Consider the following 241160-nt stretch of genomic DNA (forward strand, 5'->3'; position numbering starts at 1 on the left):
GTGGTGGGCGCCTGTAGTCCCAGCTACTTGGGAGGCTGAGGCAGGAGAATGGCGTGAACCCGGGAGGCGGAGCTTGCAGTGAGCTGAGATCGCCCCACTGCACTCCAGCCTGGGCGACAGAGCGAGACTCCGTCCCAAAAAAAAAAAAAAAAAAAAAAAAGAATGCCCCCACTTCAAATGCTGATCGCAAGTCTGGCTCTGTGGTACTTCTGACCCACTGGCTATGAATCAGAGATTCCCACAGCCCTCTCCTTGGGTTCAGTAATTTGTTAGGATGGCTCATAGAACTCAGGAAGACAGTTTACTTACTAGATTGCTGGTTTATTACAAAAGGAAAGAACTCTAGAATAGCCAGATGGAAGAGACGCATAGGACAATGTATAGAAAAGAGCCAGGGAGCTTCCATGTCCTCCCTGGTGTAGACCAAAAGTAATATTCTAAGTCCCCTAATAGACTGAATGAACCCTCCTCTCGGCCAAGGGGATTCCAAACTAAACCTGAAAAACTAGTTCAGGTCGTAATTGGAAGAGGTGTTTGGACATGCTTCATTATACTCCCTTCCCTTTGGAATTCAGGCACAATTGACCAGTGTGAAAGGAAAATAAATCTTGGATCGCCAAGTTAGTGTAAACCCAGAAAATTTGAGACAGTTCTCAGTTAATTTAGAAAGTTTATTTTGCCAGGTTGAGAACATGTGCCTGTAATAACACAGCCTCAGGAGGTCCTGACAACATGTGCTCAAGGTGGTCAGAGCACAGTTTGGTTTTATACATTTTAGGGAGACGTGAGACATCAATCAGTATGTGTAAGATGTACACTGGTTTGGTCCAGAAAGGTGGGACTACTCTAAGCAGGGGAGTGGACTTCCAGGTCATAGGTAGACGAGAGACAACCAATTACATTCTTTTGAGTTTCTGATTAACCTTTCACTGAATGCACAATTTACATGTGAGAGGAGGGTAGAGGAATAGTCACGTATGCCTTAGTCTGGCTCAGTGAAACAATATGGCGGGACAACTCAAAGCAGGGAGGGGCTTACAGGTCATAGGTAGACAAGAGACAAATGGATGCATTCTTTTGAGTTTCTCATGAGTCTCTCTAAAGGAGGCAATCAGATATGCATTTGTCTCAGTGAGCAGAGCAGTGACTTTGATTAGAATGGGAAGCAGGCTTGCCCTAAGCAGTTCCCAGCTTGACTTTTGCCTTTAGCTGAGTGATTTGGGGGCCCAAGATACTTTCCTTTCACATTTCCTCCTTTTTCTTTTTAAAAATCTTTTAGAGAAAGCATTTTAGAAAAAAATGAGTCTATCGTCTCAGGTTTCATCTGATCTCTCATGGCTAGGAAGGTTTATTTCTAGACAAGTAGGTCCTGAGTTATTAGGAAAACTCATTTTTAGAAAGTTGTGAAGTGTCATGTCCTATGAAGAGAAAATGGGGGAGGAAGGGAGAACAACAACAACAAACAAAAGCACAATCCTGGAAAATCGCTATAAGCCACATTACTCTGAAGTCCATACATCGGTAGGCAGGTATGTAAGTGGCTTACATCTGTAAATAGTTGCTGTTACTTTCTTCTGAAGTTGTCTAGATTCAGTTTGCAGGGCTTGACGAAAGCACAGCTTAGTTTTCCGTGACTCTAAATTAGAAAAAAATGGAAAAAAGAAGAAAAAAATTGAAAACATTATTTTGAAGACTTGTAGCCAAGAAAAATTAGAATTCAGTCCAAACTGTAGAAAATAATAAAATTGAAAAATATTAGGCAAGACTAGACTCTAACAACAGGTGTGCTATAGTCCTTGAAACAGTTTTTCTCTTTCCAGTTTTCTTTTCTCTTTTTTTTGAGATGCAGTCTCGCTCTGTCATCCAGGTTGGAGTACAGTGGCATGATCTCGTCTCACTGCAACAGGAGAATTCACGCCATTCTCCTGCCTCAGCCTTCCCAGTAGCTGGGTCTACAGGTGTCCACCACCACGCCCAGCTAATTTTTTGTATTTTTAGTAGAGACAGGGTTTCACCATGTTGGCCAGGATGGTCTCCATCTCCTGACCTTGTGATCCGGCCACCTCGGCCTCCCACAGTGCTGGGATTACAGGCATGAGCCACCGTGCCCGGCCGAAACTTTGTAGTGCTTTTTTTTTTTTTTTTTGAGACGGAGTCTCGCTCTGTCGCCCAGGCTGGAGTGCAGTGGCCAGATCTCGGCTCACTGCAAGCTCCGCCTCCCGGGTTCCCGCCATTCTCCTGCCTCAGCCTCCCGAGTAGCTGGGACCACAGGTGCCGCCACCTCGCCCGGCTAATTTTTTGTGTTTTTAGTAGAGACGGGGTTTCGCCGTGTTAGCCAGGATGGTCTCGATCTCCTGACCTTGTGATCCGCCCGTCTCGGCCTCCCAAAGTGCTGGGATTACAGGCTTGAGCCACCGCGCCCGGCCAAAGTGCTTTTGAGACAGAGTAGAGACAGGGCATGGCTTCAGCTCACCCCCACTACAGCATCCTTTCATGCATCCCCACTGACACCTCTACCTTGCTGATGTATCCACTATTGCCAACGCGTTAGTCATACAAAGTAAATTGCCATTTTGTATTCATCTTCTGTGCTCTCACAATGTTTATCCAGGCCTTTTACTTAGAATTCCGGGAACTGGCCTTAGGAGGTCCAAAATATCAAACCAACATTGTGTGTGGAGTGTCCCTCCTCAGGAAAGAATACAGATTTGTTGCCATTGGCCAGACCACCTGGTGGTCCATTATTCAAGATAACCCTCACAGCAAGATGCTGACCTGCACACCCTACCCGTCACGTGCTTTGCTCAGCCCAGCCTGCCTACCCTACCTGAGGTCAATTCCAACACTTTGCCTAAGAGAAAAACCCTGCAGGCTTTTTTCGGAGTCAGTCAGGAAACTCTTTCATTTGTGTTGTGTACCTTATGCCCAGGCATAAGCTCCAATGAAGCCTTGGTGGCAAATTCTTTTAGCCTCATGTCAACTTCTATAGCAATAAGAATCTAAGAACTTGTGGTTGGTAACAATTTCCCACTTTGATTCTGGGCTTAGTCGCATGACTTGCCTTGATCAATAGGAGTCTAAGAGATACAAGACAAGCACAGGCTTGAAATGGGGTTGCACACGGGACTTTCCTGCTCTGCCACTGGCGTGTGAGCAGACACAGGCTAGTCTGTGGGAAGTGAATCCTGCAAACCAGAGCTGAGTAACTCGTCACTCCAGCTGAGGTCATTGCAGGCTAGCCAACTGCCAATGGATCCCAAGGCCATCACAGATGCCTAGTTGACCTGCGGCTGACCAGACACATGAGTGAGCCCAGCTGAAACCACCCACACACAGCCTTGATCAGCTGAACCCAGGACAGAGAGCCTGGCAGCTGTTTACTGCTGTATGCCCCTGAACTTTGGTGGTGGTCTGTCACACAGTATTCCGGCAATAGAAAACTGATACTATGGACACATGAATTTTAAAAATTGCTTTTGCCAAAACTGGCTAAGGAATATTTTTATTCTTCTGAGGGCAGTTAAGGTTTCTGATAAGGAGAGTCTGAACAGAGCACAGAAATCTGGAACTCCAGGAGTGGGGGATGCAGCATCAGATTCCATCTTGAATTTCCACTAAAATACTTTGTACTCACAGTGGAACTCAATAAAAATCTGTATTTCATCTGTGGCTCAATCTTCCCTCTGGGTCAAGTAGATGCTAAGCTGGACGTTAGCATGCCTCTTAACCATGAAGAGATCTAGCTAGACAGACAGACTCCACCATTTATGGAACAAGAATTCAATTTATTCTCTATTTATAAAACATTTTTTAAAAGTGCCTTGGTTATAAAAATCTAAATGTCTGCGGTGTGATCGGTCAGTAGCATGTAACTATCACTCTTCGCATCCTTTGGTCACTGGGAGATCCTTTGGGGCTGGGAGGTCCTTCTGTCCCAGGCTAAAGGAAGAGCTTCACAAGGGTAAGAGCCACAGAATCCTCAGCAAGAAAGGCGGGTCAGGGAGAATGAATGGTACAGAGAGGAAAGGAAGGAAAGGGGGTGGAACGGAGGTAGGAGGCAAGGAAGGGATGCTGCACTGGAGACCGATGGGGACACTCTGATTTGCAAGAGGGAAGATCTTCCTTCTTGAATGCTGAACACAGCTGGTCTGAACCTTCCTTGGAAAGTCCAGCTGTTTCCTCATGCATAGGGCCAACTCTCCCTGCAGAGCAGCAAACGTAGCTTCTATCAGGAAGGAAAAGTATCCATCAGTGTGACAAGAGGTCACCTTCGAACTTGCATGAACTCCTTGCGCAGCCACAAAGAGTCCTGGTAGAAGTGAGGGTCGCCTAGTCTTATGGCTGTCCGTTTATAGAAGTAGCAGTACAACACTGCCGCTGCAGGGAGGAAGCAGAAGAGAAGCCTCAGGGGTGCTCCTGAGTATCATTTCAGGTTAAGAACAGAACCTAATGAGGCTGGGCAGCTCTGCCTCCTGATTTCCCATGGTCTTCCAGCAAGGGCAGGGGCAGTAATCCCTCCTGTTCCTGGTGTGGCTGTTGCAACCATCCCAAACCAGCTGGGACAGGGCTGAGAAGCCAGAATCAAGGGCCTTACTGAAAGAGACACATGTGGGACCCAAGAGAGGACTGATCTTGCTCTGGTCCTTACCTAGTCTCTGGAATACAAACAGCGTTTGAAGTCCATCTGTCCATATGAAGCTGTTGGAGTTTTTCCAGCGTAAGTTCTGAAGGAGATGTGAGACACACAAAAGTTAATGGCCACAAGAGGCCCTAATGTCTCCAACTTGGTTAGCTGCAGATGCCAGTTGGTTTAAAATCACGCTAACCTCTCCCTCCTTTCTGCAACCCCAACGAGTGTTTCTCGAAGGAGCCTCAAGCTCCCTTTTTTGCTGCAAAGGGAATATCCTTTTAACTTTGAGGGAGGAAGTATGAACTAAGTTATTTATCCTCTTTCATTCTATAACCTTTGCCAAGGAGAAATGATATACTCATTATCTCAGGAGTTCAGCTGGTCACTGTCTTGCCTTGAAAAACGCTGGCTCAGCTCTTGTCAGATAAAGACTGTGGTGCACTCAGGGTTTAATGAGATTAACGGCTTTTATAGTACAAAGCTAGGACCTATTTTGGCTCCAGGAACCAGAGCACAGAATCCTCTTCAGGAAGCACCCAGAGACTCTGGTGTTGCTTTGCTTCTTTCCTGGGAGTTCTACTTCTCTCTGTGGAATCACAAGCGCAACCTAACAGGGGGTTCGGGTGTGAAAGTGGCTTTAATAATGAAGTGACAACTACAGAACCCTGAGGTTTTAAAGAGTTCAATTCAATCGAGTGCATGAGAAACATATAAGATATTCAAAGAGCTGGAAGAATTTGTGAAGCAGAAGAAATCTGAAACCATGGACACTGGATCTGATCTGAGGCCTATGTTAGAACCAAAGGGAGGCATCTTGGAGGCCGGTTCTCCTAGTTAAAGTGATGGGAGCTCGGCAGAGGGCATGGAGCACTCAAGGGCAAGCAGCAATCCTGCTTGGCTACTTCCCAGAAATGGCCACTGCCTACAGCATTAGCCATGGGGCACTGATGCCTAAGAATAACCTGTATCGACATCCACCTGCCCAAATAACTAATGATGAAACACATTCAACTACCTGTTTTAGCCCTGGTAGGCCTGTTTGGGGCAAAGGTGAATTGCATGTTCTGGAAGAGTCCGGTGACTCTTGGACAAGGCTGTTTTTCAACACTTAAGGTTGGTCAAGAGCACCTTATGAAACTCTCACATGCCCAGAGTTCCAACTCAAACCACTTTCATTTCACCTGTTCTCTATGAAGGATTGCCTGAGATGTCAAAGAATGAAGCTGAGTTCCCAGAGAAAAGATATCCCAGTGGCCGGGTGCCGTGGCTCATGCCTGTAATCCCAACCCTTTCAGAGGCTGAGGCGGGAGGATCACGAGGTCAAGAGATTGAGACCATCCTGGCCAACATGGTGAAACCCTGTCTCTACTAAAAATACAAAAATTAGCTGGGCATGGTGGCGTGTACCTATAATCCCAGGTACTCAGGAGGCTGAGGCAGGAGAATTGCTTGAACCTGGGAAGCAGAGGTTGCAGTGAGCTGAGATTGTGCCACTGCACTCCAGCGTGGCGACAGAGCGCAACTCCATCTCAAAAAAAAAAAAAGGAAAGAAAAGTTATCCCTAGCCCTTTAGGGATTCAGGAATTCAGAGTTCAGGCTGGGCACAGTGACTCACGCCTGTAATTCCAGCACTTTGGGAGGCAGAAGCAGGAGAATCGCTTGAGCTCAGGAGTTCGAGACCAGCCTTGGTAACATAGTAAGACCCCATCTCTATTTAAAATAAAAATTAAAAAAAGAATCCAGACTTCCACTCTTACCATGACCCAGACATGAAGGGAGATGCTGAGGGCAAAGTACACAGCTGTCAGGATGATGGTCCCTTTGAACTTATGGAATAGGAGGTTGACCAGGCCAGCCTGGAAGACGAAGGTGTTGAAGAACATGAGGAAGATGATGATGATGTTGAAGAGGACTGCAATATCCTGGATGCTGTAGACATAAAAAAAGTATAACCAATGGAGGCCTGAGGACCCAAGAGCAGGTACTATGTCCTGAGGGACACCACGAGGCCTGTCCTTTCCTGTGAGATAGGCATCTGACATCTTAAACCCTCACAGAGATAACATGGGTTTTGGGACCTGAATGACAGGAAGCTAAAATTACCTAAAATTACCCACTGGCCCCATCAGTTAGATTGCAGTCCATAGTCAAGGCTTTCCTGCTCTGATACTCTCTTTATTTTTAAAATTTCTTCCATACATAGTCCTATAGAAGATTCTCTGAGACTCTTCTTTTTCGAGACAGGGTCTCATTCTGTTGCCCAGACTGGAGTGCAGTGGTATGATCACAGCTCACTGCAGCGACTTCCTGGGCTCAAGTGATCCTCCCTCCTCACCCTCCTGAGTAGCTGGGACCACAGGTGTGTGCCACTATACTCAGCTAATTAAAAAAAAAATAGCTCATGCCTGTAATTCCAGCACTTTGGAAGGCTGAGGTGGGTGGATCACTTGAGGTCAAGAGTTTGAGACCAGCCTGGCCAACATGGCAAAACCCCATCTCTACTAAAAATAGAAAAATTAGCTGGGTGTGGTAAATTAGCGGGGTGTGGTAGTGCACGCCTATAATCCCAGCTACTAGGGAGGCTGAGGCAGAATTGCTTGAACCCAGGGGGCGGAGGTTGCAGTGAGCTGAGATTGTGCCATGCCACTGCACTCCAGCCTGGTGACAGAGCTAGACTCCGTCTCAAAAAAAAAAAAAAAAAACCAACTATTTTTTAGTAGAAACAAGGCCTCACTATGTTGCCCAGGCTATCTGACACTCTTAACATTTTTTTTTGTTTTTGGAGATGAAGTCTTGTTCTGTTGCCCAGGCTGGAGTACAGTGGCATGATCATGGCTCACTGCAACCTCTGCCTCCCAGGTTCAAGCAATTCTTCTGCCTCAGCCTCCCAAGTAGCTAGAATTACAGGCATGTGACACCACGCCCATCTAATTTTTGTATTTTTAGTAGAGATGGGGTTTCTCCATGTTGGTCAGGCTGATCTTGAATTCCTGACCTCGGGTGATCTGCCCACCTTGGCCTCCCAAAGTGTTGGGATTACAAGTATGAGCCACCGTGCCTGCTTTTTTTTTTTTTTGAGATAGGGTCTTTGTCACCTGGTTGGAGTGCAGTGGCATGATCATGGCTCACTGTAGCCTTGAACTCCTGGGCTTAAGTAATCCTTCTACCTCAGCATCCTGAATCACTGGGATTACAGGTGTGTGGCACCACGCCTAGCTAATTTTGAAAATTTTTATTAGGTAGGGACAGGGTCTTGCTATGTTGCCCAGGCTGGTCCTTAAACTCCCAGCCTCAAAAGATCCTCCTGCCTTGGTCTCCCAAAGTCCTGGGATTAAAGGTGTGAGCCAATGTACCCAGCCTACTAATAACTTTAGACACTAAATCACCACTGTCAGGGCCTTTGAATTGCTTGGGTTCAGCTTTCCAGAGTGCCTTACTGCACGCACATGAAGAGCACAAGCTGGATGACAGGAGCCTTTCGGAGCAGTTCTGAGAAGGAATTGACAAAGAGGTCATAGGACAGCAGCAGGAACTGCAGCGAGAGCACCAGGCTGTAGTTACTGGTCTGGAGCATCTTCCTTCTGTTTTCTTGGGCCCCCAAGGGCACATCCCACAGTTCCCAGAAAACAGCTCCTGGCTCTCTCCCTACCACTAAGGGAGATGCTTCTAGTTCCTTTGAATCAGAGCTGTTTCCCTTGCTCTAAGGCAAGCACCTGTTGGGGCGAAAAAATAAGCAAGGTTAGAAGTGTATTAATACCATAAACATTTACTGAGGACCTACTGTGTGCCAGGTACCACTCCAGTCGCATGGGATACTTTAGTGAAAAAACCAACAACCAAAAATCCCCAAGAAGTCATTTATTCTAGGACCTTCACCAACTTTTCTCCATGCCTGGAACCTTCTAAATGCAGAGCTGTCTCTAACCAAAGGAACCTAGTAGTATTACTGAGAAGAATGACTGCCTGGTCATGTAGTAGCAGTGGTAACAAAAATGGCAGCAAATCCTTACACATTGCTTACAATGTGCCAGGGGGTGTTCTACAAGCACTAACATTATTTAAACCTCACAAGGTAGATGATATAATACATTATTACCTTCTCCATTTTACAGATGAGAAAACTGAGGCCAAGAGAGGTAAAATAATTTGTCCAAGGTCACATCGTTAGTAAGTAGCAGAGATGGTATTCGGATGCAGGCTGCCTGGGTCCACAGTCTGTGCTCTTAACTACTAGACTTAAGCTGTCTCTTACAGAACTAATAGACCGATACTTAACTAGGCAGGAAAAATGCCGGCACAGAAGTGTGAAGTGCGGTAGGCAGAAAAAGCAGAGAGGAAATAGGGGTCTCCCGGAAGGCTTTATCTTTAGGGTTATGGTAGCAACACAGTGGCAGTTGTTTCTTTTCATCTATTCCAAGACCCACAGGTTGCTCTGGGGGTGTCCTATGACCCTGCTGCTGTGCCAAATCTATAAAGAAATTTCAAAATGCTTTGAGTATTAGCGATTAAATTAGCATCGGTAAAATGTTTTGCAATGTATAAGCTCTTTTCATATTTCTAACCTTACTTAATCCTACAACCATCTTGAGAAGTAGCCATTATAATGTATATTATCCCCATTTTACACAGAGGCTCCAGAGGGTTAAGGCACCTCCTCCACCTCAGCTGGTGAAGTCCCACCTTACTGGACGTATGTACGCGCTTTCCTCATTCATTTTATATATATATATATATATAATGAATATATATACACACCCACACATATATATATGAAGAGAGAATATATATACACACATATATATATGGGGGGGGGAGAGAGAGAGAGAGAGAGTCTTGCTCTGTTGCCAGGCTGGAGTGCAGCGGCATGATCTCGGCTCACTGCAACCTCCACCTCTCGGGTTCAAGCGATTCTCCTGCCTCAGCCTCCCGTGTACCTGGGACTACAGGCGCGTGCCACCACGCCTGGCTAATTTTTTGTATTTTTAGTAAAGACGGGGTTTCACATGTTAGCCAGGATGGTCGTGATCTCCTGACCTGGTGATCCGCCCGCCTCGGCCTCCCAAAGTGCTGGGATTACAGGCGTGAGCCACCGCGCCCGGCCGCATTAAATAATACTGATAGCTACTACCTAGGTACCCACACCACGATAAACTTGTCAACCAAGATGATCTCCTTTAATCCTCCCTACAACTCTGCAAGGTGGGAATTATTCCCATTCTACAGGAAAGGACACAGGAGTCAGAGTTCAAGGCATTCCTCCAGGTCTCAAGTCAGCAGAACCAGGCTTCGTAACTGCGACGCCAAATCCGTGCTCTTAATCACTACTCACAGGCCACCATCCAGGGCTGTTTTGAGGATCCGTTATGCAGAAACGCCCATGGCTGTCTCTACGTACGACGATCCCCTCCAGTTTAGGGCAGTGGGGATTCGCAAGCTCATGAAGCTCTTTAATTCGTCCACCGCTACCTGCCGCCTTCCCTTTGTACCTAGGGCAGTATTCTTCACGCCTCCCAATCCATTTAAAAACAAGGCTTCCTTGGCAAACAACAACAAAGCATAAAACCCAAGCCCAAAACAACAGCACCAAAAATTCTGACTTCTGGTCTCTTAACCCACTTCTCGTCAATCACTCTCACCTCCAAACGCCAACGTCGGTTGTCATGGGGACACCGTCCCGGCTTCCGGAAGCCGGCTTTAAATCCCGGAAGTAAAGGGAGGACGCGGGCCCCGTCTGCGCCGTGCTGCCTGCTAGTCTTCCCGCTCAATGGCCAGTCCGGCCGCCATGTTGGAGCCTTCGCCGTTCGGGGCGCGGCCTGCTCCGGGCCCTCCCAGCTTCGCCGCTAGCTGACTTAGGGCTCCCGCCCACACTGCGCATGGCCTTGCTTAGGGCCGGCTAGTGGTGGGAGGCTTCGCGTTCACCTGAGCGTTTCCGTCCCCTCTAGATGGGGGATGAGAGGCGAAGCTGATGAATCACAGCAGTCCTGGACCCTGACTTCGGACCTGGGGAAGAAACGCCGAGGAGGAACGGGAGTTAGGGGGCTAGCACCTTGGCGCGCTGGGAGCCGGCAACCCCGGGCTTCTGGACTTCACTTCCCAGGAGGCCTCGCGCGCGACCAGAAGTGCTGCGAGCCTATAAGAAGGCGAGCCGGCGGCAGCCCGCTGTAGGCATTCGGGGCAGTGTCTTCTGCATCTCCTAAGAACCTCGGGAGCTGCAGCTCCGGCGCCTGGTAGCGAGAGGCGGGTTCCGGAGATCCCGGCCCCACTTCGTCCCACTGTGGTTAGGGGTGAGAAAGATCCCCGGCTGGGAGTTCAGGGACCTGGGTTCGAATGCTGGCTCCGCTGCTATCTCGCTTCGCACTGTCGCGACCCCCTTGCTCGGCCTCAATTTTCTCTTTTAGAAAGTAGGCACCTTTCTCCGCGCTCTTCCTTCCAACGTGGTGGTTATAAAAGCACAAAAGCTCTTCAGAGGGCGCAGAAAGCAGCTTGAGCTCCTCGCCCCAATTTTCACCCATTGTTAGCTGGCACGAGCACCCAGCAGAGGAGTCAGGGATCACCCCTCGGGCCCCTGGAACGGTTCTTTGGTCACCTGAGCCGGACCTGGGCACAGGCTGAAGTCCGGGTGTGTAATTATTCCAGTGCTAAGGGGTAACTTGTTCACCTACCTCCTTGGCTGGAATATTGAGCCCCTCACTCCTGATGTTCCGCCTTTAACAGAAGCTACTTTTGAGAATAAGGAATCCTCAGAGCTGAGAGGGAGTGGACCCGAATTCCTGTACCAGCCCTGCCACTTACCTTGGCAAAGTCATTTTCTCGTTTTGGGCCCCAGTGTCACAGTGTTTTTGATTTGTAAGATGAGGGTTTAGGACTTATATCCTAAGTCTGGTCCTCAAGATTCTTGAAGTACCCCAGTCCATCGGGGAAGGACAGCAGCAAACTGATTCTCTACCCCTTCATTTATTTGTGGTTCTAAATTATAAAAGTAACACTGCAAGAGTTTGGAGTAGAGCCTTTTTCTTTCTTTTTTTCTGAGACGGAATCTCACTCTGTCGCCCAGGCTGGAATGCGGTGGCATGATCTCGGCTCACTGCAACCTCCGCCTCCCGGGTTCAAGCGATTCCCCTGCCTCAGCCTCCTAAATAGCTGGAATTACAGGCGCCCGCTACCGCGCCCGGCTAATTTTTGTATTTTTAATAGAGACGGGGTTTCCCCGTGTTGGCCAGGCTGGTCTTGAACTCCTGACCTTATGTGATCCGCCCGCCTGGGCCTCCCAAAGTGCTGGGATTACAGGCGTGAGCCACCGCACCCAGACTGAGTAGATCCTTTTTCAAAGACTAAGGGCTGGATGGGAACTAACATTTCTTTTTTTTTCTTTTTTTGAGACAGAGTCTGGCTCTGTTGCCCAGGCTGGAGTGCAGTGGCTCAATCTCGGCTCACTGCAAGCTCCGTCTCCCGGGTTCACACCGTTCTCCTGCCTCAGCCTCCCAAGTATGTGGAACTACTGGCACCCGCCACCATGTCAGGCTAATTTTTTGTATTTTTAGTAGAGACGGGGTTTCACCGTGTCAGCCAGGATGGTCTCGATCTCCTGACCTCGTGATCTGCCCGCCTCAGCCTCCCAAAGTGCTGGGATTACAGGCGTGGAGCCACTGCGCCCGGCCGGGAACTACCTTTTCTTACCCCTGGACCTGACCTGTTTTAGCTCAGCCGGGAGAATCCTTTTTCACAAGAAATTAATAATATTTTGTGACGTGAAAATTATGTGAAACTCAGACTTCAGAGTCCATAAATAAATATTACTGGAACACAGCCGTGGTGCTCATTTGTTAAGATGTTTATGTGGCTGCTCTTGCACGGGCAGAGTTGATGACATAGTTGTGACAGAGACCATGTGCTCTACAAAGCCTAGAATATTTACTACCTGGACCTTTACAGAGGAGCTTGCTGACTGCTGCCTTAGAATGGGGATCTGCAAAGTGAGGGCACAACAGGAGGCCGAACCATGGTGAGCACACCCTGGGATCACAGCCCAGCCTGCCCTCTTAGAACAAATGAGAGGATATTTTCAAGCATTTGCGTTGCAATTTTCACTGGTTTCCTTTGTTTTTGAGACAGGCTAGCTCTGTCGCCCAGGCTAGAGTGCAGTGGTGTAATCTCAGCTCACTTCAGCCTTCTCCTGGGCTCAAGCCATCCTCCCACCTCAGCCTCCTGAGTAGCTGAGACTACAGGCGCATGCCACCACACCCAGCTTTTTTTTTTTTTTTTTTTTTTTTTTTTTTTTTTGTGGAGATGAGGGCTCACTGTTGCTCAGGCTGGTCTGGAACTTCTGGGTATTTATTTATAGACAGAGTCTACCTCTGTTGCACAGGCTGCAGTGCAGTGGCGTGATCTTGGCTCACTACAACCTCTGCCTCCTGGGTTCAAGCAATTCTCGTGCCTCAGCTTCCTGAGTACCTTGGATTACAGGCTCATGCCACTGTGCCTAGCTAATTTTTGTATTTTTAGTAGCGACGGGGTTTCATCATGTTGGCCAGGCTGGTCTCCAACTCCTGACTTCAGGTAATCTACCTGCCTTGGCCTCCCAAAGTGCTGGGATTGCAGGCATGAATCACTGCTGGTCCTTCACTGCATTCTTCCTTTTCTCCTGTTTTGCTCTATTTCAGGAAGTAGGAGGGCTTATCTGTGTATTGTGAGCAGGGCAATATAACTCTGCAGCTCTCTGTCAGGAAAGTGTGTCCAGGGTCTATTCTAAGTCTGTCACAGAGCAGTAAACCAGGACCTCTTCTAGGGTATGGCTTCAGATCCTTTTGGACTACATTTATTTTTTACTTTTACAAAGAAAAAAGAAAAAAAAGTTGTGGAAGTCAATACTGTCAGATGAGTGAGCCTGCTGATCAAGATCTCTTATATTTCATTGAGGGATGGAGAGGGTTTTAGGTGAACATCTGGTGACCTGAAACGTCCTCTGCCCTTGGAGGAATTGAGGAGGCAGTTCTAAGGCTGGGTAGTAAATCTCTGAGTTAAGTAGTTGAGTCACAAAGCTTCTAGGAGCTGGTGGCATGATTTGCTCCTGCCAGCTTCATGGAAGCTTTTCCCCCCCCGTCCTTGGACCTTCTTTTCTTTTTTTTGAGACAGTCTCGCTCTGTCCCCCAGGCTGGAGAGCAGTGGCATGATCTCGACTCACTGCAACCTCCACCTCCAGGGTTCAAGCAATTCTCCTGCCTCAGCCTCCCTAGTAGCTGGACTTATAGGTGAGTGCCACCACACCCAGCACATTTTTGCTTTTTTTTTTTTTTTTTTTTTTGAGACGGAGTCTCGCTCTGCCGCCCAGGCTGGAGTGCAGTGGCCGGATCTCAGCTCACTGCAAGCTCCGCCTCCTGGGTTCACGCCATTCTCCTGCCTCAGCCTCCGGAGTAGCTGGGACTACAGGCGCCCGCCACCGCGCCCGGCTAGTTTTTTGTATTTTTTAGTAGAGACGGGGTTTCACCGTATTAGCCAGGATGGTCTCGATCTCCTGACCTCGTGATCCGCCCATCTCGGCCTCCCACAGTGCTGGGATTACAGGCTTGAGCCACCGCGCCCGGCCTGCATTTTTAATAGAGACATGGTTTCACCATGTTGGCCAGGCTTGTGTTGAACTCCTGACCTCAGGTGATCCGCCCACGTCAGCCTCCCGAAGTGCTGGGTTTATAGGCTTGAGCCACCGTGCGTGGCTGGACCTTCCTTTCTCAGAGATTACTGCCAAGTTGGGTCACCTTGTGAAAGTGCAGCATTTTCACCTAAGTAGGTGGACCCCTAGCATGGGGAGAGCTGGTATGGCATGACTGAGGGCCACTGAGAGGCCTGGGCAGGCACAAGGAACATGAGTTGCATGTTTTTGTTAGTAGTTAGGATGAAGTGCGTGACAGCATGACTAAGAATTCTATTTTTTTTTTTAGACAGAGTCTTGCTCGGTCGCCACGCTGGAGTGCAGTGGCGTGATCGCGGCTCACTGCAACCTCCGCCTCCTGGGTTCAAGCAATTTTCCTGCCTCTGCCTCCCGAGTAGCTGAGACTATAGGCATGCGCCACCATGCCCAGCTAATTTTTTAGTTTTAGTAGAGATGGGTGTCGGGGTTCACCACGTTGGCCAGGATAGTCTTGATCTCTTGACCTCATGATCTGCCCACCTCGGCCTCCCAAAGTGCTAGGATTACAGGCGTGAGCCACTGCACCCAGCCTATTTATTTATTTATTTATTTATTGAGATGAAGTTTCGCTCTTGTTGCTCAGGCTGGAGTGCAATGGGCACACTCTCAGCTCATTGCAACCTCTGCCTACCTAGGTCAAGCAATTCTGCCTCAGCCTCCCGAGTAGCTGGGATTACAGGTGCCCACGACCACACCCAACTAATTTTGTATTTTTAGTAGAGATGGGGTTTCACCATGTTGATCAGTCCGGTCTCGAACTCCTGACCTCAGGTCATCCACCTGCCTCAGCCTTCCAAAGTGCAGGATTACAGGCGTAAGCCATTGCGCCTAGCCAAGAATTCTAACACTTGACTTCTACAATGTGCTACATTCATTTTCTCACTTGATCTGCCAACCTGTGGTCAAGGAAGCGCGTGGGCCTTGAAGCTAAACATACAGGATTTGGAACTCCCCACCCACTCACTGGGTCCTCATACTAATTACTTCTCTCTCTCAGCCTTAGTTTCCTCATGGGTAATATGCCTCCCAGGGTTAAGAGGAATAAATGGGATCTTGTGTGTAAGGCTCTGGCGCTCGTAGCTGGTGTTCGTTATTCTTTTTTTTTTTTTTTTTTTTGAGACGGAGTCTCGCTCTGTCACCCAGGCTGGAGTGCGGTGGCCGGATCTCAGCTCACTGCAAGCTCCGCCTCCCGGGTTCATGCCATTCTCCTGCCTCAGCCTCCCGAGTAGCTGGGACTATAGGCGCCCACCACCTCGCCCGTTTTTTGTATTTTTTTAGTAGAGACGGGGTTTCACCGTGTTAGCCAGGATGGTCTCGATCTCCTGACCTCGTGATCCGCCCATCTCGGCCTCCCAAAGTGCTGGGATTACAGGCGTGAGCCACCGCGCCCAGCCATGGTGTTCGTTATTCTTATTGTTCAAGTATTCTTATTGCCACGTCTTTCTTGCAGGTGAGTCCTGCAAATGTTAAGCGATTTGCTCAAGGTGCCCATTTCGCAGGTATTGGAGCCCAGGCCAGTTCTCTGAGCCTATCATTAGGGCTAAAGGTGAGCAGTCAAGTGTTTTACCTCCATGGGGGCTATTGGCTATTTCTTCTATTGGCTGGTTCTGAGTGAGGGGCCTCAATGCAGGAAGCCACATTGTTGCCTTCTTGGCGTGAGTCCATGGGACAGGGTGACTACCTTGATGCCTGGGCCCATGCTGCCTACGTATTAGCTGAAAGCAGGGCCAGTCCTGCGGCTTTGCCCACTTGTCTAGGGTTTAAGAGCAACTGCTCAGGGCTTTAAGCATTTGCCATGCCTGAAACCAGAGTTGGTTTCTGGGTTTATCAAGGACTTGCGGAAATCTCAAAATAAATCTCTTGCTTTCTGGACCATGAGTTGTTGCTTCCTCTTTTCTTCTCTGGACTTTCCCCAGAGGAAGAGAAAGCAGAAGTCTCAGGGCTGGAGACAGCTGAGGGGCATCAGCTGGTTCAAGGTGTGGAGTGTGGGCAGTGGAGTGAAGGCCTGGTTACCTCTCCAGTGAAGATTAGCCCCGTAGCACTCACTCTCTGGGGAAGAACTTCTCTGACTTCTTCCTGTCTAGTGTAATAGTGGGGTGTTTGCTCTTTTCAGATTGTAAGTTTCGCCTTCTTATGTTAGAACCCAAGGCCTGGGCATTTGCGTGATTTAGCCTGGATTTTGATTCCTGTCCCTTTTTTCCTGGGGGGTGTGGGGTGGTAATTCTTTACCTTCTGGTCCTGTGAGGGGAGAGCAATCCCAGGACTCTGGGCCTTGGGGCTTGGCATCTGGCCTTCACCACGGCCAGCCACAGCCTTGAGCTTGCTGCTCTGTCTGGGCACTGCCAGGTGTTGGGGTGGGGCCTCAGTCATTGTGACTGAAGATCAGGCCCACCCAGACATTGAGGCCTCGGGGGTGGGGGGGTGGTGCGCAGGCTGATGCAAGGGAACTGAAGCAAAAAGATTCCGTCCCACAGGTCAAGAGCGAAATCAGTGTTACGTCCTTTAGCCAGAGAACTGGGTGCACCTGAGCCAGTGGAGACTTGTGACTTCTCCTTCTTCCAGGAGTGCATGATCAGAATGGTGTCGGGATGGTTCTACCTGTCCTGCCTGCTGCTGGGGTCCCTGGGCTCCATGTGCATCCTCTTCACTATCTACTGGATGCAGTACTGGCGTGGTGGCTTTGCCTGGAATGGCAGTATCTACATGTTCAACTGGCACCCAGTGCTTATGGTTGCTGGCATGGTGGTATTCTACGGAGGTGGTGAGTAAGAGGTCAGGAAGGGAGGCGGGGTAGGGCCCAGACTGGATAAAGCTGCACTTTCCCTCTCCAAGGCTGGCCTTTGTTAATGTTGGGTTTGGGGCTATGTGGGTAGGGTGGGTTGGGCTGTCTCTGGGCCCAGCTGTCATTTGGGGGAGGAAGGGGTTAAGACTGGGGGCATCTCAGGAGGGTGGCTTCACAGATACTCTAGGGCAGGAGTTGGCAAACTTTCTGTAGAGGGTCAGATAAATATTTCAGTTTTGCAAGACATAGAATCTGTGTTGCAGGTACTCAGCTCTGCCACTGTATTGTGAGAGCAGCCATAGACAACAGATAAACACTAGTGTGGCTCATGTGTTCCAATAAAGCTTTATTTGCAAACATAGGTAGCGAGCTGGATTTGGCCTTTGAGCTGTAGTGTTGTTTTTTTGGTTTTTTTTTTTTTTTTTTTTTTTTTGAGACGGAGTCTCGCTGTGTCGCCCAGGCTGGAGTGCAGTGGCCGGATCTCAGCTCACTGCAAGCTCTGCCTCCCGGGTTTTTACACCATTCTCCTGCCTCAGCCTCCCGAGTAGCCGGGACTACAGGCGCCCGCCACCTCGCCCGGCTAGTTTTTTGTATTTTTTAGTAGAGACGGGGTTTCACCGTGTTAGCCAGGATGGTCTCGAACTCCTGACCTCGTGATCCGCCCGTCTCGGCCTCCCAAAGTGCTGGGATTACAGGCTTGAGCCACCGCGCCCGGCCTTTTTTTTGAGACGGAGTCTCGCTCTGTTGCCCAGGCTGGAGTGCAGTGGCATGATCTCGGCTCACTGCAAGCTCCACCTCCTGGGTTCACGCCATTCTCCTGCTTCAGCTTCCCGAGTAGCTGGGACTACAGGTGCCCGCCACAACGCCCGGCTAATTTTTGGTATTTTTAGTAGAGACAGAGTTTCACCATGTTTGCCAGGATGGTCTCGATCTCCTGACCTCGCGTGATCCGCCCACCTCAGCCTCCCAAAGTGCTGGAATTACAGGCGTGAGCCACCGCGCCCGGCCTGAGCTGTAGTTTTTAACCAGCTCTAGAGAACAGGAGATTGAAGCCTCTCATGGTTTAGTCAGGCCACTGAATGAGGGACTTGCTTGCTTTTCCGGGATCTTTTTTTTTTTTTTTTCTTTTTTTTTCTTTTTTTGAGATGGAGTTTTGCTCTTGTCACCCAGGCTGGAGTGCAGTGGCATGATCTTGGCTCACTGCAACCTCTGCCTCCTGGGTTCAGGCTATTCTCCTGCCTCAGTCTCCCAAGTAGCTGAGATTACAGGTGCCTGCCATCATACCCAGCTAATTTTTGTATTTTTTAGTAGAGATGGGGTTTCACCATGTTGGTCAGGCTGGTCTCGAACTCCTGACCTCAGGTGATCCACCTGCCTCTGCCTCCCAAAGTGCTGGGATTACAGGCGTGAGCCACCGTGCCCAGCCTGGGATCCATCTTTGTAATCTTTGTCCCATGCTTTCAAATCTATGCTTTGGGGCCCCGATGAGCCTCATTTTCCCCACTTGCAAAATGGCAATACAATGCCATTGATCATAGCAGCCTATCATGTGCAGTTCACATGTATCATCCCATTTTGTTCTTACAAGTTTGTGAGGTGGGCTCTGTTATGTCCCTTTTACAGTTGAGGAAATTGAGAGTTAGAAAGGAGAGGCCAAACAGCTAAAAGGCAGAGCCTGGATTTGGACCTATGTTGCCTGACCTTAGTACCTGTGTTTTTGACAGCCAGCCTCAGTTGTAACAATTCAGTTTGATGAAATAATGACTGTCACGATGCTTTTTAGCCTGGAAACCGCAAACAAGCTGAATTTATTATTGTAAAAATAGAATGAGAGGTCTAAGAAACCTGCTTCTTCCCTCCACTTTTTTTTTTTTTTTTTTTTTGGGAGACAGGGTTTCCCTCTTTTTCAGGCTAGAGTGCAGTGGGATGATCATAGCTTGCTGCAGCGTTGAACTGTTGGGCTCAAGTGATCCTCCCACCTCAGCCCCTAAGTAGCTGAGAGTACAGGCATGTGCCACCACGCCCGGGTAATTTATTTTTATTTTTTTTTGTGGAGACAGGATCTTGCTATGTTGCCCAGGCTGGTCTTGAACTTCTCGCCTCCCAAAGTGCTGACATGAGCCACCGTGCCCAGCCCTCCTCCCTTTTTAATTTGAATCTATTTATTTTTTTCTCTCTATGGCCCAGGCTAGATTGCAGTGGCATGATCATAGCTCACTGTAACCTCAAACTCCTGGTCTCAAGCAGTCCTCCCACCTTGGCTTCCCAAAAAGTGCTGGAATTACGGGCATGAGCCACGTTGCCCGACCCCTCCTCCCTTTTTAACTGGCCCTTCTCTCCTCCCTTCGTGGCTGACTGTTATCCCACAAATTATGGGAGGATAAAAGATGCCAAGGAGTTGATACCAGTGCCCTAGCATTTCCTGTTCCCTTGCTGGGAAACCGTGTAGGATCCTATCAGGGTTATTCCCTGATGTCTGGGTGAGCACGAGGGGAGAGGCTGAGCCCTGGGACTGCCCTCTCCTGGATGCTGAGCCCTAGGACTGCTCTCCTGCAGCGTCACTGGTGTACCGCCTGCCCCAGTCATGGGTGGGGCCCAAACTGCCCTGGAAACTCCTCCATGCAGCGCTGCATCTGATGGCCTTCATCCTCACTGTTGTGGGGCTGGTTGCTGTCTTTACGTTTCACAACCATGGAAAGATTGCCAACCTCTACTCCCTGCACAGCTGGCTGGGCATCACCGCTGTCTTCCTCTTCGCCTGCCAGGTGGGTTCTCTGCGCTCCTCCTCGAGGTTCCTAGAGCCATGAGCTCTGGTTGGGGGTTCACTTGCATGAGCACCAAATATTCCTTCTGCTCACTGCCTGGAGAGAGCCTTGGAGGTTGTATCCTGTAGAATTGACAGTTTCTTCAAGGGCTGTGGGAGGTCAGTGGCCTGAACTTACTCTGTTCCTTTTATCCCTCCCATTGCCTGTCTCTTGTCCCAGAGCCCTCTCTGCTAACATTGTCATGGCACGTACCATGCGGACTCTAATCAGCCATCTGGCTTCCACTTTCCCCACTCCCACCTCTGTGAACCAAAAGAATTCTAGAAGTGCTTCCCATATTCTGATCTCAGGCCTGTGCAAGTGAGGAGTTTTATGAGCAAGGACTGGAAGGAAGCAGAGACAAACAAGGTGGTTAGGTTTGCTGGAAGTGGGATGGTAGCTAAGCATGTCATTTACTGTTCTTGTTGCTTGAGTAATAGGCCACATTGAGGAAGCTAGCATGGTGGTGGGCAATGCCTGGTGGGAGGGTCTGAGTTGTGAAAGAAGATCCAGGGAGTAGAGATGGGGAGGAGGCGCTGCTGGGGTGGGCTGTGCTTTGGTCACACACAGCACAGTTGGGTGCGTCCTCCCTTTTGTCCACAGTGGTGCCTGGGCTTTGCTGTCTTCCTCCTGCCCTGGGCGTCCATGTGGCTGCGCAGCCTCCTGAAACCCATCCACGTCTTTTTTGGAGCCGCCATCCTCTCTCTGTCCATCGCATCCGTCATTTCCGGCATTAATGAGAAGCTTTTCTTCAGTTTGTGAGTGCAGTGGGGTCCCCAACTCTAAGGTGAAGAGGAGGGAATAGGGTCTTCAAAAGATACACCCTGTGATCACAGGACTCACCCAAGGGAGGAGAGCTTTTGGGGTTGGGCCCATTCCTGATCTGGAAGGTAACAGAATTGATCTTTCTTTAGGTTGAAATTGGTAAGTCAGCAGATATTTATTGAGCATCAGTTTGATTTAGCACCTGCTTTGTGTCAGAAACTGTCCTAAGCACCTTACATTTAATCCTGTCAACCACCCTACATCATTGGTATTGTTGTCATTGCTATTTTCTTTATTTTTGAGATGGAGTCTCGCTCTGTCGCCCAGGCTGGAGCGCAGTGGCACAATCTTGGCTCACTGCAACCTCCACTTGCCGGGTTCAAGCAATTCTCCTGCCTCAGCCTCCCAAGTAGCTGGGTCTACAAGAGCACGCCACCATGCCCGGCTAATTTTTTGTATTTTTAGTAGAGATGGGGTTTCACCATGCTGGGCAGGCTGGTCTCAAACTCCTGACCTCGTGATCCGCCCGCCTCAGCCTCCCAAAGTGCTGGGATTACAGGCGTGAGCCACCGTGCCTGTAATGCCATCATTGCCATTTTCAATTGGAACAGATTCTGCAATAGGACTGTTCAGGTAAAAAGGAACAAAACAAAACAAAACAAAACAAATGAGGGAACAGAGGGGTTACGTAAACTTACCCAACGGCACACAGCCAGTAAGTGGCAGAGCTGAGGCTCGGGTTAGGCAGTCTGACTCTAGAGCTTGCATGCCTGACCACTACTGTCCATTTTTTTGAGGCAGTGGGGTGTAGTGAAAAGCAACTAGGACTTAAGGTCAGACTGTGGTTTCGATCTTGGCTGTGCCATTTACTAATTATGCATCTTTGGGCAAGGTAATTTCATTGCTTTGAGCTTCAGTTTCCTCATGGGTAAAAGGATTATTACAGCTGGGTGCAGTGGCATGCACCTGTAGTCCCAGCTACTAGTGAGGCTGAGGTGGAAGGAGTCCAGCCTGGGCAACGTAGGAAGACCCTCTCTCTCCTTTTATCCGCCCCCCCCCAAGAGATAGCATCTCACTCTGTTGCCTAGGTTAGAGAGCAATGGTGTCACCATAGCTTACTGCAGCATCAAACTTCTGCACTCAAGCGATCTTCCCAATTTAGCCTCCCAAGTAAGCTAGGACTACAGGCATGGACCACCTCACCCAGCTAAGCTTTATTTTTGTAGAGACAGGATCTCACTATGTTGCAATGTTGCACAGGCTAGTCTGGAACTCCGGGGGTAAAGCAATCCTCATGCCTTGGCCTCCCAAAGTGCTGGGATTACAAGAGTGAGCCACTGTGCCTGGCTCATTATACAAATATTTGCAGGGACTTAGAAAGGGTGTTAAAATTCTAGATCACATGTGGCCCCGGGAAGGTTTTCTCACCCTCTCTTAGTGACATCGAGTCTCCCACTAGACAAAAATAGGTGGAAAAATCTCTCGAGGGCTCACATTGTTTTGTCATCTTCAGGAAAAACACCACCAGGCCATACAACAGCCTGCCCAGTGAGGCGGTCTTTGCCAATAGCACCGGGATGCTGGTGGTGGCCTTCGGGCTGCTGGTGCTCTACATCCTTCTGGCTTCATCTTGGAAGCGCCCAGAGCCAGGGATGTTGACCGACAGACAGGTATGGGTTCCAGTCCCACATTCCAGGGTGAGACAGGGCCAGGTTTAGAGAAGGATCTCCCACAAAAGGCTGGGGCCTTGACAAGAAGACTAACCCTGTGGCACAGTGGGAAACCAAGTAACTTGAGGGTGGAGTTAGGGTGGCTGATGGGGAGCACTGGTTCCAAACCAGCGCATCCCAGCGAAATGCTGGGACTCCCCAGGGTCTGTCCATTGGGCGACAGAATTTCCCCCCAAATTACTGTGGTTCTGTGGGGTGAAGTGTGGCCTTATCTTCTTCCCCAAGGAAGGGCTTGACTATGACAAGGGTGTGTGATTTCTCCTTTACCAGCCTGGGGGCTAGTCTAGTGGGATGGGTACGTGGTGACCAGCTGAGTGCTCAGAGCAGGTCTTGATGGGGTGTGTACCAGGCTCAGGGACTTTGGGGCTTCCCTGAGGGATGTGGTGGCTTGGGTGGGGACCACCCTGCAGGTTGGGGGTCTCTCTGAATAGCTTGGGCCTGGTGTGACTCCTGCATCATGTCATTAACTCCTCGGCATCTGCCTGTCTTTCCAGCCCCTGCTGCATGATGGGGAGTGAAGCAGCAGGAAGGGGCTCCCAGGAACTCCTGGTGGTGCAGCCTGTGTCCCCCAGAAGCTCTGCTCTTCCCAGGGCTCCCAGCTGGTTTCAGCAGGCAACTTTCTTCGAATGCTGGGCCCAAACTTCTCGCCTGGGTACTGGGCCTGCCTTCTCCAGCCGCTTGCTGCCTGTCTGCTTTTCTTGGTGGCTTTGGCTTCTGTTCTCCTTGGCATCAGCCTCTCAGGTCCTCTATTCACACGAGGTCCTCCTTGCTCTGGCCACTCTTGCTGCTCCTGTCTGAAGAAATCAGACTGATTTCCTCTTAAGACTCCTAGGGATGTGGTGAAGAGCTGGGACTCAAGTGCAGTCCACGATGTGAACCATGAGGGAGGTGAGGTGTCCGTCCGCTTCCCCCATGAAGGCGTGCGTTTCAGTTAGGCTGCCCCGCCACAGAGCAGGCTTCATCTGCTCTGCCGTCCAGCCCCGTCTGGATATGAGGGGGGGTGGAGACATCATGGGGTGATTGCAGAAGCGGGGAGTGGCGGCCCACACAGCTTCTGCTGAGGAGCTGACTGCTCTGAGCCGTTCTGTTTCGTATTGCTGCTCTGTGTCTGCGTGTATTGTGACCGCGCGGCTCCACCTCTTCCAGCTGCTGCTACAGCCGAGGCCTGGATCCCGGCCTTTCCCTGTGACTTACATGCCTGTCACCGGCAGGCAGCCCTATGAATCCTGGTAACCTGCTCTCCCAAGAACAGAGCCTGTCCCCAGATGTCCCAGTAGCGACGAGTAACAGATGGCTGTAGACTTCCTTTACTTCCCCTTGCTGGATCAGGGCCTTCCTGCCTCCTGCTGGGCCGATCTGGCCTTGCTTTCTTGGCAGGGCCCCAGCCCCTCTGATCACTGCAGCTCACCATGCAACTGATGCCAAAGTTGTGGTGTCCTGTGTGCAGCAGCCCTGGGAGCCACTGCCACCTTCAGAGGGGTTCCTTGCTGAGACCCACATTGCTTCACCTGCCTCCACCATGGCTGCTTGCCTAGCCCAACCCAGTGTTCTGTGCCATGCTAGAGCTTGAGCTATTGTTCTTCAGAGGAGGAAATACGGTGGGGAGGGGGAAGGGTCTTGCTCCTCTCCTAAGTGTTGCTGCTGTGGCTTTTTTGCCTTCTCCAAAGACGCACTGCCAGGTCCCAAGCTCCAGACTGCTGTGCTTAGTAGGCAAGTGAGAAGCCTGGGGTTTGGAGCCCACCTACTCTCTAGCAGCATCAGCATCCTACTCCTGGCAACATCAGGCCAACTGTCCGCCCCAGCCTCACATTGCCAGATGTTGGCAGAAGGGCTAATATTGAACATCTTGATTGGCTGGAGCCTTCAAAGCCACTGGGATGTCCTCCAGGCACCTAGGTCCCATGACCAGCTCCCTGTCGCCATAGGGGTAGGCATTTCACTGGTTTATGAAGCCCGAGTTTCATTAAATATGTTAAGAATCAAAGCTGTCTTTGTTCAGGCTGCTATAACAAAAATGTAATAGCCTGGGTGGCTTAAACAACAAGCGTTTATTTCTCACAGTTCTGTAGGCTATAGACATCCAAGATTGAGGCACTGGCAAATGTGGTGTGTGGCAAGGGCCAGCTTCCTCAGAGACCGTCTTCTCACCATAACCTCACATGGTGGAAAGGGCATGAGAGCTCTCTGGGGCTCCACCCTCATAACCCAACCACCTCCCAAAGGCCCCATGTCCTAACACTACCATAGTAGGGGTGAGCCTTTCAACACAGGAATTTGCGGGGGGGACGTATTCATTCAGTCTCTAATAGCAGCCCTCTGATGAAATGATGCTGTGGTTAAATGAGTTCTGGGCCAATTTGTAAAAAGCCTCAGGACAGGTCTGACCCTCACAGACCTAGGGAGGGGCCAACTGGAAGGCACCAAAGATCCACATGATCCTCTGTCTTCATGGAATGGCATGTGTGGATTCACATGCAGCTCATTTATGTGCAGATGTCCTTAATTGCTAATGGCACTTGCTTATCTCACGAGGAAGGAAATTTTTCCTATTTCATAATCTGAGAAAACAAGACTCAAAAAGGTTAAGTGACTAGGTTGAGGTCACCCAGCCAGGAAGTGACAGAGCTGGGATCCACAGGCCACCGTCTGAGGCCAGCCTCCTTCGCAGCTGCTGGGCACACACCCCTGTGCAGGACGCCTTGTGGTCAGGGACATATGGTGCAGCTGACAGACAGGACCCTGGGTAGAGAAGCCCAGGCACTGGGGAAGCCTACAGCCAATTTGGGCGGAGTAGGTGGCAGGGGTTGGGGGGCACAGGAGGCTGTTTCCTACCAGCTAGTGGTGGAGCGGATGACCTGGGAGGGGCTGGGGGCCCAACCCTTGTGATAACTCCCAGTGAGTGAGCACTTGGACTGTGCTGGGCTTCATCTTCATCAGTTCATTGGAATCCTTTCATGTCCCCGTGAGGTGGGTACCATTCTGATTTTACAGATCCCAAGGAGCTAAAAAATAGGCCTTAGCTCATGTAACCAGGTTAAAGCAGAACCAGATTTCAGATCATGTGTATAAGTCAACAGCCAGTGCCTTTAACCACTCCCTACCCTACATGCGTGCCAGGCACGTGCTATTGGTCTCCACATGCACAGAATGCCCCTTCTCACCCTGGTGCCATCAGTGATTGCTCTAGAAAGAGACCTAGGGGCTGGCTTGGCCACAGCCCTCCTCTCCCCTCCCCTCCCCTCGCTCTGTTGCCCAGGCTGGAGTATAGTGGCATGATCACGGCTCACTGCAGCCTCGACCACCTGGGCCCAAGCCATCCCCCCAACTCAGCCTCCCAGGAAGTTAGGACTACAGGCACACACTACCATGCCTGGCTGATTTTGTATTTTTTGGTAGAGCCAGGGTTTCACCATGTGGCCCAGGCTGGTCTTGAACTCCTGAGTGTAAGGGATCCCAAAGTGCTGGTATTGCAGGTGTGAGCCACCATGCCCGGCCTGGCTGCATTTTCTGATCTACAACTGAACCTTAGACTATGATGATTTATTTTCCTTCTGGTGTCCCAAATGCCCATTTGACTCCCAAGGAGCCACTGAATTGTTAATTCGATGCTGAGAAAAGCCTGCCTACCATTCTTACACGAATCAGGTGTGTGTACTGGAAAGGGGACAGGTTGGGGGTCTCGGTGGAAGCAGCCCAGCTGAGGAGACACTGATTTAGGGGCTCAGGTAATAAAGATCTGCCTGGTAGAAGATGGGTCATGATGCCTGCAGCCAGGGCTGTGGGCCCCTTTGTTTACATGCATGGGAAAAGTCCCTCAGAGGAGGCAGTGGCTTTCTTGCTTCCATGTATTATAGTTTATTTACTTTCTTTTCCATGCTCATTGGGATTAAGGTGCAGAAGGCATTTCACAGAGAGTCTTAAAACAGGATTGCCAGATAAAGGCTGCACAAGGAAAATGCCTTATCTCTGAAGCCCAGAACTGGCAGGGGAGGGCATGACCCAGGGACTCCACCCTCTCACAAAGGGAAAGGGCATGCTGGAGAGGCACGGGGACCCACTCCAGCTCGCTCTGGGTGCTGTCTGTAGTTCTGGAAGCTTGGTGGAGGATTTCCTGCTCAACTTAGAGGGTGGGCCAATGGAGCCAGGCCAGGGGAAAGTGACGGTTGGAAGGCAGAAAGAAGTGCCAAAGGCCACCTCAGCACAGCAGTGAGAGGAGCTGAGGCCAAGGGAGGCAGTCACACATCCTAGCTCTGCAAGACCTCCAGGATGGCCCGGAGGATGGCAGCAGCTGCCACTGCCCCGGGGTCTGGCTGCTCCAGCCGTGCTGAGCTGATATAACTGGCTCTTCCGGCTCCAGCTTCCATATTCTTGGTGGCCTCCGCTGCAGCTTCGGCACTCTGGGGGATGGGGTGTGGGAGCAGGTTCAAGGGCAGGCCATCAGGCCTCCTCCTTCCTGCCATGGGCAGAACGTCTCTGCCATGCAGCCTGGCCCTGCATGCTCTTGCCCTGGCTCTGCCAGCACCCTCTGCTCTGTCACCAAATGGAAAGTTACCTCTCATCTACTTCCAGCAGGGAAAAGGGTCACCATTCACTGAGGCCCTGTCACATCCCAGGCGGTGTGCAGGGCTCTACATATTTCCTTAGCCACATAACCACCTTCTAAGATAGGTGCTCATCTCCATTGTACAGAGAAGGAAACTGTGATCCAGGAAGGTTATTAACTTGCTCAGGGTCACATGGAGACAGGAGTCTGGTGGCTAGAAGCCTGTCTCCCTGGGTGGCTGGGCCCAGCCTCACTCACCTTGACTGCTTTGGTCAGGACTTGCAACAGATCGGCTCCTGGGCTCTTCCAGGCTTGGAGCTCCTGCCCTGCTGCCCACAGAGAATCCAGCTGGACAAGGTGAGGGAGAGGGGGCTGAGCACAGGCCCTGCAACTGAGGGTGCTCTTTAGGGCTTACAGGCTCAAAAGGAGAAAGGTCTAGGGCCACAGCCCGAGTACACACCATAGTCCTGTCCCCTGGGGCAGCCTTTCCATACCTAGCAGGGAGAGAATGAAAGAGGCTCACTATAGGGAACCAAGGGAATCACTCTAAGGGTGGGGCTAGGGCCTGGCGGGGGGCAGATGTCACCAACCACCTCCCCCAGCCCACCCCTGGTCTGATGCACAGGGCCCCGGCTCACTTCTGCATGGCTTCCAGGCCGGCATCCATGGCAGCAGACCAGGCTGGGAGGCTGGTCTTGACCTTGAGGGGCTGGGCAGCTGCAGTCAGGAACAGGCCATAGAGCTGGGGAGGATGAGAACACTGAGCATGTGGTGCTGGCCTGGACCCCAGCCGGCCCAGCCACCTCCCTGTCAGCCCTTCAGCCCCCAGGCACCCACCTACCTCCCTGTCAACCCTTCAGCCCCCAGGCACCCACCGCTCCAGATGAGCCTCCCATCTTCTCCAGGAGCAGGACAGACAACTTGGAGAGCAGCTGGGCAGGGCTGGCAGGGGGTGGGCCCTCCTTCAGCCACTCCCGGATTGCTGCAGGCACCGAGAGACGGGGAGGAATTCAGAGACCCTCCCTCCATCTGCTAGACTTCCAGCCAGCACCAATGACGCTGGAAAAGGCTGACAGGGAGGTGAAATGAAGGCTTCCCAAGATCCCTTTCCACATTCAGTGTGCAGTCTAGAGAGGGGCTGGACTGTAGAACCGAAAGGGGCCTGGGGAGGTGAGGCCTGCCTCGAAGCCCCTCCACCTGACACTGTGTACTCCGCTTCCTGGCTTGGTTTTTTCTCCTTAGCCCTTTGTGCTAACATCCTCTGTTTTACTGATTTATCTTGTTGACTGTCTTCCACCCAGAACATAGCCATGAGGGCGGTGATTTCTGTCTGCTCTGTTCACTACTGTATCCACAGTTGAGAGCAGTGCCTGCCCCATGGCAGACACCAAATACCTTTTTCTCGAATGAATGATGCTGGACAGTTAAGAGCTTTTCACTGGTCTGGGTAAACTGAGAAAAATAAGGACAACAGAATATGTTTTGCTTAAGTTGTAAGTTATTCACTGTGAAGGATTTCATTTAATTCTAAGATAATAACCTCATACATTTGTGCTGTTAAGAAGGTCACTGTCGGCCAGGTACAGTGGCTTATGCCTGTAATCCCAGCACTTTGGGAGGCCAAGGTGAGCGATGGCTTGAGGTCAGGAGTTAGAGAGCAGCCTGGCCAACATAGCGAACCCTGCCTCCACTAAAAACACAAAAATTAGCCAGGCGTGGCTGCGCACGCCTGTAATCTCAGCTAGTCGGGAGACTGAAGCAGGAGAATTGCTTGAACCCGGCGGGACGGAGGCTGCAGGGAGCCGAGATCACGCCATTGGACACTCCAGCCCGGTGACAGAGTAAGACTCCTTCTTAAAAAAAAAGTCCCTGTCTTCAAGGCAACAGGTGGAAGGGGGGCTAGGGTTTTGTGGATGACCTAACTTGGAAAAGTCCCTGGCACCAACCTCTGGCCGCACGGCTGTGGGTGGTGCCACAGTCGCCATCACCAGCAGCCCGGTCCAGGGCATTCAGGTGTTCCTCCAGGCCCAGGAGGGTGCTGCACACCCGTTCCAGCACCAGCGCCATCCGCTTCGAGGCTGAGCCTAGAAAGGGAGGATGGTGAAGAACAGGCCCACCAGGCCCTTCTCACAACCACACTTGACTGGGGTGGGAGATGTGGGTGCCAGGGCCCCTACCCACCCCACTGCATACCCCTGCATCCTTTGGGAAGCCTGTCCCTTCCCCAGAGGCAGGAGTTGGTACCTCCTACAGCAGTGGAATCAAGGGCCTCCTGGGGCTCGGCAGGGGCTACCCGGTTCCGCTTCCGCCCAGTAATGGAGACTGCGGCCACGTTAGGCCAGGCTACTGCAGTGGTTTCAGCATCTAAGAGCAGCAAGATAACTCTCTTAGACATGGCTGTCCAACAGGGATTCAGCAGGGCTTGGACCTCCCCATCCTGGCCCTGGTAGACTGGCTCCCTCAGCAGCCCTGGAGGAAGGGAGTCCACCTCAACAAGCATGGACTGAGTGCCTACTGTGTACAGGGGTATGGAGAGAGGGTCCCTAGGAAAAGGGTCAGGCCTATCTGAGGAGGATCCTAATACCAACTCCTCCTAGTACCAGTGACAGCTGGAGAAGGCTGGAGAAGCCCAGAAAGGTCCTTCTTCACAGGCTGCAGAGCCCTGATTGTCACGGTCAGCCCTGATGGAGTCTCCAAGTCTCCCTGACTCCTTCCAGCTACAAGGAGCCCTGGCTTGGGTGACCCCAGGTTCCAAGTCTCACCTATCAGTTTCAGGAGAGGCTCATCCACCAGCAGGAGGGTGAGAGAAATGCCAGGCATCTCCAGTGCTGACATGAAGGTGCCCACCAGGGCACGGGCAATCTTCACCCCGCGGCCCTCTGCAATACCAGAGCATGGCGGTCCAGAAGGGAAAAATGGGCATCAGGGAAAGAAACAAAACAACAGAAAAGCAAGGACCTTGCAAGCTGGGGCACTGAGGTCAGGACGGGGATGGCCTGATTTCCTCCTGGCAGGCATCCCTCAACCCCACAAATGACCATGTTCCCTGGAGGTGTCCCCTACTTCACGGCGGATGAGCAATTACAGGTCTCATTTACTCAGTTCGTGCCAGGTGCTGGGTGCTGTGTGGAGTGCCTTACATATGTTTAATCTCACTGAATCCTCACAACAACGGTATAATGCAGGTACCATTATTATTACCCCAAATTTGCAGACAAGAAAATAAACAGAGGCTCAAGGTATCCAGCAATTAGGTGGCAGAGAGACGATTTAACTCAGACTTATCCGACGCACAGTCCGTGTTCTCTGCCATCACAAGGCCCTCCCTCAGCCCTTTCCAGAGGGCTGCAGGCTCCTCTTCCCAGTGCATGGCTCACCCAGGGAGCGAACGGCAGCATCGGCTATGATGCCCAATTCCAGGAATGACAGGCCACCCAGGTTGTTGACCATCATCACAACTGAAGAGCCTGTGGGTAGACATGACACCCCAGGTGAGACCCTCTGGGCGTCTCCTGCCCAGAGGTGTAGGAAGGGTTGGGAGACGTGGGCGAGAGGCTACCCACCGGGCTGCACAGGCACATGGGACGCATTGGTGGTGTCTGTCATGTGGTCGAGCATGAGTTTCACAATCTCATCAGCAGTTGCCATCTGTCACAGGGAGCCAGGAATGAGCTACATCTGGGAGGCCTTGGCCTTAGGGTGGCCTGCGCCAGGGCGACCACTTACCTTTATCCGGCGCACACCAGCTTCCCCATGGATCCCTGCGGATAGACGTGGTCACTGCTGACCCACTCAGGGCCTGGGGATTTGCTCAACGTTTTTTTTTTTTTTTTTTGAGACGGAGTCTCGCTCTGTCGCCCAGGCTGGAGGGCAGTGGCCGGATCTCAGCTCACTGCAAGCTCCGCCTCCCGGGTTCACGCCATTCTCCTGCCTCAGCCTCCCGAGTAGCTGGGACTACAGGCGCCCACAACCGCGCCTGGCTAATTTTTTGTATTTTTAGTAGAGACGGGGTTTCACCGTGGTCTCGATCTCCTGATCTTGTGATCCGCCCGCCTCGGCCTCCCAAAGTGCTGGGATTACAGGCGTCAGCCACCGCGCCCGGCCGCTCATCGTTTTTATCAAGGACACACACAGTGCTGGACTCACACAGTAAGTGGGCGGGAGTCGGGGATGGAAAGGGACAGAATAATGAAAAACATGGTCTCTGTTCTCTGGGAGCTCGTGGCTTGGTGGTGGAGACAGCTTTAACTGGAGGTAGTCAGGGTGGAAGCACAGGGGAGGAAGCAGAAAGCTTTGCAGCCAGGGGATCTTTGAAGAGCCCTTGAAAGAAGGGTGTATTCTGGCAGGGACAGGAGGACCTGGGAATGGTCGGCAAAGGCAAGGAGGTGGGCAGCGTACAGAGCTCCACATGGCCAGAGCCCTGGGTGTAGACGGCAAAGCCGGTAGGAATCAGGTAGGTTGGGCCAGGCTGGCCCTCAAATGCCCAAGTAAAAATGCTAAGACCACCTGGGGAGAGGAGCAGGTTGATGGCTCTCAGGGTATACAAGGTGGGCAAAGTCCAGGGCTAAGGGGCAGGCAGGGCTGGGATGGGCGGCCACAAGCTTACCCAGGCCCAGCTCCACCTCATCGGCTGAGAGCTCGAAGGTGGGTTTGGAACCAGGGACGCTGCAGGAGGATAAGCTCACCCCCAGGGTACCTATGAGAAACAAGGCATGAAGGGATGACTGTTCCACTCTCAGCACTGGGCATCAGGAAGGGCAGCAGCAGCATCTCAGAAGCCCTGCCCACAGACACCCTCTTCTCTGAGAAAGCTGCCGGACTCTCCACCTCAGCCATGGTACCCAAGGCCACCAGTCCCCAGGAGCTCCCCCAGGGATACCTTCCCTAGACCCCTGGGAAATAACCTGGGGAGCACCGCTAGGCAGCCAACAGGAACCTGCTCCTCATCCCGGGGATGTCCCAACCTTCCCCACTCTCCTGCCCAACTCCCAGGCCGGCACTCACCCATGGCCTTGGCGACCACGTTCACCCGCTTTGTGATCTCTTCCAGCCCCACACCTGCCTCAGCCAGAGCACCTGCCACCTGCAGCCACACAGAGTTAAAAGCCCCAGCGGGGCGGGTATCACTGTACCACGTGGGGTAGAAGACAGGCAGGGGGTGAGTTTCTTGTTGGGAAGGGGGAACCTCTTACGATTTCCACAATCAACCTGGCCCATCACATTTAGGGCAGAAGAGCAAACTCCCGCCATTCACATTGTACCTGCCAGAAATCTTCAAAAATTCTAGTCTGTTGGAGTCAGAAGAGACTTTACAAATGGGGAAATGGACCCAGAGAGGGGAGGTGACTTGTCCAATGTCACACAGCCAGTGGGTGGCCAGTTTCCCAACTCTAGAGTTCCAGAGTTCTCTCTCCCATAGCCTTGCTATTGTGGGTCACTTTACCCATCTATCCATCCATCCATCCAGTCAATTTTTACCAAGCATCTAGCATATGCTGAAAAGGAAAAAAGGCAACTAAGTCACAGTCCCCACCTTCAAGAACTCACAGCCTGGAGAGAGGCTAGGGAAGCAGACACGCACAGATGGAAAATTTATGTGAGGTGGTAATTACAATTACACTAGGAGGGGCTGCCAGCCAGCTCAGGGTACTTGGGAGATGGAGATCAGGGACAGCCTTCCAGGTGGGGAGACATCAGAGTTGGGCCTCCGCAGAATGGTAGGAGTTAGCCAGGCCAAAAGGAGGCAGGAAAAGGAAAGAATTTTCCAGGCCACAGACACTGCATAAGTAAAGCCAGAGATGACCCACAGCCTGGCAGGTACAGGAGCTGGCGTGAATGGACCGTAAGAGTAAGGCAATGATGGCAGGGTACGGTGGCTCACGCTTGTCATCCCAGCACTTTGGGAGGCCGAGGAGGGCAGATCATTTGAGGTCAGGAGTTCGAGACCAGCCTGGCCAACATGGTAAAACCCCATCTCTACTAAAACTACAAAAATTAGCCGGGCGTGGTGGCAGGCGCCTGTAATCCCAGCTACTGGGGAGGCTGAGGAAGGAGAATCGCTTAAACCTGGGCGGCGGAGACTGCAGTGAGCCAAGATTGCGCCACTGCATTCCAACCTGGGCAACAGAGTAAGACTCTGTCTCAAAAGAAAAATAAATTAAAAAATAAATAAATAAAAGAAAATTTAAAAAGAGGAAGGCAGGGATGATGGGAGATGAAGGTGGGGAGTCAGGGAGCTGGGGTGAGGGCTTGTGTTGATTCCAAGACCCAAGAAGGCTTTCAGTGGGTGAACCTAGTCAGATACACATTTTAAAAAGACACCTCTGGCAGTCGTGTGAAGAATGGATGAGCAAGACCAGAAGGCAGGAAGCAGCAGGGGAGCCCAGTGAGGAGGTGGCTGCAGCCATTAGGCATGAGCAGATGACCCCCGAACCAAGGCAAAGCAGGAGGGCAGGGTCTGAGGAGGATGTGTGTTATATACATTTGGGAGTAGAAGCGCCAGAACTGGGCAACTGATTGGGTGTGGAGAAGAGAAGGGCACGAGTCTGGGAAAATGCCTGTATCTGGGCTTAGGTAGCTGAGGGGATGGCGGGGCCTTCTGAGATCAGGGAACACTGGAGAAAAAGAAGTAGCTTCTTGGGGAAGGGCTGGAAAGGTCCAGTTACAGGGTGCTGCCAGGCAAGGGAAGGCTGGAAGGGGCTGGCCAGTCTCTGTGTCCCCAGTGGAAGCCTACCTTGTGTATAAGCACCGTGCCACACAGCCCCCGCCGGCCTGCCTTCTTCAGGACGGTGAAGGCACTGTCATCCCCGATCACCACCATCTCCACCGGGATGCCTTCAGCCCGGGCCTGCTCCCTGGCCAGGCCGAAGTTGAGCCGATCCCCAGTGTAGTTCTTCACGATGAGGAGGGTCCCCACTGCGGGAGCAGCCGGCAGGGCTCAGCACCCTTACTGTGCCCTCCCCGCCGCAGCCCCTCCTGCATGCCAGGCTTACCTGTGCCAGCCTGGGCCACTGCCCTGATGGCTGCCAGGATGCTGCCCACTGCTGGGGAGGTGAATACGGCTCCTGCGATGACCCCAGTCAGCATCCCCTTCCCTATGAAACCTGGAGGTGGAAGGGGTAGAGTGAGCATGGCAGGTGGGACTTGCGCCTATAGTCACTGGGGCTTCCCATGCTCCGGGGGTCATGGTTTGGTGAGCCCTACTGTGTGCTTGGTGCTCAAAGATCCCCCAGGTCTTCAAATGGCTGACTCCTTCTTAGGAGGCACCTTAGAGAGGCCTTCTGCGACCTCCCCGCCTGAAGCAGTCACCAACTCCCTCCCCAGGGACTCACTGTTCCTTTGCCCTGTTTTACTGTCTGTACTAAGTCACTTAGCACCCTCTGAAATGATCTCATTTCCTTTCGTGTTTACCTGGCTATTGTCTATCTCCCCTAAGTAGAATAAAAGCTCCACAAGGGCAGGGACCTTGCCTGTCTGCTTCATTGCTGTATCCCTAGTGCCCAGTACAGTGCCAGGTACACAATGGGCTCATGAGTGTTTGCCAAATGAATGGATTTTGCTGAAGGAAGACAGGAAGGGGACAAATGATGCGCTTCCTAGTCCCTGCCCTCCAGCAGCCCTCAAGGAGAGTTCGCGTCCCTGGCTCCAGGTGTGGGACACGGCAGGTGGGAATTCAGAAGAGGGGCGCTGCTCTAGGCTGGAAGAGTCAGGAAGCCTTCACGGAAGAGGGGGTGGGTCTGCTGGGCCTGGAGGGTCCAGAAGATTCATGGACTCACCGACTCTCAGAGCTAGAAGGACTTGAGGGATTGTTTGGCCCAACTTCATAGTTTTGTAGATGTAGAAACAGATTCAGAGAGGCCGTGATGGGCCCCTGATCCCAGCCGGAGGGAGTGGGAGAGTGGGAAGCGGCCCCAGTTCCTGAGTCTGGGTTGGGCTCCGTCCTGCACCTCGTGGCAGCACTGAGGATCTCACAGGAGGCCCTGTCCACTCCACCAGTACCCCCTGCCCCACCCCAGGGTACTCACCAGCATGGGCAGGCTCATGGCCAGAGCCCCCACCCGATAGCAGTGCCACCCGGCCCTTGAGGCTGTCCAGGTCAGAACGGAGGGCCACGCGGTGGCCCTGCAGGAGCTGCAGGTTGGGGTTGCAGGCCACCAGGCCAGCAAGGGCGTCATCAGCACAGCCAGCCACCGAGTTCACCAGCTTCTTGGAGGTCTGCAGGGGAGGAGTGAGAAGGATGTCAGAGTGTGGTCAGCACAGACACCCCCATCCTGCCCAGCCACACTGCTGTTGTGTAGACCCCTCTCCTGCATCCACCTACGAACTCCAGGAGCGCAGGACTTCCTTGAGTTGGGTGACAGGTGGGTATTTCTGTGAGTTTTCAATAATGTGTGATTTTCTATTCAGTACCTAATTTATGAAGTGTCTTGCACCATACCTTCAATTTATTCTGAAAAAATGGCTGCAATACAAAGAAAATGGGGGAGTTGTTGTCTGCAGTGTAAAATATTTTAATAAAATGGGGCCCAACACCTTCTTCTGTCAAAAGGAAGAAAAGCCCCAGGCTGAGGCTCCAATGCTGGGGGAGGAGCTGAGCAGGTTTCACAGTCACCGCTGCTCCCTGGTGCTCCAATGTGGGACCAACATTTCCCCAGCCTCTTGGCATGCCAGGCCCAGTGCTAGACAGTGTGTAGAGATAACAGCCCACGTGCGGTGGCTCATGCCTGTAATCCCAGCACTTTGGGAGGCTGAGGCAGGCAGATCGCTTGAGCCCAAGACTTTGAGACTGGCCTAGGCAACATGAGACTCCATCTCTACAAAAAATATGAAAAATGATCCAGGCATAGTGGTGCATGCCTAGAGTCCCACTACTGGGAATGCTGAGGTGGGAGGATCGCTTGAACCTGGGAGGTCATGGCTGCAGTGAGCTGTCATTGTGCCACTGCACTCCAGCCTGGGTGAGAGACTCCATCTCAGAAATAAAAAAAGAGATAACAACGCTATTCCTGCCCTCAGGGGAAACACAGCAGAGGTCACAACCATGTGTGGTGGGCACCGCTATGCGAGGAGTGCACGTGCACCATGGGAGCATGGAGGAGGGGCCGCAGCCTCCTGAGGGGCCTGGAGGTCTCTGTGAAGGATAAGCAGGACCGGGGTAGGCAAAAGGGGGCAGGAGGTATGGAGGGAGGGAAAAGGGAGGCTCTTCCAGCCAGAGGGGGAGCATAAGCCAAGGCCTGGATGAGTGAATAGTGTGGTGGTGCCAGGAAGCATGGTTGACCAGCAGGGAGGGGTGAGGAGGAGAGGGCTGGCCACAGGCAGCCTCAGGAGGGGTTGTGGGCAGGCTGGTGGAGGGTTGCAGAGCAGCACCACCAGGCTTGGCTGAGTGGATACGGGGTGCAGACAGAAGTGAGTAGCGTGGGGGCCAGAATGGGGCATGGCTTGAGCTCTGCTGTTACAGGGACTTGGGTTCAAATCCCACTTCTGCCTCTGATTAGCTGCCGGAACTCAGGGAAGATAACATTGTTGTTGGGAGCTATAATTCTTCCTCTGTAAAATAGGGATTTACTAGAACAGAGTATATGCCCGTGATATAGTGGAAACTCAATCACAGGAAGCGACTCCCTTTTTCAAACAGGCTGTGAAAAGCCTGAACAAGGGCTGTAGCCCCTGGTTTTGTCCTGAAGACAGAGACTGGGGCGCAACCTGGACTCAGAGGGCTGGGCTCCCACCGCCACCTGGTGGCCCAGTGGGAACCTGCAGCTGAGCCAGGGCCTGGCAAGGTGAACTTCTGGCTGTGGCTTCTTCCTGACCCGGCTAGCACCAGCTCCTTTGTACAAAATTTGGCTCTGCTGCCTCCCTGCCAACCTGTCCTGCACCCAGCCAGGGCCAGGGCTAAGCCACCTGCTTCAGAGTAGCCTAGGTTTGTAGGGAGCGAGAAGAAGAATAAGATTGGTTCCATTTGCTGAGCAGTGACTAAGCGCCAGGCTCAGTTCTAAGTGTTTTTGAGCATGTCTCATTTAATCTTCCCAACAAGCCGGGTGTGGTAGCTCATGCCTGTAATCCCAGCACTTTGGAAGGCCGAGGTGCGCGGATTACCTGAGGTTGGGAGTTCAAGACCAGCCTGACCAACATGGAGAAACCCCATTTCTACTAAAAATACAAAGTTAGCTGGGCGTGGTGGTGCATGGCTGTAATTCCAGCAACTCAGGAGGCTGAGGCAGGAGAATCACTTGAACCTGGGAGGCAGAGGATGCAGTGAGCCGAGACTGCGCCATTGCACTCCAGCCTGGGCAACAAGAGCAAAACTCCGTCTCAAAAAACAAAAAAACAAAAACCAAAAACAAACTTCCCAACAACCCTATGGAGGAAAGATGAGCCCAGTGAGGCAACTGAGGCACAGTTAAACGATTTTGCCCAAGGTCACACAGCCAGCAGGTGTCCAGGTCTGCCTGGCTCCAAAGCTGGTTCCCTTTTGGCCATATCATGCTGCTTTCTCGAGGGGCTGGAGGGAGGTGGAGGGTGACGGAGGTGGAGGGTGACGGAGGTTGCCCTAGAAAGGGCATGGGCTTGTGGCTCTCAGAGCCTATCAGGGACTGGAACATACAATGAAGTTGTGAGTTGGCCTCACTCCAAGCCCAGCCTCCAGCACCACTACCCTCCAAGAAAGTGGCCTGCTCCCCAACTTGATAATCTGTCTTGCCTGAGATTTTCAACAATCCCTCTGCCAGAGCCAGAGGAGGGTTTAGGGACCAGTGCTATCCCTGGTTTCAGTGGCCTGAGAGGATGGAAAAGGAAAGGAAGTCAGGTGAGGCCTCCAGGACTCTGCTTGATCAACACCACACAACCACTAGAGATAGGCCTTAATTTGCCTTGTAATGCAGATGAAGAAAAAGAGGCTCAGAGAGGTCAAATCTTCTGCAAAAGGTCATGCAGCTGGTCAGTGGCAGGCTGAAATTTGAATCCAGATATGTTCAAGGCTTGTTTTGATTCAAATCAGTGGGCCTGGAGCAAAGCCCAGGGACATGGCCAGCCTCCCACACTGTAGATCCCAGCTCCAGACCGGCCCACATAAGCCCCAAGGTTAGGAACAGTCACATGATCATTCTTCATGGTTCCTTCTGTGACTGGTACAGTATCTATTACAGAGCAGGTAACTTACTGTTTCACTTTGAATGCAAGACCCAGATAGGGGGCACAACGGCTCTGAAGGGACTCAAGAGGCTGCAGCCCCAGGCCTGGCTGGGACCAGTGGCCTCCAGGAAATGAAGAAAAGCAGGGATCAGGCCCTGGGAGAGAGGACCCTCTCTCTTCACCTGTGAGCCTCAGGAGGCAGCAGCATCTCTCAGTCAAGGTGTAAGAAGCTCTAGCATGCCCAAGGCTGGGATCCTGCTTTGAGACCATGCTGCCATTCCCCTACCCCGGCCCTGTATGACTCACCATGGTGGGGAGGCTCTGAAACAGGCTGAGTTCACACCGTTGCACTGAACTGCTGGAGGATGGACAATCTTGTGCTACCCGGGTCTGAGTACAGTGGAGGCAGCAGCAGCACCTGCAGGAGTGGGTAATGGTACAAGCTGCAGAAGGCACTCACAGCCGACTGGCACAATCACGCTTAAGCGCCCTAGTAATTAGGGAGCTGCCCCAGACTTCGGTCCAAGTCCAAACTCTAGTACGTGGGCTACGGATGGAGAAGAGTGTGGGGTTGACCAAGGTTCACGCCTGCACTTGGCTGCCAGAAGACAGATCAATCCATGTCAAGCACAGGGCTGCCTTTATGCCCAGGAACAGCACCCACTTCATCACTAAAGAACAGTGATCCTCAGAATAACTATCTTTTACACGGGCATCACGTGCAGTGAAAAAGTTAACAAAGCTCTTCACACGCTTGCCCTCACTGTCCTTGGCACCAAAAGGGCAGGGAATGGGGAGAGCTAGCCAGGTTTGTGACCCATTTTACTTCTGGCAAACAGACTCAGAGAGCTCTAGGGACCTGTCCAAGGTCATACAGGTAGGAGCCAGGATCTAAATCCATGTCTAGCTTTTCTACCAGGAGTGTGTGTTTACTACTGATAATTCCGTGCCTCCAAAGTCAGGCAGAGTCTCTGCTGTGGCAAGGGCAAGACGTAAACCACGATGACGTTCTAGCTTTCCTCAGTTCAGCCTGGTTCAGCCGCGTGTTGGCCTCTGTGTGGGTGCACAATAGGAAGAATCAACATAGCTCTGCCTCAGCCTACTTGGGGTTGGGGGGAGGGTCTTAGGTAAACCAATTCCTCCCTAAGCCTCAGCTTCCCCATCTGTAAAATGGAGGTTGGCTCCTCTCTGGCATTCTGCTAGTGTGCCAAGCCATGTGGTTCTCCTCTTGTTCCCGGGGAGCCTGTTTGATGTGGGGCACCCTGGAGGCTGCAGGGCTGACTGCCCTCCTGGCTCATTAAGGTTCCCTACGGAGAAATGTTGGTTTTGTGTTTGAGGTTCGAATTTGTAGAGTAATAGGGGCACCAATCACGTTGGGCAAGCAGACCAGTGGGCCTTTCGAAGTCTGAAGAATCAACGCGCAAAAGGGAGGAGGTGAGCCGGTGGTCGTTCTAACGTCAGGCGAGGGCACCAGCTGGATCTGGAGGAACTGAGAGAGTGAAAGGAAGGCAGGCAAGGTTCTAGTCTGGGATGTGCACGAATAGCGGTCGTCTCCCTTCCCTCTCTAGGCCTCCGCAGTCCTTCCCGTTCCAAAAGGAGGAACAGCCCCGAGGGCTCCTGGAGCAACGGAAGAAAGAGGACTGGATGCGGGGAAGGGCAAAGGGCGAGGAACGGGGTGGGGAGTCCGTGGGCGAGCTCCGAGGACACTGGCGCACCTCCCCCGCCAGCTCACAGCCACATCCGCCACCAGCGAAGGCTCCGCGACTTCCCGGGGACCCCCAGTGGTGAGCTCTCATCCGGGTCCTGCGGGCGCTGGCGGAAAGAGGCGAGGCGGCGCCTCCGGGGGCGGGGCCTCCTTCGGTTGGCGGCCTCGGGCTTCGGGAGTCCTCCAAGAGGCCAGGTGAGGCCGTCCCGTGATGCCCCGCGCCCCGGCCGCTCTGGCCTGCAACGTGTCTCTGGGGCGGAGGCAGCGGCAGTGGAGTTCGCTGCGCGCTGTTGGGGGCCACCTGTCTCTTCGCTTGTGTCCGTCTCTCTAGTGTCGCGCTCGCGTCCCGACGAGCCGCTCTAAGCCTCGACATGTCGTACAACTACGTGGTAACGGCCCAGAAGCCCACCGCCGTGAACGGCTGCGTGACCGGTGAGGCTGCTGGGGCCGGAGACCCCGGCGAGGGAGGGAGCTGGGGGGAGCCGCGGCCTAGGGAGGCCCGCGGTCCCCGGGGCGGCCGGGCAGGAGTCGGCTCGGCTAATGGAAGGCCCTGGCGGCCGAGGAACCTCGCCAACCCCGCGACCTCGAAAGAGCCGTCCCAGTACGCGCTTTTTGGGGCTTGGAAGCCGCTCTCGAGGGTCCCCTTTCGTCCTGGGGAGGTCACTCGGCTTCGAGGACAGGGCGGGCCCAGTGAGACAGAGGAGTGTGAGTTGGTTGTGCGGTGTTATTTGGCCCGGAAGATTGGCCTCCTGTGGCCGGGAAAGGGGGAGGTGGTAATGGCGACTTTGGGGTCAGGATTTTCCTGTGGGGATGTCTGGGGGGCCCAGGAGGTGGAGGGATGTGAGGAATGCCCGCATTATCCTACAGAGGGAGAGGAGCCCTCTTCAGGCTAACCCCTTTGCCTGGGGCAGTTGTTTACAAGAGGGCCGTGCTAGAGAAGAGGGTTTGGTTTGCCTGGCCCAGTGCTGGGTTTTCCTTATTGACGATGCGCTTGGACTGTTAAGGACACCGAAGTCCAGAACCCGGGAAGAGTCCTCTTAACCCACATTCTCAGCTGAATATGCCGACCCCAAGCTTGCATGTTTATATACATCCTAATCACGATTCCAAAACAAAGCTGTTTTTCAGAGTTGGAGGTAGCTGAGTGTGGATGGGGGTATTGGTAGACTACCAGGAGGGCAGGGAGTGTGGACAAAACAGTGTTTTCGTGTAAAGCTCGGGGACTTTTCATTTGACTTGGTCTGTCAGATAAAAGTTTTGTGAGACTTTAGATGAACACTGGAAGAAATGAACACTTTCTCCGGCATTCTCAATTAGAGCCTGCCACTGTAACTGTAATAGGAAGAGTAAAATTTGAGGGACGAGAGCCATGAGAAGGGATTACGAAGTCATTGTCTGTTGGAGGACACACGGCTCTTAGGTCCATCCAGTTTTCTTAGTCTGATTAGGAAAGTAGCTTTGTTGAATGCATGAACTGAGACTCTTTGAGGTGCCGGGTATGATAAGAAGGGGAGTAGTACCTGGAGGGAGTTGGAGAAGTATGTGAAGTAAATGAGAATTTTGGAGGTATTTAGGCATAAGTTATAGGATTATTTTGAAGGGATGGGAGGCCCTTCCCCTGAGTTCAAAAGTTAGACGGTCTGTTCTTTCAGGACACTTTACTTCAGCCGAAGACTTAAACCTGTTGATTGCCAAAAACACGAGATTAGAGATTTATGTGGTCACTGCCGAGGGGCTTCGGCCCGTCAAAGAGGTGGGCATGTACGGGAAGATTGCGGTCATGGAGCTTTTCAGGCCCAAGGTAAGTGTTGCAGTTGGGACAAGCAGTGGAGGGAGAACTGTTGGTTGTAGGTTGTTTTATGTTATTTTTGTTTATTTATTTCCTTTGAAACGGGTGTCTCACAGTGTTGCCCAGGATGTCTTGAACTCCTGGGCTCAAGCAATCCCTCCGCTTCAGCCTCTGGAGTAGAGTAGCTGAGGGATTGTAGGCATGCGCCACCGTGCCTGGGCTGTGTTACATTGTTTTGCGAATTCTTGGGATGGGTGGAATATACCTTAGGAGAGAAACTCTCTTCTCTTTTTTCTCTCTTTGGATGGCAAATTTCAGTATGTACTCTTGACCAAGCTTTCTAGAAGTAAAAGGAGAGATTTATTAGGGAAACATTTATGAAGTTGACTTCTTTAGGAGACAGAAATTAAAGCAGTTTGTTTCAGAGGATAGGTTACAGAGTGGGGCAGTCCTGGCTTCATTCCTTGTTAATTCTGACTTTAGGTGTCACTTGAGGCACCTTTCAGATCAAGTCCCCTAGGTTATTTTGAAGATGAAATGATTCGGTAACACAGGGCCTATCATATAGCAAGCATTTAAAGTTATGTTAACAATTACCAGGCTGGATGTGGTGGCTCACGCCTGTAACCCCAGCACTTTGGGAGGCCAAGGTGGGTGGATCACCTGAGGTCAGGAGTTCGAGACCAGCCTGGCCAACATGGTGAAACCCTGTCTCTACTAAAAATACAAAAGTTAGCCAGATGTGATGGCATGCACCTGTAATCCCAGCTACTTGGCAGGCTGAGGCACGAGAATTGCTTGAACCCAGGAGGCGGAGGTTGCAGTGAGCGGAGATGGTGCCCATTGCACTCCAGCCTGGGTGACAGAATGAGACTCCGTCTCAAAAAAAAAAAAAAAACCAAACAACAACAACAAAAAAACAATTACCATCAGTATTTTTATTATTTTAGTGCAAATGTATTCACCCAAATCACCACTACATTCCTTTATGATGTCCTAACTGAATCTGGCAAGAAAGCAGTGGGTTCAGAATTTTAATTATAACCCTTTGAACAAAACAGTAATTTTTTGGAGTCTGTGTTAAATAAGTAAGACTTTGTTGATCCATTTTAGCTTCCGTTGTTATTCCCACATTTTTTTTTCTCTTTCTTCAAATACTTGGAGAGGAGTGGAGGAGGCATTACATTCGTGTTTCAGAATTTGAATGGGATGATTGAGATTAGCTTGAGATTGAAATAGATGAAGACTTTGTATATAGAACAGAGAGATGGAGAATAATGAAAGTGAGAAATAGATGTTTACCAGCTTCAGTTCTGGCTTTTTGTACGTGCCCTTAGGGTGTATGTGTACCTAGTGTGGGTTACAAGCTCACCATATATTTTCTCTTTAGGGAGAGAAGAATTTGGAAAATTCTTAAAGAATTTGGTGTGCTTAAAGACTAGACAGGTTGTTCCTGTTTTAAAAAGAATCTCTTTTGATAGCATAACATTGGTTTCCAGGGGGAGAGCAAGGACCTGCTGTTTATCTTGACAGCGAAGTACAATGCCTGCATCCTGGAGTATAAGCAGAGTGGCGAGAGCATTGACATCATTACACGAGCCCATGGCAATGTCCAGGTGAGGTGGCTGCTTTAGGCTGACAAAAGTTTTCTAAGTAGGACTGTCATGATTCATGGAAAAAAATTAAAATGCTGGGGGCAGCTCGCTATTTGATCAGAGAAACGAGGAGAAGACACTATGGGTTTCCTTTAGTTCACTCAAGGCCCAAGGGACAGAGCAATAATTCATTCATTGAGATTCAGTGTTTCGTGAAAAAGACATGCACAGACATTGGGTCTCTAACTATTTGGCCTATCAAATAGATCCATTAGTTTTACTTCCTCTCCTAAAGTTTTTCTTTGCAAGTGGTGCCCAGTGTCTTCTGTTGCTCTGTGGATGTTGAGGTTCTTCCCTAATCCCAATTTTGTTTCTCAGGACCGCATTGGCCGCCCCTCGGAGACCGGCATTATTGGCATCATTGACCCTGAGTGCCGGATGATTGGCCTGCGTCTCTATGATGGCCTTTTCAAGGTTATTCCACTAGATCGCGATAATAAAGAACTCAAGGCCTTCAACATCCGCCTGGAGGAGCTGCATGTCATTGATGTCAAGTTCCTATATGGTTGCCAAGCACCTACTATTTGCTTTGTCTACCAGGTACTGGATCGGGAGGAGAGGGGGAGAAACTGTGAGGCTGATGTGATAGGAGTTGTTTTTGCTAACTGGAATATCTGGGTTTGGTAGGCTAGAGAGAAGTGTTTACTGTGTTTGTCCTGAAATGTTTTGAACAACACAATTAATATGGGTCAGACTTTTGTTGCTTCTTGAGTGCAGTAGTGCTTATTGTGGAGGCAGCAAGCTCTCTGGGGCTTGTAGCAGGTTTTAATCCTGAGATTACACTCTGGTTGTGGGCCTTGGGAGATTTCACAGGATGACCTAGTTTATACTTTGATTCTCTTACTGGAATGCTAGGGGATTATTAAAACTTAGCTGTCGAGAAGTTATCTAGATCTTGCCTTTGTATTAAGTAAAGAGAAATTGTCTTGGTGATGCTTTATATGTGTTTTTTAAGAAGAGGTTTACATTTTGTCCAGCAATCACGTGTGATTTGCTGGCTTGTTTTTATTTTATTTTATTATTATTTTTTTGAGACAGAGTCTCACTCTGTCGCCCAGGCCGGAGTGCGATGGCCTGATCTTGGCTCACTGCAACCTCTGCCTCCTGGGTTCAAGCGATTCTCCTGCCTCAGCCTCCTGAGTAGCTGGAATTACAGGTGCATGCCACCATGCCCAGCTAATTTTTGTGTTTTTAGTAGAGACGGGGTTTCACCATGTTGGCCAGAATGGTCACGAACTCATGACCTCATGACTCTCCTGCCTCGGCCTCCCAAAGTGCTGGGATTACAGACATGAGCACCCGGCAACTTGCTGGCTCTTCTATTTTAGTCTGTGCCTAAAACTTTAGCAGAGCTGATCCTGGGCAGCTGTTCTCTGGTCCAGATCTGTTAAGTGGGGGTGGGGTGGTAGAGCACCAGGCTAACATGCCAGTATCTTGGTAAAATCTCAGCCCTTTAACAAAAGGCCATGCAGCCTTAAGATCAGTTCATTTGTGTGTGGCTGAATGAGTGACGGAAAGAGATGATAGTCTAGTCCCACATAGAGTGTGTGGGCACGTAGACAGCTTGATGGCCTTGTTAGGTGTTGGAAGTGCTGATATCTTTTTGTATATTTCTTAGTGTTACTGTAGTTCTGAGGCTATTGGAATAAGGCCCAATTGAATAAGGTTGAAACCAAGAGATTTTGTTTGATCTTACCAAGTATGAGTTAAAATAAAAACTTAGAATTTCTCTCTGTTTAGTTTTGTAAATATTAGGTCATTAGAACTTTGATGTTGTTGATTATTCAAGGTTGGTTGTTCTCAGCTTCAGGGCTGCCAGTTGTGATCAGATCTTCATTTCTGCATGTGTGTCTCAGAGGCCCAAATCCACACTTGAACTTTTTGCGAAGCTGTGTCATAACCCTACTCATTGATGGGAAAATGTTTTCATCAGCCAAAAATTACTATCTCCTGTTTTATGCCCAAAATTCAATTTGACAAATATTTAGTTGCTTAATGCTATGTGAAAGGTATTCCTGCTTCAGGAGCTATAACAGTGACTAAGATGTGATCCCTGCCCTGAAACACATTGCTGAATTCCTTCCATAACTTCTTTGTTGAAGCCGTCTTCCACTGGCTGAGTGTAGCTTTCTTCCCGTCCCTGCTCTTTAGCATCTTAAAGGTGACCTTGGCAGTCCCAGGACTGACATGAGTCATAATTCAGAAAAAGGAGGGGAAGATGATGTTGACAATGGCAGGACTGAAAGGTTTCACTTAACAGAGCAATCAATTGTGTTCTCTACTGTTACTCCATCAGAATGCTTTTGAGAATTCTATCAATTTTAAAAAATCTCATAGGTATAGCTTATCAATGCGTTTTGTAAATTTCTTGAGGCTAAGGAACACACACAGGCACACACACAGTATCTTTTTTTTTTTTTTTTTTTTTTCTGAGATGGAGTCTTGCTCTGTTGCCTAGGCTGGAGTGCAGTGGTGCCATCTTGGCTTATTGCAACCTTTGCCTCCTGGGTTCAAGCGATTCTCCCGCCTCAGCCACCCGAGTAGCTGGGATGGTAGGTGTGCGCCACCACGCAGGGCTAATTTTTGTATTTTTAGTAGAGACGGGGTTTTGCCATGTTGGCCAGGCTGGTCTTGAATTCCTGACCTCAGGTGATCCACCCACCTCAGCCTTCCAAAGTTCTAGGATTACAGGCATGAGCCACTGTGCCTGGCACACAGTATCTCTTATAGTACCTAGTGCAGTGTGACAAGTTCATTTTTCTAATTCTTTAAACCTTTCTTGGTTGGTTGAATTGTTAGGAATGGTAGATCTCAGATGCTGCAGTCTACCTAGGAATTAATCCCAGGCTCAGCTGGTGATTGTCAGTGTACTGATGGATGAGGGTGGGAGGGCTGACGTGATGGGACTGTCAGATGCTGGGTGGTGGTAGCTTGTCCCTTTCAGCACCTCTCTTTAGCCCTAGGCTTACCCTTCCTAAGGGCTAACCATTTCACCTTTCCCCCACCCAGGACCCTCAGGGGCGGCATGTAAAAACCTATGAGGTGTCTCTCCGAGAGAAGGAATTCAATAAGGGCCCTTGGAAACAGGAAAATGTCGAAGCTGAAGCTTCCATGGTGATTGCAGGTTGGTTGGGGGTTTAGGAAATATGCCTCCACCCGGGTCTAGGCTAGTTCCCTGTTCTTGTTCCCTCTCTCACCTTCTCTGCCCTTCGTTTTGGCGCTCAGTATTATTGAAGGTGTGCATTGTTTACCACACCTTTATGTCTGCTTTCTCTAAATTGTGCTTTGTTTTTTTCTGTCTTTGAGATTTTCTGTTTTTCATTCCTCCCCCCAAAAGTATAACTTCTGTTTTACTTGGGTGGAGGGATTGACTGTAAAACACTGAGATTGATTTGCACAGTGGCGTATGGAAATGAGTCTCATTATTTTATTGCTGGGCATAACATTTAAAATTGAAAGGAAGCCAGGATTTATAGTCCCAGCTACTCAAGAGGCTGAGTTGGGAGGCTCATTTGAGCTTAGGAGTTTGAGTTTAGCCTGGGCAGCATAATGAGACCCCATCTCTTTAAAAAACAAAAAACAAAAAACCAAAAGGGAGCAATAGCGCTTATCTGATTTCTTTACCTCATAGATGAGGAAACAGGGCCAGAGGGACCTGCCCATGTCTGTCCATGATCTAGCCTGGGCTAGAATCCAGGCCTCTTCACTCCTTGTCCTAACTCTGCCCTTACATTATGTTTGTCTCACTCAGTAGGGAAGTTTTAAAACTTCTCTTAAGAGAAGACTGGCTCTTCTAAATGGTGGCCCTGATAATGGGGGGAAGTTAAGCTAAGGAACAAGAGTAGAGACCAGGAAAAAAAAAGTAAAAGCTTTTACTTGGAAAGGATTAGAAGTTGAGAAGAAAAATGGGGGAGAATGCATGGGAAAGAACATGGAGAAGACTTCCCACCCATAGGAATAGTCAAATACCAGAAGAGTGGCAGTAAAAATATTACCGGGATTAGATAATGGCCAGTCAACAAATTCTAAGAATCTCCGTAAAGGCTATCATGTTCCCTGGGTTTTGATGTCCTTTTTAAAATAATGATGATCTTGGGGCTAACTAGACCTGTGCTCTTGCCAGTCCTGGCTTGGCAGACCCAGAGTGCTGAGCGTTCTAATTTTGCTGTCTTTCCTGCAGTCCCAGAGCCCTTTGGGGGGGCCATCATCATTGGACAGGAGTCAATCACTTATCACAATGGTGACAAATACCTGGCTATTGCCCCTCCTATCATCAAGGTGAGCAGCAGTCCTCTACCTTTTTTTCCTTTCATCTTTCCTTGTCCTCACCTTGCTCCTCCCTTTCTCTCGTGTGTCAAAAGGAGATTCACAGATGCCTGTTACACGATTTTCTGTTTATACAAGATACTGCGTTGGCCTTTGGGAACAGGGAAAGAGATTAGCCTGGATTTGCTTACAGAGAGCTTGGTTGCTAGCTTAGATAAATGATAATCAAAACAGGCTTCCCCTTTTCATTGACTGGGGCACCTTTTTTTTGTCAAAGAGACAGGGTCTTACTCTGTCACTTAGGCTGGAGAGCTAGAATGCAGTGACATGATTGTAGCTCACTGTAGCCTTGAACTCCTGGGCTCAATTGATCCTCTTGTCTCAGCCTCTCGAGTAACTAGAATTACAGGCATGAACTACCACATGGGGCAACTTTAAGAAGGGAAAATTTTGGCAATTCCTTCCTTTTTTTTTGAGATGGAGTTTTGCTCTTGTTGCCCAGGCTGGAGTGCAATAGCACGATCTCGGCTCACCGCAACCTCTGCCTCCCAGGTTCAAGCGATTCTCCTGCCTCAGCCTCCCTAGTACCTGGGATTACAGGCATGTGCCACCACGCCTGGCTAATTTTGTATTTTTAGTAGAGATGGGGTTTCTCCATGTTGGTCAGGCTGGTCTCAAACTCCCGACCGCAGGTGATCCACTGCCTCGGCCTCCCAAAGTGCCGGGATTACAGGCATGAGCCACTGTGCCTGGCCATAATATTGGCAATTTCTGTTGAATGTAATGTTTTCAGGGCTCAAATCATATAAAGTAATATATTGATAAATTATAAAGGCTAAAAAAGTCAAAAATTTCACGGACTTAGAATATCAAGTTGTAAAAATTAAGCCTTAAAAGTTTCATTTTACTTACTTTTTGAGAAAAAAGAACAAAATCTAGCTGGCTACAGTGGCAAGTGCCTGCAGTCCTAGCCACTTGAGCGGATGGCTTGAGTCCAGGAGTTAGGCTGCAGTGCACTGTGATCATGCCTGTGAATAGCCACTGTACTTTAGCCTGGGTGACATAGCGAGACCCTGTCTCTAAAAAAGAACAAAATCTGTGGTAGCATTGCCACAGTGGTAGGGGGTAATTAGTGGTATTAAGAATAAATAACTACATTTGTAATAGCATGCATAGTTCAGTGAATTTTGGCAGCAGCTTCCTATTCTGTGTATTTCTATTTTCCTGCAGAATGACGACATATCAGTAAACATATAAGATATATTGATGGAGCTCCTCAGAAAATTATCTTCAAAATAAAAAAGCTCCCCATTTTGTATTAATGGGGAATAGGATCTATCCTCATTTTCATGTAATGTTATCTGAGCGATTTGTCTGCCGGTAAAATGGCTGGGTTTGGTAAAGGGAGTGGTCCAGTAGGGTTTGTTTTCTGGTGTGGAAGATGCTGAATATCTAATGACTGTTTCCTCCCCATTGGCAGCAAAGCACGATTGTGTGCCACAATCGAGTGGACCCTAATGGCTCAAGATACCTGCTGGGAGACATGGAAGGCCGGCTCTTCATGCTGCTTTTGGAGAAGGAGGAACAGATGGATGGTACCGTCACGCTCAAGGATCTCCGTGTAGAACTCCTTGGAGAGGTAGAACTTGTTCTCCCTGTTGCTCTACAATATTCTCTTAGGTTCCTAAAGATCCCAAGTGTGTGGTCCCACACCTCAACTCTGGGAATTATGTTACTTAACACCTAACAACAAACTGTTGTTCTTGCTGTGGAAGTTGACTATTGAATGAGTTAGGTATTGGAGAATCTCACAGGATCCTGTGAGAATCTACCCAAGCTGCCCGTGAGAAAAGGAAAAGAAAGGGAAACAAAAGGATATAATCTGGAATTAAATATCAATCTAGCTGGTTTTGGTGGCTCACATCTGTGATCCCAGCACTTTGGGAGGCCGAGTCAGGCTGATTGTGTGAGCCCCAGGAGTTCGTGATTAGCCTGGTCAATATGGCAAAACGCCATCTCTACAAAAAGTACAGAAATTAGCTGGGTATGGTGGTGTGTGCCTGTATTCCCATCTACTTGGGAGGCTGAGGTGGGAGGATTACCTTAGCCTGGGGAGGTCAAGGTTGCAGTCAGTGAGCCAGGATTGTACCACTGCACTCCAGCCTGGGTGACAGCGAGACCCTGTCTCGAAAAAAAAAAATTGCTGATTTCAGTGGGAGGAGGTTCCCAAAAAGTTTAATATTAATACTTAGAGCCGGGCGCGGTAGCTCGCGCCTGTAATCCCAGCACTTTGGGAGGCCGAGGTGGGTGGATCACGAGGTCAGGAGATCGAGACCATCCTGGCTAACACGGTGAAACCCTGTCTCTACTAAAAAAATACAAAAATTAAAAAATTAGCCAGGCATGGTGGCGGGCACTTGTAGTCCCAGCTACTCGGGAGGCTGAGGCAGGAGAATGGCATGAACCCGGAAGGCGGAGCTTGCAGTGAGCAAGATAGCGCAACTGCACTCCAGCCTGGCTAATGGAGTGAGACTCTGTCTCAAAAAAAAAAAAGGAGGCCGGGCGCGGTGGCTCACGCCTGTAATCCCAGCACTTTGGGAGGCCGAGGCGGGTGGATCACAAGGTCAGGAGATCGAGACCACGGTGAAACCCCGTCTCTACTAAAAATACAAAAAAAAAAAAAATTAGCCGGGCGCGGTTGTGGGCGCCTGTAGTCCCAGCTACTCGGGAGGCTGAGGCAGGAGAATGGCGTGAACCCGGGAGGTGGAGCTTGCAGTGAGCCGAGATCACGCCACTGCACTCCAGCCTGGGCGACAGAGCGAGACTCCGTCTCAAAAAAAAAAAAAAAAAAAAAAAAGGAAGTATCTTTTGGAGCAGGAATATGCAAGACAAATGATAGATTTTTCTGAGTGTAGGGATGCAACAGATGAAGAATCACAAACTTCAGAGATTTAGAAATGTTTGCTTAGTGTGACCTGGGAATTTGAAACAGAACTGTCCTGAATTATGGCTGCAGTTGGGAGTTTTCTCAGCAGATGTCTGAGATGTGGGTAGTATCTGGATCCCATGTGGAGTCCATTCTCATTTCTTTCACGTTGCTTACTTTCTTCCAGACCTCTATTGCTGAGTGCTTGACATACCTTGATAATGGTGTTGTGTTTGTCGGGTCTCGCCTGGGTGACTCCCAGCTTGTGAAGGTGAGAAGACACTTGTTTCTGGTTTCTTTTTCGCTGTCCTCACTGTTTCTTCATCAAATTTCTCCTATGTTTGGTGCCTCTCAGAATCTCTCCATTTTATCCACATCCCTACTGTCCAGCTTTCTACTTGGTTAATTTAACATCCTACCTCTGACCAGCTCTTTGTCTTTGTGGTTCATTCAGCAAATTTGCCGGGCAAGGTGCTAGGTGCTGTGGATACATTGACGAGTAAGACCCAGCTCCTACCTTCAAACAGGTTATAGTTTAATGTAATGGACTTCTAGAATATGAAAACTTCGGACCTTCTCTGCAGGAAAATGCATGCAAACATTTTACATTAATTTTCAAACATTCACTTCTTCTCTGAAATCCATCCATGGACTCTAGGTCAGCCATCCTTGGCTGATTAATGGATCACCTGTAAGACAACCATATTCCTTAATCAACAATCCCCTTCTGGAATCATCCCTTGGAACACAAGAATGGCAGATCTAGAAACTAGTTATTGAGAGTTTCTTTTGGACAATAACCATCTCTTTTGGGTAGGTCTGTTAGGGTGTTCTAGGACTAACATAACATTGTTCTTTCTTCTTAGCTCAACGTTGACAGTAATGAACAAGGCTCCTATGTAGTGGCCATGGAAACATTTACTAACTTAGGACCCATTGTGGATATGTGCGTGGTGGACCTGGAGAGGCAGGGGCAGGGGCAGGTAAGGGCCATTCTGAAAGTGGATAGTTGGTATATGCCCACTCAAACTGTGTCCTCCTAGCTATACTTATCTAGAATGGGGAGGGTGCAGTGAAAATACTTTTAAGAGCCGCCTCATGAATCCGAATGATATAAGGATAACTACTGTTTATTGAGTGCCTATCTTGGTCTGCCAGGCACTTTATATATATTATCTCTAATTATACAAGTACCCTAGATAGGGATTTTTGGCCGTCTCAGAAGTGAGGAAAATTAGTGCTGAGAAAGATTAAGTAACTTTCTCCAAAGTCACCTAACTTAGTAAGTGGCAGGTGTATATAACTCCAGATCCTTTGCTCATTCCAGTAAACTAGGTCCCAGGGATCTAAGCAAGCTTGCTAGGAGCAGTGGTAGAAGCTTTTTGCTTCCTGCACTAGGATGTCCTGTCTGCTCCATAAATTTGAAAAACTTTGGAAATCAACCTCTGCCAAGTCTGCATTCTCAAACCAGCCCCACAATAAAGGTTCTTGGATTTAGGTATACCGTGTTTGCTTTCTGGGCATCAGTATGACTGGCCCAGTATCTTGAGGGGGTTCTTTAGAAATGTTTTCTCTGCTTGCAGCTGGTCACTTGCTCTGGGGCTTTCAAGGAAGGTTCCTTGCGGATCATCCGGAATGGAATTGGAATCCACGAGCATGCCAGCATTGACTTACCAGGCATCAAAGGTAGCTTTTTTGGTGAACACAGGATGCAGATCTTATATGAGGGACTTTGGCCTTGTTATATGTTGTGAAGGTGTTTTGGTGAGAGCCAGAGGAAAGCAAATCAAATGAAGAGTGAAGGTCATAACAACAGATCAGAAGCTTAAACATATCTGAAAGTATAAAAGTAAACTTTAAAAAAAAATGCTACTAATCAAAATTGGTAGTAGAATAGAGGACAGGGGATTAAAAGATTATAAATTAAATTTAATGTTTTTATGAGGGAACTGGTAGAATTCATAAAGAAAGAGACAGGATATTTTATGAAGATATATGTATAAATGTAACTTCTAGATAAAAAATATAAATCTTCCTAAATTCCAGGAGAATTTTAATTAAAAAAAGATCAGAGGCTAGGCAAGGTGGCGTGGCTCATGCCTGTCATTACAGCACTTTGGGAGGCCAAGGTGGAAGGATTGCTTAAGCCCAAGAGTTTGAGACCAGCCTAAGCAATGTAGACCTCATCTCTATAAAAAAATTAAAAATTAGCCAGGGGTGATGGTGCATGCCTGTGGTTCCAGCTACTTGGTTCTAGCCTAGGTGGTTGTAGTCTTGAGGCTGTAGAGAGCCATGATTGTGCCACTGCACTCTAGCTTGGGCGACAGTGAGATCTTGTCTCACCAAAAAAAAAAAAAAGGCTGGGCGCGGTGGCTCAAGCCTGTAATCCCAGCACTTTGGGAGGCCGAGGCGGGCGGATCACAAGGTCAGGAGATCGAGACCATCCTGGCTAACATGGTGAAACCCCGTCTCTACTAAAAATACAAAAAAATTAGCCAGGCGCGGTGGCGGGCGCCTGTAGTCCCAGCTACTCGGGAGGCTGAGGCAGGAGAATGGCGTGATCCCGGGAGGCGGAGCTTGCAGTGAGCCGGGATAGTGCCACTGCACTCCAGCCAGGGGGACAGAGCAAGACTCCGTCTCAAAAAAAAAAAAAATACAAAAAACTAGCCGGGCGAGGTGGCGGGCGCCTGTAGTCCCAGCTACTCGGGAGGCTGAGGCAGGAGAATGGTCTAAACCCGGGAGGCGGAGCTTGCAGTGAGCTGAGATCCGGCCACTGCACCCCAGCCTGGGCGACAGAGCAAGACTCTGTCTCAAAAAAAAAAAAAAAAAAAAGGCTACACAGTGAAAGACATTTACAATGTATAAGCGTAACCTAAAACAATATGGCAGAATTGATATGGAACATAGCTGTCATGTCAGTAAATGTAAATGTCCTGTTAGAGGACAACATAATTAGATCAAATCATGAAACAAAACCACCTTAAAGTTGTATATAGGAGGCACATCTTTAAAAGAGTAATTCTGAAGGCAGGTGCAGTGGCGTGTGTCTGTAGTCCCAGCCACTTGGGAGGCTGAGGCAGGAGGATCGCTTGAGTCCAGGAGTTTGAGACCAGCCTGGGCAACGTAGCAGGATCCCATCTCAATTTAAAAAAAGGAGTAATTCAGAATATGAAAAAAAAAAAGTATGGGAAAAGGTGAATAAAGAAATAGAAGTATGGCCAGGCATGTTGCCTGATGCCTGTAATGCCAGCAGTTTGGGAGGCTGAGGCAGGTGGATCACTTGATTTCAGGAGTTCGAGACCAGCCTGGCCAACATGGTGAAACCCTGTCTCTACTAAAAATACAAAAAATTAGCCAGGCATGGTGTGGGTGCCTGTAATCCCAGCTACTTGGGAGGCTGAGACAGGAGAGGCACTTGAACCTGGGAGGCAGAGGTAGCAGTGAGCTGAGACTGTGCCAGTGCACTACAGCCTGGGCCACATAATGAGACTCCATCTCAAAAAAAAAAAAAAAGAAAGAAATAGAAGTATATGAAATTGCAAAGGAAGAGATCATGTAACTATAAACCCAAGATAATCAACTAAAAAACTACTATAGACAATAAAAATTCACTGAGGTAGCAGGATATAAAAGTAATGTACTAAAATTAATAGCTTTCATGTAAACACAATTATTTATTTATTTTTTATTTTTTATTTTTTTGAGACGGAGTCTCGCTCTGTCGCCCAGGCTGGAGTGCAGTGGCGCGATCTCGGCTCACTGCAAGCTCCGCCTCCCGGGTTCACGCCATTCTCCTGCCTCAGCCTCCCGAGTAGCTGGGACTACAGGCGCCCACAACCGCGCCCGGCTAATTTTTTGTATTTTTAGTAGAGACGGGGTTTCACCGTGGTCTTGATCTCCTGACCTTGTGATCTGCCCGCCTCGGCCTCCCAAAGTGCTGGGATTACAGGCGTGAGCCACCACGCCCGGCCTGTAAACACAATTAGAAAGTATAGTAGAGGAAAGGGGGCAATTTACAATAACAAGAAAATGATAAAGTACCAAGGAGTACATTTAACAAAATAGTGCAAAACCTATACAAGGAAAACTTAAAAATACTCCTAAAGAATGAAAAGAACAAGTTGATCAAATGAAAAAGACACACCAAGGTCTACAAATCAATATAAAGTTGTTCTCTCTTTGTATATAATGTACCTAAATATGTATACATTTTTTCCTTGACTTAGACAAGTCTGAACAGAAAAAGGAAGAAGCAGGCATAACCAGGAAAACTTTAAAAAGAGCAGTGAGAGGCAGGGCATGATGCCTCACGCCTGTAATCCCAGTACTTTGGGAGGCTGAGGCGGGCAGATTACGAGGTCAGGAGATCGAGACCATCCTGGCCAACATGATGAAACCCCGTCTCTACTAAAATACAAAAAATTAGCTGGGGTTGGTGGCGCGTGCCTGTAGTCCCAGCTACCCGGGAGGCTGAGGCAGGGGAATCATTTGAATTCGGGAGGTGGAGGTTGCAGTGAGCCGAGATTGCGCCACTGCACTCCAGCCTGGCGACAGAGTGAGACTCCATCTCAAAAAAAAAAAAGCAGTGAGGCTGGGCGTGGTGGCTCACGCCTGTAATCCCAGCACTTTGGGAGGCCGAGGCGGGCGGATCATGAGGTCAGGAGATCGAGACCATCCTGGCAAACATGGTGAAACCCCATCTCTACTAAAAATACAAAAAATTAGCCAGGCGTGTTGGCGGGCGCCTGTAGTCCCAGCTACTTGGGAGGCTGAGGCTGGAGAATGGCATGAACCCGGGAGGTGGAGCTTGCAGTGAGCCGAGATCTCGCCACTGCACTCTAGCCTGGGCAACAGAGCGAGACTCTGTCTCAAAACAAAAAACAAACAAAAAAAACCAGTGAGACAGGTTAACCCTACCAGGTACTGAAACGTACTGTTAAGCCTCTATAATTAGAAGTGTTGTATTGCTGATGAATAGGCAGAGTCTAATGGGCAGATTCAGAAGTCGGGAAATGACAATTACACGTGGAAATTCAGTGTATGATAGTGGTGGCTTCTCAGTTCAGTGAGTAAAGTTGGGACTTTTAAAATTTTTGTTTTTATTTTTATTCATTTTTTGAGATAGGGTCTCACTCTGTCACCCAGGCTGGAGTACAGTGGCATGATCATGGCTTACTATAGCCTCAGTCTCCTGGGCTCAAGTGATCTTCCCTGTCTCAGCCTCCCAGTAGCTGGTACTGCAACCATGTGCCACCATGCCTGGCTAATTTTATTTTTTTGGTAGAGACAGGGTCTCCCTATGTTGCCCAGGCTGATCTCAAACTCCTGGGCTCAAGCGATCCTCCTGCCTTGGCCTTGTAAAGTGCTGTAATGACAGGCATGAGCCACTGAGCCTAGCTTAAAGTTGGGACTTAATAAATGGTGTTTTTGGGATAACTGATAGTCATTTGGGAAAAGACAAGTTTGGGTTCCTACTGCCTGCCAAATGTACACTTGGCTAGAATCTAAATGGATGAAAAACTTAATGTAAAAAAATGAAGCCATAACTATGACTCAAAGTACAGAAGCCAGAAAGAAAGATTGATAAATTCAACTATATAAAGATAAAACACTTCATAGCAAAAGCAAAACAGAACACTATTAGCTAAGTCAGAAGAAATGACAAACTGGATAAAAATATTCTGTAGTTCATCTTATAGACAAAAGGCCCAGTCTTCCTAATTTATAAGAAATTTATAGGAAGATCACTAAATTTTCTGTCCCCAAACTAGCAAAGGACATGAATGGACAGGCAACAGTCCTGAGAAATGCACATTAACACCAAACAACTCTACTAGTTGACCAAAATCCAGAAGTTTGGCCATACGTGATGTTGGTCAGGCATGAGAAAATAAACGTGCTTGTGCATTCTCTATAGACGGGAATTGGGCAATATCAAAAACAGCATTTAGCAGTTTACTTAGTAGTCCCAGTTCTGAGCCTCTACCTGACCTTCATATGTGTAAAGTGACATAAAAATACAAGCTTATTTCTTGTGGCATTGTATGTTATAGCAAAATACTGTATAAATGTCATGAGAAGGAATTTGTTAATCTGCATGATTTAATAATAATTGTATAGATAAATGATTTACACAATTAAATACTGTGTTCCGATAAGGGCTTTAAGCATATATTGTTAAACGAAAGAACAAGGTGCAGAATAGTGCTTGATAAACTATATTATATTTGTATTTGCTTATAATACTCTATTTCCTTAAATTAAAAAAAAAATTAAGCTTGGTGTTGAGTGGTGGGCCTGTAGTCCTCTCTATTCCGGAGGCTGAGGTGGGAGGATCACTTGAGCCCAGGAGATGGAGGCCAGACTGGGGCAACATAGTAAGATCCCCCCACACCCCATCTCTTTACCAGAAGGCTAAACAAGATGCCTTTATTGATTACTTGTTTGGGGAATGGGTTGGAGGGAGGTATGGAAATGAGACTTTTCTGTGTACTTTTAAAAAATATATTTAGGCCGGGTGCAGTGGCTCATACCTGTAATCCTAGTACTTTGGGAGACTGAGCTGGCTGATCATGAGGTCAGGAGATCAAGACCATCCTGGCTAACACGGTGAAACCCTGTCTTTACTAAAAATAGAAAAAATTAGCCGGGCGTGGTAATGCACACCTGTAGTCCCAGCTACTCAGGAGGCTGAGGCAGGAGAATTGCTTGAACCCAGAGGCAGAGGTTGTAGTGAGCCGAGATCGTGCCACTGCACCCCCGCCTGGGTGACAGAGCAAGACTCTGTCTCAAAAAATAAATAAATAAATAAATAAATTTAGATTTTGGGTAATGGAAATGTATATAATCCAATCCCAAATTTAAAACAGGCTCAAAACAGCTTTAAAACAATCTAACTTTTGGCCGGGCACGGTGGCTCACGCCTGTAATCCTAGCACTTTGGGAGACCGAGGAGGGCGAATCACGAGGTCAGGAGATTGAGACCATCCTGGCTAACACAGCCAAACCCTGTCTCTACTAAAAATACAAAAAATTAGCTGGGCATGATGGTGGGCACCTGTGGTCCCAGCTACTTGGGAGACTGAGGCAGGAGAATGGCATGAACCTGGGAGGCAGAGCTTGCAGTGAGCTGAGATCGGGCCACTGCACTCCAGCCTGGACGACAGAGCGAGACTCTCACAAAAAAAAGGCCAAAAAAAAAAAGACCACTAACTTTTTAGAGCCTTAAAACCAAGAAGGAGCGAGAGGGGGTTTCAGCTCAGGGCTCCAAGTTCCAGCCCTTCCAGTGGTGTCAGGCTGCCCTATCCATATATATACCTTTTTTTTTTTTTTTGAGGCAGCATCTTGCTGTGTCACCCACGCTGGAGTGCAATGACATGATCATAGCTGCAGCCTCTGTCTCCCAGTCTTAAGCAATCCCCCGACCTCAGCCTCCCATGTAGCTGGAACTACAGTTTTGTGCCACCACACCTAGCAAGTTCTTTTGTATTTTTGGCAGAGACAAGGTCTGTCTCTCCATTTTGCCCAGGCTTGTCTAGAACTCCTGGTCCCAAGCAGTTCTCCTGCCTCAGCCTTCTCAGGTGTTGAGATTACAGGCATGAGCCACTGCCCCTGGCCTGCGCTGTCTATAGATATGCACGCTAAGTGTTGGTCTGTCCTATGCATCTGAATCCTTGGTCCTTGTTCCAGGATTATGGCCACTGCGGTCTGACCCTAATCGTGAGACTGATGACACTTTGGTGCTCTCTTTTGTGGGCCAGACAAGGTAAGGATGGGTCTAGTCCCAGCTGTTGGTGCTGGTGAGAAGGTTGTGAGGTGGGGAAGCTGGTCCCAGGCTGACCCAGGCCCTCCATTCTGCTGCAGAGTTCTCATGTTAAATGGAGAGGAGGTAGAAGAAACCGAACTGATGGGTTTCGTGGATGATCAGCAGACTTTCTTCTGTGGCAACGTGGCTCATCAGCAGCTTATCCAGGTGATAACTGAGAAAGGGGCAGGTGTTACCATGTACTTGAATTGACCTAGAGTGCAGTACAGAGCACCACGGGATTTTAAAACAACCAATTTTTATGGCTCCAAAAACAATGTAAAAATTCTAGGGGAAAAAAATTATAGATAACCCACTACTCAGAGATCACAGCTCTTAACCTTAGAGTTGCTCCTTTTAGCTTTATTTTTTTCTGCAAATGTATGTGTATTTACAATTTCTTTTATAGACTTGGATCGTTGTATACATAAATATAAAAATATAGTTTCGGATCCTGTTTTAGCGCTAATTTTATTTTCCGAGACCCTCAAATTTTTTCCCTTTGTTAAAATAGTGATACATCCTTATTTTAAAAATTGGAAAATACCAAAAAGCACAAAAAAAGAAAAAATTTATCATGATGCTACCATCCAATATGACTCTTTCCACATGTTAATTATAACTGAAGCTTATCCTATTCTGATCCTTACTTTCAATCTATCTGCGATATGGGGACAGATAGCCTTCTGGCATTTGTTATCCACGAGAACCTCATTTCTGACACCCTTCCACCCCTCAGCAATTGTTTGAAGTTTGGAGTGACCCTGACATCCTTTAGCTTTTTGCACTCTCTCCTAACCTTCTGAGCTGTTCTTGACTCTGTGGCCAGAGTCCATCTTGCCATTGGTGGGTAGGGCACTGGAGTGCCTAAGGATTAATGAACTGTCTCCTTCTTTTTATCCACCCGGTTTTCCTTTTAGCCACCTGGCAGTGGTAGATTGGTAAAACTGGAGGGAAATTCTGTCAGTTTGCAAACCAAGTGTGGGACGTGCCCAGATACTGAGTCATTGCTTTGTCAGTGTTATCTAACTATTGGCCTGAAGACTGGCACCAGCTCACCTATCTATTATTAAAGAGCTTTCATCCTTAAATATAAACTCAATCATGCTAGGTAAGATGAATGAATAGATAACTGTCACCAACCTACTTCCTGTTTTATTTCAGTGATAAATTTATACAATATATTTCTATACAATTTTGTAACCTTTATTAAGGAACTTTAAATAATTTAACTGGCTCATACACAGTAAAGAACTTAGATATTTTAGAGGTCTGATTTGGGGGATAAGAAAAACTGCTGAGACTGGTGGTTACAGCCAGATATGGTGGCTCACGCTTGTAATCCCAACACTTTGTGAAGCCGAGGTGGGTGGATCATGAGGTCAAGAGTTCAGGATCAGCCTGGCCAACATGGTGAAACCCCGTCTCTACCCAAAATACAAAAGTTAGCCAGGTGTGGTGGCATGCGCCTGTAATCCCAGCTACTCGGGAGGCTAAGGCATGAGGCAGGAGAACGGCTTGAACCCGGGAGGCGGAGGTTGTGGTGAGCTGAGATTGCGCCACTGCACTCCAGCCTGGGCGACACAGCAAGACTCTGTCTCAAAAAAAAAAAAAAAAGCCAAAAAACTGGTGATCACAGGGTCTTACTGTATTCATATCTTCCCACAGGATGCAGTTTGTATTACCCAAGTAAGCCTCAATTAGAATGAAATAGTCCTTTTCCCCACTGGCTGTAGGTTTGAAAGCTGTAAGCTACTTTTAAGCTGGCCTCCTTCAGGCGTTCATCCAAAAATGACATCTATTATAATCATTAGCAGGACTTTGGGGAATAAGAAATAGAAGCCTCGTGTAGCTTATTCGTAGGGCTTTATTAGGGCTGTATTTACCACCTTTCCACTCCTGTGTGGACCCTGGCAGATTCTTGGAGACATTTGCTCATCTGCTCTTTATCTAGATCACTTCAGCGTCGGTGAGGTTGGTCTCTCAAGAACCCAAAGCTCTGGTCAGTGAATGGAAGGAGCCTCAGGCCAAGAACATCAGTGTGGCTTCCTGCAACAGCAGCCAGGTGGTGGTAGCTGTGGGCAGGGCCCTCTACTATCTGCAGATCCATCCTCAGGAGCTCCGGCAGATCAGGTGTGTGGTTTTTTTTCTATCTGCTTGCTTTCCTCCTCTTTTCTCTAGGACTTCTTTGATCCTTGGATTCCTTCCTCTGCCATATTCTTCTTTGTTCAGCCACACAGAGATGGAACATGAAGTGGCTTGCTTGGACATCACCCCATTAGGAGATAGCAATGGACTGTCCCCTCTTTGTGCCATTGGCCTCTGGACGGACATCTCGGCTCGTATCTTGAAGTTGCCTTCTTTTGAACTACTGCACAAGGAGATGCTGGGTGGAGGTATGTGTCATTTAGGGACCCGGATTGGGACAGAGTCAAAATGTGGAACAAGAACATAATGTCCCCATTTCTCACAGAGATCATTCCTCGCTCCATCCTGATGACCACCTTTGAGAGTAGCCACTACCTCCTTTGTGCCTTGGGAGATGGAGCGCTTTTCTACTTTGGGCTCAACATTGAGACAGGTGAGAGTAGTATTTTGAGTGAGGGACTCGTTCAGAAATGGAGTCTTAGAATTACACAGAATTCTTAGTCCCAGGGTTCTGCTTTTGAACTTTCACATGCCAGCTATTTGTCCTGTTTTCTTTCTTCCTTTCTCCTGATGTCATTCTCTCTGTAGGTCTGTTGAGTGACCGTAAGAAGGTGACTTTAGGCACCCAGCCCACCGTATTGAGGACTTTTCGTTCTCTGTCTACTACCAACGTCTTTGCTTGCTCTGACCGCCCCACTGTCATCTATAGCAGCAACCACAAATTGGTCTTCTCAAATGTCAACCTCAAGGAAGTGAACTACATGTGTCCCCTCAATTCAGATGGCTATCCTGACAGGTGAATCTCTTTTTCCTTATGTAATGAGAGCTATTGATTGAGGGGATCATGATGTTTTCCTCAAACCCTTACCTCAAAGCCTTTTTCCCGTGTCAAAGTCATAAGTAACTGAGATGGGAGGTATAGTGCAGAGGTTCTCAAATCTGGCTACCAGGCCGAGCGCGGTGGCTCAAGCCTGTAATCCCAGCACTTTGGGAGGCCGAGACGGGCGGATCACGAGGTCAGGAGATCGAGACCATCCTGGCTAATATGGTGAAACCCCGTCTCTACTAAAAATACAAAAAACTAGCCGGGCGAGGTGGTGGGCGCCTGTAGTCCCAGCTACTCGGGAGGCTGAGGCAGGAGAATGGCGTAAACCCGGGAGGCGGAGCTTGCAGTGAGCTGAGATCCGGCCACTGCACTCCAGCCTGGGCGACAAAGCGAGACTCCGTCTCAAAAAAAAAAAAAAAAAAAAAAAATCTGGCTACCCACTAGAAACACCTGGGAAGTTTTTTGAAACTGCAGAGTTTTTGGAATCTTCCTCAGAGTCTGATTCAGGAGGTCTGAGGTTGAGCTCTGGAATCTGTATTTTCAGAAAACTTATCAGGTGATTCAGATGATTGTTTCATAACCCCTAATTCAGAGATCATTTTGTGTCCCTCTAGAGCAGGAGTTCTCAAAGGGTGGCCCCAACCAGCAGCTACAGCACTACTTGGGAACTTGTTAGAAATGCAGATTCTCTGGCTGGGCACGGTGGCTCACGCCTGTAATCCCGGCACTTTGGGAGGCCGGGGCAGGAGGATCATTTGAAGTCAGGAGTTTGAGACTAGCCTGGCCAACATGTTGAAACCTTGTCTCTATTAAAAATACAAAAATTAGGTATGGTGCTACGTGCCTGTAATCGCAGCTACTTGGGATGCTGAGGCAGGAGATTCCCTTGAAACTGGGAGGTTGCTGGGCACAGTGGCTCATGCCTGTAATCCCAGCTCTGGGAGGCTGCGGTGGGTGGATCACTGGAGGTCAGGAGCTCGAGACCAGTCTGGCCAACATGGCAAAACCCCATCTCTACTAAAAATCTCTACTAAAAATACAGAAGTTAGCTGGGTGTGGTGGCAGGCATTTGTAATCCCAGCTACTCAGGAGGTTCAAGGAGAATCGCTTAAACCCAGGAGGCAGAGTTTGCAGTGAGCTGAGATCTCACCATTGCACTCCAGCCTGGTGACAAGAACAAAACTCTGTCTCAAAAAAAAAAAAAAAAAGGGAGGTGGAGGTTGCAGTGAGCTTACTTAGATTGCACCGCTACACTCCAGCCTAGATAACAGAGCTGAGACTCTCTCTCAAAAAAGAAAGAAAGAAAAGAAAGAAATGCAGATGCTTAGGCCCCATCCTGACTCACAGAATCAGAAACTGGGAGGGGACCCAGCAGACTGTTTTGACAAGCCCTCCAGCTGACTCTGACACAGGCAGTAGTTTGAAAGTCACTTTCCTGGAGCGGTGATTTTTTTAACTGGCTGCACATTATCATTAAATGGAAAGCTGTTGAAAATCTCAGCCTAGGCTCACCCAGACCAATGAAATAAGAGTATCTTGTGGATGAGACCAGGAATCAGAATTGTCTGTCTCTCCAGGTGATGTTTAGCGTGGAGTCAAAGCTGGTATAATCCTGCCTTGTTTTTCTTTTCTTTTTTTTTTTTTTTTTTGAGACGGAGTCTCGCTCTGTCGCCCAGGCTGGAGTGCAGTGGCGCGATCTCCACTCACTGCAAGCTCTGCCTCCCAGGTTCACGCCATTCTCCTGCCTCAGCCTCCCGGGTAGCTGGGACTACAGGCGCCCGCCACCGCGCCCGGCTAATTTTTGTATTTTTTTAGTAGAGTCGGGGTTTCACCGTGTTAGCCAGGATGGTCTCGATCTCCTGACCTCGTGATCCGCCCGTCTTGGCCTCCCAAAGTGCTGGGATTATAGGCGTGAGCCACCGCGTCTGGCCCCTGCCTTGTTTTTCTTCCTCTGTGGAGTTGCCTCATAGAATCTTTGCCTTCCTTGAGTCTCCTCAGTCTAAATCCAGACCCTTCTTTCCAGCCTGGCACTAGCCAACAATAGCACCCTCACCATTGGCACCATCGATGAGATCCAGAAGCTGCACATTCGCACAGTTCCCCTCTATGAGTCTCCAAGGTGAGGCCTGGGGTGGGAGAGTGGGATGTGGGAGCTGGTGTAGGGCGCTTCTGACTTTGTAAGTGACACTGTTGTTCCATACTTGTTCTGCAGGAAGATCTGCTACCAGGAAGTGTCCCAGTGTTTCGGGGTCCTCTCCAGCCGCATTGAAGTCCAAGACACGAGTGGGGGCACAACAGCCTTGAGGCCCAGCGCTAGCACCCAGGTAAGGGCAATGGACAAAGAAAGATGACATTAGAGCAGGGGCCAGCAAGCTTTCTGTAAAGGCCAGGTAGTAAAGGCTTTCAGCTTTGCAGGCAATGTGGTCTCAGTTACCACTAACTGTTCAACTTTGCCATCGTAGCCTGAAAGCAGCCGTAGGCAACAGGTGAGCATAGCTGACTTCTATAAAAGTGTTTATAAAAAACAGTTCCTACTTGGTGGCCTTGCAGCATGAATAATTCCTTTTCTGTCACCATCATTTTGGGTCCTTTGTAGGGCAGAGTAGTAGAATAGGGGAGGAGCATGGGGTTTGGAGTCCGACAGAACGGACTTCCAGGTTTTTTTTTTTTTTTTTTCTTTTTTAAAGATAGAAACCAGCTTTTCAAAAGTGCCTACTGGGTTTATTTTATTTTATTTTATTTTATTTTTTAAATTTTATTTATTTTATTTTTTATTTTATTTTATTTATTTTTTTGAGACGGAGTCTCACTCTGTTGCCCAGGCTGGAGTGCAGTGGCGCAATCTTGGCTCACTGCAACCTCTACCTCCCAGGTTCAAGTGATTCTCCTGCCCCAGCCTCCCGTGTAGCCGGGATTACAGGCACGTGCCACCATGCCCAGCTAATTTTTGTGTTTTTAGTAGAGATGGGGTTTCACTGTGTTGGCCAGCTTGGTCTCGAACTTTTGACCTTTTGATCCACCTACCTCGGCCTCCCAAAGTGCTGGAATTACAAGCGTGAGCCACTGTGCGTGGCCTGGCTTCCAGGTTTATTGCTAGCTGTGTGACCTTGGGAAAGCCTAAACTTCAGTTTTCTTACCTGCAGAATGAGGCAGATAACAGGACAGTCTGGAGCTACACATAACTAGGCTCAGTGGAGATACCAGCTGGTCATTTTCTTCCATGTATTCTCTGCCTTTCTTGTTTCCATACATCTGCGATAGGACCTCCCTCTGTAGTCCAGAGTTGAAGTCTTCATGGCTTCTGTTTTTATTTGAAGTGCCCCGCTCCTCTTCCCATTGAGGGCAGTGGAGTCTGTCCCTTTATTAGGTCACTTGAGTTCCTTTTTAACTGTATTTGATTGACTTGCAGCATCACTGTTTTGTCTTTAATGACCCTTAGAATTTTACTGTGTTTCAGATTGATGTTTCAACTGTATGTTTCCTCTGAAACATTCTCCTCAGACTTCTTGAGCTGCCAGCCATCAGAGTTCTTGGCTAGCTGCAGCCTCTGTCCCAATCTGACGGGTCCCCTCACAATGATGTCTCAGCGCCTCTTCCGCGTTTGAGAAGGATGATGTGCATTCTCTCTGTTTGCAGGCTCTTTCCAGCAGTGTCAGCTCCAGCAAGCTGTTCTCCAGCAGCACTGCTCCTCATGAGACCTCCTTTGGAGAAGAGGTGGAGGTGCACAACCTACTTATCATTGACCAACACACCTTTGAAGGTGCACATGAGCTCTTTCGATAATTTTTATCTATGCCCTCCCTAATCCAGCTGTTCTGGGCTCTGTTACCTACAAAGCCTGACAGATGTGGCAGATTATCCCAGGAGGAACAGAAAGGAGGGGTGGGACCTCTTTGAGATGGCAGTGAGTTTGGAGGGCTGGTCATCCTCTCCTTAGCTTAGGCTGGTGGGGGACGGATAATCTGATGAGACAGGGACAGCAGGTGGCACACGCTTTGTCACTGCCTAAGCCGCAGGCCTCACAGAAATACATGGTTACTTGTGCATGCAGATATGGGTAACCTATCGTCACATAGTCATCTCTGTACTCTCTATTTAGTGCTTCATGCTCACCAGTTTCTGCAGAATGAATATGCCCTCAGCCTGGTCTCCTGCAAGCTGGGCAAAGACCCCAACACTTACTTCATTGTGGGCACAGCAATGGTGTATCCTGAAGAGGCAGAGCCCAAGCAGGGTCGCATTGTGGTCTTTCAGTATTCGGATGGTAAGGGGGCGCACTCTCCGGTTTCTGAGGGATGTGAAATGCTGAGAAAGTCAGCAGGCCATTGTGAGGTTTCAGAGAGCCTCAGTTAAGCAGTAGAAGAAGTTGGGTTCATTGCTGTAAAGAGCAGTTCTCTTCTTTATTTGATTGAATTTTGGAGCATGTGAACAGTACACAGTAAAATTTAGCTTACATTTCTTTCTTTGCTAGTCTTTGAAAGGCCAAAAGAACAAAAGGAGGGGTGGGAGAAGTGAATGATGGGTAAGGGAATCTAGTGATGACAGGTGTAAAAATTAAGAATCCTAGAATTGTTTTCCACTTGGTTGCTCAGGCATTTAGGTGCTCTTTCCAGCTTCAGCACTGTGTTTATCTTTTAATATCTTTTCTCATTACTCCCACCCAAGAGGGCTCTAAAGACTATCAGCCTGGAAATCTCAGATCAGATAGGTGAAACCGGATTTGGTTTCCATCTTGAGAGAGAGATCTAGAGTTTCAGGGTGGAGGGCAGATCCTAGACACCAAGTATATTTCTCTGCACTTTATCTTGGGGCTCATACTTCAGGTGGTGGTTAACTCCAGTAGATACTGAGTCTGTGTTGTTTTTTTAGACGAGTGGCTTTGCGGGGGCAAGAATTAGTACCAGAGGGGCAACCAGAGGATTCTTTTGACAAGGTAAAGTATGGGCTCATAGAGAGACTCAAACATATTTTTTCCACCCCCAGGAAAACTACAGACTGTGGCTGAAAAGGAAGTGAAAGGGGCCGTGTACTCTATGGTGGAATTTAACGGGAAGCTGTTAGCCAGCATCAATAGCACGGTGAGGCCTGGACCACTTGGTACTTACTTTAGGCTGCCCATCATTGTCTGCAGAATGTGTCTCTCTCAGGTTGTCCAGTGCCGCGTGTGTGTCAGATTTGAAGGAGAACAAAGTAGTGGGTGTGGAGGATAGATCTCTGAGTTGAGAATCTGGGAAACTGAGGTTGAACCAGGCATTGAACTAGGTTACATGAACCCCCATGTGTTTCAGATCCTGAGTGCTGTGGGACTTGAGAAACGAGTGAGACCTATGGTCCCTGCATGTAGGGTGTTCCATGCCAAAAGAAAATGAGCCAAATCAGAATATCCTGAGTGCATCCCTGAAAGCTAGTCCTTTGAAATATTCCACTGCTTCTGCCATGACCCTACCTCCCTTGCTAAAAAGTTTTTTTCCATCTTTATTGAGGTATAATTGACAAAAATTTTGTATATAGAAAATGGACAACTTGATGTTTTGGAGTAGGGAGATAGCAGCAAACAAAATGGACAGTGAGCTGCCCTTTTGGAGTTTTTGAGCAAATAAAGTACATAGTACATGAAATGGTGAGAAATAAAAGGGGCACAGGACTGGAGGAATGCCGGGATGAACATGGGAAGTGGGGTTTGCTGTTTCATATCACATGGTCGGGAGGGTCTCGTGGATACACAGTGGCATTTGAGCAGATTCCAAAATGAAGGGAGGTAAGAACCCTACCTGTGCTTGGGGAAGACAAGGAAGCAAGGGGTGGTAGGTCACAGGCGAGAGTGGGCGGGCCTGGTGTCTGCGGGGACTGAGCTGATGGTCTGGTGAGAGATGAGTCCAGTGGACAGCCAGGGACCAGAGCGTGAAGAGCCTGGTAGGCTTGTCAGTGTTTTATTCAGAGCGTGATGGCAACCTCTGGAGGGTTTGAGCAAGGGTTTGAACATGATTGAACTTGTGTTTTAAAAGATAATGTTGCTTCTCTGGAAAGGCTATAGGGGAGCAGGGGTAGAAGCAGTGGTAGAATAGGTCAGTTAGGGGAGGCTCTTCTAGTAATCCAGATGTGGTTGGTGGTTGCTGGGACCAGGCGATGATGGAGGAGATGAAGAAGAGTAGTCACATTCTGCTTATATTATGAGGGTAGGATTGAAGGACTTCGATAGATTGAAGATGAGGTATGAGAGGCAGAGGAATAAAGTGTCAGGGGTTTTGGCTTTGCCATTTACTGATGGAAAGATAGTGCAGCAGGTTTGGAGTGGAAACCAGAGGTTCTGGATATACTCAGTTTCAGTGGTTATCTAAGTGGAGATGTTCACTAGGTAACAATGAGAGAGGTATGGAATCCAGGGAAGAGGTACACTGCAGATACTAGCATGGCAGTTAAAGCTAAAAGTCTGGTTGACATCGCCAGACCATCTGCTGAGAGCCCGTAGAGACAGGATCTGAAGATAGCCCTGGAGCTGTCCAGTATTTCAAAGACAGGGTGAAGATCCAGCCAAACGAAGGGTGACTTGTGAAGTAGGAGAACCAAGAGAATAGTGTTTTGGAAGCCATGGAGAAAAAGTATTTGAAGCAGGAGGGAATTGGTAAACTGCAAGTGTTGCTGGCAGGTCAGGTAACATAAAGATTAGTAACATGGGGCCGGGCGCGGTGGCTCAAGCCTGTAATCCCAGCACTTTGGGAGGCCGAGACGGGCGGATCACGAGGTCAGGAGATCGAGACCATCCTGGCTAACACGGTGAAACCCCGTCTCTACTAAAAAATACAAAAAACTAGCCGGGCGAGGTGGCGGGTGCCTGTAGTCCCAGCTACTCGGGAGGCTGAGGCAGGAGAATGGTCTAAACCCGGGAGGCGGAGCTTGCAGTGAGCTGAGATCCGGCCACTGCACCCCAGCCTGGGCGACAGAGCAAGACTCTGTCTCAAAAAAAAAAAAAAAAAAAAAAAAGATTAGTAACATGGAAGTCAGTGGTAAACTTGATCAGAACTCTTGGTTGAGTGGTGGCGCTAGAAACCTGATTGCAGTCGGCTCAACGGAGAGTAGGAGGAAAGGAGGCTGGTACAGAAAACCCCTCAAGGAGTTTTGTAGTAAAGGAGAGAGTGATGTGGACAGGGAAATTTCAGGATAATAATTTTCTGTTTTTAAGTTTTCAAGCTGGGAAACACTGCTGCATGTTTTCTATGCTGATGGGACTGATGTTAGAAAGAGAGCCATTGTTCTTGGCCAGGCAAAAGGAGGTGGGATCTCAAACCCAGTGGTAGAGAAGGGAACAGACATGGAAGTTCATGAAAATGCCCTTTTGGCTGTGTCTCTGTTCTCTGTAAAATTGCTGAGAGAGAAGATGGGAAGGAAGCATTGGCAATTTGAGTAGAGTGGAAAAAGGATGAATTCATTGTTTTAGGACCAGAAGAGTGAATGGAGTAGGAAAATGCATGATTCCTGAGAGGTTTAGGAACCCCCTTTCAGTTATTAGTCTTGAATTTAAAAGAACAGTCATCCTGTTGGTTTTTCTTACCTGTGGTGGAAGATGAAAATTTTATCCAAGTCGAGTTTTGTTGGGTGAGCATGAGAAAGGGGAGAGGGGTCAGGGCATTGGAATCTGCAAGACAGTTACTATGTGATTATGGTGGTGGACTATGGGCATCTGAGAAGAGGCCGAGTGGAGGACACAAGATTCAGGAAGAGTGCGGTTACTTGTAATGCCAGGCTTTAAGAGGTGGTCATAAGAGTGGACTAAGTGGGAAAGGAGGGGTCAGAAAAGCTAAGATGTGAGGGTATTAGAAGGACCTTCTCTGTGAATATTATAGTCATCAACACTTATAGGAGGTTGTGTGGGAGAGAGTGATGGGTGGGGTGGGAATTCAGGTGACTGCTTTAGTGGGTGATGGTGGTTGTGTGGTCTGGTGGTATGAGCCTCAAAACTGGTGTTTCAAGGGAGGGAGTGACAAGTCTGAAAGAGCAGACAAGGAGCATGGGAGACTGTGCTACCTCCTGTTCCAGTGTTACGAGGGACAGTGGAAGAGAAAACAGACAAGATTGCCACAAGGCCCTTAGGAAAGAGCCATGGATATCGGTTAGAATGAGAAGGTGAAGGGTTTGCCCAGAGAAGAGGCTGTCCATGATTAATGACTGTTCCAGAGGGTGCAGTGAGTGGGCACAGGGATTAGGAGGGTGGAGGGTGGCATTGAGGTCAGGTGAGGACATATCTATTCTGTGGCTGGCCAATAGAAATACTGTATGAGTAATGTATGTCATTCTAAATTTTCTAGTAGCCACATTAACAAATGCACAAAGAATCAGGTGAAATGAATAAGGTATTTTATTTAACCCACTATCTAAAATATTAGCATTTCCACATGTAATCCGTATAAAAAACACTTAAGATATTTTACAGTTTTTCATACTAATAATTCAAAAATCTGGTATGTATTTTACAGTCAGAACACATCTCAGCATGGACTAGGCACATTTCAAGTGTTTCATAGCCATGTGTGGCTAGTGACTACCATGTTGAACAGTGGAAATCTACAACCTTTTGGGAAGAGAATGGGAATCTTGGGCTTCTGGCGGTGTCTGGCCTTGGTCTTGACTCTCTCCAAGGCGATGGGGAGGTTGAGAGTGTGGAGAGAGAGTGGTGGCAGGTGTTTGCAGGAACATGTGGAACTCTGAGGCCCTTCACCTTCACTCTCCCTGTTGGAGGTGTGTAGGCCCAGCAGGGTGGGCTTACCTGAAGAGGGGGCACTCTGGAGGTACCTTGTACCCTGTGATAGAGGTGTGGTAACCATAGTATGTATGTATGTATATATGTATGTATGTATGTATTTATGAGATGGAGTCTTGCTCTGTTGCCAGGCTGGAGTGCAGTGGTGTAATCTTGGCTCACTGCAACCTCCACCTCCCTAGTTCAAGCAATTCTCCTGCCTCAGCCTCCCGAGTAGCTGGGATTACAGGCATGCATCACAATGCCTAGCTAATTTTTGTATTTTTAGTAGAGATGGGGTTTCACCATGTTGGCGAGGATGGTCTCGACCTCCTGACCTCATGATCAGCCTGCCTCGGCCTCCCAAAGTGCTGGGATTACAGGTGTGAGCCACCGTGCCTGGCCAACCATTGTAATTATTACAAATGACTCTTGGAATATATTCCTGTGTTGCTAGGGTTCTTTGGACAAATCTTGAGAAATTGTGGTTTAATTAATATGTTCTACTCAGGAGTTTCTAGATGTGCAGAGGCCATGGGGATTATCTGGATCCTGAAGGATGTGCCAGGGAAGGCTTGTCAGTTCAGATGGGTTGAGTCTGTCTTCTTCAGCACTGGGCCATGCCAAGTATCTCTCCATTTGTCTACTGATGATAAAGCATCTTCATTCTTTTGGAGATGTGGTTGTAATTGAAGAAGCATTACGGTGGAGACAGAAAAAAGCATGTTTTTTTTTTTTTCGAGACGGAGTCTCACTCTGTCCCTTAGGCTGGAGTGCAGTGGTGCGATCTTGGCTCACTACAAGCTCCGCCTCCCAGGTTCACGCCATTCTTCTGCCTCAGCCTCCCGAGTAGCTGGGACTACAGGCGCCCGCCACCATGCCCGGCTAATTTTTTTTTTTTTGTATTTTTAGTAGAGACGGTGTTTCACTACGTTAGCCAGGATGGTCTCCATCTCCTGACCGTGTGATCTGCCCATCTCGGCCTCCCAAAGTGCTGGGATTACAGGCGTGAGGCACCATGTCCGGCCGCACAGTTTCTTTTTCCCTCTTGTGGGATGGTAGAGGGTGGCCATAGAATCAAGTTCTTTGGGTTCCTTTAGTTATTTGACAATGTTTTCTGTTGGACTTTTCTTTCTTTCTTTCTTTCTTTTTTTTTGAGACAGAGTCTCGCTGTGTCACCTAGGTTTGGATGCAGTGGCATGATCTCAGTTCACTGCATCCTGGGTTCATGCAATTCTTATGTCTCAGCCTCCTGAGTTGCTGGGATTACAGGTGTACGCAACCAAGCCCGGCTACCCACATTACTGTTTCCTTTACATGGACTTATTGTTTTGTGTAAAGGAAAACTTGGAAAGTCTTGTATTCCTAGTTTGGTGTGTTCATCGTGTTTTCATATTCCATAAATGTACAATAGCGAAATAATAAATGTTTACCCCAGTGCCTCATAAAACTGGTTCCCGTCCCGCATTGCACTTTGAGAAGTGGTGCTGTAGATGGAGGGTCGAGGAGTCGGGGGGCAGTCGTTCTGAGAGTGCTCTGGCCCCTTTGACTGAGAGAGACAATGCCCTTCCCAGGTGCGGCTCTATGAGTGGACAACAGAGAAGGAGCTGCGCACTGAGTGCAACCACTACAACAACATCATGGCCCTCTACCTGAAGACCAAGGGCGACTTCATCCTGGTGGGCGACCTTATGCGCTCAGTGCTGCTGCTTGCCTACAAGCCCATGGAAGGAAACTTTGAAGAGGTGATGCTGGTGGGGGGATGGGAGCAGACTTCTTTCTTGAGCCATGGCCCCTGCAAGTGTCTCTGGTGGGGAAGGATAATCCAGCCGAGTATTAGGGGCAGAAATGTTTTCTGTGGAGCAGACATTCTACCTTGATTAAGTATTTTTAGAGACTCCCAACTCGAACTCTGAGTAGGCTCCATCTCTGGGCAGTTGGCAATCAAATGGGCTGCGTTGGCAGAGAGGTCGGGGGAGAATCCCTCTAGGGCGACACTTGTTGAACACTGGGCTACATCTTCTGCAGGGTGGGGCCTTGCTCCTGAATAAAGGAAACACAAGTCCCAGAACTGGATTCCATGCAAACTTCTGATTGTGTTTTCTTGTTTCACCTTGTCTGTTTTAAGATTGCTCGAGACTTTAATCCCAACTGGATGAGTGCTGTGGAAATCTTGGATGATGACAATTTTCTGGGGGCCGAAAATGCCTTTAACTTGTTTGTGTGTCAAAAGGACAGGTGAGTAGTGGCCAGCTCTGGGAGTGGTGGGGAGGTTGGGAGCTCCCGGGTCTCTGGTGGATACAAGCATTGGGTTCTGTGTCAGGTTCAGGTGCTCCTCTTTACAGAGATAGCACTTTCTTCGTGAGAGAGTAAAAGGTGACAGAAATCCACCTCTTTAGATTGGCTCCCCTACTGTGGAGTATGTCAGCTTCCCAGGGAAGTTCAGCACCGTGACCACTGCACGTGGTCCTGTCTCAGGGCCTGTGGTGGAAACAAGAGGTTCAGAAACTTACTTTCTCACCACCTTTCAGCGCTGCCACCACGGACGAGGAGCGGCAGCACCTCCAGGAGGTTGGTCTTTTCCACCTGGGCGAGTTTGTCAATGTCTTTTGCCACGGCTCTCTGGTAATGCAAAATCTGGGTGAGACTTCCACCCCCACACAAGGCTCGGTGCTCTTTGGCACGGTCAACGGCATGATAGGTAAGGTTACCCCCGTGGGGCATACCCCCACACAGGCCTCCTTCCTGATACCACCATTCTGAGGGACTGGGGAGAGCAACTGGATAAGACCTAGGTGTTTACTAGAGGAGGCTGCAGCACATTAGCCCTCCCCGAGCTGCTCGCCTGGGCTGCCCTTTACGTAGAGGATGCGTGCTGTGAGGTTGACCTCTCTGCAGCTCACTGCCTCCTTCACTTCTTCAGGGCTGGTGACCTCACTGTCAGAGAGCTGGTACAACCTCCTGCTGGACATGCAGAATCGTCTCAATAAAGTCATCAAAAGTGTGGGGAAGATCGAGCACTCCTTATATCCTTCCCAGAGCCATCCCCTTGCTGGGAAGCATGTCCCGGCATATGTGGCACATGGAGTCACATTACCCGGAAGCTGCTACATGTCTTGATTAGGTTCCTGTACAGAACAGGTTTTTTGTTTTGTTTTGTTTTTGACTTTTTCATGTGGAAAATTTCAAACATACACAATAGAACAGTATATTGACTCCCAAAGCACTTATCACTCAGCTTCCGCTGGTCCATCTTGGAAATGCACATTTATATTCCTGAAATGTGTCCGCCTCTGGCCCTTGGTGTAGCAGGTGAAATGTAAGTTTAGATCACAACACAGGAGCACATCCTTTCAGGGATTTGGTTGAGGGCAACAGTGTCTGAGACTAGAGAGACTACCAGAAGAAAGGGAAAGGTGAAGAAGCGGAAAACGCTGAAGCGCAAGAATTTACCACCCTGGGACCCCCAGAATCCAAGTGCTATTGGAAGTTGGTTTAGTATAGGAGATATAAAGGGCCCTCCCTGCCCCCGCTGGAGGTCGGAGGAGCTCCTGCCTGTGACTCTGGCCCGGCTCTAGTCAAGGAGGGCTGATGGGCTGATTTATTGTTTTTTGCTAACTATCAAGACTTTTGGCAGCCCTGTCTCACTGAATCTCAGTTTATTCATCAAGGGAGCTGCTGCTTTTCTTCTTTTTTTTTTTTTTTTTTTTTTTTTTGAGATGGGTTCTTGCTCTGTTGCCCAGGCTGGAGTGCCGTGACACGATCATGGCTCACTGCAACCTTGACACCCTGGGCTCATGTGATTCTCCCACCTCAGCCTCCCGAATAGCTGGGACTATAAGCACATGCCTCACCTGGCTAATTTTAAAAAATTTTTGTTTTTTGTAGAGACAGGAGTTCATGGTGTTGCCCAGGTTTGGTCTTGAACTTTTGGACTCAAACGATCCTCCTGCCTCAACCTCCCAAAATGTTGGGTTCACAGGCGTGAGCTGCCACCACACTGACTCCTCTATGAAGCTCTGAGGCTAGACTTATACAAGTGGTTTTTGTGCATCAGCTTTGCCTAGAGCACGTTTAAAGAACTTGCATACACGTATGGTCTTCACATTAATAGACTCTGATCTGTACTTTTAAAAACTTTTGAAGATCACCCCAATTGAGAACCAATTAGATTAGGTCATATTTTTACATTTTTTTCAATTCCAAAAATGTCCAAAAAAAACCAAGGCGAAAGGAAAGTGTCATTTCCTTTTGAATCCTGATGATTGCTTTTAGATTGTGGTCTTATTCAAAGGTGGGGATGACTGAGGAAGGTGTTTCCTGATAAGCACATGTTCCTTAACTCACCCGTCCACCTGGAGATCCTTTCACACCGAGCGGAAGACAGAACCAGCCACAGGTTTCATCGATGGTGACTTGATTGAGAGTTTCCTGGATATCAGCCGCCCCAAGATGCAGGAGGTGGTGGCAAACCTACAGGTGAGCTGTGTGTTGTTTAGCCCTGGGCCGGACAAGTCCGGTGCAGGTTGGGGCATGCCAGGAGACTGTCTCTGGGCACCTCTCCCCCTCAATTCCAAGGTGCGAGGGGCCCTCTGTGTAATCCTTACCAGATAGAAGGTGGAGTCTGAGGGAAAAGAGATGTTTGTAGTTGTGGCTTGTGGGTATCTACTAGGTACCAGATGCTGTGCTAGTAACTCTACCCATGTTAACCCCATCCTTGAGCAATGAAGACACATCTGGGATCTCTGGCAAGACCCAAAGGTAGGAGGCAGGGTCAGGATCCTGTAGGGAGGAGAAATGGCCACTATTCTGGAGTTCAGGATATTGCTCACTGGAGATGGTGTCTGAGGGACAGCAGAAGAGGGAGAATCTCGAAGAGGGAGAAATAGACCAGGTGGTGTCCTTGCTGACCTGTACCACTCAGGGGGAGGTGTGGGTTTGTGGTGAGTCCTTTCTCTGCCATGACGATGGTGGAGTCTTGTGCCTCCTTCACTGGGGGCATTCCCTTCCCCAGCTGTGGGTGAGCGCCCTCTTGGTCCTCACAGCCCCGCCCGTCTTCTCATTGCAGTATGACGATGGCAGCGGTATGAAGCGAGAGGCCACTGCAGACGACCTCATCAAGGTTGTGGAGGAGCTAACTCGGATCCATTAGCCAAGGGCAGGGGGCCCCCTTTCTGACCCTCCCCAAAGGCTTTGCCCTGCTGCCCTCCCCCTCCTCTCCACTATTGTCTTCTTGGCCATGGGAGGCCTTTCCCTAAGCCAGCTGCCCCCAGAGCCGTAGTTCCCCTACGTGGAAGTGGGGCGGGCTTCATAGAGACCTGGGAATGAGCTGAAGGTGAAACATTTTCTCCCTGGATTTTTACCAGTCTCACACGATTCCAGCCATCACCTTGGACCACCAAGCCTTGATTGGTGTTGCCAGTTGTCCTCCTTCCAGGGAGGGATTTTGCAGTTCTTTGGCTGAAAGGAAGCTGTGTGTGTGTGTGTGTGTGTGTGTGTGTGTATGTATGTATGTGTGTGTGTGTATATCTCACACCCATGCATTGTCCTCTTTTTATTTAGATTGGCAGTGTAGGGAGTTGTGGGTAGTGGGGAAGAGGGTTGGGAGGGTTTCATTGTCTGTGAAGTGAGACCTTCCTTTTACTTTTCTTCTATTGCCTCTGAGAGCATCAGGCCTAGAGGCCTGCCAGGCCATGGGCAGCCTGTGTGTAAAACCTGGAGATGGTGGATGATCCCCACACCACAGCCCTTTTGTCTCTGCAAACTGCCTTCTTGGGAAAGAAGGAGGTGGGAGGATGTGAATTGTTAGTTTCTGAGTTTTACCAAATAAAGTAGAATCTAAGAAGAAAGGTACGTTTGTTTTTGCTTTTATTCACCCTGCCCAGCTATCCAGGACCTCAGGTATACTATTCCTAATTTACTGCGAACGTAGGCAGTATTCTACTGTTTATGGCAGCTGTTGCATTCACTTGCCCTTGCTGTTAGAACAACTCTTTTCAGGTAGTGAAAGTGAAGACATCTATACCTCTTCTTGATCACGTGATTGTTTGATGGGATCCCAAGGATGATGGGTTTAGAAATTCACTGGTCTTTTTGGTTGTCCTTGACACCATTTGATTCTTACTTGCCTCTGCCAGTAACCTGCTGGGCCTGGGCTGCCTTTCCTGGTTTTACAGCCAGCTGTGTGTGCAGTGTCTAGTCATCTAGCCTGCAGGCCACCTAGTAGCTTCTCATGTGCCTTCCAGCTGCTTGTTGCCACATGCCCTTTGAACCCTCATTTTGTTTCCTCTGATCTAATCAAGTGACCATTTGGTGCTTTTGGTTTGAAAATACAGCAGGAGTAGGGCACATATGGGGTTCACTCTTCTGTCTGGCAAACAAAGCCTGTCTTCTTTTCAGCTCGGTGGGCCAGTGTCTGGGCCCACGTTTCTCCCAGTGATCCAGTGGGAAGAAAGGCTGCTCTGTCCCCACAGTGGAGTAGGGTTGATCCTAGGCATATTGGTGGCTCCTTTAAGACCAGCCTTTGATACAGTGTCAGGAAAATTGTGGTTACAAGTTCAAATTGTGGTTTTGAGAGATTCTAGCTTAAAAGGAAAAGAGCAAAGAAGCATCCCTGGTTTGAGGGTCTTCTGGAGGAAGTTTCCTTCCCTGAAGGAATTCCTTGTGTTTTACTACCCTTTTTTCCCCTTAGTCTTCTGAGAGTTCTGGGGGTGGGGGATAAGGTCTTAACAAAAAATAATCAGCATCTCAAAAACCACAGTTTGAACTGGAAACCTAACATTGTGATTTGAATTCTAAAAGTCATGGTTTGAATTTGAAAGGGCCTCCCCGCCCCAGAGGCCAGCTTTAATGAGGCAGGCAAGCAACAGTCTCCACATTGTAAAAATTTAATCCTAGGTGGGAGTGCTGACTCTAAGGTGTCATGATCAGAAAGACTGGAATGTGTTGGGATGATCATTCTGGGGCACTTTCGTGGTCTGACCTGCAGCTGCTGAGACCTGCTATTGAAGAAGGTTGTCAATGACTTGTCTTGAATTTGGAGGTTTGTGGAGTCCTTGCTATGTTTTGCTGTTTTTTTGTTTCATACACTCTTGGGTATATTCACTCGGGATTGAATTCCAACTTCGGAAACTGATGTTCTGCTGCCATACTCCCACATCCCCTCTTAAAAACCATTAATCACCTCTCTAGGGTGAAAGGTTGTCTTTGGAGCATGGCTCTAGCCAGCTGGAACAGCTCCATTCCATGTAGGCGCTGATGAGCTAGCATCACTCCAGGCCTCTGCACGAAGGGACCTTTGGGAGAATAATAGAAACACTGACTCATCACATGACCATTTGGAGGGATCACAAGCCAGAGGCCGTCATTCTGCAGCCAACAACAACTTGGATCCTCCACCCTCGGTGGAGGGTCCCTTTTGTTACCGAGAAACCACAAGCCACAGAAGTGGGGAAGGAACACAGGAACTGCAATCAAGGGATATGCCTGAACTAGTCTTGAACAATAGTAAGAGACTCTGTGTCCAAACTGAGAAACCTCAGGGTCAAACAAAAAGACAAGAAAAACAAAAACCAAACTAAAGGGGCAAATGTTGATAGGAGCAAGGTGAATGCCATAAGGTCACCACAACTTTATGGGGAAATGAAAGAAATGCCAAGGGCAGTTTGGACGTTATTTGGAGATTCACTAACAGGAATTTACTATGTATTAAGTATCCTGAATTCCTTAGGGTAGATGTGGGTTTTCTTCAAGCACAAAGTTGCATCTCAGCTATTGCAGCTGCTCTTTGGCCAATATGGAGCAAACTGCCAGATAGTGAGTTTTACAGGGTGAGGTGGAGTGGGTGGGGCTCCATAATGTAGCTAAGAACAGAGGTAGCTGAGGTGTGCTGGAGTGTGAGAAAGAAGATGGCATGAAATATGGTAGTCATGTGGACACTTGTTCTGTGTATGCCTGTTGAAAATTTGGGTAGCTCCCCTAGGGCCAGGAAGAAAGAGCACCTATTTGACATTGGTGGTTTAGGGGCAGTGGAGGGGGAAAGTGCAACCTTCAGATGTTTGGGGAAATAGAGAAAGATGCCTTAGGATTCTGAGAGTCCTTGGAACTCAGAATGGATATGATGGAAGTGGCATTCATCTTATATTACAGAATATTTTGGCTCCTACTTGTTGAGAATATGTTGACTAGATTAGAAAATGGGCCAAAACAAACAAGGTGAGATAAAGCCTCAAGGTGAATGTCTGCAAAAATGTAGCCACACAGGTTCAGGTAGGAAGACCACTTGGCAGCTTGTGTTTAAATAACGTAAAAGCACAACAAAAAATGCCTGCGTTTTGTTTTTGTTTTTGTTTTTTTTTGAGACAGTCTTCCTCTGTCACCCAGGCTAGAGTGCAATGGTACCATCTTGGCTCACTGCAACCTCTGCCTCCCGGGTTCAAGCGATTCTCCTGCCTCAACCTCCTGAGTAGCTGGGATTACAGGCACCCGCCACCGTGCCCAGCTAATTTCTGTATTTTTAGTAGAGATGGGCTGTCACCATATGGCTAGGCTGGTCTGGAACTCCTGACCTCAGGTAATACACCCGCCTTGGCCTCCCCAAGTGCTGGGATTACAGGCCTGAGCCACCACACCGGGCCACCTGCGGTTTTTCTTTACTGCAAACTCAGTGTGTCATAATTAACATCATGGGGTTGCCAAAAGTAATATTAGGGTGCATTAGTAAATATGTTGTCTGCAGGAAGGAGGCATGAGTCCAGGCCACCGCTGGTATGCCATGTCCATTTGTGGCCACCAATGTTAAGCACCTCAGTAAAGGCAGAGGTAGCAGGAAGGCTAAAGGACCTGGGATTGTTCAGCTAGGAAGTGAAGACACTTTAAAACACATGTGGTTCAAAACTGGATGGGCTGCTTCTTAACAGGTAGTGAGTTTCTTACCCCTGGAAGTATTTAAGCAAAATCTTGACTAATTGTGAGTGGCTAAGGGAAAGATTACTGCATGGAGCAGAAGGTAAAATCAGTTATCCTTTCAGCTTTCTCCCAGCGGGATGATTTTTATTTCCACGCACCCATTTCCGCACCCCTTCCTTACCTAAATCCCTACGCGGACCCCCAGTCTCTGACCACAGCCTGGGGCAGCTGCAGAAGGGGCAAAGAGGAGCGTTCCAGATCTGCTTCTGCCTCTCCACTGCCAACGGCGCCAGCTGCTTCATCGCCTTGCCACCAGCAGTCGGGAGGCCAGCCATCTGCCCCCTGGGTGCCCAGAGGGGGCCGGGGCTTCAAGAGTGGCTAGGGCCCCCGGCCAGGGAGCGGTTGGACCTACAGATCAGCGCACGTCGGCCAGGGGGCGGCTGGACCTACAGATCTACGCACTCCGGTGTTAGGGTGCAGACCTGCTGGCAGGCTGGGGGCAGGCCTAGAACTGCCCAGCGGCGCAGCGACCTGGCGTCCTGGGTTCGAATTTCCACGGTTCCCACCTCATGAAAACAAGGCGTCTCAGGTCCCACCGACAGGGGCCATGCCTGGGGCGCGCAGCCTCGGGCGCTAGCCTTATTCCTGAAGTCTGTTTCCTCCTGGGGCCTCGGTCTGACGCCCTCAGTCAGCGCTTCGCAGGAAGCCGACTCCCAAACCCGGGCAGGGGGTGTGGGCCAAGGGCGAAACCCCGCCCCCAGGGGTCCCTGATCTTTGCCCCGGCCCCGGGCTCGGCGCCTCTCGGAGAGGCATCAGCAGGCGGACGGCGTTGCCTTTGTGTGTTTCGCTTCGAGGTGCCGGAGACCCTCCCCAAAGCCGTCCGCCGCGTCCCCTCGCGGCCCTCGGCCCCTCCTCTCGGCGTCCCCAGCCCCCCTGCTCAGCTCCGCTTGCCAGTTCGGGAATTGCTGGTTCGCTCCCCGCGGCGCCAGGAGGAGGGGCGAGAGCCGGCAGCCCCCTCCCCCGCGCGCGGCGCAGGAGCTGAGCCCAGCCCGGGGGACCCGCCGCCGCCGGTCATGTGGGCCGGACTGCTTCTTCGGGCCGCCTGTGTCGCGCTTCTGCTGCCGGGGGCTCCAGCCCGAGGCTACACCGGGAGGAAGCCGCCCGGGCACTTCGCGGCCGAGAGGTAAGCGCCCCGAGCTCCTCCCCGCCCCCTCGCCCGGGAGAGCGCTACCCGCGTGCAGCCGAGAGGCGCGGAGCGGCGCCTAGCAGCCGCAGGCAGCCACGGGTCGGGGCTTCCTCTGGGGTGCTATCAGCTCGGGCATAGCTCGGGGACGGGACAAAGAGACAGCAACTTGTGCCTCTAGGCGGGTGCTCCTCGTGCGCCCCTGGCTGGGGCTGTCCTGACTGGGACCTAGGGGGACGGAGGTCCAGGCGCTGGGTGACTCCTAATGTGCCCTGGAGCGCGGACCTCCGGAGAGGGGAGCCCAGGACGTGCCATCTGGTATCCGGACTGTCTGGCTCACCCCGCAGCGTGCCCATGGCTCTGTCTGGGCAGCGCCTGGCCTCCCCCACTGCGCGGGGCTTTCCCTAGGTCTTGGCCCTAAGAACGTCGTGGACCTTGGAACCGCCGGGGTCTCTGGGTCACCTTTCGTTTTCCGTGCGTGCGTGCGCGCGCGCGTGGCGGGGTGGGGGGTGGGGGTGCATGCCCCTCCGCCGTCTTTCGCGAGGAATGCCGCCCTCCGCGCGTGCTTTCCCCCGGACTGCGGCGGCGGGGCGGTGAGCGTGTGTGCGTGATGCTCGGAGCTAGGGAACACGGTGTCAGCGGGCGGCCTGGCCCGCGGCCACGTCCTCCGGGGGGCGCACAGCGGGGGCGGCCCGGCCAAGCTTGCAACTCGCACGTGTGTTCCACAGCCACCGCCAGTTCCTGCTCAGATCCGGCCCCGGCGCCGCAGCGTTCCACAGGCTCCCACCACCTGTCCCTCTGTCACCAGCCCTAGGAGGCTCCTTGGGGCGCTCTGGCGGGTGCTCGGTCCCGGCTCACCTGAGAGTTCGACTCCATCAGCCTCCCTGGGCACCCTTTTATCTGCCGCCTTGGTGGCACTGCCTGTCAGTTTCTGAGAGTCCCAAGGCTCCGCTCATTCTCCTGGTCCCCTCCTTGTCAGACTGCTGCCATAATCACTCCAGCAAGGGGGTGGGTGAGGCTTCACTGCCAGCTCCCGCCAGCAGGAGGGCCCCCCTTTCTTCTGTGATGACCTCAGAGAGGGAAAAAGGCCCCAGGGACAGCTTTCCTCAGACTTTTCTGTGCTGCCATGGCGCCCTGAGCTTCCTTTTCCGGAATACTTGTCACATTTTGGCACAGATTCTTCTCCCCAAGAACGCGATAAGTTTGCCTTGTCCCATGTCCCCAGTGCCTGGTGCGGTGCGCAGCGCAGGGTGGGTGCTTTACAGAGTGCCTGCCTCACAGCATCATCTTCCCTCAGCTCTCAACACTGGTGAAACACCGTTGGGAAGGGGTTTCTTGTCCCTTTTCTGTTGCGGTGGGGTTGGAAGCTCAAACCAGGCTGGATTTCATCACCCTCTGTCCAGTCCATGACTGGAGCTGGTTGCAGTTGTCCTCTCTGTCCCCCTCGAGGCCCTGCAGTTGTGCTGTTTCTCCTGCTGGAACACCCTCTCTCCCTTCCTCTTCTTTTGCTGGCTGCCCTACGTGTTTTTTTTGAGACAGAATCTTACTCTGTCACCTAGGCTGGCGGGCAATGGCTTGATCTCGGCTCACCGCAAGCTCCGCCTCCTGGGTTCAAGCGATTCTCCTGCCTCAGCCTCCCGAGTAGCTGGGATCACAGGCATGCGCCACCATGCCCGGCTAATTTTGTATTTTTAGTAGAGATGAGGTTTCCCCATGTTGGTCAGGCTGGTCTCGAACTCCTGTCCTCAGGTGATCCGTCCGCCTCAGCCTCCCAAAGTGCTGGGATTACAAGCGTGAGCCACCGTGCCCGGCCTGTATTTTTTTTTTTTTTTTAGTGGAGACAGGATTTTGCTGGGTTGACCAGGCTGCTCTCAAACTTCTGACCTCAAGTTATTCACCTGCCTTGGCCTCCCAAAGTTTTCTCTCTGACCTCAGCCTAGATGCTGCCCTTCCAGGAAACCCACCGACCCTCCTCAGGGCTCCACAGCCCGTTCCATTATGGCATTTGTCACTCTATGCTGTTATCATCTGGCTCCTGGTCTGCCCTACGTTCCTTGAAGGCGGGAGCAGTAGCTTGTTTATGGCTGTATGGTCACGCCTCACTCAGCACCCAGCACCAGTTGGATGCATCTGGCTTCCCACCCTTTCTGGACCTCATTCCTGGTTGAACAGACCCCCACTGCCTCCAGTTTTGGGCGGCTCACTGATGACCCCACACCCACCCCAGAGATGTCACCTATGCCATTGCCCTTCTCAACCTTTCCCTCAACAGCCATTTATTGAACACCCACTATATGCCAGGCACTGCTCTGGGTGCTGGGGTAAATAGATAAGAAACCCTTGTCATCAGGGAATTGTAGGGGAGACAATGAATTCATAAATTAAAAACTAATCTATTGTCCCAGGAAGTAAATGTTGTGGAGAATAAAGCAAAGTAAGGGTTGACAAGGAAGGCCTCTCTGAGAAGGTGCCTTGGGCAGAGATCTGGGTGAAGGGAGAGAGGGAGCCCAGTGTGTGTCTGAGGAAGAATCTTTCTTTCTTTCTTTCTTTTTTGAGATGGTCTGGCTCTGTCACCTAGGCTGGAGGGCAGTGGCACCAGCTTGGCTTGCTGCAACCTCTGCCTCACAGGCTCAAGCCATTCTTCCACCTCAGTCTCCCAAGTAGCTGACCCTACAGGTGTGCGTCACCATGCCCAGCTAGTTTTTGTGGAGACGAGGTTTCGCCATGTTGCCCAGACTGGTCTCAAACTCCTGGGCTCAAAATGGTCATCCTGCTTCGGTTTCCCAAAGTGCTGGGATTACGGGCATGAGCCACTGCACCCGGCCGTAAGAACCTTTCTTAGAGCAGGAACTGTAAGTGCAAAGGTCCTGAGGCAGCCACCCCTGGGGCTCCTCATCCATTGCACAGCCTTTCTTCAGCTCTGAGGCCCCTCTCCTGGCCACTCTGCTGTGTGTTCATGTGGCAGATGTCTGTAGGAGGCCAGTATCTATTGTCTCACACTTGTCTGTCTTGCCTCCCGGAGAGACTGTCTGGGTCATTTTTCTTTGGCACTTCCCATTGCCCCTCCGGACAGTTCTTGAGAACTGTTCGTTGATTGACTTACAGACTGGCTGGGAGACTTTCCTGTTGACCAATGTCTCCTTTAGTATAGGATGAGGAAAGTGCTTTCTCTTCTCTTGCAGACGCATGCTGGGCCCCCACGTCTGCCTCTCTGGGTTCGGGAGTGGTTGCTGCCCTGGCTGGGCGCCCTCTATGGGTGGTGGACACTGCACCCTGCGTAAGTGCTTGTCCCTGTGCCCCAAGCCTTCTCCTCCAGCAGTGTGTGTTGCCAGCCCTCAGTCCCTGGTCCGAGGGGCAGACGGGGGTCCCCAGTCCCTTATCTCTCACCTGCACTTCTCCTCTCAGCCCTCTGCTCCTTCGGCTGTGGGAGCGGCATCTGCATCGCTCCCAACGTCTGCTCCTGCCAGGATGGAGAGCAAGGGGCCACCTGCCCAGGTAACTGGGGATGGGCAGTGGCTGATGGGAACAGATGAATGAGCACTGAGGTTATGTGCTGGGCAGTGAGCACTTGAGATGGGTCCTGGCATCTCAGCTTCAGACAACTCTATTAGGTAGACATTTTGTGCCCATTTTATAGATGAAGAAACTGAGACACAGAAGTTATTGTCTTGCCCCGGGTCACACAGCTGGTAAATGGCAGAGCTGGATTTAAACCCAGGCCTGTTTGCCTTCAGAGCTACTCCCAACAGAATTCAGGAGGATCCTGGTGAGGTGGGGGTGGCTGGGACTGCCACAGGGTGCACGCTTACCCATGCGATGCCTGCTCTAGAAACCCACGGACCATGTGGGGAGTACGGCTGTGACCTTACCTGCAACCATGGCGGCTGTCAGGAGGTGGCCCGAGTGTGCCCCGTGGGCTTCTCAATGACGGAGACAGCTGTTGGCATCAGGTGTACAGGTGAGACCTCTGGGAGTGGTGGGGGAGGGGGACAGCGGGAATTATATCTCCTCCCCATCCTGCCAGGATGGTCTCCAGTGTATTGCAAGAGCCAGGCTGAGCCAAGATAGGCTCTGATGTATCAGAGTGGGCAGAGAGACATAAAAACAAGAGAAATGTGTCACTTCTGTTATTTTACAAATATATATATATATCTTAGGGGCAGGAACTGAGCCAGGGACTGCGGTTATGGGAGCCACAGTCTGTCCCTGTTAGGGAGTTTTTTTTTTTGTTTTTTTTTTTTGAGACGGAGTTTCGCTCTTTTGCCCAGGCTGGAGTGAAGTAGCATGGTCTCAGCTCACTGCAGCTTCCACCTCCTGGGTTCAAACGATTCTCCTGCCTCAGCCTCCCGAGTAGCTGGGATTACAGGTGAGTGCAACCATACCCAGCTAATTTTTGTGTTTTTAGTAGAGATGGGGTTTTGCCATATTGGCCAGGGTGGTCTCGAACTCCTGACCTTGTTATCTGCCCACCTCGGCCTCCCAAAGTGCTGGGATTACAGGCGTGAGCCACCGCACCCGGCCCCTGTTAGGGAGTTTCTGAATATGAGGAAGGAAGACAAGTAACAGCACAAGAACAGCCCAGTTGTCGTGGGGACCTTAACTGGGAAGGGCAAGGTGCCAGGGTCCACAGAGGGGCATGGAACCCAGAGTCAGTGGGGTTGGCCAGGGGAGGCTTCTTGGGAAAATAACATTTGAAAGATGAGGGAAGCTAAACTCAATAATTATTTTGTGAATGTATTATTTGTTTATGATTTTTAAAACGTTTCTACGGACAAAATCTGTTACCTTCCCCAGAAACAGCCACTGTGACCAGTTTCTTGCCAATCTTTCCAGAGCGACAAAAGCCTTTTTGGAGTTTTAACTTGGTAAAAATAATGTTTCTCCCCCTGAATAGAAAATCAGGAGATAGTTCATTGTAGAACATTTGGAAAGTAAGAGGAGAAAAATGAAAATAAGCATTCTCTGGAAGTCCCCACCCGGAGATATTTGTTACTAAAATCTAGTTTTTTTTCCTGCCCTTTTCCCTGGGTGTGTCTGTGTTTGTGTGTGTATATGTATGTTAAGCATGCATAGATGTATGCTTTATAAAATTGGGGTTGTATATTACCTGTAGTTTTTATTATTTCTCCTATCTTATTTTATGTTGTAGGTATCACAATTTCTTGCAACGTAATTTTTTTTTTTTCCGCTGGGCTTGGTGGCTCACGCCTGTAATCCCAGCACTTTGGGAGGCTGAGGCGGGTGGATTACTTGAGTTCAGGAGTTCAAGACCAGCCTGGCCAACATGGTGAAACCCTGTCTCTACTAAAAACACAAAAACTAGCCGGTGTGGTGGTGCATGCCTGTAATCCCAGCTACTCAGGAGGCTGAGGCAGGAGAACTGCATGAACCCAGAAGGTGGAGGTTGCAGTGAGCCAAGATCGTGCCACTGCACTCTGGCCTGGGTGACAGAGCAAGACTCTGTCTCAAAAAAAAAAAAAAAAAAAAAAAAAAAAAATTGTTTTTAGCAGTTACATATGTGGTTGCTGTAACTGAAATAAGTATTTGTCTGTTGTCCCTTATTTAAGAGGTTTGCAGTGTTTCACCACTATAAATAATGCTGCCATAAAGAGGCTTCTTGTCGGCTTCTCTGACTATTTCCCAGAAGGATGCTGTTGGGTCCGAGGGTCTCACTAAAGGTGTCTTGGAGTTCCTTGCTTGTTGCAGCATCTCCTCCAGATAGGAAAAACAATGGAAGCAATTATCTGCTCCCGAATACCTTTCACCTTGGGGCACTTTCTGCACGTACTTCTTATTTCTGAGGAAAACGGAATCAGGGAGAAGCCAGAGAACAAAGTCAGAGCACTTGCAGGACAGGGTGGTACTGACTGTAGCCACTAGACATCCCAGTGGAATGGGGTTAGTCAGGGTCGGTTTCTTAGCAGTGTTGAGCATGGTCTTGACCGTCCAGCTGTTGGGAACAGTGGGTAGATGCTGGGTAGAAGGCTAACTAGGGGATAAGGAGAGCGGGGGTGTCCCATGGGCTTGGGGGCCACAGTGGGGAGACTCACTACACAGTGAGTGCAGACTGAGTAGACTGAGCTGAGCCCTTAGGTCCTCAGAAGCCGCCGCAGATCTTTGGCAGGGAAGGGATCGCATGCAGCATGATTTGGGGAGATCTGTCTCCCAGCTCCTGTCATCCCTCAGATCAGAACATCTCACTAGGCTCGCCTTCCTAAAGTACTACTTGGGTTTAGTCACCACAACTTAGTCTTTTTTTTTTTTTTTTTTGAGACGGAGTCTCGCTCTGTCGCCCAGGCTGGAGCGCAGTGGCCGGATCTCAGCTCACTGCAAGCTCCGCCTCCCGGGTTCACGCCATTCTCCTGCCTCAGCCTCCCGAGTAGCTGGGACTACAGGCGCCGCCACCTCGCCCGGCTAGTTTTTTGTAGTTTTTAGTAGAGACGGGGTTTCACCGGGTTAGCCAGGATGGTCTCGATCTCCTGACCTAGTGATCTGCCCGCCTCGGCCTCCCAAAGTGCTGGGATTACAGGCATGAGCCACCGCGCCCAGCCTACCACAACTTAGTCTTATCTTTTTTTTTTTTTTGAGACAGAGTCTCGCTCTGTCGCTAGGCTGGAGTGCAGTGGTGCAATCTCAACTCACTGCAACTCTGACTCCCTGGTTTAGCGATTCTGGTGCCTCAGCCTCCCAAGTAGCTGGGATTACAGGCACGTGCCACCACGCCCAGCTAATTTTTGTATTTTTGGTAGAGACGGGGTTTCACCATGTTGACCAGAGTAGTCTCGATCTCCTGACCTCGTGATTCGCCCACCTCGGCCTCCCAAAGTGCTGGGATTACAGGCGTGAGCCACTGCGCCTGGCCTTAGTCTCCTCTTAGTTCACATCTTCAGTCCTGTCTCCTGCTGCCTCGAAAGGAACCCAAGCTTCAACCAGTCGGGGCCTCAGGACAGTTTGAAAGGAGCTGCTGCCTGGAAGCACATCAGACCCTTTCTTCACCTGGGCAGTCCCTCCCCCGATACTCCTGGTCCTCTCAGCCAGTCGCTCTTCCAGGGCATGCCTGCTGGGGCCAGTCTGTCCCTGGTGAGGCATATATCACCCCAGCAGGCACTGTTCTCCCTTGGGTGTGTGTCTTGGCTCCTGTGTTATCAGACTGTGAACATCTGGAGTCAGCACTGTGTCTTACACTTGCGTCCTCAATAGCCCCACTCTGGTCTGCAGCACACAGTTGGTGCTCAGTGAACCTTTAAGAGAATGACTCTGTTGATTATTTAATCGGCCTCCCTGTCTACTGCCCTCTGCCCTTTTGAGGGCCCTTTGGGGCTGCCCTGCAGGCAGGGCCATTGGAAACAGTTGGGTCCGTCTTCTCTCATCTGATCTCCATGGGCTGAAGGGGGCCCCAGTCCCTTGGCCTCTTCCTTCCTGGGGTTTCCTCATAGCCAGTGACCTTCCTAGTATCTGCTCTTTCTTCCTGGGGTGCAGGTGGGGATTCCACGCTGCCGAGGGCAGGCTTGGTGTGGGCTCAGGGTCCTTGTGGGGTTGATTTGTTCCTGAGTCACAGTCATGTTCAGATAGGGCTGTGGAAGGGTGCTTTCTTTTCTTTTTTTCTTTTTTTTCTTAAGACGGAGTTTCGCTCTTGTCGCCCAGGCTGGAGTGCAATGGTGCAATCTCGGCTCACCGCAATCTCCACCTCCTGGGTTCAAGCGATTCTCCTGCCTCAGCCTCCCAAGTAGCTGGGATTACAGGCATGCACCACCATGCCTGGCTGATTTTGTATTTTTAGTAGAGACAGGGTTTCTCCATGTTGGTCAGGCTGGTCTTGAACTCCTGACCTCTGGTGATCCGCCTGCCTCAGCCTCCCAAAGTGCTGGGATTATAGGCATGAACCACAGTGCCCGGCCTGCAAGGGTGCTTTCTTCCCAGACACTGATGAATGTGTAAGTTCCCTTGCAAGGACCACTGTGTCAACACGTGCTTTCTCTCTTTCCAGACATTGACGAATGTGTAAGCTCCTCTTGCGAGGGCCACTGTGTGAACACGGAAGGTGGGTTTGTGTGTGAGTGTGGGCCGGGCATGCAGCTGTCTGCCGACCGCCACAGCTGCCAAGGTGAGCTGCAGAGAAGGAACGGCTGTTCTGGGAGGGGTAATGGGGATGCCACATTGAACACTCAGCCCTGCCATGCCCAGCACAGTGTGCTCTGTGCGCCACTGGATTGAACCTTCACCACGGGCTTCTGAGGGAGATGCTGATATGGTTCCTGTTTGACTGATGTGGAGACTGAGGCTTGCCCAAGGCCAAGTCATTAGTAAGAGCTGGAGTCAGAGTTTGAATCCCAGCACATCTAACAGTTGGTTAACAACTGCTGCTGGCCTGGCGGGATGGCTCACATCTGTAATCCTTGCACTTTGGGAGGCCGAGGCGGGAGGATCACCTGAGGTCAGGAGTTTGAGACCAGCCTGTTGGCCACATGGTGAAACCTCATCTCTACTAAAAATACAAAAATTAGCCAAGTGTGGTGGCGAGCACCTGTAATCCCAGCTACTCGAAAGCCTGAGGCAGGAAAATTGCTTGAACCCAGCAGGTGGAGGTTGCAGTGAGCTGAAATCGCACCACTGCACTCCAGCCTGGATGACAGAGTGAGACTTCGTCTCAGAAAACAAAGTACCTGCTGCTGCTGTTGCAGGATAAAGGGATGGTGATGGAAGAGGGGTCATAAGGAGAGCCAGGGCAGAGTGGGCCGACCAACCTGGGGAAGGAGGCCACCGAGAAGCGGGAGGGCCAGAAGAGACTCAGGCTGTGAGACCAGAGGAGCCGTGGGAGGGGCATACCAGGATGGGGTCATTCACTGACTTCATTCATCAGTTTCACCTGCCCCAGTGCTGGCCCAGGCTCTGGAGCTACCCTGGGGAGTAGGATCCCCCAAGTCTGGTGGGGAGCGGAAGAACAAGGTTAGGATGAGGGATAAGTGTTGGGGAAACCCAGGGAAGAGAAGGAATCCTTCTTCAGTTTGCAGGATAAGAGATCTTACAATTATTACTCATTCTTTTAAAATGCCTTTTATTTACGCGTTATGGAAGGAAAGAATCTCACAAGGCGGATAATCGTGAGCTCCCCCTGAATCTTACATTATTATTTTCTTTGTGTTTGACATTTTCTTTTTTTTTTTTTTTTTTTTTTTTTGAGACGGAGTCTCGCTTTGTCGCCCAGGCTGGAGTGCACTGGCCGGATCTCAGCTCACTGCAAGCTCCGCCTCCCGGGTTCACGCCATTCTCCTGCCTCAGCCTCCCGAGTAGCTGGGACTACAGGCACCCGCCACCTCGCCCGGCTAAGTTTTTGTATTTTTTTTAGTAGAGACGGGGTTTCACCGTGTCAGCCAGGATGGTCTCGATCTCCTGACCTCGTGATCCGCCCGTCTCGGCCTCCCAAAGTGCTGGGATTACAGGCTTGAGCCACTGCGCCCGGCCGTGTTTGACATTTTCATAAATTATAAGAAAAATTTAAAAAGCCATGGTGCTAGCCCAGGCCCTCTTTCCCACTGCTGCCCTCTGCCCTCCCTGGAGAATAGCCTGCACGTCTTAGTCTGCTCGGGCGGCCATCATAAAATTCCATAGGCTGGGCCGGGCGCGGTGGCTCATGCCTATAATCCCAGCACTTTGGGAGGCCGAGACGGGCAGATCACGAGGTCAGGAGATCGAGACCATCCTGGCTAACACGGTGAAACCCCGTCTCTACTGAAATACAAAAAAAATTAGCCGGGCTTGGTGGCGGGCACCTGTAGTCCCAGGTACTCGGGAGGCTGAGGCAGGAGAATGGCGTGAACCTGGGAGGCAGAGCTTGCAGTGAGCTGAGATCCCGCCACTGCACTCCAGCCTGGGTGACAGAGCGAGACTGTCTCAAAAAAAAAAAAAAAAAAAAAATTCCATAGGCTGGGGGCTTATACCACAGACATTGATTCTCATAGTTGTGGAGGCTGCAAAGTCCAAGATTAAGGCACCGGCTAATTCAGTTTCTGGTGAGGGCTCTTCCTGGCTTTCAGAAGGTAGTCTTCTTGCTGTGTCCTCACTTGGAGAGAGAGCTCTCTGGTATCTCTTCTTCTTTTTCTTCTTCTTTTTTTTTTTTTTTTTGACATGGAGGAGGACAGAGGACATTCCCTCTGTCGCCCAGGAGTGCAGTGATACAATCTCGGTTCACTGCAACCTCCACCTCCTGGGTTCAAGCGATTCTCCAATCCTCCCAAATAGCTAGGGTTACAGGTGTGTGCCACCATGCCTGGCTAATTTTTGTATTTTTAGTAGAGACGGGGTTTCACCATGTTGGCCAGGCTGGTCTCGAACTCCTGACCTCAAATGATCTGCCTGCCTCAGCCTCCCAAAGTGCTGGAATTACAGGTGTGAGCCACCCAGCTAGGCCTCTCATGTTTCTTCCTACAAGGACACTAATCCCATCAATAGGGCACACCCTAATGACCTCATGTAACCCTAATTATCTTCTTATCTACTTATCTTTGTATCTTCCAAATGCCATTACATTGGCGGTTAGGGCTTCAACACGATTTTTGAGGGGACAGAGTTTAGTCCATAGCACGCAGACATTGGTCTGCTGTGTGCCCTGACTGCCCTTTCCCATGATGTGTACGTACATACACCAGCACTTACAGAGATACGATAGTTGCTAAACTCTTGGGTCCTGGGTCCTGGACTAAGCACTTTACATGCATTTTCTCCTTTCGCCCTCAAAATTACCCAGTGAAGTTGGTATTATTTATCTCCATTTTATTGATAGGAACGCTGAGGCTTAAGGAAATTGTTACTTGCTTAAGATCACATTAGCGCTAAGGTTTTTTTTCTTTCTTTTTTTTTTTTTTGTAGAGATGGGGTCTTGCTGTGTTGCCCAGGCTAGTCTCAAATTCCTGGCCTTAAGCCGTCCTTTCCCCTTCGGCCCCCAAAGGGCTGGGATTCCAGGCATGAGCCACTGCTCCCAGCCAGAGTTGGGATTTGAACCTAGTCATTTCTTTGCTTGTTCCCCCCACCCTCACCCAATGTTGGTCTTGAAGATCTTTCCACATCAGGGTAAATAGACTTGCCTTGTTCCTTTTAACTGCTGACTCTGCAGTGCAAATATTTCATAGTTTACTAACTCTTCTTTTATTGATGAACATGGAGATTATTTCCAGTTTTTCACAATTTCAAACAGCACTAGGGAACTTTTACAGAGGAGGTTCCACTGAAGCTGAGTTTTGAAGTATGACTAGGAGTTTTCCAGCCAGACAAGAGAGAAAGGCATTCCAGGCATACAGAGAACATGGGCAAAAGGGGAGCACCAGAAGAGCAGGGTGCATTTGGAAGATGGCAAGAATTTAAGCCAGTGGCCAGGTGCAGTGGCTCACGCCTGTAATCCCAGGCGTGGGATTTGGGAGGCCAAGGCAGGTGGATCACCTGAGGTCAGGAGTTTGAGACCAGCCTGACCAACATGGTGAAACCCCATCTCTACTAAAAATACAAAATTACCCAGGCGTGGTGGCGCGTGCCTGTAATCCCAACTACTTGCGAGGCTGAGGCAGGAGAACTGCTTGAACCCAGGAGATGGAGACTGCAGTGAGCTGAGATTGTGCCATTGTACTCCAGCCTGGGCAAAAAGAGTGACACTCTGTCTCAAACAACAACAACAACAACAACAACAAACAAACAAACAATAAAAGAATTTAAGCCAGAGTGAAGGTCGGGGCAAGGAAGGAGGTGGGCAAGGCAACCAGGACTATGTTCAAAGGCGTCGTGAGCTGTGGGGCGGCATTGGTGTCTTACCCTAAGATGAGGTCTGTGACCCGTGGGAGCAGCGGAGGGGTTTTGAGCAGGGAGGGCCCTGATTAGAAGTGCCCTTTGGTCAGAACATCCTGGAGGCTGTGCAGAGGATGACTTGAAGGAACCTAGGTAGAGACAGAGAGACACACTGGAGGCTGTGGCTATTCTCCAGACTAGAGATGAATGTGGCTGGGCTAAGGGGTAGCAGTGAGGATGAGAGACGTGGGCTGGTCCAGAGAGTATTTAGGACTGGATGTGGGCAGTGCAGAAGAGTGGCAGCTAAGGTGGTTCCCCACAGCCCTGTGTGGGATAGGAGATGGAGATGAGAGAGGAAGAGGGGACCACATGTTTCCAAAGTTCTCTTGGGGAAATGAACCCCAGTCTTGTCCCTTTTCCTGCCAGACACTGATGAATGCCTAGGGACTCCCTGTCAGCAGAGATGTAAAAACAGCATTGGCAGCTACAAGTGTTCCTGTCGAACTGGCTTCCACCTTCATGGCAACCGGCACTCCTGTGTAGGTAAGGCGGGGAGGACGCTGTGGTCTGCACACTTAGGCTGCCAATCAGGACAGGGAGCCCAGGGACCCGGGAAGGTTAACAATCAGACCTTCTGGTCCTCTGGAGCCTGAAGGGGCTTGAGCCTTTGCTCAGAGCCTGCCTGTCCCTGGGGTTGGCGTGGCTCTGCATGAAGACCCTGTCTTGGACTTTTCCTGGCCATTTGCCACTTTCATCCTGTTATGTTTCTCTTCCGCTCCTCTCCCAGATACACCCCAAGGATTCCTCTCTGCTCACCCATTTTCTTGGCTGCCTTTGCTCCCCTTGGTAAATAAAGCACGTTATGTCTTGGTTCCTCTGGTTTAGAAGGAGACCCTGTTTTCTCAGCCCATTAGCAGAAATTTCCAGAAAGGGATTGGCATGTTTGGTTTGAGCTTGGCTCATGGGCTGAAGGTGGGGTCCCATGGGCCTGAAAAAAGACCTTGTTCTAGCGGAGTTAGGTATTTGTCCTGAAGCCTACCTTGAGCAGCTCAGTGAGTTTTGAGACTTTTTTCGGAAAGAAAAACGGGAGGGTGGAAGGTTTGGAGATGAGCTTCTCAGCGGGATTTATCCCCACCAGGCAGCAATTAATTACCACTGCATAGTGCTGGGGCTGAGTCTGATACTCGCATTAAATGCCTGCTGGATATGTGAACCTATCAACGAGACTAGCACTAGATTTCAGCCCCGCTCCGAACTGCCTGAGTCACATCCCGCACCTTGGGGCAGGGATGGACCTTGTAAGAACGTGGCAGGGAAACTCCCCAAGTCTTCTGAGCTAAGGGATGGGCGGAAGAAGGGCTCGGTACCCCAAACAAAGCAGCTGTCCGCAGCGAGGCTCTCCCGCAGATGTAAACGAGTGTCGGAGGCCATTGGAGAGGCGAGTCTGTCACCATTCCTGCCACAACACCGTGGGCAGCTTCCTATGCACATGCCGACCTGGCTTCAGGCTCCGAGCTGACCGCGTGTCCTGTGAAGGTGAGGTCCCCCTCCCCTCCCTACAGTCGGCGACTGGCCACGCCCCCTCAGAGCGTGTCCCCTCCCCATTCACGCCCTCCGGGCACCCAGCCACGCCCTCTCAGCGCCTGGCCCTGCCCTGCCCCGGCCCCGCCCACCTGGCGCCAGGCCCCCTTATTTCCGTCTGCCCTTGTTTTCAGTTCATCTTGTTACTTCCAACACTCTCCTTTCTTCCTCGCTTTTTTTTTTTTTCCCACTTCTTTATCCATTCTTCCCTCTTCTTTTCACTGTTTCCCCAGCCCTTCTGTTTTTTCCTAAATGATAAAAGGATAAAACCCAACAAGGAGTCAGAATAACATGGGCTGCAGCGACAACCATTTCCGTGGTTCGCTCTGTCGCAGGGCGACAGTGTGCCCATAAACATAGTAGAATGTTGCGCGGACCACGGGGGTAAACAGGGGCTTGTGGTGGAGCTGAGCCCAGGTCTCCCTAAACCTTGCCTCCTGTCTCTGCTGCCCACCCCAACAGACCTCCGTGCTTCTGTTTCAGCTTTCCCGAAAGCTGTGCTGGCCCCATCTGCCATCCTGCAACCGCGGCAACACCCGTCCAAGATGCTCCTGTTGCTTCCTGAGGCCGGCCGGCCTGCCCTGTCCCCAGGACATAGCCCTCCTTCTGGGGCTCCAGGGCCCCCAGCCGGAGTCAGGACCACCCGCCTGCCATCTCCCACCCCACCACTACCCACATCCTCCCCTTCTGCCCCTGTGTGGCTGCTGTCCACCCTGATGGCCACCCCAGTGCCTACTGCCTCACTGCTGGGGAACCTCAGACCCCCCTCACTCCTTCATGGGGAAGTGATGGGGACCCCTTCCTCACCCAGGGGCCCTAAGGCCCCCTGGCTGGCAGCAGGGCCCTCTCCCTGCTGGCACCTGGGAGCCATGCTTGAATCAGGGAGTCGCTGGACAGAGCCTGGATGTTCCCAGTGCTGGTGCAAGGTGGGTACTAGGGGTCCCTGGAACTTCTTTGGTCTGGAGTCTGGGGCCTTGTGATGGCTGTAACTCCTGGTTGTGCTTCTAGGATGGGAAGGTGACCTGTGAAAAGGTGAGGTGTGAAGCTGCTTGTTCCCACCCAATTCCCTCCAAAGATGGGGGGTGCTGCCCATCATGCACAGGTGAGAGCTGGTGCCAGGGAAGGACATAGCCCTGCCTCTTCCTTTCTCTGCACCCTCCTGCCGCCAAAAGGCTGTTCTTTAACATTAGTGTACATTAGAATCTCCTGGAGGGCTTACCAAGCCACACTTTCCTTGGCACTGTCCCTAGAGCTTCTGATTCAGTAGGTCTGGGATAGGGCCAGAACATGTGCATTTGAACAGGTTCCCAGGTGATACTGATGTGCCTGGTCTAGTGACCACACTTTGAGAACCACCCGTTTATGCTGTAATATCCCTCAAGGGGGACTTTTCATCTTCTGGGCATTGTTTTCAGCTTCATTTGCTCATTCATTTATTCAGTCATTCATTGAGCCTCTTTAAATCCACTGTGCAGTCCCCTTCTCCTGCCCCAGTTCCCCTCCTACAGGGGGAGGAGTCATTGTTTCTAAATTCTGTCCCCTTTTTGACTACCCCCGCCATCTGCTGATGGTTTTTCATTTGCTTCTCATTGCTGGAAGGATAGGGACCCAAATTCTTCACAGATCCTTCACAGAGCTTCTCGAAACTTGCTCTGCACTTGGATCAAGGGGACTCTTATTAAAATGCAGATTCTTGGCTAGGCATGCTGGCTGAAGCCTGTAATCCCAGCACTTTGGGAGGCGGAGGTGGGCGGATCACTTGAGCCCAGGAGTTTGAGACTAGCCCTGTGTCTACAAAAAATACAAAAAATTAGCCAGGTATGGTGGCGTGTACCTGTAGTCCTACCTGCCTGGGAGACTGAGGTGGGAGGATCACCTGAGCCCAGGAGGTTGAGGCTGCAATGAGCCATGATTGTGCCACTGCACTCTAGCCTGGGCGACAGAGCGAGACCTTGGCTCAAAAAAAAAAACAGGCATGAGCCGCCGTGCCTGGCTTGATTTTCTTAGTTACTGTTGTGGGTTATGTCCCCGATACATGCTGAGTCCTGAGTGCGAAGTATTGGGTACTTTATTGCCCAGGTGTTGGATCCTTCCAAGTTCCCTGCAGGGTACATGGTGGTGTTTTCATTTTGCAGTGAAGACAGCTGGGTACCAGAGAGGTGAACATGTCCAGGGCCAAGCTGGTTAATGGAGCTGGAGGGCCAGGGTTTTCTTCTTCTTTTTCTTTTTTTTAACATGGAGTCTCACTCTGTTGCCCAGGCTGGAGTGCAGTGGCGCGATCTCGGCTCACTGCAACGTCTGCCTCCCGAGTTCAAGCGATTCTCCTGCTTCAACCTCCCCAGTAGTGGGATTACAGGCACACACCACCAGGCCTGGCTAATTTTTGTATTTTCAGTAGAGACGGAGTTTCACCATGTTGGCCAGGCTGGTCTCAAACTCCTGATGTTGTGATCTGCCAGCCTCGACCTCCCAAAGTGCTGGGATTACAGGTGTGAGCCACTGCGCCTGGCCTCAGGTTTTGAACCCAGGCTGCCTTTCCTGCCCTCTGGGAAGAAAATGCTGTGCCCTCCAGACAGTTGTGAGTTTGTGAGACAGGGATGGACCCTCCTGGGGCCACCACAACTGATCCTTGCAGGACCACACAGTCAGAGTACCCTGAATCTGCCACTCCTGGGACACCTAGGGCAGTGAGAGAATGTTCCAGGTACATTAAGCATGGAGAAGCAGCGAGACCTCAAGCTTCCTCTTTGAAGAGGTCTGATGCTTTTACCTCCTATTTGTCCTTTAAAGACTGTTTTCACAGTGGTGTCGTCCGAGCTGAAGGGGACGTGTTTTCACCTCCCAACGAGAACTGCACCGTCTGTGTCTGTCTGGTAAGCGTCACAAGATCCTCAAAGCCTCATGGGTGTTTTCTTAACCTTTGGGGGTTTTAGAGGAAGGGGAAAAGACCGGATGTTAAAGGTGAGCTTGTTGAGTGGAAGGGAACATTCTCAGGTTGTGGAATTTGGTTAGAAGCTGTAGAATTTAAAAGGGGGAGGGAAGTATAAAGCGGGAAGGTTGGTGGAGTCAGGGAGGCTTCTACTCCGCAGCAGACAGCCAGCAGGCACACAGGGTCGTCTGTTTAGGAAGGGGAGGGGACGAAACTCCCTCGGAAACTTCCCACCAGGGAGGCTGTTTTTCTCTCCAGGCAAAATATTTGCCAGCACAATAAAGGTCTCCACATTTGGGAGAAAGAAGGCTCATTACCAAACCCAGCTTGTTAAAAGTATTTGGCTTTGGGCAAATTCACTCCTGCAAGAATAGTTATTAAGCACCTACTGTGTGCCTGCCCTGCCAGATGCTGTCCCGTGTATTTGATTAGGAGCATCTACTGAGTGCCAGGCCCAGGGTTGGTGCTTCTCATCTCTTTCCTCACTGAGGCTCCCAGCAGCTTTTCAGGCTCAGCTTTACTGCCCCTATTCTGCAGATGAAAAGACAGAGGCTGGGAGGTGGCAGAGTTGGGATTTGAGGTCTCTCTGAGCCCAAAGTCAGGGCTCTGTCCACCAGCCCTCACTGCCACCTTCTGACCATCTTTATTTTTTATTTTAGAGACAGGGTCTTGCTCTATTGCCCAGGCTGGATTATAGTGGTACAGTTATAGCACGTTGTAGCCTCCAATTCCCGGGCTCGAGCGATCCTCCCATCTCAGTCTCCCAGGTAGCTGAGACCACAGGCGCATGCCATTACACCCGGCTAATTTTTTTTTTTTTTTTTTTTGTAGAGACAGGGTCTCACTGTGTTGCCCAGGCTGGTCTCAAATTCCTGGGCTCAAGTGATCCTCCCACCTTGGCCTCCCAAAATGCTGGGATTACAATGATGAGCCACTGCACCTGGTCATGACCATCTTTAAATGTCTGTTGTTCTGGCATCAAAGGTGGAAGCTGCAGTGTGAAATCAGGCATGCAGACAACCACCAGCACCCTTTATCCAACTCTTCCTATGTGCTACATGAAAGCACAGCAGCCAAGTTCCCTCCCTCCCTCCTTTCTTTCCTTTCCTTTCTTTCATGTTTCTTTCTTCTCTTTCTCTTCTCTCTTTCCCCCCTCCCCTCCCCTCCCCTCCCCTGCCCTCCCCTCCCCTGCCCTCCCCTCTCCTTCTGCTCATCTCCTCTTGCTCCTCTCCTCTCCTCCTCTTTCCTCTCCTCTCCTCCCCTCCCCTCCCCTCTCTTCTCCTCTCCTCCCCTCCCCTCCCCTCTCTTCTTCTCCCCTCCCCTCTCTTCTTCTCCCCTCCCCTCTCTTCTCTCCTAATCTCCTCCCCTTCCCCTCTCCTTTCTCCCCCCTCCCCCTCCTCCTTCCCCTCCCCCTCCCCCCATCCCTCCTCTCTCCTCTCCTCTCCTCTTTTCTTACTTATGGGATCTCATTTTGTTGTCCAGGCTGGGGTGCAGGGGTGCAATCATGGCTCACTGTAGCCTTGACTTCCCATGCTAAAGCAATCTTCCCACCTCAACCTCCCGAGTAACTGGGACCACAGGCATGTGCCACCACCCCAGCTAATTTATTTTATTTTATTTTTTGTAGAGACAGGGTCTCCCTATGTTGCCAGGCTGGTCTGAAACTCCTGGGCTCAAGCAGTTCTCTCGTCTTGGCCTCCCAAAGTACTGGGATTACAGGCGTGAGCCACGGCATACAGCCCCAAGTGCTTTCATGCATGATCTCATTTCACGTAATCCTTGGAAACCCCGAGAGACACGCCAATTCCAGCCTATTTCTTAGATGGGGAGAACGGGGCTCAGAGATGTGATGTACTTGGCCCAAAGTGTTGATAGGGGAGGAGCAGATATTGGAACTCAGGTGTGGCTGACTCCAAAACTGGGGGCTCTTTGGTCTCAATGTCAAATTTAAAACACTTACTTTGAAATTTAATTCTTTGACTAGCCAATATGAGCCACCTGATTCAAAACTCAGATGCACGGGAAGGTGTGTGGGGGTCTCCTTCCCTGCAGGAGTCAGCTCTGTTCTCTGCTCCCCGGTACCTTCCAGAGCTCCCAGGCATATTTGCATAAGGAAGGGAGCACGCTCTGCCCGCTGGGCTGCCCTGGCCTTTTTCCTGGAATGGTGTGTTACGGCCTGGAGGTGTTCTAACCACACCATATGTATTAGTCCATTTCCACACTGTCGATAAAGACATACCTGAGACTGGGTAATTTATAAAGAAAAGGAGGTTTAATGAACTCACAGCTCCATGTGGCTGGGGAGGCCTCACAATCATGGTGGAAGGTGAAAGGTACGTCTTACATCGCAGAAGGCAAGAGAGAACAGGAGCCAAGCGAAAGGGGAAACCCTTTATCAAACCATCAGATCTCGTGAGATTTACTCACTTCCAGGGGAACAGTATGGGGGAAACCGCCCCCATGATTCAATTCAATTCAGTGTGAGAATTATGGGAGCTACAATTCACGATGAGATTTGGGTGAGGACACAGCCAAACCATATCAGCATCATAAACACCGGGAATGTGTCCCTGTGACACGGCAGCATTTAAAGGTTTCTGGTGGCCTCCTTTAGGCAGCTTTCCTGTTTGAAGGGCCTGCTGTGAGATGGGGAATGAGCCCTGTTCTACCCCTGCACCCCCAGTGCCATCTCTTGCCTCCTCCTCAGGCTGGAAACGTGTCCTGCATCTCTCCCGAGTGTCCCCCCGGCCCCTGTCAGACCTCCCCACAGTCAGATTGCTGTACTTGTGTTCCAGGTAAGTGACACTCTTGGAGCATTTTTCTTTTTCTTTTTTTTTTTAGATTTTTTGCAGACCTCGCTATGTTGCCCAGGTTGGTCTTGAGCCTCAGGTGGTCCTCCTGCTTCAGCCTCTCAAAGTGCTGGGATGACAGACATGAGCTCCCAAGCCCGTTTTTGCATTTTGCTTTTTTTTTTTTTTTTTTTTTGAGGGGGAGACTTGCTCTCCAGGCTGGAGTGCAGTGGCATAATCTCAGCTTGCTGCAACCTCCGCCTCCCAGGTTCAAGTGATTCTCCTGCCTGAGCCTCCGGAGTAGTGAGTAGCTGGGATTACAGGTGCCCGCCACCACGCCGGTCTAATTTTTGTATTTTTAGTAGAGACAGGGTTTCATGATGTTTGCCAGGCTGGTCTCGATCTCCTGACCTCAGGTGATCGACCTGCCTTGGCCTCCCAAAGTGCTGGGATGACAGGCGTGAGCCCCGGAGCCTGGTTTTACATTTTGCTTCTTCGTGTGTGCAGGGGAGGTTGTCTTTTGAGTATGCGACGGCGTGGGGTGAGTGGAGGAGTCAGGGAGGAGATTGGTTTCTGCTTTACAAACTCAGATCAAGTGAAGCATTTCAAAGTGGCTGTTTTTATTGTGCACTTTTTATGTGTACAACAGTTTGATGCTAGACTGTACTCACAGCCCAGCTTTCCCCTGCCTTAGGAGGCACCTTCAGCTCAGGCAGGACTGGGTTTCAGTCCACCTTTGTCATTGCTCTGTCCCAGGGCAGGGAGGGGTCTCTCCTTAGCCACTAATGAGTTGGTCCTTTGTTAAAAACAAGGTTTTATTTCCTGGGATGGCTTCATCACTGTCATGGATGTTCCCTGCTGACCCTGTGCCCCTTGCTGTGTGGGGCACTTGCCGGAACTCCATCTCATGAAACCCTGTGTCACCACTCTAAGGCAGTGCTATTTATTGCCCCATTTTATAGATGGGAAGACTGAGACTCGGAAAGTTCAAGTCACTGCCTAAAGGCACACAACCATTAAGTAATGGAGCAGAACTTGAATTCAGGTCTACCTGATTTCAAAGCTGGTGTTCTTTTTAAGTATTTTTTTCTAAATATTTAAATGTTATATTATTTTTAATTGACTTATTTTTGCATAGTCAATGTAGTCTGGATGAGATAGGAACCCTTATCCGTCCCATTGTACAGATGAGAAAACTGAGGCTTAGAGAGCTTTAAGTGTCTTGTCCAAAGTCATTCCCTGGTGAGTTGTGTAGCTAGGATTTGAGCCCAGGGCATTCTAACAGCAGGTGACCCTGGGCAGTTTCTAAGGCTGTTTTTTCACTGGAGTGGATCTTCAAATCAAAGGCTCTCCCCAGATTCTCATAGCCTCCAGGGGGGGTGGTAGCAACATTTGTCTAACGTGGCACCTTTGTCTTAGGTGTCTGGGACAGTCTCTTTTTCTTTCTTTTTTTCTGTTACTCTTTAGTTATTTAGGGCTTCCCCTGCCTTTTTTAGTTAAGGACCTCGTCTTACATGTGATTCATTCTTTGTCAGATTTTTTGTTGTTGTTGAGATGGAGTCTTGCTCTGTTGCCCAGGCTGCAGTAGAGTGATGCAATCACTATAACCTCAACCCCTGGTTTCAAGCCATCCTCCTGCCTCAGCCTCCTGATTAGCAAGGACTACAGGCACACACTGCTGCACTCAGCTAATTTTTAAAAGTTTTTGTAGAGATGGGGTCTCGCTATGTTGACCAGACTGGCCTCGAACTCCTGGGTGCAAGAGATCCTCCCACCTCGGCCTCCCAGAATGTTGGGATTACAGGCGTGAACTGCCATACCCAGCCCTTGTTTTGTGTCTGGGGTTTGGAGGGGCAGAAGTGCTTTGGGTTCCTGGGCATGGAGCATGCTTGGAGCATGCTGTGGAGTGTCGTGGGTGGGTGTTAAATGCCCCGGGGCTCCCCACCCATTTGTTCCCCCTTTTCTTTAGCTGCCTCTGCCCAAAGACCTTGAGCTGCTTCCTTTCTCCTCTGCAGTGAGATGCTATTTCCACGGCCGGTGGTACGCGGACGGGGCCGTGTTCAGTGGGGGTGGTGACGAGTGTACCACCTGTGTCTGCCAGGTATGGTGGTGGAGCGTCCCGAAGCCTGTGGAATTGATGGGGAGGGGAGCGAGGCACAGCGCTTTACTCAGGTTGACTTGACTAGGAGAACATGAGCTGCCACACAGCAACAGGGAAACTGAGGAAACAAAGGCACTACAGGGATCCCCCAGGCCTTCCCACAGTCTCTTTGAACTTCATCTTTCAGCACTGCTATTTACAGAGCACCTACTGTGTGCTGGGGACACAGCTGAGCTCAAGGAAGTCCCAGTCCCCTTGGTCCAGAAGCCCACAGCCTAGGTGGGTTGATGGCCAGGGGCCCAGGACTCCTGATGCCTTTTTGGAAGGCGGGATGTTAAGTAGAGATCTAGAGGGTGGCGGGGACTCATCAGGCAGGGAGCTGAGGTTGCTGTGCCCAGCAGAGGGTGGAGGACTGGAGACGGCCATTCTGGCTAGAGCACGGAGAGAGGCAGGCAGGCAGCAAGGCTGCAGGAAGGGGTTGCATCTTGGGTTGTGTTCCCTAGAAGCAGGGCCTGTGCAGGCAACTTACCAAAGGAGTGCTCTCAGGAGAAACCAGCGAGGGAAGCAGGGTGAAGGTGTGGTTTCACACTGATCCCTGGGAAGCTCTGGACAGTGGACCGCGCTGGGGAGCAAGGCTCTTGCACCCCAGGGCCAGTCAGTTATAGAGACTCTCTGTGTTCCCCAGGGAGTGGGGGCAGTGACCATCCAGGCGTCTCTGGAGGATGCAGCTGCCGCCAGCCACTGGCAGCACTTCAGAGACAGGACCTGGGTGGGCACTGACAGCCTCTGCCCTGACTCAGTCCTGAAGGGCTCCACCAGCTGCATTGAGGGCTTTGCACTCAGTCAAGCTGCGGAATGGTTTTATGCGTGGAGGGATACGATCAGATTGTGCTGGAGAAAGTTCTCTGGCTGCGGACCAAGAGACGATTGGAGGGGCCAGAGTGGAAGACAGTGGGGAGCCTGGATGGCAGCGGGAGGCTGAGAGATGGTGGACACCACGCCTATTCCCAGCATGCCCTCCTGGGCTCACACCCAGCCCCCATTGAAGGACTGCGGGTTCTCCCCACCCCACTGTTGTGCTCCCTGGAGATTTCTTTGTCAGTTTCACTTGAGTAGTGGGAGGGTGATGGCAGCCTGCCAGCCTCCTCTAGCTCTCCATGGTCTCCAGGCGGGGCGCTGCCCTCATCATTCTGTGCCTGGGCTCTCTTCCAGAATGGGGAGGTGGAGTGCTCCTTCATGCCCTGCCCTGAGCTGGCCTGCCCCCGAGAAGAGTGGCGGCTGGGCCCTGGGCAGTGCTGCTTCACCTGCCAGGAGCCCACACCCGCGACAGGTGAGCTGGCCCAGGGCTGCCCCGACACAGGGCAGGGCGTGGATGCTGGGGAGAGAGGCTGAGCTCCACCTGTTGAGACTGCTGGTGTGTGGGTTTGTGTGCGTGTGTATGAATGTGAGTCTGTTTTGTGTAGTGTGTCTGAGTGTGTGCCTGTATAAGTTTGTGTGTGTCTGAGTTTGTGAGTGGTTGTGTGTTGGTGTGTTAGTAGTACCTACGTGTGGGAGCCTGTGTATGTGTGTCTTTGTATTTATGTATATGAGTGTGTGTCTGTGTTTTGTGTAGTATGTCTATGTGTATCTCTGTGGGGGTGTGTGTGTGTATGTGTCTGTGTTTTTGTGTGTGCCTGTGTGAGCATGCATGTTTGTGTCTCTTGTGTCTGCATATGTGTCTCTCGTGTCTGCATGTGTGTGTGTGCATGTAAGTGTATGAGTGTGTCTGAGTGTAAGTTTGTGTGTCTGTGTGAGTAATGTGTGTGTCTGTGAGCATGTATATGTATGTGTGCATTTGTATGAATGTGTGTAAATTTGTGTACATGTGTCTTTGCCCGTGTACAAGTGTGTATCTGTGTGTTGTGTAGTATGTCTTAGTGTGTGCCTGTGTGTGTGTTTCTGTGCTTGTGAGTAGTTTTCTGTGTGTGTGTGTCAGTGTGTTAGTGGTATCTGTGTGTGGGAGTCTGTGTACATGTGTCTTTATGTATGAGCATGTGTCTGCTTTGTGTAGTATGAGTGTGTCTCTGTGGTATTTATGTTTGTGTCTGGTTTTGTGTTTTTGTGTGTGCCTGTGTGAGCATGCATGTTTGTGTTGTGTCTGTATATGTGTATGTGCATGTAAGTGTTTGATTCTATGAGTGTGTCTGTGTGCAAGTTTGTGTCTCTCTGTGTGAGTAGTATCTGTGTGTGTGAGTCTATGTATGTAAGTGTATTTCTATGAGTGTATGTTTGTGTGAGTTGTATCTGTGTGTGTATGTAAATGTGCATTTGTGTATGTGTGTGTCTCTGTGTTTGTGCATGAATGGTATCTGCGTGCATGTGTAAGTGTGCATTAGTATGAGTGTATGTGTGTCTCCGTGAACTGTATCTGTGTGTGTGTATATATAAATATGCATTTGTATGAGTGTGTGTGTCTGTGCATGAATGGTATCTGTGAGCTTGTGTCTGTGTACGTAAGTACATTTGTATGCGTGTATGTGTGTCTGTGTTGTATCTGTGTGTGTATGCAAATGTACATTTGTATCAGTATGTGTGTGTCTCTGTGTTTGTGCATGAATGGTATCTGTGTGTGTGTATTTAAGTGTGCATTTGTATGAGTATGTGTGTGTGAGTTGTATCTGTGTGTATATGTAAGTGTGCATTTGTATGAGTGTAAGTTTGTGTGTCGATGTGTGTGAGTGATATCAGTGTTTGTGTGTGTGTGTGTGCGCATAAGGCGTCTGTCCTTGCTGCTGTTGTAGTCTAGGTCTTGTGCCCACTGTCTTTTCTTTGCCATTGTCCTCATCCAGGCTGCTCTCTCGATGACAATGGGGTTGAGTTTCCAATTGGACAGATCTGGTCGCCTGGTGACCCCTGTGAGTTATGCATCTGCCAGGTGAATGACAACCTGCTCGCCTTCAGCTGCTTTACCCGGCTGCCCCGCCTCACCCAGAGGAGACAAGCGTCCTGGCCCCTCCAGAGGCTGGCCTCAGGCTGGCTGCAGTCTCCCTCCAGCACTGTCAAGTTCCACTTTCACAGAAAGGGTTGGACGCAGTTTATCCTGCCCTCGGTAGATGTGTGAGGACCGTGGTGCTTGGCAGTTGGCCTTAAGAAGTGCGTATGGTTGGCTGGGCGCAGTGGCTCACGCCTGTAATCCCAGCACTTTGGGAGGCTGAGGTGGGTGGATCACAAGTTTAGGAGATCGAGGCCATCCTGGCTAACATGGTGAAACCCCGTCTCTACTAAAAATACAAAAAATTAGCCGAGCATGGTGGCGGGTTCCTGTAGTCCCAGGTACTTTGGTGACTGAGGCAGGAGAATCATTTGAACCCAGGAGGAGGAGGTTGCAGTGAGCTGAGATCGTGCCACTGCACCCCAGCTTGGGCAACAAAGCAAGACTCCATCTCAAAAAAAAAAAAAAAGTGTGTATGTCCAAGAGTGGTGGCTCACGCCTGTAATCCCAACACTTAGGGAGGCTGAGGTGGGAAGATTGCTTGAGCCCAGGAATTTGAGACCAGCCTGGACAACATGGAGAGACCCTGTCTCTACAAAAAAAATACAAAAACTAGCTGCGTGTAGTGGCATGCCCCTGTAGTCCCTGCTACTTGGGAGGCTAAGGTGGGAGGATCGCTTCCTCAGCTTCTGAGGCTGACCCAGGAGGTCGAGGCTGCAGTGAACTGTGATCACATTACTGCATTCCAGCCTGGGTGAAAGAGAAAGACCCTGTTTCAAAAAAAAAAAAAAAAATGTGTGTAACGCACTGTGCATGTGCAGGGAGCTGCTGGCATGAGGAGTAAGAATTAGGAATCTTCATAGAAGGTTTTCCCCAGGCATGGATAACTGAGGGAGTGGGGCAGCCTGAGACCTAGTTGTTCAGGCTGTTTCTGTGAAATTGCAATGTTTTCTTCATGACTGCAAATCGTGTGACCTCACCATTTCAGAAATGGGTAAGGAGGTGCATGAGTTTGAGTCAGATGGACAGCAATGCAAACATAGCTATCCAGCCAGAAATACAACTCTTTTAGCTCATTATTGAAGCACTAGTCATTGCGGGTTTTTTTACCATTACGTATAATGGCAAAAACCGCAGTTTTGCACCAATCTAATACATGCTGGCTTTCCTTTCTACTTTAAGAGCTTCGAGTCTTTTAGAGGTTTATTTCTCAAAAGGAGGTCTCTTGCACCTGCGTTGGGAGCCCTGGTTAGACGTGCAGGCTTTCGAGGCCCCGCCCACACCTCTGCCCTCAGAAACTGCATTTTAACCTCTAGGTGATTTGTGTGCACTTTCATGTGGGAGAAGCCCAGCCTTCTAGTGCCTTCGATGAGCCGTTGGTTAAAAAGCTGTAAGCTGAACACGTCTCATTGAAATTAGAGTCGGGAGGAAAGTCCATCCTGTGCTATCTTCTCCTTTATGACTGATTTCGGGCACCCATAATCAGTCACCGAGAGAGTGATACAAAAGGTTCAAACTGTCAGATTTTTTTTTTTTTAAAGAAAAAGAGTCCGGGTGCGGTGGCTCACACGTATAATCCCAGCACTTTGGGAGGCCGACATGGGGGGATGATCTGAGGTCACGAGTTCAAGACCAGCCTGACCAACATGGTGAAACCCCGTCCCTACTAAATATAAAAAAATTAGCCTGGCATGGTGGTGCGTGCCTGTAATCCCAGCTACTCAGGAGACTGAGGCAGGAAAATCGTTTAAACCAGGGAGGTGGAGGTTGCAGTGAGCCAAGATTGCGCCATTGCACTCCAGCCTGGGCAATATTGAGTAAGACTCTGTCTTAAAAAAAAAAAAAAAAGAAAAGAAACCTTGTATGGCACTTTGGCTCTCTGAAATAGACGTTTCTGGTGGCATTGTTTTTTCTAAAAATAATGTTTTATGGTACTCTGTAGGTTCCCGGTGAGCCAGGTTTCCAGGGAAAAGGTGAGAAAGGATTTGGATGGGGGTAACGGTGCAGCCTTTGGCTGCTACAGGAAGCCGAGGAGACCAGAATCCCAGCCCTGACTTTCCTTCTCCTTAAAGATGCGTAGACTTCCTGGAAGGCTCACATGGCCTTTCCCAAGTAACCGGTCCTCTTTAGGGGGACCTGCCACCTTTCAGCTGCATCATGGTGCCTTTCAGGGCAAGCCTTGGCCAGGTTGCTACATTGCTGTTTCTTTTGCAGGGCGGGGAGGCAGGGGCTGGTGTCACCGGTGGGGTCTTGGTGAAGTTCCTCCTTCCTCCAGGCAGATGGCTCGGTGAGCTGCAAGAGAACAGACTGTGTGGACTCCTGCCCTCACCCGATCCGGATCCCTGGACAGTGCTGCCCAGACTGTTCAGCAGGTAATCCCCTGCCTCCGCCCCCAGCCCCCAGGGCAGGGCATCTCAGGGGGTCCCACCTCCAGGTTCACCCTGCACCGGGCTCCTTTGCGCTAAGCCCTATACAACCTTCATCTCTTGTCCTAACAACCCCAAGGGACAACCCCATTGCACAGATAAAGAAACTGAGGTAAAACAGTTTGCCCAAGTCAGGCCGCCTCTGAGTGCTGGAGGCAGATCTGAAGACATGCAGGACTTACAGTGCAGGTGGGCGGTACAGGAGCTGTACCTGTGAGACAATGGGAAAACAGCAAGAGGAGAGCAGTTGTAATAGTCATTTTTGCCTTTTAATAGTCATTTTTACCTTTTCCATGATTTCAGAAGTAATGTTTTATTATAGAAAATTTATTTTATTTTATTTTACTTGTTTTGAGATAGCCTCGCTCTGTCTCCCAGGCTGGAGTGCAGTGGTGCAATCTCAGCTCACTGCACCCTCCGCCTCCCGGGTTCAAGCGATTCTCCTGCTTCAGCCTTCTGAGTAGCTGGGATCACAGGTGCCCACCACCACGCCCAGCTAGTTTTTGTATTTTTAGTAGAGACGGGGTTTCACCATTTTGGCCAGGCTGGTCTCGAACTCCTGACCTCAGGTGATCTGCCTGCCTTGGCCTCCTAAAGTGCTGGGATTACAGGCATGAGCCAACACACCCGACTCCATTATAGAAAATTTAGGAAAAAAGCACAGAGAGCAAAAATAAAAAATATTAACAAGGACCTATTATGACTGTTAAATTTGTGTTTATGTCCTTCTAGTCTCTTTTTGTGATGCGCACACACATTTAGTAGATGTACATTTTACATATATATATATATATATATATATTTTTTTTTTTTTTTTAAAGCTTCCCCTATTATCTCATCACCTGCTTTTACACTTACCAGTATGTTATAGTATCATCACTCAGATCAGGCTTCTGGGGCTGTCAGGAATCAGAGAGGGGAGTGGTGTTGGGGAATGTTCTGGACAGGCGGGGTTGGTGGTTTGACTGAGTTTGGAAGGCAGAGAGGAGTTGGGGGGCCTCACACACACCTCGTATTTCCAGTCCTTCCGCCTGATCCCCCCTGGTGAGGAGGTAGAGGACAAATCTCCCCACTCTCCAGGGTGAGAATACTGAGGCCAACAAGACACTTGATCCTTTTGCTGAATCTGGTGGGAAAAAAGTCAATACACAATTGAGACAATCCAGACAGGCATTTCATCCCTTCCCTAACTCCCAGGGTGACTGCCTGGGGAGGCACATGGCCTCCCGTTTGCTATCCAGATAAGCCTCTGACCTTGGCCCTGGCAGGGAGCCTGGTCCCTGGCCACTCCCAGCTGGTGCTCAGCACGTGCTCTCTCTGGCAGGCTGCACCTACACAGGCAGAATCTTCTATAACAACGAGACCTTCCCGTCTGTGCTGGACCCATGTCTGAGCTGCATCTGCCTGGTATGGACCACCCAGATCTGACCCCCGCCTCTGGAAACTCCCCCACAACTGACATCGGCTCCTGAATCCCAGAGGCAAAATCCAGAGACCTCCACGACAAGGGATGCTTCTGGTTCATGGTGGAAGTCAGCTCCCTCCAGTCCTGCCCAGGGTGACCCTTTAGACAGGGCCAGATAAGTTTTTTTTGTTTGTTTTTGAGATGGAGTCTTGCTTTATCACCCAGGCTCCCAGGTTGGAGTGCAGTGGTGCAATCTCAGCTCACTGCAACCTCCGCCTCCCGAGTTCAAGCGAGTCTCCTGTGTCAGCCTCCCGAGTAGCTGGGACTACAGGCATGCACCATCACGCACGGCTAATTTTTGTATTTTTGGTAGAGACGGGGTTTCGCCATGTTGGCCAGGCTGTTTCTGAACTCTTGAACTCAGGTGATCTGCCCACCTCAGCCTCCCAAAGTGTTGGGATTACGGGCATGAGCTACCATGCCCAGCCCAGATAAATGTTCTTAAACCTGGCTGGCAAAGTCCTCTGCTTCCGGGTTACCCACTAGAGATGGTCTCAGGGATTCTTGATGAGGGTGGAGGTGAAGCGCACAAACCTAGAACCTGGTACTGGAACCTTTTCAGTAGACCCACATGGTCAAGCTCTTGCTGTGTGCCAGGCCCCTCATAGGCATGCACTCAGCTAATCCATTCCAGAATTTATCATCTCATTCTTCTGGATGAGAAAACCAAGGCACAGAGAGAGTCTTTGCTTAAGATCCCATAACTAGTTAATCCAAGTACTGAGAATGGAACCCTAGCATTGTGATTCCGAGATGCACATGTATTCTCCTGAGTCATACTGCCCCTCAGTCTGAAAAAGCATGTCACGTAGTATCATTTAATTTTTGGAGAATGAAAACAAATTTTTTTTTTTTTTTTTTTTTTTTTTGAGACAGGGTGTTGCTTTGTCACCCAGGTTGAAGTGCAGTAGTATGATCATGGCTCACTGCAACCTTGAACTCCTAGACTCAAGCGATCGTCCCAAGTAGGTGGGATCACACCCAGCCAGGATTACCGCCACACCTGGCTAATTAAAACGTTCTTTTCATAGAGATGGGGTCATGTTGTATTGCTCAGGCTGGTATGGAACTTCTGGGCTCAGGCAGTCCTCCCACCTCGGCCTCCCAAGGTTTTGGGATTACAGGCATGAGCCATTGCACCCAGGCAAAAAGTTTTTTCTTTTTTAAAAGTTTATTTTATAAAATTTTTATATAAAAAATATTTTTATATAAAAAATATTTTTTTAAATAAAAAAAAATCTTGCTGTGTTGCCTAGGCTGGTCTTGAATTCCTGGCCTCAAGTGATCCTCCTACCTCACCTTCCCAAAGTGCTGGATTATAGGCGTGAGCCACTGTGCCCGGATGAAAAAAAAATTCTTTTATTTATTTTTTTTGAGACAGTCTCGCTCTGTCGCCAGGCTGGAGTGCAGTGGCACAATCTTGGCTCACTGCAACCTCTGCCTCCCACGTTCAAGCAATTCTCCTGTCTCAGCCTCCTAAGTAGCTGGGATTACAGGTGCGTGCCACCACGCCCGGCTAATTTTTGTACTTTTAGTAGAGTCGGAGTTTTGCCATGTTGGCCAGGCTGGTCTCGAACTCCTGACCTCAAGTGATCTGCCCGCCTCGGCCTCCCAAAATGTTGGAATTACAGGAGTGAGCCACCGCTCCGGGCAAAAAATTCTTAATGCTTATTATGCTGACGGTCTGAATGTGGGATGACACTGCTTTGCTGGCGTGGGTACAGATGCAATACTCCTTTGGTGATCTGTGAGCCTCAGCAGAGTGCATGCGTGACAAGGGACACGATCTGCAGAAAGATTGAGAAACTCAGGGTAAACAGCCCTGTGCATGTAAACAGCCCTGGGCTACTTACCCTGAGTGATCCACTGCACGTAGGCCCCAGTTGTTCTCAGCCTCGGGCTTTGGGGAACTGTGGCCCCTGGATCTTCCTTTCTTGGGTTTTGGTGCTCATCTTTTCTGGGCAGTTCATGCAACAGGCATCTGTTAACAGATGCACTCCGTGGACAGGGCCATGTTCTTACCTTTGAGGGGCTTGAATTCTAGTGGGAAGATGGACCCCAACAGAGAAAATGTGCCTACTGCTCCACTGTCCCACCATGGTCTCCTCCCACAGTGTTGATCGTTCTGATGAGCACTCAGTGGCTATAGGAGCGGCATTTTCCTGAGTGTCTCATCAGCTGCCCTGAACCGAGGGCCTTGTGTGTTTTCTGTGTCTTGCAGCTGGGCTCAGTGGCCTGTTCCCCCGTGGACTGCCCCATCACCTGTACCTACCCTTTCCACCCTGACGGGGAGTGCTGTCCTGTGTGCCGAGGTGAGTGGGACCAGCTACCCCACGTGCAAGGCTCCCGGCCAGGCCTTGGCTCTCATGGGCTCCTGTCTCCTCCGCCTCCACAGACTGCAACTATGAGGGAAGGAAGGTGGCGAATGGCCAGGTGTTCACCTTGGATGATGAACCCTGCACCAGGTGCACGTGCCAGGTGAGCTGGGCCTGGGAACCCAAGAGCGGCCCCAGAAGAGGGCGGCTTCTTGCCTTTTGTCCCTTTGCAAAACATGGAGCCCCTTGGCTGGCATGAGTCCATCCTCCTGCCATCCTCCACCTTTAATTAACTGCCAGAATATCTGTGGTTTTGACCATCTCTCCCTCTGTGGAAGTCCAGAGGGAGAAGTGGTTTCCCTAAGGGGGTCCTGCCATGGCTGGCTTTACCTGTTCTCCAGGCGAGGGCTCAGGCACTGCAGCCTCTGTCCCGGGATCTTTCCATGGGTCCTGCTGCTGGTGCAAGAGGCCCTTGAGGGCACTGCCCAGGGCAGGCAAGATGCTCTGGGCTTCCTCATGGGGGTCCTTCTGCTTCCCCAGCTGGGAGAGGTGAGCTGCGAGAAGGTTCCCTGCCAGCGGGCCTGTGCCGACCCTGCCCTGCTCCCTGGGGACTGTTGCTCTTCCTGCCCAGGTAAGTGGGCCTCTGGGTCCTGGAGTGTCTCCACCATTTTCTTCCATCTTGCTCTTCTTCCCCAGTATGTAGAACTTATAAAGGGCCGGATGAGAGAAAGCTAGGCGCAGAGAGGGAACACAGCTCGCGCACGGTTGTACAGCTGTGCTGTGACCTGCTGACCCTCGTCCCATGCTCATGATGCCACACACGATGGTGTTTGTTTATTTGTACTCCCTTTTTCTTCTTTATCTCCTTTCTTAATCTCTTCCTCTGCTTTCTTCTTTATTTTAAATTACAACATGGGAACTAAGTCCGTTTTACAGAAGAGTAATCTCTAACATGCATTGAGCACCCACTGTGTGCCGCGACACCTCATGTGTCTATACCCCTGCAATACTCCTGTCATCCTGTGCCAGGTGAGGAACAGACCCAGGGAGGTGAAGTGCTGTGCTTGAGTTCACATAGCTGATTGGTGGTAAAGCCAGGATTTCAGCCTGGAGTCGATGCTTTTAGATAGGACAGTGGATTGATTCCCAGCAACTGATGCCACTGTACTCCAGCCCGTGCCACAGAGAGACACTTGTCTCTAAACAACCCAAAACACAACACAACACATATTCCTCCTGTCCCACTGAGATTTTGTACCCTTTGACAATCATCTCCCCATTCCCCTCGCCGCCACCAGCCTCCGTAACCACGATTCTACTCTCTGCTTCTTTGGGTTCAATCATTTTGGATTCCACATAAAACTGAGATTTTGCAATGGTTGTCTTTGTGTGTCTGGCTTATTTCGCTTAGCAAAATGTCCTCCAATTTCATCCATGTTGTTGCAAATGACAGAATTTCCTTTTTCTTTTTTTTGAGGATTCTCACTCTGTCACCCAGGCTGGAGTGCAGTGGCGCTATCTCAGCTCACTTCAACTTCCGCCTCCCAGGTTCAAGTGATTCTCGTGCCTCAGCCTCCTGAATAGCTGGCATTACAGGTGCACACCACCACACCCGGCTAATTTTTGTATTTTTAGTAGAGACAAGGTTTCACCATGTTCATCAGGCTGGTCTCGCACTTCTGACCTTAAGTGATCCGCCCCCTTCAGCCTCCCAAAGTGCTGGGATTACAGGCGTGAGCCTGTCATTTCCTTGTTTTAAAAGGCTAAATAATATTCCATTCTGGATAAAGAAATGTGGTATATGCACACAATGAAGTACTATTGACGGACACTTAGGTTGGTTCCATAGCTTGGCTACTGTGAATAGTGTCACAGTGAACACAGGAGTGCAGCTGTCTTCCCCAAACTGACTTTAAATCTTCTGGGTAAATACTCAGCAGTGGGATTGCTGGATCTATTTTATGTTTTTTAAAATTCTAGGAAGACAGGGATTTTTTTTCACTGATGGTGGCCTGAATTTCCTTTTTTATAAAATATTTGTTTAACTCCTTTGACCTTTCGAAGAGTATGCTCTCTTTTTGGGGGCAGCTCTTCAGATCTGTGGATGATGAGCTTTTAGGGCGGGTGGCACCGGGAATATCCACTGAGCCTTTAAATCCATCATGTTGGGGACATCATAGATTGTACTTCATTATAACCACCACAAACTTCTCTGCATGCTAGTGGATATTAGTCCCCTGAATGTCTAGAGACTGATTGCTAGCTAACGTGCCAGGCACGTTACTCAGCATTTTATACCTTACTTAAATGTATTACCTCATTTAAATGTTCATGGAATGTTCCAGCATGGCTGCTATGTTCCCCATTTTGCAGGTGGGGAAATGGAGGCTCAAAGAAGTTAAGTTTCTAGTTGGTGTGTAAGACTTAAGCCTAGGTCTCTCTTATTTCCTATCCTTTGCTCTTTCCCATCCTGCCCTCCTACCTCCACATGGGGAAACTGAGGCCCAAAGAGGTGACCTTCAGGCCTGGCATGGTGGCTTATGCCTGTAATTCCAGCACTTTGGGAGGCTGATGTGGGCGGATTGCCTGAGGCCAGGAGTTCGAGACCAGCCTGTCCAACGTGGTGAAACCCTGTCTCTACTAAAAGTAGAAAAATTAGCCGGGCGTGTTGGTGCATGCCTGTAATCTCAGCTATTTGGGAGGCTGAGGCAGGAGAATTGCTTGAACCTGGGAGATGGACGTTGCAGTGAGCTGAGACTGCCCCCTGCCCTCCAGCCTGGGCAACAGAGCAACACTCTGTCTCAAACAAAAACAAAACAAAGAGGTAACCTCCAGAGCCCAGCTCCTTCTCCTGAAACACGTTATGTTTACCACATACTTCTTATTAACAAGAACTCCCTTTAAGGGAAAACAACTTTTTTTTTTTTTTTTTTTTTTTTTTTTTTTTTGAGACGGAGTCTTGCTCTGTCACCCAGGCTGGAGTGCAGTGGCCGGATCTCAGCTCACTGCAAGCTCTTCCTCCCGGGTTTACGCCGTTCTCCTGCCTCAACCTCCCGAGTAGCTGGGACTACAGGCGCCCGCCACCTCGCCCGGCTAGTTTTTTTGTATTTTTTTAGTAGAGACGGGGTTTCACCGTGTTAGCCGGGATCGTCTCTCGATCTCCTGGCCTCGTGATCCGCCCGTCTCGGCCTCCCAAAGTGCTGGGATTACAGGCTTGAGCCACCGCGCCCGGCCGGGAAAACAACTTTTTATTGAAGTAGAATATGTTTTCTTTTGATGATTTTTTTTTTTTTTTTTTGAGACAGGGTCTCACTCTGTTGCCCAGGCTGGACTGCAGTGGTGCGATCACAGCTCACTGGAGCCTCGACCCCCTGGGCTCAAGCAATCCTCCTACTTCAGTCTCACAAGTAGCTGGGACTACAGGTGCGTGTCACCATGCCTGGCTAATTTTTTGTTTTATTTCCAAGCCCATGAAGTGATAAACGCTTGGCTAATTATTTTATTTTTTTAGAGACACTGTCTTGCTGTGTTGCCCAGGCTGGTCCCAACTCCTGGACTCAAGCGATCGTCCCGCCTTGGCCTCCCAAACTGTTGAGATTATAGGCATGAGCCACCGAGCCCAGCCTCTTTTGATGATTTTTTAAAAGTATAACAGCTTTCTTAGGATATAGTTCATATATCATACGTTCACACATTTAAAGTATATGATTCAATCATTTAAAGCATATTTTTAGAGTTATGCAACCATCTATTAATACGAATAGTTGATTTTTAAAATATAATAATTCCAGTTTTTTATGTGCTTGACAACATCTGATTTTTCCTTGATCATACCTTTGATACTCTTTCTTCTTCTTCTTTTTTTTTTTTTTTTGAGATGGAGTCTCGCTCTGTTGTCCAGGCTGGAGTGCAGTGGCATCATCTTGGCTCACTGCAACCTGCATCTCGCAGGTTCCAGCAACTCTCCTGCCTCAGCCTCCCGAGTAGCTGAACTACAGGCACCACCATACCTTGCTAATTTTTGTATTTTTAGTAGAGATGGGGTTTCACCATGTTGGCCAGGATGGTCTCAAGCTCATGACCTCAAGTGATCCATCCACCCGGCCTCCCAGAATGCTGGGATTATGGGCATGAGCCACTGTGCCTGGCCTGATACTCTTTCTTTTTTTGCTTCTTCACTCTTCATTTTCTTTTTGCTGAGCTTCTTCCTTTTTTCACAAATGATTCCTAACTTTCTGGTGGTTTATCTTAATGATTTTTTGACTTTACAAGGTACAAAACCATCAAAATTTTGCTGTATTTTGAATTTTGATCTTTTCCTGGGTTATCAATATGTGACACATGGATATTCAGCACTTTATTAAAAAAAAAGGATTTGACTTAGATAATTTTGCCCAACTGTAGGCCAATGTAAGTGTTCTGAACACGCATAAGGTTGGCCAGGGTTCAGGAAGTGAGCTGTATTAAATGCATTTTTGCTGGGCACTGTGGATCACGCTGATAATCCCAGCACTTTGGGAGACTGAGGCAGGAGGATCACTTGAGCTTAGGAGTTTGAGACCAGCCTGGGCAACAAAGTAGGATCCTGTCTCTACTAAAATAAAGTAAAAGTAAAGTAAAGTAAAAAGTAAAGTAAAATAAAATAAAATATAAAATAAATAAATACTAGCCAGGTGTGGTAGCATGTGACTATGGTCCCAGCGACTAGGAGAGCCAACGTGGGAGGATCACTTGAGCCCAGGAGGTCTAGGGTGCAGTGAGCCATGTTCACACCACTGCACTCCAGCCTGGACAACAGAGTGAGAACCTGTCTCAAAGAAGGAAAAAAAAAAAAAAAAGCCTTTTTGGTTTTTTTGGTGAAATGGAGTCCTGCTCTGTCTCCCAGGCTGGAGTACAGTGGCATGATCTCAGCTCACTGCAGCCTCTGCCACCCGGGTTCAAGTGATTCTCGTGCCTCAGCCTCCCGAGTAGCTGGGACTACAGGAACACACCACCACGTCCGGCTAATTTTTGTATTTTTAGTAGAGATGGGGTTTCACCATATTGACCAGGCTGGTCTTGAACTCCTGACCTCAGGTGATCCGCCTGCCTCGGCTTCTCAAAGTGTTGGGATTACAGGCGTGAGCCACTGTGCTTGGTCAGAAATGCATTTTTGATTTACAGGTTTATTGGGATGTGACCCTATTGTAAGTCGAGGCACATCTGTGTTTATTTTCTCCTTGTGTGCTGAGCCTTTATGATGTGCCAAGCCCTAGGCTGAGACTTTTCTAAAAATTCTTCAAAGAAACTATTTTTTAGAACAGTTTGAGGCTCATGGCAAAATTGAGTGGAACGTAGAGAGTTCCCATATGTCTCGGACTCCACACGCCACAGCATCGCCCCCTATTAGCACCCCACACCAGTGTGGCATGTTTGTTATAATCGGTGATCCCGCACTGACACTGACATGTCATTGACATCCAGTGTCTATAGTTCACATTGAGATTTAGGCTGAGACTCTCCATGCACCCTTTCATTCACACTCAGTCCTTACTGCTGTGCCCATTTTACAGATGAGAAAACAGGCCCGGGGGAGTTGCATGCCTTGTGTGAGGTCACACAGCTAACTGCCTGCCTCCCTCCGTTCATGGCTCCTTCAGTCTTCCCTTCCTGGAGGCAGTTGCTGGCCGGTCCTCACCAGGTGTGCTGAGGCCCCTCTGAGGACAGAGCTTGGGTGTCCCTGGCGTACCTTGTCCCAGAGCCACCTTGGCCACTGGAGAGAACCATTGTGCATCTCGTTTTGCCCTCCTCTCTCTAGATTCCCTTTCTCCCCTGGAAGAAAAGCAGGGGCTCTCTGCTCACGGAAATGTGGCGTTCAGCAAAGCTGCTAGGAGCCTGCATGGAGACACTGAGGCCCCTGTCAACTGTAGCTCCTGCACTGGGACCCCAATAGCATCACTCTCGAGGCCGGCGCTCCATCTGCTTCAGCTCCTTTTAAGAATGAACTTGACAAAAACACAGACTTTACCTACAAGCCCAGCAGAAGCTCTTGGTCTACACTCACCCGCTTTGGGGCCCACAGGCACTTTCCCAGGGGAGCCTGGGGCCTCCCCTCGACTCTCACCAGGGCCTTCGACCCCTCCAGGAGCCCCCACTCTACCTCTAGCTTCCCCAGGGGCTCCTCAGCCACCTCCTGTGACTCCAGAGCACTCATTCTCAGCCTCTGGGGCCCAGCTAGCATCCAGGTGGCCTCCTCTGCCTGCCACCTTCCTGACAGAAGCTTCAGCACTTTCCATGATGGACCCCAGCCCCTCGAAGACCCCCATCACCCTCCTCGGGACTCGCACGCTTTCTTCCACCACCTCTAGACTCTCTGCAGCCCTTGCAGCCACCACCCACCACGGCCCCCAGCAGCCCCCAGTGGGGGCCTCTCAGGGGGAAGAGTCCACCATGTAAGCCGGTCACTGTGTCCGGGAGACTCAGGAGAGAGGACACTCTGCCAGTGGCTCCAAGGGTGAACCTAGTGGGGATGCCTGGGCTCCCTCCTGCAGGGGCCCTGGTGAGGATGGAAGACCCCCAAGGCTGGATGTAACCTTGTTCCCAGGAAGTGTTTGGAATGTGCTGTAAGAATGGAGGAAGTGGTTTCCACTGTCAGCATCCTCCCTGGACCGCGTGGCCAGCTCATCTTTTGAGAAGGGTCGGGGGCTGCCAAGTTCTCCTAGAGGAAGAGTCACGTCCGGCTGGGATTCCACTCACTGGGCCTGTACCGCCAGGTGTCATGCGTCCCCCTGAGGTTTCCTGATTAAAGGTTGTCTCGGTTTCCCCAGGCTGCACTGCTCATTCACCACTTACCTGTGGGAAGGTGGGAAAGGTGGCCCCAAGCCCACAGGTGGTTAGTGAGCGCCCACCTTTACCCCACTGCTGGGGAGAAAAGCTGGCACTAAATTGTGACTGGGCTGGGAAAGGGTCTCCTGTAAGCACTTGGCGGCCTTTTATATTGGGAGACTTCTTTTTATTTTTTTCCCCAAGATCATGATTTTAGTTTCTGTTTCTTTTTTTTACTTTTATTTTAAGTTCAGGGGTACATGTGCAGGTTTATTATATAGTTAAACTTGTGTCACAGGGATTTGTCATACAGATTATATTATTTCATCACCCAGGGATTAAGCTTAGTACTCATTAGTTATTTTTCCTAAGTCTCTCCCTCTTCCGTAGACCCCAGTGTGTGCTGTTCGCCTTTATGTGTGCATGTGTTCTCATCATTTAACTCCCACTTATAAATGAGAACATGCCGTATTTGGTTTTCTCTTCCTGCATAACTTTGCTAAGGATAATGGCCTCCAGCTCCATTCATGTTCCTGCAAAGGACATGATCTCATTCTTTTTTATGGCTGCATAGTATGTACACCATGGAATACCATGCAGACACTGGGGGTCTTCCACAGTGAGAAGGGAAAAGATGATGGAGGGGACTTGCTTCTGGGAAGGAATCTCTGAGACTAAATGACAGGCCAGCAGTTTCTTTTTTGACACGGAGTTTCGCTCTTGTTGCCCAGGCTAGAGAGCAATGGTGAGGCCTTGGCTCACTGCAACCTCTGCCTCCCGGGTTCAAGCAGTTCTACTGCCTCAGCCTCCTGAGTAGCTGGGATTACAGGCACCCACCACAACACCCGGCTAAGTTTTTGTATTTTTAGTAGACATGGGGTTTCACCATGTTGGCTAGGCTGATCTTGAACTCCTGACCTCAGGTGATCTGCCTGCCTTGGCCTCCCAAAGTGCTGGGATGACAGGCGTGAGCCACCACACCTGGCCGGGCCAGCAGTTTCTTAAGACGTGTTTTCAGCATGAACACCTGTGGGCAGAGGGGAAGGAGCGGGGAGGGAGAGTAGGGCTGCTGGGCCTTCTCGAAGCCCCAGCCAGCCCCCTCTGGGAGCTCTGGGGCTAGGCTGGCCCTTCAGAGCTGTCCTGAGCTGGGGCCACAGGGCAGGGCTTTCTGCGGAGATTGATCCTTCAGTCCTAGCAGGGGGTCTGAGCAGTGCAGCACAGTGTGCATGAGAGATGGGAAGAGGACAGTGCCATCATGAATGGGGGAATGAGGATTTGTGATAAGGGAAGTGATGTGGGGCTAGGAAGCAGAAGCGGCCCTGTCACCAAGTCACCACTTGCTACCATTTTTTTTTTTTTGAGACAGGATGTTACCCTGTCACCCAGGCTGGAGTGTAGTGGCATGATCAGGGCTCACTGCAACCTCAACTTCATGGGCTCAAGCCTCCCTCCCACCCCAGCTTCCCAAGTGGGTGGGATTAGAGGCACACGCCACCACGCCTGTCTAATTTTTTAAAAATTTTTGTAGAAACAGGGTCTCGCTGTGTTGCCTAGACTGGTCTTGAACTCCTACGCTCAAGTAATCCTCCCACTTCAGCCTCCCTGAGTACTGGGATTACAGGCATGCGGCCCCACACTTGCTGCCGCTGAAACCCATGGAGGCTGCGGAGTGAAAGCACCCCCAGGGCATGGCCTGTCACTTTGCCGCGGCCGCCCTCTTCTGAGCCCTTCTCTATCCTGCTGCTCACTCTGTGTCCCAGGGCGAAGCGTCTGCTGAAGTGTTCCCTGGCTGCAAAGGCAACCTGGTATCCAGTCGGGATGACAGTGTAGTCAGGCCTCTCACCTGAGCATGGTGGCAGGAATAATGAATGTGGGAGATAGGAGCATGGAAACCAAAGAGTTTGGAGAGGCAAAGGACTTAAGAGACTGTTTTGTCCAGTAAGATACAAAGGGTCATGGTCATGAGTGAGGTCTGGGGCCTATGAAACTCAAGTGTGAACCTCGCTCTGCTGGACTAGCTGTGGGATATTAGGTCTCTGCTCCCTTATTATTTTTTGAGATGGAGTCGTGCTCTGTCACCCAGGCTGGAGTGCAGTGACGTGATCTTGGCTCACTGCAACCTCCGCCTCCCAGGTTCAAGCGATTCTCCTGCCTCAGCCTCCCGAGTAGCTGGAATTACAGGCGTGCACCACCATGCCCAGTTTTTGTATTTTTAGTAGAGACAGGGTTTCACCACGTTGGCCAGGCTGGTCTCAAACTGACCTCAGGTGATCTGCCCGCCTTGGCCTCCCAAAGTGCTGGGATTACAAGCATGAGCCATCGTGCCTGGCTTTTGCTCCCTTATTTGGACAATGGGGATAATAACAGGTCTGCTTTATGGAGTTGTGACATTGACGTGTGATAATGCCTCCGTAAGTCTCAGTGGTTTACACTTGTGGCCCTGTGGCCCCTAAGCTTGCTACAGCCCACCGGGCTTAGTGATGCCACATGGGGTCTGATTTCAGGATGAAAGCCTAGAGTGCTCATTGCCCCCATGCTGCAACTTTTCAAACAAGTCCATCTGTCAAAATGATAGTGGCTAAAAATTAGTGTCAATTTCCTCATTGCTATTCTTTTATGCAATAAGTTAGCATGCAATTTAAGTTTAATACTAGTCCCCCCTACCTGCCTCTGCAAATAGGACTCATGTCAATAATGTTCATTTTGAATGTTAAAAAAAAGAAAAGGAGTCCGGGCACTGTGGCTCATGCCTGTAATCCTGGCACTTTGGAAAGCTGAGGCAGTGGATCACGAGGTCAGGAGTTCAAGACCAGCATGACCAATATGGTGAAACCCCATCTCTACTAAAAATACAAAAATTAGTTGCGCATGGTGGTACGTGCCTATAGTCCCAGCTACTTGGGAGGCTGAGGCAGGAGAATCGCTTGAACCCAGGAGGCAGAGGTTGCAGTGAGCCGAGATCGCACCACTCCACTCCAGAGCCTGGATGACAGAGTGAGACTCCATCTCCAAAAAAAAAAAAAAAGAGTCGGGCGCGGTGGTTCTCGCCTGCAATCCCAGCACTTTGGGAAGCTGAGGCAGGTGGATCGCTGTGAGCTCATGCGTTTGAGACAAGCCTGGGCAACATGGCAAAACCCTATCCCTACCAAAAATACAAAAATTAGCCAGGCGTGGTGGCGCATGCCTGCAGTCCCAGCTGCTAAGGAGGCTGAGGCTGGAGAATCACTTGAGCCCAGGAAGCAGAGGTTGCAGTGGGCTGAGATCACACTACTGCACTCCAACCTGGGTGACGGAACAAGACCCTGTCTCAAAAAAAAAAAAAAAAAAAAAGAAAGAAAAAAGGTTAGTGGGGGGTGGGGCAAGGGGACAGCTGTAAACAATTTTCCTAAGTTTTTCCAAGTATAAAAACAGGCTTAACTGGACTGTTCCCCATCCAGTATCACAGCTGAGAAGCAGAGGCTCAGAGAAGTTAGGAGAGTGTTGTAAGGCTACACAGATTATGACGGCTGAATGGGAGGAGAGCCCCATTTTTCTGACTCCCAGTCCAGGCATTTTTCCTTCGCTTCACATGTCACCTGATGAGGTTTTCCTGCTGGCGTTTGGAGAGACAGCTGATGGCCCACAGTTGAGGAGGGTCCCTGTGAACACTATTTGAGTTTGGGTTCCCCCTAAAGCAGACCCGGAGATGGTATTCGGATGAGAGCCAAGAGAAAAAGACCAAGGGGCATTGATGAGCCGGTTACAGCTATAGGCAATTGGCACTTTGTCCTTCTAGGGACCCTCTGAGAGAATGTGGAGCCCATGCCTTGCCTCAGGATTGTCCCCCAAGGGTGTGAAGGTGCACCAGTAGTTGTCCCTCAGCTTTCGTCCCTCACTGGTGGAGCCTCGTCCTGGGCTCTTGGCTCTCTAGCACACCCAGCTGGCCTTGCCATAGTACTGAGCCTGCCTTTCTGCTCGTCCCCAGGCACCAGAAAACTCTTGGGGCAGAGGTGCAGGAGCCATCGGTGGAGGGCTGGGCCAGGGCTCTCACTGGGCCAGGTAAGAACATGTTCTGCCCACGATAAACCACAGTGCACCAGGAGGCAGGAGTCCACCTGAAGCCCCCAGCGGGGTGTGCAGTGCCTTTAATGGGATGAGCTGCTTCGAATTCTCAGGAGCCTGGGCTCCAACAAGCAAGGGGGTGTTTGTTCTTGGATGGAGACACCCTGCATTTTTCCTGAGCTAGGATTCCACTTTCAGGGTTCTGAGAAACAGAACAGAAAGGGGGTGTGTTGGAAGCCTATTCTATGGCCTCAGTTTCCCTTGCACCTGGGAGCTTCCCAAAGGGCAGAATGATCAAATCTGTTTCAAGAGACCCGATTTTGAAGGTTATTAGATGCATGGCCTGAAGGCAAGTCACAGTAGGTTTCTAAGTAGGACAAACTTTCAGAGGCTCAAAATCACATAATTCACTTTGTTTTTTTAACTTACCTTCTTTTTAAGATCTTTCTGAGGCTGGGCGCAGTGGCTCGCATCTGTAATCTCAGCATTTTGGGAGGCCGAGGTGGGTGGATCATGAGGTCAGGAGTTCCAGACCAGGCTGGCCAACATGGTGAAACTCCGTCTCTACTAAAAATACACAAATCAGCTGGGTGTGGTGGCAGGCGCCCGTGATCCCAGCTATTCGAGAGGCTGAGGCGGGAAAATTGCTTGAACCTGGGAGGTGGAGGTTGCAGTGAGCTGAGATCGCGCCACTGCACTCCAGCCTGGGAGACAGAGCAAGACTCTGTCTTAAACAAACCAACAAAAAACTTTCCATCTTAGCACCTAGTGAGCACATTTGCTTTTTCCTTTTCCAGCTGTACATTGTGTGGATGCAGCATAAGCTGTTGAAGCAACCCCTGTGGATGGACTTTTCGGTCATTTCAAATCTTGCTTTTCCACATGATGCTGCAAAGAATCATGTCCTTATATCGTTTTGCACACGTACAAGTGTATCTTTAAGGTGAATTTCCAGAAGTGAAGTTACTGAGCCAAAAGGCATATGTTTTTTTTTTTTTTAATGGAGTTTCACTCTTGTTGCTGAGGCTGGAGGGCGGTGTGGTCATCTCCTCGGCTCACTGCAACCTCCGCCTCCCAGGTTCAAGCAATTCTCCTGCCTCAGCTTCCCAGGTAGCTGGGATTACAGACATGTGTCACCATACCTGGCTAATTTTGTATTTTTCTTGTTGTTTTGAGATGGAGTCTCGCTCTGTTACCCAGGCTGGAGTGCAGTGGCACAATCTTGGCTCACTGCCAGCTCCACCTCCTGAGTTCATGCCGTTCTCCTGCTGCAGCCTCCCTACTAATGGGACTACAAGCTCCCACCACCACAACCAGCTCATTTTTTGTATTTTTCGTAGAGGCCTGGTTTCACCATGTTAGCCAGGATGGTCTCGATCTCCTGACCTCGTGATCCGCCAACCTTGGCCTCCCAAAGTGCTGGGATTACAGGCATGAGCCACCGCGCCCGGCCTAATTTTGTAGTTTTAGTAGAGAAGGGGTTTCACCATGTTGGCGTGGCTGGTCTCAAACTCCTCACCTCAGGTGATTTGCCTGCCTTGGCCTCCCAAAGGGCTGGGATTACAGGCATGAGCCACTGCGCCCGGCCAGTATATGCTTCTTTAATTTTGATAGAAACAGCCACATCATGCTCCTTAGGGTGGTGCCAATTTACACTCCCACCAGCAATGTGTTGGAGTGATCATTTAGGACAGGTGAGGATGGATGGGGCAGGAGACCTGTGAGATTAAAATAACACTCCTGGACGAGTGTGAATGAAAAGGACGGAAGGAGCTGTGCTTAGACCCCCAAGGCCCTTAGAGGAAGATGCATGAAGCAGAGACCTGAGACTGCAGCAAAGGCTTGTGAATTCATCATCTCTTGTGCAGCAACATAGGGAGGATCGAATCGGATACATTGGCACGGGGCTTTCTGGTCAAATGATCTGTCTGATGAGGAAGCTCTTTAGATGCTGGCTGGGTTCGGGAATCCCAGGTTGGGAATGGAAGAGGTGCTGGGAGAGAAAGGCTGAGTGCTGGGGTTGACATGGGGGAGGAAGGAAGGATGGGGCCAGACCCAGGAGAACAGATAGGATCCAGGAAAGTCTGAGATCAAGCTCAGCTGAATTAAAATGAAACAGATCACTTTGCAGCAGGACTTGTCAGAGCCTTTGATTGGGAACTGTAGCTGGTGAACCCTGGGGAAGGGCCTAGAATGTAGCATGTTCTATACTTACTTTGAAACTATATTTTCCATTGAACATTTTGCTACCAAGCCCAGTCTGAGAAACTGCTCCATTTCCTCTTTGCCTTTCTAGGGAATATATGCTACTGAGCGTGCTTAATTCTCTGTCTCACAGCCTCTGCTCAGGGAAGTGGAACACCATTCTGTTTGTTACAGACGGGGAAACAGATGTGTTCAGGGTCTTGTGCCTGGGACCTTGCGGGAGATTGACAGTGAGTCTTGGTCACCAGCGAATCACAGGGGCGTCCTGGAAGACTGTGGGGTGTCAGCTTCTTCCACTTCTGTCCATGTCTTGCAGACAACACTGCCCTGTCCTGTCTACTTAGGGACATCGCCATCAGTGTCCACCTCTCCTGTCTCTCCTGATTGCTTTCCTTTCCTCATGATCTCTCTCTCTCTCTCTCTTTTTATTTTTTTTTGAGATGGAGTCCTGCTCTGTTTCACAGGTTAGAGTTCAATGGTGCGATCTCAGCTCACTGCAACCTCCACCTTCCCGGTTCAAGCGATTCTCCTGCCTCAGCCTCCCGAGTAGCTGGGATTCCAGGCACGCACCACCACGCCCAGCTAATTTTTGCATTTTGAGTAGAGACAGGGTTTCACCATGTTGGCCAGGCTAGTCTCAAACTCCTGACCACAGGTGACCTGTCCATCTCAGCCTCCCAAAGTGCTGGGATTACAGGCGTGACCCATTGTGCCCAGCCTTGTCATAATCTCTTATTGGCTTGGGAGAAGTAGGAAGTTGACTCCCATAACTAAGAGCTTCAGTGCCCTATTTTTACTTTTCTTTCTTTCTTTCTTTCTTTTTTTTTTTGAGACGGAGTCTCTCTGTGTTGCCCAGGCTGGAGTACAATGGCACGATCTCAGCTCTCACTGTCCCTTCTATGAGAAGAGAATGAGCCCAGCATTTTTGGCCCCCAGGTCTTTTTATGATACTTCCAGCACAGCCCCCTGCAGGCCTCTGTCTTCTTGGCTCTACCATGAAGTGTCCGCTGCTGGGGTCACCCTGTTGGCTGCCATCCAAGTGGATGTGGTCATTTTGGTCCCTGCCCTGGCGTTCTAACCCCAGTGATGTGAAGGAAAAAGACCAGCAAAGAGAAGCAGCTCCACAAAACCTGTTTCAGCAGGTTATGTTTTTATTCTACATTATTGGTAAGACAGGGAACAGGGCCAAGACCTCCACACTCCCCTGGGAAGGACAGTCAGGAGAATTAGATACATCTAAAGTGGGCAGAGGACGGAGGTCAGATCTTCCTGGGAGGTGGCTGGAAAGGCCTGGGCTTAAGCCACGGGAGCCAGGCCGACCTGGTTGTTTGCCCTGTCGAAGACAGTGAAGTACTGGCGGATGAAGACATCACCCAGGATCCAAAGCTCTCCAGATTCGGTGGGGACGTCCATGCCCTGGAAGCCGCTGGTGCAGCTGCCCTGGCTCTGGAGAAAAGGAGAATAAAAGTGGAGTTGAGACGCTGATTCAGCAGTGACAGGCACTGGGTGATAAACATCCAGGGCGCCCTGGTCCAGCTGCAAGGCACGTGCAAGGAGGAGCTTCCTGGCTCGGTGTCCAGGGACTCGGCTGTTGTTGGCCTGGAGTCGGCCTGTAGAAGCTGTCCACAGCACAGTTGGTTTCTACGCATTACTGGACATTATCTGGCGTTTCTGGCAGGCACAGGAACCCTGACATCAGCATCAGAGCTAAGGCCTTGGGGAGAATTCAGCTGGTAGGAAGGAGTGTGAAAACCCTGCCCACACAGCCTTTTCTCATGATTATTGTGATCCCGACCAGGGGCAAACCGGAGGAGCTGTTAGCCCTCTTGCCTCACTAAGTCACTGGGCTGTGACCTTGTCTGCACGTCACCTGGGGAGCTTTGAACCCCTGCAGCCCCATCCCATTGCTCAGGCCTTGCCCTCTCCTAATGTAATCAGAATCACTGGGGGAGCCCAGGCATCAGTGCTTCTTGTTGAGTAACATCAGTCCACTGGCAAAATCAGTTTTCCACCTGACGTTATAATAATAGAAGGGAGAGTTTTCCTGTGGCTCGTACAGCTAAAGATTTGCTACTTGGTAGAGATGGTAGGTTTGTCGGAAGCCCCAGCCTATGGAAATGAGGATTTCCATTTGCCCAACCCTTGGTAGCTCTGATGTGATCAGTCTCACTTGGTTAACCTACCACACTCTGAGGGTGGGGAAAGCTGCCATGTCTACATTTTGGAGGAGAAAACTGAGGCTGAGATGAGCTATGGCTTGCTCAGAATCAATGGGCTGGTAATTCAGACCCAGGACTTGGACCCAGGGGTCCAAATAGAATCCTCTTTTCCCTCCATTAACCTTTGCTTCACTTGTTCCCTTAGGGGGCTGTATCCGAGTTCTTATTCCTGCATTTGTTTTCAATCTGTTCCTTCTCTCCGGAGCTGTCTGGGGCAGATGTTCGTCTGCCTCTGCCTCTCGGCTTCAGCTCGTGGAAGCGCACTTTCCCTCTGCAGAGGGGACTCTGTGGCCACATTCTGTGTGAGCCCCTCTAGTGGATGGTCCAGAGCCCCCTCACCTGCAGGATGTAGGCACTGGGTGGCAAAGGGTACTGGACTCCGTTGATGGTGAAGACGATGTCGGGCAGGCTGCTGATGGCTGAGCAGCTGACCACCATCTGGAAAGAGTGAGGTGAGAAAAGTTACAAGGGTTTTGGTCCCGTCTGCCTGGCACACCCACTATTTGAGTGTAGAACAGAGCTGTCGGGGCTGGACTCACCTCGCCGTCTGAGTTCTCGCTGGCTCCGATGTCGCTCTGGATGTTGGCAATGGGGCTGGTTGGGCCGGTCAGCAGAGAGGTGCCGGTGTCAACAATGGCCTGGCAGCCCTCAGCGCAAGCGATGGTCTTTCCGTTCATGGTGATGCTGAGGGCAAGAAGCAAGTGAAGGTTCCTGAGCCCTCAGGGGTACATCTCTCCAAGGGGGAACCAGGAGGTGACCCCAGACATTTCTTCCCCACCCATCCATTGGCCAGTGAGTGAAATTTCTGTTCCTCTCGTTTACACATTCATTCATCCTGCATTCATTTACCCAACAAATATTTTGCAAGTGCCTACTCTCTGCCAGGCATGGGAAACGCAAAGCTAAACCAGACAGCCTCACAGTTCCAGGCTGCAGGGAGCTCCCGGCCTGGCTGGCAAGATAAGTTATGGTGGCAGAAGGGCAGGATGATAAGCCAGGCATGCGGCAGGGAACAAAACAGGGTCCAGGGTGAGAGGTGGTGGAGGGAAGCAGCCAGGGGAGCAGACACTCAGGGATTCCAGGCAGGTGAAGAGAGAAGGAGGACATCAACAGGGGACGGTATGCGGGGAGGGACAGAGACCAGAGGACTGGGGCAGGAGTTGGAGGAACTGGTGAAATGCTAGCATGGCTGGGCAGACATGAGGTGATCAATGTGTCCTGGTTTGCCTGGGATGGTCCCAGTTTTAGTACCAAAAGTCCTTGTCCTGGGAAATTGTTCACTCTTGAGAAATGACTTCACACAATTTCTTAGCCATTTTGCCCTACTTCTACACTGAAAGTGACACGTCTCCTCGAGTGGGAGGAGCATTGCTGGTTCCCAGGCCCCTTAAATTGAGATGTGTGGACAGGTGGTTGCCCAGCTTTCCCCAGGGATGCTGGTGGATTGTTCTGCCTCTGTGACTATCAGGACAGTGGCTATCTGACCCTTGCAGAGTCTCGGCTTCCCAGACAGCTCTTCCGTCCTCCGCCCGGGACGTGTCTTTCTAGGGTTTCTCTGGCTGGGTCAACTTCCGCCTTCCCCCTGGAGTGTGTTCCCCTGTGTCAGCTGTCCCTGGGGGGATTCTGGAAAGCTGGTTAGCTATGAATCCATAAGGAAATGGGATGTGGGGCCCAGGCCTGGATGCTGCCTGTCTGTGGCAGTCTCACCTGTCCACGGAGATCTGCCAGTAACCCTCGACAGAAACAGGAACCCAGTTCAGACTTCCAGTGTAGTAAGAAGAGTCAATGCCACCAAATATCACCACGCTGCCACTCTGGTCATCGCTGTGGAAAGTGAGGGAAGAAGACATGAATTTCTCTGTTCGTTCATTTGTGTGAACATCTGCTGTTGGCTCCTCAGAGCTACCCTTGATTGGGCACTTGGAAGGCTGTCCTGGGGTGTGACAAATGTGGTTTCTTGTCCTCATAGGCCAGGGCCCACGCGTGGACACTGTCACTGTTATTTCCACTTACCATGAGGACACTGAGCCTGAGGGAGGTGAGGTCACCTGCCCAAGGTCACACAGCGGGGGAGTGGTGGAACTACGTTTGGAAGAACACGGGTCTTTTAGGTTGAGTGTGTGGTTTCCACCGTGGTACTCACTCTAGTTGCCGTGGCGACCCCAGGGATGTGAATGGGTGACAGTGTCGGCTCTTAAGGACTTGATGGTAGACATCTCTTGTTCTTAGCTGGGAGGAGTTTCACCCCCAGGGGAATGTATTTTTTAGTAGAGACGGGGTTTTGCCACTTTGGCCAGGCTGGTCTTGAACTCCTGATTTGAGGTGATCCTCCCGTCTCAGACTCCCAAAGTGCTGGGATTACAGGCATGAGCCACTGCGCCTGCCCAAGTGTATTCACTTTCAATGGCATCTTTGGGGGCCAAGTACGACGGAACTGGCACTGGGGGGCAAATGGCTGATGACATTTGAGTTGTGCACATCAAGGGACAAAGACGCTGGTAAATGAGATGGAGTGCACATGGCCCGACAGAGAGAGACTTGGCCCTATCACTCTCCAAAGACACATTTCTCCACCCTCAGACATTGACTTTCCAAATCCCTTGCTTCCCAAGACCCTCTCCATCGCAGCCAGCCTTGGACAGCTCCTGCTGGGCCAGAACACTGTGACCTCTGGAGGGGGAGGTGGGAGGAGGCCCCTCTCCACCCAACTTACGCGCTCAGGTAGACAGAGAAGAGGTCCTGAGAAACCAGGCGCTGGTTCCAGATGTTGTCAAAGACAGGTGTGGCCCCGGAGGAGGAAATGCTAGGGTAGGCCAGCCCCAAGATGCCGTCGAAGGGAGCGAAATACAGGAAGAAGCCGGGTTCGGTCTCGCTCAAGCCGAAGATCTGATTGGTGTCTGAGATGCCTCCAACCTGGGTGGAGGAACCGAGATGATGTTCACCCTCAGGTCACGTTCACTGACCTCTGAGTGCCAGCCTCAGGCCCACAGCTGCCCTGGTTCATCCCATGCAGGACTTGGCTGCCAGGGTATCAGCCCGGAAGGAGGGGAGAGGGACCATCTCCTGGAATGCTCGTTCCTCTGCTGGAGGTAACCATGGCATCTGATCTGCAGATGGCCACGGTCTATGACTCAGTGTGAGATTTTGCTGGAGAACAGATTCACTGTGTGTTTGTGTTACGGATGAAGAAATGCAAAGCAGACCCCGGGCGAATCAGGGCCTTTGACCTCTGCCATGCCCCAAAAGTAGCAGAGAGGGCTTGTGGAGATTTCCTGACGTGGGGGGGCTGCTGCAGGTCGGGAGAAGGAGGAAGAAGAGGAGGTGCTAGTAGAGAATTGAGCCTTTACGGACTCTCCCCACCCTCCATAACATTCTGCTTGGGTGGAGCTGAGGCTGGCTTATGGCTCCCGGCAGCCCACCCTTTTACTCACTGCCACCCGAGCTAGCAATGTCTGTGACATCTCTGCTGCTTCTCCCCGACCTGCACCCCCAATCAGGTTACTTTTGTGATCACCGAGACTCATCTTGCTGGAATAAGCTTATTCTGGGGGTGCCGGATGGCAGGGTTCAGCAGCAGCCTGCAGGCGCCCACCTTGACAGTGTCATATCCGAGGATGCCTGTCATGCTGCCGGTGCCGTAGGTGATGGAGACTGTCTTGCTGGTGGCCCGGTATGTGGAGGAATCCTGAGGGTTGAAGAGGTTGTGGTCCACTGCAAGGGAAAGCGGTGATTGTCAGCCTCTGAGAGCTGGGTGAAGGTCACAGGCTGGGACGTCTTCCTGGGATGGGGTGCCCTGGCCCCAGGAAGGGCTCTGGAGGTGAGCAGTGACCTTTCCCCCAGACCCTTGGACCCCAAGAGACGCCAAGTTCTCTCCTGTCTCATTGAACTACTGGGACCCTTCACTGATGGCAGGTACCCAGGCAACCTCAAGGGCCTCCCGGGGACTCCCCAAGGCCAACGTTGAGCTGAGCAGGCTGGTGGCTGCCCAGTGATGAGCGCTTTCACGCTCCAGCCCCCGGCCAGTGCTCCTGTTATGATGTGGAAGAAGCCAGAGGCACCTCATGTTAATTAAAACTCAGGTGAAAACATTAGAAGAGGAAGGAACCCGCAACACACATTGCTCATGACCTCCAAAGACAAGCTCTCTTTCATTAGCAAACCAATCATTTTTAAAATTTTTTTGTTCTTAAAAAAACGAGCTCAGCACTCATCTCCAGCATGTCCTAGCCAGGCTTTGGAGCCATTTTCTCACACACACTGGACTCTTTCCTGGCGGGCTTTCCTCCAGCCCTTTGGCCCTGTCTTGCTTTGGGCCCCTACACTTCCTCTCCCAGGCTGTGGTTATTTTGGGGAGCTTCTCTCTCCCCTCAGCCTGGAAAGTCTTTGACCGCAGGGGTCATATCACTCATCCCTTTACCCCCTGGAGCACCTGCGCCCAGTGCTTGGCACGTAGTAGGTGCTCAGTAAATGCCTGTTGAGTGGCTCCAGCAGGTTTGAGGCGGGAGGTGCCTGAAGCCCACAGGTGTCCAGGGTTCCCCAGGGTCAGCTGGTGCTGGGGAGCGAGAGTGGGGTGGGGCAGGCTGGGAACTTACTGCACGCGAGACTGTAGCAGTAGACTGAGGGCACCCACAGGTTGGAGGAGCCGGTGTCAAAGACGACGGTGAAATTCTGGGCAGGGGTTCCGATGCCGATAGTGCCGAAGTACTCCACCTGCCGAGGCCGGGACAGGGCAGTTCATGGACCGGGGTCTCTCTGTCGGGGCCTCCCTAGGGGCTCTCTCTGGGTCATCTCCTCGGTGTGCCTCTCTACCTTTTCCTTCCTTCCTCACAGTTCTTGTCATTCCTTCCCAGCCACTGCCTTCATCCTTCTAAGCCCAGCCCTGGCGTCCCTTCCTCCTTGAAGTCTTCCCTGATTGCTCCCCCAATTTACCCTCTGCTCTCTCCTAAGCACCACAAGCATCTAACAGTCTGCTGTTCCCTCTTCAGCCATTGTCTTGTCTGTCACAGTCTTCCCATCCTTGTAGCACATGTTCTCAGAGGATGGGGATGGAACCTTCTAGCACTGGGCAAGTGACAGCTTAAGTGCTTGTGCCTTAAATTTTTTATCAGAAGCTAAGCAAGCCACCTAAAGATGGAAACTTGGCCAGTTTTCTTATTTCTACATCTAGATGTGTGAGCAGGTTGCAAGAAAGGGCATTGCCAGTAGTTTTCTTCTTTTTTTTTTGAGGCAAGTCTCGCTCGGTTGTCCAGGCTGGAGTGCAGTGGCGTGATTTCGGGTCACTGCAGCCTCTGCCTCCTGGGTTCCAGTGATTCTCCTGCCTCAGCCTCCCAAGTAGCTGGGATGACAGGTGTGAGCCATCACGCCCAGCTAATTTTTGTATTTGTAGTAGTGACGGGGTTTCACCATGTTTCCAGGCTGGTCTGGAACTCCTGACCTCAAGTGATCCACTCACCTCAGCCAACCAACCAGTATTTTTCTTCTGAGTGGCAGCATTTTCCCCCCTTGCTGGCTCTGTTCTCGCCACACTGGTCTGCTTGCTGCTCCTTGACGATGAGCAGTCCCTCCTGCCCTAGGGCTTTTGCACTGGCTATACCTTGTGCTAGGAAAATGTTTATTCTAGATCTTTCTTTGGTTGATCCTTTTTTCAAAAATCAATGATTCAGGTCTCTAGTCAAATGTCCCCTCTGCCAACAGGCCTTCCGTGACCACTTTATCTAAATTTGCCCTCTCTCAATCTTCTTTTTCCTCATACTCCAATTAATTAATTTGTCTTGGCCCTTATCAGTACCTGAAATTATCCTCCACGCTTGCTTATCTGTCATCCCCTTTAGAATATAAGCTCCAGGAACTTTGCTTATTCACCATCATTTTGGCAACTTGCATAGCCTCTGGCACATAGAGAGGTGCCAATATTTGTTAAATATTTGTTAACTAAATAAATGCGCTAACTAAGCCTCTTACCAAGGGCCTGCCAGACCCCATGCTAAGCACTCCAGAAAACATGATTGCGTGAATTCCTGGCAACAACCTCTGTTGGTAGATATTAGTGTTTCTGTTTTCCAGACCAAGAAACGGGCTCAGAGGATTTAAATGTCTTGGCCAAGGTCCTGTGGCTTAGAGGCGCTAGAACCCACATTTGCACCAGGTCTGCTGGATGGCAGAGGCCAATCTCTGAACCACAGTCATCACTGCTCTGTGCCCTCTGCCCTGTGCCAGGCACAGAGGGGACATACGATATCTGTGGGAAGGCAGGGTGTTTGCTGTCGGGTCTCAAATAATAAAGTCAGAGTGATCTTTCTGAAACTCAGATCTGGTTTTGTCACCCCCTGTTTGAGATAAATCAGTGGCAGTTAGGATGGAGCCTCTCTCCGTCCACCCCTCGGCTCCTCGGGCCGCAGTCTGCAGCACCCTTCTTCCCTCCCTCTGGGCTCTCCTTCAAATGCCCTGTGCTCCCGCCTGCACAGGGTTCGGCACAAGTGATCAGGCTGTGCGGAGTTCTGTCTTCTCTTGGAAATTCCCGCTCTTCCTGCATGGCTCCCGGGAGGCTCCCTGCCCAAGTGGCAGAGTCTCGCAGTGTGACACCTTCACTCTGTGGTCCTCCTGCTGCCTGTTCTTTTCATTGCTTTGCAAGACTCCTTGATTACTGTCTTTGTCTCCTAGACTATGACTTTGCTCACCGCTGTTTTCCCCTGAGCCCAGCAGAGGCCCTGACATGTAACGAGGAGCTCAGAAGGAATAAACATTGCATGAACGAGCGAAGGAATGAATGAATGAACAAAAAGCAACAGCTCTGAGTGTGAGCTTTCCTGCCTGCCCGGGGCCACTGATATCAAGGGGCAGACCCTGGGTCACTGCCTGGAGCCTCAGAGCCCCGGCCCGTCCTCCAAGACCCCAGGGAAACTCTCTTTCCTGCCGGCCAAGTCCTCAGAGCCGGCCCCGCCGCTTGCCCACACACTCACATCCAGGTAGTTCTCCAGGGGCTGTTCGTCTATCAGGGTGGGCGCCTCCGCCTGGGGGAAGTACTTGCTGGCTGGGTTGAGGTTGTGCTTCTTCAGGAAGTCCTTCAGCAGGCCATGCTCGGACAGGTTGTGCCTCAAGGACTTCTTTCTGACGAGGGGGACCCTGTGGATTGGAGGAGGAAGAGGAATTAGGCGAGGATTCTGCTTGCCGGGTGCTGTGGCAGCCCCAGAAGGGAAGGGAAGCTGGTCTAAGAGAGGAAGAAGGAAGGGAGACGCTCCCACGTCTGCGCAATAATGCAAAGAAGTTAAGTTGACTAGGGCTGGAGCTGGGAACCAGACTCAGGCTGGGCCTGAGTTTTAACCACGTCTGCAGAGCTGCCTCCCAAAGGTTGGAGAGAGAGGCAGAGAAGGGGGATGGAGACAGCCGAAGAGAGAGAGAGAAAAAAGGGAAGAAGGAAGACACAGGAGTAAAGAAGGGCGATGTGGGAGGCAGCCGTCTTCACACCCATGCCACTGGGACTCACTTGTAGATGATGCACTCAGAGAGCGCCACCAGACCCAGCAGCAGCAGCCACTTCATGGTTCTTCCCAGGTCCCAACTCCAGGGAGAAGCAAGATGGGAGGAAGGTGCAGAGCAGCAGCATGAGCTGCCCCTTATATACAACTTGGGTCCCGTCTTATCATTCTCAGAAAGTCACCCGTTCCCCTGATCCCAAACAGAAAAGCTCCTGATAAGATTGTCGCTGCCCCGAGCCAAGTTCTGAGACTGTCCCAGCGGAGGCACTTTCCACTGTAACCTTGCACCATTGTGGGGGTGGGGGGGGTTGCCATGGGGGTGGACCCGCAGGGAAAGAGAGGAGCAATGGCCTGGAGGGTTAGTTTTTCTTTTCTTTTCCTTCTCCTTCCTTCCCTCCTTCCTTCCTTCCTTTCTTCCTTCCAACCTCCCTTCCTCCCTACCTCTTTCTTTCTTTCTTTTTCTTTCTCTGTTTCTCTCTTTCTTTTCTTTCTTTCTTTCTCTTTCTTTCTCTCTTTCTTTCTTTCTTTCTTTCTTTCTTTCTTTCTTTCTTTCTTTCTTTCTTTCTTTCTTTCTTTCTTTCTTTCTTTCTTCCTTCCTTCCTTCCTTCCTTCCTTCCTTCCTTCCTTCCTTCCTTCCTTTCTCTTTCCTTCCTTCCATCCTTCCCTCCTTTCCCTTCCTTCCTTCCTTCCTTCCTTCCTTTCCTTTCCTTTTCTTTCTTTCTTCCTTTTTTCTTTCTGACATTCTTTTGCTCTTTCTTTCTGACTGAGTTTTGCTCTGTCGCTTAGTCACAGACTTATTTCTTAAGCATTGACAAAGGCCCACATTAAAACTTTACAAGCTGAGCATTTCCACAAAGTTGGTTACAAGTGCGTTTGACACAGCATTGGACAGATGGGAAGGAGCCCCAGGTGGCCTGATGTGCCCCAGTGGGGCATGCAGCTGGGGTTCTTAGAGAGCAGCTCCCTGACTCAGTGATAGGTGGTACTGGTTGTGGTCACTGCTTATCCACAGCACACTGGGGGTTCGGTCATTTGGGACTAAGGACACAATTCCCCACATAAGTTCATTGTGTGAGGTTGTTGGACATCTGTCTAGGCTATGGCACTTCCGGCTTGCTTTTGGTGGCTACTGGGCTGAGTCTGGGAAGGAGATGTGCGCAGTACATGGGGGAGGAGGGAGAGAGCACCGGCAGAATGCTGCCTTCCCTTCCTGGAGGAGGCAAACTTGAGACCGGCCAGGTATTTCTTTGGAATCTGTGTCCCTCCCTTTCTGCACCTCTTCTCTTTCTTTTGCTCCCTTCCCACCCTCTTCACCTTTGAGATCCCACCTGGGTCTGATTTCTCCAGGTGCTCCAGGCTTATAACTGGGCTGAAGTCAGCTACAATGGAGCAAAGCAATCTGGGCAAAGAATTCATACTCGTGGGTGAGTGACTTAGAAAGAGGATGCTTAGCTGGGTGCCGCGGCTCACGCTTGTAATCCCAGTATTTTGGGAGGCTGCGGCAAGTGAATCACCTGAAGTCAGGAGTTCAAAACCTGCCTGGCCAACATAGAGAAACCCTGTCTCTACTGAAAGTAGAAAAGTTAGCTGGACATGGTGGTGGGTGCCTGTAATGCCAGCTACTCCAGAGGCTGAGGCAGGAGAATCGCTTGAACCCAGCAGACAGAGGTTGTGAGAGGTGAAGCCGGCTGGGCTTCTGAGTCGGGTGGGGACTTGGAGAACTTTTGTGTCTAGCTAAAGGATTGTGAATGCACCAATCAGCACTCTGTGCCTAGCTAAAGGTTTGTAAATGCTCCAGTCAGCACTGTGTGTCTAGCTAATGGGGTGGGGAGTTGGAGAACTTTTGTATCTAGCTAATGGATTGTAAATGCACCAATCCGCTCTCTGTAAAATGGACCAATCAGCAGGATGTGAGTGGGGCCAAGTAAGGGAATAAAAGCAGACCACCGGAGCCAGCAGCGGCAACCCGCTCGGGTCCCCTTCCAGGCTGTGGAGGCTTTGCTGTTTCGCTCTTTGCAATAAATCTTGCTGCTGCTCACTCTCTGGGTGTGCACTACCTTCATGAGCTGTAACACTCACTGTGAAGATCTGCGGCTTCACTCCTGAAGCCAGTGAGATCAGGAACCCACTGGAAGGAAGGAACAACTCTGGACGCCACCTTTAAGAGCTGTTACACTCACCGAGAAGGTCTGCAGCTTCACTGCTGAAGCCAGCGATACCACGAACCCACTGGAAGGAAGAAACTCCGGACACATCTGAACATGTGAAGGAACAAACTCCGGACTCACCATATTTAAGAACTGTAACACTCACCATGAGGGTCCGCGGTTTTATTCTTGAATTCAGCGAGAGCAAGAACCCACCGGAAGGAACCAATTCCAGACACAGTGCAGTGAGCGGAGGTCCTGCCACTGCACTCCAGCCTGGGCGACAGAGCTAGACTCCGTCTCAAACAAACAAACAAACAAACAAACAGCAACACCAACAACAAAAAAGAGGATGCTTACCAACGCAGTGTATCCTCCACTTTGTGAGCTTTTATTCAGTGGACAAAGCAGAGTGAGAACTCTGATGCATAAATTACTGGGGAGGAGGACAGGGGAGTGGGGTGGTCCCCAGGTAGATAGGAAGCCCTGTCTCAGGGTCTTGTTCTGAAATCACATCCCCTGGGGAATCCTCAGACTGTCCAGCCATAAGAGCCACAGGTTCTATAAAAGCTCCAAGTTGCCCCTAGTGTCTCCAGGTAAGTATTCAGAAGTGGGCAGTGTGGATAAGTTCAGGGACAGTGGTGGTTAGTAGGAAACACGTGGACATTTCAGACTTCCCTGTTAGTTGACATGTTTGTGCCCCAAATGTGAATCCTGGGCCCATTATTTTTCTTTTGTTTGTTTGTTTGTTTGTTTTTAACTGTCAATCTCACTCCAGTATGACTAGCCCTTGTATTTCCCACGTTCACATCTTCTGGTGCCTGCTTCTCTTCCTCTCTCTTTCCTCCCTCTCAAGCCTCTCTCTCTCTTTTTCTTTTACTTTTTCTTTCTTTCTTTCTTTTTTTTTTTTTTTTTGAGACAGGGTCTTATTCTGTCACTCAGGGTATAGTGTAGTGGCGTGATCATGGCTTAGTGCAGTCTCAACCTCCCACGCTCAATCAGTCCTCTGGCCTCAGGCTCCAAGTAGCTGGGACTAAGGGCATGAGCCACCACACCCAGCTAAGTTTTGTATTTTCTATAGAGACAGGGCTTCACTATGTGACCCAGGCTGGTTTTGAACTCCTGGGCTCAAGTGATCCACCTGCCTCAGCCTCTCAAAGGGCTGGGATTACAGTGAACCACAGTGTACCTGGCCCTCTTTCTCTTTATGGAAACATAATATTTTACATATTTTTTGGGTATCTGTGACATTCTGTTACATGCATAGAAAGAGTAATGATCAAGTCAGGGTATTTGGAGTATCCATCACCTTAAGTATGGGTTGATCCTAGCAGTCATATGAAGAACTTGATGGTCCTGAAGAAGCCTGCCTAAGTTTTGGGGGCACCAGATGAAATCCCTTCACTCAAGGCTGCCACCAGATGGAAGGGAGGGAGTTTGGAGCCCAAGGATGGGTGCTGGTTTTGGGGGCACAGCTTGTCTTGGGCCCACATGGGAATTTTGAGCAGAGGAGAAGTATATTTGGGAAGTAGAAGGAAGATTCCCCAGGCAGAAACCTGCAAGCACCTTAACACATTCATTTGAATGCCTGATTGTGCACTCGCTGTGTACCGTGCAGGGATGCTCTAGCTGCTGGGGGTACATCCCTGAGCGTGGTAGGAATACGCCATGCATTTGGCGGGTTTGTGATCAGTTAAAGGGAAAGCTGGTGTGGAAGGGGCTCTTTCTTTCCACCTGGATGGATATTTGGATCGCATTGAGGGGAAGCTCTCAGATTGGTGAGGATGAAAATGTTTCTCCACATTGGAGATTTTAGCACCCTGAGGGATGCTGGTATGCTTGCTGCCACCAATTCAGGGGTATGGCAGAGAGACTCTAGGATGGCCCTCAATTATTCATGCTGCTGGTGTTCACACCCCTGTGTAATCCCCTCCCCTTTTGTGTAGGCAGGACTTGCTTCTAACCAACAGGATACAGCAAAGTAGATGGGACGTTGCTTCTGCAATTACATTATACAGGCTCGTAGCTTGTGTCTTGCTAGCACACTCTCTGTATGGACTCTTCCCCTTGCTGGCTCTGAGAAAGAAAGCTGCCCTATGAAGAGGCCCAAGGGGAAGGAACCAAGGGTGGCCTCCAGCCAACAGCCAGCAAGGAAGTCAGGCCTTCAGTGTGACAATCTGTAAGTAACTGAATCATGCCAGCAACCACGTGAGCATGGAAGCAGATCCTTCTCCAGTCGAGCCTCAGATGAGACCACAGACCAGGCTGACATCCCTGACTGACAGAGGCCTCAGTTGAATGGAGCCTGGATTCCTGAGCCACAGTAATTGTGAGATAGTCAGTCAATGTGAGTTGTTGTAAGTCATGAAATGTGTGTTAAATTGTCATCAGCATCTTCAGCAATAGAAAACAGGACTGGAAACCTCGTTGAAATCTCCAGAAAGATCCACCTGGCTACCTCTTGCTCTTCTGTGTTTTGAGAACATTTCAGTGCTCTGCTAGGTGGTTTTCTGCTCAGGCAATGTGAGTGATCTGAAAAGGGAGAAGGTGACATTGTTGGTCAGGTCATCTGCAAACCTCCCTCAACACAGCAGTGCTTACATTTCTTGGCTCTTTGTGCTTTTCTGAATGCTTTGAATTATTTTTAAAAAGAATTATTATACGATTACACCCAGTTTTTCCCAACTGACATAGCTCAGAGGGGTTAAGTGATCAGTGCAGGTTCACATAACTAAGTAATGACACAGGTGGGAGCTGAACATGGGTCTCAGGGAACTGTGGTCCCTGACCAGACTGTGTGACCATGTACATCCACCCGGTTTCTGTTCATGGGTTAGTGTGTAACATGAACGTTCCATGATGGCTGCAGCCTCCATCCCAGGAGCACTTGGAGAAGCCATTCCACTCAGCCCCTGTTAGCAGAGGAACCCTTGGGAGGAAAAGGGAATCCTGATTCTACCATCACATGCCCATGAAATCTGATTGTCAGCCATGGCTGATCCGTGGCTGCCAGCAAGGAAGCCACATCATCTCATTGTACCAGACTGGCCCGGCAGAAAGATTAGATAACAACGTTTATTTTGCCATTAGCCCTGCCTGGTCCTCAGTATGGTAGCGCCTGGCTTTCAGGGATGCTGGCAGCAGTGTCTCTGATGCAGGGTAGCCCCTGCCAAGGGCCCAGGTGTTCAGAAATGTTCCATGAACGAATCAAATCAAGCAATGCAATGAGATCTAAGGAACCCAATCATGGCAAGCCTGAGACAGAGCACTTAAGAAGGATTAGTGTTATCGAGCTTGTCTGATAGGCATTGTGGCAGCTGGTCCTCTAGCAGCTTTCAATCAAGGTCTCACCCCAGGGACATGATCTTCCAACAGCAAAGAGAACAGTGTGTTTTCCACTCCCCAGGCCCAGAGCTGGGCTGTTTCTCAAGAGATGCAAGCAGGTTTTTAAAGTTAAATTTATGATATCATTTTTGGCTCAACTATAGAAGTAATACGTGATCATTGTAGATTATTCATAGGTAAATAAAAATCGTTAAATGATTTACAACCCCACTACCCAGAGCTAACCACTGTTAGTGTAGTAAATGAATATATTGGTTTACTTACAAATATAGGACCACAAGATATGGCACATATTGCTTTGCAACCAACCTGTTTTGATGGGCTCAGCTCATATCTACTGTGCTACTTTATCTGTAACCTGAACCTGCTTTTAAAAGAAATACCGTGGTCCTGTATTTTGCAAGTAATTTTTTAGAAATCTACATTATCATTTTTAAACCTTTCTTGAAATATTGTATGCACACAGAAAGGTGCATATCATAAAAAATAGGTTGAAGAATTTTCACAAACCAATCACACGCATGTAACCACAACCCAGACCCAGCAAAAGAGCATGTCAGGTACCCCCAGACCCCACCCCAGGCTCTTCCCAGTCACTACCCCAGTGCCAGACCAAGCGTATCACTACTCTAATATCCAAATAGCAAAGATTCATTTCACCTGTTTTTGTACTTTTGATAAGCAGTACCGCATAACAAGCACTTTATTTGCATTGAGCTTCTTTGCTCAAAATCATGTTTAGTTGAGGCATCCGCGACTGGTGTCGTGTGGAGTTGTTACTCAGTCCTGTTCATTGCTATGTATTATTCTACTGCATCAATATACCCTCTACTTATCTCTTTTTCAGTTCCTAGGCATTTGGGTAGCTTCCAGTGTGGGGCTCTTAGGAACAGTGCTCTATGAACATTCTCTTATAATACACATCTTTGTTCTTTTTCTTTTATTTATTTATTAAAAACAGTGGAAATGAAGTCTTGCTGTGTTGCTCAGGCTGGTCTTGAACTCTTGGGCTCAAGCCGTCCTCCCACCTTGGCCTTCCCAAGTGCTGGGGTTACACCGTGAGCTACTGGGCCTGGCTCCTTTCTTTTTAATTCAAATGTAGTAATTGTCCATATTTATGGGTACATAGGGGTGTTTCCGTACATATAATGTTTAGTGATCACATCAGTGTAATTAGCATATTTATCGTCTTGACATTGATCATTCTTTTGCTTTTCTTGGAGACAGAATCTCGCTCCGTTGCCCAGGCTGAAGTGCAATGGCGCCATCTCAGCTCACTGCAACCTCTGCCTCCCAGGTTCAGGAGATTCTCCTGTTTCAGCCTCCCAAGTAGCTGGGAATTACAGACATGTGTCACCACGCCCGACTAATTTTGTATTTTTAGTACAGATGAGGTTTCACCATGTTGACCTGGCTGGTCTCAAACTCCTCATCTCAGGTGATTCACCTGCCTCAGCCTCCCAAAGTGCCGGGATTACAGGCATGAGCCACTGAGCCCGGCCAGCATATGCATTTTTAGTTTTGATAGAAACAGCCACATCATGCTCCTTAGGATGGTGCCAATTTACACTCCCAGCAATGTGTCGGAGTGATCATTTGGGACCGGTGAGGATGGATGGGGAAGGAGACCTGTGAGATTAAAATAACACTCCTGGACGAGTGTGAATGAAAAGGACGGAAGGAACTGTGGTTAGACCCCCAAGGCCCTTAGAGGAAGATGCATGAAGCGGAGACCTGAGACTGCAGCAAAGGCTTGTGAATTCATCGTCTCTTGTGCAGCAACATAGGGAGGATCCCTTCGGATATGTTGGCACAGGGCTTTCTGGTCAAATGATCTGTCTGATGAGGAAGCTCTTTAGATGCTGGCTGGGTTGAGGAATCCCAGGGTGGGAATGGAAGAGGTGCTAGGAGAGAGAGGCTGAGCTGCAGCTGCTGGGGTTGAGATGAGGGAGGAAGGAAGGATGGGGCCAGGCGCAGGAGAACAGATAGCATCCAGGAAGGCCTACCCGTATCCCTGGAGCCTAGCACACTGCCTAGCTTCAAAGTAGCTACGTGGGAAATGTCAGAAAAAGAAATCCAGCAAAGGAGCCAGGACAGGGTGAAATTCCTTCCCAGAAACTTGAGAAATCCACCTGCTTATCCCATGACAAAATGTGAGGAGGATGGAATGTTGGGGGTGGGAGCTGACCCACCTGTTGTCATTCACGTGGCCTTTGTCAAATCCTCTCCATATCTCATACTCTCTCTCTTTTTTTTTTTTTGAGACGGAGTCTCACTCTGTCGCCCAGGCTGGAGTGCAGTGGCGCGATCTCGGCTCACTGCAAGCTCCGCCTCCCGGGTTCACGCCATTCTCCTGCCTCAGCCTCCCGAGTAGCCGGGACTACAGGCGCCCACAACCGCGCCCGGCTAATTTTTTTTGTATTTTTAGTAGAGACGGGGTTTCACCGTGGTCTCGATCTCCTGACCTTGTGATCCGCCCGCCTCGGCCTCCCAAAGTGCTGGGATTACAGGCGTGAGCCACCACGCCCGGCATATCTCATACTCTCATCCTATCTGAGTTATATCCTTTTAAAAAGTCATCTCTAATCACTCATTCAGCAAAAATTTAGGGACCCCCACTATGTGCAAGCCCTGCTCTTGCTGCTCGGCTTCAACCCTAAACAAAACGACCACCATCCCTGCCCTTGTGAATCTGAAACACTTAAATGCGTGGTTACAAGTCGTGCCAAGTACCATGAGGGATAAGGTGGGCCCAGGCTCTATGGGAGAGTGGTCAGGGAGGGCTGATCACTTTTACAGGGAAGTGACTTTTTTTTTTTTTTGAGGTGGAGTTTCACTCTTGTTGCCCAGGCTGCAATACAATGGCGTGATCTCAGCTCACTGCAACGTCTGCCTCCTGGGTTCAAGCGATTCTCCTGCCTCAGCCTCCCGAGTAGCTGGGATTACAGGTGCCCGCCACCACGCCAAGCTAATTTTTTGTATTTTTTTTAGTAGAGACGGGGTTTCACCATGTTGGCCAGGCTGGTCTTGAATTCCTGACCTCAGTTCATCTGCCCACCTCGGCCTCCCAGAGTGCTGGGATTATAAGTGTGAGCCACCGCACCTGGTTGGGAAGTGACATTTAAGCCACGTCTGCAGATGCTAGGTGTTAGCAAGTCAAGAAAGAGGGAAAGGCAACCCAGGCAAAGGAAACAACATGTGCAAAGTCTGGAGGTGGGAAAGCACTTGGGTTATCGTGGCCGTGGGAGCCAGGGTGGAGGGAGCTCAGGGCAGTGGGATCAGAGTGAGGCAGGGAAGGTTTTGAGGGAAAGGAGCACACAGGACCTGGAACTATGCCAAAGATTTGCTGTTTTGTTCCAAAGGCAATGGCAAGAAGGCATTAAGAGTTTTAAGCAAGGAAGGGATGAGATGAAATGTATGTTTCATAAAGTTTATTCAGCTGTGGAAAATGGGCTTGGGAGGGTGAGAGTGACCCCGGGGAGACTGGGTATTGGAGCTCACCCCGGCCTTCCTAGAACGTAGCTCCAGCCTCCGGCCCTGTCTTCAGCAGACAGCCTGGGTTGGCTGTCACCAGAAGCAGGAGCTATGGAAATTTTCCCAGTGTGCATGCTGAGAGGCCCAGGGCTGTAATAGACTTCTTAGCAAGAGAGAGTCTGAGATCAAGCTGAGCTGAGTTAAAATGAAACAGATCACTTTGCAGCAGGACTTATCAGAGCCTTTGATTGGGAACTGTAGCTAGTGAGCCCTGGGGAAGGGCCTGGAACATAGTGTGTTCTGTACTTATTTTGAAACTATGTTTTCCATTGTACATTTTGCTACCAAGCTCAGTCTGAGAAACTGCTCCATTTCCTCTTTGCCTTTCTAGGGAATATATGCTACTGAGCGTGCTTAATTCTCTGTCTCACAGCCTCTGCTCAGGGAAGTGGAACACCATTCTGTTTGTTACAGACGGGGAAACAGATGTGTTCAGGGTCTTGTGCCTGGGACCTTGCGGGAGATTGACAGTGAGTCTTGGTCACCAGCGAATCACAGGGGCGTCCTGGAAGATTGTGGGGTGTCAGCTTCTTCCACTTCTCCTGTCCATGTCTTGCAGACAACACTGCCCTGTCCTGTCTACTTAGGGACATCGCCATTAGTGTCCACCTCTCCTGTCTCTCCTGATTGCTTTCCTTTCCTCATGATCTTTGTCTCTTTTTTTTTTTTTTGAGCTGCAGTCTCACTCTGTTGCCCAGGCTAGAGTGCAATGGTGCGATCTCAGCTCACTGCAACCTCCACCTTCCCGGTTCAAGCGATTCTCCTGCCTCAGCCTCCCGAGTAGCTGGGATTACAAGCATGCACCACCACGCCCAGCTAATTTTTGCATTTTGAGTAGAGACGGGATTTCACCATGTTGGCCAGGCTGGTCTCAAACTTGTGACCTGTCTGTCTCAGCCTCCCAAAGTGCTGGGATTACAGGTGTGAGCCACTGCTCCCAGCCTTGTCATGAACTCTTATTGGTTTTGGGAGAAGTAAGAAGTTGACTCCCTCAACTAAGAGCTTCAGTGCTATTTTTTCTTTTTTTTTCTCTCTTTCTTTCTTTTTGTTTTTTTGAGACGGAGTCTCTCTGTGTTGCCCAGGCTGGTGTACAATGGCATGATCTCAGCTCTCACTGTCCCTTCTATGAGAAGACGATGAGCCCAGCATTTTTGGCCCCCAGGTCTTTTTATGATGCTTCCAGCACAGCCCCCTGCAGGCCTCTGTCTTCTTGGCTCTATCATGAAGTGTCCGCTGCTGGGGTCACTCTGTTGGCTGCCATCCAAGTGGATGTAGTCATTTTGGTCCCTGCCCTGGCGTTCTAACCCCAGTGATGTGAAGGAAAAAGACCAGCAAAGAGAAGCAGCTCCACAAAACCTGTTTCAGCAGGTTATGTTTTTATTCTACATTATTGGTAAGACAGGGAACAGGGCCAAGACCTCCACACTCCCCTGGGAAGGACAGTCAGGAGAATTAGATACATCTAAAGTGGGCAGAGGACGGAGGTCAGATCTTCCTGGGAGGTGGCTGGAAAGACCTGGGCTTAAGCCACGGGAGCCAGGCCGACCTGGTTGTTTGCCCTGTCGAAGACAGTGAAGTACTGGCGGATGAAGACATCACCCAGGATCCAAAGCTCTCCAGATTCGGTGGGGACGTCCATGCCCTGGAAGCCGCTGGTGCAGCTGCCCTGGCTCTGGAGAAAAGGAGAATAAAAGTGGAGTTGAAACGCCGATTCCGCAGTGACAGGCACTGGGTGATAAACATCCAGGGCGCCCTGGTCCAGCTGCAAGGCACGTGCAAGGAGGAGCTTCCTGGCTCGGTGTCCAGGGACTCGGCTGTTCTTGGCCTGGAGTCGGCCTGTAGAAGCTGTCCACAGCACAATTGGTTTCTACGCATTACTGGACATTATCTGGCGTTTCTGGCAGGCACAGGAACCCTGACATCAGCATCAGAGCTAAGGCCTTGGGGAGAATTCAGCTGGTAGGAAGGAGTGTGAAAACTCAGCCCACACAGCCTTTTCTCATGATTATTCTGATCCCGAACACGGGCAAACCGGAGAAGCTGTTAGCCTCTTGCCTCACTAAGTCACTGGGCTGTGACCTTGTCTGCACGTCACCTGGGGAGCTTTGAACTCCCGCAGCTCCATCCCATTGCTCAGGCCTTGCCCTCTCCTAATGTAATCAGAATCACTGGGGGAGCCCAGGCATCAGTGCTTCTTGTTGAGTAACATCAGTCCACTGGCAAAATCAGTTTTCCACCTGACGTTATAATAATAGAAGGGAGAGTTTTCCTGTGGCTCGTACAGCTAAAGATTTGCTACTTGGTAGAGATGGTAGGAGTGTCGGAAGCCCCAGCCTGTGGAAATGAGGATTTCCCTTTACCCAACCCTTGGTAGCTCAGTCTCACTTGGATGTGATCAGTCTCACTTGGTTAACCTAACCGCACTCTGAGGGTGGGGAAAGCTGCCATGTCTACATTTTGGAGGAGGAAACTGAGGCTGAGATGAGCTGTGGCTTGCTGAGAATCAATGGGCTGGTAATTCAGACCCAGGACTTGGACCCAGGGATCCAAATAGAATCCTCTTTTCCCTCCATTAACCTTTGCTTCACTTGTTCCCTTAGGGGGCTGTATCCGAGTTCTTTTTCCTGCGTTTGTTTTCAATCTGTTCCTTCTCTCCGGAGCTGTCTGGGGCAGATGTTCGTCTGCCTCTGCCTCTCGGCTTCAGCTCGTGGAAGCGCACTTTCCCTCTGCAGAGGGGACTCTGTGTCCACATTCTGTGTGAGCCCCTCTAGTGGATGGTTCAGAGCCCCCTCACCTGCAGGATGTAGGCACTGGGTGGCACAGGATACTGGATTCCATTGATGGTGAAGACGATGTCGGGCAGGCTGCTGATGGCTGAGCAGCTGACCACCATCTGGAAAGAGTGAGGTGAGAAAAGTTACAAGGGTTTTGGTCCCGTGCGCCTGGCACACCCACTATTTGAGTGTAGAACAGAGCCGTCGGGGCTGGACTCACCTCGCCGTCTGAGTTCTCGCTGGCTCCGATGTCACTCTGGATGTTGGCAATGGGGCTGGTTGGGCCGGTCAGCAGAGAAGTGCCGGTGTCAACAATGGCCTGGCAGCCCTCAGCGCAGGCGATGGCCTCTCCGTTCATGGTGATGCTGAGGGCAAGAAGCAAGTGAAGGTTCCTGAGCCCTCAGGGGTACATCTCTCCAAGGAGGAACCAGGAGGTGACCCCAGACATTTCTTCCCCACCCATCCATTGGCCAGTGAGTGAAATTTCTGTTCCTCTCGTTTACACATTCATTCATCCTGCATTCATTTATGCAACAAATATTTTGCAAGTGCCCACTCTCTGCCAGGCATGGGAAACGCAAAGCTAAACCAGACAGCCTCACAGTTCCAGGCTGCAGGGAGCTCCCGGCCTGGCTGGCAAGATAAGTTATGGTGGCAGAAGGGCAGGATGATAAGCCAGGCGTGCGGCAGGGAACAAAACAGGGTCCAGGGTGAGAGGCAGTGGAGGGAAGCAGCCAGGGGAGCAGACACCCAGGGATTCCAGGCAGGTGAAGAGAGAAGGAGGACATCAACAGGGGACGGTATGCGGGGAGGGACAGAGACCAGAGGGCTGGGGCAGGAGTTGGAGGAACTGGTGAAATGCTAGCATGGCTGGGCAGACATGAGGTGATCAATGTGTCCTGGTTTGCCTGGGATGGTCCCGGTTTTAGTACCGAAAGTCCTTGTCCTGGAGAATTGTTCACTCTTGAGAAATGACTTCACACAATTTCTTAGCCATTTTGCCCTACTTCTAGACTGAAAGTGACACATTTCTTCGAGTGGGAGGAGCATTGCTGGTTCCCAGGTCCGTTAAATTGAGATGTGTGGACAGGTGGTTGCCCAGCTTTCCCCAGGGATGCTGGTGGATTGTTCTGCCTCCGTGACTATTAGGACATTGGCTATCTGACCCTTGCAGAGTCTTGGCTTCCCAGACAGCTCTTCCCTCCTCCGCCCGGGACGTGTCTTTCTAGGGTTTCTCTGGCTGGGCCAACTTCCGCCTTCCCCCTGGAGTGTGTTCCCCTGTGTCAGCTGTCCCTGGGGGGATTCTGGAAAGCTGGTTAGCTATGAATCCATAAGGAAATGGGATGTGGGGCCCAGGCCTGGATGCTGCCTGTCTGTGGCTGTCCCACCTGTCCACGGAGATCTGCCAGTAACCCTCGACAGAAACAGGAACCCAGTTCAGACTTCCAGTGTAGTAAGAAGAGTCAATGCCACCAAATATCACCACGCTGCCACTCTGGTCATCGCTGTGGAAAGTGAGGGAAGAAGACATGAATTTCTCTGTTCGTTCATTTGTGTGAACATCTGCTGTTGGCTCCTCGGAGCTACCCTTGATTGGGCACTTGGCAGGCTGTCCTGGGGTGTGACAAATGTGGTTTCTTGTCCTCTTAGGCCAGGGCCCACGCAGTGGACACTGTCACTGTTATTTCCACTTACCATGAGGACACTGAGCCTGAGGGAGGTGAGGTCACCTGCCCAAGGTCACACAGCGGGGGAGTGGTGGAACTACGTTTGGAAGAACACGGGTCTTTTAGGTTGATGTGTGGTTTCCACTGTGGTACTCACTCTAGTTGCCATGGCGACCCCAGGGATGTGAATGGGTGACAGTGTCGGCTCTTAAGGACTTGATGGTGGAGATCTCTTGTTCTTAGCTGGGAGCAGTTTTGCCCCCAGGGGAATGTCTGGAGACATTTTGGATTGATTGGGTGGGGGTAGTGGATGCTACTGGCATCTAATGTTTAGAGGCTGGGGATGCTGCCAAACGTCCTACAATGCATGGGACAGTCCCTGGCAAGGACTTATGCTGGTCTGAAATGTTAATAATGCCCAGATTGAGAGACTCAGATCTAGCTGGGGAGATACAACGGCCCCACGTGAAATATTTAAGTGCTCATAAAGGCAGATTATGTTTCAGAGCCACCTTGAACATCAACTGGCCAAGAGGAACACATGACAAAGAGCCTTCCTGTTGTAAATTGCAGGAGTCCTTGTTATTTCAATATTCATTTTCTAAATCTTTGCAGTTTCAGGGTAGATGCAGAACAAATGTAGATGGCAATAAGAAATCAGTCATCGGAGAACTGGCCATGTATAAAACATGACCCCCTCACTGAACCCACCCACCTTTGCTGTGAACGTCTCACAGTGTAATGCTATATAGCGAGGACCTAGATGTGTAGTTACGAACCGAGGAAACAAGTGAATGACGGCAAATCCTTTCAAAAGACGAGGACGTCCGTGAGTGTTAGAGGAACGTTGAGTGTCTTAAGAAAGTGGATGATGCCCTCAGATATTCTTGCGTAACACTCTACTCAGCCCAGATTGACATTTGATTTATTCTTTGTTCATTTGTTTGTTTGTTCATGTATTTCTTTGTTCATTCCTAGAATTAGTCCACGGTCACAAATGGAACCTAGGTTTTATTAAATCACAAAAGAAACTTGCTTTCATGATTTAAAAATGTCATCATCCATGATATATCTTGATCAAATCTTTTCATTTTTGTGTTATGGAATTTTGTTCTGTTTTAAGTGTATTCACTTTGTTTATTTATTTATTTATTTTCTGAGATGGAGTCTCGCTCTGTTGCCCAGACTGGAATGCAGTGGCACAATCTTGGCTCACTGCAACCTCCGCCTCCCAGGCTCAAGCGATTCTCCCTGCCTCAGCCTCCCGAGTAGCTGGGTGTACTGGTGCCTGCCACCACGCCTGGCTAATTTTTGTATTTTTTAGTAGAGACAGGGTTTTGCCATGTTGACCAGGCTGGTCTTGAACTCCTGACTTCAGGTGATCCTCATGTCTCAGACTCCCAAAGTGTTGGGATTACAAGCATGAACCACCGTGTCTGGCCAAGTGTATTCATTTCAGTGGCATCTTTGGGGGCCAAGGATGAGGGAACTGGCACTGAGGGGCAAATGGCTGAGGACATTTGAGTTGTGCACATCAAGGGGATAAAGATGCTGGTAAATGAGATGGAGTGCACATGGCCCGTCAGAGAGAGACTTGGCACTATCACTCTGCAAAGACACATTTCTCTAGCCTCAAAAATTGACTTTCCAAATCCCTTGCTTCCCAAGACCCTCTCCATCGCAGCCAGCCTTGAACAGCTGCTGCTGGGCCAGAACACTGTGACCTCTGGAGGGGGAGGTGGGAGGAGGCCCCTCTCCACCCAACTTACGCGCTCAGGTAGACAGAGAAGAGGTCCTGAGAAACCAGGCCCTGGTCCCAGATGTTGTCAAAGACGGGTGTGGCCCCGGACGAGGAAATGCTGGGGTAGGCCAGCCCCAGGATGCCATCGAAGGGAGCATAATACAGGAAGGAGCCGGGTTCGGTCTCGCTCAAGCCGAAGATCTGATTGGTGTCTGAGATGCCTCCAACCTGGGTGGGGGAACCGAGATGATGTTCACCATCAGGTCATGTCCACTGAGCTCTGGGTGCCAGCCTCAGGCCCACAGCTGCCCTGGTTCATCCCATGCAGGACTTGGCTTCTAGGGCATCAGCCCAGAAGGAGGGGAGAGGGACTGTCTCCTGGAATGCTCGTTCCTCTGCTGGAGGTAACGATGGCAGCTGATCTGCAGATGGCCACAGTCTATGACTCAGTGTGAGATTTTGCTGGAGAACAGATTCACTGTATGTTTGTGTTACGGATGAAGAAATGCAAAGCAGACCCCGGGCGAATCAGGGCCTTTGACCCCTGCCATTCCCCAAAAGTAGCAGAGAGGGCTTGTGGAGATTTGAGGACGTGGGGGGGCTGCAGGTTGGGAGAAGGAGGAAGAGGAGGAGGTGCCAGTTAGAATTGAGCCTTTACTGACTCTCCCCACCCTCCATAACATTCTGCTTGGGTGGAACTGAGGCTGGATTATGGCTCCCGGCAGCCCACCCTTTTACTCACTGCCACCCGAGCTAGCAACGTCTGTGACATCTCTGCTGCTTCTCCCCCAGCCCGTACCCCCAATCAGGTTACTTTTGTGATCACCGAGACTCATCGTGCTGGAATAAGCTTATTCTGGGGGTGCCTGATGGCGGGATGCAGCGGCAGCCTGCAGGCGCCCACCTGGACAGTGTCGTATCCGAGGATGCCTGTCATGCTGCCGGTGCCGTAGGTGATGGAGAGTGTCCCGCTGGTGGACTGGTAGGTGGAGGAATCCTGAGGGTTGAAGAGGTTGTGGTTGGCTGCAAGGGAAAGCGGTGATTGTCAGCCTCTGAGAGCTGGGTGAAGGTCACAGGCTGGGACGTCTTCCTGGGATGAGGTGCCCTGGCCCCAGGAAGGGCTCTGGAGGTGAGCAGTGACCTTTTCCCCTAGACCCTTGGACCCCAAGAAACCCCATGTTCTGTCCTGTCTCATTGAACTCCTGGGACCCTTCACTGATGGCAGGTACCCAGGCAACCCCAAGGGCCTACCGGGGACTCCCCAAGGCCAACATTGAGCTGAGCAGGCTGGTGGCTACCCAGTGACCAGCGCTTTCACCCCCCAGCCCGTGGCCAGTGCTCCCATTATGTGGATGATGACACAGGCACCCCATCTTAATTAAAACTCAGGTGAAAACATTAGGAGAGGAAGGAACCCGCAACACACATTGTTCATGACTTCCAAAGACAAGCTCTCTTTCATTAGCAACCAATGATTTTTCTTTTTTTTTTTAAAGGAGCTCAGCACTCACCTCTAGCCTGTCCGGGCCAGGCTTTGGAGCCATTTCCTCACACTGGACTCTTTCCTAGCGGGCTATTCTACAGCCCGTTGGCCCTGTCTTGCTTTGGGCCCCTACACTTCCTCTCCCAGGCTGTGGGTATTTTGGGGAGCTTCTCTCTTCCCCACAGACTGGAAAGTCTTTGACCGCAGGGGTCATATCACTCATCCGTTTACCCCGTGGAGCACCTGCGCCCAGTGCTTGGCACGTAGTAGGTGCTCAGTAAATGCCTGTCGAGTGGCTCCAGCAGGCTTGAGGTGGGAGCTGTCAGAAGCCCACGGGTGTCCAGGGTTCCCCAGGGTCAGCTGGTGCTGGGGAGCGAGAGTGGGGTGGGGCGGGCTGGGAACTTACTGCACGCGAGACTGGAGCAGTAGACTGAGGGCACCCACAGGTTGGAGGATCCGGTGTCAAAGATCACGGTGAAATCCTGGGCAGGGGTTCCGATGCCGATAGTGCCGAAGTACTCCACCTGCCGAGGCCGGGACAGGGCAGTTCATAGACCGGGGTCTCTCTGTCGGGGCCTCCCTAGGGGCTCTCTCTGGGTCACCTCCTCAGTTGCCCTCTCTACCTTTTCCTTCCCTCCTCACAGTTCTTGTCTTTCTCTTCCCAGCCAGCGCCTTCATCCTTCTAAGCCCAGCCCTGGCGTCCCTTCCTCCTTGAAGTCTTCCCTGATTGCTCCCCCAATTTACCCTCTGCTCTCTCCTAAGCACCACAAGCATCTAACAGTCTGCTGTTCCCTCTTCAGCCATTGTCTTGTCTGTCACAGTCTTCCCATCCTTACAGCACATGTTCTCAGAGGATGGGGGTGGAATCTTCTAGCACCGGGCAAGTGACAGCTTAAGTGCTTGTGCCTTAAATTGTTTTTCAGAAGCTAAGCAAGCCACCTAAAGATGGAAACATGGCTGGTTTTCTTATTTCTACATCTAGATGTGTGAGCAGGTTGCAAGAAAGGGCATTGCCAGTATTTTTCTTCTTCTTTTTTTTTTCTGAGGCAAGTCTTGCTCTGTTGTCCAGGCTGGAGTGCAGTGGCATGATCTCGGCTCACTGCAGCCTCCACCTCCTGGGTTCCAGTGATTCTCCTGCCTCAGCCTCCCAAGTAGCTGGGATGACAGGTGTGTGCCATCACACCCGGCTATTTTTTGTTTTTGTAGTAGTGACGGGGTTTCACCATGTTTCCAGGCTGATCTTGAACTCCTGACCTCAAGTGATCCACCCACCTCAGCCAACCAACCAGTATTTTTCTTCTGAGTGGCAGCATTTCCCCCGCTTCCCGGCTCTGTTCCCGCCACTCTGGTCTGCTTGCTGCTCCTTGGCGATGACTAGTCACTCCTGCCCCAGGGCCTTTGCATTGGCTATTCCTTGTGCTAGGAAATGTTTATTCTAGATCTTTCTTTGGTTGATCTTTTTTTCAAAAATCAATCATTCGGGTCTCTAGTCAAATGTCCCCTCTGCCAACAGTCCTTCTGTGACCACTTTATCTAAATTTGCTCCCTCTCGATCTTCTTTTTCCCCATAGTCCAATTAATTAATTTGTCTTGGCCCTCATCAGTACCTGAAATTATCTTTCATGCTTGTTTATCTGTCATCCCCTGTAGAATATAAGCTCCAGGAACTTTGCTTATTCACCATCGTTTTGGCAACTTGCATAGCCTCTGGCACATAGAGAGGTGCCAATATTTGTTAAATATTTGTTAACTAAATAAATGCACTAACTAATCCTCTTACCAATGGCCTGCCAGACCCCATGCTAAGCACTCCAGAAAACATGATTGCGTTAATTCCTGGCAACAACCTCTGTTGGTAGATATTAGTGTTTTTGTTTTCCAGACCAAGAAACAGGCTCAGAGAATTTAAATGTCTTGGCCAAGGTCCTGTGACTTAGAGGCACTAGAACCCTCATTTGCAACAGGTCTGCTGGATGGTAGAGGCCAATCTCTGAACCACAGTCATCACTGCTCTGTGCCCTCTGCCCTGTGCCAGGCACAGAGGGGGCATACAATATCTGTGGGAAGGCAGGGTGTTTGCTATCGGGTCTCAAATAATAAAGTCAGAGTGATCTTTCTGAAACTCGGATCTGATTTTGTCACCCCCTGTTTGAGATAAATCAGTGGCAGTTAGGATGGAGCCTCTCTCCGTCCACCCCTCGGCTCCTCGGGCCGCAGTCTGCAGCACCCTTCTTCCCTCCCTCTGGGCTCTCCTTCAAATGCCCTGTGCTCCCGCCTGCACAGGGTTCGGCACAAGTGATCAGGCTGTGCGGAGTTCTGTCTTCTCTTGGAAATTCCCGCTCTTCCTGCATGGCTCCGCGGAGGCTCCCTGCCCAAGTGGCAGAGTCTCGCAGTGTGACACCTTCACTCTGTGGTCCTCCTGCTGCCTGTTCTTTTCATTGGTTTGCAAGACTCCTTGATTACTGTCTTTCTCTCCTTGGCTATGACTTTGCTCACTGCTGTTTCCTCCTGAGCCCCACAGAGGCCCTGACATATAACGAGGCGCTCAGAAGAAGTGAACATTGCATGAACGAGTGAAGGAATGAATGAATGAACAAGAAGCAACAGCTCTGTGAACTTTCCTGCCTGCCCGGGGCCACTGACACCTAGGGGCAGACCCTGGGTCACTGCCTGGAGCCTCAGAGCCCCGGCCCGTCCTCCAAGACCCCAGGGAAACCCTCTTTCCTGCCGGCCAAGTCCTCAGAGCCGGCCCCGCCGCTTGCCCACACACTCACATCCAGGTAGTTCTCCAGGGGCTGTTGGTCTATCAGGGTGGGCGCCTCCGCCTGGGGGAAGTACTTGCTGGCTGGGTTGAGGTTGTGCTTCTTCAGGAAGTCCTTCAGCAGGCCATGCTCGGACAGGTTGCGCCTCAAGGACTTCTTTCTGACGAGGGGGACCCTGTGGTTTGGAGGAGGAAGAGGAATTAGGCAAGGATTCTGCTCACCGTGTTCTGTGGCAGCCCCAGAAGGGAAGGGAAGCTGGTCTAAGAGAGGAAGAAGGAAGGAAGGGAGACGCTCCCACTTCTGTGCAATAATGCAAAGAAGTTAAGTTGACTAGGGCTGGAGCTGGGAACCAGACTCAGGCTGGGCCTGAGTTTTAACCACGTCTGCAGAGCTGCCTCCCAAAGGTTGGAGAGAGAGGCAGAGAAGGGGGATGGAGACAGCCGAAGAGAGAGAGAGAAAAAAGGGAAGAAGGAAGACACAGGAGTAAAGAAGGGCAATGTGGGAGGCAGCCGTCTTCACACCCATGCCACTGGGACTCACTTGTAGATGATGCACTCAGAGAGCGCCACTAGACCCAGCAGCAGCAGCCACTTCATGGTTCTTCCCAGGTCCCAACTCCAGGGAGAAGCAAGACGGGAGGAAGGTGCAGAGCAGCAGCATGAGCTGCCCCTTATATACAACTTGGGTCGTGCCTTATTGGCCTCTTGGAAAGTCACCCGTTCCCCTGATCCCAAACAGAAAAGCTCCTGATAAGATTGTCGCTGCCCCGAGAACAGTTCTGAGACTGTTCCAGCGGAGGCACTTTCCATTGTAACCTTGCACCATTGTGGACAGGGGCGGGGGTGGGAGGTTGCCATGGGGGTTGACCGGCAGAGGGAGAGAGAAGCAATGGCCTGAAGGCTTAGTTTTTCTTTTCTTTTGCTTCCCCTTCCCCTTCCCCTTCCTTCCTTCCTTCCTTCCCTCCTCTGTCCCTCCCTCCCTCCCTTCTTTTCTTTCTTCCTTTCTTCCTCCCTCCCTCCCTCCCTCTCTCTCTCTCTTTCTTTCTTTTTCTTTCTTCTGATGGAGTTTTGTTCTGTCGCCCAGTCACAGGCTTATTTCTTTAGCATTGACAAGGGCCCACGTTAACATTTTACAAGCTGAGCATTTCCACAAAGTTGGTTACAAGTGCGTTTAGCACAGCATTGGACAGACAGATGGGAAGGAGCCCCAGGTGGCCTGATTTGTCCCTGTGGGGCACGCCGATGGGGTTCTTAGAGAGCAGCTCCCCGACTCAGTGATAGGTGGTACTGCTTGTGGTCACTGCTTAGTCACAGCACACTGGGGGGTCGGTCATTTGGGACTCAGGACACAATTCCCCAGTTTAGTGTCATTGTGTGGGGTTGTTGGGCATGTGAGTAGCCTATGGAACTTCTAGCTTGCTTTTGGTGGCAACTGGGGTGAGTCTGGGAAGGGGATGTGCGCAGTACATGGGGGAGGAGGGAGAGAGCACCGGCAGAATGCTGCCTTCCCTTCCTGGAGGAGGCAAACTTGAGACCGGCCAGGTATTTCTTTGGAATCTGTGTCCCTCCCTTTCTGCACCTCTTCTCTTTCTTTTGCTCCCTTCCCACCCTCTCCACCTTTGAGATCCCACCTGGGTGTGATTTCTCCAGGTTCTCCAGGCTTATAACTGGGCTGAAATCAGCTACAATGGAGCACAGCAATCTGGGCAAAGAATTCATACTCGTGGGTGAGTGACTTAGAAAGAGGATGCTTAGCTGGGTGCCGTGGCTCGCGCTTATAATGCCAGTATTTTGGGAGGCTGAGGCAGGTGAATCACCAGAGGTCAGGAGTTCAAAACCTGCCTGGCCAACATAGAGAAACCCCATCTCTACTAAAAGTAGAAAAGTTAGCTGGGCATGGTGGTGGGTGCCTGTAATGCCAGCTACTCCACAGGCTGAGGCAGGAGAATCACTTGAACCCAGCAGACAGAGGTTGTGAGAGGTGAAGCCGGCTGGACTTCTGAATTGGGTGGGGACTTGGAGAACTTTTGTGTCTAGCTAAAGGATTGTGAATGCACCAATCAGCACTCTGTGCCTAGCTAAAGGTTTGTAAATGCTCCAGTCAGCACTGTGTGTCTAGCTAATGGGGTGGGGAGTTGGAGAACTTTTGTATTTAGCTAATGGATTGTAAATGCACCAATCCGCTCTCTGTAAAATGGACCAATCAGCAGGATGTGAGTGGGGCCAAGTAAGGGAATAAAAGCAGACCACCGGAGCCAGCAGCGGCAACCCGCTGGGGTCCCCTTCCAGGCTGTGGAGGCTTTGCTGTTTCGCTCTTTGCAATAAATCTTGCTGCTGCTTCTCACTCTCTGGGTGTGCACTACCTTCATGAGCTGTAACACTCACTGCGAAGGTCTGCGGCTTCACTCCTGAAGCCAGTGAGATCAGGAACCCACCGGGAGGAAGGAACAACTCTGGACGCCACCTTTAAGAGCTGTTACACTCACCGAGAAGGTCTGCAGCTTCACTGCTGAAGCCAGCGATACCACGAACCCACCGGAAGGAAGAAACTCCGGACACATCTGAACATGTGAAGGAACAAACTCCGGGCTCACCATATTTAAGAACTGTAACACTCACCATGAGGGTCCGCGGTTTTATTCTTGAATTCAGCGAGAGCAAGAACCCACCGGAAGGAACCAATTCCAGACACAGTGCAGTGAGCGGAGATCCTGCCACTGCACTCCAGCCTGGGCGACAGAGCTAGACTCCGTCTCAAACAAACAAACAAACAAACAAACAGCAACACCAACAACAAAAAAGAGGATGCTTACCAACGCAGTGTATCCTCCACTTTGTGAGCTTTTATTCAGTGGACAAAGTAGAGTGAGAACTCTGATGCATAAATTACTGGGGAGGAGGACAGGGGAGTGGGGTGGTCCCCAGGTAGATAGGAAGCCCTGTCTCAGGGTCTTGTTCTGAAATCACATCCCCTGGGGAATCCTCAGACTGTCCAGCCATAAGAGCCACAGGTTCTATAAAAGCTCCAAGTTGCCCCTAGTGTCTCCAGGTAAGTATTCAGAAGTGGGCAGTGTGGATAAGTTCAGGGACAGTGGTGGTTAGTAGGAAACGTGGACATTTCAAACTTCCCTGTTAGTTGACATGTTTGTGCCCCAAATGTGAATCCTGGGCCCATTATTTTTCTTTTGTTTGTTTGTTTGTTTGTTTGTAACTGTCAATCTCACTCCAGTATGACTAGCCCTTGTATTTCCCACGTTCACATCTTCTGGTGCCTGCTTCTCTTCCTCTCTCTTTCCTCCCTCTCAAGCCTCTCTCTCTCTTTTTCTTTTTCTTTCTTTCTTTCTTTTTTTTTTTTTTTGAGACAGGGTCTTATTCTGTCACTCAGGGTATAGTGTAGTGGCGTGATCATGGCTTAGTGCAGTCTCAACCTCCCACGCTCAATCAGTCCTCTGGCATCAGGCTCCAAGTAGCTGGGACTAAGGGCATGAGCCACCACACCCAGCTAAGTTTTGTATTTTCTATAGAGACAGGGCTTCACTATGTGACCCAGGCTGGTTTTGAACTCCTGGGCTGAAGTGATCCAACTGCCTCAGCCTCTCAAAGGGCTGGGATTACAGTGAACCACAGTGTACCTGGCCCTCTCTCTCTTTATGGAAACATAATATTTTACATATTTTTTGGGTATCTGTGATATTCTGTTACATGCATAGAAAGAGTAATGATCAAGTCAGGGTATTTGGAGTATCCATCACCTTAAGTATGGGTTGATCCTAGCAGTCATATGAAGAACTTGATGGTCCTGAAGAAGCCTGCCTAAGTTTTGGGGGCACCAGATGAAATCCCTTCACTCAAGGCTGCCACCAGATGGAAGGGAGGGAGTTTGGAGCCCAAGGATGGGTGCTGGTTTTGGGGGCACAGCTTGTCTTGGGCCCACATGGGAATTTTGAGCAGAGGAGAAGTATATTTGGGAAGTAGAAGGAAGATTCCCCAGGCAGAAACCTGCAAGCACCTTAACACATTCATTTGAATGCCTGATTGTGCACTCGCTGTGTACCGTGCAGGGATGCTCTAGCTGCTGGGGGTACATCCCTGAGCGTGGTAGGAATACGCCATGCCTTTGGCGGGTTTGTGATCAGTTCAAGGGAAAGCTGGTGTGGAAGGGGCTCTTTCTTTCCACCTGGATGGATATTTGGATCACATTGAGGGGAAGCTCTCTGATTGGTGAGGATGAAAATGTTTCTCCACATTGGAGATTTTAGCACCCTGAGGGATGCTGGCATGCTTGCTGCCACCAATTCAGGGGTATGGCAGAGAGACTCTAGGATGGCCCTCAATTATTCATGCTGCTGGTGTTCACACCCCTGTGTAATCCCCTCCCCTTTTGTGTAGGCAGGACTTGCTTCTAACCAACAGGATACAGCAAAGTAGATGGGACGTTGCTTCTGCGATTACATTATACAGGCTCGTAGCTTGTGTCTTGCTAGCACACTCTCTGTATAGACTCTTCCCCTTGCTGGCTCTGAGAAAGAAAGCTGCCCTATAAAGAGGCCCAAGGGGAAGGAACCAAGGGTGGCCTCCAGCCAACAGCCAGCAAGGAACTGAGGCCTTCAGTGTGACAATCTGTAAGTAACTGAATCCTGCCAGTAACCATGTGAGCATGGAAGCAGATCCTTCTCCAGTCGAGCCTCAGATGAGACCACAGACCAGGCTGACATCCCTGACTGACAGAGGCCTCAGTTGAATGGAGCCTGGATTCCTGAGCCACAGTAATTGTGAGATAGTCAGTCAATGTGAGTTGTTGTAAGTCATGAAATGTGTGTTAAATTGTCATCAGCATCTTCAGCAATAGAAAACAGGACTGGAAACCTCGTTGAAATCTCCAGAAAGATCCACCTGGCTACCTCTTGCTCTTCTGTGTTTTGAGACCATTTCAGTGCTCTGCTAGGTGGTTTTCTGCTCAGGCAATGTGAGTGATCTGAAAAGGGGGAAGGTGACATTGTTGGTCAGGTCATCTGCAAACCTCCCTCAACACAGCACTGCTTACATTTCTGTGGCTCTTTGTGCTTTTCTGAATGCTTTGAATTATTTTTAAAAAGAATTATTATACGATTACCCCCAGTTTTTCCCAACTGACATAGCTCAGAGGGGTTAAGTGATCAGTGCAGGTTCACATAACTAAGTAATGACACAGGTGGGAGCTGAACATGGGTCTCAGGGAACTGTGGTCCCTGACCAGACTGTGTGACCATGTACATCCACCCGGTTTCTGTTCATGGGTTAGTGTGTAACATGAACGTTCCATGATGGCTGCAGCCTCCATCCCAGGAGCACTTGGAGAAGCCATTCCACTCAGCCCCTGTTAGCAGAGGAACCCTTGGGAGGAAAAGGGAATCCTGATTCTACCATCACATGCCCGTGAAATCTGATTGTCAGCCAGGGCTGATCCGTGGCTGCCAGCAAGGAAGCCACATCATCTCATTGTACCAGACTGGCCCGGCAGAAAGATTAGATAACAACGTTTATTTTGCCATTAGCCCTGCCTGGTCCTCAGTATGGTAGCGCCTGGCTTTCAGGGACGCTGGCAGCAGTGTCTCTGATGCAGGGTAGCCCCTGCCAAGGGCCCAGGTGTTCAGAAATGTTCCATGAACGAATCAAATCAAGCAATGCAATGAGATCTAAGGAACCCAATCATGGCAAGCCTGAGACAGAGCACTTAAGAAGGATTAGTGTTATCGAGCTTGTCTGATAGGCATTGTGGCAGCTGGTCCTCTAGCAGCTTTCAATCAAGGTCTCACCCCAGGGACATGATCTTCCAACAGCAAAGAGAACAGTGTGTTTTCCACTCCCCAGGCCCAGAGCTGGGCTGTTTCTCAAGAGATGCAAGCAGGTTTTTAAAGTTAAATTTATGATATCATTTTTGGCTCAACTATAGAAGTAATACGTGATCATTGTAGATTATTCATAGGTAAATAAAAATCGTTAAATGATTTACAACCCCACTACCCAGAGCTAACCACTGTTAGTGTAGTAAATGAATATATTGGTTTACTTACAAATATAGGACCACAAGATATGGCACATATTGCTTTGCAACCAACCTGTTTTGATGGGCTCAGCTCATATCTACTGTGCTACTTTATCTGTAACCTGAACCTGCTTTTAAAAGAAATACCGTGGTCCTGTATTTTGCAAGTAATTTTTTAGAAATCTACATTATCATTTTTAAACCTTTCTTGAAATATTGTATGCACACAGAAAGGTGCATATCATAAAAAATAGGTTGAAGAATTTTCACAAACCAAGCACACGCATGTAACCACAACCCAGACCCAGCAAAAGAGCATGTCAGGTACCCCCAGACCCCACCCCAGGCTCTTCCCAGTCACTACCCCAGTGCCAGACCAAGCGTATCACTACTCTAATATCCAAATAGCAAAGATTCATTTCACCTGTTTTTGTACTTTTGATAAGCAGTACCGCATAACAAGCACTTTATTTGCATTGAGCTTCTTTGCTCAAAATCATGTTTAGTTGAGGCATCCGCGACTGGTGTCGTGTGGAGTTGTTACTCAGTCCTGTTCATTGCTATGTATTATTCTACTGCATCAATATACCCTCTACTTATCTCTTTTTCAGTTCCTAGGCATTTGGGTAGCTTCCAGTGTGGGGTTCTTAGGAACAGTGCTCTATGAACATTCTCTTATAATACACATCTTTGTTCTTTTTCTTTTATTTATTTATTAAAAACAGTGGAAATGAAGTCTTGCTGTGTTGCTCAGGCTGGTCTTGAACTCTTGGGCTCAAGCCGTCCTCCCACCTTGGCCTTCCCAAGTGCTGGGGTTACACCGTGAGCTACTGGGCCTGGCTCCTTTCTTTTTAATTCAAATGTAGTAATTGTCCATATTTATGGGTACATAGGGGTGTTTCCGTACATATAATGTTTAGTGATCACATCAGTGTAATTAGCATATTTATTGTCTTGACATTGATCATTCTTTTGCTTTTCTTGGAGACAGAATCTCGCTCCGTTGCCCAGGCTGAAGTGCAGTGGCGCCATCTCGGCTCACTGCAACCTCTGCCTCCCAGGTTCAGGAGATTCTCCTGTTTCAGCCTCCCAAGTAGCTGGGAATTACAGACATGTGTCACCACGCCCGACTAATTTTGTATTTTTAGTACAGATGAGGTTTCACCATGTTGACCTGGCTGGTCTCAAACTCCTCATCTCAGGTGATTCACCTGCCTCAGCCTCCCAAAGTGCCGGGATTACAGGCATGAGCCACTGAGCCCGGCCAGCATATGCATTTTTAGTTTTGATAGAAACAGCCACATCATGCTCCTTAGGATGGTGCCAATTTACACTCCCAGCAATGTGTCGGAGTGATCATTTGGGACCGGTGAGGATGGTTGGGGAAGGAGACCTGTGAGATTAAAATAACACTCCTGGACGAGTGTGAATGAAAAGGACGGAAGGAACTGTGGTTAGACCCCCAAGGCCCTTAGAGGAAGATGCATGAAGCGGAGACCTGAGACTGCAGCAAAGGCTTGTGAATTCATCGTCTCTTGTGCAGCAACATAGGGAGGATCCCTTCGGATATGTTGGCACAGGGCTTTCTGGTCAAATGATCTGTCTGATGAGGAAGCTCTTTAGATGCTGGCTGGGTTGAGGAATCCCAGGGTGGGAATGGAAGAGGTGCTAGGAGAGAGAGGCTGAGCTGCAGCTGCTGGGGTTGAGATGAGGGAGGAAGGAAGGATGGGGCCAGGCGCAGGAGAACAGATAGCATCCAGGAAGGCCTACCCGTATCCCTGGAGCCTAGCACACTGCCTAGCTTCAAAGTAGCTACGTGGGAAATGTCAGAAAAAGAAATCCAGCAAAGGAGCCAGGACAGGGTGAAATTCCTTCCCAGAAACTTGAGAAATCCACCTGCTTATCCCATGACAAAATGTGAGGAGGATGGAATGTTGGGGGTGGGAGCTGACCCACCTGTTGTCATTCTCGTGGCCTTTGTCAAATCCTCTCCATATCTCATACTCTCTCTTTTTTTTTTTTTTTTGAGACGGAGTCTCACTCTGTCGCCCAGGCTGGAGTGCAGTGGCGCGATCTCGGCTCACTGCAAGCTCCGCCTCCCGGGTTCACGCCATTCTCCTGCCTCAGCCTCCCGAGTAGCCGGGACTACAGGCGCCCACAACCGCGCCCGGCTAATTTTTTTTGTATTTTTAGTAGAGACGGGGTTTCACCGTGGTCTCGATCTCCTGACCTTGTGATCCGCCCGCCTTGGCCTCCCAAAGTGCTGGGATTACAGGCGTGAGCCACCACGCCCGGCATATCTCATACTCTCATCCTATCTGAGTTATTTCCTTTTAAAAAGTCATCTCTAATCACTCATTCAGCAAAAATTTAGGGACCCCCACTATGTGCAAGCCCTGCTCTTGCTGCTCGGCTTCAACCCTAAACAAAACGACCACCATCCCTGCCCTTGTGAATCTGAAACACTTAAATGCGTGGTTACAAGTCGTGCCAAGTACCATGAGGGATAAGGTGGGCCCAGGCTCTATGGGAGAGTGGTCAGGGAGGGCTGATCACTTTTACAGGGAAGTGACTTTTTTTTTTTGAGGTGGAGTTTCACTCTTGTTGCCCAGGCTGGAATACAATGGCGTGATCTCAGCTCACTGCAACGTCTGCCTCCTGGGTTCAAGCGATTCTCCTGCCTCAGCCTCCCGAGTAGCTGGGATTACAGGTGCCCGCCACCACGCCAAGCTAATTTTTTGTATTTTTTTTAGTAGAGATGGGGTTTCACCATGTTGGCCAGGCTGGTCTTGAATTCCTGACCTCAGTTCATCTGCCCACCTCGGCCTCCCAGAGTGCTGGGATTATAAGTGTGAGCCACCGTACCTGGTTGGGAAGTGACATTTAAGCCACGTCTGCAGATGCTAGGTGTTAGCAAGTCAAGAAAGAGGGAAAGGCAACCCAGGCAAAGGAAACAACATGTGCAAAGTCTGGAGGTGGGAAAGCACTTGGGTTATCGTGGCCGTGGGAGCCAGGGTGGAGGGAGCTCAGGGCAGTGGGATCAGAGTGAGGCAGGGAAGGTTTTGAGGGAAAGGAGCACACAGGACCTGGAACTATGCCAAAGATTTGCTGTTTTGTTCCAAAGTCAATGGCAAGAAGGCATTAAGAGTTTTAAGCAAGGAAGGGATGAGATGAAATGTATGTTTCATAAAGTTTATTCAGCTGTGGAAAATGGGCTTGGGAGGGTGAGAGTGACCCCGGGGAGACTGGGTATTGGAGCTCACCCCGGCCTTCCTAGAACGTAGCTCCAGCCTCCGGCCCTGTCTTCAGCAGACAGCCTGGGTTGGCTGTCACCAGAAGCAGGAGCTATGGAAATTTTCCCAGTGTGCATGCTGAGAGGCCCAGGGCTGTAATAGACTTCTTAGCAAGAGAGAGTCTGAGATCAAGCTGAGCTGACTTAAAATGAAACAGATCACTTTGCAGCAGGACTTATCAGAGCCTTTGATTGGGAACTGTAGCTGGTGAGCCCTGGGGAAGGGCCTGGAACGTAGCGTGTTCTGTACTTATTTTGAAACTATGTTTTCCATTGTACGTTTTGCTACCAAGCTCAGTCTGAGAAACTGCTCCATTTCCTCTTTGCCTTTCTAGGGAATATATGCTACTGAGCGTGCTTAATTCTCTGTCTCACAGCCTCTGCTCAGGGAAGTGGAACACCATTCTGTTTGTTACAGACGGGGAAACAGATGTGTTCAGGGTCTTGTGCCTGGGACCTTGCGGGAGATTGACAGTGAGTCTTGGTCACCAGCGAATCACAGGGGCGTCCTGGAAGATTGTGGGGTGTCAGCTTCTTCCACTTCTCCTGTCCATGTCTTGCAGACAACACTGCCCTGTCCTGTCTACTTAGGGACGTCGCCGTTAGTGTCCACCTCTCCTGTCTCTCCTGATTGCTTTCTTTTCCTCATGATCTTTGTCTCTTTTTTTTTTTTTTGAGCTGCAGTCTCACTCTGTTGCCCAGGCTAGAGTGCAATGGTGCGATCTCAGCTCACTGCAACCTCCACCTTCCCGGTTCAAGCGATTCTCCTGCCTCAGCCTCCCGAGTAGCTGGGATTACAAGCATGCACCACCACGCCCAGCTAATTTTTGCATTTTGAGTAGAGACGGGATTTCACCATGTTGGCCAGGCTGGTCTCAAACTTGTGACCTGTCTGTCTCAGCCTCCCAAAGTGCTGGGATTACAGGTGTGAGCCACTGCTCCCAGCCTTGTCATGATCTCTTATTGGTTTTGGGAGAAGTAAGAAGTTGACTCCCTCAACTAAGAGCTTCAGTGCTATTTTTTCTTTTTTTTTCTCTCTCTCTTTCTTCTTTTTTTTTTTTTTTTGAGACGGAGTCTCTCTGTGTTGCCCAGGCTGGAGTACAATGGCACGATCTCAGCTCTCACTGTCCCTTCTATGAGAAGAGAATGAGCCCAGCATTTTTGGCCCCCAGGTCTTTTTATGATGCTTCCAGCACAGCCCCCTGCAGGCCTCTGTCTTCCTGGCTCTACCATGAAGTGTCCGCTGCTGGGGTCACTCTGTTGGCTACCATCCAAGTGGATGTAGTCATTTTGGTCCCTGCCCTGGCGTTCTAACCCCAGTGATGTGAAGGAAAAAGACCAGCAAAGAGAAGCAGCTCCACAAAACCTGTTTCAGCAGGTTATGTTTTTATTCTACATTATTGGTAAGACAGGGAACAGGGCCAAGACCTCCACACTCCCCTGGGAAGGACAGTCAGGAGAATTAGATACATCTAAAGTGGGCAGAGGACGGAGGTCAGATCTTCCTGGGAGGTGGCTGGAAAGACCTGGGCTTAAGCCACGGGAGCCAGGCCGACCTGGTTGTTTGCCCTGTCGAAGACAGTGAAGTACTGGCGGATGAAGACATCACCCAGGATCCAAAGCTCTCCAGATTCGGTGGGGACGTCCATGCCCTGGAAGCCGCTGGTGCAGCTGCCCTGGCTCTGGAGAAAAGGAGAATAAAAGTGGAGTTGAGACGCCGATTCAGCAGTGACAGGCACTGGGTGATAAACATCCAGGGCGCCCTGGTCCAGCTGCAAGGCACGTGCAAGGAGGAGCTTCCTGGCTCAGTGTCCAGGGACTCGGCTGTTGTTGGCCTGGAGTCGGCCTGTAGAAGCTGTCCACAGCACAATTGGTTTCTACGCATTACTGGACATTATCTGGCGTTTCTGGCAGGCACAGGAACCCTGACATCAGCATCAGAGCTAAGGCCTTGGGGAGAATTCAGCTGGTAGGAAGGAGTGTGAAAACTCAGCCCACACAGCCTTTTCTCATGATTATTCTGATCCCGACCACGGGCAAACCGGAGAAGCTGTTAGCCTCTTGCCTCACTAAGTCACTGGGCTGTGACCTTGTCTGCACGTCACCTGGGGAGCTTTGAACTCCCGCAGCTCCATCCCATTGCTCAGGCCTTGCCCTCTCCTAATGTAATCAGAATCACTGGGGGAGCCCAGGCATCAGTGCTTCTTGTTGAGTAACATCAGTCCACTGGCAAAATCAGTTTTCCACCTGACGTTATAATAATAGAAGGGAGAGTTTTCCTGTGGCTCGTGTAGCTAAAGATTTGCTACTTGGTAGAGATAGTAGGAGTGTCGGAAGCCCCAGCCTGTGGAAATGAGGATTTCCCTTTACCCAACCCTTGGTAGCTCAGTCTCACTTGGATGTGATCAGTCTCACTTGGTTAACCTAACCGCACTCTGAGGGTGGGGAAAGCTGCCATGTCTACATTTTGGAGGAGAAAACTGAGGCTGAGATGAGCTGTGGCTTGCTGAGAATCAATGGGCTGGTAATTCAGACCCAGGACTTGGACCCAGGAATCCAAATAGAATCCTCTTTTCCCTCCATTAACCTTTGCTTCACTTGTTCCCTTAGGGGGCTGTATCCGAGTTCTTATTCCTGCGTTTGTTTTCAATCTGTTCCTTCTCTCCGGAGCTGTCTGGGGCAGATGTTCGTCTGCCTCTGCCTCTCGGCTTCAGCTCGTGGAAGCGCACTTTCCCTCTGCAGAGGGGACTCTGTGGCCACATTCTGTGTGAGCCCCTCTAGTGGATGGTTCAGAGCCCCCTCACCTGCAGGATGTAGGCACTGGGTGGCACAGGATACTGGATTCCATTGATGGTGAAGACGATGTCGGGCAGGCTGCTGATGGCTGAGCAGCTGACCACCATCTGGAAAGAGTGAGGTGAGAAAAGTTACAAGGGTTTTGGTCCCGTGTGCCTGGCACACCCACTATTTGAGTGTAGAACAGAGCCGTCGGGGCTGGACTCACCTCGCCGTCTGAGTTCTCGCTGGCTCCGATGTCGCTCTGGATGTTGGCAATGGGGCTGGTTGGGCCGGTCAGCAGAGAGGTGCCGGTGTCAACAATGGCCTGGCAGCCCTCAGCGCAGGCGATGGCCTCTCCGTTCATGGTGATGCTGAGGGCAAGAAGCAAGTGAAGGTTCCTGAGCCCTCAGGGGTACATCTCTCCAAGGAGGAACCAGGAGGTGACCCCAGACATTTCTTCCCCACCCATCCATTGGCCAGTGAGTGAAATTTCTGTTCCTCTCGTTTACACATTCATTCATCCTGCATTCATTTATGCAACAAATATTTTGCAAGTGCCCACTCTCTGCCAGGCATGGGAAACGCAAAGCTAAACCAGACAGCCTCACAGTTCCAGGCTGCAGGGAGCTCCCGGCCTGGCTGGCAAGATAAGTTATGGTGGCAGAAGGGCAGGATGATAAGCCAGGCGTGCGGCAGGGAACAAAACAGGGTCCAGGGTGAGAGGCAGTGGAGGGAAGCAGCCAGGGGAGCAGACACCCAGGGATTCCAGGCAGGTGAAGAGAGAAGGAGGACATCAACAGGGGACGGTATGCGGGGAGGGACAGAGACCAGAGGGCTGGGGCAGGAGTTGGAGGAACTGGTGAAATGCTAGCATGGCTGGGCAGACATGAGGTGATCAATGTGTCCTGGTTTGCCTGGGATGGTCCCGGTTTTAGTACCGAAAGTCCTTGTCCTGGAGAATTGTTCACTCTTGAGAAATGACTTCACACAATTTCTTAGCCATTTGCCCTACTTCTAGACTGAAAGTGACACATTTCTTCGAGTGGGAGGAGCATTGCTGGTTCCCAGGCCCGTTAAATTGAGATGTGTGGACAGGTGGTTGCCCAGCTTTCCCCAGGGATGCTGGTGGATTGTTCTGCCTCCGTGACTATTAGGACATTGGCTATCTGACCCTTGCAGAGTCTCGGCTTCCCAGACAGCTCTTCCCTCCTCCGCCCGGGACGTGTCTTTCTAGGGTTTCTCTGGCTGGGCCAACTTCCGCCTTCCCCCTGGAGTGTGTTCCCCTGTGTCAGCTGTCCCTGGGGGGATTCTGGAAAGCTGGTTAGCTATGAATCCATAAGGAAATGGGATGTGGGGCCCAGGCCTGGATGCTGCCTGTCTGTGGCAGTCTCACCTGTCCACGGAGATCTGCCAGTAACCCTCGACAGAAACAGGAACCCAGTTCAGACTTCCAGTGTAGTAAGAAGAGTCAATGCCACCAAATATCACCACGCTGCCACTCTGGTCATCGCTGTGGAAAGTGAGGGAAGAAGACATGAATTTCTCTGTTCGTTCATTTGTGTGAACATCTGCTGTTGGCTCCTCGGAGCTACCCTTGATTGGGCACTTGGCAGGCTGTCCTGGGGTGTGACAAATGTGGTTTCTTGTCCTCTTAGGCCAGGGCCCACGCAGTGGACACTGTCACTGTTATTTCCACTTACCATAAGGACACTGAGCCTGAGGGAGGTGAGGTCACCTGCCCAAGGTCACACAGCGGGGGAGTGGTGGAACTACGTTTGGAAGAACACGGGTCTTTTAGGTTGATGTGTGGTTTCCACTGTGGTACTCACTCTAGTTGCCATGGCGACCCCAGGGATGTGAATGGGTGACAGTGTCGGCTCTTAAGGACTTGATGGTGGAGATCTCTTGTTCTTAGCTGGGAGCAGTTTTGCCCCCAGGGGAATGTCTGGAGACATTTTGGATTGATTGGGTGGGGGTAGTGGATGCTACTGGCATCTAATGTTTAGAGGCTGGGGATGCTGCCAAACGTCTTACAATGCATGGGACAGTCCCTGGCAAGGACTTATGCTGGTCTGAAATGTTAATAATGCCCAGATTGAGAGATTCAGATCTAGCTGGGGAGATACAACGGCCCCACGTGAAATATTTAAGTGCTCATAAAGGCAGATTATGTTTCAGAGCCACCTTGAACATCAACTGGCCAAGAGGAACACATGACAAAGAGCCTTCCTGTTGTAAATTGCAGGAGTCCTTGTTATTTCAATATTCATTTTCTAAATCTTTGCAGTTTCAGGGTAGATGCAGAACAAATGTAGATGGCAATAAGAAATCAGTCATCGGAGAACTGGCATGTATAAAACATGACCCCCTCACTGAACCCACCCACCTTTGCTGTGAACGTCTCATAGTGTAATGCTATATAGCGAGGACCTAGATGTGTAGTTACGAACCGAGGAAACAAGTGAATGACGGCAAATCCTTTCAAAAGACGAGGACGTTCATGAGTGTTAGAGGAACGTTGAGTGTCTTAAGAAAGTGGATGATGCCCTCAGATATTCTTGCGTAACACTCTACTCAGCCCAGATTGACATTTGATTTATTCTTTGTTCATTTGTTTGTTTGTTCATGTATTTCTTTGTTCATTCCTAGAATTAGCCCACGGTCACAAATGGAACCTAGGTTTTATTAAATCACAAAAGAAACTTGCTTTCATGATTTAAAAATGTCATCATCCATGATATATCTTGATCAAATCTTTTCATTTTTGTGTTATGGAATTTTGTTCTGTTTTAAGTGTATTCACTTTGTTTATTTATTTATTTATTTTCTGAGATGGAGTCTCGCTCTGTTGCCCAGACTGGAATGCAGTGGCACAATCTTGGCTCACTGCAACCTCCGCCTCCCAGGCTCAAGCGATTCTCCCTGCCTCAGCCTCCCAAGTAGCTGGGTGTACTGGTGCCTGCCACCACGCCTGGCTAATTTTTGTATTTTTTAGTAGAGACAGGGTTTTGCCATGTTGACCAGGCTGGTCTTGAACTCCTGACTTCAGGTGATCCTCATGTCTCAGACTCCCAAAGTGTTGGGATTACAAGCATGAACCACCGTGTCTGGCCAAGTGTATTCATTTCAGTGGCATCTTTGGGGGCCAAGGATGAGGGAACTGGCACTGAGGGGCAAATGGCTGAGGACATTTGAGTTGTGCACATCAAGGGGATAAAGATGCTGGTAAATGAGATGGAGTGCACATGGCCCGTCAGAGAGAGACTTGGCACTATCACTCTGCAAAGACACATTTCTCTAGCCTCAAAAATTGACTTTCCAAATCCCTTGCTTCCCAAGACCCTCTCCATCGCAGCCAGCCTTGAACAGCTGCTGCTGGGCCAGAACACTGTGACCTCTGGAGGGGGAGGTGGGAGGAGGCCCCTCTCCACCCAACTTACGCGCTCAGGTAGACAGAGAAGAGGTCCTGAGAAACCAGGCCCTGGTCCCAGATGTTGTCAAAGACGGGTGTGGCCCCGGACGAGGAAATGCTGGGGTAGGCCAGCCCCAGGATGCCGTCGAAGGGAGCATAATACAGGAAGGAGCCGGGTTCGGTCTCGCTCAAGCCGAAGATCTGATTGGTGTCTGAGATGCCTCCAACCTGGGTGGGGGAACCGAGATGATGTTCACCATCAGGTCATGTCCACTGAGCTCTGGGTGCCAGCCTCAGGCCCACAGCTGCCCTGGTTCATCCCATGCAGGACTTGGCTTCTAGGGCATCAGCCCAGAAGGAGGGGAGAGGGACTGTCTCCTGGAATGCTCGTTCCTCTGCTGGAGGTAACCATGGCAGCTGATCTGCAGATGGCCACGGTCTATGACTCAGTGTGAGATTTTGCTGGAGAACAGATTCACTGTATGTTTGTGTTACGGATGAAGAAATGCAAAGCAGACCCCGGGCGAATCAGGGCCTTTGACCCCTGCCATTCCCCAAAAGTAGCAGAGAGGGCTTGTGGAGATTTGAGGACGTGGCGGGGCTGCAGGTTGGGAGAAGGAGGAAGAGGAGGAGGTGCCAGTTAGAATTGAGCCTTTACTGACTCTCCCCACCCTCCATAACATTCTGCTTGGGTGGAGCTGAGGCTGGCTTATGGCTCCCGGCAGCCCACCCTTTTACTCACTGCCACCCGAGCTAGCAACGTCTGTGACATCTCTGCTGCTTCTCCCCCAGCCCGTACCCCCAATCAGGTTACTTTTGTGATCACCGAGACTCATCGTGCTGGAATAAGCTGATTCTGGGGGTGCCTGATGGCGGGATGCAGCGGCAGCCTGCAGGCGCCCACCTGGACAGTGTCGTATCCGAGGATGCCTGTCATGCTGCCGGTGCCGTAGGTGATGGAGAGTGTCCCGCTGGTGGACTGGTAGGTGGAGGAATCCTGAGGGTTGAAGAGGTTGTGGTTGGCTGCAAGGGAAAGCAGTGATTGTCAGCCTCTGAGAGCTGGGTGAAGGTCACAGGCTGGGACGTCTTCCTGGGATGGGGTGCCCTGGCCCCAGGAAGGGCTCTGGAGGTGAGCAGTGACCTTTCCCCCTAGACCCTTGGACCCCAAGAGACCCCATGTTCTGTCCTGTCTCATTGAACTCCTGGGACCCTTCACTGATGGCAGGTACCCAGCCAACCTCAAGGGCCTACCGGGGACTCCCCAAGGCCAACATTGAGCTGAGCAGGCTGGTGGCTACCCAGTGACGAGCGCTTTCACCCCCCAGCCCGCGGCCAGTGCTCCCATTATGTGGATGATGACATAGGCACCCCATCTTAATTAAAACTCAGGTGAAAACATTAGAAGAGGAAGGAACCCGCAACACACATTGTTCATGACTTCCAAAGACAAGCTCTCTTTCATTAGCAACCAATGATTTTTCTTTTTTTTTTTTAAAGGAGCTCAGCACTCACTTCTAGCCTGTCCGGGCCAGGCTTTGGAGCCATTTCCTCACACTGGACTCTTTCCTAGCGGGCTATTCTACAGCCCGTTGGCCCTGTCTTGCTTTGGGCCCCTACACTTCCTCTCCCAGGCTGTGGGTATTTTGGGGAGCTTCTCTCTTCCCACAGACTGGAAAGTCTTTGACCGCAGGGGTCATATCACTCATCCGTTTACCCCGTGGAGCACCTGCGCCCAGTGCTTGGCACGTAGCAGGTGCTCAGTAAATGCCTGTCGAGTGGCTCCAGCAGGCTTGAGGTGGGAGCTGTCAGAAGCCCACGGGTGTCCAGGGTTCCCCAGGGTCAGCTGGTGCTGGGGAGCGAGAGTGGGGTGGGGCGGGCTGGGAACTTACTGCACGCGAGACTGGAGCAGTAGACTGAGGGCACCCACAGGTTGGAGGATCCGGTGTCAAAGATCACGGTGAAATCCTGGGCAGGGGTTCCGATGCCGATAGTGCCGAAGTACTCCACCTGCCGAGGCCGGGACAGGGCAGTTCATGGAACGGGGTATCTCTGTCGGGGCCTCCCTAGGGGCTCTCTCTGGGTCATCTCCTCGGTGTGCCTCTCTACCTTTTCCTTCCTTCCTCACAGTTCTTGTCATTCTCTTCCCAGCCACTGCCTTCATCCCTGAAAGCCCAGTCCTGGTGTGCCTTCCTCCTTGAGGTCTTCCCTGATTGCTCCCCCAATTTACCCTCTGCTCTCTCCTAAGCACCACAAGCATCTAACAGTCTGCTGTTCCCTCTTCAGCCATTGTCTTGTCTGTCACAGTCTTCCCATCCTTACAGCACATGTTCTCAGAGGATGGGGGTGGAATCTTCTAGCACCGGGCAAGTGACAGCTTAAGTGCTTGTGCCTTAAATTGTTTATCAGAAGCTAAGCAAGCCACCTAAAGATGGAAACCTGGCTGGTTTTCTTATTTCTACATCTAGATGTGTGAGCAGGTTGCAAGAAAGGGCATTGCCAGTATTTTTCTTCTTCTTTTTTTTTTCTGAGGCAAGTCTTGCTCTGTTGTCCAGGCTGGAGTGCAGTGGCACAATCTCGGCTCACTGCAGCCTCCGCCTCCTGGGTTCCAGTGATTCTCCTGCCTCAGCCTCCCAAGTAGCTGGGATGACAGGTGTGTGCCATCACACCCGGCTATTTTTTGTTTTTGTAGTAGTGACGGGGTTTCACCATGTTTCCAGGCTGATCTTGAACTCCTGATCTCAAGTGATCCACCCACCTCAGCCAACCAACCAGTATTTTTCTTCTGAGTGGCAGCATTTCCCCCGCTTGCCGGCTCTGTTCCCACCACTCTGGTCTGCTTGCTGCTCCTTGGCGATGACTAGTCACTCCTGCCCCAGGGCCTTTGCATTGGCTATTCCTTGTGCTAGGAAATGTTTATTCTAGATCTTTCTTTGGCTGATCTTTTTTTCAAAAATCAATCATTCGGGTCTCTAGTCAAATGTCCCCTCTGCCAACAGTCCTTCTGTGACCACTTTATCTAAATTTGCTCCCTCTCGATCTTCTTTTTCCCCATAGTCCAATTAATTAATTTGTCTTGGCCCTCATCAGTACCTGAAATTATCTTTCATGCTTGTTTATCTGTCATCCCCTGTAGAATATAAGCTCCAGGAACTTTGCTTATTCACCATCGTTTTGGCAACTTGCATAGCCTCTGGCACATAGAGAGGTGCCAATATTTGTTAAATATTTGTTAACTAAATAAATGCACTAACTAATCCTCTTACCAATGGCCTGCCAGACCCCATGCTAAGCACTCCAGAAAACATGATTGCGTTAATTCCTGGCAACAACCTCTGTTGGTAGATATTAGTGTTTCTGTTTTCCAGACCAAGAAACGGGCTCAGAGGATTTAAATGTCTTGGCCAATGTCCTGTGACTTAGAGGCACTAGAACCCTCATTTGCAGCAGGTCTGCTGGATGGTAGAGGCCAATCTCTGAACCACAGTCATCACTGCTCTGTGCCCTCTGCCCTGTGCCAGGCACAGAGGGGGCATACGATATCTGTGGGAAGGCAGGGTGTTTGCTATCGGGTCTCAAATAATAAAGTCAGAGTGATCTTTCTGAAACTCGGATCTGATTTTGTCACCCCCTGTTTGAGATAAATCAGTGGCAGTTAGGATGGAGCCTCTCTCCGTCCACCCCTCGGCTCCTCGGGCCGCAGTCTGCAGCACCCTTCTTCCCTCCCTCTGGGCTCTCCTTCAAATGCCCTGTGCTCCCGCCTGCACAGGGTTCGGCACAAGTGATCAGGCTGTGCGGAGTTCTGTCTTCTCTTGGAAATTCCCGCTCTTCCTGCATGGCTCCGCGGAGGCTCCCTGCCCAAGTGGCAGAGTCTCGCAGTGTGACACCTTCACTCTGTGGTCCTCCTGCTGCCTGTTCTTTTCATTGGTTTGCAAGACTCCTTGATTACTGTCTTTCTCTCCTTGGCTATGACTTTGCTCACAGCTGTTTCCTCCTGAGCCCCACAGAGGCCCTGACATATAACGAGGCGCTCAGAAGAAGTGAACATTGCATGAACGAGTGAAGGAATGAATGAATGAACAAGAAGCAACAGCTCTGTGAACTTTCCTGCCTGCCCGGGGCCACTGACACCTAGGGGCAGACCCTGGGTCACTGCCTGGAGCCTCAGAGCCCCGGCCCGTCCTCCAAGACCCCAGGGAAACCCTCTTTCCTGCCGGCCAAGTCCTCAGAGCCGGCCCCGCCGCTTGCCCACACACTCACATCCAGGTAGTTTTCCAGGGGCTGTTCGTCTATCAGGGTGGGCGCCTCCGCCTGGGGGAAGTACTTGCTGGCTGGGTTGAGGTTGTGCTTCTTCAGGAAGTCCTTCAGCAGGCCATGCTCGGACAGGTTGCGCCTCAAGGACTTCTTTCTGACGAGGGGGACCCTGTGGTTTGGAGGAGGAAGAGGAATTAGGCAAGGATTCTGCTCACCGGGTTCTGTGGCAGCCCCAGAAGGGAAGGGAAGCTGGTCTAAGAGAGGAAGAAGGAAGGAAGGGAGACGCTCCCACTTCTGTGCAATAATGCAAAGAAGTTAAGTTGACTAGGGCTGGAGCTGGGAACCAGACTCAGGCTGGGCCTGAGTTTTAACCACGTCTGCAGAGCTGCCTCCCAAAGGGTGGTGAGAGAGGCAGAGAAGGGGGATGGAGACAGCCGAAGAGAGAGGGAGAAAAAAGGGAAGAAGGAAGACACAGGAGTAAAGAAGGGCGATGTGGGAGGCAGCCGTCTTCACACCCATGCCACTGGGACTCACTTGTAGATGATGCACTCAGAGAGCGCCACTAGACCCAGCAGCAGCAGCCACTTCATGGTTCTTCCCAGGTCCCAACTCCAGGGAGAAGCAAGACGGGAGGAAGGTGCAGAGCAGCAGCATGAGCTGCCCCTTATATACAACTTGGGTCGTGCCTTATTGGCCTCTTGGAAAGTCACCTGTTCCCCTGATCCCAAACAGAAAAGCTCCTGATAAGATTGTCGCTGCCCCGAGAACAGTTCTGAGACTGTTCCAGCGGAGGCACTTTCCATTGTAACCTTGCACCATTGTAGACAGGGGCGGGGGTGGGAGGTTGCCATGGGGGTTGACCTGCAGAGGGAGAGAGAAGCAATGGCCTGAAGGCTTAGTTTTTCTTTTCTTTTGCTTCCCCTTCCCCTTCCCCTTCCTTCCTTCCTTCCTTCCCTCCTCTGTCCCTCCCTCCCTCCCTTCTTTTCTTTCTTCCTTTCTTCCTCCCTCCCTCCCTCTCTCTCTCTCTTTCTTTCTTTTTCTTTTTTCTGATGGAGTTTTGTTCTGTCGCCCAGTCACAGGCTTATTTCTTTAGCATTGACAAGGGCCCACGTTAACATTTTACAAGCTGAGCATTTCCACAAAGTTGGTTACAAGTGCGTTTAGCACAGCATTGGACAGACAGATGGGAAGGAGCCCCAGGTGGCCTGATTTGTCCCTGTGGGGCACGCCGCTGGGGTTCTTAGAGAGCAGCTCCCCGACTCAGTGATAGGTGGTACTGCTTGTGGTCACTGCTTAGTCACAGCACACTGGGGGGTCGGTCATTTGGGACTCAGGACACAATTCCCCAGTTTAGTGTCATTGTGTGGGGTTGTTGGGCATGTGAGTAGCCTATGGAACTTCTAGCTTGCTTTTGGTGGCAACTGGGCTGAGTCTGGGAAGGGGATGTGCGCAGTACATGGGGGAGGAGGGAGAGAGCACCGGCAGAATGCTGCCTTCCCTTCCTGGAGGAGGCAAACTTGAGACCGGCCAGGTATTTCTTTGGAATCTGTGTCCCTCCCTTTCTGCACCTCTTCTCTTTCTTTTGCTCCCTTCCCACCCTCTCCACCTTTGAGATCCCACCTGGGTGTGATTTCTCCAGGTTCTCCAGGCTTATAACTGGGCTGAAATCAGCTACAATGGAGCAAAGCAATCTGGGCAAAGAATTCATACTCGTGGGTGAGTGACTTAGAAAGAGGATGCTTAGCTGGGTGCCGTGGCTCGCGCTTATAATGCCAGTATTTTGGGAGGCTGAGGCAGGTGAATCACCAGAGGTCAGGAGTTCAAAACCTGCCTGGCCAACATAGCGAAACCCCATCTCTACTAAAAGTAGAAAAGTTAGCTGGGCATGGTGGTGGGTGCCTGTAATGCCAGCTACTCAAGAGGCTGAGGCAGGAGAATCGCTTGAACCCAGCGGACAGAGGTTGTGAGAGGTGAAGCCGGCTGGGCTTCTGAGTCGGGTGGGGACTTGGAGAACTTTTGTGTCTAGCTAAAGGATTGTGAATGCACCAATCAGCACTCTGTGCCTAGCTAAAGGTTTGTAAATGCTCCAGTCAGCACTGTGTGTCTAGCTAATGGGGTGGAGAGTTGGAGAACTTTTGTATCTAGCTAATGGATTGTAAATGCACCAATCCGCTCTCTGTAAAATGGACCAATCAGCAGGATGTGAGTGGGGCCAAGTAAGGGAATAAAAGCAGACCACCGGAGCCAGCAGCGGCAACCTGCTCGGGTCCCCTTCCAGGCTGTGGAGGCTTTGCTGTTTCGCTCTTTGCAATAAATCTTGCTGCTGCTCACTCTCTGGGTGTGCACTACCTTCATGAGCTGTAACACTCACTGCGAAGGTCTGCGGCTTCACTCCTGAAGCCAGTGAGATCAGGAACCCACCGGGAGGAAGGAACAACTCTGGACGCCACCTTTAAGAGCTGTTACACTCACCGAGAAGGTCTGCAGCTTCACTGCTGAAGCCAGCGATACCACGAACCCACCGGAAGGAAGAAACTCCGGACACATCTGAACATGTGAAGGAACAAACTCCGGGCTCACCATATTTAAGAACTGTAACACTCACCATGAGGGTCTGCGGTTTTATTCTTGAATTCAGCGAGAGCAAGAACCCACCGGAAGGAACCAATTCCGGACACAGTGCAGTGAGCGGAGATCCTGCCGCTGCACTCCAGCCTGGGCGACAGAGCTAGACTCCGTCTCAAACAAACAAACAAACAAACAGCAACACCAACAACAAAAAAGAGAATGCTTACCAACACAATGGATCCTCCACTTTGTGAGCTTTTATATAGTGGACAAAGTAGAGTGAAAACTCTGATGCATAAATTACTGGGGAAGAGGACAGGGGAGGTGGTAGGTCACCAGGTAGATAGGAAGCCCTGTCTCAGGGTCTTGTTCCGAAATCACATCCCCTGGGGCATCCTCAGACTGTCCAGCCATGAGAGCCACAGGTTCTATAAAATCTCCAAGTTACCCCTAGTGCCTCCAGGAAAGTATTCAGAAGTGGGCAGTGTGGATAAGTTCAGGGACAGTGGTGGTTAGTAGGAAACACGTGGACATTTCAGACTTCCCTGTTAGTTGACATGTTTGTGCCCCAAATGTGAATCCTGGGCTCATTATTTTTTCTTTTGTTTGTTTGTTTTTTAATTGAGACGGAGTCTCGCTCTGTCACCCAGGCTGGAGTGCAGTGGCCGGATCTCAGCTCACTGCAAGCTCTGCCTCCCAGGTTCACGCCATTCTCCTGCCTCAGCCTCCCCAGTAGCTGGGACTACAGGCGCCCGCCACCTCGCCCGGCTAGTTTTTTGTATTTTTTTTTAGTAGAGACGGGGTTTCGCCGTGTTAGCCAGGATGGCCTCAATCTCCTGACCTCGTGATCCCCCCGTCTCGGCCTCCCAAAGTGCTGGGATTACAGGCTTGAGCCACCGCGCCCGGCCGTTTGTTTGTTTTTTTAACTGTCAATCTCTCTCCAGTATGACTAGCCCTTGTATTTCCCACGTTCACATCTTCTGGTGCCTACTTCTCTTCCTCTCTCTTTCCTCCCTCTCAAGCCTCTCTCTCTCTTTCTTTTTTTTTTTTTTTTTGAGACAGGGTCTTATTCTGTCACTCAGGGTGGAATGTAGTGGGATGGTCATGGCTTACTGCAGCCTCAACCTCCCACGCTTAAACAGTCCTCTGGCCTCAGGCTCCAAGTAGCTGGGACTAAGGGCATGAGCCACCACACCCAGCTAACTTGTATTTTCTGTAGAGACAGGGCTTCACTATGTGACCCAGGCTGGTTTCCATCTGCTTGGGTCAAGTGATCCACCTGCCTCAGCCTCTCAAAGTGCTGGGATTACAGTGAACCACAGTGCACCTGGCCCTCTCTCTCTTAATGGAAACATAGTATTTTACATATTTTTTGGGTACCTGTGATATTCTGTTACATGCATAGAAAGAGTAATGATCAAGTCAGGGTATTTGGAGTATCCATCACCTTAAGTATGGGTTGATCCTGGCACTCATATGAAGAACTTGATGGTCCTGACGATGCCTGCCTAAGTTTTGGGGGCACCAGATGGAATCCCTTCACTCAAGGCTGCCACCAGATGGAAGGGAGGGAGTTTGGAGCCCAAGGATGGGTGCTGGTTTTGGGGGCACAGCTTGTCTTGGGCCCACATGGGAATTTTGAGCAGAGGAGAAGTATATTTGGGAAGTAGAAAGAAGATTCCCCAGGCAGAAACCTGCAAGCGCCTTAACACATTCATTTGAATGCCTGATTGTGCACTCACTGTGTATCGTGCAGGGATGCTGTAGCTGCTGGGGGTACATCCCTGAGCATGGTAGGAATAGGCCACGCCTTTGGTGCATTTGTGATCAGTTCAAGGGAAAGCTGGTGTGGAAGGGGCTCTTTCTTTCCACCTGGATGGATATTTGGATCGCATTGAGGGGAAGCTCTCTGATTGGTGAAGATGTTAATGTTTCTCCATATTGGAGATTTTAGCACCCTGAGGGATGCTGGTATGCTTGCTGACACCAATTCAGGGGTATGGCAGAGAGACTCTAGGATGGCCCTCAATTATTCATGCTGCTGGTGTTCACACCCCTGTGTAATCCCCTCCCCTTTTGTGTAGGCAGGACTTGCTTCTAACCAACAGGATACAGCAAAGTAGATGGGACGTTGCTTCTGCAATTACATTATACAGGCTCGTAGCTTGTGTCTTGCTAGCACACTCTCTGTATGGACTCTTCCCCTTGCTGGCTCTGAGAAAGAAAGCTGCCCTATGAAGAGGCCCAAGGGGAAGGAACCAAGGGTGGCCTCCAGCCAACAGCCAGCAAGGAAGTCAGGCCTTCAGTGTGACAATCTGTAAGTAACTGAATCCTGCCAGCAACCATGTGAGCATGGAAGCAGATCCTTCTCCAGTCGAGCCTCAGATGAGACCACAGACCAGGCTGACATCCCTGACTGACAGAGGCCTCTGTTGAATGGAGCCTGGATTCTTGAGCCACAGAAACTGTGAGATAGTCAATGTGAGTTGTTGTAAGTCATGAAATGTGTGTTAAGTTGTCATCAGTGTCTTCAGCAATAGAAAACAGGACTGGAAACCTCGTTGAAATCTCCAGAAAGATCCACCTGGCTGCCTCTTGCTCTTCTGTGTTTTGAGACCTTTTCAGTGCTCTGCTAGGTGGTTTTCTGCTCAGGCAATGTGAGTGATCTGAAATGGGGAAAGGTGACATTGTTGGTCAGGTCATCTGCAAACCCCCTCAACACAGCAGTGCTTATATTTCTGTGGCTCTTTGTGCTTTTCTGAATGCTTTGAATTATTTTTAAAAAGAATTATTATGCGATTACCCCCAGTTTTTCCCAACTGACATAGCTCAGAGGGGTTAAGTGATCAGTGCAGGTTCACATAACCAAGTAATGACACAGGTGGGAGCTGAACCTGGGTCTCAGGGGACTCTGGTCCCTGACCAGACTGTGTGACCATGTACATCCACCTGGTTTCTGTTCATGGGTTAGTGTGTGACATGTACATTCTATGATGGCTGCAGCCTCCATCCCAGGAGCACTTGGAGAAGCCATTCCACTCAGCCCCTGTTACCAGAGGAACCCTTGGGATGGAAAAGGGAATCCTGATTCTGCCATCACATGCTCCCATGAGATCTGATTGTCAGCCAGGGCTGATCCGTGGCTGCCAGCAAGGAAGCCACATCATCTCATTGTACCAGACTGGCCCAGCAGAAAGATTAGATAACAACGTTTATTTTGCCATTAGCCCTGCCTGGTCCTCAGTATGGTAGTGCCTGGCTTTCAGGGGCACTGGTTGCAGTGTCTCTGATGCAGGGTAGCCCCTGCCAAGGGCCCAGGTGTTCAGAAATGTTCCATGAACGAATCAAATCAAGCAATGCAATGAGATCTAAGGAACCCAATTATGGCAAGCCTGAGACGGAGCACTTAAGCAAGATAAGTGTTATCGAGCTGGTCTGATAGGCATTGTGGCGGCTGGTCCCCTAGCAGCTTTCAATCAAGGTCTCACCCCAGGGACATGATCTTCCAACAACAAAGAGAACAATGTGTTTTCCACTCCCCAGTCCCAGAGCTGGGCTGTTTCTCCAAAGATGCAAGCAGGTTTTTAAAGTTAAATTTATGATAACATTTTTGGCTCAACTATAGAAGTAATACATGATCATTTTAGATTATTCATAGGTAAATAAAAATTGTGAAATGACTTATAACCCCGCTACCCAGCGCTAACGACCGTTAGCATAGTAAATTAATATATTGGTTTACTTGCAAATATAGCACCACAAGATATGGCACATGTTGCTTTGCAACCAACCCGTTTTGATGAGCTCAGCTCACATCTGCTGTGCTACTTTCTCTGTAACCTGAACCTGCTTTTAAAAGAAATACCATGGTCCTGTATTTTGCAAGTAATTTTTTAGAAATCTACGTTATCATTTTTAAACCTTTCTTGAAATACAATATGCACACAGAAAGGTGCATATCATAAGAAACAGCTTGATGAATTTTCACAAACCAAGCACACGCATGTAACCACAACCCAGACCCAGCAAAAGAGCATGTCAGGTACCCCCGGACTGCACCCCAGGCTCTTCCCAGTCACTACCCCAGTGCCAAACCAAGCATATCACTACTCTAATATCCAAACAGCAAAGATACATTTCACCTGTTTTTGTACTTTTGATAAGCAGTACCACATAACAAGCACTTTATTTGCATTGAGCTTCTTTGCTCAAAATCATGTTTAGTTGAGGCATCCGCGACTGGTGTCGTGTGGAGTTGTTACTCAGTCCTGTTCATTGCTATGTATTATTCTACTGCATCAATATACCCTTTACTTATCTCTTTTTCAGTTCCTAGGCATTTGGGTAGCTTCCAGTGTGGGGTTCTTAGGAACAGTGCTCTATGAATATTCTCTTATAATATACATCTTCGTTCTTTTCCTCTTATTTATTTATTAAAAACAATGGAAATGAAGTCTTTCTATGTTGCTCAGGCTGGTCTTGAACTCTTGGGCTCAAGCCGTCCTCCCACCTTGGCCTTTCCAAGTGCTGGGGTTACACCGTGAGCTACTGGGCCGGCTCCTTTCTTTTTAATTCAAATGTAATAATTGTCCATATTTATGGGTACATAGGGGTGTTTCTGTACATATAATGTTTAGTGATCAGATCAGAGTAATTAGCATATTTATAGTCTTGACATTGATCATTCTTTTGCTTTTCTTGGAGACAGAATCTTGCTCTGTTGCCCAGGCTGAAGTGCAATGGCGCCATCTCGGCTCACTGCAACCTCTGCCTCCCAGGTTCAGGAGATTCTCCTGTCTCAGCCTCCCAAGTAGCTGGGAATTACAGACATGTGTCACCATGCCTGACTAATTTTGTATTTTTAGTACAGATGAGGTTTCACCATGTTGACCTGGCTGGTCTGAAACTCCTCATCTCAGGTGATTCACCTGCCTCAGCCTCCCAAAGTGCTGGGATTACAGGCATGAGCCACTGAGTCCGGCCAGCATATGCATTTTTAGTTTTTGTGGGGAAAAGAAAGAGATCAGCCTGTTACTGTGTCTATATAAAAAGAAGTAGATATAAGACACTCCATTTTGTTCTGTATTTGAGATGCTGTTAATCTGTGACCCTACCCCCAACCTTGTCTTTGCAAGAGACATGTGCTGTGGTGACTCAGGGTTTAATGGATTTTGGGCTGTGCAGGATGTGTCTTTGTTAAACAAGTGCCAGAAGGCAGCTTGCTGGTTAAAAGTCATCACCATTCCCTTAATTTCAACTACCCAGGGACAGTACAAGGCCAAAGGTCGCAGGGACCTCTGCCTAGGAAAGCTAGGTATTGTCCAAGGTTTCTCCCCATGTGATAGGCTGAAACAATGCTGCTGAAAGGTTTATGGAGATGTTTGCATATGCATCTCAAGGCACATCATTTTCCTTTAAACTTATTCATGTCACAGAGATTTTTGTTCATATGTCTTACTGCTGATTTCCTCCCTACAATGATCCTATTGTCCAGCCACTCCCTTATCTTTAAGATGGTAGAGTTAATTATCGGTAAATACTAAGGGAACTCAGAGACTGGTGCTGGCGTGGGTCCTCTGTAAGCTGAGCGCCGGTTCCCTGGGCCCACTTTTTCTTTCTCTATACTTTGTCTCTGTGTCTCATTTCTTTTCTCAAGTCTCTCGTTCCACCTAACGAGAAACACCCACAGGTGTGGAGGGGCAGGCCACCCCTTCAAGTTTTGACAGAAACGGCCACATCGTGCTCCTTAGGGTGGTGCCAATTTACACTTCCACCAGCAATGTGTCGGAGTGATCATTTGGGACAGGTGAGGATGGATGGGGCAGGAGACCTGTGAGATTAAAATAACACTCCTAGACGAGTGTGAATGAAAAGAACAGAAGGAGCTGTGCTTAGACCCCCCAAGGCCCTTAGAGGAAGATGCATGAAGCAGAGACCTGAGACTGCAGCAAAGGCTTGTGAATTCATCGTCTCTCGTGCAGCAACATAGGGAGGATCCCTTCGGATATGTTGGCACGGGGCTTTCTGGTCAAATGATCTGTCTAATGAGGAAGCTGTTCTTTTTTTTTTTTTTTTTTTTTTGAGACGGAGTCTCGCGCTGTGTCACCCAGGCTGGAGTGCAGTGGCGCGATCTCGGCTCACTGCAAGCTCCGCCTCCCAGGTTCACGCCATTCTCCTGCCTCAGCCTCCAAGTAGCTGGGACTACAGGCGCCCGCCACCACGCCCGGCTAGTTTTTTGTATTTTTAGTAGAGACGGGGTTTCACCACGTTAGCCAGGATGGTCTCGATCTCCTGACCTCGTGATCCACCCGCCTTGGCCTCCCAAAGTGCTGGGATTACAGGCTTGAGCCACCGCGCCCGGCCGAGGAAGCTCTTTAGATGCTGGCTGGGTTGAGGAATCCCAGGGTGGGAATGGAAGAGGTGCTAGGAGAGAGAGGCTGAGCTGCAGCTGCTGGGGTTGAGATGGGGGAGGAAGGAAGGATGGGGCCAGGCGCAGGAGAACGGATAGCATCCAGGAAGGCCTACCCGTATCCCTGGAGCCTAGCACACTGCCTAGCTTCAAAGTAGCTACGTGGGAAATGTCAGAAAAAGAAATCCAGCAAAGGAGCCAGGACAGGGTGAAATTCCTTCCCAGAAACTTGAGAAATCCACCTGCTTATCCCATGACAAAATGTGAGGAGGATGGAATGTTGGTGGGGGTGGGAGCTGACCCCCCTGTTGTCATTCACATGGCCTTTGTCAAACCCTCTCCACATCTCATACTCTCATCCTATCTGAGTTGTTTCCTTTTAAAACATCATCGCTAATCAGTCATTCAGCAACAATTTAGGGACCACCTACTATGTGCCAAGCCCTGTTCTTTCTGCTCAGGCTTCAACCCTAAATACGATAACCATCCCTGCCCTTGTGAATCTGAAACACTTAAATGTGTCGTTACAAGTCGTGCCAAGTACCATGAGGGATAAGGTGGGCCCAGGCTCTATGGGAGAGTGGTCAGGGAGGGCTGATCACTTTTACAGGGAAGTGACTTTTTTTTTTTGAGGTGGAGTTTCACTCTTTTTGCCCAGGCTGGAATACAATGGCATGATCTCAGCTCACTGCAACGTCTGCCTCCTGGGTTCAAGCGATTCTCCTGCCTCAGCCTCCCGAGTAGCTGGGATTACAGGTGCCCGCCACCACGCCAAGCTAATTTTTTGTATTTTTAGTAGAGATGGGATTTCACCATGTTGGCCAGGCTGGTCTCCAATTCCTGACCTCAGTTCATCTGCCCACCTCGGCCTCCCAGAGTGCTGGGATTATATGTGTGAGCCACCGCACCTGGTTGGGAAGTGACATTTAAGCCACGTCTGCAGATGCTAGGTGTTAGCAAGTCAAGAAAGAGGGAAAGGCAACCCAGGCAAAGGAAACAGCATGTGCAAAGTCTGGAGGTGGGAAAGCACTTGGGTTATCGTGGCTGTGGGAGCCAGGGTGGAGGGAGCTCAGGGCAGTGGGATCAGAGTGAGGCAGGGAAGGTTTTGAGGGAAAGGAGCACACAGGACCTGGAACTATGCCAAAGATTTGCTGTTTTGTTCCAAAGGCAATGGCAAGAAGGCATTAAGAGTTTTAAGCAAGGAAGGGATGAGACGAAATGTATGTTTCATAAAGTTGACTCAGCTATGGAAAGTGGGCTTGGGAGGGTGAGAGTGACCCCGGGGAGACTGGGCGTTGGAGATCATCCCTGGCCCTCCTACAGCCCAGCTCCAGCCTCTGGCCCTGCCTTCAGCAGACAGCCTGGGTTGGCTGTCACCAGAAGCAGGAGCTATGGAAATTTTCCCAGTGTGCATGCTGAGAGGCCCAGGGCTGTAATAGACTTCCTAGCAAGAGAGAGTCTGAGATCAAGCTGAGCTGAGTTAAAATGAAACAGATCACTTTGCAGCAGGACTTATCAGAGCCTTTGATTGGGAACTGTAGCTGGTGAGCCCTGGGGAAGGGCCTGGAACGTAGCGTGTTCTGTACTTATTTTGAAACTGTTTTCCATTGTACGTTTTGCTACCAAGCTCAGTCTGAGAAACTGCTCCATTTCCTCTTTACCTTTCTAGGGAATATATGCTACTGAGCGTGCTTAATTCTCTGTCTCACAGCCTCTGATCAGGGAAGTGGAACACCATTCTGTTTGTTACAGACGGGGAAACAGATGTGTTCAGGGTCTTGTGCCTGGGACCTTGCGGGAGATTGACAGTGAGTCTCGGTCACCAGCGAATCACAGGCGCGTCCTGGAAGATTGTGGGGTGTCAGCTTCTTCCACTTCTCCTGTCCATGTCTTGCAGACAACACTGCCCTGTCCTGTCTACTTAGGGACGTCGCCGTTAGTGTCCACCTCTCCTGTCTCTCCTGATTGCTTTCTTTTCCTCATGATCTTTGTCTCTTTTTTTTTTTGAGCTGCAGTCTCACTCTGTTGCCCAGGCTAGAGTGCAATGGTGCGATCTCAGCTCACTGCAACCTCCACCTTCCCGGTTCAAGCGATTCTCCTGCCTCAGCCTCCCGAGTAGCTGGGATTCCAGGCACGCACCACCACGCCCAGCTAATTTTTGCATTTTGAGTAGAGACGGGATTTCACCATGTTGGCCAGGCTGGTCTCAAACTCGTGACCTGTCTGTCTCAGCCTCCCAAAGTGCTGGGATTACAGGTATGAGCCACTGCTCCCAGCCTTGTCATAATCTCTTATTGGTTTTGGGAGAAGTAAGAAGTTGACTCCCTCAACTAAGAGCTTCAGTGCTATTTTTTCTTTTTTTCTCTCTCTTTTCTTTCTTTCTTTCTTTTTTTTTTTTTTTTTTTGAGATGGAGTCTCTCTGTGTTGCCCAGGCTGGAGTTCAATGGCACGATCTCAGCTCTCACTGTCCCTTCTATGAGAAGAGAAAGAGCCCAGCATTTTTGGCCCCCAGGTCTTTTTATGATGCTTCCAGCACAGCCCCCTGCAGGCCTCTGTCTTCCTGGCTCTACCATGAAGTGTCCGCTGCTGGGGTCACCCTGTTGGCTGCCATCCAAGTGGATGTGGTCATTTTGGTCCCTGCCCTGGCGTTCTAACCCCAGTGATGTGAAGGAAAAAGACCAGCAAAGAGAAGCAGCTCCACAAAACCTGTTTCAGTAGGTTATGTTTTTATTCTACATTATTGGTAAGACAGGGAACAGGGCCAAGACCTTCGCACTCCCCTGGGAAGGACAGTCAGGAGAATTAGATACATCTAAAGTGGGCAGAGGACGGAGGTCAGATCTTCCTGGGAGGTGGCTGGAAAGACTTGGGCTTAAGCCACGGGAGCCAGGCCGACCTGGTTGTTTGCCCTGTCGAAGACAGTGAAGTACTGGCGGATGAAGACATCACCCAGGATCCAAAGCTCTCCAGATTCGGTGGGGACGTCCATGCCCTGGAAGCCGCTGATGCAGCTGCCCTGGCTCTGGAGAAAAGGAGAATAAAAGTGGAGTTGAGACGCCGATTCAGCAGTGACAGGCACTGAGTGATAAACATCCAGGGCGCCCTGGTCCAGCTGCAAGGCATGTGCAAGGAGGAGCTTCCTGGCTCGGTGTCCAGGGACTCGGCTGTTGTTGGCCTGGAGTCGGCCTGTAGAAGCTGTCCACAGCACGATTGGTTTCTACGCATTATTGGACATTATCTGGCGTTTCTGGCAGGCACAGGAACCCTGACATCAGCATCAGAGCTAAGGCCTTGGGGAGAATTCAGCTGGTAGGAAGGAGTGTGAAAACTCAGCCCACACAGCCTTTTCTCATGATTATTCTGATCCCGACCAGGGGCAAACTGGAGGAGCTGTTAGCCCTCTTGCCTCACTAAGTCACTGGGCTGTGACCTTGTCTGCACGTCACCTGGGGAGCTTTGAACCCCCGTAGCCCATCCCATTGCTCAGGCCTTGCCCCAATCAAATCACTGGGGGAGCCCAGGCATCAGTGCTTCTTGTTGAGTAACATCAGTCCACTGGCAAAATCAGTTTTCCACCTGACGTTATAATAATAGAAGGGAGAGTTTTCCTGTGGCTCGTGTAGCTAAAGATTTGCTACCTGGTAGAGATGGTAGGTTTGTCGGAAGCCCCAGCCTATGGAAATGAGGATTTCCATTTGTCCAACCCTTGGTAGCTCTGATGTGATCAGTCTCACTTGGTTAACCTAACCACACTCTGAGGGTGGGGAAAGCTGCCATGTCTACATTTTGGAAGAGAAAACTGAGGCTGAGATGAGTTGTATCTTGCTCAGAATCAATGGGCTGGTAATTCAGACCCAGGACTTGGACCCAGGGATCCAAATAGAATCCTCTTTTCCCTCCATTAACCTTTGCTTCACTTGTTCCCTTAGGGGGCTGTATCCGAGTTCTTATTCCTGCGTTTGTTTTCAATCTGTTCCTTCTCTCCGGAGCTGTCTGGGGCAGATGTTCGTCTGCCTCTGCCTCTCGGCTTCAGCTCGTGGAAGCGCACTTTCCCTCTGCAGAGGGGGACTCTGTGGCCACATTCTGTGTGAGCCCCTCTAGTGGATGGTCCAGAGCCCCCTCACCTGCAGGATGTAGGCACTGGGTGGCACAGGATACTGGATTCCATTGATGGTGAAGACGATGTCGGGCAGGCTGCTGATGGCTGAGCAGCTGACCACCATCTGGAAAGAGTGAGGTGAGAAAAGTTGGAAGGGTTTTGGTCCCGTGTGCCTGGCACACCCACTATTTGAGTGTAGAACAGAGCCGTCGGGGCTGGACTCACCTCGCCGTCTGAGTTCTCGCTGGCTCCGATGTCGCTCTGGATGTTGGCAATGGGGCTGGTTGGGCCGGTCAGCAGAGAGGTGCCGGTGTCAACAATGGCCTGGCAGCCCTCAGCGCAGGCGATGGCCTGTCCGTTCATGGTGATGCTGAGAGCAAGGAGCAAGTGAAGGTCCCTGAGCCCTCAGGGGTACATCTCTCCAAGGAGGAACCAGGAGGTGACCCCAGACATTTCTTCCCCACCCATCCATTGGCCAGTGCGTGAAATTTCTGTTCCTCTCATTCACACACTCATTCATCCTGCATTCATTTACCCAACAAATATTTTACAAGTGCCTACTCTCTGCCAGGCATGGGAAACGCAAAGCTAAACCAGACAGCCTCACAGTTCCAGGCTGCAGGGAGCTCCCGGCCTGGCTGGCAAGATAAGTTATGGTGGCAGAAGGGCAGGATGATAACCCAGGTGTGCGGCAGGGAACAAAACAGGGTCCAGGGTGAGAGGCAGTGGAGAGAAGCAGCCAGGGGAGCAGACACCCAGGGATTCCAGGCAGGTGAAGAGAGAAGGAGGACATCAACAGGGGACGGTATGCGGGGAGGGACAGAGACCAGAGGACTGGGGCAGGAGTTGGAGGAACTGGTGAAATTCTAGCATGGCTGGGCAGACATGAGGTGATCAATGTGTCCTGGTTTACCTGGGATGATCCTAGTTTTAGTACTGAAGTCTTTGTCATGGGAAATTGTTCACTCTTGAGAAATGACTTCACATAATTTCTTAGCCATTTTGCCCTACTTCTAGACTGAAAGTGACACATTTCCTCAAGTTGGAGGAGCGTGTGCTGGGTCCCAGGCCCCTTAAATTGAGATGTGTGGACAGGTGGTCACCCAGCTTTCCCCAGGGATGCTGGTGGATTGTTCTGCCTCCGTGACTATTAGGACGGTGGCTATCTGACCCTTGAAGAGTCTCGGCTTCCCAGACAGCTCTTCCCTCCTCCGCCCGGGACGTGTCTTTCTAGGGTTTCTCTGGCTGGGCCAACTTCCGCCTTCCCCCTGGAGTGTGTTCCCCTGTGTCAGCTGTTCTCGGGGGGATTCTGGAAAGCTGGTTAGCTATGAATCCATAAGGAAATGGAATCTGGGGCCCAGGCCTCGATGCTGCCCATCCATGGCAGTCTCACCTGTCCACGGAGATCTGCCAGTAACCCTCGACAGAAACAGGAACCCAGTTCAGACTTCCAGTGTAGTAAGAAGAGTCAATGCCACCAAATATCACCACGCTGCCACTCTGGTCATCACTGTGGAAAGTGAGGGAAGAAGACATGAATTTCTCTGTTCGTTCATTTGTGTGAACAACTGCTGTTGGCTCCTCAGAGCTACCCTTGATTGGGCACTTGGCAGGGCTGTCCTGGGGTGTGACAAATGTGGTTTCTTGTCCTCTTAGGCCAGGGCCCACGCAGTGGACACTGTCACTGTTATTTCCACTTACCATGAGGACACTGAGCCTGAGGGAGGTGAGGTCACCTGCCCAAGGTCACACAGCAGGGGAGTGGTGGAACTACGTATGGAAGAACACGGGTCTTTTAGGTTGAGTGTGTGGTTTCCACCGTGGTACTCACTCTAGTTGCCATGGCGACCCCAGGGATGTGAATGGGTGACAGTGTCGGCTCTTAAGGACTTGATGGTGGAGATCTCTTGTTCTTAGCTGGGAGCAGTTTTGCCCCCAGGGGAATGTCTGGAGACATTTTGGATTGATTGGGTGGGGGTAGTGGATGCTACTGGCATCTAATGCTTAGAGGCTGGGGATGCTGCCAAACGTCCTACAATGCATGGGACAGTCCCTGGCAAGGACTTATGCTGGTCTGAAATGTTAATAATGCCCAGATTGAGAGACTCAGATCTAGCTGGGGAGATACAACGGCCCCACGTGAAATATTTAAGTGCTCATAAAGGCAGATTATGTTTCAGAGCCACCTTGAACATCAACTGGCCAAGAGGAACACATGACAAAGAGCCTTCCTGTTGTAAATTGCAGGAGTCCTTGTTATTTCAATATTCATTTTCTAAATCTCTGCAGTTTCAGGGTAGATGCAGAAGCAAATGTAGATGGCAATAAGAAATCAGTCATCGGAGAACTGGCCATGTGTAAAACAGGACCCCCTCACTGAACCCACCCACCTTTTCTGTGAACATCTCACAGTGTAATGCTATACAGTGAGGACCTAGACACATAGTTACCAACCGAGGAAACAAGTGAATGACGGCGAACCCTTTCAAAAGAGGAGGACGTTCGTGAGTGTTAGAGGAACGTTGAGTGTCTTAAGAAAGTGGATGATGCCCTCAGATGTTCTTGCGTAACACTCTACTCAGCCCAGATTGACATTTGATTTATTCTTTGTTCATTTGTTTGTTTGTTCATGTATTTCTTTGTTCATTCCTAGAATTAGCCCATGGTCACAAATGGAACCTAGGTTTTATTAAATCACAAAAGAAACTTGCTTTCATGATTTAAAAATGTCATCATCCATGATATATCTTGATCAAATCTTTTCATTTTTGTGTTATGGAATTTTGTTCTGTTTTAAGTGTATTCACTTTATTTATTTATTTATTTATTTATTTATTTATTTATTTTCTGAGATGGAGTCTCGCTCTGTTGCCCAGGCTGGAGTGCAGTGGCATAATCTTGGCTCACTGCAACCTCCACCTCCCAGGCTCAAGCGATTCTCCCTGCCTCAGCCTCCCGAGTAGCTGGGTGTACTGGTGCCTGCCACCACGCCTGGCTAATTTTTGTATTTTTTAGTAGAGACAGGGTTTTGCCATGTTGGCCAGGCTGGTCTTGAACTCCTGACTTCAGGTGATCCTCCTGTCTCAGACTCCCAAAGTGCTTGCATTACAAGCATGAACCACCATGTCTGGCCAAGTGTATTCATTTTTTTTTTTTTTTTTTTTTTTGAGACGGAGTCTTGCTCTGTCGCCCAGGCTGGGGTGCAGTGGCCAGATCTCAGCTCACTGCAAGCTCCGCCTCCCGGGTTTACGCCATTCTCCTGCCTCAGCCTCCCGAGTAGCTGGGACTACAAGCGCCCGCCACCTCGCCCGGCTAGTTTTTTTTTGTATTTTTTAGTAGAGATGGGGTTTCACCGTGTTAGCCAGGATGGTCTTGATCTCCTGACCTCGTGATCCACCCGTCTCGGCCTCCCAAAGTGCTGGGATTACAGGCTTGAGCCACCGCGCCCGGCCAAGTGTATTCATTTTTAATGACATCTTTGGGGGCCAAGGATGAAGGAACTGGCACTGAAGGGCAAATGGCTGATGACATTTGAATTGTGCACATCAAGAGGATAAAGTCGCTGGTAAATGAGGTGGAGTGCACATGGCCCATCAGAGAGAGACTTGGTACTATCTGTCTGCAAAGACACATTTCTGTAGCCTCAGACATTGACTTTCCAAATGCCTTGCTTCCCTAGACCCTCTCCATCGCAGCCAGCCTCGGACAGCTCCTGCTGGGCCAGAACACTGACCTCTGGAGGGGGAGGTGGGAGGAGGCCCCTCTCCACCCAACTTACGCGCTCAGGTAGACAGAGAAGAGGTCCTGAGAAACCAGGCCCTGGTTCCAGATGTTGTCAAAGACAGGTGTGGCCCCGGAGGAGGAAATGCTGGGGTAGGCCAGCCCCAGGATGCCGTCGAAGGGAGCATAATACAGGAAGGAGCCGGGTTCGGTCTCGCTCAAGCCGAAGATCTGATTGGTGTCTGAGATGCCTCCAACCTGGGTGGGGGAACCGAGATGATATTCACCCTCAGGTCACGTTCACTGAGCTCTGGGTGCCAGCCTCAGGCCTACAGCTGCCCTGGTTCATCCCATGCAGGACTTGGCTGCCAGGGTATCAGCCCGGAAGGAGGGGAGAGGGATCATCTCCTGGAATGCTCGTTCCTCTGCTGGAGGTAACCATGGCATCTGATCTGCAGATGGCCACGGTCTATGACTCAGTGTGAGATTTTGCTGGAGAACCGATATTCGCTGTGTGTTTGTGTTACGGATGAACAAATGCAAAGCAGACCCCGGACGAATCAGGGCCTTTGACCCCTGCCATGCCCCAAAAGTAGCAGAGAGGGCTTGTGGAGATTTCCTGACGTGCGGGGGCTGCAGGTCGGGAGAAGGAGGAAGAAGAGGAGGTGCTAGTAGAGAATTGAGCCTTTACGGACTCTCTCCACCCTCCATAACATTCTGCTTGGGTGGAGCTGAGGCTGGCTTATGGCTCCCGGCAGCCCACCCTTTTACTCACTGCCACCCGAGTTAGCAATGTCTGTGACATCTCTGCTGCTTCTCCCCCAGCCCGTACCCCCAGTCAGGTTACTTTTGTGATCACCGAGACTCATCGTGCTGGAATAAGCTTATTCTGGGGGTGCCTGATGGCGGGATGCAGCGGCAGCCTGCAGGCGCCCACCTTGACAGTGTCGTATCCGAGGATGCCTGTCATGCTGCCGGTGCCGTAGGTGATGGAGACTGTCCCGCTGGTGGACTGGTAGGTGGAGGAATCCTGAGGGTTGAAGCGGTTGTGGTTGGCTGCAAGGGCAAGCGGTGATTGTCAGTCTCAGAGCTGGGTGAAGGTCACAGGCTGGGATGTCTTCCTGGGATGGGGTGCCCTGGCCCCAGGAAGGGCTCTGGAGGTGAGCAGTGACCTTTCCCCCTAGACCCTTGTACCCCAAGAGACCCCAGGTTCTGTCCTGTCTCATTGAACTCCTGGGACCATTCACTGATGGCAGGTTCCCAGCCAACCCCAAGGGCCTCCCGGGGACTCCCCAGGCCAACACTGAGCTGAGCGGGCTGGTGGCTGCCCAGTGATGAGCGCTTTCACCCTCCAGCCCCCAGCCGGTGCTCCCGTTATGATGTGGAAGAAGCTGGAGGCACCTCATCTTAATTAAAACTCAGGTGAATACATTAGAAGAGGAAGGAACCTGTAACACATATTACTCATGACCTCCAAAGACAAGCTCTCTTTCGTTAGCAAACAATGATTTTTCCTTTTTTTTAAACGAGCTCAGCACTCACCTCTAGCATGTCCTAGTGGGCTATTCTACAGCCCGTTGGCCCTGTCGTGCTTTGGGCCCCTACACATCCTCTCCCAGGCTGTGGTTATTTTGGGGAGCTTCTCTCTGCCCTCAGACTGGGAAGTCTTTGACCACAGGGATCATATCATTCATCCCTTTACCCCGTGGAGCACCTGTGCCCAGTGCCTGGCACGTAGTAGGTGCTCAGTAAATGCCTGTCGAGTGGCTCCAGCAGGTTTGTGGGGGAGGTGTCTGAAGCCCACGGGTGTCCAGGGTTCCCCAGGGTCAGCTGGTGCTGGGGAGCGAGAGTGGGGTGGGGCGGGCTGGGAACTTACTGCACGCGAGACTGGAGCAGTAGACTGAGGGCACCCACAGGTTGGAGGATCCGGTGTCAAAGATCACGGTGAAATCCTGGGCAGGGGTTCCGATGCCGATAGTGCCGAAGTACTCCATCTGCCGAGGCCGGGACAGGGCAGTTCATGGACCGGGGTCTCTCTGTCGGGGCCTCCCTAGGGGCTCTCTCTGGGTCATCTCCTCGGTTGCCCTCTCTACCTTTTCCTTCCCTCCTCACAGTTCTTGTCTTTCTCTTCCCAGCCACCGCCTTCATCCTTCAAAGCCCAGCCCTGGTATCCCTTCCTCCTTGAAGTCTTCCCTGATTGCTCCCCCAATTTACCCTCTGCTCTCTCCTAAGCACCACAAGCACCTAACAATCTGCTGCTCCCTATTCAGCCATTGTCTTGGATGTCACAGTCTTCCCATCCTTACAGCACAGAGTATCTGGGTGGAACCTTCTAGCACCAGGCAAGTGACAGCTTAAGTGCTTGTGCCTTAAATTGTTTATCGGAAGCTAAGCAAGCTACCTAAAGATGGAAACCTGGCCGATTTTCTTATTTCTACATCTAGATGTGTACAGTAGGTTGCAAGAAAGGGCATTGCCAGTATTTTTCTTCTTCTTCTTCTTCTTTTTTTTTTTTTTTTTTTTTTTTTGAGGCAAGTCTCGCTCGGTTGTCCAGGCTGGAGTGCAGTGGCATGATCTCGGCTCACTGCAGCCTCTGCCTCCTGGGTTCCAGTGATTCTCCTGCCTCAGCCTCCCAAGTAGCTGGGATGACAGGTGTGTGCCATCACTCCTGGCTAATTTTTGTATTTGTAGTAGTGACGGAGTTTCACCATGTTTCCAGGCTGGTCTCAAACTCCTGACTTCAAGTGATCCACCCACCTCAGCCAACCAACCAGTATTTTTCTTCTGAGTGGCAGCATTTTCCCCCCTCGCTGGCTCTGTTCCTGCCACACTGGTCTGCTTGCTGCTCCTTGGCGATGAGCAGTCCCTCCTGCCCTAGGGCCTTTGCACTGGGTATTTCTTGTGCTATGAAAATGTTTATTCTAGATCTTTCTTTGGTTGATCCTTTTTTCAAAAATCAATCATTCAGGTCTCTAGTCAAATGTCCCCTCTGCCAACAGGCCTTCTGTGACCACTTTATCTAAATTTGCCCTCTCTCGATCTTCTTTTTCCTCATACTCCAATTAATTAATTTGTCTTGGCCCTCATCAGTACCTGAAATTATCCTCCACGCTTGCTTATCTGTCATCCCCTTTAGAATATAAGCTCCAGGAACTTTGTTTATTCACCATCATTTTGGCAACTTGCATAGCCTCTGGCACATAGAGAGGTGCCAATATTTGCTAAATATTTGTTAACTAAATAAATGCGCTAACTAAGCCTCTTACCAAGGGCCTGCCAGACCCCATGCTAAGCACTCCAGAAAACATGATTGCGTGAATTCCTGGCAACAACCTCTGTTGGTAGATATTAGTGTTTCTGTTTTCCAGACCAAGAAACGGGCTCAGAGGATTTAAATGTCTTGGCCAAGGTCCTGTGGCTTAGAGGCGCTAGAACCCACTTTTGCATCAGGTCTGCTGGATGGCAGAGGCCAATCTCTGAACCACAGTCATCACTGCTCTGTGCCCTCTGCCCTGTGCCAGGCACAGAGGGGACATACGATATCTGTGGGAAGGCAGGGTGTTTGCTGTCGGGTCTCAAATAATAAAGTCAGAGTGATCTTTCTGAAACTCGGATCTGATTTTGTCACCCCCTGTTTAAGATAAATCAGTGGCAGTTAGGATGGAGCCTCTCTCCGTCCACCCCTCGGCTCCTCGGGCCGCAGTCTGCAGCACCCTTCTTCCCTCCCTCTGGACTCTCCTTCAAATGCCCTGTGCTCCCGCCTGCACAGGGTTCGGCACAAGTGATCAGGCTGTGCGGAGTTCTGTCTTCTCTTGGAAATTCCCGCTCTTCCTGCATGGCTCCCGGGAGGCTCCCTGCCCAAGTGGCAGAGTCTTGTAGTGTGACACCTTCACTCTGTGGTCCTCCTGCTGCCTGTTCTTTTCATTGGTTTGCAAAACTCCTTGATTACTGTCTTTGTCTCCTCGGCTATGACTTTGCTCACCGCGGTTTCCACCTGAGCCCCGCATAGGCCCTGACATGTAAGCACAGGCCCTGACATGTAACGAGGTGCTCAGAAGAAATAAACATTGCATGAATGAGTGAAGGAATGAATGAATGAACAAAAAGCAGCAGCTCTGAGTGTGAGCTTTCCTGCCTGCCCGGGGCCACTGACACCTAGGGGGCAGACCCTGGGTCACTGCCTGGAGCCTCAGAGCCCCGGCCCATCCTCCAAGACCCCAGGGAAACTCTCTTTCCTGCGGGCCAAGTCCTCAGAGCCGGCCCCGCCGCTTGCCCACACACTCACATCCAGGTAGTTCTCCAGGGGCTGTTGGTCTATCAGGGTGGGCGCCTCCGCCTGGGGGAAGTACTTGCTGGCTGGGTTGAGGTTGTGCTTCTTCAGGAAGTCCTTCAGCAGGCCATGCTCGGACAGGTTGCGCCTCAAGGACTTCTTTCTGACGAGGGGGACCCTGTGGATTGGAGGAGGAAGAGGAATTAGGCAAGGATTCTGCTCACCGGGTGCTGTGGCAGCCCCAGAAGGGAAGGGAAGCTGGTCTAAGAGAGGATGAAGGAAGGAAGGGAGACGCTCCCACATCTGTGCAATAATGGAAAGAAGTTAAGCTGCCTAGTGGTGGAGCTGGAACCAAACCCAGGCTGGACTCTTAACCAGCTGGTCTAAGAGAGGAAGATGGAAGGAAGGGAGGAGCTCCCACGTCTGTGCAATAATGCAAAGAAGTTAAGTTGACTAGGGCTGGAGCTGGGAACCAGACTCGGGCTGGGCCCGAGTTTTAACCACATCTGCAGAGCTGCCTCCCAAAAGGGCAGAGAGAGAGGCAGACAAGGGGGATGGAGACAGCCGAAGAGAGAGAGGAAAAAAAGGGAAGAAGGAAGACACAGGAGTAAAGAAGGGCGATGTGGGAGGCAGGCATCTTCACACCCATGCCACCCGGACTCACTTGTGGATGATGCACTCAGAGAGCGCCACCAGACCCAGCAGCAGCAGCCACTTCATGGTTCTTCCCGGGTCCCAACTCCAGGGAGAAGCAAGACGGGAGGAAGGTGCAGAGCAGCAGCATGAGCTGCCCCTTATATACAACTTGGGTCCTGCCTTATCGGACTCTTTGAAAGTCACCGGTTTCCCTGATCCCAAACAGAAAAGCTCCTGATAAGATTGTTGCTGCCCCAAGCCAAGTTCTGATACTGTTCCAGCTGAGGCACTTTCCATTGTAACCTTGCACCATTGTGGGGGTGGGGGGGGTTGACATGGGGGTGGACCCGCAGGGAGAGAGAGGAACAATGACCTGGAGGCCCCTTCCCTTCCCTTGCCTTCCCTTCCCTTCCCTTTCCTTCCCTTCCGTTCCCTCCCCTCCCCTCCCTTCCCCTCCCCTCCCTTCGCCTCCTCTCCCCTCCTGTCCCCTCCCCTCCCCTCCCCTCTCCTCCCTTCCCTTCCCTATTTCTCTCTTTCTCTCTCTCCCCTCCCCTCCCTTCCCCTCCCCTTCCCTTCCCTTCCCTTCTCTTTTTCCCTCTTTCTCTCTTTTTCCTTTTTTTTTGTGACGGAGTTTTGCTCTGTTGTCCAGCCAGACAACAGAGCAAAACTTTCCTTTCCTTTCCTTTCTGGCTTACTTTTGGTGGCAACTGGGCTGAGTCTGGGAAGGAGATGTGCGCAGTACATGGGGGAGGAGGGAGAGAGCACCGGCAGAATGCTGCCTTCCCTTCCTGGAGGAGGCAAACTTGAGACCGGCCAGGTATTTCTTTGGAATCTGTGTCCCTCCCTTTCTGCACCCCTTCTCTTTCTTTTGCTCCCTTCCCACCCTCTCCACTTTTGAGATCCCACCTGGGTGTGATTTCTCCAGGTGCTCCAGGCTTATAACTGGGCTGAAATCAGCTACAATGGAGCACAGCAATCTGGGCAAAGAATTCATACTCGTGGGTGAGTGACTTAGAAAGAGGATGCTTAGCTGGGTGCCGTGGCTCACGCTTGTAATCCCAGTACTTTGGGAGGCTGAGGCAGGTGAATCACCTGAGGTCAGGAGTTCAAGACCAGCCTGGTCAACATAGTGAAACCCCATCTCTACTAAAAGTAGAGAAGTTAGCTGGGCATGGTGGTGGGCACATGTAATCCCAGTTACTCAGGAGGCTGAGGCAGGAGAATCGCTTGAACCCAGGAGGCAGAGGTTGTGAGAGGTGAAGTCGGCTGAGCTTCTGAGTCAAGTGGGGACTTGGAGAACTTTTGTGTCTGGCTAAGGGATTGTAAATGCACCAATCAGCACTCTGTGTCTAGCTAAAGGATTGTAAATGCACCAATCAGAACTCTGTGTCTAGCTAAAGGATTGTAAATGCACCAATCAGCACTCTGTGTCTAGCTAATGGGGTGGAGACTTGGAGAACTTTTGTGTCTACCTAAAGGATTGTAAATGCACCAATCAGCTCTCTGTAAAATGGACCAGTCAGCTCTCTGTAAAATGGACCAATCAAAAGGATGAGGGTGGGGCCAAATAAGGGAATGAAAGCAGGCCACCGGAGCCAGCCGTGGCAACCCTTTTGGGTCACCTTCTAGGCTGTGGAAGCTTTGTTCTTTCACTCTTCTCTTCGCAATAAATCTTGCTACTGCTCAACTCTTTGGGTGTGCACTACCTTTATGAGCTGTAACTCTCACTGCGAAGGTCTGCAGCTTCACTCCTGAAGCCAGCGAGATCACAAATCCACCAGGAGGAAGGAACAACTCTGGACGCCACCTTTAAGAGCTGTTACACTCACTGAGAAGGTCTGCAGCTTCACTCCTGAAGCCAGCAAGGCCACGAACCCACCAGAAGGAAGAAACTCCAGACATATCTGAACATCTGAAGAAACAAACTGTGGACACACCATCTTTAAGAACTGTAACACTCACCGTGAGGGTCCGCGGCTTCATTCTTGAAGTCAGCAACACCAAGAACCCCGGAAGGAACCAATTCTGGATACAGTTGCAGTAAGCTGAGATCCTGCCACTGCACTCCAGCCTTGGCGACAGAGCTAGACTCCGTCTCAAACAAACAAATAAACAAAAAACAAAAAACAAAAAAAGAAAGGAAGAAAGAGGATGCTTACCAAAGCAATGGATCCTCCACTTTGTGAACATTTATTCAGTGGACAAAGTAGAGTGAAAACTCTGATGCATAAATTACTGGGGAGGAGGACAGGGGAGTGGGGTAGTCCCCAGGTAGATAGGAAGCCCTGTCTCAGGGTCTTGTTCTGAAATCAGATCCCCTGGGGCATCCTGAGACTGTCCAGCCATGAGAGCTACAGGTTCTGTTAAAGCTCCAAGTTGCCTCCAGTGCCTCCAGGTGAGTATTCAGAAGTGGGCAGTGTGGATAAGTTCAGGGACAGTGGTGGTTAGTAAAAAACACGTTGACATTTCAGCCTTCTCTGTTAGCTGACATGTTTGTGCCCCAAATGTGAATCCTGGGCCTGTTTTTTTTTTCTTTTTTTTTTCTAAGCAGTCAATCTCACTCCAGTATGACTAGCGCTTCTATTTGCTACGTTCACGTCTTCTGGTGCCTGCTTCTCTTCCTCTCTCTTTCCTCCCTCTCAAGCCTCTCTCTAGCACTCTCTCTCTCTCTCTCTTTTTTTTTCTTTGAGACAGGGTCTTATTCTATCACTCAGGGTGGAATGTAGTGGCATGATCACGGCTTACTGCAGCCTCAACCTCCCACGCTTAATCAGTCCTCTGGTCTCAGGCTCCGAGTAGCTGGGACTAAAGTCATGAGCCACTACACCCAGCTAACTTTTGTATTTTCTGTAGAGACAGGGCTTCACTATGCGACCCAGGCTGGTTTCGAACTCCTGGGCTCAAGCAATCTTCCTGCCTCAGCCTCTCAAAGTGCTGGGATTACAGTGAACCACAGTGCACCTGGCCCTCTCTCTCTTTATGGAAACATAATATTTTACATATATTTTGAATACCTGTGATATTCTGTTACATGCATAGAAAGAGTAATGATCAAGTCAGGGTAATTGGAGTATCCATCACCTTAAGTATGGGTTGATCCTAGCACTCATACGAAGAACTTGATGGTCCTGACGGTGCCTGCCTAAGTTCTGGGGGCACCAGATGGAATCTCCTTACTCAAGGCTGCCACCAAATGGAAGGGAGGGAGCTTGGAGCCCAAGGATGGGCACTGATTTTGGGGGCACAGCTTCTCTGGGGTCCACATGGGAATTTTAAGCAGAGGAGAAGTATATTTGGGAAGCAGAAGGAAGATGCCCCAGGCAGAAACCTGCAAGCCCCTTAACACATTCATTCAAATGTCTGATTGTGCACTCGCTGTGTACCGTGCAGGGATGCTCTAGCTGCTGGAGGTACATCCCTGAGCGTGGTAGGAATAGGCCTTGCCTTTGGCACGTTTGTGGTCAATTCAAGGGAAAGCTGGTATGGAAGGGGCTCTTTCTTTCCACCTGGATGGATATTTGGATCACATTGAGGGGAAGCTCTCTGATTGGTGAGGATGAAAATGTTTCTCCACATTGGAGATTTTAGCACCCTGAGGGATGCTGGCATGCTTGCTGCCACCAATTCAGGGGTATGGCAGAGAGACTCTAGGATGGCCCTCAATTATTCATGCTGCTGGTGTTCACACCCCTGTGTAATCCCCTCCCCTTTTGTGTAGGCAGGACTTGCTTCTAACCAACAGGATACAGCAAAGTAGATGGGATGTCACTTTTGTGATGACATTATACAGGCTCGTAGCTTGTGTCTTGCTAGCACACTCTCTGTATAGACTCTTCCCCTTGCTGGCTCTGAGAAAGAAAGCTGCCCTATAAAGAGGCCCAAGGGGAAGGAACCAAGGGTGGCCTCCAGCCGACAGCCAGCAAGGAACTCAGGCCTTCAGTGTGACAATCTGTAAGTAACTGAATCCTGCCAGTAACCGTGTGAGCATGGAAGCAGATCCTTCTCCCGTCGAGCCTCAGATGAGACCACAGACCAGGCTGACATCCCTGACTGACAGAGGCCTCTGTTGAATGGAGCCTGGATTCCTGAGCCACAGAAACTGTGAGATAGTCAATGTGAGTTGTTGTAAGTCATGAAATGTGTGTTAAGTTGTCATCAGTGTCTTCAGCAATAGAAAACAGGACTGGAAACCTCGTTGAAATCTCCAGAAAGATCCACCTGGCTGCCTCTTGCTCTTCCGTGTTTTGAGACCTTTTCAGTGCTCTGCTAGGTGGTTTTCTGCTCAGGCAATGTGAGTGATCTGAAATGGGGAAAGGTGACATTGTTGGTCAGGTCATCTGCAAACCTCCCTCAACACAGCAGTGCTTATATTTCTGTGGCTCTTTGTGCTTTTCTGAATGCTTTGAATTATTTTTAAAAAGAATTATTATATGGTTTCCCAACTGACATAGCTCAGAGGGGTTAAGTGATCAGTGCAGGTTCACATAACTAAGTAATGACACAGGTGGGACCTGAACCTAGGTCTCAGGAGGCTCTGGTCCCTGGCCAGACTGTGTGACCATGTACATCCACCCGGTTTCTGTTCATGGGTTAGTGTGTGACATGAACATTCGATGATGGCTGCAGCCTCTGTCCCAGGGGCACTTGGAGAAGCCATTCCACTCAGCCCCCGTTACCAGAGGAACCTTGGGATGGAAAAGGAAATCCTGATTCTGCCATCACATGCTCCCATGAGATCTGATTGTCAGCCAGGGCTGATCCGTGGCTGCCAGCAAGGAAGCCACATCATCTCATTGTACCAGACTGGCCCGGCAGAAAGATTAGACAACAACGTTTACTTTGCCATTAGCCCTGCCTGGTCCTCAGTATGATAATGCCTGGCTTTCAGGGGCACTGGTAGCAGTGTCTGTAATGCAGGGCAGCCCCTGCCAAGGGCACAGGTGTTCAGAAATGTTCCATGAACAAATCAAGCAATGGAATGAAATCTAAGGAACTCAATCCTGGCAAGCCTGGGACGGAGCACTGAAGCAGGATAAGGGTTATCGAACTGTTCTGATAGGCATTGGGGCAACTGGTCCCCTAGCAGCTTTCAATCACAGTGTTCAGAAATGTTCCATGAACAAATCAAATCAAGCAATGGAATGAAATCTAAGGAACTCAATCATGGCAAGCCTGGGACGGAGCACTTAAGCAGGAAAAGTGTTATCGAGCTGTTCTGATAGGCATTGGGGCGACTGGTCCCCTAGCAGCTTTCAATCAACGTCTCACCCCAGGGACACAATCTTCCAACAAGAAAGAGAACATTGTGTTCTCCACTCCCCAGTCCTAGACCTGGCCTGCTTCTCCAGAGATGCATACAGCTTTTAAAAGTTAAATTTATGATAACTTTTTTGGCTCAAGCATAGAAGTAATACATGATCACTGTAGATTATTTATAAGTAAATAAAAATTTTAAAATTACTTATAATCCCACTACCCAGAACTAACCACCATTAGTATAGTAAATGAATATATTGACTTACTTACAAAGATAGGACCACAAGATATGGCACACATTGTTTTGCAACCAACCCGCTTTGATGGGACCAGCTTGCTTCTGCTGCGCTGCAACCTGAACCTGCTTTTAAAAGAAAATTCACGGTCCTGTATTTTCCAAGTCATTTTTAATGAATATACATTATCATTTTTAAACCTTTCTTGAAATATAATATGCACACAGAAAGGTGCATATCATAAGAAACAGCTTGATGAATTTTCACAAACCAAGCACACGCATGTAACCACAACCTAGACCCAGCAAAAGAGCATTTCAGGTACCCCCGGACCCCACCCCAGGCTGTTACCAGTCACTATCCCAGTGCCAAAGCAAGCGTATCACTACTCTAATTTCCAAACAGCAAAGATTTATTTCACCTGTTTTTGTACTTTTGATACACATCAAAAGTACCACATAACAAGCACTTTTTCTGTGTTGAGCTTCTTTGCTCAATATCATGTTTAGGAGAGGCATCCATGAATGGTGTTGTGTGGAGTTGTTACTGAGTCCTGTTCATTGCTGTGTATCATTCCACTGCATCAATATACCCTCTACTTATCTCTTTTCCAGTTCATAGGCATTTGGGTAGCTTCTAGTGTGAGGTTCTTAGGAACAGTGCTCTATGAACGTTCTCTTATAACACACATCTTCTTTCTTTTCCTTTTATTTATTTATTAAAAACAATAGAAGTGAAGTCTTGCTATGTTGCTCAGGCTGGTCTTGAACTCTTGGCCTCAAGCAGTCCTCCCGCCTTGGCTTTCCCAAGTGCTGGGGTTACACCATGAGTTACTGTGCCTGGCTCTTTTTTTTTTTAATTGAAATGTAATAATTGTACATATTATTGGGTACATACGGATGTTTCCGTACATGTAATGTTTAGTGATCAGATCAGAGTAATTAGCATATTTATCATCTTGAACATTGATCATTCCTTTGTTTTTTTTGAGACAGAATCTTGCTCTGTCACCCAGGCTGAAGTGCAATGGCGCCATCTCGGCTCACTGCAACCTCTGCCTCCCGGCTTCAGAAGATTCTCCTGACTCAGCTGCCCTAGTAGCTGGGATTACAGGTGCCTGCCACCACGCCCGGCTAATTTTTGTATTTGTAGTAGAGATGGGGTTTCACCATGTTGGCCAGACTAGTCTCGAACTCCTGAACCCAGGTGATCTGCCGACCTCGGCCTCCCAAAGTGCTGGGATTACAAGTGTGAGCCACTGCGCCTGGCCTTATCATTCCTTTGTTTTGGGAGCATTCAATATCTTCCCTCTAGATATTTGAAACTATATTACATACTATAGCTAATTACAGTCTACATTCTAATGTGTACATTCTAATACACAGTATTTTATTTTATTTTATTTTATTTTATTTTGATACAGTGTCTTGCTCCTGCTCCATCACCCAGGCTAGAGTGCAGAAGCACAATTATGGCTCACCATAGCCTTGACCTCCCGGGCTCAAGCAATCCTCCCACCTCAGCCTCTCAAGTAGCTGGGGCCACAGGCTTGTACCACCATGCCTGGCTAATTTTTTTATTTTTGTATATATGGAGTCTCCCTATGTTGCCCGGGCTGGTCTCAAACTCCTGGGCTCAAGTGATTCACATGCCTTGGCCTCCCAAGGTCCTGAGATTACAGGCGTGAGCCACTGTGCCCGGCTTCTAATACACATCTTTTAGAGAACATAAGTATGTGTTTCTGTTGGGTGTATACCCAGAATGGAGTGTGTCCTTGAGCAGGAAGGGTGCTCGGGTCTATGGTCCAAGCTCTCAAGGGAGAATCAGGAAGCAGAGAGAAGGCACTGGAGGCAATGTGCCCAAGCCCTGGGAAGGGAGTAGGAGAGCCGGGAGTCTCAACCACAGCCTTCTAACACCAAGCTGCTTGGCCCTCAGAAAGGGTTCTGACACCTGCTTTGGGCAAAATACAAGAGAAGGTCTTGGAGGAGGCAGTGACAGAAATTTGGTACTGGGCAGAGCAAGGGTTAACTGGAAGCAGAAAAGAAAATGTTTGGAAATTGAGAGCGGGCTGGGGGCAGATGGAGAGAGGATGGAGCTATTAAGCAGGAGCTGGAAAATTCCTGGGAACTGGGGCACGACCAGGAAGTTGGACTGCAGTCTCCAGGCGGGCACAGGGAGATTCTGGGCCAGCCTCCTCAGCCCCTCACAGCCCTGCTCTCCCTCAGGGCACCTGCCCTGAGCTGCACCTGCCCAGAGCCCCACTGTAAACCCACTGAAGCCGGTGGCCTGGGGTGTGAACCCCTCTTGGGGGCAGAGGTTAAGGTCCTCTGATAGTGCGTCCTGCCCCCGACGGCCGCAGCTCTTTTGTCCTCGGTATCTCAAATACCACGTTACTCCCAAGTGTGCACAGCTCTGGACCTGGCCTCCTCAGCCTTTTCTGATTCAATGTGATCCCATCTACGCCCTGTTCCTTCTAAGGGGTGACCTGAATCCTGGTTTCTGACCTGTGACTCTCACCATTGGTTCCAGGGGCAGTAGACTGGGGGTGTGGCTGGAGGGTATTTAAAGCGCCTGTCCTGGGCCTCCTGCTCCAGATGGAAAAGCCAGGGAGCCCAGCTGCCTTCCCCTCCAAAGGACCTGCAGCAGCAGCTTTGAGGGTCTTTGTGCCTTAGCCTGCGGTGGGCAGCAAGGCAGCAGATTCAAGCAGAAGGCTCTGCTGTCTTCTTACAGCCTAACTGGCCAGGCTCATGAGCCCTTTGCCTTGTTCATCTTCTCATTCATTCACTCATTCATTCATTCCACATGCCATACTGGCCAGGCTCATGAGCCCTTTGCCTTGTTCATCTTCTCATTCATTCACTCATTCATTCATTCCACATGCCATACTGGCCAGGCTCATGAGCCCTTTGCCTTGTTCATCTTCTCATTCATTCACTCATTCATTCATTCCACATGCCATACTGGCCAGGCTCATGAGCCCTTTGCCTTGTTCGTCTTCTCATTCACTCATTCATTCGTTCCACATGCCAGGAAGTAGGCTTGATAGGGATGAATCAGCAATGAGTTTTGCCCTCAGTGGGTTTACATCTGAGTGGGAGTAGTAAGACCCACACCTCAGTCACTGTAATAAAAAGCAGAAAACAGAAATTATTAACTAGGGCAGACACTAAGAAGGGTATGAAAGGGACAGAGTGCTATGGGTCATTCAGGAAAAGGAGCTCACTTCCAGGGGACATATGGGAAGCCATCGTGGAGGAGGAGGCATTTAAACTGTCTTGGTATCTGGAGGCTGAAATCAACCCAGGAGTGTGTTCCTCCTTCCTAGGGGAACATCTCATTTTTACAAGGATCTGGACCTGGGGCAGTGTAGATGTTGAGGGAATGGTTGAGCATTAAGCATCCAGGTTGACTGTCAGGTATGAAGTTTTCATTGCTAGCAAAGGTAGAGGAGGGCTGGGCATGGTGGCTCACACCTGTAATCCCAGCACTTTGGGAGGCCAAGGTGGCCGGATCATGAGGTCAGGAGTTCAAGACCAGCCTGACCAACATGGTGAAACCCCATCTCTACTAAAACTATAAAAATTATCCGGGCATGGTGGCCCGTGCCTACAATCCCAGCTACTCAGGAGGCTGAGGCAAGAGAACCACTTGAACTCGGGAGGCAGAGGTTGCGGTGAACCGAGATTGCGCCACTGCACTCCAGCCTGGGCGACAGAATGAGACTTTGTCTCACACACACCAAAAAAAAAAAAAAAAAAAAAAAAGAAAAGGTAGAGGAGCTTCTGGACCAGGCTGGAGGCTCCAAAATCACACCACTGTGGAGGAGGAGCACAAGCCTCCTGTTTTCGACCTCAGCAAGGGGTGTGCCTCGGTCATCCATGGTGGAGCCCTGAGCCTGCTCCTCTGTCCCAGTCCATGCTCCAGGACGGGCTCAGGTAAGGCTGTAGGCAGGCCCTGGCCAATGCATCCTCTGGGGGTGGTGGATGTGGGGCTCAGGTGGGAGGTGTCAGAGTTCTCAGTTTCAATGCTGAGAGCTGTGACCTGGGCTGGAACAGCTTCCCTTCCTGCCCTTCTGCCCTGGGCCATCTGAATTCTCCCACTGGGCCATGTCCTTCCCTGGCTCTGAGCCTTGGCACAGGCTGTTCCCTTTGAATGCGTTTCTCTGTCATTACCTAGAGTGTCAGGGTCCTTGCGGAAGCAGGTGGCCCACCTAGAGGTTTGAAGAGATTTAGTGAAGGGGTGGGCAAGGGTAAAGGACCCCCAAAGCGATGTTGAGGCACCGGGAGTCAACAGCAGTGGAAAATCAAAAGGAGCACAGGGAGGGACCAGCACTGCCAGGACCCGAGCTGGGGCTGAAGGTGGAGGGCCCTGGAGCCTGTGGGCCAGTCTCTCAGCCTCAGAGCAAGGGGAGATCCTGGTGGAAGGCAGGAGAGAGGAGGAGGAGGAGGGCCCCTGCTAATGCTCCCCTTCAGACCCTGCTCCCCTGTACCTTCCTCCCATGTCCTGCGGCCGCCTTGCCCCTCAGCACCCAGCAGATGGTGTGTGACTATGGTGTGTGACTACCTGCAGTCCACCCTGTGCACGAGGGCAGGGGCAGGGTCTTATCCTTTCCCTCCGGCACCCACCCTAGTCTGGCACAGAGCACAGAGGTATGTGAAAATGGGAAGGAGAGCCAGGTGCGGTGGCTTACTCCTATAATCACAGCACTTTGGGAGGCCAAGGTGGGTGGATTGCTTGAGTCCAGGAGTTTGAGACCAGCCTGGGCAACATGGTGAAACTCTGTTTCCACTAAAAATAGAAAAAATTAGCCGGGCATGGTGGCGCACGCCTGTAGTCCCAGCTACTCAGAAGGCTGAGGTGTAGAATCACCTGAGCCCAGGAGGTCGAGGTTGCCTTGAGCCATAACTGTGTCACTGCACTCCAGCCTGGGCAACCTGAGTGAAACTGTGTCTCAACAATAACAAAAGAAAATCTTTTTTTTTTTTGAGACGGAGTCTCGCTCTGTCGCCCAGGCTGGAGTGCAGTGGCCAGATCTCAGCTCACTGCAAGCTCCGCCTCCCGGGTTCACGCCATTCTCCTGCCTCAGCCTCCCAAGTAGCTGAGACTACAGGCGCCCGCCACCTCGCCCGGCTAGTTTTTTGTATTTTTTTTTAGTGGAGACGGGGTTTCACCATGTTAGCCCATGTTGGGATGGTCTTGATCTCCTGACCTCGTGATCCGCCCGTCTCGGCCTCCCAAAGTGCTGGGATTACAGGCTTGAGCCACCGCGCCCGGCCAAGAAAATCTTTTAAATCTACAGAAAAAGTGCCAGAATAGTGCAACAAATTCCCATATATTTCGGAGGCTGAGGAGGGCAGATCACCTGAGGTCAGGAGTTGGAGACCAGCCTGGCCAACATGGCAAAACCCTATCTCTACTAAAAATAGAAAAAATTAGCCGGGCGTGGTGGTTCATGCTTGTGATCCCAACTACTAGGGAGGCTGAGGTGGGAGAATGCTTGAACCTGGGAGGCAGAGGTGGCAGTGAGCCAGGATGGCACCACTGCACTCCAACCTGGGCGACTGAGCGAAACTCCCTCTTCAAAACAAACAACCCCCACTCCCTACAAATTCCCAAATATATTTCACTCAGATTCATCATTATTATTATAATTGTTTTTAGATTCACTTATTGACATTTTACAGAATTTACTCTCTTTCTCCATACACATGCATACATGTGTATTATTATCATTTTGGCTGAATGATTTGAGTCAATTGCAGACATCACGATCCTTTGCTCCTAAATCTTTAGTGTGTGTTTCTAAAGACATTTGCTTACGTGGACGATGTCAAAAAGACGACGTGCAGTAAATCTAACATTGATACGATACTATTATCTAATACACAGCACATATTCAGATTTCACCAGTTGTCCTAAAATGGCTCTTTTTCGTGATTTTTATATTCTGATCCACAACTCAATCCAGGATCGCACATTCTTTTGGGTTCCAGGTCTCCCGGGTGTCCTTTGGTCTTGAACAGTCCCTCCCTCTGCCTTTTTCATTCATCACGTTGATACTTTTGAAGAGTAGAGGCCAGTTGCTTTGCAGAATGTCCCTCAACTAGGGTTTGTTTGATGTATTCTTTCTTTATTATTATTATTTTTTGAGAGTGAGTCTCACTCTGTTGCTCAGGCTGGAGTGCAGTGGCGCAATCTTGGCTCACTGCAATCTCCGCCTCCCCAGTTCAAGCAATTCTCATGCCTCAGCGACCCCAGTCGCTGGGATTACAGGTGCATGCCACCACACCCAGCTAATTTTTTTTTTTTTTTTTTTTTTTTTTTGAGACGGAGTCTTGCTCTGTCACCCAGGCTGGAGTGCAGTGGCCGGATCTCAGCTCACTGCAAGCTCCGCCTCCCTGGTTTACGCCATTCTCCTGCCTCAGCCTCCCGAGTAGCTGGGACTACAGGCGCCCGCCACCTCGCCCGGCTAGTTTTTTGTATTTTTTAGTAGAGACGGGGTTTCACCGTGTTAGCCGGGATCGTCTCTCGATCTCCTGACCTCGTGATCCGCCCATCTCGGCCTCCCAAAGTGCTGGGATTACAGGCTTGAGCCACCGCGCCCGGCCTAATTTTTTTATTTTTATTTATTTGTTTATTTATTGAGATGGAGTTTCTCTCTTGTTGCCCAGGCTAGAGTGCAATGACGTGATCTCGACTCACTGCAACCTCCGCCTCCCGGGTTCAAGCAGCTAATTTTTGCATTTTTAGTAGCAAATTTTTATATTTTTAGTAGAGATGGGGTTTCACCATGTTGGCCAGGCTGGTCTTGAACTCCTGAACTCAGGTGATCCACCCTCCTCGGCCTCCCAAACTGCTGGCATTATAGGTGTGAGCCACTGCACCTGGCATAATTTTTGTATTTTTAGCAGAGCCAGAGTTTCTCCATGTTGGTCAGACTGGTCTCAAACTCCTGACATCAAGTGATCTGCCCGCCTCGGCCTCCCAAGGTGTTGGGATTATGGGCGTGGCCACCACGCCCGGCTTAGGGGTGACTTTCTGATTCTATCATTTCTTTTACATTTTTACTTGGCATTCTATGGCAAGGAAGAGCTTTTCTTCATCCTATCTATTTATTTATCTGTCTATCTGTTTGTATTTCTTGATCAGTGTGGTGTCAAAGATTTCTGCTTTGGTCAGTGAGTTATAACCCACTATTGCCATTTATTTTCATGCTTAAATTGTCCAGTGTTCTTTAAACACATTCCAGCACTTTTTGTGTTTCTTGTTATGGGCTGAACTATGTCCCCACTAAAATTCATACATTGAAGTCCTTGTAGAAAGTAAAAAGTTCCTCTTCAAAGTTTCCCTTCTTGTTAAAGAATAAATCATAAGTGTTAAAAATAACAGTTTCTTTCAAAAACTAACTTCCTTCAAGCCTCTGTACTTTATGCTAATAACTCTTTGCTGGGCCCTGTCCTATGTAGCTGTTAGACATGCTCACAGGCAAGTGGTACATTCTACGTCCTTGTACCTTAACCAGTCTATTTGTGCTAGACATGCTCACAGGCATGTTCCAGCTCACAGCCTATTCCTCTTCCCTCTTTGGCATAAGCAACTTCCTCTTTTCCTTTATTTTTCCATTACTTTTATCTATTTAGAAAAGTTTTAAGCTGTTAGCCAATCAGATTTTAGTTTAGATCGTGCGGTCTGGCTCCAGCCAATGAAGACAGGACACAGTAGCAGGGACAAACTGCGTAAGGGATAAAAATTGCTTCCCTCCTTTGTTCAGGTGTGCTCTTGCCATTGTTCCATCTGCGATGAGCACCCTTTCTGCAGAAAGTAAAAACGGCCTTGCTGAGAGAATTAAATTTATGTTCAAGTACCATTTCTTTGCAGCACTGGGGAGCAAGCATTCTATTTCTAAATAACCATTTTTACATATAACAGCCCTGACCCCCAGTACCTCAGAATGTGACTGTATTTGGAGACAGGGTCTTTAAAACGGTGATTAAGGTTAAATGAGGGCCGGGTGAGGTGGCTCACACCTGTAATCCCAGAACTTTGGGAGGCCGAGGCGGGTGGATCACCTGAGGTCAGGAGTTCGAGACCAGCCTGGCCAACATGGTGAAACCCTGTCTCTACTAAAAATACAAAAATTAGCCAGCCATGGTGGCGGACATGGTGGTGGGCACCTGCAGTCCCAGCTACTGGGGAGGCTGAATTGGAGTTGGAGTTGAAGGTTGCAGTGAGCCGAGATCACAGCACTGCACTCCAGCCTGGACAACAGAACAAGACTCCACCTCAAAAAAAAAACAAAACAGAAAACACCAGGTTACATGAGGTCATCAGGGTGGGCCCTAATCCAATATAAGTGGTGTCCTTATAAGAGGAGGAGATTAAGACACAAACATACACAAAGACCTTGTGAAGACACTGGAAGAAGACAGCCATGTACTAGCAAGGAAGGAGGCCTCGGAAGGAACAACCCTACCAATACCTTGAGCTTGGGCTTCTAGACCCCAGCATTGTGAGAACATAGATTTCTGGGTTTTCTTTGGTGTTTTGTTTTGTTTTGTTTTATTTGAGACAGAGTCTTACTCTGTCGCCCAGGCTGAGTGCAGTGGTGCAATCATGGCTCACTGTAGCCTCAACCTCGAAGGCTCAAACAACCCTCCCACCTCAGTCTCCTGAGTAGCTGGGACTACAGGCATGCACCACCACGCTTGGCAAATTTTTGATTTTCTGTAGAGATGGGGTCTCACTATGTTGCCCAGGCTGGTCTTGAACTCCTGGATGCAAGCAGTCCTCCTGCTTCAACCTCCCAATGCTGGGATTACAGGCATGAGCCACCATGCCCAGCGATTTCTGTTGTTTAAGCCACCGCGTCTGCCGTATTTGTTGTGGCAGCCTGAGCACACTCATGCAGGCGGCAATGTTCACGCTTCCTGCTTTTGCGGAGTTGCACTCAGCGTCCACCTACGACGTTGGGTTTTCTTAACATTGAGTTCACCTGATGTTCATTCCAAAAGTATTTATTGAGCAGCTATTATTTTAGGCACAGAGGATTCATCAAGGAACAGGACAGACCCAAATCTTTGCCCTCATGAGTTTACACACCAGGGAAGGAGACAGATAACCAACAAGATAAATAAGCAAATTATAGTGTGTGATTCTGTGAAGCCAGAAGGAAACTACAGTAAGGAAGACGATGGGGAGTGTCAGGAGGGTTGATATTTTAGATAGAGGGACAACAGAGGGCCCCACCCTGGAGGGGCCGTGTGAGTGGAGACTGGAAGGAGGTGAGGGAGGGAGAGTGCTTGTTACTCATGATTTGAGCTGTGCTTTTCTTTTCTTTCTTTTTTTCTTTTTATAGGCAAGTCAACTTTATTTTTAGTTTGCATTTTATCTTTTCCGTTGTTCATCCATTATGTATCTACATTCTTATTTTTTATTGTTTTGAGACTTCATGTTTTTAGTTTGCATTTTATCTTTTCCATTGTTTATCCATTATGTATCTACATACGTTTTAACATTTTTTTGATACTGAGTTTCGCTCTTGTCGCCCAGGCTGGAGTGCAATGGTGCGATCTCAGCTCACTTCAACCTCTACCTCTTGGGTTCAAGCAATTCTCCTGCCTCAGCCTCCGGAGTAGCTGGGATTACAGGCTTCCGCCACCATACCCAGCTAATTTTTGTATTATTAGTAGAGATGGGGTTTTGCCATGTTGACCAGGCTGGTCTCGAACTCCTGACCTCAGGAAATCCACCCACCTCAGCCTCCCAAAGTGCTGGGATTACAGGCGTGAGCCACTGCGCCCAGCTACATTCTTATTATTAGATCTTGCTGGGTGCAGTGGCTCACTCCTATAATCCCAGCACTTTGGGAGGCCAAGGTAGGGGGATTGCTTAAGCCCAGGAGTTGTAGACCACCTTGGGAAACATAGCAAGACCGCCATCTCTACAAAAAAATTTAAAAATTAGTGGGGCATGGTGGTGTGTGCCTGTAGTTCCAGGTTCTTGGGAGGCTGAGGTGGAAGGATGGCTTGAGCCCAGGAGGTTGTGGCTGCAGCGAGCCATGATTGTGCAACTGCACTGCAGCCTGGGCGACAAATGAGACCCCGTCTCAACAAGAAACAAATTTAAAAACTTTAAAAAGTAAATGAATAGCCCTTAAAGTAAAACATTGTCTACCTAGGAAATATTTTTAAATAGCCAAATATATAAGCATCTAACCATTGGAAACATTTAAAAGTCATAGTATTTATTTAGAAGATAACATTAAATGTAGACTTTCTCTAGGAAATATGATATTTATTGTAAAACTGTATTCTATAGTTCATATAACCTTTGCAATAAAAACTCAGGCAGCTAATTTTTCATTGTATTCTGTTCTACACAACACATTTTTGCAATATATCAAAATTGTGTATCCATAAAAATAGTCTGTGCTTTTCTTTAGATGGATGGGCAGATATTGTCCATGCTCATCACTTTAAGAGCGAGGAGCAGGTGGGGCATGGTGGCTCATGCCTGTAATCCCCGCACTTTGGGAGGCCGAGGCAGGCAGATCACGAAGTCAGGAGTTTGAGACCAACTTGGCCAACATAGGAAACTCCATCTCTACTAAAAATACAAAAAATTATGTGGGCATGGTGGTGAGCGCCTGTAATCCCAGCTACTTGGGAGGCTGAGGCAGGAGAATCGCTTAAACCCGGGAGGTGGAGGTTGCAGTGAGCTGAGATGGAGATCACGCCATTGCACTCCAGCCCGGGTGACAGTGCGAGACTCCGTCTCAAAACAAAACAAAACAAAACAAAACAAACCCACAAAAATTAGCCTGGCATGGTGATGCGTGCCTGTAGTCCCAGCTACTCGGGAGGCTGAGGCAGGAGAATCTCTTGAACCCAGGAGCCAGAGGTTGCAGTGAGCCGAGATTGTGGACTGCACTCCAGCCTGGGCGACAGAGCAAGACCCTGTCTCAAAAAAAAAAAAAATAAATAAAAGAAAAAGAGCCAGGAGCAGATTTCTTCCTACTGATAATTTCCTGCTGTTAGAATCTGGGGCAGCTTCCATCTTTCACTGGTAATTGATTCCCTGGGAAAATCTTTGTAGCCAATACATATTTTATAACTAATAATAATAAACATATATTTACTAATGTGAGATGTATTTCTCAAAGTGGAATTCGCAGGTCTAAAGGTAGGAGAGTTTATATTACAGTGGTTTCGTGTTGCCAAGTAACTGTTCAAGTAGATGGAACCAATGGGCGGGTCTAGGACCACCACGCGGAGTGTGCGCCAGTGCATGCATGCATGTAATATCCGCCTTGGCCAGTAGGCGTCAGTCCTCCACTGACAGTCCGCTTCCTGATGGCCTTTTTTCTCTGGGGAACATTTCACTCCAGCAGGAACCCAGGCAACCCCAGCAAAGATAGAGCCTCCTCTCTCTTGCGGGTCTTTCTCTCTCTTTTATAGAATAATGCTTAGCTTTGCCACGATCTTAAAAGTAATCACGGAAAAAACTCAGAGAAGTATGAGAGAAGAAAATTGTCCATACAGTTGCCTTTTGGATAGAATAAGTGTTACATCCTTTGGCTAACTGCTGTTAATCTTTTGGTCTTTGTGTGGTGTTGTTTAAAACAGAAATAGCTCATGCTACGAGGTGACAGGCATGTTCTAAATGTTTTATGTGATACATTCATTGAGCCCTCACTGTAGCCCTAGAAGGCAGAAACTGTTCTTTCCTGTGATTTTTTGTTGTTGTTTATAAAATTTAACAGCTTTGGCCGGGCGCGGTGGCTCAAGCCTGTAATCCCAGCACTTTGGGAGGCCGAGACGGGCGGATCACGAGGTCAGGAGATCGAGACCATCCTGGCTAACACGGTGAAACCCCGTCTCTACTAAAAAATACAAAAAACTAGCCGGGCGAGGTGGCGGGCGCTTGTAGTCCCAGCTACTCTGGAGGCTGAGGCAGGAGAATGGCGTAAACCCGGGAGGCGGAGCTTGCAGTGAGTTGAGATCCGGCCACTGCACTGCAGCCTGGGTGACAGAGCGAGACTCCGTCTCAAAAAAAACAAAAAAACAAAAAAACAAAAAAAAACATTAACAGCTTTATTGAGGTGTGTTTCACATATCATAGATTCGTAGTTCACTGGTCTTTGGCATGTTTACGGAGTTGTAAAAGCATCACCGTGATTTAATCTCGGAACATTTCCAATGCCCCAGGAAGAAATCCACGAGCATTAGCATACCTACTCTTGCCCTTACCCCCGACTAGAAGTGACTATTCTTATCCCAGATTTACAGATTAGGGCACTGAGACCCAGAAACAAACTTTTCCAAGGTCGTGTGACTCGTACATCTGAGTGCTGGGATTTGAACTCGGGCAGAAAGGCTCTGGGCCCTGAATGCCTGGCTGCTTGCAGACATCATGATCCTTTGCTCCTAGATCATTAGTGTGTGTCTCCAAAGACATTTGCTTACATGGGCAATGTCACACTGTTCACATGGGGGAAGTCTAACATTGATGTGCACTCAGCAAGACCGGGGTCACGTGACTTAAGATGGCTGCAGGAAAAAACAAATTAAAACAAATATATATGTGTGTGTGTGTGTATATATATATATATATATATATATATATATATATATATATATTTGAGACGGAGTCTCACTCTATCTCCCAGGCTGGAGTGCAATGGCACAATCTCAGCTCACTGCAAGCTCTGCCTCCCAGGTTCACGCCATTCTCCCGCCTTAGCCTCCCAAGTAGCTGGGACTACAGGTGCCCGCCACCGCGCCTGGCTAATTTTTTGTATTTTTAGTAGAGACGAGGTTTCACCGTGTTAGCCAGGATGGTCTCGATCTCCTGACCTCGTGATCCACCCATCTTGGCCTCCCAAAGTGCTGGGATTACAGGCATAAAAATATTTTTTAAAAAAGGCCAGGTGTGGCGACTCACACTTGTAATCCCAGCACTTTGGGAGGCTGAGGCAGAAGGATGGCTTGAGCCTATGAGTTCAAGACCAGCCTGGGCAACATGGTGAGACATCGTCTCCACAAAAAAATACAAAAAAAATTAGCCAGACTTGGTGGTGCATGCCTGTAGGCCCAGCTACTCGGGAGGGTGAGATAGGAGAATTGCTTGAACCTGGGAAGTTGATGCTGCAGTGAGCTGTGATCACGCCACTGCGTTTCAGCCTGGGCAACAGAGTGAGACCTTGCCTCAAAAAAAAATAAATACATAAATAAAAGAAAAAAAGAAAAAGGCCAGGTGTGGTGGCTCACGCCTGTAATCCCAGCACTTTCAGAGGCCAAGTCAGGCGGATAACTTGAGTTGAGGAGTTTGAGACCAGCCTTGGCAACATATTGAGATCCTCTCACTCTAAAAAATAAAAAATAAAAAAAAAAAAAGGAAAAGAAGAAACAAAAACGATAAAAAACCAAAAAGATGGCTGCGTGATTTGTCTACCTATGCTGTGGGCACTCTGCTTAAGAGATGTTGGGAGGCTCCAGATTTTCCCTTGTGTAAGAGACTCTGAAAATTATATCCCTGCTCATATATGTTTCTGGGGATTTCTGACCCTTGTGTTAGCCTAAATCCTGAAAGCAAAATTGCTGGGACAAAGGCCGTACACATGTTTTTTTTTGAGACAGAGTTTCATTCTTGTTGCCCAGGCCAGAATGCAGCGGTGCGATCTCGGCTCACTGCAACCTCCGCCTCCTGGGTTCAAGCGATTCTCCTGCCTCAGCCTCCCATGTAGCTGGGATTACAGGCATGTGCCACCATACCCGGCTAATTTTGTATTTTTAGTAGAGATGGGGTTTCTCCATGTTGGTCAGTCTGGTCTTGAACTCCCGATCTCAGGTGATCTGCCCACTTTGGCCTCTCAAAGTGCTGGGATTACAGGCGTGAGCCACCACGCCGGGCCTGGCCATACACATTTTAAGGGCAAATCATCTCCAAAAAGACTATATCAGTTTACACTCACAAGAAGTGTCCAAGAGCTGTCTTTTTTTTTTTTTTTTTTAAGGGCTTTATTTCTTTCCTTTTTTTTTGAGATGGAGTCTCGCTCTGTTACCCAGGCTGGAATGCAGTGGTGCGATCTCTGCTCACTGCAAGCTCCATCGCTCCATCTCCCAGGTTCACACCATTCTCCTGCCTCAGCCTCCCGAGGACTACAGGCGCCCGCCACCACGCCCGGTTAATTTTTTGTATTTTTAGTAGAGATGGGGTTTCACCTCGTTAGCCAGGATGGTCTCAATCTCCTGACCTCGTGATCCACCCGCCTCAGCCTCCTAAAGTGCTTTATTTCTTAATATGCTTTAATGCTTTTTTCACTTTCCCCAAATTATAAACTGCAGGCTAATGACACCACCTAGAACTAAGGACATTTACTCAACACAATCTGCTGATAGACGTTATAGTCACTTGCTCTAATTTCTTCTCACTTCTTAGGAAACAGCATAAAAATAATGAGAAGAATAGGCTGGGATTCTTTTCAGAAGATTAGAAATGAATCCCAGGCAACGTGCATGAATAATAAAAAGCCTCCCAAGCTTAAGGACTCTGATAATTGGGAATGATATACTCCGTTATCTTTTTGAAGTCCCATACAACACAGAGATCCTACAATTCGAAAACGTTTTAAAGACAGAAATTTTAATTTTGATAAGAGCCATCTTTTTCCGCACATTCTCTCTCAACAAAGGTTATAAATCTGTTTGGTCTGCAGTTGGTTAAGGATAAAAGTGGAGGGGGCAGAATTTTGCTTTGTTACTTACATTTATTTTATTTTTCATTTTCTTACAGACAGGGTCTTGCTGTGTTGCCCAGGCTGGAGTGCAGTGGCATGATCATAGCTCACTGCAGCCTCAATCTCCTGGGCTCAAGCGATCCCTCCCACCTCCAACTCCCCACATGCTAGGATTACAGGCATGCACCACCATGCCTGGGCAGGGTTTTGCCTTGAAGATCAGAATTCATCCTCATGCTATTGGCACAGGCTACAAATATAGAACCTCAAAAAAGAGGTTTTTTGTTGTTGTTGTTGTTGTTGTTGTTTTTGAGACAGGGTCTCACTCTGTTATCCAATCTGGAGGGCAGTGGTGGGATCTCGGCTTACTGCAACCTCTGCCTTCCCGATTCAAGCAACTCTCATGCCTCAGCCTCCCAAGTAGCTGGATTACAGGTGTGCACCACCATGCCCAGCTGATTTTTTGTATTTTAAGTAGAGACGGGGCTTCACTGTGTTGGCCAGGCTGGTCTTGAACTCCTGGCCTCAAGTGATCTGCCTGCCTTGGCCTCCCACAGTGCTGGGATTACAGGCATGAGCCCTGCCTCAAAAAGAATTTAACTCCCCTCTTCTTACCCCTGCACTTGATGAGTCTTAAAAAAAAAAAAAAGAGTTTGAATCATTAATAGACACCAGCTCCAGCCTGTGCCGTGGAAACCTTCCCTTGGCTCCCCGAGGACAGAGGCAGACATTTAAGGGGCAAACCCTGACCTCTTATGGTTGATATAATGGAAGTAAGCCATACTGACACCATATGTGTCTCCTGCCGAGAAGCACAAGGTGCTATAGTGGGGGCATTTACTACTCATCCATTCGTTTATACAAGACGTGTTTACAGAGTGCTTACTATGTGCCTGGTACTCGGTGCTGGAGCCAGACAGATCTGAGGAAATTTCCCTTATCTGTACAATGGGGACAACATTACCTGCCTTGCAATGAGAAAACATATGTAGAGCCCTCAAAAAATTAACTGGAGCTATTCTTCTTACTTTTTGTTTTTAGATGGAGTCTCTCTGCCGCCCAGGCTGGAGTGCAGTGGCGCAATCTCGGCTCACTGGAAGCTCCACCTCCCGGGTTCAAGCGATTCTTCTGCCTCAGCCTCCCGAGTAGTGGGATGACAGGTGCCCACCACCACGCCCAGCTAATTTTTGTATTTTAGTAGAGACAGGGTTTCACGGTGTTAGCCAGGATGGTCTCCATCTCCTGACCTTGTGATCTGCCTGCCTCGGCCTCCCAAAGTGCTGAGATTACAGGCATGAGCCACCGCGCCCAGCCTTCAAATTCTTAACATTTTTTGAAGAAGGGGCCCTGCATTTTCATGTTGTACTGGGCCCTGCAAATTGTGTAGCTGGTTCTGGGCTCACGGTAAAATCATAGCAAGGGAGGAACAGCTCTGCAGACCCCTCTCCTTCCACATCCAATCCGTCAGCACATCCTGTTGGCTCTTCCTCCACACACATCCTCACTCCCCGCACTGTTCTTCCTCTTCCCTGGACCAAGCTACCACCTCTTTCTTCTAAAGAGGCTGTGTAGCATCTTCCCTGGCATCTCTGCCTCCACTCTGGTCCGTGGGCATCCTCCAGTGGGCACCCAAGGTGAGCTTTCAAAACTGCAAATTGGATCATGTCTCTTCCCTGCTTACCCCGCTGCCAGAGGCCTCCACTCCACTCAGTACAAAACCCCAGGGTAGCCTTGCCCCTGCCTCCGCCTCCCGTGTTCCAGCCACACAGGCTCCCTTGCTAGTCCTCAGACGCTGCATGCTCTCATTTCTCCCCTGCATTCGCTCTTCCTTGCTCCAGGCACTTAGTCACTCCAGCCTGACTCTCTCCCATGATAAGGTCTCGGCTCAGGGAGGACTTCCCCATTGCCCATCTCACATCCTCATCCCTGTCTGTTCTATTGCCCTGATTTGTTGCTTTTACAGAACCAATTGCTATCAGAGTTATCTTTTTCCTTTATTTATTTACTTATTTCTCGTCTGCCTTCTCTTCTTCTTATCTGTCTCCTTCACGTGTACAGAGCAGTACCCAGCACATAGTAGGTGCTCAACGAATCATCTCCTTTGATTGAGTACAAGTGTTCCTGAGGCTCACAGAGGTTAAACACCTTAAGGTCATGCTGTGGGGCCAGGGTTTGAACTCATGTCTCCCAGAGCCCACAGCCTCCACCATCATACTGTCCTGCTTCCTACATGGATCTATGGGGTCAACCACTGCCTTTGTGGGGAGGGCGCAATCTGTCAACAGGGCTGTCCTGTTGTCTGTGCTTCTTCCTTCTCCCCTACCTTCCACCAGACCCTAAGTCAGTCAGGAGACCAGCTTTCCTTTACCAAGCCCAGCGACTGGAGGCTTGCTGATAGATGGACCACTTGCCATGGGGGAGAGTCCTGAGGCTGAGTTCAAGTCCTGCCACTACCAGTACCTGACTGGGCAGTCTTGTGCAGAGCCCCTTTCTGAATCTGTTTCCTCATCTGTTGAATGAAAGGACTGGACTACAGGGGTCAGCACACTTTCTGTAAAGGGCCAGTTTGTCCCTATTTTAGGTTTCATGGGCTGCACAATCTCTATCACACTGCTCAGTGCTGCCATTGGTGCTCAAAAGCAGCCACAGACAATCATAAATGAATGAACATTCTTCTGTTACAATAAAACTTTATTTACAAAAACAAGTGATGGGCCAGGTTTGGCCCCCAGGATATAGTTTGCTGACTTCTTGGACCAGACTATCTCTAAGGAAACTTCTGGATCAGAGAGTCTGTAATTTTTCATGCAAGTAAAAGCTTCTTACAGCCAAGTTGGAGAAAGGGCTTGTCTAGCCCACACTTACCTGCTCAAGTAGAAGGCAAAGAGGTTCTGAGAAAGGAGGCCTTGGTTCCACAGGTTATCAAAGACAGGGGTGGCTCTTTAATGCCAAGGCTGGGGTAGCCCAGTCCCAGGATGCCATCGAAGACCGTGTATTTCATGAACTTGTCAGGCTCCTTGACACTCAGGCCGAACCCCTGGCCTATGTTCACAAGGTCCCCGATCTGTGGGAGAGGAGGGTGTTTCCGTGGAAAGATTTGGGAAGTGGGGCTGGGGCTGGGGCTGGGCTGAGGCGCAGGTGGCTGAGGAAATAGCACTAACTCTATGGGGAAGCCTAGGGCCACTGTGCCGTGGGCGGCACCTAAGCGAGTGTGGGTCCCTGTGGGCTATCATTCTAACTAACTCCAACGCCTCCTTCACATCGTCCGAACTTAGCCACAGAGGCCACATTCCCTTTTTACAGTTGAGACTCCGCGTGTGACCACATGGTTCCCACTTGAGGACAAATGGGTAGAGAGCAGGATTGTCCCCTTTTTGGTGTCACTATGATCTGATGACAGAAACAGAGAATTCATTTCGGACTCCAAAGGTGGTCTTTTCTCACCCCCTGGGGGAAACAGTAGCCCGTTACACCATGTAGCCGCTAGGGTTCTTACAAAAATTCTGCCTGGGAAATGCTCCTTTAGATGTGTGTGTGTATGCATGTGTGTGTGTGTGTGTGTGTATGTGTATGTGTGTGTATGTGTGTGTGTGTATGTATGTGTATGTGTATGTGTGTGTATATGTGTGTGTATGTATATGTGTGTATGTGTGTGCATGCGTGTATGTGTGTGCGTCTGTGCATGTGTGTATATGTGTGTATGTGTGTGCGTGCGTGTATGTATATGTGTGTATGTGTGTGCATGCGTGTATGTGTGTGCGTCTGTGCATGTGTGTATATGTGTGTATGTGTGTGCGTGCATTTGTGTATATGTGTGTATATGTGTGTGCGTGTGTGTGCATGTGTATGTGTGTATGTGTGTGTATGTGTGTATGTGTGTGCATGTGTGTGTATGTGTGTGCATGTGTGTGTGTATGTGTGCATGTGTGTGTATGTGTGTGCATGTGTGTGTATATGTGTGTATATGTGTGTGCATGTGTGTATATGTGTGCGTGCATGTGTATATGTGTGTATATGTGTGTGCATGTGTGTGCATGTGTATGTGTATGTGTGTGTATGTGTGTGTACGTGTGTGTACGTGTGTGCATGTGTGTGTATGTGTGCATGTGTGTGCATGTGTGTGTATGTGTGCATGTGTGTATATATGTGTGTATGTGTGCATGTGTGTGTATATGTGTGTGTGTGTGCGTGTGTGTATATGTGTGCGTGTGTGCGTGTGTGTATATGTGTGTGTATGTGTGTGTGCGTGCATGTGTGTGTGTGCATGTGTGTGTGTATGTGTGTGCGTGTGTGTGTGTGTGTGTGTGTGTGTGCAGGCACTTTTGGGGAGGAGTCCCTAGTTTTTTAAGACTCTGAGTGTGACCACATGGTTCCCACTTGAGGACAAACGGATAGAGAGCAGGATCGCCTTCTTTTAGAAGACAAATGGGAAGAACTCATTTATGAGGCAGGGCTCCCCTGAAGCTGTGACCCCTGTTTTCCCTGCCTGGTGCCTGTAGCCCTCGGTCCCAGACAAGTTCTATCCTCTTCCGAGAATACTCCACACCCATGTGAGTCCTGCTTCGCCTCCCAGCTCTGCTGCTTGCCAGCTGTATGACCCTGGGCAAGGCACTCACTCTCTCTATTCCCTCATATGTAAAACGGAGATAATAGTAGAGTCTGCCATGCCAGGTGGTTGTGAGGATTAAGCAAGTTATTCCAATGGAAGCGTCCAGCATGGCACCTGCCACAGTGTGAGAGCACAAAATTGGGTGGTTTTTACCCACCCACCTCTGTCCCTGTGCCCAGCAAAATCAGCCTCGTACTCATTGTGGGAAAAGGGGCTGCAGATTTGTGCCTCCCTCACCCAAGCACCTCCAGCAGGATGGTCCTGCTCTCTGGGGAAGCTGTTCTGGAGGAGAGTGCATGCCAGCGGGGGCATCATCTCCCCAGGTCACAGCCCCACAGGGCAGGCGTCCAGCTGCTGATGGACTTTAGGAAAGATAGACACTCCCAGCTGCTTCTGCATCTGGTCCCGTAAGTGACGGTCACGCCTAAGGCCAGCCCGGCCTCTGCCTCTGGTTTCCATGTTACCTTAACATTGTCATAGCCAAGAAATCCCAACATTTGCCCGGTGCCATAGGCGATGCTGATGGGCCGGCCTGAGACCCGGAACGTGGAGGACAGCAGAGAGTTGAAGATATTGTGGTTAGATGCAGACACAGGGGTAGGCATCTGTCAGGCCTGCTGGGGACCGAAGAGGAGGTGCTGGGAGGATATGAGATGGGGGAGGGAGCACTCACTGCAGGCTTGGCTGGCACAGTAGATGGAGGGCACCCACAAGTCAGTGAAGCCTGTGTCCAGAATGACCTTGAATTCCTGAGGCGGTGTTCCATTGGTGATGATGCTAATGTAGGCCAGCTGCCAGGACCAGGGAGGGATGGTGAGGGAAGGCCTGGCATCCTGGCCATGCCCCTGGTTCCCAGGGTGCCTGCCCTCATCAGGCATTCCGTGTTTCCTGAAATCACTTTCCAACAGCCCCACCACACAGCCTCTGCTCAAGCCACCACCTTCATTTGAGAAGCTCTCCAGTGTTCCCCACAGCTCTCCAAATCCTTTCCACCCTTGAAGACCTGGTCTGAGTGCCTACTCCTCCAGGCAGCCCTCCTAGGTTGCCCAGGCCACTGTGCTCTTTCCTTCCTTTAAACTCAAATCACATAATATTAATACCACACAGTTGGTCCTCTTATCTGACATTTACTTACTTTTGCCTATTTCTCTGGGTGGGCTATGAGTTCTTGAAGAAGAGATGAGACCTTTGGTTATATAAGTAACAATAACCATATTGTTAGTTTATCATAGCATCCCGCACCACAGGGACTCAATAACTTAAACTTTTTTTTAGAGATAGAGTCTCTCTCTTTTGCTCAGGCTGGAGTGCAGTGGCATGATCATAGCTCACCACAGCCTCGACCTCCTGGGCTCAAGCAATTCTCCCACCTCACCCTCCCAAGTAGCTGAAACTATAGGTGCACACCACCACACCCAGCTAACATTTAAAACTTCTTGTAGCGACATGGTCTCGCTATGCTGCCCAGGCTGGTCTCAAATTCCTAGCCTCAAGGGATCCTCTTGCCTTGGCCTCCCAAAGTGTTGGGATTACAGAAGTTAGCCACTGCATCTGGCCTCAATAACTTTTTTATTGGTTTGATTCTTGGGACTGAAAAGGCTAAACTTTTTTGTTGTTGTTGAGATGGAGTCTCACTCTGTTGCCCAGGCTGGAGTGCAGTGGTGCGATCGTGGTTCACTGCAACTTCCATCTCCCGGGTTCAAGTGATTCTTGTGTCTCAGCCTCCTGAGTAGCTGGGATGACAGGCACGCACCACCATGCCCGGCTAATTTTTGTATTTTTAGTAGAGACGGGGTTTTGCCATGTTGGCCAAGCTGGTCTTGAACTTCTGACCTCATGTGATCCACCTGCTTCGGCCTCCCAAAATGCTGGGGTTACAGGCGTGAGCCACTGTGCCTGGCCTAAACTTCTACATAGGGTGTCAAACTTGATTTGCAGTTTTCTTTGTTGTCATTTGATCAGACATGGATTGCCCTTCAATGTGGCTCCTTTAGCTCAGTGATTAGCCTTAGTTCAGAAAGGGCAAAGCTCCCATAACAAGCACTGTCTTGGTTCAAGGGTGCCCAGTGACACTATCACTGGCACAGAAATGGATGCTATCTGGCACCTGGTCATTGCTGGGCCCAGTCACTACGGACCAACAACAGAGGGCAGGAATGCTTTCTCCTCTGGAAACGGGTCGTGTTCCCCGGCCGTGTTCCCCACTCTCTGCTGAAGCCCCAGCCCTAACCCGCTGGCTCACAGCCCCACATGAGCCCCAGTGCTTGCTAGGGGCCCTAGGGGGCGCTCTGGAGCTCCATCCTGCCAGCATACTCACATCCAGGTAGTTCCTCATGGGTTCCAAAGATATTCCATTGTCCTGATATTGATCAAGAAACGTATAGGCCAGACTGTAAGGATATTTCTCAAGATAATCTTTCAGCATGCCATTTTCCCGGAGGTTTTCTCGAATGGATTTGATCTTCATCAGAGGGATTCTTCAACTGAGCATTGGGAAGGGAAACAAGTAAGAGACAGTCATCGGCTGCTCCTTACTATAATGTGACTGTCACACTTTGCACTGTAATTACACCGTGCATTTTCCAAGCTTTTTAATGATTGTTATCTTATTATCAGGAAAAGACACCCAATGCAAAGGAAAGACCGCGGCAGTGGATCTAGGTTTAATTCCAGGTTCTATTGTGTCATCTTGGGCAGGTCATATGATCTTTCTGAGCCTCCGTTTCCCTATCTATCTATAAAAAAGATGGAATGATGATACCCTCCCTAGCATAGAATGTTTGGAGGTGTTAAGTGAGACAGTGGATATAATGCGCCTGCCATATAGCAGGTCCTGACAGTGACAGCCCTTCCTATTGCTAATGCCATCTCAATGTCTCTTTCTCGGGCAGCCCTGGGAGGGCGGTAGAGGGGGAATCATTATCTTCTTTTATAGGGAAGGAATCTGAAATGCAGGGACTTTGTGACTTGGCTCTGGTTACACTGCTTGTTAGTGGCAAACCTGGGCCTAGAAGTAGCCCTCCTGATCTCTCCAGGGTTCAACCAGAAGAAAGGGGTGAGAGAGGAAGCCAGGAAGTGAGAAAAGTCATGAATGCTGAGATGGGGAATAAAGTGGGGAAACGAAGAGAGTAGAGAAACAAGAATGAGTCAAAAGAGAGAGAAACACAGAGTTTTGCATACACAGAGACACCCAAAGAGACAGAGAGCTAAAAGAGAGAGATGCAGAGACAGAGGTGTAGCCACAGAGACACATATATAAGGAAACAGAGAGGGAGTAGAGAGAAAACCTAGAAAATTGCACAGAAGAAATTCTGTTTCTAGGTGGGACCACATGTACAGCTGCACAGGTTGGGCACCGAAAAATTCTAGGGAGTCCCATTCACATAGCCCATGATGTGACTGGTGCCCCTGAAATTGTGCAGCTCTGCAGACGTGCCCCAAGACCTTTCAGCCTCACAGCACACATGGCTATTCATCAATAAATGGAGACTTGAATTTTATATGAGCATCAGAGAATGATTACATTTCCTTCCCCATCCCTGCACTGGAAGGAGAATAAGAGGCAAGAGAAGAAGAGGGCAAGAAGGAGCCCACAGAGACAGCTGATGTCACGTGTCTCATACTTACTTGACCAAGCATTCTGAGAGAGCCACCAACCCGAGGATCGTAAGCCACTTCATACTTCCTTCGTGGGTTTAAAGCACTCAGGAAAGAGTGAATTCTGAGCATGCAGTGGCTGTCAAGAGGAGCTCATTTAAATGCACTCTGATCTGCCCTAGTCATCCCCTTGAGGGCCAGTATCGACTCGATAAGAAATACAAACTTTCCTGATAAAGTCTTCGCCTGCTTCGTGTTTGTGAGGAGGGGACCTAGAAAATTCTCAGAATACAGAGATTTCTATTCTAATCTCTTCCTTGGGGCATGGCTGAAAAAACAAAAATAAACCATACAGGGGAACAAAGAATGGGGAGATTCTTGCTATCTTGGAGATAAAGGCACTGAGCATAATGTGATAAAAATAAGTGTTAGATGCTATGCTTGACATTTATGATCTCATGCAGTCTTCCCAGTGACCCTGTGAGGTGTACATTGCTGTCCTCATCCGGGAGGGGATTGCTAGGACGAAGAGAGGTCAAATCACAGAGTGAAAGTGTTGGGAGCGGCCCACTGACTTATGAGTGGATTTAGGTAGTGGGATGGCACACAGCAGGGCCACTTATGCTGCCAATCTGCTTCAAAGAGCCAGGCTAGAGCAGTATGACCATCGGACAATTTTAATATTGGAAGAAATGTGACGCATGCAACCCAAAAATATTGTTTGTATCCAGTAAACATTTACTGAGGACCTGCTGTGTGCTGGAGAGCGGGATAGATGCTGGGAAATCAAAGTCAAATGAGACATGAGCAGGCCTTGCCTTCAGGGAGTTTGTAGTCTGGAGTTTGCAGGCAGGAATCACAAGCTGGAGACCCAGTCAGCAAAGGAAACAAATGGAGGGGCTGGGTGGGCATCTCGGGCACGGGCACGACTGTCTCCCCACAAGGGAGCCGCCTCTTCTCTGTTCCACCAGCAGTTGCCACACTGGCAGGTGGGCTGTGACGCCAGGTTGGCCAAGTTTTCAAGACGTGTAAGTGGGAAAAACTAAAATTGTGTTTCTCTTACTACACTCTTTTTTTTTTTTTTTCCCCTTCCTTTCTTTTAAGACGGAGTCTTGCTCTGTCGCCCAGGCTGGAGTGCAGTGGTATGATCTTGGCTCACTGTAACCTCTGCCTCCAGGGTTCAAGTACTTCTACCTCAGCCTCCGAAGTAGCTGGGATTACAGGCGTGCACCACCACGCCTGGCTAATTTTTGTATTTTTAGTAGAGCTGGAGTTTCACTGTGTTGGCCAGGCTGGTCTCGAACTCCTGACCTCAGGTGATCTGCCTGCCTCGACCTCCCAAAGTGCTGGGATTACAGGTGTGAGCCGCCACGCCTTGCCTCTCTTACTACACTCTTGCGACGTGTTTCTTACACCAGATGCGTGGGGCTTTTCTCCCCACCAACAAGCTCACAGTCAACTCTGCAGCAGACACCAGCCGGCTGTCCTCCAATTCAATTCTGACACCATCCACCTGGGGATAGCATCAGATCCCACAGATTGAGGGCTCAGTCTCATAAGACTGGGCCCCACTTCCAATGCCAATTGCAAGCTCCAGGTTGTTTGACCTGTGCTTCTGACCAACTGGCCGTAAGTCGGGGTTCCTAAGACCCCCTCTTTGCATTCAGTTAATTTGCTAGAGCAGCTCTTGGAACTCAGGGAAACATTTATTTACATTTACCTGTTTACTATAAAGGATATTACAAAGGCTACAGATGAAGAGCCTCACGGTGGGAGGTATAGGAGAGGGGGTGTGACGCTTCCATGCCTTCCCTGGGCGCCCACCCTTCAGGAATCTCATGTGCTCTGCTCTATGGAAGCTCTCCGAACTCCGTCCTCTTGGGCCTTTCATGGAGACTTCATTGGATAGGCATGATGGAAGCACAGACAGCCGTGTAGAAGTGTGATTGAATAGCTGGGCACGGTGGCTCATGCCTGTAATTCCAGCACTTTGGGAGGCTGAGGCTGAGTGCTGTAATCCCAGCACTTTGGATCACCTGAGGTCAGGAGTTCAACACCAGCCTGGCCAACAGGTGAAACCCTGTCTCTACTAATAATACAAAAATTAGTCGGGCGTGGTAGTGCACACCTGTACTCCCAGCTACTCGGGAGGCTGAGGCAGGAGAATCACATGAATCCGGGAGGTGGAGGTTGCCTGTGATAATCCATGGTGACAAATTTGGGCAGTAAGGGTAAAACTGACACAGAACCCCAGCCAGGCACTGTGGCTTATCCCTGCAATCCCAGCACTTTGGGAGGCCAAGGTGGGAGGATAACTTGACCCCAGTTCAAGACCAGCCTGAACAACATGGCAAAAGCCTGTCTCTACAAAAAAAAAAAATGCAAAAATTAGCTGGGCATGGTGAGCCAAGGTCGCGCCATTGCACTCCAGCCTGGGCAAAACTCTGTCTCAAAAAAAAAAAAAAAAAAAAAGAAAGAAAGAAAGAAAGAAAAAAAAGAAGTGTGATTGAACAAAAAGGGAATGATCTATGTTGACAGACTGGGTGGGAAACCCAGCAATGCCTGTCTGCTGAGATGCTTGGTCTCTCCATGCAGCATTCCTTCCTGCAGCGTGTGGGGCAGGACCCCTCTGAAGTGGAGTTTTACGACCTGCAGTCATGCAAGGCCAGTCAGAGAATTTCTTTATGGACAGAGGCAAGGGAAGATTAGAATATATTTTTAGGTGCTAAGGCCTGCCTTGGAGAGAAAAAGGAGCAGGTGAAAAGAAGGCCGGAGGAGGTCTGGGAGAAAGATTCTGTTTTCCGAGTCCTGGTTAGAGGCCTAACACACTCCAACCTTATAACAAAACACTGTAACAAGGGCTATGGGAGTTATGAGCCAGGAACTGTGGATGAAAACTGATGTGTGTGTGTGTGTGTGTGTGTGTGTGTGTGTGTGTGTGTATATAAAATAAGTCAAAAGTCTGGATATTTATGTGAAATCCCTGATCTTTAGATGTTAGCAGCTAATTACTTTGTTTTTCAAGAAACATAGTGTGCGCCAAACCTTAAGCAACCGTGGGATGTGCAGGTTTTTATTTCTGGCCTAGAGGTGGGAGTAGAAGGGGGCCTAGAAAGGGAGGGTGTAGAGGGCTAGAAAGGGAGAGTAGAAAGGGGGTAGAAAGGGAGGGTGTTCAATTCATGTTTGCTGAATGAATAACAGATGGAATGCATTGATTTTCCTTCCACTTGTAAGGAAAGACTACCAGGGTCCGCTAAACCAGCTGACTTACTGAGAGCTCCCACCTGATGGGCAACTGCTGTAATTCCCCTGATAGGATCCAGGCTGGAAACATTTTGTCTGCCAATTAAAAAGAAATAATTAAAGTGTCTCACCAATCAAAAAAGATAATAAATGACCACCAGGAGCTTCTGCTTGCCTGAGATGAGAAGAGCTACCTTCTTAAACTGGTATTATTCCAGGCAAAGTAAAGAAAATGGAATGGTATGGCTCCTTCTGGACTTCCAGGGTCCTCATGTTCCCATACAAGATCCGGATCCGGTCCATGCCCATCTTGGGTAGAGCAATGCCAAGGCTGATCTGATCCCCAGGGTTGGGTTGCAAATGACGTGGGGCCAAGATTGCTCCACTGTCACAGGGATAAGCCTGTGACACAGGGATACGCCTTTTCTATATGAACTATATTTTGGGTAATCACAAATAGTTGACTAAAAAAATTTTTTTTTTTTAAAAACATTAGTTTAAGGAATAAGGAAAAAAAGTTGTTTTATTAAAATTCCTGGCTGCGTGTGGTGGCTCACACCTGTAATCCCAGCACTTTGGAAGGCTGAAGTGGGAGAATCACTATGAAGTATTGTAATTAAAAGTTTGAATTCAAGTCGAGCTCTCATGACCAATTTTCAGGAAATAATGTAGGTAAAGGAGCATGTATCATTCAAATCCTATAGATGGGACATCCTGTAGGACAAATGACCTCTCTATGCTCCCCCTACTTAAAAAAATAGACTTTACTTTTTAGAGCAGTTTTAGCTTCACTGCAAAACTGAGCAGAAGGTGCAGAGATTTCCCACATATCCGTGCCACCCCACCTCACATGCACAGTCTCTCCATTATTAATATCCTGCCCCAGAATGGTACATTTGTTACAATTGATTAACCCATGATGATGCTTCATTATCACCCCAAGTCCACGGTTTGCATTAAGATTCACTCTTGGCATTGTACATTCTATGGGTTTGGACAAATGTGTGATAGGTACCCACCATTATGATATTATGCAGAAGGCTGGGCGTGGTGGCTCACGCCTGTAATCCCAGCAGTTTGGGAGGCTGAGGCAGGTGGATAATCTGAGGTCAGGCGTTCGAGACCAGCCTGACCAATATGGTGAAACCCTATCTCTTCTAAAAATACAAAAATTAGCCATGCGTGGTGGTGTATGCCTGTAATCCCAGCTACTCGGGAGGCTGAGGCAGGAAGCTCGCTTGAACCCAGGAGGCGGAGGTTGCAGTGAGCCACGCTCGCACCATTGTGCTCCAGGTACTGGAAAAACTGGGTATGCTATGCAGAACAATGATGAAACTAGATCATGCAAAAAATTCAAATCAAAATGGATTAAATACTTAAATGTAAGACCTGAAACTATGAAACTAGTAGAAGAAAACATTGGGGAAATGCTTCAGGACATTGGTCTGGGCAAAGATTTCTTGGATAAGACCTTAAAAACACAGGCAAACAAAGCAAAAATTAACAAATGGGATGTAAATCAAGCCAAAAGGTTCTGCACAGCAAAGAAAACAATTAGCAAGGTGAAGAGACAACCCACAGAATGGGAGAACATATTTGCAAACTATTCATCCAACAAGGGATTAACAACCAGGAATATATAAAGAACTCAAACAACTCAACAGCAAAGAAACAAATAATCTGATTAAACATAGGCAAAAGATCTGAATAAACATTTCTCGAAAGAAGCATACAAATGGCCAACAGGCGTAGGAAAAAAACTCAACATTCCTAATCATCAGGGAAATGCCAGTTAAAACCACAGTGAGTTATCATCTCACCCCAGTTAAATAGCAGTGATCAAAAAGACAGAAGATAACAAGCACTGGTGAGGAGACCAAGAAAGGGGAATGCTCATTCACTGTGGGTGGAAATTTAAATGAGTACAGTCTCTATGGAAAACAGAATGCAGATTCTTCAAAGAACTAGAGATAGAACTATCATATGATCCACCAGTGCCTCTGCTGGGTATATATCCAAAAGAAAGGAAATTAGTCGGCCAGTCTGTGGCTCACGCCTGTAATCCCAGGACTTTGGGAGGCTGAAGTGGGTGGATCACCTGAGGTCGAGAGTTCGAGATCAGCCTGACCAACATGGAGAAACCCCATCTCTACTAAAAATACAAAAAAATGTATAGCCGGGAGTGGTGGTGCATGCCTGTAGTCCCAGCTGCTGCAGAGGCTGAGGCAGGAGAATCGCTTGAACCCGGGAGATGGAGGTTGCCTTGAGCCAAGATCGTGCCATTGCACTCCAGCCTAGGCAAGAAGAGCAAAACTTCATCTAAAAAAAAAAGAAAAAAGAAAAAAAGGAAAGGAAATCGGTCTATTGACGAGATATTTGCACTCCCGTTTTTATTGCAGCATATTCGCAGTAGCCAAGCTAGATATACTAATTACCAGATTTGATCATTACACACTGTATACTTGAAATCAAAATATCCCATGTACCCCATAAACGTGTACAACTATTATGTATCCACATACACATTTTTAAGACTGGCTTTTTTCACTTAGTTATATGCATTTAAGGTTCCTCCTTTTCATGGCTTGATAGCTCATTTCTTTCTTTTTTAAATTTTTATTTTCATTTTTATTTTTTGAGACAGGGTCTCATTCTGTTTTCCAGGCTGGAGTGCAATGGTACCATCTTGGTTCACTGCATCCTCTGCCTCCCAGGTTCAAGCCATCCTCCCACCTCAGCCTCCCAAGTAGCTGGGACTACAGGTGCACGCCAGCATGCCTGGCTAATTTTTCTATGTATATATTTTTTGTAGAGATGGGGTTTCACCACGTTGCCCCTGCTGGTCTCAAACTCCTGAGCTTAATGGATCCACCTGACTCAGCCTCCCAAAGTGCTGGGATTACAGGTGTGAGCCACCGTGCCCGGCCAATAGCTCATTTCTTTTTAGTGCTTAATAATAATCCATTGTCTGGATGGACTACAGTTTATCTACTTATTCACTTACTGAAGGGCATCTTAGTTTCTTCCAAGCTTTGACAATTATAAAGCGGCTATAAATAGTCATATGGAGGTTTTCATGTGGATATAAATTTTCAGCTCCTTTGGGTAAATCCAAACAGTGTGACTGATGGGTAATATGGCAAGAGTATGTTTAATTTTGTAACAAACTGCCAAGCTATCTTTTAAAGTGGCTGTGCCATTTTGCATTCCCACCAGCAACGAATGAGAGTTTCTGTTGCTCCATATCCTCACCAGCATTTGGTCTTGTCAGTGTTCTGGATTTTGCCATTCTAACAGGCCCCATACACTTACTTTATAAATAAATTAATGGCATATAAAGGGGGACTGCTATCTATTAAAAGTATTTATTATTATTACTTTTTGAGATGGAGTTTCGCTCTTGTTGCCCAGGCTGGAGTGCAATGGTGCAATCTTGGGTCACTGCAATCTCTGCCTTCTGGGTTGAAGCGATTCTCCTGCCTCAGCCTCCTGAGTAGCTGGGATTACAGGCACCTGTCACCAGGCCTGGCTAATTTTTGTATTTTCAGTAGAGATGGGTTTCACCATGTTGGCCAGGGTGGTCTTGAACTCCTGACCTCAGGTGTTCCACCTGCCTCGGCCTCCCAAAATGCTTGGATTGCAGGTGTGAGCCACTGCACCTGGCCTGTTAAAAGTCTTAAGAAACAGCCACCAAAGGCAACACATGCAGATGATCTCGAGATCTTGATCCTGGATCTGAATATATCAACTGTTAAAAGGCATTTTTGAGAGAATCAAAGACATTTGAACATGGACTGGATATTAGGTGATATTAAAGTTGGTAATTAAAAAAATAAAGTTGGTAATTTTGTTTGGAATAAAAGAGCATTGCCTTTATACATATATATATATTTGAATATATATATTAATTACAGCTGTGTATATATATATATATTATATATATGACCCTTGTCTCCTAGAAATGTACAACAAAATATTTACAGTGAAATGGTAAGCTGTATGCCTTAAAATATTATAGCAAATATAAATATATAAAGAATAAAATTTTTAAAAAAAGAGTGTTGCCAGGTGCCGTAGCTCATGCCTATACTCCCAGCACTTTGGGAGGCTGAGGCAGGTGGATTGCTTGAGGCCAGGAGTTTGAGACCAGCCTGGCCAACATGGCGAAACTCTGTCTCTACTAAAAATACAAAAATAATCTGGGTATGTTGGTGCATGCCTGTAATCCCAGCTACTCAGGAGGCTGAGGCATGAGAATTGCTTGAACCTGGGAGGCAGAGGCTGCAGTGAGCCGGGATCGCACCAGTCCACTCCAGCCTGGGCGACGAAGTGAGACAAAAGAAAAAAAAAAGGGGGTGGGTGTATATAAAACAAAGATTTGCAGAACGGTGTGTAATTCTTGATGCTGAATGATGGAGTATGAGGTCCATGACACTATTCCTTTTTACTTTTATGTTTGGCCCTTTTTTGTAATAAGTTGAAAACATTTCCATTTTGAAGGTTCTGTCTTTAGTGGTACCCCGAGGGTTCCAAGCAAGGCCGACTTGGGTGGGCCCCACGCTGGCCAAGTTGCTCCTGAGCGTCCCCTGCCCACGGCTCCGGCCCTTGTCCTGCTGTCTCCCACCACTACCTCTTGAGGTTGTCTGACCATCAGCTTGAGACTTTGAGGAGCCGTATCGGGGCCTGAAAGTGGAAAGGATGAGAACAGCTTTAGAAACAACAAAATGGGGGTCTCCCTCCCAGCTTTGTCTGCTTTAGTATCATCTGCAGGGAAGGGGCAGGGCCCTGGGTAGGGAGGGAGCCAAAGACTGAAGCAGTGGGGGTGTGTTGAAGGGAAGGGAGGAGGGATTCATAACTAAATAACAGAGAGGAGGGCAGCTTGCACAAGATGCAAGACAGACTGGGATGGAGAGAAGCCCGGGGCGTGAACAGAGGGTCTGCAGAGCAGAACAAGATGTTGGAAAAGGGTCTCCTCTGGCAGTGGGACGTATGCAGTGAGTCAAGTTTAAACAGAGAACAGCCCGCTGTGAGGAGGAGAGAGCTAGGATTTCTGTAGTACCTACCAGCAGTCCAGTCCCATTTGGATCTTCTGGTCAAATGGTGCTGGAGGCTGTGTCCTTCCTGCTGGAACTCCTGCTCCAGACATGGAGGTGGTAGAGATGCTTGCTGCCCGTGAGCCATGGGAAAGAGGCCACATTCAGTGGCCCTTTTATTACTCTGTGGCCATTGGCATCATCTCAAGCTGGACAGCAAAATAGCAGGTCACCCAAAACATCTCTGCTTTTAAAATATTATCTAATCTATCTAACCTTTCTTGGCATGTCTTGGACTTAGAACTTTTTCTTTTTTTTTGTTATTCATTCCTTTAGTAAAGGTAATTCATCAGCCTGACTCAGTTTCCGTTGAAGAATCCACAAGCTTCCCAGTTGGTAACTTCTGCCTGTGGCTGTCAGATCTCATCCCACAGAATCCAAGTGTTAGAATGTTCCATCGGGCAGGGGTGCAAAGGTCCTTTAGCTCCTGCATGTCAGTGACGTGGCACCTGGTCTACCATGTTCCATTCTGAGTCCAAGACAGATGTTGCCCGTGAACCACAGCACCCCCGACCACTGGATGTGGCCCCAGAATCCTGAGCAACATGTGATCCCTTCAGCCACGTGTTCTAGCAACCAGTGTCGGCACTGGATCGGGAATGATTGCTATTCTTGGACAAGTCCAGTCTGTTATCCTGGAGATGGGGAAACTGAGAGCTGGGGTGTATAATTTGCCGAATGGATGCAAGGTAGGTTAGTGAAGTGCTGGGACCCAGGGCTTCTGGCTCTCAGGTAATCCTCTTCCCACTGGCCATAGGCTTGGGGAGCTCCGAGAAGGGAAAGGTGAGAGAATGCCCAATTGCGGTCCCTGCTGCCAGCTTCCGTAGGCCACTTTCAGGGGTCTGCAGGTGCCAGAGCTGAAGTTCTTTCCTCTTTCTCCTTAAGTCCGGCTCCACTTCTGTTGCCAGACCTGCTGTCTCATGGCAGCAGGAAAGCAGTATTGGAAGCTGCCAGACACAGTGTGGGCAGCCCCGGCTGGAGTGGCACCAGGAAGCAGGAGGCAGTGGTGCCGGTTAGTGCTTGACTTGTGCCCAGCTTGGCAGTCCCGCAGCTTCCCCTCCTTGTTCATACCACACCGACCCTCGTAAGTTGGTGTGGCATTGGCCTGTATTAGAGCAAGGAACATGTTCTGGTCAGACTTTGACAGCTGAAACCCAACGTTCTATTTCATCTTTAGGGGATAAGAATCCCCTGAGTTGGGAGGGTCAGACAAGGGTGCATTCGAGGACCTGTTGCCTCTCTGATGCTCAGGAAAGACCTCGGAACTTTGAAGGCCCTGATGAGGGATGAACAACTCATGCTTTCTGGGGGCTTTGCTGTATGGAGACAAAGAATGGATCAAGGAAAACCCACCGAGAAAGCCCGGGGAATTACTTGGGTCTCAACTTATCTCAGGTTGAATTCTAGCCACCAGTCCTCCTGGTCAGGTGCTGGTGCCCCATGGCCATCTTCCAAGAAGGAATGCAAGAACCAGACCCTGCCAAAGGAGCAGCCACCTTCAGGGGGCCCCTGTGATCCCACTGGGGGAGATTAGACAGGAGCGTTTACTTTCCTCCTGGCCCTATGGGTGTGCTGGGGGTTCCACCCAGGAGGACAAGCAAACCCCAGAGTTCCTGGTGGTGGCAGTGGCACCCACTGTGCCTCTTGGAGCTGGAGCTGCTGATGATAACCAGCTTATCTACGTGGCCCTGGGCCCAGAGCAAACTCAGTTCTATTGACACCTCTTATTTTCCCGCCTCAGTTTGCACGTAGCCCCAGGGCTTGCTGTTCTGGGAAAGGGGTTGATAACTCATTGCTGGTAACTTGCTCCGAGTCAACAAATCAAGTGCGTGATGAGGTCATGGTGTGTAACTTGTGGCCTCAATGGCCTGGTTGATGATGGTGTGTTCGGGCGTGGACGGAAGACTGGAGATGGAAAAGTGGGCCTTTGCTATTGCTCTTCCCCCTGTCTAGAAGGTTCTTCTCCCAGCTCTTTGGCTGGCTCCTCCTCAATATTCAGCTGCCATCTCAATGTTCCTTCCTCAGTGAAGCCTTCCGTGGTCACTCTGGTCTCCCAGCAGTGAAGCCTGACTCGGAGGAGCCCTGGAGACACCTGTTGAATGCCTTTTCCCACGTGTTCTTCGTGGGTGCCCTGTGAGGCTGATAGTGTCTCCAATTTACAGATGAGGAAACTGAGGCTTAGTGGAGCTAAGTAAATTCCTCAAGGATTTATGGCAAGTAAGTGGTAGAGTCAAGGTTTGAACTAGGTCTGTCTGACTACAAATTCTAGGCTCTTGGCCACTCTGCGGCTCATTAGTACTGGGCTTGGGAGATCAGGAAATGAGGCAGAACAAAAGGAGGAGAGGATGGGTGGGAGGAGGAGGGAATAACTGAGGACAGGTCTCATCTATTAGGAAATATTGATTCTTTCAGTGAACACTTGAGGGTGCTCGAAGCCAAGTTCATAAATTGCTCACTATTTGTGAATAGCCTTGCAGACAGGGCCATGGAGGACAGTGTACAAATTGTGCCCAGAACACAGGTGTCAGGCCATGGGGGAAGGAGGCCTGAAGTCAAGTCATGATTCACTGCTGAGCCATGCACCTGGGCAGCTGCAGCCACCTGGAGGAGGCCAGCTTTTTCTGAATCTAACAAAGGCTCTAAGTGGGCTAGCAGTGGCCCTGAAGTCCAGGAAACAAAACATTTAGAAAGGCAATGTGGCAGCACTGCAATGGAGGCATGCCCCGGGCATCCTGCAAAGAGGATGCCCAATGCTGCCTTAGGTGGAAATTTAGGAAGGCTCCCTAGTGGAGGTGGCAACTGAGCTGAGTCTCAGTGGATGAGAGAACTTAGCCAAGTGGGCATGGGGAGGAGGGAACACCAAAAAGGGCAGCACTGGCATGATAATAGACCTAAGGGATTATAAGTCACCTGGTAAGGTTAGATGGCAAGGGTCATGGGCCCAACTGATGCATGGTATTAGTCAGCATGGGCAGTATATGCTCCAGTAACAAGCAACACCCAATTTCACAATAACAAGGTTTCTCTTTTGCTTTCCCTATTTGTCCATTACAGGTCATCTAGGGCTCTGGTTTGAGACGTCTTCACTCAGGGATGCAGACCGATGGAGACTTCACCATCTATGGTGTCACTGGTGGCTACAGCAGGGCAAGAGGCACATGCCAATTCATGCACCCGCCATGCCAGGAATGCCTGCAGGAGTGAAATGGGTCACTACTATTTGCATTTCATCGCCCCAAGCAACGCTGAATTTCAAGGGACTATGGAAGTATAATTCAACACGGTTTTAGAATGAGGACTAGGAAAATCTGAAGAACAGTGCTAATGATATACGGCTTAACATGGGGAAGGAGAGCAAGGACCACATCACGGTAGGCTTTGAGTGCCATGGTCAGGCACTTGGAATGTTTCCTGTAGGCAATGAGGAGCTTTGGGTGGGTGGATGAGGTATGAGCCTGCAAAGAAGGCAGCAGAAGAGAGGAAAGTGAGGTTTAAACATGAGAAGGGTGCCAGAGCCAAGGGAAGAAGAAGGAAATATGAAACATCAAACAGAGAGGGAAGCCGGAGAAATGGGCTGGGGAAGCACTGGACAGTGAGTGGAAGTCAGGCCCTCCTGCCTCCAACCCTCCCTTTCACTGGAAAGAGAGAGACTGGAGAGAAAGGGATGGAGGGAGGAGGTGGGGAAGACAGAGACCAGACAGACATTTTGAGGGGTTGCTTAGACTGGAAAATCAAGACTTCAGTGGAGCTTGGGGACCAACCACAAATATCTAAAAGCTTTTCGCAAAAACAAGGGACTAGACTTATTTGATGGCAAATGTTCAGAGTAGCATAGGGACAAAACCTGGGAATTATAGGGAGGCAGATTTAACTTTTATTTGATAACAACTTCTGTTATCAACTTAAGCTTGTTGTTTGAACTATGTACAAGCACCTTGCTGGGGTGAAGAGGCGTGTAATGTTTTGAAATGTTAATTTCCTTCCTGTTCTCGTGGCTGAAGGAAAGAATGAATGAATATTTAATACTGCAGGCTAGGACTGTTCTTTGAGAGTGGGAGGTGACAGTTAATGGCTTTGTGGTATTCTAGGGCTGTACTGAAGAAAACTCCCACCCAAGCCAGTGTTTAGAAGATGAAGTTAAATGAGAATGGGGAGGTAAATAGAGAGGTAAGTGCCATGTTAGAAAGGAAGAGGAAAAAGCTGGTTGTGGTGGCACACACCTGTAGTCCCAGCTACTTGGGAGGCTGAGGTGGGAGGATTACTTGGGTCCAGGAATTGGAGGCTGCAGTGAGCTGTGATCGCACCATTGCACTCCAGCCTGGAAGACAGAGTGTGACTCCATATCTAAGAAAAGAAAACCAAAAATCCCCCCAAAAATGAAAGAAGGAGGAGGCCTTCTCTGGGGGAAAGAGGGGTGATGACTTCCTTACACAGCTGAGGCTGGTTATGCTACCAATTCTGGGCCACAGAAAGGGGCAGAACTTATGATCCTAGGTAGGTAGATGCCAGAGTCTCATTTCTGAGCATGTGTCTTTGGGAGGAGCTGGCAGGATACCCTAGGAATGGTCATTGCCCTGGCTTGGGCCCTTGGAGTGGCACTCTGTGACCTGCCCAGTGACAGAAGGCATTGCCATATCACCCTGTGGCAGAGGAAGCTGTGGCTAAGAGGGTGATCACCATGGTGTCTAAACTCAGTCCCCATTCCCCCTAGTTTTCCTTTTCTTTCTTTTCTTTTTTTTCTTTTTTTTGAGATGGAGTCTCGCTCTGTTGCCTAGGCTGGAGAGCAGTGGCACAATCTTGGCTCACTGCAACCTCCGCCTCTCGGGTTCAAGCAATTCCCCTGCCTTAGCCCCCTGAGTAGCTGGGACTCCAAGTGCTCGCTGGCATGCCTGGCTAACTTTGGTATTTTTAGTAGAGACAGGGTTTTGCCATGTTGGCCAGGCTGGTCTTGAACTCCTGACCTCAAGTGATCCACCCACCTTAGCCTCCCAAAGTGCTGGGATTATGGCATAAGCCACTGAGCCCTGCCTCCCCCTAGTTTTTCTGACACCGTGGTAGTCTGAAAATCTCACAGGATTCTATGGAGTGGGAGGAAGGAATGAATGTGCTGCTTTGGGAGCCTCCAGGCCTGCACGAGGATCGAGCAGAGGCTGTTTGACCTCTGGCTGGTCCGAGGGCTGTTCTGGGATGCTGCCCAGAAGAGAGGCTGCCCTTTCATTCTGATGTCCAGCTGATCTCAGGGGTTGGGGGGATTTCTTTGACTCCCTGTGGCCTTATCTGCTGATACCATGTCATTTCCAAAAACTTGAGAACCTTCGCAACGTTCCTGGGCAGGTCCTTGTCCAGAGACCAATACGGATCCAGGTGTAGGAAGCTGCAGTGGCGGCCAAAGTTCAGAGTTCCTAGGGGCTCAACCTAATGGGATGGAGCCTGATGGTCTTGGCCGAAAGCTTTATAATAATCACACCACTCCCTGAATCTTGCTCTTAAAAAAATTTGTGTTGGGGGGCAGGGATTTAAATGCCATGGGTGCCACTGGGGTGAATGCATTCTTCCTCCAGTTGCTGGCTTCTCCACAGCTCACCAGAAATATCTTTTCCTACTGGGTGCAGTGGGGCACGCCTGTAATCCTAGCTACTGGGGAGGCTGAGGCAGGAGGCTCACCTGATGCCAGGAGTTTGAGACCAGCATGGGCAACATAGCAAAATTTCATCTCTAAAAACAAAAATCAGGCCGGGCGCGGTGGCTCAAGCCTGTAATTGCAGCACTTTGGGAGGCCGAGACAGGCGGATCACGAGGTCAGGAGATCGAGACCATCCTGGCTAACACGGTGAAACCCCATCTCTACTGAAAAAAAATACAAAAAAAAAAAAAACTAGCTGGGCGAGGTGGCGGGCGCCTGTAGTCCCAGCTACTCGGGAGGCTGAGGCAGGAGAATCACTTGAACCTGGGAGGTGGAGGCTGCAGTGAGCCGAGATTGAGCCACTGCACTACAGCCTGGTGACTGAGCAAGACTGTGTCTCAAAACAAAACAAAACAAAACAAAATTTTATTTATCTTTCATATAATAGTCCAGGTGGCTCTCCAGTGGTTGAAACCCAAATTCCTTCTTGTTGCCTTGCCTTCCTCAACATGTGGTATTCGTCTCTTGGTCCATTATGGCTGCTTCAGCTCACGTCATTACATCTGCATTCCAGTCAGTGGGAAATAGAGAAAGGGAAGTGGGATACGCCCCTTTCCTTATAGGAAAGGCATAGTCCAGAAGTTGCAAAGATTACTTCTGCTCATATGTCACTGGCCATAATGAAGTTAACAGGGGCACTGCTAGGTGAAAGAGAGACTGGGAAATGTAGTCTTTAGCTGGGTGGCCACAGACTAGGGTGATAGTTGGAGTTGGATTACTGGAGGAAGTAGATGATGAGCAGTTCCTGTTATACCCTCCTGCTTCAATGAAGATAAGCCGGTTTCCATCCTCCAGATCTCAGAGGATCAACACAACTAAGACTGATTTCTCACTCACAGCCGACCTGGGTTGGCAGAGAGCTCTGCTCCTCGCAGCCACGCAGGGACTCAGGCTGAAGGACGCTCTGTCCTGATGCAGGGGAAGGGGATGGGTGAGAAATGGGACTCTGGTTCCTAAAGACTTCCGCCTGGAAGTGACACACATCACCACCTCTGCTCACATTCCATTGGTCAAAGTATATTCCACCGCCATGGCAAGCGGGGTTGGGTGGCGGGAGGGATGAGGTCGGGAGGGGGATGGTGGTTTGGAAGAGGGAGAGGAACTGCTGCTATGGTTATGAAGAGCAACAATGGCCACACCCTTCACCAATGTGCTCATGCCTCACTCACCTTTGGTTCTCTCCACTCCCGCCCTGAGCCTCTTTTGGCCAACATACACAGATTGGATAAGATTATACAGGAAGACGTGTACTAGGCTGTCAATCAGCAGGAGAGCCAACCAAACAACCAAAGAAGAAAAAGAAAATAAAACATCCCCAAACTATGCTTAACCATGTTTATAATCACAATTTGCATTTATGCAAGATTATGTATATGTGCTTTTTTTTTTTTTTTTTTTTTTTTTTAGACGGAGTCTTGCTCTGTTGCTGAGGTTGCAGTGCAGTGGCTCGATCTCAGCTCACTGCAACCTCCGCCTCCCGAGTTCAAGCAATTCTTGTGCCTCAGCCTCTGGAGTAGCTGGGATTACAGGTGCCCGCCACCATGCCCAGGTACTTTTTTGTATTTTTAGTTGAGATGCGGGTTTCACCATGTCAGCCAGGCTGGCCTCAAACTCCTGACCTCAGGTAATCCACTCGCCCTGGCCTCCCAAAGTGTTGGGATTACAGGCGTGAGCCTGTAATAGTCTGTGTTTTATTTATTTATTTATTTGTTTGTTTATTTATTTATTTATTTATTTATTTTTATGGCAGCCTGAGCAGACTAAGACACACTGTAACTGTGTAGTAGTATCAGGTTTAAGTTTAGGTGTATATTATAGAAAACCTGAAATAACCACAACTTTAAAAAGATAAAACTTATTTTTTCCCCCTTAAATAAATCTGGAGATAGGCTGTTCAGAGTTTGAATCGTTTCCATTTCCAAAGTCACCTCATAGTCCAATATGGCTGCAGGAGTTCCAGCCAGCACATCTGACATCTAGTGAGTAGTTAGAAGAAGGCGGGGGAAGGCAAAAAGACTCACGTCCCAGCTGAATCAGCTCCTTTAAAGCAGCCTTCCAGGAAATCCCCCTCAACACTCCTGCTTATATCAGAGTCACCTAGTCACAACTAACAGCAAAGGCAGTTGGGAAATGCAGTCTTTTAGCTGACTGGGCACATTGCAATCCTGAATGAAATGTACTGTTTTTAAGGAAAAACAGAGAACGGATAATTTTGTAGGCAGCTGCCAGGCCCTACCTCAGAGGCATAATCCATTGTCTGAGTTGTGCAGGCTGAACGGCTCAGCACAGCACGGGAGCCACAAGGAGGAAGTAGAAGAGAGAAACCACCCAGACAGATCTGACTCCCAACTCTAGAAATAAAAAGATAAAGTAACTCTTCACTGGTGGTCTTCTGAAGACCAAATTAGAGATTCTACATGCCACAAATCAAAACTTCCTTTAAAAACTGCTCTTCCAGCCGGGCACAGTGGCTCACACCTGTAATCCTAGCACAGTGGCTCACACCTGTAATCCTAGCGGGCGGATCACGAGGTCAGGAGATCGAGACCATCCTGGCTAACACGGTGACACCCTGTCTACTAAAAATACAAAAAATTAGCCAGGTATGGTGGCAGGTGCCTGCAGTCCCAGCACTTGGGAGGCTGAGGCAGGAGAATCGCTTCAACCCAGCAGGCGGAGGTTGCAGTGAGCCGAGATCGTGCCACTGTACTCCAGCCCGGGCGACAGCGAGACTCGTCTCGAAAAACAAACAAACAAACCCCAAAACAACAACGAAACTGCTCTTCCAACCCAGTTCCCAAATCTCTCGCAATACCTCAGCTTCTCAAATGTCTCGTTACCTCGAACTCTTAACTTCCTTGTCTTGTCTTCCTTACTTGTTTATGTCACTTGTCCGTCCATTCAACCAGTATGACAAGGTCCAGGGCTGAGCAGCTGAGCAAACAGGCAAGCAAACAAGCAAAACCAAACTCCCCTTTTTAGAAGGGGGTAGAGAGGCAATGAAATATATACTGCAATGTACTGTCATATTTTTTCGTTCCTGATCAGGGTCATTTGAAGGACTGAGGCATCTTGGGCTAGAGATACCTTGTTTTCTCTCCAATCTCAACCAAAAACGTGACTTCCTTGAGGCTGGAGAGGGTATCTGTTCATCTGTGTATCCGCAGGTCTTAGCAGTGTGGGTATTCAGTGAATGCATGTGGAATGAACAAAGGAATTAAGTGAATGTGAGAAACAGAGTAAGGCACCGCCTTCTCTAACTGGGGTTGTTTGTGTTTATAACTTTTTTTAATTTTTCATTTATCAGGGCCACTCCAGATATGAATGAAATTGGGTGTAACTGAGGTACAGAATGTGGGAACATAGGTGTATCTGATAGGAGATCAGGACTGGAGAGGATGGGGCTAGAGCCAAGGGAAGCTGCAAAAGGTCCAAAGTGGAAAATAGCAGGAACCAGATAAAAAGAGTACCCTTTTTCCCAATGCCACGTCCCTCCCATGACCTGAATTTCCTGCAGTTTTCTCTTCCTCCCTCCTTTGTCCTAATTCTCTATCTTTGGTTATTCAGGAGGGCCAGCACCCTCTGCCCCCATAAGATAATGTGGCAGTGACTCAGGACACGCAGAGAGAGCATAGGCAGCAGTGTGTCGTTTCCCCTCAACATCCTTGGTAGAATCATTGTGTCTGTCTCATTCACAAGTTGTTGTTGTTGTTGTTGTTGTTCTTCTTCTTCTTCTTCTTCTTCTCCTCTTCCTCTTCTTCCTCTTCTTCTTCCTCTTCTTCTTTTTTTTAGCGTTAGCAGTTTCCAGCATCTGCATAAAATGATGTGTAAAATAGAGTCTCTGCCTGTCCTTAGAGAAGTTACTATCTAGGGGGAGTGAAAGGTCAACTACAGAAAAGTGTAGAAAATGCTAAGAAGGGTGGGGTGTTTGAATAACACATAAGGGGGCACTTACCCAGTCTTACGGTATAGGGGCTTTCTAGAAGTAGAGTCTAAGACTTAAAGGGCACGAGTGACAGAAAACCCAAAACAACAGTGACACAAGGTGGTTTATTTCTGTCTCACACAGAACGTAGAGGCAGCCATCCTGCGGTGTCATGGTCCATTACGGAATCAGGGCTCAGGTTTCTTCTATTTTGTTGTGCCACTAGTGTGACCTCTATTCCTATGGTCGCCTCATGGTTCAGGATGACTACACTTGTTCCAGCCATCATGTCCATGTTCTGCCTTCCAACATGGTACCAATCAGTGAAGAGATTGCTGGATATAAACTCAAGCTAATCCATCAATAGCGTTTCCTAATTACTTTCCTTCAGAAATGAAACACATGCAGAGTTAAAAATCACATAGCAGCTGGGCGCGGTGGCTCATGCCTGTAATCCCGGCACTTTGGGAGGCCGAGGCAGGTGGATCACCGGAGGTCAGGAGTTCATCAGCCTGGCCAACATGGTGAAACCCTGTCTCTACTAAAAATACAAAGACTAGCTGGGTGTGGTGGCAGGCGCCTGTAATCCCAGCTACTCGGGAGGCTGAGGCAGGAGAATCACTTGAACCTGGGAGGCAGAGGTTGCAGTGAGCAGAGATTGCACCATTGCACTCCAGCCTGGGAAACCAGAGCAAAACTCTGTCTTAAAAAAAAAAAAAAAAAAAATCACATAGTACAAAAAGGCTTATGACAAAAAATTAAGG

The 241160-nt window shown here is 49.7% G+C and overlaps 10 protein-coding genes and 1 long non-coding RNA gene across 41 annotated transcripts; 3 read left to right on the forward strand and 8 right to left on the reverse strand.

The window, feature by feature from the left end:
* Positions 1–300: 300 nt before the first annotated feature.
* LOC105469404 (transmembrane protein 138) lies at positions 301–16564 on the reverse strand. 8 transcript variants are annotated; one of them, XM_071074522.1, is made up of 6 exons: positions 9960–10260; positions 8727–9098; positions 8077–8343; positions 6388–6559; positions 4649–4724; positions 3765–4225 (listed from the first exon to the last, which is right to left on the reverse strand). In XM_071074522.1, exons 3-6 carry the CDS (start codon positions 8202–8204, stop codon positions 3954–3956), a joined length of 648 nt encoding a protein of 215 aa, XP_070930623.1. In that variant the 5' UTR covers positions 8205–8343; positions 8727–9098; positions 9960–10260; the 3' UTR covers positions 3765–3953. The 8 variants fall into 8 exon arrangements, with proteins under 8 accessions (XP_011718663.2, XP_070930623.1, XP_070930624.1 ...); XM_011720361.2 differs by lacking the exons at positions 3765–4225; positions 8727–9098; positions 9960–10260 and adding exons at positions 301–1636; positions 10267–10439; XM_071074523.1 differs by lacking the exons at positions 8727–9098; positions 9960–10260 and adding an exon at positions 16545–16564.
* Positions 10712–24380, forward strand: LOC105469405 (cytochrome b561 family member A3). 10 transcript variants are annotated; one of them, XM_011720364.3, is made up of 7 exons: positions 10712–10914; positions 15766–15861; positions 16878–17076; positions 19654–19862; positions 20505–20659; positions 22180–22336; positions 22891–23563. In XM_011720364.3, exons 3-7 carry the CDS (start codon positions 16884–16886, stop codon positions 22912–22914), a joined length of 738 nt encoding a protein of 245 aa, XP_011718666.2. In that variant the 5' UTR covers positions 10712–10914; positions 15766–15861; positions 16878–16883; the 3' UTR covers positions 22915–23563. The 10 variants fall into 10 exon arrangements, with proteins under 10 accessions (XP_011718666.2, XP_011718671.2, XP_070930620.1 ...); XM_011720369.3 differs by having other exon boundaries at positions 15815–15861; XM_071074519.1 differs by having other exon boundaries at positions 10712–10867.
* Positions 24381–26227: 1847 nt separating this feature from the next.
* On the reverse strand, positions 26228–39939 carry LOC105469398 (triokinase and FMN cyclase). Of its 10 annotated transcripts, none has more exons than XM_071074511.1 (20): positions 39785–39916; positions 39457–39558; positions 39020–39122; positions 38376–38487; positions 34964–35153; positions 33932–34042; positions 33673–33854; positions 31944–32022; positions 31546–31635; positions 30666–30700; positions 30503–30587; positions 30317–30406; positions 29702–29818; positions 29184–29303; positions 28886–29023; positions 27815–27921; positions 27578–27681; positions 27400–27433; positions 27198–27287; positions 26228–26793 (listed from the first exon to the last, which is right to left on the reverse strand). In XM_071074511.1, the coding sequence occupies exons 4-20, from the start codon at positions 38376–38378 to the stop codon at positions 26641–26643; spliced, it is 1728 nt and encodes a 575-aa protein (XP_070930612.1). In that variant the 5' UTR covers positions 38379–38487; positions 39020–39122; positions 39457–39558; positions 39785–39916; the 3' UTR covers positions 26228–26640. The 10 variants fall into 10 exon arrangements, with proteins under 10 accessions (XP_070930612.1, XP_070930613.1, XP_070930608.1 ...); XM_071074512.1 differs by having other exon boundaries at positions 39442–39558; XM_071074507.1 differs by having other exon boundaries at positions 39020–39686; positions 39802–39939.
* Positions 39940–39991: 52 nt separating this feature from the next.
* On the forward strand, positions 39992–75771 carry LOC105469400 (damage specific DNA binding protein 1). The gene is made up of 27 exons (XM_011720351.2): positions 39992–40206; positions 41427–41575; positions 43063–43179; positions 43537–43758; positions 46228–46342; positions 47399–47496; positions 48965–49123; positions 50598–50681; positions 51277–51393; positions 51994–52096; positions 58100–58175; positions 58274–58382; positions 60169–60347; positions 60447–60610; positions 60688–60795; positions 60951–61158; positions 63212–63307; positions 63401–63512; positions 64825–64948; positions 65288–65452; positions 66172–66266; positions 71497–71667; positions 72051–72160; positions 72454–72623; positions 72846–72948; positions 74278–74401; positions 74991–75771. The coding sequence occupies exons 1-27, from the start codon at positions 40146–40148 to the stop codon at positions 75072–75074; spliced, it is 3423 nt and encodes a 1140-aa protein (XP_011718653.1). The 5' UTR covers positions 39992–40145; the 3' UTR covers positions 75075–75771.
* A 2-nt stretch (positions 75772–75773) lies between these two features.
* On the reverse strand, positions 75774–79174 carry LOC105469401 (uncharacterized). Its single transcript, XR_979924.3, has 2 exons — positions 79011–79174; positions 75774–77217 (listed from the first exon to the last, which is right to left on the reverse strand). It is a non-coding gene; the product is annotated as an uncharacterized lncRNA (long non-coding RNA).
* A 93-nt stretch (positions 79175–79267) lies between these two features.
* LOC105469402 (von Willebrand factor C and EGF domains) lies at positions 79268–117166 on the forward strand. 6 transcript variants are annotated; one of them, XM_011720352.3, is made up of 20 exons: positions 79268–80012; positions 83195–83289; positions 83418–83507; positions 83842–83970; positions 88000–88116; positions 92211–92327; positions 93192–93320; positions 93849–94291; positions 94374–94467; positions 96156–96238; positions 99002–99089; positions 101099–101184; positions 102397–102514; positions 104013–104098; positions 106431–106527; positions 107906–107988; positions 110268–110358; positions 110442–110524; positions 110902–110992; positions 116159–117166. In XM_011720352.3, the coding sequence occupies exons 1-20, from the start codon at positions 79399–79401 to the stop codon at positions 116794–116796; spliced, it is 3372 nt and encodes a 1123-aa protein (XP_011718654.3). In that variant the 5' UTR covers positions 79268–79398; the 3' UTR covers positions 116797–117166. The 6 variants fall into 6 exon arrangements, with proteins under 6 accessions (XP_011718654.3, XP_011718655.3, XP_011718656.3 ...); XM_011720353.3 differs by having other exon boundaries at positions 104013–104078; positions 106435–106527; XM_011720354.3 differs by having other exon boundaries at positions 88000–88053.
* Positions 117167–124480: 7314 nt separating this feature from the next.
* LOC105469809 (pepsin A-4) lies at positions 124481–133221 on the reverse strand. Its single transcript, XM_071074524.1, has 9 exons — positions 133114–133221; positions 132590–132752; positions 130223–130340; positions 129223–129341; positions 128344–128543; positions 127338–127454; positions 126170–126314; positions 125970–126068; positions 124481–124857 (listed from the first exon to the last, which is right to left on the reverse strand). The coding sequence occupies exons 1-9, from the start codon at positions 133167–133169 to the stop codon at positions 124708–124710; spliced, it is 1167 nt and encodes a 388-aa protein (XP_070930625.1). The 5' UTR covers positions 133170–133221; the 3' UTR covers positions 124481–124707.
* A 10240-nt stretch (positions 133222–143461) lies between these two features.
* LOC139357436 (pepsin A-1-like) lies at positions 143462–153154 on the reverse strand. Its single transcript, XM_071074525.1, has 9 exons — positions 153099–153154; positions 152571–152733; positions 150203–150320; positions 149218–149336; positions 148342–148541; positions 146294–146410; positions 145126–145270; positions 144926–145024; positions 143462–143803 (listed from the first exon to the last, which is right to left on the reverse strand). Exons 1-9 carry the CDS (start codon positions 153152–153154, stop codon positions 143654–143656), a joined length of 1167 nt encoding a protein of 388 aa, XP_070930626.1. The 3' UTR covers positions 143462–143653.
* A 10024-nt stretch (positions 153155–163178) lies between these two features.
* On the reverse strand, positions 163179–172931 carry LOC105497458 (pepsin A-1). Its single transcript, XM_071074526.1, has 9 exons — positions 172850–172931; positions 172322–172484; positions 169954–170071; positions 168969–169087; positions 168093–168292; positions 166046–166162; positions 164879–165023; positions 164679–164777; positions 163179–163556 (listed from the first exon to the last, which is right to left on the reverse strand). Exons 1-9 carry the CDS (start codon positions 172903–172905, stop codon positions 163407–163409), a joined length of 1167 nt encoding a protein of 388 aa, XP_070930627.1. The 5' UTR covers positions 172906–172931; the 3' UTR covers positions 163179–163406.
* Positions 172932–183767: 10836 nt separating this feature from the next.
* Positions 183768–194101, reverse strand: LOC105464653 (pepsin A-2/A-3). The gene is made up of 9 exons (XM_071074527.1): positions 194046–194101; positions 193397–193559; positions 190988–191105; positions 190049–190167; positions 189170–189369; positions 186785–186901; positions 185617–185761; positions 185417–185515; positions 183768–184314 (listed from the first exon to the last, which is right to left on the reverse strand). The coding sequence occupies exons 1-9, from the start codon at positions 194099–194101 to the stop codon at positions 184165–184167; spliced, it is 1167 nt and encodes a 388-aa protein (XP_070930628.1). The 3' UTR covers positions 183768–184164.
* A 9280-nt stretch (positions 194102–203381) lies between these two features.
* On the reverse strand, positions 203382–222535 carry LOC105464654 (pepsin F-like). Its single transcript, XM_011712699.2, is given in 8 exon segments — positions 203382–203479; positions 203682–203719; positions 217112–217187; positions 217190–217310; positions 219320–219439; positions 219530–219646; positions 221173–221332; positions 222483–222535. Coding segments are annotated over 8 exon segments (783 nt in total).
* Positions 222536–241160: the final 18625 nt, after the last annotated feature.

The sequence above is a fragment of the Macaca nemestrina genome, chromosome 12 (genome assembly GCF_043159975.1).
Source record: "Macaca nemestrina isolate mMacNem1 chromosome 12, mMacNem.hap1, whole genome shotgun sequence".
NCBI lineage: Eukaryota > Metazoa > Chordata > Mammalia > Primates > Cercopithecidae > Macaca > Macaca nemestrina.

Bases quoted from the DNA above. Each gene is read 5' to 3' on its own strand.
- LOC105469402 (XM_011720352.3), top strand. From the start codon at position 79,399: ATGAAAACAAGGCGTCTCAGGTCCCACCGACAGGGGCCATGCCTGGGG. The intron at 92,328-93,191 runs GTAAGGCGGGGA...GCTCTCCCGCAG, and splicing joins CAACCGGCACTCCTGTGTAG to ATGTAAACGAGTGTCGGAGG. The intron at 106,528-107,905 runs GTAATCCCCTGC...TCTCTCTGGCAG, and splicing joins CTGCCCAGACTGTTCAGCAG to GCTGCACCTACACAGGCAGA.
- LOC139357436 (XM_071074525.1), bottom strand. From the start codon at position 153,154: ATGAAGTGGCTGCTGCTGCTGGGTCTAGTGGCGCTCTCTGAGTGCATC. The intron at 149,337-150,202 runs GTAAGTTCCCAG...TTTCCCTTGCAG, and splicing joins CTGCTCCAGTCTCGCGTGCA to CCAACCACAACCTCTTCAAC. The intron at 146,411-148,341 runs GTAAGTTGGGTG...CACTTTCCACAG, and splicing joins TTCTCTGTCTACCTGAGCGC to CGATGACCAGAGTGGCAGCG.
- LOC105469405 (XM_071074520.1), top strand. The intron at 15,862-16,877 runs GTGAGCAGTCAA...TCCTTCTTCCAG, and splicing joins GCCTATCATTAGGGCTAAAG to GAGTGCATGATCAGAATGGT. The intron at 17,077-19,653 runs GTGAGTAAGAGG...GCTCTCCTGCAG, and splicing joins GGTGGTATTCTACGGAGGTG to CGTCACTGGTGTACCGCCTG.
- LOC105469404 (XM_071074523.1), bottom strand. From the start codon at position 8,204: ATGCTCCAGACCAGTAACTACAGCCTGGTGCTCTCGCTGCAGTTCCTG. The intron at 4,725-6,387 runs GTAAGAGTGGAA...CATCTCCTTCAG, and splicing joins CCCTTCATGTCTGGGTCATG to AACTTACGCTGGAAAAACTC. The intron at 4,226-4,648 runs GTAAGGACCAGA...CCTTCCTGATAG, and splicing joins GTTTGTATTCCAGAGACTAG to AAGCTACGTTTGCTGCTCTG.
- LOC105497458 (XM_071074526.1), bottom strand. From the start codon at position 172,905: ATGAAGTGGCTGCTGCTGCTGGGTCTAGTGGCGCTCTCTGAGTGCATC. The intron at 169,088-169,953 runs GTAAGTTCCCAG...TTTCCCTTGCAG, and splicing joins CTGCTCCAGTCTCGCGTGCA to CCAACCACAACCTCTTCAAC. The intron at 166,163-168,092 runs GTAAGTTGGGTG...CACTTTCCACAG, and splicing joins TTCTCTGTCTACCTGAGCGC to CGATGACCAGAGTGGCAGCG.
- LOC105464653 (XM_071074527.1), bottom strand. From the start codon at position 194,101: ATGAAGTGGCTGCTGCTGCTGGGTCTGGTGGCGCTCTCTGAGTGCATC. The intron at 193,560-194,045 runs GTGAGTCCGGGT...TCCAATCCACAG, and splicing joins TCTGAGTGCATCATCCACAA to GGTCCCCCTCGTCAGAAAGA. The intron at 189,370-190,048 runs GTGGGCGCCTGC...TCCCCCACCCAG, and splicing joins TCGGATACGACACTGTCAAG to GTTGGAGGCATCTCAGACAC.
- LOC105469400 (XM_011720351.2), top strand. From the start codon at position 40,146: ATGTCGTACAACTACGTGGTAACGGCCCAGAAGCCCACCGCCGTGAAC. The intron at 50,682-51,276 runs GTGAGAAGACAC...CTTTCTTCTTAG, and splicing joins GTGACTCCCAGCTTGTGAAG to CTCAACGTTGACAGTAATGA. The intron at 60,348-60,446 runs GTGTGTGGTTTT...TTCTTTGTTCAG, and splicing joins CAGGAGCTCCGGCAGATCAG to CCACACAGAGATGGAACATG.
- LOC105469398 (XM_071074507.1), bottom strand. The intron at 29,819-30,316 runs GTGAGCCATGCA...CTGGTATTGCAG, and splicing joins TGCTGCCGTTCGCTCCCTGG to AGGGCCGCGGGGTGAAGATT. The intron at 29,024-29,183 runs GTACCAACTCCT...CTCCCTTTCTAG, and splicing joins TGATTCCACTGCTGTAGGAG to GCTCAGCCTCGAAGCGGATG.
- LOC105469809 (XM_071074524.1), bottom strand. From the start codon at position 133,169: ATGAAGTGGCTGCTGCTGCTGGGTCTGGTGGCGCTCTCTGAGTGCATC. The intron at 130,341-132,589 runs GTGAGTGTGTGG...CGGCCTCGGCAG, and splicing joins CCCTGGAGAACTACCTGGAT to GTGGAGTACTTCGGCACTAT. The intron at 126,315-127,337 runs GTGAGACTGCCA...TCTTGCCCTCAG, and splicing joins TGGCAGATCTCCGTGGACAG to CATCACCATGAACGGAAAGA.